This window comes from Serinus canaria, chromosome 2, assembly GCF_022539315.1.
Source record: "Serinus canaria isolate serCan28SL12 chromosome 2, serCan2020, whole genome shotgun sequence".
In the NCBI taxonomy this organism is placed as follows: Eukaryota; Metazoa; Chordata; class Aves; order Passeriformes; family Fringillidae; genus Serinus; species Serinus canaria.
Window position 1 is genome coordinate 125739559 of NC_066315.1, and position 288358 is coordinate 126027916.

The following is a 288358-nucleotide window of genomic DNA, read 5'->3' on the forward strand; positions in this document are numbered from 1 at the left end:
TTAGGTTCACAGGCCATGAATAGAAAACAAAATTGAACTTCTTACATCAACTTCTTACATCCTTCCCCCAACAGTAGTACTAAGAAAAAAGTAAATGCAGACAGCTGTCCACTCTGCCTCTAGTCAACAATTTCTTTTTCATCTAATGTAGTTTGCAGCACAACCCTGAGATGAGAGAGAAGTTGACAAATAGGAGAGTCCTTCTGCTGATAATCTTTCTATTTTGCATCTCTCAAGCCAGAGAGATTGCTATGCCATTTGTTGCTGTCTTTTAGTAATGTTTACAATACATTTAGCAATTTTAAATTTGTAGTTTGCAGATACAGTGAAGAAAGAAGGAAACATTCTTGAAGAATTAGGGATGCTAACATAATCAACTTGAAAACACAACATGATAGTTTTAGCTTAGTACAAAATAATCTCAGGAGACATAATTGCTGTACCTCAATTTTATGAATCATATTTTAATTCATTATTCTGTATCACTTAAAGTAGCTGAAATGCAGTTCTGATACAGAATTGTCCAAGTAAAAGGGAAAAGATCCTTTCTTGTCCACAAAAATGCCCAGAGGAAAATCTAAGCTGTGGTATCAATTTAGTCCTGTACACATACAGTGCAATATGTTTCCTGTTATGTATCAAAAATTCATGTCCAAGTGTTATTGATAAAGAACCCATTTCTTTTTATCTTTCCAGTGTATTGAATGGAAAGGAAATGGTGACAGAGGGGAAATAATGTTAGTACTATTTCTTTTGTCAGTTAGTTTTCCCCATTCTGTTTGGATTTTTGCTGGTTTTCTATTTTGTATCTATAGAAGTAATATGTAGGTTGCTGACAAAATCTCTTTTCCTTGGCCTCTTTCAAAACACTGGCAAATATATGAAACACCACAACAAACTTTTAGTTTTCAGAGAGGGAAAGACTTTCAGTTTCATTGAAAAATTTAATTCTTTTAGGACTAAAAACTCACATCCTGGCTTTGCCTTGTAAATTGTCTATTTGTTTTATCCAAAATTGTTAAAGAGCAGCTGTTAACTATGGAGGCAAGTGCTGCAGAAATCCTAGTGCAAAATTACAAGGCAAAATTTACCTGTGTTACCTTGTTTGCTCACAAGGGCCACTAAAATACCACATGGTGGTCAAAACTTATCAGCATTATAAAATCCATTAAGTGCTATTAAGTCTATTAAAATCAGTGAAATTCTACTTTTAAATTTATTATTATAGTGATAGTCTTTGAGAAAGCCATCTGTAAAAGTCCTACTTAATCACGTACTACTGTCACTGGTAGTCACATACTATATCACTTATGTTGATTTTCTTTGACCTTCAGAAAAGTATTTTTCCTTGTCTTGAGAAACTATGACAAATAACTAATTCATTGCAAACTGTACCTCAGGTACATTGTTTTTTTCTTAACTTTCCTGCTTGTATATGTGTGTGTGTGTGTGTGTGTGTGTGTGTGTGTGTGATTGTCAGAGCTCCATCCAAAGTGACCTTGAACACCTCCAGATATGGGGCATCCACAGCTTCTCTGGGCATCTACTTCCAATGCTTCACCACCTTTAAAGAATTTCTTCATAATATCTAATCTAAACCTACACTTTCTCTCTCTCTCTGTCACTACATGTAAGCAGGCTCTCTGTATTTTTCCTTAGGCTCTCTTCAGTACTGGAAGGCTGCAATCAGGTCACCCCAAAGCCTTCTCTTTACAGGCTGGACAATCTCAATTTTCTCAGCCTTTTCTCACAGTTACTCCATCCATCCCTCTCAGCATCTTGGTGGCCTTCCTATGGACTCTCTCCAACAGGTCAATGTCCTTTCTGTGCTGGGACCCCAGAGCTGATGCAGCCCTGCAGGTGGGGTCTCACCAGAGCAGAGCAGAGGGGCAGAATCCCCTCCTTCTGCCTGCTGCCCCTGCTGCTTTGGATGGAGCCAAGGACACACTTGGCTTTCTGGGATGCAAGAGCACATTGCTGGGTCATGTCCAGCCTCTCAGCCACCAGCACCCAAAAATTCTTTCTGAGATGGCTTGGTCTTGAGCCTGTGTTGATACCACAACTCCAACACCGGTGCAGCACCAAGTCCTCTTCAACCTCAAGTATTTCCCACTCTCCCATTTCTTGAGCTTGTTTAGGTCCCTCTGGATGGCATCCTATCTTTCAGGTCTGTCAACTGCATCACTGTGCTCATCTGCAAATTTACTGAGGGTGCTTGTCTATGCCATTAATGAAGATGCCAAATAACACTGGTCCCAGTACAAACCCCTGAGGGACACTGCTTTTCACTGACCCTCAACATGACTCTGAGCCATGCACATGCACTTTTCACAGCGGAGATGAGCACATAGAATTATACTGATTAACTTAATGTGTTAGGGAGACAAAAGATAAATTTCGATTATTCCAGAAATTAATATTTAGTTTTTAATAAAGATTACTCAGCTGCCCTCAGTGTGACAAGTCAGTTTTTTCATCAGTCACATTAAGTAGCAACATGCAGTAGCAATATAAATCTTGACAATGTAAAGATCTTTAAAAGGGAGACCGTCATACCATGACACACACAAATACTTGTCTCAGTTTAGGCCTTCTTCTGTTTAAAATTCAATTTCTAATGGTGAAAATTACTGTTATAATAACTTTCAAAAACGTATTTTCATGATCATTATCCCAAAACTCATCATCCCCCAAGTGGTTGATTATCATTATGTCTGGTTTCAGTGAAGACACAGCAAAGTATTACATTCACTTACCCCATTTAAATATTGACATTAAGTATATCTACTTATGTATGTGTTGATATGAAATACAGAATTCGGTAAATGCAGGTCTTTCACACTTCCATTTGAATTTTCATTTACCAAAAACAGTGGGAAGCTTGGTAGCTTACTCCTCACTGAGCAAACGCTGCTTGTTTACAAACTTGATATTTAAACACATAAATGACAATAAGGGATCTAGTCTAGTATCCTGAGCCACTTCCTCCCAGACACTGCTTTAAATTTGCATTATTCTATGCTTTTCAGCAGCCCTACATTTTGACATGTGCTGTCTGGAGTACTCCCTGTGCCTATGGTGGTGGGTTTCTTCTGCATTACTCCAAAGAGGTTTGGTGTCTTTGCATTTATCAATTCATTTGTTGAGTACATGTTAACTTTTAGTGTCTATTGTAATTTATAACAAGCAGGTGAGCACCTTACCTGTGTGCTGTGTAAAGAATCTACTTTGGCTAGCTTAAAGCCTACCACCTGCTTCATTTGAATCACTTACAGAGTAAGTAAGTCAGTGGAAAAGTGCTCACTGTAGACTTATTCATATAATTCAGTTTTTCAGACCATTTCTGTGTTTCCCCTCAGCTATCTTGTTTGAAAAGTCATCCTTCATACATAGTCATATGAAACAACTCTGATAACTTTGCTCATTCTTGTAGTCTTTATCCAAACACAGAATAATATAGAATATTATTACTTTGCTACTACACAAATTGTACCATTCAAGAGGAGGAATGGAGGCAGAATTTCAAACAGAATTTGAGATGAAGGCGTGTAATGGATTTATACAGCAGCAAAATGATTTTTTGCTATTTTGGGTCTTTTTGTCTACTATTCCATTTCTAACAGCTTCTAACATTCACTTTTCTTTACTGCCAGAGTGTACTGAAGTATCACTTTCACAGATTTCTCTCTCATATTCCTAAGAGCTTTTTTCAAATACTAATACTTGCCTCATACAACATAATTATATATAGGAGTTTTATATTTTTCATATGTGTTTCCCTTGTACATAATTTCATATATGTAGTATTTCATTTCCTTACTATTATTCAGATTTTATTTTTAATTAACACTCATTCCTTGTCTTTATTAGTTAGTATCAAACCTTCTCACACAATTTTTCCTCATTATTTATGAGTATTGTGAATAAAAATCTTGTCAGAGACTTTTATTTATTATGATGAGAGAGACTATTATTTTATTTATGATGTCTCTATTTTAGAAACTAGGTAAAAATGCTTTCTTTTACTTCTTCTAGCTTAATAACTTGCTCATCCATCTGAAAACCTTAACTCTTTTGCTGTCACAACTAAATTTCTTTAAGAGTGTTTGGAGAAGGATCTTACAAAATGCCTTTTGGAAATCCAGAGAAGTGTATCAACTTGATTTGCATTATTTACTTTTTTCGAGAACTCTTAACAGATTATTCTGTTACTAAAGTAATCCTAATTCAACTCTCATATATTATTTTTATCCCTGTGTTTACAAATCTTTCTCCTAAGGTAATTTTGCTCTAGGGCAGTGTACTTGGCTGCAATTTTCTTGATTTTTTACAAAGGTCTCTAAAAAATCACTTCTAGTCATGAGGCAGTTTTAGAAAGATATGAGTCAACACAATTCATAAATCAGTTAATTTGTTTTCAATTCCTTCAGAAAACTTAAACAAAATACAGCAGAAATTTGATACTTATAATCCCACCAACTACTCTGTAACATACTGATATTTCAGCTCATGACACTATGGCAACCAGATCCAGGAAGACAGTCTGACTTCTTTATGGTCTTCCATTTTTAAGCCAGATGCAGAATTTTGCATGTCCACAGGAGTGAAGCAGTGCCCAGTATACCATTAAATTAAGTGAAATGAACTTAAAGAATAGCTGCAGGAGTATCCTTGCCTAGCTGCTTACTCACAGCCTCTTGCCCCCAGTACAGAGGCAGCAGGTAGATTGGAAAGCCTCATTCATTGAGATAAGGACAGGAAGACCAGTAAGCAATAATTGTCATCAGCAAACAGAGTGTGCTGAGAAATGACTTTAATTTATTGACAGTTAAGATAAGTTTAGATAGTTGAAAAACAGAGACAGATTAAACCATGGCCTTCTCATCACCCTTTCCTTTTCCCAGGCTTGACTTCACTCCTACATTCCTGACTCTTCTACATTTCTCCTCCTTGTTCAGGGCAGGTGAATAGGAGACAGGCATCATGGTTAGTCTGAAACAACTTGTGTCTACAGACCCTTCCTCCTCACACTTGTTCCCTGCTCCATTGTGGGTTCTCTGCAAAAGTTCCAGTCCTTCAGAGTGAGCCTGCCCCAGATTAGATTCCTCCATGAGCACATTGTCCACATTTGGTCCACTGTGTTCTCTTGCACAGATTACTGGGGAATCTCTGCTCCACACCTAGAGCACCATCTGCCCTTCCTCCTTCTCTGACCCTGGTGACTGCAGGGATGCTTCTCATCTCTTTTTAGCTCACTCCTCACTGCATGCACGGTATTTTCACCCATTCTCCCAGAGGTGCCACCAGCTTTGTTGAGAGGCTCAGCTGTGCCCATCACAGGGTCTGTTGGAGCTGACAGGGAATGAGTGTGTGCAGCATGGAGCAGCTCTGGCCTCTCCTCACAGAGGCCACCCTGTAGCTGTTCTACCAGCACCTGGACACTTGCAGCACATACTGTGCCTGTTCTGTAAGACACCAGAGGTCCCTGAGAAGGGACCAGCCAACATGTCCTGCTGAGAAAGAATTTGCTGTGACAGATGCAATGTTAAGAATGTGAGGAAACACAGAATTTAGTAGTGGCCCAACTGAAGACATCCAGGGCAAAGAGGCTTTGTTTTCATACCAAACTAGTGTCTAAAGTCCTTCTGCATTGACTGGAGAGGCAGTTAAGAATCAGATTCACACCAGTTGCCATACTATTTCCTAAATGAAGGCTGAAATAAAAACTATACTGAGAAACACTGAAGAAATAGAGTAGCTCAAATCCTTCTTCTCTCTTTGAGTTAAGTACATGAAAGGCAAAACTCTCACAAAACTAAAAATCTAAATTTTCTCTTTTTAAACATAAAGGAGAGTGAGATAATGGAAGCCATCCAATTCCTAAGAATAGATGAACTCCCTTGAGCTGAGGAGCTTTGGAGTCTAGAAGTCTCCAGACCCCAGGGAGAATGCTTGAATGAGCCAGCCATCTACAAATGTGAAATTTACCAGTTCATCAATTGATGATGACTCAGAGCTCCAGCTGTGTAAGAAGAGTAGGGCCAGAGTTGCACTGTCCTCCTTCTCCAGTGCTTCTTAAGAGTAAGCTTAAGTGTCACCTTGCTCAACAGGTTCACAATTATGAATCATATTTTTGGTGCTGTGTATGGAGTGCTTAGTCACACTATTGGTGATTCTGCTCATCTCAATGCAGTGTTGAAACAGCTGGCTAGTGGTGATTACATGATTCACCAAAGGTCAAAAAAACAGTGTAACTGTCCTGGGAAAATGAATATTATTCCATTTAGGCTAGTGTTGCTATGACGTAGGTATCTTTCTTATTCTAGCCACCAGACTACCAAAGTAGCTGCAAAACTACTTTATGTTCTAAGCAGATGGAAAAAATCAAGAACTCCTGAGGTTGCCAGGCTGCAGTTAGGGTCTAACTGCTACAATCACCCAGGTAAAAATTATGGAGGAAAAGCATCTCAAGGGAATAAGATTACCAAGGCTAAAATAATTACTTTTGTGTATAAAGAAGAAAGCTCTGCATGAACTGTAGAGCTTCTGAGATAAACAGAGGCATATGATTGTGTCAGTGTAATTTGGAGAGAGCTGGGAGAAGTGAAGCGGAAGTTTTTGTCCCCCAAGGAAATGTTCCTGCAGTCCTCATCAACAGAGGCATATCCACTGCACAGTGCCATGTAGCCTGACCCATCAAAAGAATAATTTAATCTTCAGAACTTTCAAATTCTCATCTCTCTGAGCCACTTAGGCTCAATTATTTTAATTAAAATTTAAATGAGATTACAATTCCTTGTTTGGAGTTTCAGCGGTCACCAGGACTTTACAGCATTAGGTAATGTCCCTTCCACATTAAAAGATTTGAGAAAACATCTCACATGTAGTTTTATACTATCCCAGTACTGTTGATCTGGATTTATTTCTCTGCTTCTTCTTTAACTGCTGATTGTTCCTGGGCTTTATAAGTAATATAGCCAGAAAAATGCTCATGGTCCAGATTTCCCCAAAAGTTAAATAATTAGAAATTCCTTGTCAAAATTAATTTCCATAGAGTATAAAACACAGTTCAGAACTGTTATTGTTAAATACTCTGGTCTTTTTGCTTTTCTCATTTTTTCACAAATTGTTTATTTTTACCTCATTTCCATTATTTTATAAAATTATTAACCTTCTCTGTGTACTCATTTACCTGTTCCTTCATCCTCTGAAAGACCTGAGTGCTGTAACAAGTTTGACGAGCATGACATAAGCCAGCATTTAAGTAACAGGTACAGGTGATGGGTGATGTAATTATAGCTGAGTTTTAGCTGACTTAAACAAAATAAATCAAGAAGGGTTGTATTGTGTTTGCCTGGCCAGGTCTTGGTAGCAGGGGACTACAGGGGTGGCTCCTCTGAGGAGCCAACAGAAGGTTCTCCCATGTCCAACAGAGCCAATTGCTGCTGGCTCCAAGATGGACCTGCTGCTGGGCAAGGTTGAGCCCACCAGTGATGGTGTTAGTGCTTCTGGAACAATGCATTTAAGAAGGTGAGGAAAAAGCCCTGCAACTGCAGACAGGGGGGAGTGATAATATGGGAGAAAAAAAACTATGGATACACCAAGGTCTGTGAAGAGGGCAGGGGAGAAGGTGCTTCAGGCACTGGAGCAAAAATTCCCCTGCAGCCCCTGGTGCAGACCATGGTGAAGCAGCTGTGCTCCTGCAGCCCATGGAGGTTCATGATGAAGTAGAGGTCCACCTGCAGCTTGTGGAGGACTCCAAGCAGGCAGATGTACCTGAAGGAGGCTGTCACTCCTTGGAAGCCTGCACTGGAGCAGGCACCGGGCAGGACCTGTTGCCCCACGAAGAGAGGACTGCCAGGGGTTTGAAGCAGACAGGACTTGTGACCCCATGGGGGAGCAAACCTGGAGCAACCTGTTCCTGAAGGAGAGCACTATGTGGAAGAGATGCCCAAAGGAGCAGTATATGGAGAACTGCAGCCTGTGGGAAGGATTCACTGCGCAGTTTATGAAGGACTGTACCTAACAGGATACTCAGGTTTGATTGTTGACTGGGCACTGTCCAGTGATTGGAAAGTCAGGTGTGCAAATTCATGTCACCTATTTAACCACAGAGAAGCATGTACTGAAGTCCCTTTCCATTTTCCTTTTTATTTCCTTTGTACTGTGACTTCTGAAAGTGCTGACATACCCCATTTAATTTCATCGTGTGAGTCTCTGAGTGTTGCTGTACCCAGCATTTATTCTATTGTCTGCATCTCTGTTCTCCTGGATGAGGGGTGAAAGGAATACAATTGATTTAACTTATGTGTCCTTTAAAGAGAAAGTGCCTTAAATTAGCTGCTGAATGTATCTGTCTGTTCAATGGAGAGAAGAACCAACTTCCAAAGGCCCTCAGCTAGGACACAAATCTGTTATTCAGGTAGAGCCCTGTTGTGATTACTTAAGGCACAGGTTAGGAGCTATGAGTGGGCAATTATTCCCTTTCCTAGACTTGTAATGGGCATTTAAGTTTCTGATGCCAAACTGTTTTGCTGATAAACTAAGCTGACCATTGAGAAGGTCAAGTTTTACCTCTGAGTTTGCTACAGTTTTAAATCTAGAGAGTCCCTGACTCATTGTCAATTATAACTAAACAGGACTCACAAACTCATAATTGTTCTAACTGAACTGAACTTCTCATGAACTGTGAGGCTCTGTTCCTTTTTGAATTGAAGTATTTTGAGAACATGCCTTATGCCTGAAATTCTTCTACCTGCTGGGATCATATGGAAAGGATGATTCTATCTTACCCACTATACCATTGTGATTCCTGGAATAACTGCCTCCCAAGAGTAAACACAGGTTTTATGCCTAAAAGGCCTTGCTAGCACACTCCAAGGAAAATCTGCAATGCACACTCAGTGTGGACAGCCATGGAAGCCAGGCCTGGGAGAGATTTGAGAACAAAGTTTTTTGACACTGTGACAGTATTTTGATACTCCATATCTTCCTTGTAAAACTAGTCCTTCAGAGATAATATAGTATTTCATTACAAAAGTACAACATGAATAGAAAAACTCTTCTGGATAGTTTTAAACTGAATATATTACTTTAATCACAGTATGATCAAAGGCATGCAGTGGGAAGCTGGCCACTGTGACAGAATAAAAACTTCCTGGTGTGGAAACAAGAGGAGTGCAGCCACACTTGTGATTTGTCATACTGAGAATGTTTGACTGGTGCTGAAAATCAAAGCAGGAATTATCTATGAACGACAACACAAAAGCACTCCACAGTAAATCTCTCATCTAGCAATTAGACAGCAACTGAGCAAGTCATGGATAACAAGAATGTCTCTACATGTCACCTCAGAGTAACATTTTAAGTAGAAGAATCCTTGAGAAATAAAGAAAGATAATCAATATGGTTATTAATGAAACTAATTTCACACAAACATCTGGGAAATTAAGCATTCTCTTTAGGAGTTGTTTCTTGCAGTAACTTGTAAAGGAATGAATAAGTTGAAAGCCAAATTTCATATCAATATATTGAATGGTGTGGTAGCAATGATATTTATTTCAGCCTGGAAAATTTTCAGAAATTAAATACTAATAAAAAAATATATTGAAAATAACTTCCAAATACTTTTATTTTTGCTTGTTTTTTGCTTGCAGCTTTTCCTTTACAGCTAAATACATGGATTCTCTTGAAACTGAATATCTCAGATTTAAAATATAAAAATAAATTAAAAACCTATGGGGGAAAGAGGAAAGAGGCACTTAAGTGAAAAAGTCTATATGTTCAAATCAGTATGACACATACTGAAGTAAGAGAATAAGGTTTTGACAAGTCTTGGGGAAACTCTGCATTCTGGATGTTTGTGCAGATGCTCAAAGTACGCTTCCCTTCAGGTTGAAAGTGACTTGAGGGAACGCTGGTTAGGCATTGATTAGGGTCTAGCTTTTCATACTAGTGAAGCACAGATCAAATGTGCACCTAAAATTTGCATATCTTATAGCAAAATCTCCTTAGCAACACAGACTCATTTTTACCAACACCAGCACTACACTGCCAACATACTTAGAGAAAAGGCAGCTTGACTCGTATGTATTGTGGATTTTACGAGTGTTTAATATTCATTAAAGTGCAATCCTTATAGTAAGTGCCCAGAGTTTTCCCACTTGGCTCAGTAAGTGTTCCATAAAATATTGGTTTGTTTTATTTTTAGTTTATTTTGAGTGGAAAATGAGTATGCTCTATGCCATTGCATGCTGTTTTGACCTGAAGAAAGTAATATCAAATATATTCATGAGCTTAAATTCCATTGAGAGCTATTCAAGTCCAAATGTTTAGTTGATTGAGTTTACCATTTTTAATAATTCAGACAAGCAACAGGAAAGTGGTTGGCAAGCAGTTATTAAGAATATCTGTTATTCATAATCCTTTTTGTCTAACTAGTTAACACAGTAATTATTTCTTGATTGGAAAGCTTTTTGAAGCTAACCTTGATTTTGGGCCCAAACATTAAAACAAAAATCTAATTTTCTCCCACATAACTGCATGGCAATAGATCTGAAAAACTGCACCAAATTTCTCATATGTTAATTGTGATTGCTGATGTTTACTAATCAGTTTTCTGCCTGTAGCATCACCTTTATCTACGAAGTGAATGGTACTGAGAAAGCATGAATCAGCTTGGTAATTGTTTTAAATCAAATCCTTCAGGAACAATGCACTTCCATGAACTCAAGGATGATGAGGTAGAGACACTCCCCAAACCATTTCATTTAGAACTGGTGTTTTTCCTGTCAGTCACTTGTAGTTAAGGACCAGCCAGGGACCTTTTCCTCTTTCATGGCTGAGAACTGCAGTCAGTGATTTCGGTTTTACTCATGCACCTCTGATTTAGAATGGAAAAGAGAAAAGCTTCAGGTAGCTTAGCCTGAATTTGGCCTCAGGCCGTGGATCAGCTTATAAGCACTGCTGTCTTTCTTGCAAGGACACTGAAACAATAATATATTTGTTTTTCTTCCAGTAGACTGAGCTTGTTCTTGGTTTCCTATGCCCACACGTATGCATGGGTGTAGAAAACCGATAATGCGTTATAGCCTAAGAAGAATTACATAGCTGTTGACATGAGAGAACACAGATCTTTGCAAAACTCAGCTAGTTTTACAAAACTTTACTTTGCTCTTAGTCTTCTGGTCTTCTACTGTGGTTTGATTTCAAGAAATTTTTTTTGTTGTTGTGTTTACTCTTTGCCTATTTTTTCTAATTTGAATCATTAGACTCAAATTTTTTTACATTAAATTTGTCGTGGTTTTGTTACCTATAACAAAGGAGGGAATTCAGCCCCCTGCTCATCATTTTTTGTAGTGGCTGTGTCAGCAATCTCTCAGACATTTCAGAATTAGGTGCACTGTCACTTATTCCACCTCTTTTCCAATACAAATTAGTTTTTCCTACTCTATCTTGATCGGAAAAACAATGTTTCCTTCACCTCAGTCATAGACAGACACATCCATAATATATCTACAAATTGTCATTATCTGTTATTATACATAGGCATTCCTGTTTTGAGGCTAAATTTGGCTTTAATGCTATACAATATCTAAAGAACAGTAGCTATAAATCTTACAGCAATATATACCAATTAAACCACAATGCCTTTATGAAAATTTTTTTCTGTTCTCTTATTTATTGACAGATTTTTTTTTTAATTACAACACAATGAAAGGATGGTAAGTACATAAGATGCAATAGTATAAAAAGCCATTTTAACCCTTCCCTTGGTTAAGACACTTACAGCAGACAAGAACTGCCCCACCCCAATTCCCCCCATCTGAAATGAAAACAAAAAATAAATATAAATTAATAAATATAAAACAAATCACTGCACAGCCCTTAACTCTTTGATTGCCATGGCAAGAACCACAATGATGATTCTAGCGTGTGACGTTCGATGGTTAAAGGTTGCCGCAGCAGTCAAAGGGTTATAGCATTGTAAACATAAGTATTTGTTGAAAATGTTCAGTCATGTTAATGGTCTACAGCAATGAGATTATTATCACGACCCCTTGACCTTTAATGACACAACAGTATAAGGAGTTAAAGAGATTAGCTTGGTGAGCTGTTACATAGATTAATTAACCCATTTAGTTTAACAATGCACTATGAGGTCTTGATTTACTAACAAAAGACTACTTGTGTATAATAAAACACTGTTCAATGCATTGATCAATAAAATAAATGAAAAAAATCAGTCTAAGCACCACAAAATTTTGCCTGATTATATCTGACAGTCATAATACACTTTAGCACCATTTAGTCAGCCTTGCATTTGCACACAAACAAGCTTTGTGTTTGTCAGTAGAAGCTACCTGAAGGAATAACATATGTCAGTTATAAAAAGGTTACCGTATAGAATGCTGTGTGAGCCAATAAAATAAAATAAAATAACAATAATAAAATGAAATTCAGTTGCAGAAAGCAAATAAATGTTCCAGTTATTTTGATACTAATGCACATCCTAATAAGCAGAACATGGGCATGAAATGAATATGGAGCTATGCAGAGAAAAGGGAATAGAAATGAGAAATTTGTTTCACACAAGAGAAATCATTACATCCATATTCTGACTTATTTGTCAGGCTTTGAAAAATAAATGAACAACTGTTGGGTGGTTGAAAAGAAAGAGCTTGAAGATTTATGTTTAACAATATGTGAGTTTTAGGGTCATGTTATGCATAAAACAACTCTCAGAGCTATCCTATCGACTGCACAAACACCCTTGTCTCTGCATGAAAGGCTGATTTCCTCTTTCTCAGACATGGAGGATAAATAAGCAAATCACTTGGTGGGCAGAACCAGAATTTTAGTAGCTTCTAGCTAGCATATTGGAACCAGAACAATTTCTGTTGGAATTACAGGGATGAAGGAATGTCAACAACAGAAAATGGAATCAGCTGCTAAAATAACACTCAACAAGCAGTACTGAGGAAGAAATCAAGTTCTGATAGATTCAAGAATACAGCACCTGGAGAGAATGCAAGGTGCATGTTATTAATAAAGAGAAAAATATATGTGTAGGATGCTTGGAAAACAATTTACCCTTCTTGTATATATCCATATCAAACTCTAGTTGACTACAGACTGACAAAATTGCTGCACATGCTTTAACTGCTAACAATTCTACCACAGGACTGGCAAGGAGAAGACACTGCATCCCTCAAACAGTTTCTGATCATATAGGAACATTTATAACAAAAAGCAAACCTCAGAAGTCAAACACCTGCACCTTTCTCTGCAAGCTGTGTCTGAACTGGGCAATGAATTAACTTCAGTAGTAGATGACAGAGAGAGTTTTTTATATATGATACAAAAAAAAAATTAGGATCAGTTGGAAAACAGTACATAGTAGCAAAGCATTCTGCCATGCAACAGTGCTAGCCTATTATGCTACAACAGTATGGAGATTGATGTAATTGATGTATGTGTATGAACTGACTCATGGTCAAGGAAGGAGTGCAGCCATAAAATCCTTGTCTGAATTGTCTGAATAACCATGACACAGATTATAGGCATCAGAATGCAAAGGAAAAAGAGAACAATTTAAAGATGAGAACTGGAACCACTGAAAATAACACAGACTTTTGAAATGCAGTTTTCTAGTCTGCTCATGTTTCAGAGATGTCATAAGCCATACATACAAATAGTATGCAATGGCTGGTAAAAATGGTAAAAAATTGTAGGTCTTTGCTGTTACACTATTGTACATCTGCCAAGTCAAGTAGTTCCAAGATGCAAATAAAGAATGCATTATGATCAGCCCTGGCTGTACCATGCCTTTTTCATAAAAGATTTAAGGATGGCAATGTCAACAGAAGGCAAAGGCTTCAATAATCAGCTGTAAGTTAGAGCTCAGTGTTGTAGTACTGGACAATGAACAAGATTCAGTGAAAGATATACATCAAGCTCCTCAATATTCACGGGAGATTTGAGAAGGTACTACCTCTTCATTGTAGACACAAAAAAGCTGCAATTCCTAGTGACAAAGTGTAAAAAGTCGTACATGGTTAAATGAGATAGACAACAAAATTGATTTTGCTTATTTTTATAATGAACAGGTAATTTCCCACATGCCTACCGAGAGAATATAAAATTAAATATTGCCTTAATTAGTAAGGAAACATGTCAAGGTGCAGTGAGAAAAGGGTATGGAGGGAAATCAGAAGTCTGACTGTATTTATCATTTTACATATAGAAATAGAATTTGATGATCCATCCAATGGTCATAAAAGTAGTTCTGTCATATCAAATACTTTAGGACTATAGTGGAAATAAAGATATGGCTGTAATATAGACTAGTAGAAGTTAAAGACTTCCTTGTCCTCCAGAACTTTATCCGGTGGAGTTCTTCAAATCATCTTGGATCTAATTTTTGAGAACAAACAGGAGGACATTTCACTGTGACCAGTTTTTGCACAGAGATTCAGGTTAATATTAGTTTGACTAAATCTACCTCAAAAGATTTTGATTGCACAAGATAAATAATGTACTATATATTACCAAATAGATTTGCAGTCAGGTTTAGACCAACTATATTGAGAAGCTTTTTGACTGACTGCTATCTGGTGGGTTATGACTCCAAAGACAGAATTCAGTGGACTTTCTGAAGCCTAACAGATATCTTTGTTGTTGGAGGTCAAAAATACTTTCTAAGCTATCACTAAGTTCTTGGTAATATCTCTTTTACATGAAATTTTAGTGGTATTAGTGATCCTTGTCTCCATCTCTTTTGATAAATTGGTGTTGTACTTGCATTTATAAGTCAAAATGTTTCCATTCCTTTTCCTATTTTCTTTTGGTAATCAAAAATGGAAATGTTCTATGCTACTTTTCTTGTGTCTGTAAGTAGGCTTTGACCAAAAGACCTAGTTGGTTTTCCTGTGGGTCCTAGAAGTTGTGGAAAGAGAGAAAGTTAATGACTAGTTTAAGTTTCCCCTAATAAAGACTTCAACAGGGTGTTAATTTAAAACTGTATTTGTCATCACTGTGATCACAGCACTGCTATCAGTACACATTCCTCTGAAGGTGGTAGCATCTGTTGGATGATGAAAAGGGAGGATCATGAACCTTGATCTATCCTGTAGAATGATTTTCAACCAGACACAGTAAGACAATGCTGTGATTTGACAAGTGATGTCTGCATGTTTTAGAAACACAGTAAAGATAGATGCTATGTGTCTGTGTATACATATACATATACATATACATACATATATATATATATGTATATGTATACACACACATACATACATACATATATACACTTGACAATGCTTTACCTATTTGATGATGTAGAGGTAGAGTTGCGAATAGAGTATTTTCATCATCACATATTCCTCCAATTCAGGATTCCTATTCAGGGCTAAATTTTGTTGAGTATAACTATGTCAGCTATTTCTGTAAGCTGTGAGTATTGACAACAGCTATTCTGAGAGGTCTTTTTAATTGTTTTCATCTGCCTGGTGATGCATGGCAAGAATTCATAGCACATTATCATATGAGGTAAAACACAACCATGTAGCTATAAGCTGCAGCTATGCCTTGAAGGTATGAATTGTAGTTGTCATGGTCATTTAAAACAGTGCTGTAGGTTGTTAATGATGTCTTCTGAATGCATGTCATCACAGGTAGCATTTCCTAAACTACATAATTCTACTTATATCCAAGCAGACAAATTGCTGAGTTGACTTCAACACAGTGTTCCCAGAAGATATGAAGGTGACCAGTATGTGAGCACTGGCAATGGCCAAGCAAAGTGCATACAGTATGTTCTTCTCTCTTTAGAATCATTGTATGCCCTAATATGAGGCTGTGCATTTACCTGCAATATATCAGTTGTAAACCAGTACTTTTGAGACCTATTTAATATCATCTAATTTTAAGTGTTGATAAAAAGTATTAGAAACCATCACTTTGGAAAGTAATGGAAAAAGTGTTACTGTGGTAAAACTTCTTTTCTTTAAGGTTGCAAAATGATAGTAAGGGAAGCAAATTTTTATACCTTATTAACATGGATTACCTGCTGACACTAAGTACTCTTGGCTTCAACAAGGCAGAATAGTTTATGCACAGCTATGAAAGCTATGAATGTGTATGTAAACTGGGTGTTAAATACCAAGACATCAGGATGGAAATAGGAATTAGAAACCTTATTTTATAACTCAACACAGAACCCTGCAAGGGATGAACCCGTATGGACATTCACTGATTGGCAGAGTTATACTGTTCTGTTGCCAGCATGTAAGTAACACAATACTTCAATAAAAACTCCTCAAACTCCATTGTCATATTGTTAAGGACTAAGAAGGTACTTAGGAAGTTATTTTATGTCACCATTCTGTTACTAATCCCAGTTCCCAGAAAGCCAGTTCCTGGAATGAGGGATTAGTAAATGGGTTATCCAAGAGACATGCATGACACAGAATGAACAGGATTATTCCTGAGGATGGAGACAATATTCAGTATATATTTTACTGCAAGAATGAAAGGAAAAAAAAAAGTCAGGAAAGGCTATGAATTAAGATATGCCACTCCAAGAAGATTAAGGTTGTAGTTATGAAAAGGACATGATTCAATTTCATATGGTAAAAATTACTATTAACTAAACAGAAAACCTTGTTTTATGTAGTGGGTATAATAATAATAATCTGTGGACAATGATACTCTACAGAAGCAGAAGAAATTAAACTGTGTGACTGGAAAGCTTCATGCCACCACAAGCAGCTGGCATGTGTAATGATTATTGTTTATGAAGTATTACTGGGGCAGCAAGTAGCACTGTGCTGCATACACATCCAAGTACAAAAACTGTCTTTAGCATGTTAGTTTACATCAGCCTTTATTCATTTATGTCTTCTCTGCATCAAAATTTATTTCATCTATACTCTTGGTAGACCAGAATAATACTTAAGGCCGTCTCACAAAGCCAACATACTTTATGGACACCACTCACAGAATGTCCTCTTTTAAAGACAAAATGGGCAGCTGCAATTACAAATGTTAATTAATTGTCCATAATTTTTAGATTATATGGTAAAACTTATGTATGGTGGGAAAGAAGACCTGTCTTTAATGCTGTCTACATCCTTCCTTGAAATACATTTAGATTTTAGGAACAGATGCTTGCTGTGCTCACACACTGATGATCCTTCAAAATATGATCTTCTGATTATTACTGGGCATTTCTACTTACATACATTCATTTATAAAATAATTCCATATCTTAAGAAAATCTATGCTGCCTAACATTTGAGGCTACCTTAGATCATTTCTCAAATGGAGCCAGTTTGCAACAAGTGATGGTATGCTTTCGATGTTTACCAGATGTTTTCAGCATTGATGGCACTGATGACAATGTCCTTCCCCATCAGCCTCTGACATCTCAGATGGCAAGCCACAAGAATGGGTTAGAGAGATTTGACTCACACATTACATATTTTTCATGAGACTAGTGGCAGACAATTCATTTAATTACATGCATATATCAGAGATTAATTTTATGAGCACATGGTTCATTTACACCCAGTTTTGTAACTGACATATGTTTAAATGGTCTTATCTCATGAGAACCACTCTGTTTTTCTGCAGTCTGTGCAGTGGGAGCTAAGGAAGCATGCCTAACATTACAGTGCTGGAGTATCACAAGTATATCATTGTACTGAATAACAGGTTACTTGCTCCTCAGCTTCCAGACAGTATAATTTGATTTACAGCATAGCTGGCCAGTGACATTTGCTTCCTCAGCTGATAGTAATGATTTCCCTTATAACTCATAGACCTGCAGTCATCTATTTATACTTCTGGAAACAGAGGTGTCCAGAGACAGTCTTGACAACAACAAAAGGCAAACCCGGAGCTACTGTTCTGTTATGGCTGCTTCACATCTCCCACTGCCATGGTGCATGGCTTCCTTCGCCTCTGCAATTTGTGGTGAAACTTAGGCCGTGTTGTAAGAAGATATGGGAGCCAGGACAGAGCAAGCCCCTGCAGTCATATCCTTGCTCCTCCACCCAGTCAACTCATGCTCTTTCCAAAGTAGGCTGCTAATGGCATGGTAGCTTGCATTTCTGCTTCCTTAAAAATCCAGTGCCTGGAACATTCACTGTTCAGTTTACTATGTGTGTGTTTTAAGATTTGTCCTAACAATGGTTCAAACAAAAAAAAAAAAAAAAAAAAAAAGGAATGTAGTACTTCCATTGCTAGTAGGCAGACCAACTTCCTAGACTATGCACTGTTTTCTAACCAACAAGCTAGAATTAGATTCTATATAATTTGGTACCAAAAACTACATGTAACTGACATTTAGATTGTAAAGAAAGACCCCCCCAAAAAAAGTTGAAAATTCAAAAATTAGGCCTTACACTCCATTCTTAACCCACAGTGCTAATGGCAAGGGAGTCTTGATCCAGCAACTGGGGATGTGAAGTATGCTTCTAAGAAAAAGTGTAAGTCTGCCCCTTATGTTTGGATCTATTAGCTTATGTATTTTAATTCACAAAATTAGCCTTAAAAAATCTTTTTCTTTAATTATCCCCTCCCTTTTCCCACTTTGAAAGAAGAAAAAGAAAAAAAGTTCATAGGAATATATAAAATATGTATTACATTTATTCAGGAGACTTGAAAGGGCTCCTTTGGAGCCATTTGAGTCTCTCCATCCCAGCCTATCCAGTAAATATACAGTTACATATTTTTGAATTTTTTTTGATAAAAATTATTTTTTTCTACAGTCAATAACCTTTCCATAGGTTTAGATATTGAAAGGCCAAAGGAAACACTACCATAATCTACTCTGGCCTTCTGCATCATACAGACCATAATACTCTGAAGATACACAACCTTGTGTAGTCAGCTTGATAGTCTGTAGCTGATTAACACAGGACTATTCCGTTTTGTATTGTTCCAAAATACAGATCATGACAATAGCAATATGGAAATGTTTATTAAAAAAGTCACAGCACATGAGAAGGAACCCAGATTGCAGACCTGAAAATATTTTCAATTTGCTTTTCCTTAATTCTAATAGTTATAGGCCCTTGTAGAGAAACAACTATTCAAAAAAAAAAAAATTGTCTTAGAACTTTTACTAATTTGAATTCAAAATTAGATCAGGCAACATCACTAATTTACTCTGAAATTCTATGATTTGAAACTAGCCAATATGTATTTGGAAATTACAGTGAACACAAATGCTCCTACATCTTTTACTTAAAGCAAACCTTTATGACTGCATTGCAACCTACTGAAAACATGAGTTTGTAACAGAAATATTGACACAATCTTGCTTTGCATGACATAAACATGCCAATATAATTTTTTTATCCCTGTCTCTGTATATAGCATATATGCACTTTTAAGTAAAAGAAAATAGATTCAATGATCAACTTATTATGTATTCATGTAACTACCATGTACAATATACCAAGCACTAGAATTATCACACTTACCTTCCTGCATAATTACAGTTAAATTCTCCAAACACAAATATTTTTGTTACCTTATCAAAGAACAACAGTCAACATGCTCAGCACTTCATTACTGTCAGGGAAACGGTTGCAGAAAAAGTTAAAGCTGCCATGAAAGATATTTCAAAAATGAAATGAAATGTTCAAGTGAATAAAAAAATTGATGAGATGCTGTTCTGATTAAAAAAAAATAAAATTATCCTACAGTAGAGGAAAAGCAAATACAGAATAAATAATTCTTTCATTATTTTCCTCCAACTATCCAAGGGAAAAAAAATTGGAACAGCAACATCAATAATTTTGTTCTGTCTATAGCTAAACATAAGTTATAGTAGTTTGTTGAAAAAAAAATTCTCAATGGATTAAAATGTGCATGTCTATGTATGTGCACGTTTGTGTACTTTTAAAAGTATACAAACACACATCTTAATATGACAAAGAGCATAGAATTTCAAATTCACCAAATGAGCTGATCTGCAGCAAAAATCCTGTGCAACAAAATTGTCAATAAATCTATATTTTCAGCAACAACTGACTTGGATTTGCTAAATTATGCTATGGGCTGATACTGGTGCACTTCTTACCTACAGAATGCACTACTTCTACAAAACATCTCCAGAATGCCATCTGCATTGCATATTTGTTGTAAAACTATATCTTTTTCTAATCTTCATTTTTGTTAACCATACATATGTATATCTGTTTATGCTCTAAGAAATGAGTTTGCAATGCTTTTTATAGCATGCCACATGTGTTCATAAGTCCTCAAATCAATATAAAATCATGTAATTGAAAAAAGGCATACTATTTTTCATGCTATGCTCAATATAAATATAAATTCAAGGCAGTCAAGCTATCCATTACCAAAACAATAATAATCATAATATATATGCATATATACCTACACTCTCTAAAAAGTGATCCAGTTATGTGGATTAAGAAACCAGTAAGAAATTGGTTGAAGGCAGTATAAAAGTCTCATTTTATGTAAAAGCCCATACTGGCCATTTCAAGTATTTTAATACTTTCCTATACCTTTTCATTAATAACTAGATATTTGTAGAAATAATATTTTTATACTGAAAATTGTATTCAAGTTAAATAAAAATTAACTTCTGCCGTAATTCATTTTTAGAGTGTGCATGTATACATAGCAAAATACCTTTCTACAGACCTACCATAAATATTTCAGTCTATGTCATTTCTCTCCTATTAAAACACTTCAATGTTTTTTCTCAAATTTTGGATCATGTCTATCAGGCCTTTCAAGAAATAAAACTCATCTAAGTTCATTTGCAACACCAGATTCCCTTCAGTTTGTGCCAGTTTGCAAGTTAAAGGTCAAAGACATAGGACAGTACACTTTAAGGAAATTCAGACAGTGAAGCTGTTCACAGAAGACAATGTTTTACTTGGTAATGACAGTCAACAGGTCAATAATCAAGTTCAAGGCAAGCTGTTCATTGTTGCAAAAGCTACTCCCCTCAAAACCTGGCTTTCATAAAAAACCAGGTGTCTGACTTTTGGGGTGCATCATTCTGACCATCTTTAATAAGTTCACAGCCCAGTGACTGTAAAGCCTATCACTGCAAGAAGCAGCTCCTAAAATCAATAAAGAGGTCTGTCAGTTGCTGACTTTTCTCTAGGAAAAAATTATTGATACAAACCTGCTCTGCAGGTCACATGAAAATGACAATACTGCTGTTAGCACAAATTACACAGAATGACAAAATGTTTTGGTGGTCCCTTGGCTCTGTCAGTTGATACCACGTTTGACTGAAGGCCAGAAATTTTAACCCTTTGAGAACTATGATGAACATGCAAAGGGGTAACACACCAGAGGATACTCATGCACTATCAGAGTCATCTTCTTAGCCTTCTTTTGAAACTGTAACTCTACCTCTGCAGAGGCAAATCGAATTGTCATGCAACACAGTCTCAAGAGAGAAATCCAAGATGCTTAAGATAAGAGGTTAAGCTATAAAATTGTTTACAGATCAGAAAAATTCTTGGTAGTTGATAGAAATTATTAAAATACTTTTGGTTCCTTTAACAAGAAAGTAGCTGGTAAATATATTTTGTTTTTTATTCATGTTACAAATGCTTTTCTATCAATAATGCAAGTAATTAAAAATGCAGTCGCAAGAAATCTGTTTCAAAAAACTGATTTTCTTTTGAAACATGTATTACCCAACCACAATTCTGTAATTTAATGATGACCAAGGTTAACATCCAACAGGCTCTGAAAACTGGATGCAATAGTTCTCAAAGGGTTACACCACCAATATAATACCAGTGTCAAGTCTCTCAATAGTCTGTTGTTTTAGTTCATTGAAATCCACTTCAGAGACACTGCTTTTTTACCATTCTTTGGAATGAGTGCTCCTGACAGACCTATAAAAGGCCTGGAGTAGTTGGCTTGGTACAGCTTGGGAAAGATAATGTAGGAAAACCAACCAGAAATCAAACCAACCAATAAAAAGGTTCTGCTTGAATATAGTATTGAATATGAGTTTTAAACATTAAGGACATAGCCCAGAGCAGCTGTAAAAAACACAAAATGAATGTATTAAGGCTGTTACTATATTGCAGATATTTTGGCCCCTTGTTTGTTGGAAAATGGCTGTCCGAACAGTCTGAAGTCCTGCGTGTCATCCGAGCCTCCCACCTGACAAAACTGGAAGTAGGAGTTTAGGACTTTATCCGTAGCAGACAGAAAGCAATCCTCTTTGGAGACAAAGCTGTTTTGGGTCTTCTCACTTTCCTGAAAGTTCCATTGTTGGTTGTTGTGTTTCTCTAAAAAAATTTACTTTCAGCAAAAAATTCTTCGAAGGGGAACAGGCCTTAAGGGAAAAATGTAGAAACATTGGAGATATTTTTATTCCTCTTTGTTAGTTAATCCTGATAGTTTATAGGGCTTTGAGCGTGCAGAGGGAAGGCCTAGAATTGAATGACAAAGAAAGACAAAGGACTGAAGAAACAGCAGATACTGTGTATCATGGAAGCTTCCCAGCTGAGCGAATCGCCACTCATGCGCAGGACAGGCAACCCCCTGGGTTTTAAAGATCAGCTTTGTTTCAGACTGACAGATGCCCGCTCCTAGCTAGGAAACTGCATAACAGCTCTCGTGTTGAATCTCAAGTTACCACAAACTCCTGGGAGGGAAAGAGAAAAAACCAAAACCCTGCATCACACCCACTCTTGCATAGAGCGTTTGCAGTACAGTATGTGGCGGGGTGTTCCTTTCCTTTTGAACTGGAACACAGTGTAAACCAAGACAAGGAGGCACAAGGCCAGGATGCAGGGAATGACGATGGCTATGGCTTTCACAGTGCTGGCTGTGTTGTCCAGTTTGATGACAATGTCAACATCATCTTGAGGGCTGTGTCGGTCTTTATCTCGGTCTGTTGGTCCATCACAACCCATGAAATCCTTGAGGATGGATCTGGGATAGCCAGGTTCCACCCTGAGCATCTGGTTATTGAATTTCCAGTACTCTTTTCCTTTGTAGAAATATGTGAAGCCTGAGGAAGAAAGTAGCAATTATTCATGGTCATATGAAATCATGTCATCCATATACCATTATGGAAATAAATGTTATCAATTTTTTGTAATTAAAAAAAATCAAAAGACATAAGGACTAGACTTCAGTTAGAAGTCTTTCAAATATTTTTAAAAAATAATTATTTCTTTACTCTCTCTAGAAATCTAATGTTGAGTTTGGGGATTTTGTTTTGGTTTTATTGTTTGTTTGTTCTTTCGTTGTTCTTTCATTCAGCAAATTGGGATTTTATTTTCTTTCATTACTACAAAGATAATCAAATAATTCCAGAGAATACGGTCTATGAAAAGTCAAGGTTTGTCCAGTTTGTTCCTTTACTGGAAAACCAACTAGAGTTGGAATCCTCAGGGACAGGACTCTAAAGCATCACAACCTCTTCAAGATGGGAAGTCTCCTGAAACAAATTGCAATGCTCTGCTATGCTATGCTATGCAGAAGTGAGAACTGACCCTCTTCTATCTCACAGTGCCTATTGCTGTACTTCAGGAGACTGGATGAAATAACAGCATCTTTCACATGAGATAAAAGGTGTAGCCAGATTTAAGTTTTCTGTAAAGACCTTATATTTGTTCATTCAGGCACAATCCAATGTTGTTATTAAACATGCTTAAATTAAGAAAAAGCTTGACTCTTTTTAAAAATCTATATTATTTTATTATCCCAGCTGAAAAATGGCATTGATCTGGCAAGACATAAACCCTCAGGATAGGTGAACTTTCTCCTACTGCTTATGAACTGAATAGAAACAGCTGGATTTTTTCTTATCTTCACTTTATACTTCTCATATATTTCCTGCAGCATTCTAGGCTACTAAGACAGATTGGGAACTATTTGTAGTTAACAATGCTTCCTGAAAGGCTGGTAACTGCCTATCTGGAGATAACATTATAAACCACCTATTAAATCAACGGTTATTTTCTTTCAATTCTAAAATTTTAAAAAAACCAAATATTTGATAGTCTATTTTGCAGCAGAAACTGTAGGAACTCTTAATAACCTGCTTCCACTTTTCAGAAAAACGTATTTCATCATTCTTCTACATTAGGTATTTTTGTAATTTTAATAGCCTTCCTAGCCAATGAAAAAGTATTTTCCTTTCATTAATCCCTTGCATTATTATTACCTAAAAGTATGCTAATAGATTTATAGAAAGATCTAATAAAATTTGAAAAAAAATACGAAAAGTACTGATCTGTATGAAAAAGAGTAGCTAGACTTTTTCAGAAAATGCCTTCTATTCTGGTTAGAATAAAACCTAAAAAATTACTGTAATTCTTTAAATATGATGGTGTTTTAAAATTTTAGAACATATAAAATTCCTTAAAGTAATCTGGAGTTTAAATTAAAAGCATTATCAAATGGAAAAATTCAGTATTTTGAACCACAGTTGCCCTATCTTTGGATTCCATATAACAATATGGCTTTCACAAAGTACTGCAAATTCTGGCCATGGATAAATATTTCAAGTATGGAAATTTGATGTATTATCTCCATCAATACTGTAACACATATATAGAGACCATATACAGATTTGACACCTCTAAATTTATATTCATACATATATGCAGAATACATGTAGGTATGCTCAGGGGTAGAGGTAAGTCAAAATAAAAACTTTAGTTAGCAGTAATTGATATTATGCAGCAAAAGGTCAAATTAAAACTCTTAAAGCAGCAAAGGAATTGCCAGCTGCTAGAAATCCAATACAATTTTTTTTCAAATAGAGCACATTTTTCACTGGAAAAGTCTGTTTAAACTTTTTAAAAGTTTAAAGGTTTAAAATTTTCTGCCATTTTTACTGAGATAGGAGCTAGGATAATAGTCAGTTACAGCTGAAAGGTGGAAGCTACCAGCAGAGAAGGACTATTCTAAGAGACTGAGTAGTTTTATTGCTTCTCCTGACAGAGCAAATGACTTCACACAACTGTTGAAAGTGATTTCATCTAATCTGCTAGATGTGTTAAACCTGCTTTGAGAGTTGTTCCTTACAATGTTCTAGTCACTGAGTAGTGAGTGCAATACCTGACACAAACAGCACTGAAGGGCTTACCAGTCACTGCTACCTCAAACGTACTTCTGTAGTAAGTATAAAGCAAAAAAGGCCAGTGGACTAATAAAGCAGACTATCTTTTCTCTTTCTTCTACCTAAAAATTGCCCCATCACCTACTTCAGCAGAATTTCTAGTTGGAAAGTTAAATTTTCTGTGCTGCTGTCAAGGTAGAAAGGTTTCTCCAATTTAGAGAACTTTGTGCGTTCTGAGATTCTGTGTAGTGAAAAAAAGGAAATTTCCACCCACTCCTAAGAGTTTCTACCACAGTGTTAGAAAAATCACAAAATGCAGGGCAAGTTTCGAAAATGTTACCTGTTACCTGTACCTTAACATACTTTTAGGACACTGACTAGAGTAGGTAATTGCTTTTTCTTATCCTTTCCAAAACTCTTAATGCAAGATTACCAAAAATTTTTGCCATCACTGAAAGAAACCCCTGCATGATCAGAGGTATTGTAAGTGTTCATTTGCAGAGTTTGCACAACAAAAATGTAAAAGAAGAAAAAAAATTTACTTTAAAATGAAATTAATTCTCTTGCTTTTAGATGTTTCCTTATGAAGGTTTATAGTAAAAGTTCTTTATCAACTCTGCTTCTGTCCAGAGAAATAAAAGCAGTTTCAGGCAAAATGGAATCAACTTCTTTCCAACTGAGCTGTGGTATTTCTTATTTGCATGTGCTTTTGTTTTTTTCTCTCCTCATACAAACAACAGCAAAGTTGTGAACTGTTTCTTAAGGCCTTATTTTTTTTATTTCAGAGAAAATGTCTTAGTGGTCTTCTTGGAAAATTTATGGTGTCATTTTCAGTCCCCTTTTGTTCCTTGGGGCCCTTCTAGTATTTCTGAGATGTTCAAGAATTCCCTCTTTTCTTTCACCTCCTCCACAATCTCATGTCCTGTTTTACTAACCTTCTCATCCAAAGAGTCCAGCAGACTATCAAAACCACTGGGGTTAGAAAGAGAAGAGCCTTTTATGAAATCAAAAGTCTTTCATGCCTTAGGAATAGGTGCTCTGCCTCTGCAATGCTTTCAAACTCACTGGTCTGGGTGTTACAGTAAGATAATTTTTTTTTTTTTAATGGGAGGCACATGTACCTGAGCTCAGCATAGAATATATATATTTATATATATATAAAATATATATATATTCACAGATATGTGTATATATGTATATTGATGCACAGATATAGATAGATGATATATACACACACAGATAGAGATGTATATACATGTATATGTATTTCTAGAACATTTGTGACAATTTCCACATATATGCCTATTTAAAAGAAGTTAATTATTGAGTGTGATGTATGCAGAATATAATCTTGAATTACCTCCTTTCCAGGTAAAAGCAAGACAAAAAATCCAATCTAGCAAAAAGGCCAAAATACAGACAGGATTTCTTCTTCTGGGTACAATAGACACAAAGCAAGGAAGCAATTAAACATATTTTTGAAAAAAACCCCAAACATTTCCATGGTAAATTCATTAATCAAGTTAGAGGTTGAAATAGGAGACTAAAATGTTTTATAAAAGGAAAGAAATCTATTTTTTTTCTTCTAAAAGGAAACTAAAGTATTATGGCAATAGATATGTGTCCTGTCTTATGAGGCAAAAAGAATTTATTCAGAACCCACTAATAAATAAATCATATATGCCACATAACAATTGTCCAACAATGATAGGATACAACAAATGCATATTTTTATTCCCATCAAAAGGATCTAAAAACTCTGTGCAACTGAGGGCTCTGTTGGCAGCCAGCCACCATCCCCTGGGTAGCACTGAATTCTCCCAAGATGGAGGAGATTTTGGCTGCTCTCATTCCTTTTCTGGTGTGTCCAGCTGAGATTCCAGACTCTAGGTATGTGATGATGCATCTTGATAAAGCTAATAATACATCATACAAAAACCCCTATTATCTGATTTTCTACATTGCGGACTTGTGACATCTTTGATTTACATAAATTCATTGGGATATTTCTGCTTAGATAATGATTTAGCTTCCCTTTGCTAGCTTTTGAGAAGGAAGGCAATGCATTCTAGGCTGTTTAAAAAGCCACCACCTTGAAAATTCAATAGAGATATACTGTGTTTATGAAGCTTGTTTTAAGAGGTGCCTTAATCCAGCAGAGAACAAAACAAAAATGAATTAAGACTGAAGAAAAAAAGAATGGAAATTGAGGTTTATAATACTAAATTTGAAAGTGTTTTCAGCCCTAGGTTAAACAGTACATGCAAACAAAGAGTATTTTCTCTAAAGCCAGGTCTTTAGCGGGAAATAGTCTGTTCAGATATCAAGAATTCCTTCACTGCTTAACCTGAATAGTCAATCATCCCTCTACTGCTCTATCTTACATAAAGGGTGTAAATGAATCATTGAAACTAGAACACGTTTGCATACCATTTTCTTTGTGGACAAAGGCTCCCTGAGGAGATTCTGGGATGCCTTTCCAAATTGTGATTGGTTTAGGATAACCAGGGTCCATGGATCTCATTTCTTCACTGTACCTCCAGTACCTGAAATATTTTTTAAAGGAAAAAAAAGAAAGCACATCTGTAAGATAACAGATGAGTAACTTTGTGTTTTCCCCCTCTAACACCTGGTACATTCATTAAGTGAGAATACTGGATTTCTTCTCTTTGAACACACATTACAAATAAATCTTTTGCTGTTTCATGTAAATAGATAGAAGATAAAATATTTTTGCACTTCAACAACAAAACCAGCATGCATCTTACTTATAATCACCCCAATTCTGATGCCTAGGTCTTTTGCACAGTGACACAGAGAGATGCAAGACATGCAAAAAAACAGTGTACAATAATGCTTTTCGTAATATTGTAATAATGCAAGTAACAGTAGATTCAGATTAAAATACTGCCAGCAATCTTAAATTAACTCTTCATATGTATGCATTGCAGTAGCTTTTAATTTTATTTCATTATCACTAAATACATGCATTGTATTATAAAATTCAATCTCTTTTTGTGCCTTTTTGCCAGCCAGCCTTTCTCAAACTTAAAAAGCTTCAGCATGCAATTTTAATAATCCTGAACATCTGAGAAGTATTTACACTTGTGATTTATTTACACTTTGAGATGATATTGATAATTTCTTTTTCCTTTTACTGCTGATCAAATTGCTATGCATATCTTATGATATGTACTTAATTACAGCATCTCTAATATCCTCTGTGTATCCTAATATTTTGGTGGCTGTTTTCATATTTTGATTTACTCCATTGATTTAGAGCATAGTTTTGTCACTATCACTGATAATCTGGTAACTGCTAAAAACTTGACCCTATTTCTCATTTGAATTCATTTGACTTCAGTTTTTAGAAATCCTTGTTATGATCACCATATATTAAAAAGTTCTTATGTGGATGGTATTTTGTCACTGTGAAGGTACTTAGGCACTCTAATTGATTCAAATTTTAATCTTTTTAGAAAAGTGTGATGGTCTAAACTCCTCAATATTTCTCCCTGTAGGGCCTTTCTCTGGCTTTAAACTTTCAGTGAAATTAAAAGATGGCAGATTTCCAGTGGGTTAAGTGTTGACAAGTTAGATTAAAAAGACATTTGTATTTATTCTTTCTTTCTTATGCTTAAATTACTTTTATAGCCTCAATTCTTAATCTAGTCACATATATATCAACTACCAGCCAACAACAAAATGCTCTTTATTTGGATACGTTACATCTTTGAAAGTTTACATGCAGAAAAAACAGGTAGAAATAGTAAACAAAGCTCTAACTTTGATACTGTTGAAACCAGTTATTCCTCATCTTTAAACTCTAAGTTTATTGGCCTTTAGTTTGTATTTTTTTAAAGAAATGTATTTTCTTTTTCTCTCCCTCTGTTCCAGAACTCTATTTGCATTCTCCATAATTTCTCTCCTTTTCCTTTTTCTCTTCCAATCTTTTAATCTTTTTGAGCTCCTTCTTTTAATAACCTCTGGTTTCTCACTAGCCCTAAATGACTTTTAAAGATATACTTTGTCATTTAAAGTCTTTGAGGACATGCTCAGTGCACAATCTGAAATCACAAAACTTCTGGGTTTTCATCACTGATGAGAATGATCAGGGATCCTTTCCTACTAGGGAAGGACTGATCACGACACCACCTCAACAATCTGTGCTAGAATAGTGAACATGTCTACAGGGTAAAGAAAAGCCTAGTCTTGATTCTGTTTGGCATGCCAAATGTTCACAAGCAAACTCCCTAATGATGGTTTGAGCTCTACAGACCATATAAAGTTGTTGCTGTATCTCAGACACTGATAAATAACAGACAGGAAAAAAATCAAAGTCCACTTCATACTTTAGAAAAAGGGACTTTGGAAAATATATGCTAAACTATGGTCTATATCTAAGCCTATTTACTTAATGATATCCCAAGCCATTGAATGATTAAGCTTTATGAAGAAAAAACATTGATTTAACCTCTAAAGTGCATAAAAGAGTTGGACCAGACAGGGGCGTAAACTAGTACATGTTTACGAACAAGAAGTTCATCAAATCTATTTTCAAGTCCCAAAGGACTCTGTTCTGGTAGGATAGGAATAGCAGAGGGACTAATATTTTCTGTAGTCAACTTTTTTCCCCTTTATGTGTTTCATACAATTATTTAGAAGAATTATCATTAGTGTTGAAAGAGATAATGCCAAATTACAACAATAATGTTCCATAAATGAGCTGCTTTAGACATATGACTGTTTACTGGTTCAACATTTACATCTTCTTACTGGTTTATTAATGGGATTTTCTTGTTTGTTTACTTTTTTGCTTGGTCATTTTTATTATTTTTTTTTATTACAGCCAATATTTGACATCATAAGCAATGCACATTGAGAAACTTACTGTTGTAAGGGTTTATTCCCACTGATGGTCAATATCCTGTAATGGCTCAATTATCTCTGCAAGGCTCAGAGATTCCATCATTTTCTAACATACTCTATTGCATTTATATCCTGCTGAGTTTCATTGTGCTTGTTAGCTCAAAGTAGCAACTTTTCTGTCAGCACCTGTTTTCTCTGCTAGCTCTTTTGGTCTTCTACTATTACCCATTGAGTTTTAGGAAAATCCTGAATATAAGTAACTGCCTATGCATGGTACTATAAGAGGACATTGCTGAATAAAGCCTAAAGGAAGTAAAAGTCACAAAAGATTCCTACTGTACATCTTTTTACAATATGTATGTAGAGGCGGAAAATTATTACCTGAAAAAGAATTTGAATTTTTAAAAAGGTCTACCCAACCATAGGAAGCGAATTTTTTAGGCACCTTCTTCTCACTATGAAAATTGATTGCTTGAAATGATACCTGGTTTTAAAACATTACAAAAATTTGCCTTAGTTATCTACTTCCCTCACCATGAGTGATGGAGACCTATATTTTCTTAAATAATAAAAAAAACTTTAACCATAAAATTTGTTGCAGCATTCTGTAGTGCAATTTTTTACAGTACAGCTAAAAATTTACAAACTATACTGTCCTAAAAATATTCTATGATGTGCATTAAATTGATTTCTTTAGCGATCCATGAATACTATTAGTGTTTGTGCACACTAAGTACCACACAGTAACAACAGCAGTCATAGTTTTAATAAGACTAATGGAAATGTTACAGTTATTAATAAGGAACAATTTGTCTCTGAGCACACAAAATTTGCACAGCAATACATCAATCAACAAACACAGTACCATACTGAAATCCTGTAAAATCCATCATTCAGACAACTCACAGTGTTTCAAAATTTAATGAATTCTCCTGACATCTCTATAAAAGAGACAAACTTTTCTTTCCTTTTTTTTTTTATTTACAGGTAAATAAAGATACAGACACTAAATGACTACTACAAGTATTTCAGGAAAGGAAAAACCCTTGGATTTTATTGGTTTTTTTCTGTTATTTTCTTTTTGTTGGGGGGTTGTTTTTATTATTATTATTATTATTATTATTATTATTATTAATCATAGGTTTGTGTCCCTGTAAGATTTATTTAGAATTAATTCCAAGAAAATGCTCAAATTCTTCACTAGCTCCCAGGTTTAGCTCTGGGTTCCCATTCTTACCTCATTATGAAATAGTAGAAGTCATTTTCACTGACCTTAAAAGTTTTGGATCATGCTTTTGCCTGCTTTAGTTCTGGGGTTTAGAAATGTGGCTAAAAGGAAAGATGTAAGAGTGTACATAAGCACATTACTTCTAAGTTGAAATTTGCCACAACTGCGACTCACCTGTTGACTTCTAAAACATAACTTTTCTACTGGATATGCTTATACCCATTCCAAGATATTCACAAAATTATAATTTAGGTTATAGGACATGTGAAAATAGTACAGCCATCTATGCTGGAGGAGTAAATTTAATTATCTTGTGAAATGGAAAAGGTTAACATCTTAAGCTGGTATCCACTGAATTGTTCCCTTGCAGAAATCCTGTACCAACCTATCTCCTTTGAAGAAGTAGGTTTTTCCAACATCTTCCCACCAAATTGCGGAATCAATGCCGTGGGAAGGAATTCCACTTCCAAGTGTTATCAAATCATGAGGATACCCTGGCTGGAGAGTAGTGTCCTTGAAAACCCAGAACTTGTTACCTGTACAAAAGCAGACACATACACACATATATGTGTGTTAGTCATCAGTACTGTTAGTAGAAATATTAACACACCCTTAAGAAATAAGAAAGACTCCCAAAGGTCTAAAGTAGAGATTCTTCCAAATACAATGAAATTGAAAATGTTCAATTGCTGCAGACAATGCAAAATTAAATATGCCTTATGGATACTTGCATTTATAAAGCACCTTTCTTCAAATAAGTCCACAGAATATTTTATTACCAACTATGCAGTGATCAAAAGTAGAGTGAAAATTAAATCACCTCAAGAGACTCTGTGGTTGATAATGTAATACATTTACAGAAAAACTATGCAGCAGTTTTACGTTTCATGAGAAAAGAGAGAATTTTATAAGAAAATAAGGTAAGAAAGACAAAAAAAAAATAGAAATGACAATTTTCAGAGAGACCAAATACTTCTATTACTCTGTATTTCTCCCCAAGAAGTGAAATTACTTATGAAGGATGTAAGATTATTTCAGAAATAACCACAGAATTTGATATTTAAACATCTTTTCTTTTAGGGCGGCCTAAAGACAGCAAACTGAGAGTCTGAATCCCAGAGGTGAAAACCTTTTGTTACTGAATGTAATGATGGGTTGCCAGTGGCAGTAAGACTTAAGCTTTGTCTTCAGGTGGCAAATCATTCAAAACCCCCCAGCTGACTTATTTAGTGCTGAAAATTCAAGGTAGTTGTATGACTCCAGTGGATGCTACCACAGCGTCTACACAAACCTCAGATTACCCAGGTTACTCAGGTCACTGCCTTAAATATGAATCACATCCTAGGTCTTCCTGGACTACAGTGCTGAGTGAATGAAACCCCTACTGCTAGAGGGGTAACTGCAGCTACTAGAGAAATATTCTGTGTACACAGGGGTCCATGTCTACAAAAGCAGCAGCTGCACCAGTGTTTTATGGTTGAGATGCCCCCCTGTTTGTGGGAGAGGATGCTTCCTGTAGTCTCTCTTCCAGCTGGATGGCTTACCTCAACAGCCCACAACTCCAAGCTTGAGTCTTTCCTCTAGCTTCCTGGACAAGTTCTTCTTCACTGAATACTTCCATGATTATCTCACCTACTTCACCATCTCATATTAAGCTTATAGCCAAATAATATTTCCTTGATAATTTTGTTGTCCTCCTAGGGACTTCTCAACATACTGTGCCACCTGTCCTATTCTTGCAACTGTCTTCTTTTTACATTTCTGCTTTTTTTCTAATTCTTCTTCAAAACTCACTTCTCACCTGTGTCTTTTCAGCAGAGACTTCTCTTTCAAACACAGCTTTGTCTAAAAAAGGGAATAAAAATCCTCATATGCTCTTTAGAAATAGGAATGGGGAAGCATAATTTGCATTTATGTACTTATCTGATGAGCTTGCTTGGATGCCTGTCTTCTCTTTGCGTTCTGTCCCCTAGACCACAAGGACTCTCTTCTCAGGCTAGACTATGGGCTCCATTGTGAATGAACCATGTGTTTATTGTCTCTTCAAAGCACTACCATCATCGTTTTTTCCAGAAAGCATTGCTAGTTTTAGTAATAATCACACTGAAGGAGAAGATACTCTTTGACACTTTGAGCTAAACCACAAAAAAATCTCGACAAGATTCATGAACGTATATATTGGATTGGCTTATTGGATTCTTCACTTTGGTCTATCCATTGCTATGTGTGACAATGATATTTAAAATAAAAGGGGAAAAATTTGAAAACAAATTTTTCTCAAACACATTTGGAAAGAGGATGTAGGAGATAAAATCATGGCTGTTCACATTAGTTTTTGTACTTACCTTCAAGGCTAGACAGGTTGTTATACAGATTTAGGAGGTTAAGGTACTGTACTGTATAAATATTTTATAAGGAAATGTAATATTACCCCAAAGACCTAGGATCATGTGTATGCCAGAATCATCAAGAGAGAAAATCCAGAGAGCTGTTTTGCAGTTGGTTTAATATTTTAGCTATCCCTCTGTGGTATTAAACATTTGTTTAAAGGAAAGGTTTTTTTGATCTCCCTGTTTGTACTGTGGTGATTTAAAGCATGTTTTCATTTTATCAGAGTTTTAATTAGGAGAGAGGGTATAGTTTCCATCCCTCCTATGCTGGGTTTCCAGGGTTAATTTTTTATCAGCTTCTCTACAGCTGCTTGTCACCCACTTTCAAGCACAGACACTACAGTTTGCTCGACAGATCCATTTTTCTCTCCCCTGCCAGTTGGAGGACAGAAAGAACTCAAAGAATGAGTATGTACAGAGCCATTTGAAGTACTGGAAATGAAAGAGACACAGAGATCTGTGAAGAGCAGTCAAGGAAAGCTGAGTTCTCTGTTGTCCTGGGATTAAGGTCATTGCTAACCTGACATTTACCTTTACTGAGATGCCTTATAAAAACTCACTTATAGGGCTTGATAATTACAGAGGTGAGCATCTTCAATCACTCTCTGTCCCTCCTCCTATGTGGTTTATTTTTTGCCAATTCATATGCCTGGACACAGAAGGCTTCAGATGTTAATGGCAGTTTCAAATGCAATGATAAGAGAAGTCATGCATTTTGGACCTTACTAGCTGGTACTTATGGTGTGAACAACAGATGGCATCCAGTGAATGATCCTGGACCAGCTCATTTCTGTTTCAGAAGATCATTCAAAATGACAGCTGTTGCACAGCATTGAGAGGCATATGCTGTGATGTATGTAATGCCAATACTTTTCTCTGTGCCTCACAAGGAATAAAAGTCAAAGCAATTGTTATGAGTAGATCATTATCAGCCATACCCAAGGAGGCAAAGTTAACTATCAACAAGATCAGGTCATACCAAAATAAACAATGGTTATGCACAAGCCATTGTAAATGACAGCACCACTGAGGCATGTATTTTTTGCATATTCAGAGATACTGAAGTAAAAGGAAAGAGTAGACATGGAAACAGGCATAGGAAACTGAATTCTTCACATAATTTCTTACTAAGAAACACACCTTTCTTAGAAAACAGAGAAAAGGTAAATTTATCTGTACTCTGCAGAGACAGGGGAGCATTGAGATCTCTAACATATGTAAGCAAAGCTTATTGATGCTAACAAGCAGGAATTTTATTTAACATTTGCTTTAGAAGACGTGTTTAGTCTGCTATAACTGTGTTGCTTGTTAATGACAAGTACTGTATATAAGAAATCCAAATGTTCCATCTGGCTGACAGCTTTCACTTCAGTTTTTTTGTTTGGTTACTTTTTTGGGGGGGGGGGTTTAGGAGGTCTTCTTTTGGATTTTTTTTTCTGTCTCTCACCTGGAGGAAAGTGGGTGTCTATTTATCAGAGAATTGATCTGATCCACAGAATTTTATCAGAACCAAATGTTAGAAGAAGTTAAAGCTGAAAATCATTGCAAAAGATGCCCAACCATGATGAGAACCAGATAATTTTATTTCTAACGTATTTATAAAACTTTAAATGTAGTACAAACTAATGCTACAGTCAGTATGCTTTCATGTAACTCATATTCCACTTCCACTAATAGTCAATAAAACTTCATTAATTGTGATCATATTGGAAAGAAATATGACAAAATTAGTCATATTTTTATTCTTCTTATGGATAACTAATTCTTCTTTGGAGTCAAAACCTGTGCCCTCGGCAGAAACCACCACTGTGTTTATTTTGCAAAGTTTTTTTTTTTTTAAGGTCTCATTGGTAGGTTTGTTATTTTCACAGAGAATAAAGCATCACATGTTTCATGAAGTCTGAAATTTCAGAATGTTTAATCTCTCTGCTTATATTCCCTAATGTAAGGTCTAATATAATAAGAAGCAGATTGGCAAGGTCAGAAGCTGAGAGTGAAGCAAGTGATAAAAAAAGCTAAAATGTCTTACTTCTTGAAATAATGCTTTGTTAAATATCATCACTGTAGGGAAACAGCTGAGAAGGATGAAGCAAGGAATTATTTGAAGTCTCTCAAAATCCATCTTTGACATTCTAAAAAAAGTGCTGGAAGTAAAGGGCATCTGTATTTCTATGCTTCAAGTAAAATCACAATGTTCTAGATATTCTTTAGACTGTTTAACTTCCTACTGACTACTCCCAACAAATATGCAGTTTTTAGCAACTAGTTCTTCCTTCATAGAATTTGAATTCTGAATAATTCTCCTTCTGGGTTTTTTGTCCATATTATTTCCAATTATGGTATATGTGTAGTGAAAGAAGCGTGTGGCATATAATCACAGTGTTAGAGTGGTGAGATGAATTTCCAAATTTTTAAACAATGACATGTAATTAAAATCAGTTTAAAAATTAACATCTAATCCTGAATGCTGGTTCATTCCAGCCAACATTCCTCTTAATTTTGGTCTTTCAAGTCTGTATCTAGTCTTTTTCTAGAATCCTAAAATTACTATTCATGGTTCCTTTTTCCCCATTCTCTATTTCCCACATCAAGTTTCTATTATTTCTCCATTCCATGATCTGACACTATTGTAAATCTATTTTTCAATATAAAACTGTCAGGCCATGGGGTAAGTGCAGTAGAATGTTATGATGGAGGCACTGGTAGTATGAGTTTTACAGCAGCCTTTCTATTGCTACATTTGGTTTACCATAACATTCAACAGCACAGATGGCTTGACAATTTCATTTTAGCACTATATAAATTCCCAAAGGTACACAGAATAAATTTTACTATTCATGTTTTGTCATTAAAAGAAAAAAAAAAAGGTATCTTTCTGATGCCATCTTATTATCATTCAGCATGGACACTGGTAATGAATAATAACAAGAATTCAAACATCTGTTTTTTATAAGCAGCTATCCAGCAGATTGCTCTGTACTTTATGAGTATGATCTGGTCTACTGGGGGTTGATGGGTCCATCTGGCAGGGAACAGGAAGAGCATCTTGCTCATAGGCTTGCCAAGCTGGTAAAGAGGGATTTTAACCAAAGTTGCTGGTGGAGGGAGAACCTCAATCCATCCCACTCCTACCAGTTTGATGCCAGTGCCAGCAGAGAGATGAAGGGTCAGCAGGAGAGCACCTGAAACAGCACAAAGGAATTCCAGCCACTCCAGCCAGTAAGTTGGTTTCACTGGTGTTCCAAATTAAATGCCTCTATGGAAATGCACATATTATGCAGAATAACAACAGGAATTGGGGACGTGCTTGGAAATTTGTGCACACCTGCAGGGCTCTGATTCTGGCATCACAGAGACACGGTGGGATGGCTTCTATGACTGGAATGTTAGAATGGAAGGCTACTGGCTCTTTACAAAGGATGGGCAGGGAAGAGGGCATGGGGGTGTTGCTGTCTCTGTCAATGACCTGCTGGCATGCATGGAGCTCTGCAGGGATGGATGAGGAACTTGCCACAGAATCAGCTAGGTTGTAAAAGACTTTGGAGATCATCAAGTTCAACCTATGACCTAACACCCCCTTATCAACTAAAGCATGGGCACATCCAGTCTTTTATTAAACACCTCCAGGGACAGTGACTATACCACCTCTCTGGAGAGCCCATTCCAGTGCCCATCCACTCTATCTGAGAGCATTTTTTTTCCCCTAATGTCTAGCCTGTATATTTGTAGTATACTATGGGTCAGCACTAAAGAGAGGGCAGGAACACATGACACTGTGATGTGGGTCAGAGGAATGCATAGTGACATCAAACCAGCACAGGTTTTCTTCTGGCACTTAATCCATCTTTTTTATTTTATTCTCTGAGTAACAGATGTAGACATTGGCTTAGGTATGTGCTTTGTTAACACATCTGTATGCTAAACTTCAGATTTAAAGTTCCTTCTAGAACTTGCTTTGGACTAATTTTAGACTGGAAAAGCACACTACCTGGATAAGGCATTCTACTTGCTTGTCATCTTAGCAAAAACAGCTTGGCTATTTCTAGCAGCTTTGGGAGGAAGACATGTAATCTTTTCCCAGGAAATTTTGTGACGGAATAGAAGAAATGAGACAATGATCATTTACCTACAGTCTATTTATATAGGTTTCTGTAATCATGTTCCACAAGGCAGTTGAGATCCTTGGAACAGGAATTTTCAAGGACACCCACACAGAAGACAGCTGAAATTTTTGATTCTGTAGCAGTGGAAAAACATGAATTACACTGATAGAAAACACCAACAGTTAGATATTAAGAGTCATGAAGACAGGGAAGTGAAGCAAAAATATTTTTTTAAATTGCACAAGGAAATACAAAGACTTTTGACCTTGGCAAAGAAGGGGATAATACAAATGTCACTGCAAAAATAATGGGAGGAACTTTGAAAATAAGTCATATGGAAAAAAAAGAACTTACAGCAGAATATCCAAATATCAGATGATATCAGGTAGAAGGCACAAAATGAACTAGTCTGAAATCAGATAGCATAAGGTGGGGATGATGTGGAAGGAAAACACTATTTTGACTTCTAAAAGCACAATCCTGCTGTTCCTGCTTGCTTTAATTAATCTTGATTTAATTTCCCAGAGAAAAAATAGAGAAGTTCCCTCCTCCTTTTGTTGTTTGCTACCTGTAACCCAAAAACTACAGGATCAACCTGTTCCTCTTAGACCTAACAGGAGCCAGTCAGCAGTGGGTGAAGAGTTAAATAATGATGAAACATATTTCAAGGAATAGCTACAGAATAATCATTTTACCCTTCCATGTCTTACAGACCTAAAAATCAAGCACTGGGATGGAGATTTGGAGATAGTTTGATCATGATTCCCCACCATATAAACTTTCCAGAGTTAATGACTTGAAGTTGATTTTATAGCAACAGAAGTAAAAGCATTTGCTGTATTGAAATAGAAACTGCACTACATGTAATATAATTTTCCTTATGATTCACACAAAAAATTTGGCTTTTAGCAAAACATAAACTTCATTGTACTGTTATGAAGTGTTTCTGTATGTTATGAAATATTTTTCATTTAACATTCCCAAAATCCTGTTTCTGTAGTGAATGAAATATTCTAACTCCCCACTAATGACTCCGCTTGTAGAAATGATTATTTTTTTAATATAGCAACTTTAAAAAAATTTACCTTTTTTGCAATGAGTCAAAAAATATCATTCACAACACAAAGTAGCTGAATAATTTTTCACATATTTCTTATCTATTCAGTTTCTTCTTCTCTCAAATGATTATTTTATAAAACATATTTTACATAATTTGAAGATTTTGTCACTAAGTATGCATTTGTTAAACATATACGATAACTTATCATTAAATCTAAATAAGGTACATGTTTAAGAACTTAAATTTTGAAGAACAGCTGATGTCTGGAGTGAAATTTGAAAAGAATTGTTAACAACAATTTGATCTAAATCACCTGTTTTCTGGAGTTTATGCTCCTTTAAAAACACTAAATACACATGTATGAAAAAGATTATTTTTCCCCACACGAAGCTCCTAACATCAAAAGTCTTAGATGAAACAAATATAATGCAGTACAGTGAGGTGTATATATAGCAGGGGTGCCATTAAATATGTAAGAAATTCATTTGTAAATAGGAAGAGCAAAGAGAACTACACAAAAATTATTAATGGAAATGTGTTCATTGTGTCTTCCTAAAACACATTTTAAAAAGTTATTTCATAGTAGATCACTTCATTTCTATTTCTTATATTTATACTTTCAAGTTTGTATTGACTATGTAAGAGCAAATGCCCTGATACTGTGATATCATAAATTAATGTAGTTAGTTATGTAATTATGATTATGTAATAATATATTAAAAATGTAATTGCCAGACAAGAAAATGTTAACTTATATACTCTTTATTAGCTACCAATTTGCAATAAGATTTACAAATCATTAGTAAAACTAAGCAAGATGTATTTCAAGAAATCATCACATTCAAAAGTGTTACATAAAATCTTACTTTTTTTTTTTTTTCTTACCTTTAAAGAAGACAAAATTCCCCTCACTGTTTTCATAAACTGCATCAATGCTGGGAGGCAGTCCCCTCCAGAAGTAGGTAATCTGCATGGGGTATCCATCCATCACCCTGTTGTTCCTGACTCGCCAAAACCACTGATCCTGGAAACCAAGCAGACACTTCTTACTATATTTGTACGTGTTCAGCTGCTGTCTTGAAAATACTGAACAGCCTATCATGGCATTTTTAGAGCAGACCTTTTGCTGAGTGGAGAAGCACAATGTGTCTGCATTTGTGTCACATTACAAATGTTTCAGAACTGGTTTTTGCTGAGTGGGGGATAAGCTACACACATGAACCAGGTGCAGGGAGCAGACAGCCCTCAGCAGAACATACAGCGTGTTGTATGAGGTGATGTAACTCTCTCAACTTCATTCTTATAAGGGGCCCAATTTAAAATTTGTGGTCTGACTGTAGGTGCTTTTAGGCTGAACCTTATGCTTATGTGAATGCCTAAAATAATGGGACTACATACAGACTTTGAAGACCAATTAATTTTGCAGGTCATTTTTTGCAGTGGCTGCTAACAGTGAATGGCTGTTAGATATATGTGTGACATTACTACATCTGTCCAGCAGGAACTATGTTTTGATGACAATTTTACTGTTGTGAAGTTTAACAGTCTTTCCAAGTGACATTAAATAGAATGGTTAATATTAAATATATATATATATATATATATATATATATATATATATAATCAATGCTAAATCCAGCTAATCCAATACATGGCACATTAAATGGGTATCAATAAAGATATTATCACTGTACTGCTTCAGAACTGTTTCATTTAAAGAAGAAGGACAGGGTAAATATTTAACTTCTTACACGTATTAGAATATTTCCCAGCATTATTATTTTGTAAATCAACCCCCTTTAACAATAAAGGAAGTGATGTTCTGCCAGAATCTGTCTCAGTTTACTTGGCAGTTCTTCCTCTGTGTAATGAACTCAGATTTCACAGTGCATCAAAACCTGTAAAATCATTAAGTCAACAAATATCTTCTTGAGAATGAGTTATGTTTCAGACTTAGTGATTTTTGGAATATGCCTGCATTATTTTATTTTGATAGCAAGACCAGTAAAATTATATTTTGCAGATTTGGTATTGAGTTGTATGTCAAACTGTATTTCATACTTCATATTGCTAACTTGCAGTATAATATTTAGAATATTCTTATCTATTATTTGCTCAAATTTCTTAGCAAACCAATAATATTTTCTGCTGTATTATTAAAATCTTAACAATAATACAATTACGGCAAAACTGAAATGTTTGCTTCATTCAGCATATCCCCATGATTTTTTATTTAAATCTCTTTATATGTATACATATATGTATATGGGTCATTGCCTTTAATGTTGAAATATTCCATTCTGAAGCATAATTGTGAATGCAGTGCTCTCTCTTCTGCTGATGGAATCTCAAAGACTTCTTATTTTCCTCATCTATTTTCAGCATATGTACCTGTCCTCGCAATAACCATGGACAACGGGGTATAGCTCATCAGTAAGGATCCTACAGGTTTCCACAAAACTAACATTTTGAAAATTTATAATTTTAGCATTTTTATGGTCTTACTTAAACAGACAGAGGCTGGCATGTGATTTGTCAGTAGATATCATTTCAGGGAATCAGCAAATGGAAATGTCTGAGTCAGAACTGAAGGTGTGGACCTTTTATAAGATTGGGGAAGGTAGGTGTTGGCAGAGGTTGATAGAATAATTTGTTTATGTAAATTTATTTTCCCTGGGTGACTTTCCTATGAACATGCTGGACTTAATGGTTTTAGACTGATAGAATTCAAACTCTGGAACTCAAGAAATGCAGCATGTAGCTGTAAAGCATGCCAAGGACCTTTCTGAAGTATCAGATGAGATAGGCTCTGCTTAGGGAAATGCCTCATTTCAGCACACACATGTAAATGTAATTAGTTTATCTAAAACAAAGTTAGATTTACCAGGAATTTTATCATCTGCATTTTTGATAAACATGTACATTTGCTGAAAGTATTTTTTAACAAGAGTTTAGCTATTATTGAAATTCAAAAGAGGCATTGTCCAAGACAAAGCATATTCACTCTAATAAAGCTCTTTCACACTTCAAGAAAATAGCTTGAAACAGTTTCTCTGGCACAACACTTCTCAGTGTATTTGTTTATGTTAAATAAACACAGTTTTGTTTCTTTTGAGAAATTGTGCTTATTGAGAATCCCTTTGCCCTACTCACTATGTTGATTAAAAATACTTTTTATTATTTTGTTTCCCCAAAACACATTAACTACAATAAACAGGTTTAACATGACTTGTCAGACGCACTCCAATGCAAAGCCTGACAAATGATTGCATAGATTTTAGTGTCTTTCCTTGCAGGCTAGCAAATGCTTCTTTGTTGGCATGTGTAGATACCCAATTGCGTCAAAAATATGGATCACTCCTGTGCAGCTGAGATCTGGCTCAATAATGGATCATTAAATATTATGACTATAGACATACCAAATAAATTAAGCTTGGGCAATTATTCCCAGTTGAAAAAGCAAAGCTGGAGCAAACAAAAATCAACACTTAATTAAGATAGAGCAATATATCTAAAATCCAGAAAATGGTCATTGAGTGAGAAGAGGCTGTAAGATGTTTTGGAAACACTATGATGGATAAAGAGTAACAGTCAAATGAAGAAGCAGTAGCAGTCACTCAAATTGAATGTTTTGACATTTTATTTAGAAAATAGGATATTTCTGAGAAAAAAAGATAATAAAGCTTTTTAGAGAAAAGAACTAAACAAAGGTCATGCATAAATCATTCTGCACTGTCAGTAAATGTTTCATGTTTTTTTTTTTCTATGGATTTAAAGGGACTAAAATATAGTATTTCATGTATGATCACAGCATATAGTTCCCTCTTAAAAACACTTCTTTGTTAACTTAGAGAATTTTAAACGGAAGAGAGTATTAGAGCAAAAAGAAAATCTGGCATTTAATGCATAATTTTCATACTTTGTTGGTAGATACAGGCTCCTCCCAGTCTTAGAATATACGTTTTTAGTGATGATTGTGTTAAATTGTTCTTTATTTTTCATTCTAGGAATGTTTAAATATATACTCCTATGAATAATTAATTTCCATTTCAGTATTTATTACTAACTTAAATGTATTTCAGATTCCTTAAGGGACACAACTGATGTGTATGAGAATTAAAAAAAAACTCCAGGTATTTTGGTTTATCCATAATATACAAACTAGTAGAGCCTTTAGTGCAAAATTATTGCTCTACCATGTCTAGAGCACCTCATTTTCTCTTATGTTGCTTGACCAACAACCATTGTCAATGTAAAAACATTAATTTGCTACAAAATGTCTAGAGCTCTGACCTTTATTTTCTACCTAATGAACTCTATCTACAATCCCCTAATAACATGTGACACTCTCACTCAAGGTTGAATAATACCCAGTAGAAAAAGAAAGACTGCCCAATGTGACAGATATTCCAAAAGACCTACAACAAGCTATAAGGAAGGAAAAAAATCAGAGATCTTTGAACTGGTACCTTTTTTAACTACTTGGAACTGAAGGCAGGTAAAGATTTAAGGCAGATAGAGAGGTGCAAAGCAAGGCCAAAATGCAATGTAAATTTTATTATTTTGATTAAGATTATAAAAATGTGTGTGAACCCCCAGTAATATTTGAAATATCCTTGCACTGTACAGCAAAAATCTCTGTGAATTGCTGCCTGACTTGATGTCTAAGTGTATGTATATGATGCTGTTAAGAGTATTCCCCTAATAGGATAGAGTGACATGCAAAATTAAATAGCTACAACCGATAGGGAGTGAAGTTTTACTATTTCTAGATTCCACAGGATAAGTGTTTGGTCTATTTAATTGAAAAAAGAAAAAAACAAATAAGCATAATACTTCTGCCCTAAATAAATGTCAATCAAATCAAATACTAAATTTCAACCAATACTGTAGCCTAATGTTATTGGCAAAATACATCAAGGTATCACACTGGGTCTTGTCTTCTCCCACAAGTATACTCTCCTCATGTGCAAAAGCAAGACAGTGCCAAAGGAAGATTAAACACACCCAGGAGCTAAGCAAAACAGCAGCAACAGACTGACACACTCAGACTAATGACAATCCTACTTTTTTTCATCTAAGTATTGCAGGAAAAAAAAAAAGAAAATAAGCCAGTGGCAAATACTATACTATGATATGTTACAAGTTTAAATTCATCTCTTAGAGAAGAGTTCTGGTTACATACAGAGAAGTTGACCAAAGGACAAAGTCTGCAGAAACTACATTTCAAGACTGTGATCAGGGAGACAATAAAGTTCCCCTACTATACATCTTTATGGGATATTAAGAAACTGAATTTGGCAAATGCAAAGTATAGTTATTGTATCTAAGCCAAAATAAATTTGGAGCATCCTTTTAAAAGTCTTGATCTAATCTCAAAAGGCACTTTTCCACATTTACTTCATCAGGTCATGAATTTCATCAGGGAATCTCAACGATGGTAATAACAGCCCTGTGGCATGTGGAATTAAAGCCTTTGTGCCTACTCATTTGGGGAATTCCACTATTTCTTTAGTAACATCCATTTTCAACATTCTGAATTTGGAATCTATAGCATTTAAGCCAAAGGAAATTACTGCACAAATTAGGGGAGGAAAAAAATTGAGCAACTTTCTGGGAAATAATTTTAATGGAGCACAAAATACAAGAAACAGTTCAGGGGATTTGAGGGCAGAAAAATTATCATTACAACTCACCTATGAGAAGGATTCTGAATTTATTTTTCTTTTCTGTTTTGCTTTTTTTTCTCAATATAGAATTTGCAATGAAACTTATAGACTAGGCTTACTTCAGTTCCTATTTAATCCCATAGTAGAAAACAATTGTCTCTATTGAGACCAGAGTCAGACATTAAATAGATGCTACCAATCTATCTCATTTTAGGAAACAATTAACTAAATGGACTATTTATACACACACAGCTCAGCTCATTATGAAGCTGGTTAACATTAAGAGCAAACAAAATTTAAAATTGCAAAGGACTTTTATCTGTTCATTAACAGATGGATGTACAATGCATCATTTATTTGAACTTATAGAAACATTTCATCTTTGCTAATGTGTTTGGGATAACAGCATGGTTACCCAGTTGGAACGGGGTGTAAAGGTTGTCTGAGAGCCACAGTGAGAAGTCAGAACATTAAACACCACTCAGAAAAATCTCAGCACTTCCTATGTTGAGATCCTGAACCTCCTGCTGATATCCTCACTGGAAATGAGACCAAATCATTGGATTCAAAACAAAGATATGCAAAGACATCACCAAATACATGTTCTGTTTCTTCCTTACTTTCTCAAGTAAGGAATTTACTTCTTTGATGCCAGTTATTAGGAACAATTATAGAAATACTAGCTATTTACTGTTAGTACCTAATCAGACACTGGAGAACTCCTGTAGACAAATTAAACAGTTGTTTGTTATGAACTTTATTCTTTTCCTTACCAAAATGTTATGGCTAACTAACACCATGAACAAAACTATTAACTGCTGTGACTCAGCATAGGAGCAAGTGAAAAACTGGCAAATGTTTCCCATTGTTGAATATGGGAAGTGCTAAACTGAAATTGATTTAAAGTATCTTTAAAGTCTTCAGCTAATGTGAGGTTCACTGGTGTAAATACATTTTCAAGAGAAAATATTATGTAATGATTTTATATAGGAAATCTTTGCTAAGGAGTCTGCTAAGCATTTTTTCCTAGTATCTCTTCTTATCTCCTCCTCTGTATTACTGATACAATAAAGTGATGTCAAGTAATTTATTTGGGGTCCAAAATGGCCTTACGTTAAAACCTATCTTCTTGTTATCTTATTCTGGGTCTAAACTATTGGTCTGAATAGTCTCTTTCACTCACTTGAGATATGTCAAAACTGCTTTTCATTGTTCATGCTGAAATCTATAGCTATGCTTAAAAAAATAAAAAGAAAAAAAAGAAAGAAAAAAAATTTAAAAAGCTAAAGCAACCCAGAAATTAGACTTCAAAGATCAGGGAAAATATGAAAATAATCCATTAATTTTTCAGAAAGAATCAAAGGGTTACAGCATTTCATATGCATTTTGACTCTCTTCACAGGAGAAACCTCTAGTTCTCCTCCCTTATTTGCAAACAGCTGTACAGATCTCCTTCATGGACACATATACAAGGAAATTGCAATGTGCTGTCTTGCTTATCTGAAATCTGTTTTATGCACCGCCAGAACAACAGGATGTAGCAAGAGGAACTGTGACCAAAGCTGGAGCAAAAACACCTCCTTTACCCTCAACATCAAATTCTAAAGTATGGTCGATTAGCCAAAACACTGGCAGTCCCTCTGAAACCTATCCTGAGTTTTTGTAGAGATTTCAATAAGCTGCAGTCAAGTGTTTCCACTTCTAGTTCTGCACAGTGATGGATCCAGGAGGCAGAGTTACTCCTCCTTCATTTTGTCTTTTAATTTCTTCCTTTCTCTCTAATTTTCCTTGTTTTACTATTACTCTAATGTGTATTCTGGTCATTTTTTCAGGGTGACAGTGCCCAAGCTCTGGCAGAGGGAGCAGCAGGGCTGACCTGTGCTGGAATACTGCAGGGAATACCTGAGCTCCTCAGCCAATCTCCTGCTTCTGTGATAATACATTTAAGAAAGGGGAAAAGCATTGCTCCCCTTCCAGAGGTCTTTTTTGTTTTCAAAACCATTTCATTATCAGTAGCAGATCTGAGAAAATTTTCATTTTATTCCCAATATATAAATACTGAACATTTGACAACAAGCTACACAAGAATTCTGGGGCTCCTCATGCTTTGAAGACCACCCATTCATTTTTAAACTAGATTCTGCAAATCACTCCTTTGTGCTATATTTTTCTTACTTGAAAGACAATATTCATTGCTTGGCTACTTAAAGCAGAGTTATTTTGTCTAACGTCATAAACATAATAATAAGATAAAACTATTAATTTTCTTAGAACTGTAGAATCATAGGAATATTAAGGTTAGAAAAGATCTCTAAGATGATCTAAGTCCAGCCTTTGACTGAATACCACCCTGCCTACCAAAACATGCCATCAATGTATTTGTGAAGCTTATTTTAGTTGTTGTATGTTGTATTTTTCCTAATTATCATGTGTATTACAAGGCAAATAATTTAAAAATACACATTTTTGTGAACTTACATTACCTCTTCCTAAACAATATATAACAAAATATTCAGCCAAGTACCACATGCAATTTTGCCATTTGCTGTGCAGAAATTATTTTGGACATCTACTTGGTTGACTATTAGTGTATCCAAACACTTTGTATGATTCCTTGAATATTGAATGAATGAGACATACAAAGAAAAGCATTTCCTAAAAATAGACCGTAGGCTTAAAAAAATGCTCAAAGGCCACTACTTATCATTTTTTTTTTTTGATAAACAGTCTTGGTATAATCCAGAGTGAACTGAGAAAGGGTCTCAATGATGGTAGTGAATGTAGCCTACTTGCAGAGGCATCCACAGTCATGGCTGTAGTTCTTGTTTGGAAAATACCTTGATTGAAATCCTGGCCCTTTCCTGTCACTGTTCATGTCAGTGCAGAAAATAACTGCAGTACTAACTTACTTTTATCTATGTTACAAAGGTCATATGATTGCTGTTGCCCAGACCAATTTCTAGTGCAGATGAAAACTCTTTATTAAAAAAATATATCCTCTACATTTCCAATTAACAAATTTATATTACTGCATATAGAAAAAAATTTAATTTAAAAATAAGCATATCTTAAAACCACTCTTAGTATTTGGTGTTTGGAAGTAAATAATTTAAGAATACTTTGATGTAAGTTTTTTTAATATTTAATTTTTTAATTCTGTATCCTCATTTTTTACAGCTGTTTTAATTAGTAAATTGTTCTTTGATTATAGCCTGTATTTTAATTCTTTCAGTCTTACTCAAATATTTTTAATAATTTCTTCCCTATGAAATTGCATGTAAACTTTTTATCAATTTTATGATGTATATCCATCTGTTCTCTCTATTTTTCCTGCGCAGATAGCACCAATGGCATTTTAGCATTTCTTTCCTTTCTATACATTAACCTTTCCAAAATATCCTGAAGTAATCAAAAGCTGTTAGAATTTATAAAACACTTTCAGCTCAAGGAAAATTTGTTCTGCAGAATCCATACAAAACATGCTATGGAGTTTTTGGTTAACACCAGTGGCTGGGTAACACTAGATCTCACGTTGTACATGAAACTCAGCAAATTTAGAGACTTCTAACACCATGGGTTGATTTGGGCCTTCTATGGGTGGTGACCATGTACTATATCTCTATCAGATATTTTCAAAGAGAACTTGGCTCCTCCTGGAAAATCTTCCACATGAGAAATTGTCCACTGCATCTCTTCAGATTAAAAGTATGACAGTAATAAGCCTTGTACTGTGATGATATTGCTTTTTATGATCTGTCCCACAACATATATATAAATGGTGACAACTCTGGTAATTAATGTTTTATCTTTACCAACTGAACATGCTATTTTTTTTTAAATTAAAAAAAAAAACCAAAAAAAAAAAAAAAAACCACAACCCAAACAATATCCATTTTGGATGGGTTTCTCTATTCCTAACTGAACTGAGCATTTTAATTCATTCTGATTTTGCCCAAATAATGAGACTGACTGAGACACTATAAAATGTTCCCATTGCCACATGGTTATGATCCAATATGAAGAAACAAATAGACAGATGTAAAAGAAGCAAAATAAAGACCTGTAACGACACCAAATATAGGCTTGCAGACAAGAATCTCTAGAATGTTCAAATTCCCCCTAATGCTCTGTAGGTATCAGCAAAAGCCTATGAAGTACTGCACAAAACCTTTCATCCACACAATGAACATTAAACCTTTACAGAGCAGTTAAGTGTTTATTTCCTCAGTAGTGATTGCACTTTCAGACTACAGAACCATCTGTAAATTTTCTTGAACCCAGTTCTGTTGCCCTTCCCCACAGGGAGTTAACATAAAAACAATGAGTTCCATGAATTCATGGAGCAGTGGTGTGTTCTGCACCGTGGAAAGATAAGAAAATTGGGTATTTTTTATTACTAAAAAAAATACCAATTTTTTTGGTTAGAATCTGTAAATATTCTCACAAAGATGAGTCAAATGTAAAAAAAAAAACCCACAATTTCATCTGTCTATGTCATATGATACAAACAAGGGATCTTTGATATATCATCTTTAAAATCAGTCAAGTATATAGAAGGGAATAAACAATGAAAAGGCGTGAAAATGTAGTTGCATTATGATAGGAGGTGAAGATATAAAGGATAGCGTTTTAGTAGCTATCCTTTTCTCATTATAAATAAAACTGGAAAACACCAATTTGGAATGTAGATTTGCTTCTCAGAGGCCTCCATTTAAATAGGATATGTCAACACATGATCAGGGCTCTTTGAAATACCCTGGGACATGTGATGAACATCATTTGAATGAGTCAGATCTCCTTTTGCATTGACCAACACCTACTTATTGATAGTTCTCTTCCAATAACACTTTCTTCTTTTGATGCCCTCTTTGGGCATCAAAACCAATTACCCATTATTTTCTATGACACTTTTATAGCTTAAATCTGACAAACATATGAGCCTCTAATCTATCCGAAAGACCAGTAGCACTAATTGCACAACTCTCTCCATCACCCAAACAATCTTTGATATTATATGTCATACTCTTCACTTTTCTTCTGTCCTTTTGCAACCTCTTTTACCATTTCATTTAAAAAAGATCAATAACTGTGGACAACCTTTTTCTCTTTAATGAAACAGTCAAAAAGATTTCAAAACATGTGAAATTTTCTAGGTATAGAGAGAATATGAGCATAAAAGCATTTTCAAGATTCTTTTCCCAGCTGCAAAGTATTTCCTATCACAAAACTATATTGCCTTACCAACAATAGCACAGAAACAGAAATTTCCTTCTTGGAGAAGACCAAGTGTACCACCTAGGATCCTATAGAAAATTTAAGGGTTTTTTTCCAGAGTTGTTCATAGTTTATTTTTGCTATCCATCCTGGTCCATGAAAAGAGAATAAAGAATAGTGGGGTTTGTGTGCATATATTTCTTCTAACTTCACATATAAACCTGGGAAAATGGTTCAAGACAGACTTCTCTTGCTCTGACCAACCCCTGCAATGAAATCAGAGTAATCTGGGGTTTTTTGCCTACTTGTCCACCCTTATTACTCCATCACTTACAAAATGTTGCTTCACTGTCTGCCAGAGGTGAGCAGATTATTTTAAAAACTATAACAAATATGTCTGAGTCATCAGGTTCTCTGTAATGACTCAAGCACTGTCTGATAAACAAAAAGGTCACATTAGAGCAAATCCAACTATCTTTCCTAACTTTTATCCACACAATATATGGGGTATTAAATGAGCAGGGAATGGATGCCTTGACAAACAAAAGTTACAGATAACACAAGAGAGGGTATGACCTTTTTCACCAAAAATTTCCAGAGGCAGACAGCAAAAACACTGACAAAATTCAAATGGAGAAATTATGAATAAGCCAAAACCATAAATACTTATTTCACGTTTCATTAATCCGGATAGATATTCCTGGCAAAGCATGAAGATTAGAAAATTCCACAAAGAATTTTCACCTGGGATTCCACAGGTGAAAAGCATGAAAATTAGAAAATTCCTGGCAAAGCATGAAGATTAGAAAATTCCACAAAGGATTCACCTGTTAAAAAATAATGTGCACCTACATGAATAAGATTGTGAGTTGTGATCTATGGCATATCTATGAGATCACTTAGCATAGTTTTCAGTTAAAGGAAGCTTCTAAGACTCTTTTCACATGGAAATAAAATAGAAGTCATTATCATTCACTCTTGTTGGCCAAAAGCTTTTGAAGATGAGGCAGTGACAAACTATGTCAACCAGGATTATCCAAAATCAACCAAGAAGTCTGTCATTGATACTGTAGGACCACAGAAATTAGTACTCAAACCATTTTTTTTCTAGGTGTAATGAAAGTTTTAATTTCCTTTAGGCAGTAACCTTTTTACTAGAAAGAATTGTTATTATTATTTATCACTATATCACCTGTATTTTCATATTTCTGTCACATCCATAATTCATATTCATATGCAGACATGTTTATTTCCATATGCAAATGAATGTTCCAGCCCATGGCAGGGAAGCTGGAATAGATGATCTTTGAAGGCTCCTTCTAACCCAAACCATTCTGATACTATGATTCTATAACTAATAACAGGAAAACATTTACAAGGAAGTAAGGGGGAAAAAATAAAAATTTAATGAATAAATGAAATGTGCAGTAAAAATACAACACATGAAATCAGCTGTGTCGCTAACCCTTATATTGACATTTATTATGTCTCTGGAGATCTAAAATAATCATGTCTCTCCCTTGAATCTTCACAATAATGAAACCAAGTTTCATGGTTTTGCACATGTATGCAATTCAATGTGATCCTATGTGCAGATGCAGTATGTGCTCATGCTACCACTTAACCTGTATCTCGACCTTCTCCGCACTGCACACTGCATGAAATCTCTGAGGAAACCACAAGAATTTGGAGTGCACTGATGAGTCATGCCAGAACCACAGGTGGAAGCAAGGGGGAGTAATTAAAATATTTCCTCCTGATTGCAGTAGTTTAGGACAGTTAAGTTTACATAAACAAGATACTGGATGAGGTTCTCAAGATGATATCTCACTCTTTAATACACTGTTTGAAGGGGAAATGGAAGAGGACCTATGCTACTCATTTCAGGGTCATACTACTTCTGTCTACATTTGCATGCCTATAACAAGTTGACACTGAAGGTGCCCCAGTGCAGAGCAGAGTGGGACAATTCCCTCCCTTGCCCGGCTAGTGATGCTGTTCCTGGTGCACCCCAGGACAGGGTTGTCCCTCCTGGCTGTCAGGGCACTGTTGACTCAGATTCAGCTTTCCATCAACCAGGATCCCCAAGACTCTTTCCATGGCAGTCTTTCCAATATCTGGTTCCCAAATCTGTCTGTACATCCTGGTTTGCCCTGTCCCAGGGGCAGAATCCAGCCCTTTCCCTTGCTGAACTTCATAGGGCTGGTGATTGCCCAACCCTGTAATTTTTGACATGTCTGCAGGGCTTCTCAGTCCTCAATGGAGTAATCAGCTCCTCCCAATACACTGTCATTGGCAAACTTAGCATCCCTTCAAGTTCTGTATCTGAGTTGTTTGTGAAAGTGTAGAAGAGAACTGGCCTTAAGATGTAGTCATGCAAACCTCACCAGTGACTGGCCACCAGCCTGACATAACCCCATTTACTAGAGTTTCTTTTTATTGGCCCCCACATTTCTGGACAGCTTCAGGCCCAAGGATTCTCACTAGCACTCAGTTTGTCAAGTTTTGGCATGCCATCCCACTATTTATCACTGTCAATTGCTTATCACTGGTTTTGTCCCTTTTGCCCTTCCAATCTAGTTTAAAGCTCTGTCAATGAGCCCTGGTAGCTCCTGTGCTAAGGTCCTTTCTCCCCTTTGAGAAATGTGCCCCATGTCCTGTAGGTGAGTGCATGAGGGTTATTTGGATTCAAGCCACTGAAAGATAAGAGGCTAGTTCATGCTTTTTTTTTTTTTTTTGTTCTCATTTTAATGCTTGTGTTCTTTGATATTGTGCTGACAACAAAAAAGAAATCCGGGTACCAAATCCAACTCCAAAAGATATGGGGCAAGGCTAAGTAAATGTTCTCCTTGGTGGACATGGTAAGATTAGAAAAATGCCTGTAGAAGATCCCACACTAATCAGTGGGTGAACAGTGATCATTTCTAGAGGCTGACACCAATGGCCAATAAGAAAAACAGGCCATTGAGACTGAAACACCCAAAACACCACAGCCAACAATAACATCTGTCATGATAAAACAAATATGAAAATTATAGATATTCAATTGTCTTTGCTCACTGCCTCTGCCACTCAGATACAGGGATTAGATGCTGTAGAAGGTGAAGGAATTTTTAACAGTGAATATGTAATGCCATAAACCACATTTGATTACCCATAAGCTGGGAATGTAAAATTTCAAGCAGGAAATGACTGTGGCTATTGTAAAAGGCTGGCCAGACATCACTGCAACACAAAATCAAAGGCTACCTCATGATAAGACAGGAGAAATGCTGGTGCAGTCTTACAGAGAATGGGAAAGGATTAAACTCTGCCATTATTAAGTATAACCTTTGACCTAATACAGCCTATTCTCCTTGGTAAAAATATTTTCATTAGACGATATATCAAATTATGAATTAAAAGGGCCTCTGTGTAATTTTGATTTATTGACTAGAAATGTAGCATAATCAAATTTGATTTTGTATAGAAAAACAGTTTTTTATTTCATACACTTAGTATTACAAGCTTATCTGTTGTTTCTTTTGTGATTTTCCCTAATATGTATTACTCATAATAGACAGTCCCTCATTATACCAGAGGTAATTAAAACCAAGTGAAATCATCAGTGTGTTATAGTCACTGAAGTTTTTTACCATTACTTTCAAGTGAGCCAAGTTTTGATCAATAGGCAAGGAAAGCAAAACATGAAAATATTCAAGCTATAGCTTATAAAAAAGAATGAAATGCAGCATTTAAGTAAATATATGTTATAAATTTTTGATATTTTTCAATAGATTATCAAGAGTGTGAATAGTGTTTCACTAAGTTGTTGAAAAAATAAACATATGTGTGTTTTACATTACTTAAGAAGTGTAGTAGTGCAGTATTTTGCAAAGGAAATGGCTAATTCAGAGGAACAAATGAGATTAGTTTGTCTGCATTTAAAACCCTGCCAAAATTTTACATTGTGGACCTTCAACCCCTTGAAAAGAACAAAAAAAAAAAGAATCAAAGAAATTATAAATATACAAATACTGGTAGAATAGAAAGCTTTGGATGTAAACAAAGATTAAGAAAGTATAAGCAGATAATACCACTACTTGAAAAAGCTTAAATTACAAGCCATTCAAATTGTTTTCCAAAACATTTACCTAAATTAGTTGAAAGGCCACAATTTTATACAACAAGAAATTTTAATTAAGCCTTGTGCTTGAAGTGTTTCTGCAATTACTCCCTTTGGTTCCATTAGGATGTAGCCTCAGTTAAAATGTATTGTTAATATTACAAGATAACACTTGCTGGTGGCACAAAATTGAAGATATGACTCCATGTAATTTTAGATTATTCCTTGCTGCAAGTTTATGCAATTATTTTTTATCAATAATGTTTTTTTCTATTCTCTTGCCAATGAAATATTTTTAATCAGTACACCCAACCACTAAATCTCTGAAAAAAGGCAACTTCTACAAAAAGAAATACTTTCTATACTAGAATTCAGTTAAAACTATTCATGTTTACTTTATTAAAATAACAAGTAAAAACATGATGGGGTCACAGGATTCTCTGACTTTAGGACACAAATATTGTAACTGTGAGCAGGAAAATCACCAGGATTACATCTTTCCACTTTATTTGACATCATTAGTTCTTTCTCCAGTGTGAATGTCCACTAAGGGCATTTATTTTCCCCACTGAGATTCTCTGTCTATTGTTGAGTTATGCACAAGAAATAAAGACTTTTCACGTGCATTTGCTTATCTGTATGTTTAATGTCCTTCTCTTATTTAATAGTTTTATGCAGAACCATAATTGTTCAGTATTCCTTACATTTGGTAGTATGTAAAACTTGTGATTGAAAACACAATTTTTAATGATCAAGTAGATTTTAGAACAAACTCTTGTCATATGGGCAGGAAAAAAGGAGCTGTTACTTTCAACAACTAATAAAAATAGCATTTCTAAATGCACAAGTAATACCATATAAGCACACTAGTGTTTGTTGGAGGATAATCTTTTTGGAGTGAGAAAAGGCAGCAATTCTATTTTTTATTCAACTTACAAGTACTTTCCTAAGAATACATAAAAGTTTGACCCCCTCTATCCTTTTGCAGAAAGCAATACCAGAGAGCTTTAGATTCCCCCAGTTCCACTCCATTTTAAAAAATGCTTCTAAAGAATGACTAATTCTTTGAATTGTAGCCAATGGTTTGCAAATATTTAGTATTACATTTCCAGTATTTATTAGATTAAAACTAAATCAGAAATCAGAATTTGTCATTTAACTGCCCACAATTTTTAAACACTGTCCCAAAGCCTGCAACCCCTTTGTATAATAATTTACACAATTCATTCCAGTATTCCTGTTAAACTCAGACTGTCCAACTCTGTGAGAACCCTTGAAGAGTCTGAAGTGCTCCTTCTTATCTGTGAGGACTCTCTGGGTTAGGGAGTGCACCTTGTGGTTGTTAGTGGCTTATCATGAGATGGTGAGAATTTCAAAGAGACAGGACCAAGTCAGCCTCTGAATAAAGGATTTCAGCTCAGAGACTGACCCTAGGAAGGAGGAAGATTTCCTCTGAAAGCTGACCCAGGGGAAGGAGGCAGCAGAGCATCTGTCTCAATCAGACAGAAAGGGTGGACATTCCTTCCCCTGCACTTCTCTTGTTGGTGTTTGTGAGCAGGTGTCACACACCCCAATCCCCTCTGCCTGGTCTGTTTTTCTGAGCTGGAGTGAAGAAGTCACAAAACAGTCTCCTGACCAAATCTCACTAGCTATTGCCTCTGACAGTCATATTCCAAAGGAGATGGAGCAAATCCTACTGGAAAAAGAGTGAGTGAAACAGTCACATTTCAGCACACTCCCAGAATCACAGAATGGCTGAGGTTGGAAAGGACCTCTAGGGGTTTTAGGGGAGTATGTAGAAATACTTGAGACTTCCTTTGGAGTTAAGTGGGAAAAATAAGTGACAGAAACATTTTGGCAGGCTATGACTTTTTAGTACTCATATTTCTGTTAATACAAAAAGTCGCAGAAGGGACAATTAGTTTTCCTCATGTTTAAATTGAAATTAAACAAATCACCTGTCTTGTTTTTCTTTCAGGGAAAATAAAATTCTGAATATTAGCTTTCAAGTTCAAGGCAATGCTTCAGCATAGCTGTTACAGGTACTTCATCTTCCTCAACTGTATTGCAATGTAAAGTTGTAGTATGGAGGTAGTCAAGCAACAGGCACAATTGTGTCATGCAAAAAGTTGTATGAGAAGAAATAATAATATATTTTGCATGTGAGGGTTTATTTGGGTCAAGATGGTGTGGGCAATTCCATATTAACAAGATGGTTATGCCCACCATTAGATGAAGCACTGGTGTGGTGCACTCTCATGGGGCCCACAGTCAAAGACAGCAGTGTCTAAGAGATAGCCACTCTTCTGAAAAATCTGAACCACATGGATTGTGCAACTGTTTGGCCTCAGAGGACAAACTGTATCTAATTAAAAGCAAAGCACATATGATGGACATGAGAGGAACTCAGTACCATCTGCTCTACTACTGATTAAATCCTTTTACACCACACTGTTTGCCAATGAAAACATAGCCTTTTGGAAAAAAACAGTATTCCCTCTCCTGACAAATCTAAAGCCCTGTGGAAGATACTGAGTCATACATCCTGGTAAGGTTATACTTCTTAATGGGCTACTACATGACTAATGGGAATTTTACTAGGCAGATAGTACAGACTATTAATCAGTTCAAGTTGCTTGTAAGTTTTAATACGATGTATATCAATTATGTTGATACCTTTGTAAATAAAGCCCTTAAAAATAGAGTCAGGATTTTTTTTAGAACTTTCTATACATAAAATTTACATTTACATATACAGATATGCGTGTAGGTGCTAGATAATAAGAATTCCTATGACTAGGCTGCCATTTTTCAAATTGTGTAATAAAGTTCAAGACAACTTCTTAAAAAGAGAGACGGCAGAAGGATTTTAAACAGAACTATTCTGGTACAATTATCACCCAGGTGAATACATTCTTGTCTAAATTGCTCTGCAGCTGGATGGAATATACTACCCACTTTCCACACTGTAAGGAACAGATTGTACTTCCCATTTTAAGCCTGTGAAATGTGTTAGCTAGAAACCTTTCCTAGCTTTGAAGCATATTGAAAGGCTGAGGTAACATTTGGAGAATATTTTTACATCTGTCAGTGAAAGTATTAAATTATCAAAAACAGACAAGCTATGACTTTTTAGCATCCCAGCATATCCCTGCTTGTATCCTCATGACATCCTACAATTTGGTTTTGTTTCATAAAACAACCATGCTGTACATTTCCAGTTAGCTTGGTATTGAAATCCTCACTGAGTTTTTGCTGCTTTTCTCTTCATTTTCAACATATAAACTGAATTACCTGAATTAAAGCAGCTCTCCTTCCCTGATTAGTTCAAAATTGGCAAACTCCATCAAACTGTTCTTCCTAACATGATACAAAAAAATAGGGTAAAAGGAGTCTGCTCTCTGCAGACATAGCTTGTTCTGAACTACTGTTCCAAGTCTTTTACAGCTAAGATGTTAAGTGGTTTTCCCTCTCAGATCACAAAGTGCCTACTTCCTCAGGATCCTCTGCTGAACTTTCCCAGGCAGCAGTTGACAGCTCAGACACCCACAGCATGACACGACAAAAACCAGCTACACAAACAGACCACAAGAGCTCTGAAAAAAGTCTGCTTTCAAATACAGTGAAATCAGGTCTTATACTATAGCTATTTCTTTGCCTCTGCTTCTATTAGTAGTATTTTCCCTCTGTCTCACAGATTTTTATTTAGATTAAATAGCCAATGCTAAAATGCTTTAAAAGTTTCTTGTGTGTTTACCACATATCAGGAAACAGATTTTATTTTTCCTTTTGTGTTTAATGGCATACTCTATATAAATACACAGACTAAGAGGGATATTAAATGGAATCTATACTGTTACGTATGAAAGCAATCACAGTCGAAACTAATGCCAAGGAGTAATTACAGCCTAATTGCCTTGGCTTGTTTGCCATGTCATAAATGTTTTTACAATGGTTCTTAGCAGATCAAGAGTCAGAAAACGAATTTCTTCAAGTTGTGGAGAAATTACTACAACCCGTTAAGGCCTTCCTCAAACTGGTTCCATATTCTACCATCTGCAGTGTTAAGAAGACATTTCTCTGAGCTGTAAATGCTATTTGTCTGCTGGACAAAATTCTTAATCTAATACTTAAATTACATGTCAACATACACCACAGAATATGAAAGTAGTTAAAAAATGCTGTTCTCCAAGGAGTTAACTTTTCCAACATGAATACTAAAACCATTAGAGATTACATTGGATGCATTCATTTGTTTCCTAGGGATTTAGCATTAAACAAAGGACCAGTGCAATGTCTGTGAAATGTTCTTCTGTGAAACAAAAACCTGTGTCACATAAAAAAAGGACAGTAACTTGTCCCTCTAATTTGATGTTTATGAAGGACAAATTCTACATATCCTTACTTTTTAAGATGCAACTTGCTCAAGAAAGCAGGATTTTTTAAAATCTGTGAGACTGAAAAGAACGTAAAGGAAAAGGATATTGACAGCAGTCACACTGTTTGATGAGGAAGAGCTACAGGTAATTTTCTTGCCATGGAACAAAGTGTGAATTGCACAGGACACAGGAAAAAAGTTGAAGTATATGCTGCAAACTTCTTCACTAATGGATTTTTTCTGCAGACCTTAGACAATGGGGTTTCTTTTCATGATGCACTAGCCCTGGAGGTACTCTCAGGAGATGTTAATAAGACAATATTGTTGGATACCACATATTGCTACACACAATGGCAGAGAGGATTTTCATTAAAGGCAGACACTGTCATACCACTTTGCATAACTTGCCCAGAAAAGGGAGGCCTTTCTTTTTCACCATTTACAGCCATTTTTCTGTGTCCCGGGGACTTCTAACTAAACAGAAGAAGAAAAGATTGGAAATGAGTGTGACAGCAAAACAGTAATTGTACTGAGTATAAATACAGAAGCTAAGAAGCTATGCAAAGATAAAAACTTGGCACACATGAATTTGGGCATAGAAATTCTTCTGCCCTGATAGTTCCTTATATCAGTTTAAGCATGAATCAAATAACAGCAGTATTTATCAGCTTGTGGCAACTGAAACCAATAGTTACGTTGTATTGATTTTAACAAACATTTTCATTGCACAGCCTACTGTGTCCCCAAACCTTACAGCTGGCAGAGACATTTTAAGGGCATCTAATTTAAAGAATTCTGGAAGAAATTCTCTTGGGACAATACATTTATATGTCAGTGATATTGATATGGTTTATATGGTGTAAAACAATTACTTTTTCTTTAAAATTCAGGAATTCCTACCAAAAAATCTGATCTGTAAAAATATAATTTTTTTGGTGATCGTTGGAGAATCTTTAGTAAGTAGATTGCTTAACTTTTGGGTTTAATATTTATGTTAGGACAAGAAGAGTTCCTCTGTTTTTCATCTCTATACCCTATAATTTTTATCAAGTGTTTCTAGGATTGTCACTTTGCCAAAGTGATGGCAAAACAATAAAAAGGTATGGATAACTGTAAATTGCATTTTCTCCTTAAATTTAGTGATATTCAGTTTTATTCTGGTTTTAAGACTATCAGGCATTCTCAAATGGATGTATCCAAAGACAAAGCTCATTAATTTGACTGAATATAGAAATTGTTTCTAATATTCTGAGGCTCTTCAGTATACCTAATAGCTCAACAGCCAAGAGAAAAAAATCTTGAAATTAATAATGTTTGTCATCTACTATGAAAATCAACAGTGCATCTCAATGTGTCAGATTTCATGCTTCAGTTTTATGCTTAAATTAGAATTTAATTATTCAAAAGTGCTCAAATTCTTCAACTCTGTGGCTAAGTTCCCAAGCAATTCCAAGGATTATTTAAACAAATTGAGCTCCTGAGTTTGAGACTTGCCCATGAGAAAAAACACCTGACTATTTTCAATTTGAAATCGGTATGTGGCATACATTCCGTTCAGGGGGCAGTAAAATCTGCCACTACACAAATAATTACAGACCTCTGGACAAAGAAAGGAAAGGTTTTAATTTGATTAGCCTCCAACTGTATTCATTTAGCTCATCTGGGAACGATCCAGAAATAATTCTTCCAATGAAGGTCATAATTCTTCTTTAATTGTTTCCACCTGGTACAGTACTGTCATCAATCCCCTGTTCTCCACCTTTCTGTACTTGGCTCCCAGCCCATCATTCACACCCTCCCTGTCTTCCCTTGCACTGTCATTAAGGAGCAAAGGAAAAGAGGTTTGGGTTGTTTTTGTTGTGACACATCACAGAACCTCCAGCTTGGTTTCCTCCTTTGCTGGATGATTTCCCTGTGTTCAGTCCCTATTTCTGTTTACACCTCCTAAGAACTCCTGCCCTTTTTCTGCTCTATTCAGACATGCTGAGCTTTTCCTTATAGCCTGTCCCACACCCCAGGATGCTACAAAGTTGACTTTTCTAACTCTTCTTCTTTTCTGACCCTTTAATAGTCCTCTCTATAAATCACCCCCTGCTACCCCCTTAAAAACTCTCAAACAGTTAATAAAATCCTTTAGCAGACAAAAACCTTCACTAGCAAATTAATTTATGAACAAAACACTTAAGGATCACTAAGTTAGGCATTCAAAGACACTCATCCTACAAAGTAAAAATCCCTGTACTTAGGCAAATTCTATTGCTTAGCATGCTAACCCAAGGCACGCCTCGTTGTGTTCCCAGGCATCCTGAGGAGAAAAGGGAAACTGAAGGACCCTAAAGAAATTAACCTCAACAAAGGTGACCTCTTACTTCCCTTCCTAGCACATTGCTTTTATGATTGCAGTGACTTCATGGGGGGAGTCAGACTGTATACATGAAATCCGGAAGCGTTCTGTCACTGGTCATTTTTCTCTGAGAGACTTTTATCATATTTCCTCATTGGAATGATCATGAAAGGAATTTTAATTTTGGAACATAAATGCAGTCAGCATACTAGCAAACATATACACTTTATAGTAAATATGTTGTGTTAGGCAGTAAGCAGTAAACATTTTTGAAGAAAACTTAATTTGTTTTCAATCAGACCAGACCAGATAAGAGTGATTATAATGGTGGTGAATATATTTATCCAGGAACACAGGCTTGCCTAGACAGGAAATTTTGTATTAGTGGTACAGAATTTCTCAGTTTATTGATTTATGTCTAAAAAAAATGAGAATATGTTCTATTGCTCTTGAGGTGGATGACATGAGATTGAAGTAGGTATTTTAATATCCTGTTTAATGTCAAGTTAGAAAATTAGGTTCTTCCTCAACCTTTGAGTTTTAGTCATAAAAGACTGATGGTTCAGGACCTCCCAGTGTTTTACCATATACCATCTATTCAAATGGAATGGGCTGACAGCCCTAGGCTGCAAAAATCTTTAGCTGTTTATGGGAAAAATATTTCCTGTCCATTGGATTGTGAAGTTAGCTCAATAATTTTGAATTAATTAATGTAAAGCTATTTGTAGATGTTTTTTAGATATGCTAAAGAAAGTGAGAGCCTGGGTAGCATTGTTAAAAAGATTTATCTGGTAAAATAGATTATATACAAAGAAAACTCATAAGGGAGAAAAGAGTCCTATCAAAAAGGACAACAAAATTGAACAGGGAGCTTCATGTTTGGGAGAAATACATTGCCTTTCCCTTGCACCTAACACTATTGCTGAAGAGAAAATACTTATCTAGTCACATGAAAGGCCCTTCTTCTCTACCTATAATACTGAAGATAAAAAGGCTCGTATCACACATTTACAAAACAGAGATCTCACACTTCCTATTGCTTCAGCAAATGTGACATGCTATTACTTCAATAAAGCAGATTATCTTGTTACTTGTTTCTGAATCTTTTGCAAAACATTACCTGACAGGAAATTTGTTTAAGAGACTGAGCAATAATGATTCTGTAATTTTTCTTCAGCATTCAATGCTTTCTGGAAACCATACTGCAGATCATCCTCCTAAAGACACCTTTGATGTCCATGAGTCTCAGCAAAGTGCTTCTATTAAAAGACTGCTTTTCAGTTCTGTTTGTTTATTTCAATTTGTTGTATATATACCACATTATCAGCTCAGAGCAAGAAGATGAATGGACATAAAGACAAATTTGCAGTAAGAATTTTGTGGCAAAGACCTTTAGTATAGTATTGTGGTTTCAATGCAACCACAACACAATGACAAACATCCTTTGTAAATGACAGATCTAATTGTAAAGTTAAAATTATAGTTCCATGAAAGAAACTCAAGTACTGAAGACACAGTATCTACACAGTATGTTGGCACGTGGCTGTATGCCCAACAAAACCATTCCTATTATTCATGAATTGATTTACACCTTTTATCTTTCCATAACATGCAGTATTTATTTACCCTTACATTTTGAGGCATTACAGTTTCTGCTGACATGGGTATTTTCTTGAAATAGAACATTACAGCATCCCCTGCTAGATGTTTAAGTCATGTGTATGTTTATTTTTAAATTTTTTTCTTGAACTTTCTAACTGTGAGCAGGCTGGGAATGTAGAGTCATGACGAATGAGAGTTTGCTTTATAAAAAAAAAAAAAGAGAAATGTAGACATTTGATGTAACACTGAAAAATTCACAGCCTCCTACCTTAAAAACAAACATTTCCCGGCGAAGAATAGCCAGAGTGTTGAAGTTCCCATCACAGATGTTAGGCTTGGCTCCGGGATAGGAAGGTTTGTCACCAGTGGGTGGCCGGGGGGGTTTAGGTTGCCTGTCATTCTTCCGTGGGTCTGCTGGAGGGACTGAACGATGTGGGGGCACTGTTGGCAGAGGTCTTGTTGGTGGTGGTATCCTGTCAGGTGGACCTTTAAAAATACAGCAGCTGGATGTAATACACAAACCCACTAAAGGAAACATACACAATAAAACCAGCTGTAAGCTGTACAAACCTGACAGTGAAAGGGGAATGAAAAAGTGACCTAACATACCTTTCTGCTGTTATTAAATCATTGAATCACAGAATCACAGAATATGCTGAGTTGGAAGGGACCCATTAGAATCACTGAGTCCAGCTCTTGGCCCTGCCCAGGACACCCCAAGAGTCACACTGTGTGCCTGAGATCATTGTCAAAATGCCTCTTGAACTCTGCCAGGCTGGTGCTATGACCATTTTCCTGGGGAGCCTGTTCCAGTTACAAACCAGGCAGTGGTTATAAAGGGTATAAAGAATGACTACCAAAATCAAGGAAAATAATGAGTTATTATTATCTAAAATCTTCCCTTTTGAAACAACATTCCAATAAAACCTTCCAAGGATGATTAGGCCACCATCGCTTCAGATGATAAATAGTTCAAAGCAAATTATTTACCAACTGAGTAAGAGCTCTTGTAACAGAATCATTTCCTCTCGCACAAAAAAATGAAGAAGGATCTTGCTCCTTATAAGATCATCATCAGTCAATAGATTTTTCAATATATATTTTTAATCTATAGTCGTCAATTCAGACAGGCACATATGTAGCATACCTGTTACTTACGACTGACCACATTTTTAGATCAAGTAATATCATATTCATTAAAGAAAGGACTGCTTTTTCCAGTGTCCCTTGGTATGGACAGCAGCTCTTAAAACTGGACCTCAAATTCTAGGCATGTATACAACACACATACCCCATCAACCCCCTGCCATGATTTACATATTTTCTTCAAGTGAAAAACTAAAACTCTGTAGAGCAGTCTTAAAACATTTTTCCTCTTTTCAAGTGTATTATTTGTCAAAATACACTGAGTTTTATGAAATTTCTATCCCACTCATAGTTTTTCTACCTTCAAGTCATCAGGCCATCCCAGAGAGATACTGATCACAACTCTAATGGCATACTGAATGACATTAAATAAGTGTACTGAAAGTGCCTGCCCCTCTCTACACATATCAGCAACATTTATTTTTCATGGGCAAAAAGATAAGAAGTTTCACTTATAGCTTCATGTCTGGAAACAAGATGAATGTTTTAATTTTTGCCCACTCTATTTAGGCCTCTCTCCAAATAATTTAAATAGATAATACACTTTGACTTTAAAAAAAAGAAATACTGTTTGCATGACCACGTTCAGAAACACTTTTGAATAGTAAGACAACTCTAAAACTGCACAAATGACATTTGCATTTCTAAGAATTTTATGAAAAACCACATACTTTATAATAAAAAAAAGATGGATTATATACGGAAATCTTAAACTTGCCAAATGGTTGTCCTGCAATTTAATAAGGAATTTATTTCATTCACAATTTTAAGACTTGTGACATTTATAATTTATAGTTAATAACAGTATTTCAAGGAATATTGCAGACCGAAGTAATTATTTTAATAGGTGTGACATTTTTATTGAAGCATATGATTCTAGATCACATCTTGATTTTTAAGGGAGCAAAGGAATCAGTTTGCAGTAGCTTGTGTTGGAAAGTTTTTAACCCCAAATCAAAGTTTTTTTATGCCATTTGGTGGTGATGTCAGATATTACTTCCCAGGGGTAACACATTTCTCCTAATGTATCGCCCACAGCTGTTCGAGCTTAGCAGCTAGTTTTCTGCAAAATATTCTTGTCTAGCCTTTAAGTCTAGACTACCAACTTATGAGGTCATGAGAAACAACCTTCCTTCCAGCTAATCACACAGGAAAAAAACCCAACCAACCAAACAAAACTTCATCAGCCAATCATTCTGAAATTGCTATTTATGATTTACAAAAATATGTATCTGTGCTTTTGAATATGATATTTTAAAATTCTTGTTACTATTACACCACGGAGTCTGCAGATTTCTAGTTAGCAGTACAGTAATTCCACATAATCATAGCTGTCCTTTCTGGTAGGAAAGATAAAGAAGGAATGGCCCTCACAATATTCAACATAAAGACGACAAACTTTAAGCAAGAAAAACTGAAAGTACAGAATTTATTCCAGTGAAGATTCAATTAAGGAATATTAAGCAAGGCAATATCAAATTATATGCACTGGATAGAGAGCCTTAACATGGAGATACGACAGAATTTTCAATTCTAAAAATCAAATAAATCTTAAAGAAAAAGAAATTAAAACTATTTAACATATACTAACAGAATCAAAGTCATTAAAACCAAAACTAAAGCAATGTCTTTGGCAGTTTAAGGGATAGTAATATGGGAGTTAGTATTACATTTCACCCATAATCACAATTATGTTATTGTTTTGAATTTAAAAAAAAATCAATTGCCTTAATGCAGAATTTATTTGCATCACATGCATTTTATATCAGGCCATAAAAAACCAAAACAAACATATTTTAAAGAAGTAGTCCCTTCTTTACCCTCTCTAGGTACTACAGCACTATTTTGAGATCAATTTGTTATATATATATCTCATAAGAAAGGGTATTTACAGGACCTCAGATTTTAAGGGAAATTTTCTGTATTATTACTGTTAAACTGAGAAGCAATCAATTCATCCACTTACATGAGCTTGGACACCTGTGTAAATAATCTCATTATACTTAAAGACCTGCATTTCTTAATATTTTCATAGTTTGGAATAATTTTGCATTAATTTTCTTTATGTATTTTTAAGACATTTAAAATTACTATTCCAGATGAGTGCAGATTTGAATATAAGTTTTGAACAGTGAGAAACAGAGTTAGAGGGTTCTCAAAATCTTTGGATGTTTTACTCATACGGAGACTCTGGCAAAACAACTGGTGAAGTGCATACTAATGAACCCTTTGGAGAGGTGATATGGCCAGGAGGACCTCAAGTTATTCTAAACCAAAAAACTGGTGCTGTCTGACGAGAACACAACATACCGTATATCTTCTGGATGCCCTGTAAATCGTCATTAGGTAGTTTGAAGTTGTCAGTTTCCATATATTGGTAAAATGGAGCCATGATTGCAGTGGGATCATTAGAGTGCTCCAAGCCCAGAGCATGTCCGAGTTCATGCACTGCAACCAAAAAGAGATCGTTTCCTGTGAAGAGAAGGAAAGAAAAGGACCTTTGAATCCACAAAGCTAGTAAAAAAATAACACACATGGAGGACTCTTGCAAGATGTTTTCACTGCATTTGAGTCTCACAGGGTAATGAGTAGTAATTAATAGATCATCAAGGATATCAAGGATAATGTGGCAGGAAAGGCAGATTTTTTTTTTCTAACAAGGAAACCATTATGCTATAATATATGGTACTCTTACAGTCATCATAAACATAAACCTTTCTTTAATTGATACATATGGTAAATGTAGGGTTCAAGTATCATAAATTATGCCTAGGCTTTTGTGAAATTTGTGACTTGAACTTGATGTTGCCATGAACCCAACTAAAAATGCTTTCATCCAGACATAGTTCCAATAGGAAAATATCTTGTCTTTGTTTGGTAAACTTCACAAACTGAAGGCTACCTATTTAGGATAAACCCCACAGAGAACTTAGTCATTCAAACACTTGTAATCAGATCCCTGCTGATTATATGTAGATGTTGTCAATTTCTGAATCACTGTAACTGAAATCCTAATGAGGAAAATAGATGTCCTAATATACTCCCCTGTGCAATTCCTTGTAATAACTGTAGTTTTATATTTAAGTTTTAGAACTTTTTAAATTTTTGTAGGACTAAAGAAAAACCCCAAAGCCACACACTCACATTATAGACAAGTTTAATGTTTTTTGTTCTTCTCAAAGTATCTTTAAATTTTTTACTACTGAGTATTAGGTAAAACTGGAAGATTTGGCAGTAGAATATGTCACTCTTCTAAAGCAAACACAAATAAAAGCCAATGGGATCTTTTCTATAAAAAAGTTTCAGAGCTTGACCTCTATGGTATTAATTATCTCTATTTTTGCACATCTAATATTTTGTTCTGCATATCTTTCTATGAGTCTTTCATACAGATTCTGTCGTATTTAACTGTCACCGACATGTTTTATGAAAAATTCTTTCTTTAGGATTTTTCTCCTGAGAAGCTGAGAGGCTTCAAGAACAAAATGTAAACAATTCTTGTCTGCTGCTGTGGAATGCAACAGGTAGATCTGTGATTGGTCTTGTTTGGTTGTTTCTAGTTAAATGGCCAATCACGGTCCAGCTGTCCAGACTGTCTTGGTCAGAGAAAAACCTTTGCTATTCATTCTTTTTCTATTCTTAGCAAGCCTTCTGATGAAATCTTTTCTTCTAGTCTTTTAGTATAGTTTTTATTACAATATATATCGTAAAATAATAAATCAAGCCTTCTGAACATGGAGTCAACTTTTTCATCTCTTCCCTCATCCTAAGACCCCTGTGAACATCGTCACACTTAACCTGTCACAAAATGAGACTTTGGAAAAGTGGTTTAGATCAGGAGGAAGATTCCAGTTGTCTGAAGAGGGTTGCATCCAGAATATTGCTCATTTCACCACCTAGGGATAAGAAGAACCATTCTCCAGAAGTGTGATCCTTTCCCACTGACAAGAGAAGTACTTTAGATCAGCAGCCTCTGCTGACCATCTAATTTTTCTACGCTGAACTTGTGTGAAACTGGTGTCACCTATAGTAAGTAGTTTGTTGCTGAAAGTATAAATAATGAAAGGCTTATGCTCTGGCCTGATAGTCATATATTGGTTGGGAATATGAAAAAAAAAATGTTCAACCTTAATTTTTATCCTATAATCTGTAGATTCTTTAGGGATAGACAGTTATTTTCCACTGATGGAACTTGATCTGGAAGTACTTTTAAAATGTCAGTAGTAATAATATTGTTGCATCAGCAACAAAATTGCACATATATACATTATAGTACTTTGAGGACATAGTTGACAGTATTTCAATTTCTCAAGCATTTCCTCATGTTGACACAATAAAATAAACTTTATCCAAAGTATGTATGGAATAGGAAACACTAGATGCCTTCATGATGTATGAAGCCTTGTTGATGTCTGTGAAATAAATGTTTGAATGAAATAATGAAAACAGACGCAAGTAAAACTATATGCTTAGTTCACAGTCTTCTCATAACTTCTGATTCTTAATTTGAAAATATGACAACTAAATGTTCTTGATCTTCTATTAAACATAACTGTGCAAAAAAACCCACATATTTCAAAAATTAATGTGACATTATGTGCTTTTAGAAATGAGCAGTTTATCGTATCATTTATAATTATGTGGTTTCCAGATGAAATGTTTTATGACAATATTTTTCTTGGATGCAGCTCTTTTTACAGCAAAGAAGAATCTCAATGTGCTGTTTCAATAGTTTTGATAAGCCTGACTGTCCTGGTGACAAATGCTCTTGATATCTGAATCTGGCCTTCTATATGCAGACAAAACTGATCTTGACATCATCTCATATGAGTAATCCACAGCTTCTGTAGCTAACATCAGCATAGGAAGTAATGCACATAAGGAACTTCGTAAAAGTTTTCATTCTGCACTTGTAATGGAATAATTAATGTAATTTTAAATAATCATAGGTTTAAGATGGAAAGAGGAGCATGTTACTCTACTTGAGCTTTCATACTATGATGAAAAGTCTCACATTATTTTCAATTCTATTCTGAGTTTTGTGCAAGTTCTAAATTAGGCTTATTAGAAGGCAAAATTTCTTTCCCTGGTATTGAATATTTAAGAAGAAACATGATTTTTCTTTTCAGATCTTCCGAAAGCAAATTTCTTTCCTATACCCATTCTTCCTCCATCATAACAAAGAATATTAACTCTTATGCTAAAAATGCACTAACAAGTTGGCCACATTTTATTTACTATATTTTCAAATTGCTTTGAAATAAAAGTATTTATTCTACCACTGCCATTAGGCTTGTTACTGTCAGTATTTTGAGGCAGGAAGTCTGGGAAGTTAACTAGTTATAATTTCTAAAATTTCAAGAAACCTCAGGTAATCATAGTCTTGGAAGAGTCTATTACATCTACTTGTGCCATTGATGCAATACATGGAGAATCAATACATCCTTTGATTCTCAGTCCTTATTGAGTCCCCATACAAGTTTCCAGAAATTTCTACATTTTGTTCCATGTTGATCTAAAATAAGGAGAAATACATAGTAACAGGGAAATAAATAAAACTGACTTTCAGCTACTGGCATATCCTCTTTCCAGAATCACAGATAATGAGCATATGGTAGAGCACTTCTATAGCAGTACTAAATGACAGTGGGACCATGTCAGACAACAGATATTGTACCTGTTTCTCCTTTAATCTTTTGGATAGGGGAGATTATGTAAAAAGAAAAAAAAAAACCAAAAAAACAAAACAAAACAGAACAAAAAAAAAAAAAACCCAACCAACCAAAAACCCCCAAACATTCCATTCAGTGTCTGACTGTCCCTCTGGATTTAGTCATTTCCACCTCATGCAACGCAACTTGTAGCCATCAGGGGAGCCATTAAGTGTGGCAAAGCCAGAACAGACCTTGAGCAAATGAATAAGGGGGAAGGGAGAAGGTCAGAGGAAAGAGCTGGGAGAATAATATTCTTGCCCGGGGTGACAATGATTTAACAGGGAACATATTTTCTACTCGTAGCCAAATAGCCCCATTATTCATAACAATTTCCATCAAGAGTCATGATTGTCTCCAGGGCATCCTGAATTTGAACTGACCCAAATAACTTAGTGCAATTGAAACTCAGGTTTAAACCAGTCCAAGATGAGCTGTCTGTGTTCAGTACAGGTAGGGCCTTATTACTATCTGAGTTTCCATCCTTTTTGCTTTGCATACGATTAGATTTCTCTAATTAGGCAACAATTATTCAGTGCCTCTCTGCTTTAGGGAGCAGACTGCCCTGAGTACCTCAAAGTTACTGTAAAAAGCTCCTGAGAGTGCAGAAGGACAACCTTCTGTAAGCCTTGCTCTTTTTCTCAAGGCTGCACAGAAGTGTATTTGTAACTGCAAGGTCGATGGTAGGTAGCCCACCTTCAATTCCTTGGGCAGTGCTCAGAACAAGCTGAAGAAGTGTTAAAACAAGTGAGCATTCATATTCAGGCTAGCTTTGTTATCCTATCGATATTGGGGAGTTTTTACATTTTCAGTTGCCACCGTTGAAGAAGAGATTCCCAAATCATTTTTGTATTTCAGTATATATTATCCAAGTAGGACATATTTCAGTCCACACAGCAAAATGAAGCACCATCACAAAGTAGAACAAGTCATAACAGAGATAAAACCCATATGACTACAAAGATTTTTAAAGCAAATGTTGCCACTGAGGATATACAATGGTGAGTATTCATTGTCATAGTCTCAGTTGCATCTTGTTGTATACCCACAGAGTAGTAGAAAAATATTGGAAAATATATTTCACAAGTCGAAAACTTGTGTGTCTCTATTCTTGTGTTCCCCATTAGTATGGAGATTTGGAGTAAAATGGCTGTAAGCTCAAAAAGTTTGTGATTGTTTTTTTATTTTATCCCAAGTTTGATTTCACAAGGGAAGAAAAAAAAGATACCGTGTGTAAAGAACTAAGATAAAATTATTATTTTTATACTGACACTTTTCTCCAAGGCTATAAACTATTTTAGGCACTAAATCTGCCTGACTATAAAAACACTGCCCAAACTCCAGAATATAAATATGTATTGATATATCAAATATTCAACAGTCAGCAGTGTGGAGCATGTTGTACGGGGAAGCCTTTCCCTGTAGCTAATATATACACTATTTTTCACATCTACAAAAAACAAAGCTAATATGTTTGTCCATAGTAAGCTATTAAGAAAACCTAGTTCTGAAGACAATAATTTCCATTTTAAATGGTGAGTTCAATTTATAAAAGCAATAACTTAATGGCTTAACATGCGACCTCAATTTTGAAGACTTCTGCATCCCAAGTAAAAGAAAAAGAAACCCTAGAAACTGAATTTCAAGTTACAAACAATTGTAAAAATACAAAGATATTTTATACATAGACATACACTTTTTCTTCCATAGACTATTTTATTTCATTTTCCATCATGCAGATAGATGTTTTCTAATTAAATTCACATCAAACTGAAATTTAAATCTGCACTTCTATTATAGTCCCATTAAACAAGACAATATCTCAAAGGCAAGCTTATGAATAAACAGAAATATTACACACACACAAAATACCCATTGCTTTCGGTTCGATGTATGAAGAATTTTCATTATTCTGTTCCTTTGTACCACCTGATGCGTCCAAACAGCTGAAATGCTACAAACTGTAGAGTAAGAGTCGTACTTTACAGAGCATACAAAAAAAAAAAAAAAAAATCCTTGTTATCTCTGTTATTATTATCCATTCCAAACAGGACAGAATTTTGAAGATGCTATTTCAACAGTCAGTCATGAAAGCAGATTCTTTCTCTCTCTGACCTTATTACAATAGAGCAGAACTGAGCAAATATATTATGTATGCATTTACATAAGCATGATATATGCATATATATGCTATACTGAGAGTAGACATGGGCCTAAATATAAATCATAGGAATACTCTTACCCAAATTAAGGTGCTACATTTTCCAGTCTAAGAAATCCTATATAGTTGCTTGACATTATCTCAGACTTCTGCCATTGGCACTAAAATTTGGTAGCCTGGTGTTTATTTTAGAAGGAGAGTTTTGCTAATAGATGGACGGAGCACCTTTGAAAAATGAAGAATAAAACTAATTTTTTTGTCATTTTAAATAAAAGTGTATCATATAGTGCATATCCACTTTCTGCATGAACTTAGCTTATCTATTTTTTCCACACTTTATTTTAAACAATCATTTTCCAATATTATATCTAAATGTTTAGGCTTTTTCATTTTCACAAACTACAGTGACATAAAAATGTCTTCTTTCACACTATTAATACAAAAAATGCATAATAAACTCCTTTCCGTAGGCTTAGTGATATATATATGTGTGCATATATAAATGCAGACAGGACAGGAGGTACATACAGTTTGTTATATACAAAGTCTGTTCGAATTACAATGTCTATAATTTAGAATACCTACAACCATATGTGTATATTTTTGATAAACTATTCTATTTTTAAAAGATTAACAGATTAGTGTGAAATTCAAAATTGCTTGCTTGAATTTTGACAAGGACACATTACTAGAGAGCAAGGCTGTCTTCAGGTGACTCAGCTTATTGATGAGATTTGATGAGAACATTTGAGTTTAGTGGCCTGTGAGTCTATACTGGTAGTGCTTTACCGTTTCTGCCTATTTTGGGCAGAATTTAGAAGAAGTCAGAAGCCCACTTTCTTTTATAACACATATCAGCCTGTACTTTAGAAGGCAAAGACATGCAAAAGAAAAGAATTTCTGACTTACTACTAAGATCTGTTACCAACCACATTCTACAACTTTTAGTAAATCGCTTGAAATGGGTGGAAATAATTACTTTAGATATTCTTAAATTTCTCTTTATAAAAAGCATGGATATAAGAATATTTCCACTTTTTTCTCACAGTTTCAATCACTAGTACTGAAAAAAATTGCAAACCACTCTGACTAGTCAATCAATACCAACTTCCCCAAAGAGAGACAAATGAAGCAGCTGGAGATGATCTTAGGGGAGGCAGAGAAGATGTGAGAGTTTGCTTCAATGGGATGGTATGTGTTCCTTCTGAAAATATGATGCTTATGTCTTTATTTCATGCTTTGAGGAAACCCTGATGTGACAGAAAATCTAGAAATCTAAACAAACTCCTACGTTTTTGTTGAATCTCTAGCTCCTGGGATCAACTTCATCACTCAGGTCCACTACTGAATTTGTGTATTATTCTCAAATGGCATTTTCATTCTCTAGTAATAAAGCCATACAGATGAACAGAATGAAATTTATTTTGGGTGTTTTCATGGTTGTGCTTAGACAATGACTATCTTAAATAAATTTGACTTTCAATGGAATTTTGCATTTTGCTAGAAAAGCTCTTATATTACAAATGCTGCAAATACTGCAATGCCCTTACTTATTGATACTCTTTCCTGTATTTTCATTGTTTCTGTTTTTATTTTTTAGTGGCAAAAATAAGCTAGACAAGTACTTAAAACTGCTTTCTGAAAGCTAGGAAAATAAACACATGCTGGGATTGAGGATTTGGATATGTGCATGAGAAGAGCATGTATCACACAGTCCTCATCTATCCTGCACGTCTGGTCCCTGTGGGTCACTCATGTGAAGGGAATGTACATCTTTCTACCACTCCTAAATGTCACTGTGAGTGAGAATAAATGCAAGAGAACCTTAATTGTGCATGATGCTGTACTAAAATTGAACCCTTGTCTTGACAAAAAAATTGTAGGGTTTGTCTCTAAAGTGCAGGTTTGTTAACATGGTGGCTTCTTTTGTATTATTTTTATTTATTTACCCCTGTGTTCTTTGTGTCTTCCTGTGAAGAAATATCTGTAAATGCCAGGAGGAAGGGCAAAGTCATACTGCAAATATATCCAATAGATGTAATCTGTCATGGGCCAGAAATCACAGAAGCATAGGATGGCTTGGGTTGGAAGGAACCTTGATGACCATCCAGTTCCAACCCTCCTGCCATGAGCAGGGACACCTTCCACTAGACCAGGTTGCTCATCCAGCCTGGCCTTAAACACTTCCAGGGATGGGACATCCACAGTTCCTCTGGGCAACCTGTTGTAACATCTCACCACCTTTTAGAAATCTGGGAGAGTCCTAGAGATCACAAAATCCCCTCAACAGAATGCACACAGAATTTAATTTATGTGTAAATCTTGTGTTGGCTAAGTTTTTGTTTGATAAATTTTTCACCCTGTACCAGTAAACCACTGAGAGTAATTAAAATATCCTCTAAATTAGCTCACATTAAACCTACCAAAACCAGGCTATTATCTTTATTAGCATATCAATGCATCCTAACACAGACACAAGACTGTGAGAATTTTTAAACAGTTACATAGTGGTTTGTACATATATATATATATATATATATATATATGTGTGTGTGTGTGTGTGTGTGTGTGTAAAGTTTTTATATGGACAATTCTTCCTTCACTGTTACTTGGCTTTTTAAAATTCACATTCAGGAAAAAAAAAAAGTCAAGAGGGTTTTGTCCATGGTTTGGGTCTTTTTCATTAAATTGATGATAAAAAGAAGTGGGAATTTTGAATCCTAATTGGCAAAGTGATTAGAAGAAAAAAAATCATTAAAAGTTCTCTGATCTGAAAAGAAGACAAGTTTTCTAAGAAGTCTGAAGACTTCAAAGAGAAACCTGATCCAAGTGTGCACCATATTTTAAATTGAGACGACTTCAAACTGGGAATCGTGTATACAGAGAAAGTGACAGAAAGACAAATCTGCTACTTAGGTCTTACTTTGTTAAAATTTACTCTTATGAAATGCTCTGATCTATTGGAGAATCTGCTGCTGAGATCCCAGGATTCTATATCCACACAGCTGTGTGCCCCTCTAGCTGGAGGGAGCGCTGTAAGCCTCTCCAGAACACGGGGAACACGGTCAGTTCGCACTAGTGACTCCCTGCACTTGTTGGCATGGACATGACTGGGACCCTGCCATGGAGGGGCAGCCTCCAGGTGACAGATTGCAGAGGGCAGAGCAAAGGGTGCTGGAGAGGACAAGATGGTCAGGCTGCTCAGCCATACTCCTGGGCCTGGAAGACTATGCAAGAATTTGCTTAGAGAGGAAGATGAAGGCAGGAGTTCATTGCCCCTGGCAAAGTTCAGGACAGACTGAACATGAGAATGTAGGCTGGGGAAGAATGTCAAGCCTAGAACTTCCTCTTCTCTGAATTAGAAGCTCAGCAGGACTGCAGCCTGGGGCAATCAGTTTGCCCCAGCAGGAAGGAGGGACAGTGCCAGAAGCTCCATGTTTGATGGCTCTCAGAGCAGAGCTTCCACACTCAGGAAGGCGGGAACCACACCTCTGCACTTCTGCAAGCCACTATGGCCAGCCCTTCCAATGTCACAAGTAATTATTAAAGGCAAAAAACAGCTAAGGGGTGGCTGTTTATTATATATGTATTTTATTTGCTAACTCTTCCTGAAACGTAGGCCCTTCTACTTTTGCTGCTTCTGCTAGCACTGCTAGCTGGAGCAGAGCTAAAAACATCAATTCCACATCTCTACTGGATCTTCAGCTTCCTGAATATTCAGTGGTAATCCCATTTCCTCATACCAACGTAGTATCAATTTCTAAGCTGCATCACAAGAAATGTGCTCTGTATGACTTAGAAATGGGAAACTAAGAGTGTGTTTACACATTACCATACTACCAACTATGCATTCAAATTTTTAGAGGTGCAACCCACTTGTGAATTATGAATTCAGACCAAGACAAGTGTTTGTCTTTCCATACTGAGGGGCAGGGCACAGCCTATGCCTGCAACTACCCTTTCTGACTGCTATACTGAGCTGCTCTCAAAACAGCCACCTCTGGGGCTGAGATAGATTTCTTTTGACCCCAGTTGGTGCTGCTATTTTGAAGCTCTTATCACTACAGTTCTCCTCTAATCTGAAATGGCACTATTCAACATCACTAGTGCAAGTTATCTAGCTACTCAACACTGTAACACAAACATCTCTACCTGCATCTCTCACAGCAAGAGATGAGAAACAGGTATTTCAGAACAACATTCATCTCGTTTGTTTTAGACACCCTACTTCAAGATACAACAAACCTTTCCCAGGAAGGCAATATATCTCTCCTATAACTCTAAAGGGACTCCATGAGATTAACTCAGACATAAACATCAACATATGGTCAGATTAATTCCACCCCCTCAAGTCTTCTGGCTTTTGACTTAGGTCTTTTCTTTTAAGTAGCTGGCAAAACAATAATTATAGAAGTACAGGACATGGACTTAAGTGATGTATGTACAAACCCAGGAAGTACTTATCATAGGCTGACTTGGAGGACGCACTCAAACCTTAAAAAAACCAAAACAACCAGATAAAAAAGAAAAGGCAAAAAAATGTTGCTCTTTTAACTTATCTGGGGTTGTTTGGTTTTTTTTGAGTTTTTTTTCTGCTTTCATCTTTTTTCACAACCTAATATTTTAGCTGTATAAGTTTGCAGCTATTGGTGTTACCTGTTCAGCACTTTTTGGAACCCAAACTGTTAGGAAGAATTCTAAATATACATAAAAACCATTTTGGCCACAAGAACAAATATTTTGGGCAATTTGAAGTGAAGAATTGTCAGGAAAAGCACAAATTATACTCTAGACTTGAGAACGCGATTGTAGAAAATCTTTCATTAGTTAATTATATACTATTCTTGAAATTCAGACATAGTATTATATTTTAGGGTTATCTACATATTTCTACTTTTTCAATATGCATTACATTTCTGCTTAATAAATAAATATGTACTTAAATATGTAATTACTGTATAATTCTTGTCTTGTTCTCTCAGGAAACCATGACAACATTCATATTAATTGGCAACATGATTTTTCAGACTCTGTTTGCTCCTAAAAAGGCAGGGGAAATGAGATGGCAATGCTCTAATATATTCTATAGAGCATTTTTGGTATTTCCTAAATCTGCTATCTTGAAGGAAAAGTCTCGATTAAGTGTCCCTAGCAACAAACAGAGACTTGAGGAACCCTGGATCCCATGAGAGCTGGAATGCTAAGCCCGATGCCTGCTTTAAATGACTGAAATGTCACTTTTTGTCTAAAGGGAGAATTTTAGGTTCATAGATAATGCCTCTTTCCTAAGTTACTGCTTCTAGGAGACCAGATTGAAAAAAAAAAAAAAAAATTTCAAGCCATTCGTTCATTAGCTGATTTTTCAGTTGTAAACTGTTTTTGAATTATTTGCAATAATAAAGGGAATTTTCTCTCTTTTTTTTTTTCTTAACATGTTTGAGATATGGCTTTTCACAAGATCTTCAAAGCAAATAATCTTTCAAGAATGTGAAATTCAGTCTCTGGTGTGAAATCTCATAACTCATAAGCAAGTTCCTCTCTTAGCACTACTATTAGTTGGTATCATATATCTTAAAGAAATATGGCCTTATGGGAAATATTGCCTGATGGTAAACACTTATAAAATGCATAGAGAATAAGAACAAAAAGCAGTGGAATATGTTATTTTTTCCTTTTTTCCCCCATTCTGTAAAACTGTCTGAAACATGTAAGAGTAATATGAAGCTCTCTTAGATTCAGTATTCAAAATCTGTTAAGCTTCTTTCTAAAAGGAGGAAATATTAAGGTAGGAGTATTTATTTGTTTGGTTGGGGTTTTTTTTGTATATGTAGTGTTAGGGGGGTTTTTTGTGTGTGAGAGGTTGTGGGGTCATAAAAACAATCATGAAAATGTTGGCCCACATTTTACATTTGGATTCATTTAAAATAAATCTATTTGTCTGAACAAAAATGGCTTCCCAATAATTTTTTTCTCTTATACTGCAGGGGGAAAATAAGACAATAAGAGAAAATGAAGCCAAAAACTCCAACACTGTTAGTTTCAACTTAATAATCACTTCAACAAACATTTTTCAACTAAATTTCCCCATGTAAACTCAGTTCTCCTAATATACTCATATGAGGGTCTGATTAAATTAATCCATTTTGGTAGATAAATTCGACTTCACTGTTGCACAAACAGTTCTTTGAGACAATGACATCTTTAAAATTAAAAAAAAAAAAAAAAAGAAAAAAAAGGCAGGGTTTTTTTCAGTGCTTTTAGGTGCAAATGCTGCCAAAATTGTCTGCAAGGACCCATGCTGCCTTTCAGCTAGATGTTTCCTTGGCAGCAGAGTCGATGTAACAGACAATGTGAACTTTCCTCATTTATTCCCATGCAAAGTCAGCCAGATCTGCTTTAACACTTTTCATTAGCAGTTTAGGATGGGCTGGCTGATCACAAACCGAGGCAGATGGCAAACACAAGCAAGCAAGCAAGCAATTCTGCTGGCCCTGCTATGTGGGAAATAACCTGCAGTTGCAGTTTGAATGGATAGCTGAGTTTGCAGCTTCCCTAACTACTCCACAAAGGATTGCAAAGAGCTGTGTTTACCTACGCCACGATCGAAGCAATATGCAACTCGGTGGCTCGGGCTCTGCTGCCTTTTTGGTTCAAAGCCTGCATCAGGACTGTCTCTAGCAATTACACTACACTTCAAATATCACCTTGCTTCTATAGACATAAAAAGCATGATGTAAGGTGTGCTTCTTGGTCTACAATCCCACTGCTTTAATTAGGGATATCACAAAGTCAATTCTCTTAACATATTCCTCAGCCTCTCTTTCAGTTTGCATAATAGGGCATCTAGAAATGCTAGGCCAAGAAGGAAGCTGAGAATAAGATATTACACACTGAGAGCCCTTGGGATGCATTAAACACATCTAGTCAAACACACATCTAGAACATGGGGCTGGAGTCATCCACAAAACTGCTTTCACTGACTGCCAGTTTTAAACAGATTTCCCTTTTAAAAACATGCAAATGAAGTGCTCTCCTCAAAGCCATAAGGGTGTTCCACAAAAGCAAAATCCTCCCCAAAAATTATAAAAATGAGGTGAGCACTTTGCCAACAGTCACCATTTTCCATCATCTGGCTTCCAGCTGGTAGATGGGGTCCAGCAGACAGATCCTCTTCTATCTGCATAGTCCTATGTCCAGTGACTGAGTCCTCACAAGCAGACAGGGCCATTTATGGTTTTTTGATCATTTCCCATCTCTTCAACAGCTGAAAGGGATTTTTCAGTTCTCCAGTGCAGCTTTGTATACCATGGTAATATTTTCAAGGATACTTTTTATGCATCAGATGCTGGATATCTGAGAGTTAAGATTTTAGGTACGATCTTGGAGTGACTGGATATGGGACAGGTGCACATCAGGAAGTATAATCCAGGAAGGTTTGGAAAGTTTGAGGACAGAGGATGTTCTAGCAGCACAAAATGCACTTACTGATAAGGGAAGAACCGGTTTCTTTTTAAATACTGAAAATATTATGGTTTAGTGACAGAAAGTATTATTTGTGTTAATAGATTTCTGAAATAAATTGGATTTCAGGGAAAATGATGAAATTAAAAGAAGCAATTATTATTCAATATGCCTGCAACTTGCAAAGCTCCTTGAAATATTATCCTGGCATGTTCATTGCTATGTAATATTACAAATGCTATAGCTGGGGTTTGTCATCTTTTATAATATTTCTAATTCTCTCATTTTGCACTCAAATAGTTTCAATTTAAAATGGAAGTTGCACTTCCTTAACCTTATAATTGTATATAAACAAGGCTGCAATTCCACAGTCTTGGTCTCTTTATCCTGTAAACAAGATATGACAGAGGCCCATAAAATATGAATGGAATAGATAAAATTATTAGAAAATTACTTCCTTACAATATGGGCATCCATCTGTCTAAAAAAAATCAGAAAGAAGAAGTCTCTCATGTCTGCTTAAACTACAGGACATATTGCCACAGGATGTTGTGGATACCAAATTCTTACGTGAGTTCAAAAAGAGATTACAGCGATTAATGAAAGGAAATCCCTCCCAGGCTACTGAACACAAAAATATGGCCTGTGCCTCAGAAATTCAATGAGCCACAGATTACTGGAAGCTAAGAGGGAATATGCTGGGGTTTTACTGCCATATGTTTACCCTGCTCTTATTCCCTGCTTTAAGTATCTGTTAATAGCTATTAACTGGGAATAGGATATTTTGTAGGATAACCTTTGATCTGAACCCACTTTTGCAATTCTCTATTTACAAGCACATACACAAGTACTATAAAATAAAAATTCAAATAAGATATTAATCTTCTACATATCTATTCTAGTGCAGAACTAGAAAATAAGCATTTGAAAACTGGAAGGTCACACTGCTTGGTTTCAGATCAAATTTGATGTTGATAATTGCTTATTAAAAAACATACATAATCAATTAAGATCACTATGCTTTATGATATTAAAGCCATGTTAACATTGTAATACAGAGCTTCCTTTGATCTGAAATTCTTGGCTTCCTTTATACCAAGCCACAGCATGAGCACTGTTCAAGACACAGAGCTCCCTTAGGAGATGGTTTTCACAACTCCACTGGTTCATATTTCCAATAGCATCTATCTCCTGCACTGTGTCAACCACACTGCCAGCCAAATGAAATTTACTACAAGTTGATCTATGCAGTTCAGAGATCAGGATTTTCATAAATTTTTCTTGGCTGCCAGCACGGTGCCCACAGCAGAATCTATGCACTAACTGGAGTCCAAGTACATTACACAAGACACTGTATTTGCATCAGCTCCAAGAAGCTTTTACTTGGCAACCTACAAAGAGCATGGTACAAAGTGACAGGTTTCTTTGCTTGTTTTCTAGTTATTGCCTGAAAACTTGAATAATTTTTTGAATGCTGGAGGATTAACAAATAAATAAACCAAACTGAATTATTGAATTTTTGTTTTCCCAAAGACAGAGCTTTATGCATACACAAGTTAAAAATATCTCACATATATGTAAGTACTTAGCAGTAATATTCTCCTTACATGTCTAAAACCATCCTTTACATACTAAAACCATCTATTACTTCTGTAAGGCAGTTCCACTTATTATTTATCATATATTCTTTGATGGAAGAAATATTTTCTGCAGAATTTCAGTATGGTAGACTATCTACCTTGGTAAATTTGCTACAGGGGTAAAAAATAATGTATTTTAGTTTGACTTCTATTTCTCTTGCTGATTTGAAGATAACAGAATCAAATTACCAATACTAATCAACTGTGTTTATCTACACTTAGTTTTTTGCCAAATATTTTCTGCTGCTGGAAGACACAGTTCTGTGGTCACATTTTATCAAGTAATTGGTACATTATATATCATGTCTAATGTGTTTGAAAACTAAGCTCCCAAGAAATCCTTGTTTTCCCCAAGCACTTCTTCTAAATCTTACCCTTTTTTTAAAAAGCTGCACTTCTGCAAGTAGGTCAATCTTAAATTAAACTAGTTAAAAGTAGTGCACTCTCAATTTAAACTGGTTTAACACTCCCTTAAATAGGTTTTGATGTATTCAGTAATTTACCAGAAAAAAAATAACTGCTTTAAAAAAGGTTTGAACTAACTTAAGTACATGTAGACAGACAAATGTGAAATCAATTTTGATAAACCAGTGCAATAAGGCTAATAAGATGCCCTTTTCAGTTCTGGTACAAAAAACCAGGATGTAAGACAGGATTCTTCTTCAAGCTACCAGAAAATTTACAGAAACAGTACCTATCTGAGATGCTTCCTGGCAGTGACTTTAAATTTCATCACAGTCATTTGAAATATTGTCATTGAAGAAAATACTTTGAAACATATTTTTTGTTGAGGGTTTTGACAGTACAATATCTCCAAAGTACTGCTAATCCTAGGAAGAAGCCATTATCACTTTTTGGTTTAGATGCATCATTCATTGTCCATAATATTTTAATTTAAAAACAGTGAGGGGATATATATCACCTAACTGGATTAGAGTCATGGGAACAAGGAAATCCCTCCCTAGTCTCAAGGCTGGTATATTAAGATTTCTTCCACTTTCTTTTTTCTTCACTTTCTGGTTGTTTGTTTTGTTTACAGTTTTCAAGTTCAAAAGAAAATAAGGATTTATTTTTTCATAATAAGTGAGGATTTTTCAGATATCTACTTATGCAACATGATTTCCATTTCCTGTTTATACCTTTACCTTTTTACTTCTTTAAGTGCGGATATTGTGAAATATTTTCCTGTAAAATCCTATCCAGTTTGATTGGCTGTTCCTGAAAAGTGTTTCTTCTGCTGTATTTGCCAAGCACTACCAGAATAACCTGAGTTTTAATTGAGATTGACTAGAAGCACAAGATACTTTGTAAGGTGCATGAAGAAACCAACCTGTTCCAAATAATTTAAGAAGCTAAGGCTCTTATCTCACCTGAAATCTAGATAGGCAGCTCATAAAGGAAATGGACACTACTGTAAGTGAAACAGCCTACTCCTATGGGAACTTGAAAAGTAGTTGTGCTAAACAGGAAACTAGAAGATGAGGGCTGACTAAAGGAAGACTACAGTCCAATACACAAACTTTGTACAAAGTGTTGAAAGAATAGCGTTCCCTTTCCTTATTAAAAAATAAAAGAAAGAAAATAAATGTAAACCATATTCTATCCTCCAGCATCTCCCTTATTCCCTGGCAAAAAAAATTCTGTTCTTGTTTCCACTCCTTCCCTGTGATGCTAAGTCTATTGTCCTTCTTTCTGGCAGTATTTCTAGGATCACCTGCAGCACCATGGAGGGAAATTCAGAGAAAAGACCTCCGCAGCTCAGCTGGAGTTGAGGTACCAGCTGTACTCTGCTTACAGAGTATTATGAAAGCAAAGAAATATATCCTTGTAGAAAGCCTGCAAGTGTAAAATTGTATGATAGGAGTTTTTTTTCCTGAGTGATGGGCCCATTAGTCTTTACTCCTACAAAATCCTCATTCATTCTTCAGGGTGAGGGAGGAGTCAAAGCACAAATCTCTTCACAGAACACGATTGATAAGAACATACCACTGAAGTGAGAACAAAGGAAAGCATCAATGAGCTGTGGAAATGATGTATTTCTATTGCAACTGTCCTTGGAGTCTAGAGAATGATTAAACAAAAGAAAAATACAAGAAAATTGACCAAATGTGATAGGACAAAAAACCACCAAATCAACCAAAAACCTGAAGTATGAAGACACTGCAATTAAGTAGTCAGAACAAATTGCTGTAGTAATTAACTATACTCAGAATACTGATTTTTTATATGATTCCTTATTTGGAATGAAAATTACTTTAAAAAAGACAACAGTTTATGAAAGCATTTCATTAAGTTGCCTGTCTTTTCTGAGGTAAATGGCATATAAACTGTTTTCATTAGAACAGTACAACGTGAAGAATGAGGCTAGGACTTTTCAAAAGGATCTTATTTTTGCATTCTTGCTGCTAAGTAAACAAGTTGCTCTGTGTTTTTGAATCTCTCTAGGATACTGGAATAGAAATCAGAGAAAATCAGCCCCTTGGGGTGAGAGTAAGTTTAAAAATAAAAATAAATCATCAAATCTTTTCCCCATTCTACCGGATTTCATAATAATACTACATGAAGGTAGCTATTGGACTATTGGAACAATGAATCTTAAAATTGACACTCGCCTGGGAAAAATGACTCATAGCTAAGATCACATATATATTTTTCAACCTTCTGCTTTTCAGTGTTCTGAGACTCAACTCAAAATGATAGGAAGCCTAAGAGAGCTGTATGTCTTTCTTTCCTGTCAATCCCAAATAGTGTGCTCGTCTTTTTTTCCCACTGGAAATTTTTCCCAGTCACAAAAAAACTCCAACAACCTAACCAAAAAACCCTCACACCAAACAAAACAACAACAAAACAAAACAAAAAAAAAATCCCCAAACCAAACACAAAAACAAAACAAAAAAAGAACCCAACAACAAGAACCACCACAACAAAACACCCAAACAAAACCAAAAAAACTCCCAAAACCTGCATGATATTCCAGGATTCCTAAACACAAGCTAGTCAGTAAGACAATGAGGAAACCTGGCCTACCTAATAGCTAAAAGTCACCAATCAGACAAACAGGTGCCCTGCAGTTTCAGAAGAAATGCACATCTATTGATGTTTCTAGGGCTACAATGACAGGGGAGTTTTCTCTGGACAACAAATATGACCTATGATTCACAGTTCCCACCATATCAACAAGGAAACTAACAGTTGCCAAAATTCTTCAGAGAACTTGCATTGGTAAAATATTTTTATTAATTATCATGTATTTTCAAAAAATATCCCATTTTTTACATTGAATATTCTATTTTATCGGGAATGTCCCTCAAAAAAGTATATATAAGCACAGCAAAGTACATAAGTTGTTAAATTCACAGAAAAATTTCTAATCATAACTGTTAAACCTTTGTGATATAGATAGCAAACCTTTTTATTATAAAAGTTCAAAGTTCTAAAATCACAGTTTTAGCAATAGCATCAATTTACTTTCTCTTGATTTTTTTCATCAAAATATATTAAAATACATTAATACAAGCAATAGCTTTTGAAAACTGCTCTACAAAACACAAACCTCAAAAGCCCTATAAAGAAATGAGCGCCATTTGGCAATATGAAAATTGTTTAAGTTAAAGAAGAATGAGACAGCCAGAAGTTCATTCACTCTCATACAAGGTATTGAACTGCTCCAAAAGAGTTAGCCCAATTAAACTGACATCCTGACTTCAATGTAGATTTTCCTGAGTGCTTCAAGCAATAGCCCAAAAACCACTGAACATTATGTGCAGTGTTGGTCTCCAACCAACACAAAAACCAGACACAAAAAATCACCTTCAATTACCCTCACAAGGCTGTGACTGACTATGGACCTGAACTGCACAAACAGAGGAATCCCACCAGTGCTCCTTTGAGTTAATGTGTGAAGAAGGCAAACATGAGCTGCGCGATACCACAGTTTTTGCTCCAGAAAGAATCTAGGGCTTGTTTCCCAATAATGAAGTGTCTTGAACCCACTGCACCACTGAGGGCTTTTACAGTGCCTGACACAGCTCTTGCTTCAACTGACTCCAGCACAGCAGAAGTATTGCACCAATTAAATACTCACAACACCATATTTATACTCCTAAAATGCTAAATTAAGGTTTTGTTGCAGACCCCAGGCTACAAATACTGCAACATAAAAAGCTCTGAATTTTACTTGGAGGGTCTCAGGTGAAAAGGGGAAAGAAAAGGAATTAGATAAAGCCTCTCATCATTCACAAATTCAGTGTAACATTGAAATACAACAGTTCTCCACTTCTTGCCATCTCTACAGCCTTTTGTATGCCAGAAACATCCAGTTTGTGTGTCTCTGAAGAGATGTCTCAAACTTCATGTAACTGGCTTAGAGGGATCTACCAGGACAACCAAAGATGCTTGGAAACAAGACCTGTCACAGCACCAAACACAGAATATGTCTACTGAAAATCTCTTCTTTGATACTGTTTTGGAGAGATGCAAAGTTAGACTTAGCTTTTAATTAGCATTCCCAGATAATGGCAGTAATTTAGTCACATCACCTTAGAGCTTGGCAATGACCAGATTTTAGTTGTGAAGAATAAAGGGTATATTTAGTCTTTATTTGGTAAATGATAGGTGTGCAGTCATTTATTTGACTATGGGGAATGTACTACTTACTTAAATTTGACATGTTAAGATCAACAATTCCAAAAGACATTCAAAAGTTTTTGGGAAACACCAATTCTGCTCTTGGAATAGCATCTTTAAGATTTGCCTCTAAATGCTGCCACTGCATCATCACAGATGCAAACTGAAGACTGGGTTTTATGTCCATTAGAATCCACAGAATTGGGGGATAGCTGAAGTAGTTCTTGTACCACTGCTAAATAATCCACATTTCCCCTAAACCTAAATAAGTTTGACACATTAAAAGATGCAAAACTAAAGTAGTTTAGGTAAATATTCACCAGTACAATGTCTGAATGATCATGAAGTTTCCTAATAAGAATTCAATGTTTTTCAAGCAAAATATGTTTTCATACTGTATTACAATCAGACAGATACTTTTCAGCCTTGGATTCAAAGAGAGCAATCAACCAAATATATTTCTAAAGTAATGTTAACCAAGGAAAGAAAACCATGTGACTTTAGGAACAAGGGAACAGGGAAGCAGTTCTATTCACTGAAAATTCATGCCACATATCTATTTTATTTAAAATTAAATCTTCTCTTACCATCATGATTGGGATTTCCCAAAGTCCATGGCTCATCTGAGTCAAAATGAGTGTCTCCCCCAATTCCTGGGCCAGGAAAATATGCATGAGCTAAAAATCCTCCCTCCCCATCAAAGGGAGAACTATCTCCATGAAAACCTGATGCAAAAATGATTGTAATATCCACGTCTCTCTTGCCATTTTCCAATTCAATGTAAGGAACTTCTTCAAATGTTAGAGGAGTTACATTCTGCCACACATCGAAGGCACGGCGAATGGCTTTACGGGTTTCAGCATCACCTACTTTTGGAGTGACGTTCTTTATGCTGAAACAAACAGAAAAAAACATGACATAGATTTAATTTAACAGAGTGGTAAGTGACACTGCTAATAACCATTTCCCCTTAATTATTGTAAGCTCTGTGCTTTTAATAAAACATGCTAGTCTGGCATTATATACTTTAGGAAGAGTATTCTTAAACAAGCTGGTGCAAAATTATGGTGTCAATCTGTATAGCCCTTTTAGCAAGAACTTATTCTGTTAGCTGGCTTAGTCCTGGCAGTACAAAAAAATCTTTTATTTAAAATATTTAAAATATATTGAAATGAAAAATTCTTAACAGTGGGAAAACCAAAATAATCAACCACTGACTGTTTACCTCCTGGACCACAATTAGAATCCTTCACAGTTAAAGAATGTCATGTCCTTTCCGATCAAAAGAAAAATGTTTTTAGTGAAATGAAGTTTTTACTTATTAGTGAGTTCATTAACAAAAGCAGAACTCCATACTGTGACCACCAACCAGTATTCACAAAGCCTTCTTGCATTTGCAACTGGATAAATTCCTTATCAGAAACAAAGCCTTTTGACTTCAGGCTAAGATGTCCTTTTATGATCTGATTACATCTGTAAATCTTGCATAACTCTGTAGAATCCATCAGAGAAATCATTTTATAGAAGCCAATTATGTGCTAACTCAAGAACATGTATTATAGAGAAATTTCAGTCTCCACTACTTCAAGTTACATACTTGAAGTCAAAAATAATATCAAAATTGAAGTTTACTCTCATAGTTAGTAAATTACAGTGAAATTATCTTTAAAAAAATCCTAATTTTCATTATTGAATTCAAGAAATGAATGTCAACAATCAATTTCAGACCTATCCAATTTTCTGCATCATTTCCACTCTATTTGTGCGGGCAGCAAAAACTCTTTTAGGTTTGTGTCTGCTCTGAAACTGCTGCAATCAGATTCCCTTTGTTCATTTGACATGTGCTTGACTGAATGTCCAGCACAAATTTCAGAAATTGCATAGTTCTAGAGTACATGTAATATTTTTGCCAGTTTACACAGCATGGCACATTAAAGCAGAACAAATATACTTTCATGAATAAACCTTGAATGATTGATTTGTTTGGTACATTAAAAGGGCTTGATTATATGGTATTTATGTTTATATAAATGGAAAAAAGTGTAATTTTATAGATTTTACTTCATATATACGTTTTGTTCATAGCTTTATATGGAAAACATAAAGTTACATATTTAGACTCGCACTCAAAATTATTTTAATGTATTGAGTCCAATAGTGCTGTCTAACCAAAGCATAATTTTTTAGCTGGTATGTTCCAAAGAGATATCAACAGAAATCATAAGCTAATACATTGTAGAGAATCCACTGTTTTGTTTGATCTTTTGTTCCAAAGGTGATTTAACAACAAATTCCTACTTGCGCCTATTTTAATAATTGCCTGGCTTGTATTATTGGTTCTCATTCTGCTTTTCTCTCTCACATACATGAGCTTCAAAATTTTTCCCCCTACACACAAAGACATTTAAAAGACATTTCTGCACTACAAAGTCATTATCTTTTTGTTGTCTCTAAGAAATTAAAATTTTGAACTCTCTAATTCTCAGGTTATAAGACATTTTCTCCAGTCCATTGAATATTTTCTGTGATTTTTATTCAACCCAATCCAATTTTTAATGCTCTTTTAAAACTGCCTCTGTCAGAACTATAAAGTACTGCAGTACTGATCTTGCTGTCAGAGAGAAAATATCCTCTGATCTTTACATCTACATGATGTAAATGTCATGTAATTTAAAGTGTTTCTATTATGCCCCTTCGTAATTGTTTGGTCATCAGTAATTTTATGATCAGCCTTGCATTGCATTTTCTGGGATTAAAAAAATATTGGACACGCTGTGCCACCAATCAGCCCTTGCAGAACCCCTCTCTGAAAGCTCCTGCCTTTGAGAATTAGGTTTTTCTGAAATGTTTTAATTAGCAAGTTCATAAACTGCTGTCTGTGCCCCCTGAGAAAGTAAAGCACTTTGGAACCTGTCCTGTGACACAAACTCAAAACCACATCACAGTGGAACACTTATACTGCCACTACCAGAAACTTCACTGTTGCTATGCTAAGAATATCCAAAGCTATATTACAAAGCTGGCAGATGTGCTCTCAGTAAATCCTGCTGTGAGCTCCCTAAGGCACATGTATTGCCTGAAGCAGAGCTCTGTGAAGGATTGGAGCCTCTGTTATTTGCCCTGTATAAGAAATATGGCAAATGAATCAACAGGCTCCTATGGAAAATAGAGCATGTCTAGAAAAACTGAAATATTGGTACAGGAAAAAGTTCATCTGAAATATACAGCTTGGGCTTTGGGGATTTTTTATCTGTTTGTTTGTTTGATTTTTTTCTTTTTTTTCTTTTTTTTTTTTTTTTTTTGGTATTTAGGAATCTTAGTACTTAGTCAAAGTCCCATTTTGGTAATAGGTAAACAGAAGAAGGGCCTTCTGCTATTATATATGAAATGAGGAATTGGATAAAAATGGGTTGGAATTTTGTATTAGTGGTAAATTGAGTGATTAGTTAGTCTGAAAGGGTTTGACTCAGATGTTAAAACTTATCATTTCACATTTTCTTGCTTTTCCACCACATTGAATTAAGTTTTAATCAGATTGCAAATGAAGAATTGAGCCATTGGGCTAGCTTCCCATTCCCAAGCTAGAGTAGACTACCCGTGATAGCAGATATTTTCCATGGGATTCAGCTACTGACTTACTTTTGAAATAGCATTCTACATCTCCTGATTCATTGTAATGTAATATTTTTTTCAAAGCATACTTTCTGTATTAAATCCAGAGAGATTTCTGGCTTCCAAATCAACATTCTGGAGTGGGCAAGATTATACTGAAATGTGTAGCTTGTAAGAGAAATTACATGAACCAGCAGTTATTCATATACAAGAGAGTTTACAGAAAACAACTGTCCACTTTTAATGTGTTAAACACAATCCAGGTTCAATCCTAAAAGAATGACACAAACATTGAAATTGTCTTGCTGGGAACTTTGCTTACAATAATTCACCAGTGCAGATATCTGAAACCCAAGTTATGTTACATTTCTTTCATGTTGTTTATCATACACCCTCCAAGGGGGAAGCATAGTAAAATCAATCTATAAAAACAATCTATCAATTACCAGAGATCCTAGGATTCATCTTTTAAAAGTCTTCAGTTTAGACCTATGATTGCAATAGCAAATAATGTCTCACATGAACACTTTTCTATTTAGATCCACAACTTAAATCCAGAAATCACCTGAAATAGTGGTAATTCCCACAGGAGTAAATATAAAAAAAAAAAAAAAAAGACAGGAATTGGGTATCTTACACTCATCATGTCCAGATAATGGAACTCAAATCGAAGTAAGTGTAGGACGTGACAACCCAGAACCACTCTTATTGCAAAGTGAAAGAATAGCAAGACAAAGCCCTTCGTTAAAAAAGTCCATCTTTTTTCTAAGTATTGCTTTCCTAGCCTCAAGGTCTAGTGATCATTTCAAAGCAAAGTTCAAATGAGAGAAAGATCCAAAGCTGACTTTGACCAGAGTGGCAGTGCAACTTTATAAAGAGGTTGAAGATCCTGTAATTACTAAAAAAAGGGCAAATTATAGGATGAAATATTTATTTTAATGCCATTTTTTATGAACTAATAAACTGAGTGATACCTTTTATAAATTTGAGAGCTATTATTTTTAGAAAACCACAGCCATGTATCAATTGATTATGCTTTTTTGTGGTTATCATTGCTGGTTTTGCATGATTTTCAACCTGATAGTTGCTTCAAGCATTAAAATTTTAAAATACATGTCTTCCACAAGAACAATTAGATTTTATCATTGATATGCACTTTGCATGTTCCTGTACTATTTCTACAGCTGCCTGAAGAGTCTTGTTTTGAGAGTGTTATTCTAGAATCCTGAGTCTTATTGATTTCAGAAAAGCTTTGGGTTTTCCTTCCCTTCCCACTCCTTTCCCAGAATATCCTAAAGAAAAATTATACATGTTTTACTGACATATTTTTGGCTGCATCAGCTTCAGGAGCCTTGCAAGATTGTCAGGATACACCTCACTTGACTGTGTAAAATCAGTAATCTGAAATTTAAACAGATGAAAGAGCAGGAATTTCAACTGAATAGGTAAAAAGATGCAGTCAATAATCTGTTTGAAGCAAGATCTGTGCCCAATATGAAACTGTTCAAGTAAAATGAATTGAAACATACATTTAATTTGAAAAAGTTGTTGACAACCTTTTCATTATCATTGATGCAAATCAAACCTAAACTGAACCAAAACTTTGGGGGTTTGTTTGTTGTTTTCATGGTTTTTTGGGTTGGTGATTTTGGGTTTTTTTTGTTTGTTTGTTTGCTTGGCTGTCTTTTAATCACACTATAACTTTTATTGAAAGTAATAAATTACCTCTGGCCAAAAACATATTTCACTTTGCACCATAATTTCTCTACAAATTGGTTCTTATGAAGTTGCTTCACTAATCTCTCACTGACATGAGGCTTTTTAGCTTCAACTTTTTTCCAGTTTCAGTTTGCTGACTCTTTGTAGCTACAGACTAAGAGTTCTATCTTGGCTCATTTAGCTCTTGCTCACATTGACTAAACCTAAACCAGAACTATTACTTTTGATTTTCTGTGGGTTTGATTTTCAACCTACTGCTGCCATGATTGAAAGAATTTATAATTATCTTGCCTCTTCATTTTCATGGATGACATTCTCCTCAACATTCATTAAAAGAAGATGAAATGTGAAAGAGATGAGATTTCCGAGACAAAAACCCAATATTAGCAAAATACTTGACAGACAAATGTTTTTATAGGGAAGCTATTTTAACAAATCCAATGTCATAATATGTTACACATCTAGAATATGGAAAAGTTCCAGGGCAAGGAGGTGTGGGAGCTTGCTTTTGGGAGTTTTTGTTGTGGGGTTTTGGTTTTGGTTTCCAAAGAAATTGTAAGCTGTAGCATGCACTGAAATGAAGGAGAAATTGCTCATTCTATGAAGGAATTGGTAAACTGGCTTAGCAAGCACACTTCAGACTGCAAGGTTCAACTGGCCAGGAAGGCACAGTTGAACCTTGCAACTGGAAGGTTTTCAATGCAGCTGGAAACCTGCAGGTTATAAAGAGATTGAGGAGTGGCACAGAGGAAAATGAAGCAGATTATTGATACTAGAGATATATTTAAAATTTTAGGAAAAAAAAGCAGGTTAAAATGTCATTCATTTAATGTGTCATAAGCCTGTAAGGAGGGAATTGTTGAAAAGTGTGAAAAGAATCTTAGTTCTCTTTTTTTGGCCTTTATTTGCTTTGGGTTATTTTCTAATTCAAAAAGATAATATAAAATCTTTTTTTAGTCTAATAAAATTTAGGGTTCCTATTTTAAATGTATTTTTTACTGTAATTTAGTGCCAAAAATATTACAGACTTATTCACTTCAAAGCTGTGTTTGACTGGAGGTCTTGTCAAAGTGAGAGAGAGGGCATTTTCAAAGAGGGGAGGCAGGAGATAAAGAAATGCTATAAATTCTTCAAAGTGAGAAAGATTACTAGATAGCTGTCACTTAGTTTAAAACTGGACACCTTCATTTGTTTTTTGGATTAATGCCTTGGGTGACAGTCCAGAAGATATATATACAAGGGGTAGGATTTAGACTGTTGTAAAAAATCCTGTAATGAAATAGGGAATCAGACTCTGTACAAATCAGAGTGGTAGAAAACCACACATATGAGTAGATGACTACTCATGCCTCCTTAGTGTGCCCACACTGCATTTAAATTCTAAAATGCAAATAGATATAAAGTGCTGCAGGTGGGCATTTTTATTCTAACCAACTATGAATTACATTTACATTAACAATAAAGGATTTCAGCCAATGCAAAATACCAGCCTCACGTTGTCTATTGCTTGATGTTATATCAGAATGCAATGTCTTAAACTAGAATTCTCTGATTCTGTATAAACCCCAGTAGTGACATAGGGTTACTAATGAAACTATATCTTCACCAGGGTATGAGGAACAGTCTATATGACAATAATGGCTTATGAACTTTAAATTTAATACTTGTATGGGTTCATGGATAGTGGCACCAGATAATTAATTTGAAAACTATTTTATCCCTCAGAACTTGCCTCTGTTAGATATTACAGGAATCCATGGTGAGGCCATATAAATTTTCCAACAGTTTGTATTTGAATCCTTGGTTTGCTGACAGATTATATTATATACATAATGACACTTTCTCTGGTTGACAGAGCTCTTGTGAGTACATCTTGAAAGTTTCTATCTAACTTTCCCTTCAAGGCCTCAGTTTGACAGCAGGCACACTGTGCTAAGTATGTGCCAGACTCAGGAGTTATACAAATGTACTGCCCTGCACACACTCCTATGCCCACCATCACCTAGACCAGAAATTGTTGGGTCAGTGACTCATCAAATTATAATCAAATTAATTTGTACTTAGAACAGACCCATAGGCGCCTACATTTTGCAGAGACTGACTCCTTTCAATACCCTATTTTACATATTTAAATTAGAAATAGAAGTTTCATTATGGCACTCCTAGATTCAAAGCAATATTCCCTGAGCAGTTGCCAAGAAATTTGAAAGGTAACCCTAAGGAAGTACTGGGTGTTGAAATGCTGTGTTGAATTGATGCTGTAGACTTTGAAGAATTTACTGGCTACTAAAGACATGCAGTTTTAATCCAAGAAAACAACTTGTTTCTTATGCAGCACATACATACTTATAGGAGGCATCCATTGTAGCACTTTAATATCATCCAGTAATAATAAACGTCTCACAGCATTGAAAAACACTCAGGAATTTATATTTACTTTAAATGAAAAGTCATTACTGTTAGGGACATTTGCATTCCTATAGGAATATGTTTGGTACCTGTAAGTGATATGTTTGTGCTGCCATTTCTGTCCTGTTAGTGCGTAGCGTTTCCGACGAATGTTAAATTTGGAGCTACCTCTTGTTTGGTCAGGCACACCACATCTAGGTTTCTTCATCCAGCTGCAAGAAACAGCACCACACAGTTAAGCAACATGGAAGAAAAAATCATAGCCACTGCATCCCTAATAAAAACATGTAAATATCTATATACATATAATTTAAAAAAAAATATAAACAAATACAACAGACTGTTGGTGTTCTTTTACTTCAAGATACTGAAATTGCTACCCTTTTGATACTACCAAGTTCCTCTATCTCACTTTTTTCCACACAATGAGAAGTATCTCATTGCAACGATGAGCTCCTAATGGAGATATTTAACTCAAGAATTATTGGTTAAGAATATTTAATGTTCTGCACAAAATCAAGTTGAAAAATCTAAATCACATACAATAAAAAAGATCATTGCAGCAGCACCAGATTTCCCAGAGAAGGGCTGTGTTTCTACAGTGCTCTTCAATATTTCATTCTTTTCCAGTATTTAAAAAAATTTAAACTTGCCAGCATTTCAAACATATTAAGATGATGTCTAATTCAAAAGTATAATTGCCACAGCAATATCCTTGAACTGTTTCTCACTTGTAGTGTAAGGCATTGTTCAGTTCAAAGAAACCACAGCTATAAAGTAATTATATTATATGAGTTGAATGGCTGCAGGACAATTTACCATCAGGAAGAGAGTAAGGCTAAAGTCTTTTACTGCATAAGTAAAAGACAAATCTCTTTTTTTACTTTTTCCAGTTCATTGTACTTCTATCATGCCAGACAATTACTTATGTAAAAGCTATAGTTTTCCAATGGCATTTAACAGAAGACTAGTCATACCCTATATTCAGGCTTTCATGGACAAATTTCTGACCATTAAACTGACATTGTTTTGCAAATAAATGAAGCAGCTGTATATATGTGTGTTTGGATGACAGGAAAGTAATTTCAAATGTCATCTCAGAAAGTGAATTCCCTTTAAAACATGCACAGGTAATAAAAAAAAAGCCACTCCAAAAAGAAAACCGTCAATAATCAGCCTCACTTATTTTGATAAATGTGTAAGAAGTGGTTTAAAAGTACAGTTATACTTGTAACACTTCATACATACAGTAGCTATGGGTATATAGCAAACTGTTTTTCAAAGGCACAAGTAGGTGTTAAGCTCACCAGCCTGTGAGAAAGTACAAAATTTTCTTGATAGTACCAAGATGGCACTGCACCCCACTTGCACTGATAAGAGCCTGCAAAAACTCTGATGTGAGACAAATCTATTGAGTAGAACAGGTCAGGAACTAAAAACCTCATGAATTTAACTGCCTTAACTGGAGACATCAAGTTCACAATCATCTGCTTCAAATAAGAAACGTAGAATGATTTTTTTTTCTAATTTCTAGTCAGAATACTTATGCATGTCACATAAAACAGCTGAGATGCAAGGAAAACAGTGTTCTTTCCCCAGCGCCTGCAAAGGCACCATTCTGCAAAAATTTAACAAACCTTACCCCACCAGCATTTGCTGAAACACCCTGTAATTTTACTTCAAGTTTCTTTGGTTTTTGAAATAAAATAACAATGCAAGAAAGTAGACATGAGGGATTTTTGGGATGAAATATTACTGAAAAGCTTAATTTGCTCTAATAATGAAAGAAAATGAAGGAAAGAAGCAGACCTCTGTTACAGACCGAAGGGCAATAATATTCTTCTTATTAAAATGATATGTTTACACTTAATGAGATTGAAATTGACTCAGACATTTGAAAACTTTTAGACACATTGTAAGTAATACTTTTTAATAAGGGTATATATAAATATTGTATATATATATCACTCATAGTTATATCATTTCAAGGGCAATGACATAAAAGTCATTGAATAGGCCTTTCCCTTCTCCAAAAAGTTTACATTATTTAGCTTAAGTGATGGAGGCCTATTTTAATAACAGGGTTTGCTTACTAGGAAGCTAGGGGCAGATAAGAGTAAATATTTTAAGTTCTGAATTTAAAAATTCAGTTCCAAAGCTATTGACCTAATTTCTCAAGTCAAAAGATTCAATAATCTTACAGAAAGTCTTGTTAATGTAAAATTTTTTTCACACTTTAGAACTAATACTAAAAGTCAAGAACAGTAGGTAATGTAGATTCAAAAGTCATCATTCTATTATCTTACTAGAACTACTGACAATGCCTTTTTAACAAAACAAAACATGGCCCAAAATAACATGTTATGAAATTCAGGCAGTCACAATTTGTTCCTGCATTGATTTTGAAGTAGTATGTACCTATCAAGGACATCATGCTTGCACCCTTATTGCCTTGGACAGAGAGGGGATGTTCCAAGTTGTCGTGCTGTCTGGACCACTAATGTTCTTACTATTGTTACAAGAGGTCTGGGACTGTAGTTCACACAACATAAATCCAAATATAAATCAAGTGGAAGTCATTGCAGGGTGGTTCAGTAGCTTTGGGGAAATTATCTTCATGTAAAATTTAAGGAAAGATGCAAGTCGCAGGCGAAGATTTGGAACATCATCAAATCTATCACCTAGATCTTAGCTGAGCTAAGTTTAGATGCCAAATTTTAAAGAAACTAGTGCATGACTAGTATGGGAGCTCAGTATTTTAAAGCACAGAAATGGGGCAAAATGCTAACAACTTCAGACACATAAATTTTCCTTTGATTTCTATAATATTTTAATTTTTTTTCAATTTTTTCAACAGTAATTGTTCTGGCACACACTGGGAGGAAGACTTCTCTTAGTAATAATCATTAATGCTCATGACATTCCAGATGCTTAGCACATAATATGGTCTTCCCTTGGGAGAACTGACAAATAAAACATTGATTTCTATGTTCTTCCAAATATAGATTCTTCCAACGTAATATGATCAAGGTTTTCCATGTTCCTGATTGTTAGCTAGAGTTTAATTTTTTTGACATGTTTTTGAAATATGCTTCATTTTTAAAAGGTGTATACAAGTAATGACTTTGCCTCCCTTTCATCACTTTGTTTTTGAACTTTGAGAAATCTTTTCTGCAGCAGCCTTTCAAAATTAATATTTTATAAGTACTCAATAAAGAGGCTTAATTGTGACTAATGTTCTCTATCTGCACACTGTGTCACATCACATTCCTCTTCTAACTCCATTAGTTTGAATCTTGAGAAGCTGTGTATGTCAGGGAAATTTAAATATTTTAGACTCACAGCAAATCTAGAAAGATTAAAAGAGAAATATGCAGCAAAACTGTGATGCTCTTCCAGTAGAGAGATGAAACTGAAATTCTATCTCAAGCCAGCTGCCTAACCATATTTTGTTCTTTGTTTTCTAGGAGGAAAAATCTTTTTCTGTCTCTTATTTTTCTTAAGCCTTCAAGAAAAAACTTTACCCTCACAGAATCAGAACATTAAAAACAATAAATTTGGCATTAAATTGCTGCTAAGGTTGCACAATTGTTCTGTTGTTATTGGTCTTTGGGGGTTATTTGGGACAGAGTTATAGCAAAAAAGGAAACTAAAAGAGAAGGTTCAGCTTGAGTTACTGCAACTTAACTTAGTGGTTGGACAAACTATAGATGTCTGTTTAGGAAAACAACTGAATTATACCCTTAAACTTCTAGTGAGGAGAAGACATCCCTATGGATGTCTTTCTAAGCATCTTTGCTTATGTAGCCTGCTATTACAGGACTTTCTTGACACTTGCTAAGTAATAGGAGACAGTCAAAGAGTGATGTAAGATATTGCATTTCAGCCTTGATGATTCCTTTTTTAAGACTTCTCATTGGATATTTGCTGGAGGTACAGACCTTATGTATATTTTCTTACAAAAAACAATACTACTTTACTAAGAAAATAAACCACTGGATCAATTTCAACAGCTCAGAATTTTCTTTGTGACTGATAGGTAATATATAAATAGCAGAGAGCATGGTTAGAAGCTCATCTAAGCATTGAAATAAGCACATTTGCCATTTATTTCTAAAGGATAACATTAGAATAAAATGAAAGTTTTGTTATTATTGCACAGATTTAGTCAGCATCCATTCCATCTGTATATCAAGAAGTTTGCAGTGCACTCCTCAAAAGAGCAAAACAAGTCTTGGGAATATGTATAGCAGTTTTAAGAAAAGATAACAACTAGTCTTTTTCTACAATGTTTCTTTTAGGGATACAGAAAAGCAGGAATGCCAACAGTGGGTCCAGTTTTAGAAATGTCTTTTTTTCATGAAACATTGACTGTGTTTGGAATATAGAAATGAAATACAGAAAATACTGTGGCACTCCATGCAAACATTGTAGAGTATTTTCACTGGGTTAGCCATTCTCATGGTAGTTGTATTCAGAAACTCCCTCACATTTTTACACCATTATAAGGCAGTCTCCTCCTACCACTCACTCTTCCTTACCCCAGCAATAACTATGTATCATTCTTTCCAAGACACTTGCGAAAAAAAATAGCGAAACCAAGTGAATGCTGAGTAGTAGGGAGAGGATGAATACTGCTCATATTTATGCATACCAAAACACTCATTGAAGGATTATCTTTTTTTTTCAAAGCAGCAAAATTCCCCCAGGAGACATTTGATGGTGCTGCTGCTGTAGGACATTATTTCCTTGTTAATACTCCAAAGTTGGTTCCTATGAAGTTGCTAATATAACTTTTTTAATTGTTTGTCCTTCTGAAGACAAAGAGTACATCATAACCTCTTCTCAAGATGTGTCAAAGAAGCAGGTAAATCCTCAAGCACAAGATGAGAACATATTTTTTACGAGGTTCCTGCTTTATTTATTATTTGCAACACCAGCATTGTTAGCTATCACAGCATATTAATCCTAGAGAAACAAATTATAAACTGTCACATATTTCTGACCTAAAGAGTATATATTACTTTTTGTGTAGATGAAAGGGAAAAAAAATTCAAAAATTTGCAAAATAATGTCACAAACGAACAACTGAAAAGAATCTACCCTTTATAATGCAGTTCTATATCCCATGAATATTCAGTGATGTGAAGTGATGGTACCTTGAGGCCAGACTTCAGTTAAAAATCAGGTTTTTATTGCTTTGCTTTTTCAGCACCAATGTTAGTGTGACAGGCTTTTAAGAATCAGTTCTGTTCCTAACTTGACTCAAGTTAATGTGATCCCAAATATCTAAGTAAATGCAGCATTCATCCAGCATGAGTTACATGTACCTAAGTTGCAATATATTAATGTATCTTTCTGTGTAGAAGAAAGTCATGCATCAAAAGATCTCAAAGACTCAATATTCACCACTTTATAAGATTAATATTTTGGATTACTGCATAGTTGGATTTATTCATCTCTTAAATTGCAGAAGTGAAGAAAATCTTGCTGGCCAAAATGCCAAATTAGCAACATTAACCGTCTCCATTTAGTGTTTAGAATTTTGGGTTGTTTTGTTTTTTTCAATTCTCCAGCTGATACTTTAAATTGAGATGGCCTCTGCTTTCCCTCAGGTCTCCCATTCTGTCTCTGCTTTCTCTCAGGTCTTCCCTTTCTGTCTCTTCTGCACTGTTGTGATGATATATTCACTATTCACTATTTTAGTGAAATATATTGTCTCTGACAAAGTTGCTACTAATGTGTCATGAAAAGGGTCCTGGTTCCTGGCAGCACTCTCTCCTCAAAGACCAATCACTGAAGCTTTTATGAAGAGCACAGACTCTTCACCCTTCAGAGGACCATAAACAAACTTTTGAGCATGGCCATCTCACAGGCATTTACTGCTATTGCACTGCATGGTCTAAGGTCCTTTAAATTCCTAAACCAGGGATGTGTGATCAACTCACCTCCCCTGAGGGCAGTCACAAAATCTGCTTTGTTTTATTGCTTTTCAATGCAATAGAGTATGTGTCAGTGGAATAAAATGATTTTTCCAATCCTGCCAGCATTTTGTGCAGTCTCTTCCCTAAACTCTAAATGATAGAAAAATCATTAATGTCAGCTACTTTACCATAGAAGAATGACAAAAGATAACACATCAGGTTGGGGGGTCGTAAATGAGAAATGAAGGATGATTTTTTTCCCCTCCAAAAAAAACATTTTAGAACTTCTCCCCCACCCCCCAATAAGGATTTTAGAGCAGTAGAAGCATATTTTACTGAAGCAAATGTTGGATATGCAGGGATTGCACTATTGAATTATTGCTTGCTTTTCAAGTGAAGTAACTTTTTGTGAAATCACAATATAATCTTTATCACAATTTAGCTGAAATGAGTCCAACCAGCACTTCAAATCAGAGAATAGTTTAAGTTTGAAAAGACCTCTACAATTTTTGATTCCAACCATTATCATGGCACTGCCAAATCCACCATAAAACCATGTCCCTAAGTGCCACATCTACACTTCCCTGGGAAACCTGTTCCAATGCTTGACAAACCTTTAGGTGAAGAACTGTTTGTTAATATCCATCTAAACCTCCCCTGGTGCTACTTGAACTTATTACCTGGGAGAAGGGGCTGAACCTTGCCTGGCTAAAACCTCCTTTCAGGTAGCACTAGAGAGTGATAAGGTAACCCTGAGCCTCCTTTTTTTAGCTTAAACAGCCACAATTCCCACAGCTGCTCATCACTGGACTTGTGCTCCAGACCCTTCCCCCACTATGTTGCCCTTCTCCGGACATACTCCAGCACCTCAATGTCTTTCTTGCAATGAAGAACCCAAAATGAAACGCGGAATTCAACGAGTGAATCGTTCTCTTATTGTGTATTAATAGTGCCTGTTATTTTACTCTTTTGGGCACATTTTTAAAATTTGGCATAGCATAGAGTTGCTTGAAAGCGTCCTTTGATCGCCCCGTTTTACAGTTTCTCTGTGTCCATTCTGTCACTAAATCAGACACAGAGCCAGAAACTACTTCAGAATTGCAAAGCGCATGCAAAACTGATTCAATTTTACTGCATGTTAAAATCACCACACCTGGTTTTTTGTTACGAGAAACCACTAAACAAATGGGCCAGTGGAGCCTGCCAAATTTATTAAATAGGAATAAAGAAATTTACACTAAAACTTTTCTAGTAAAACAAGACTCCTTCAACTGTGATACCCTTCATTGATTCTTGCCAGTTTCAATACGCTTTCTCCCTTCCACAATGATAACCTTTTGGCCCTTACTTTAGGTAACCCTGTTATATCTTGTTTACAATCACTTGCCCAAAGGAAAATGTCAGGCAGGTCATGACCTGCTACCATGAAATTAAAAAGCTGAAGAAAACAAAAAGGCAAAGAAGAGAGAAACAATTTACCTCCCCCTCTGAAGCTCCAACACTATTTGGATACTCCAGTTATGCTGCTTCCCAGTTCTATATTACCCTGCTTGAAACAGAAAAGTCAAGAGCAGTTCAGTACTGGTTACTTACTCAATTGTGTTCCTGTCCACTTTTCCTGTCATATTAATGCCATAGAACTGCTGCATGGCAGCTATAGCTGATTGCATGGTTTCTGCAGAGCGCAACACCGACATTCGGGGGTCAGTTGGTGGAAGGTAGCCATACTTTTGTAACCATACCTGCAATGACAAGTGCAGCAGCTATTAAATAGAAATTACAGGTAAATAAAATGCTCCCTAGTAATTAGTTGCATACCATACATAAAGAAGATTCTAATTCACCAAGTATAAATCCTGCTAGTTTGGGTGCTTGGGTTTTTTTATTTTATCTGCCGATAAGAAATTCTGTGGGAATTTTACTTCACCTTCTTTATTAAAGAAGGTGAAGTAAAATTCCCAAAGAATGTTGCTATAAGACTTACAGAGTTTTCTACCCAGAAGCCATCTCTCTTTATTATCTGAAACTGCCTGCTTCAATTATTTATTTAATGTATTTATTTATTTATTTGAAGCTATAACTTAAGCAGCTAACCCTGTCTCTAGGCATTTCAAGTAGTGTTTTAAGCAGACAAGATATAAATCTACAATATATGCCACATACAATTGACTGCCCACAGGGCACATAATAATATTCACCATTTACAATAATAAATCCACAATAGCTCACACATTTACACTAAATTGTTATTGTGGAAGAGAGGGTAGGGAGACATTCAACTTTCTGAGAATAATATCAAAATCACATACTTATAGGCAAAATAGGTGTCCAGGAGATAGTGAAGTAGCAGAGTCTGCCTTCACTTAGAGAAAACTCTCTGATAAGAGGGAACTAGCTTTTAAAATCAAGATGAATTTAATGCCAACTCCTTATGCTCTTAATTGTGTAGAAGTGTGAGGTCCAAATTACTGAAAGCTTTATGGATTAAAGTCACTATCTTAAGAACCCTTGGACAAGCCCTCTGCAACTTGCTGTCCTCTTGAGGCAATGTTTCATAAACAAGTAGCTTTATGTATTCTCAAAATCAAGACTATACAGAAAACAGTGAAAGGCTTTTGAGGAAGTGAGGATGCAGCTTTAAAAATGTCTTTTCCTTTGAGGGCTGGAAGTGCTCACAAGAATTGCCAATCTTCAGTTAAAATGCACTGCTGCAGTTTCACTCCCCCCAGTAACAAAATATTTACAATCACATAAATCTGATCATCCGTTCTTTAGTTAAAAAAAAAAAAATCTAAATTTATTCAGCCACTTCTTTCAAACACATCACAATTCACAGATTCTGAATCATTACATTAATGAACGTTATCCACCCACCACACCTTACAGTGTTTTGTGGTCTCTCTCTGCCTCATACAACACTTCTGGGTTTTTACCTGCTTGTATATACACTGTTTCTATGCAGCCTAACACCAGCCTATGTACCTATTTTCAGTTTTAAATTCATCTTCCCAAGTCCACCATTTTAGTTTGGCAGCAGGTTGACCACTGTCATGGTGCACTCCCCTTTTATGAACACAGTGAAGATGATCACCTCGAATTAACTTATTATTAGGGTTCCCTTTACTAACACCCAGTGTGCTTTATAGGTGAACATTGGCTCAGTGTAAGTAAAAGATCAAACTGGAATTAAAGACTGTTGAAATCTTCAGGTTATAAGTTCAGATATTTCTAATTTAAACATGTTTACCTGAAACACACATTTACCTGTGCAGTTCACACACAAACTCAACAACCACAGAATCACAGAATCACTGAATAGTTTGAACTGGAAGGGACCCACAGGGATCATCAAACCCAACTCTTAAGTGACTTGCCTGCAGGAATCAAAACCACAACCTGTTTGTGAGCTCCACAAATCAGGGAAATACAACAGGGCAGGGAGGTATAGACAGGATTAAGACCCAGACTTAAGTCTTTCATCTTCACATTATCTCTATACACAGGAATCGTTCAGAATAAGGAAATTTTGTTTAATAGATGGGAAAATGCTCTTATTTAAAATAGAAATGAATTGCTACAATCAGTACTTACATAAAACTTCACATATTCACACTTTCTTACACTTTTCAGTTTTAAGGAAGAGTTTGTGTACAGTAAGTGCGTGCAAGATTTGGGTAAGTACAGAAATTACTTTGTTTATGTGCCACTTTGCAGATGAAGCCTGTTCTTCCCTACATTATTGGAAGATAGCTCTGAGAGGCCAGACAGAGCCTGAATGTTGGCAGGAGCAATGTACTAGGTAGAAACGAGACCATGGAACTAAGAAATAAATGTCTGACACAGAGTGGATTGATTTCAGTGTAAACCCATTTAATAATGGGTTTATTTTTATATTCATCTTCTCAAGTCAATGATATCAAAACAAACAGTAAGGGAAGCAAAATAATTCTGAGTAGAATGTCGCAATTATGTAAAATGGTGCCACCTTCTTGCCACCTTCTCAACAAGAACTTGGTATGCAGACACAGCTCAGGGCTTTTAATGAAGCTTTGAGGTGCAAAGGGCAGACAAAATTGCTTGGTAAGCTTGGGAGGTCACCTATCACCACACAAAACCATCCTCACTGCAGCATAACTGAATAAGTCAGAAGTGTGGGGTTGCAAGTAAGAAAACTTGCCAGAAGTTAAACCTTCAGATATCTCAATTAGAAAAGCTATTAATATAGAGACAGAAAAAATATCTTGGGGACTACTGCTCATGGGAGAAGTGGAGCAGGGAGAACAAACAGGAATCTAGCAGAGTGCCACTGCAGACACACTTGGCAGAAAGGGAGTTGGCTCAGAAACAGCAGGAGAGGACAGTACAACCTCTCTCTATCTAAAAAGTCTTACATGCAAGGTAAGTACAGGATGCCTGAAAGCCACCCCCAATCATTGAACAAAGGAAGTAGACCACCTGGGTCTTCCCTCAGCCTTCAAAAGACACAGCCAACATTCTGGAAAGTCATCTGACACTCTGAAAGTAAGTTTATTTTTGAAAATTCAGACAAACTGACCTCAGGCTGGTGAATGTTTGAGAGCTAGTAGCATTTAGTGTTACAAAATTCTATACTCTGTCCTTGTGAGAAAGGATTATGAAACAAGAAAAAAGACAGAAAATCTGGTTCTGCAGTTTTCTGCAAGAATGAAAACTTTTGAAGGACTTTGGCTCAGACTACCAGATATCTGAAATATGTGCCTCAGATTTTATTGTTCATAGTCCAAATGCTATGAACTATAGAGGAGAAGCTTAGCTTAAAGCCCAGAATATATAGGTGGGCAAAACAGCAAAAGGGAAAAGAAACAGTATGAGAAGGAGAATGAAAGAAAAAAAATTCTCTTGGTCTTGTACTTTTGAGGAAAGCTATAAAATAAATTATACACAGAAGAATTTTCCCCTCCCTTCTACTGATATTAGACTTGATCTGCCTTTAAGGTACTTCAGCAATGACAGTGTCTTGGCAAGCCTCATCCTGAGGAAATCTTTGGTCTTGGAACAAAGAAATAGTGAAGTAGATCCCTCTAACATGCAATGTCTTGGAGAGCAATTGGACCCTTTGCACAGACTCCAAATAAGTGATAGGTTTCATTCCTTTATACAATTTAAGAAGATAAAATACTTCTACTTCAAGTCAAGTTTTTGGGCAGGACTTTCTTGTCCTGCTGCAAAATGAGACCCGTGGTATCTCTCAGGTAACCACAGAAAAACACAGCTGGAAGGCAATAGGTTCAACCATTTCCCTCTCTAGTACAGTGCTTTACTATCCCACTGCTGTGAAGATTCCTTTAGAGTTTAATCCTTCTTACTAGAAGGATTAAACCTGTAACTTTTTATTTTACCTGCTACAGGTAAAGAGGACCAATTATTCACTTCCCCTCTGAAGCAGCCTTTCATGTATTTGAACTTTCTGATGTGGGTCACTCTTTCTACTATTTTAAAAATGAACTAAAAAACCCTCTTTTGCTTAATCATTTTTCATTATCTGCATTAACCTCCAGAGAACCTGAAGCTAAAATCTAGCTTTACTAAGATCTGCTTGCACTAGATCTCTATGCTAGTTCCCATCGTTGGCCTATTAAGAATCACTGGAGTTTAGCTGTAGTGTTAGGAGTAATTCAGAAAATATGGACACCCAAATATTTCATTTTGGAAAGAAAAACAAAACAAAAAAGCCAGAAAAAAACACAAATAAAATTACCCTAAAAATATTTGTATTCCATAACAGAACTTCAAGGCTTATGTCCCATTCGTTTATAGATTTTAAAATTTCAAACCCATGTTTTACACATTTTTTCCACCAGAAAAGTTTCTTCAGCCTAATTCCACCTTCTGTTCTCATAATCATAAAGAAAATGAGAAACAGAATCCACTGGTGAGGAAATCTGTAGACATGACAGGAGTTTGTAGAGGACCTGACAGGTCTGCAGGCATCCATGAAACCTGTAATTGCTCAGCACATGAGCTGTATCACCTTCCAGATTTTGGATGTCATTGACTAGATACCTACAGCTTGGGGTTTTTTAATGACATGGTGAAAAAATATTTTCATTTTAGTTTGTAACTGCTACTTATGCTGTGCTGTGTGGATCACCTGGCTGTGGAACAGATAGAACTTGCTCACGTGGCTGTATTTTTTTTCTCCTCTAAAGACTAAAGAATGGGCTTAAAGTGCATTAAACACACCAAGGGATCTTAATCATTCAGATCTTTGGTAGTTTAGGAAGAAAGACTGATCTAAAAAGCAGTGTGTCGACACCAAACTCTTATTAAGAGCAAATAAAATGGAAGCATAATCATTAAAGATTAAACAAGAATATTATTAAGATAATCAGAGTTTTAAAGAGATTACTGATTTCTAAGAGAGAAGAAAGCTTAGCAAAAAATTATTAACATTCCTGAATGACAGTACAAAGTATAAGCTACAATACAATTATGTTCTATGAACCTGAAGGCTTAGTAAATCAGTCTAGTAAAGCACAAATAAAAACAATTCCATAAATATCTTCAGTAGTGCAGCTGCATATAATTATTATTCGTGCATTCCTATTCTTGTTTTAGATTTTATCTGCAAACAGAATTCCTATCTTTACTGAGTAAAACTGATATTTCATAATTTCAAAATATTTTGACTTCTGTTTTTTAATAGACTTCCACCAAAGACACTGTAAGTGAAATGATTTTAAGTGCCTGAGCAATTCAGGAGATTTGTTTTTTCAACAAGCATCCATTTATAATTCCAACTTGCAGAGATCACCCCAAGATTTAGCAGGTAAAGTGTTGATGTAATTTTGAACAGGATTGAAAGCTTTAACATAGGAAGGACAAATAAGCTAGCTCTAGACTTAGTATCAATTTGACCAAATTATTTCTTCATTTAGGTCAAATAATCATGGCTAATGTGGCTAAGAGTGTGGTTTAATTACAGACCCACCTATCACAGCTAATACTGACTTTTCAGTGACAACTTGATTGGCAGACAGTCAGAAATAAACCAAAGTGTTTGCAAAGAGCTTTATAGGAAATCTCCTGATGTCTTTCCTTCCTCTTGCCTCCAGTGCTACCAGTTCCTCATCAGTGGTGTTTTTCATTCTTAACAGAATACACTGATGTGAATGGGTATATGGTGCATGACATACAGCTAGTAAGAAAAATACTTCCAAGAAAAAGCTCACACAGTCCAGAAGAGTCTACCTAGTCCATCAGTAATGTCCATAGAATAAAAATAAGAATTATGATAGATAAAACAGGAGTTTAATGGTCATGATTGGTTCAGTACCCATGGCTTTGAGATTATTAATCCTTAACAATTAAAAAATCAGCTTGCATGTTAAGAGTAAACTGAAGCTCAAAAACAAATTCATTTCTTGTAAATTGTATAGTAGTGTGGAAAAGATCTTAAAATGAAGGAAGGATTTTCAGACCGAGAAATTATCTTTTTTACATGCCAGAAAGAAAAGGTCAAAACACCAAATTGCAAAATTTTGTTCTACACTGTCCTAAACTAGAAACCTATTTTCTTGTGAGTTATTGTGACAAACCCCCAAGAAACAATTTACATGTTACACTGGAACATTCTAAGACACATTAATGATAGTAATCTTTACTGGGGATTTCAAAAATTGTAGCAGGGACATAACAATTCTGTGGGATATAACAAGTCTGTGGGATGTCTAGGCTGCAGCCTGCACTACAGTAAATACTTAGATCCAGTTCCAGAAGTAGCAGAATTGACCTCAAAGTGGGTCACAAAAGAGAATAAATTTGGCTTCACTGGTTTCAGTGTTGCTGCAGCAGTCAGTTCAAAATTAATTGAGGCACCTCCACTGTTCTATTATGTGTCTGACTATTGATTTTTCTGCATTCTAACTACAAAATAGATGTGAAACTGAACAATCTTACTGTATTAGTCTCCAACAGTACAAAACTCGATTTACTAACACATGATACTGCATGTCAGCAGAGAGGTGAACTTCTAGAATTTCCCCACTCATATGTATGGTGACAGAAATAATTTTAAAAGGGTACTCCTCTTCCCAGTGAGAGGCAGCTCAAGAATGAAGACTGCAGTCAAAAGCCAGAAGCTCTGAATTGTGACTTTGATTCAAACTCGGAGTCCAAGGAGTGACAAAAGTAAAAAGGCAAAATGTATTCAAAACTGTGTGCCTAATTACTCCCATTTGTAATTTAAGTTTAGTTTAAATATTCTAAATAATTTCCTTTACTGCCACATTTACACATGGGAAAATCATTGTAGCTGGAGGAGAGCAGAAGTGGGAGGTGTAAAAGAGCTGTTGGGAGCACCAGGCCAGAGCCATTTACAAATCCCAGGCAGATGGGAACCTACCAGTAAGCAGCAGATGTGGGGTCTACATATGGCACAGTCCTTCAGCAACAGAAATGTGCCTGGAACAGAGATTAGACACTACCCAGCTCCAAAGGCAGAAGCTACGTTGTTTATTCACTACTTCTACTGTCTGTGTGGAGAGTGGGTTAGTGGTGTAGCCACTCTGACACAAATCCCTGGCCTGGAAAGAAACTCTTGATCATTTCCTTAAACACATTCATAACTAACTTCAGAATGTGGACCCTATTCATTAGTTGCTCAGGGAAATTTTCTTCAGTCACTAATAGAAATCTCTGGCATAGTCTGGCAGAGACCCAGACCTGTGGAAATACTTCTGCAAATAAAACTTCTAGTAGATGTAAATACTCAATGGTACAGCTCATGTTAAAGGACTCTGTCTCTGCATCTTACTAGAATTTCCATAGCTTCTAGAAAAGTATTAAGTGCTCTCCAGGGAGAAGAATGCTGTATTGAATATTCTGGGTGAATTTGTCCTAAGTGGTCCCAAAAAAAAACAAAAAACAAAAAACAAAACAAAACAAAACAAATCAGTCAGGCCTTTTCCACAGTGCCCAGTAACATGACCAGAGGTTATGGGTACAAACTGAAACACACAAAATTCCCTCTCCAGTCTAAGGAAACACTTTTTAACTGTGCACTGGCAACAGGGTGCCCACAGATGCTGTGGTGCCTCCGTTCTTGGAAATACTCAAAAGCCATTTGGATATGGTCCTGGGAAGGGGGTTGGACACAGCTCTCTTTCCACAATATCTATTCAATACCACCTTTGGTTAATGAATTTCATACTAACAAAGAACATAGGTGCAACATTGCACCTTTCTGCCTGATAGCTAAGCAATTGTACACACTTAGAAAGAATTGTTGTCGGTTCTTTTGGTAACCATATTATTGGGGGGAAAGGAGATTGCCCACAGGACCCTATAACCTTCAGTTCCATTAGGACTCAAAACTTTTACTTTTTTGCCTCTGTCTGTCCCTCTTTGTGTATCTTCTTAGAAGTTATACACATATTCCTACTTGGAAAATTCTTGATCTTTTCTGGGTTTAGATTTTTCTTTTTCTTTTACGGCTCCCTGTGTCTCATTATATGTAGCAGTGGAGTTCATTAATATGCCTGGATCCCAGGAAACCACTGACTAGATCAAGGTGATAAGACAATGATGAGCCTGGAGTCAGGGCAGTTCTGGTTGGACCAAAGGCCTATGAGGTGCTCCCTGGGAAATCATCAAGAGGAATGTTGGGAGGTATCACTCATTTTTGCTAACAGAAAGTGAGTGGTGCCTCCCAACGTTTGTCCTCACAACACTGCAAGTATTCAGACAAGGCTTTGAACATATCAATCAATATATAAATGCAACTCTTGTTTGGTGGTATATCAAAAAAAGGCAAGGGGTCTCAGTAAGTCTTTCACCACTTTCCAGAAGATCACGCCATCTTGTCATTGCCTTGGTATTAATCTTTGACCCCTACAGCTTTGCTCACTTGCAAACTGATTATTTTCATCTAATCCAAATATATATTGATGGCATAATTTTGACTATGGTTAGCATCACAATATTTTAGGGCAGAGTTCTCTATTCTTATCAAAAAGGCAAGTAGGGAACTGAACATCAACTAGGGAAACAGAATTTGCTGCTTAGATCCTACAGTTTAGTAATTGCTTGAACTTATGTTTCTTCTGGTTTAGATTTCTCAAGAGAAAGCCTATCTCTCCTTGGACACATATTCCAAACAATCAAAGCAATGCATTTCATCATGAATTCATGAGGACTGCCTCATGAATTTATAGCTGGAAATGACCACATATTTTTTTAGGCTCTGAGAATATCATTGCAGGCAACTGTGTACTTCAAAAGGGAGGTGTGCACATCACTAAAACTTAAAAAAAATATGGTTTGTCTTCATAAGCTATAAAATCATTAGCAGCAGCAGCAGCAGCAACACCAGAAACAGCAACTTTACACTTCTGTCAGAATGAAGTAAGAAATCTTGGTTATTTGATATGCCTGTCTTATATGGTACTAATTTAAATTAAATACTGTGATGCAAACCAAAACAAAAACAAAAACAGCAGTGTATTGACCAAAAATAAAGAAATGATCACTTTCCATTTTATATATCCCAATAGGTTGCTTCAAATAATTTTACAGAAGTACCAAAACTTTATTCTAAATCATTTATGTAGGAAACCAACAGATGGTGGTGTGTTACTTTAAAAAGGCTTGTGGGAAGGTAGACCATTGTAAAAAACGAAAAGGTCAATCTACAAAGTTCCTTTGGGGAAATGATTAGTTGAACCATTTTTGGCTCTTGGTATTTGAATCCATTAGATAAATAGCTTTACTATTATAATTTATGCAGTTTCAATTTACAACAGTGAAATAGATGAAATGCAATGTAAACATTGCATAAAAAGACATGTGACTTTGAAAAACTTTTTTTATCCATCTTGCCTTTATTTAATTTTCTTCATTAAAGGAGGTTTTTCTGATTTTATAAACACAAGAAACATATTCAGAACCACTAAAACATCACTAAATATCTACATAAATGTTTACTGAATAGATATCAATAATATGAATGGTCTTATGGGTTAAACTAAAATTGCATTAAAGCAAAAGAACAGAAGTGTAACAGCACAAATGCATTTTTTTGTTGATTTATACTTCACAGGGTTTTTTACTACACCTTTATAAATAAGATTGCATGTAAATTCATACTTTACTACACATAAGCAGTGTTTAAAAGTTTGTCTTTGTAGAAAACCAACCAGTAATGCCAAAGTCAAGAATAAAGCTGCCTTCAGTGGAAACGGAAGGTATTTAACTGAGTCAGTTAGTTCCTGTATTTGGATGAATATCACTTTTATTTCTTTCTATGTATTTTAAAGTAATTAATGATGTCACGACTATTAGCAACATAAACTTTACCACAGTATGTTTGTTTACCACAGTCAAAGGATTTTTTAAATGTAAATATATAAATATATGCTATATCCACTAACTTGAACATATTATTTTTTTTCTGCTGCTTTTCAAAGTCAGATATATAAGATCTAAAATTTCAGATCCTGCACTTCCTTGCTGGATGTCATCGCATATTTTAGAAATACTTCCATTTTTTGACTGGTCTAAGATTTGTGATATTTACAGTACTGTTATAGCTTTTGAAAAATATTATTTATATTTTCCTGCAGAAATCTGTAGATAGAAGATGAATGTGGATTTTGTAAATACATAAAATTGATGTATGATAGCAGTTTGTCATTTCCCAGGGAGAGATAAGAAGACAATGTAATGAACAAAAATGGTAATTCTGTCTTTCCCAAATTACTTTATTTGGTCCACATGGCAGAATGAAAACAAAACAAAAGGAAATACAACAGAACATTTAAAAGAAAAGCCTCATAACATCTGCAAGGAGGCCAGGGAGCTAATAAAAAAAGGAAGTAAATTTCCTGAATTGTATGATTTCTTCATGAGGAAGATAGACAACATTCCAGTTCAGCCACTGTTTTGCAATGAACACAGTCAGTTCAGCTACATCATGAGTGTATCTAATCAGAGGCCCTAATGCTGAAAAGGAAAAGGCAGTACAGGAGACAGCTTGTCCTCTATCCCATACTCTTTTGGTTTCTGACTGATACCCCAGTTTTGAAAACGCTGGTCCCGTAGAAGAGTTTCCATGGGATATTGATCTATAATGAATGTTTCCCACTTTCATTTCCAACACTTCTTCAGAAAATGCCTGTGGGAGATGCCTCTGCCACAGGGAGGGCAGGGATCAATCAGAACCTAGTGCTGCCCTTTATACGTGCTTGCTTCTAATGATTCTCTGTGATAGTTTATGCAAATTACATCTGTCTATGTTTTCCTCTGCTATGTGTGGTTCAAATGAAGCCACACAGTGCCCTGTAGCTAAAAAGGTAATAACAACTCTAGGTAAACATTTTTACCTTTTTTTACTCATCTTCAGCAATGAGCACATATCTTTCATTGATCCTGTTTTAGCATGGATCATAATAGATGAATACAGTTGCTTTTCTGTACAGAGTTCAAATCTTATGCAGCAAGAAAAGGTGAATTCAGTACTGGAATTTATAGCTTTTGACTACAGCCAATGATACTGAGGCGGAGGAAAAAAGACAGAAGGTATAGAGAAAACTATCTTGCTTGCTATAATGAAGACACATAAATTCCAAGGTAAAATACTTATTTTCCTTGAAACAAAGTCTGTGTAAATTAGTGGCAAAAACGCAGGCTTGCTCTATTAGCCTCCTACTTTCATAAAGACAAAAACATCCTTATACATCATTTTATGTCTATTTTGCTTGCAATACACTAACTCACCAGCTGTTTGTATGCCTCCTGCAAGTAGCAGAAAAACTGAATATATTTCAGTACATCTGCAACTCTTCTTTTTATGTCATCCTCTAAATTCTATTTTTGTTAAAGGGCAGAATTACAAAAATAGAAGGGGGGAAGGGGAAGTGGTAGATTGATTCATGTGAGGGATGTGACAAGGTGATTCCTGCAGGCAGAAAGGGATGTAGAGTAATTGCTTCAAAGCAAGCCACAGGATTACCTTTTATTAGCTCCCCTATGGGCCATGGTCATGTGTTTTGCAATTTTAAAACTAGTAAAACAATTTCAGCTTTGCCTTATTAGGACCTGATGCTGTGAATCCTTGAGTGCACTCAGTAGCCATAGGTCCAGATGGATGCTTAGAGCACTCAGTAGCCAGCTCAACTCAATCAAGTATCACTACCAACCAACAAGATTAGGATTTATCCATACTTACATATTTTTATATAAAAAAAATAACTTGCTTAAAGAAAATAATTTCCTTACACTCATCACTGGTAATATTTGCAAAGTTCAGATATTTTAGAATTTGGGATTTTTTTTATAAATACATTGGTTTTCTAGCTCAAACATGCAGATAGAATCATAATGGCAAAAAAAAGCTAGGGAAAACTATATGGTATGCTTTTCTGTTTTCTTCTTCCAAAGGCATGGTCTTGTATGAAATTAAGCAACCTAGTACATTTTTAAAACTACATTTGCAATTAATAATTATCACAGGTTCTGTATTCTCATAGCAATGTCATTAGTATCTTAATCCTGAAAATACAATATTAAACATCTCAAGGAGTGATTTATTTGATATTAATTTATTTTCAGTTTAACCTATGTTTTTTAGACTTGTTCTACCACAAACTAAGGCAAAATTAAACTTTGTTTAACCCATTCAGCAGTTAAATCCAAATTTCCAAAAGTACGCATACTTTTTTTAGAGGTTCAAAGTGAAAGTGAGAACAGATTTTAAGTTTTAAAGACAAGGGTGTTGTCCTAGGTTACACTAAATAAAATATATTCTATTCCCATCCTCAAGAGCTGCTGAAACCAGGAGGGGCATTGTTTCTTTCTTATCTCCTGTTAATGGGCCCATCAATGCCTTTCCCTATGACTCAGAGAGAACTCCCTCCAGGAGCCATTTCTGTTTAATGGACCCATGCATGACTCCCAGAATTACACCAGCCCACTGGGAGATGATCCACCCAGGGGGGAGGAGCTAAGCATCCCCACCTGGGTATAATCTGGGATTTGGGAAAGAGCAGTCAGTTTTTTCACTGGATTCCCAGGGGAATGTCTATCTTTTCCATTAGATCTTCAGAGGAAGACTATACCCTTTCTACAGGATCACTGTTCCAACAGAACCACATCTGCCACTCCAGAAGGACTGCAGCCACTACTCCAACTGGACTGCTAAAAGCACCCTGACCAACAGGCTGTCAGGTTCTATTCTGACTTTGTCAGTAGTTTTTATTTTGTATTATTGCATGTATTTTGGTTTTCTTTTCCTGATAAATTATATTTCTGACTTGAGTCTTTCACTGGTTTTGCTTACAAACTAGAACAGGTGTTTAAAACAGTTTGTCTGTGTATGTATATATACAATTTAGAGAAAAATTAAGCTTTTTTTTTTCAGTTTTGGTCTTAGAAACTTAAAAATTATTTTAATGTAGTAATTCAGTGAACAATTTTTAATGAACAATCTGAGTATTGTATTTCTCAACTCCTTCTGGAAGGAAAAAACCCAAAGAAAAGGAGCAGTGTAAGTTCTGTTGTACTGAAAACCAAAAAAAAAAAAAACCCAACAAAACAAAAACCAACACAAAAAATAAGGAAAAGCAAAGTTTAAAAAGAGAGAAAACAGAGTCAGGAATCAAATCAATCCTGAATTTTGCAAACATCAAGCTCTTCTTGATTATGGTACCTCAGAACTGCAATTAAGGAACCCAAAAAACCTTCAACCTGCGACCCATGTATAGTGAACAAAAAAATTCAGATTCTGATTGATGCGGCATCAGCTGTTTCGGATCCATTGTTCTAGTCCATTCTGTCCCAAATCAGAACAGATACACAAGATATTTCCAACTGAGATCTTCTAGTAGATAGTGGACATCATGGAAGAAGTATTCTCATGATGTTGTGCTGTTTTTCTGTGTGACAGCTAAAGTAGAACGAGTTTTAGAAACCTGGCTATGTTTTTTAAATTTCCACAGGTAAGAGATAACTGTATGTTTTCACACTGTTTAATGGTGATGATTGTATGATAAACATCTGCAGTACAGATCCCATTTTTATCAAGAGCTACTTCCCTACTTACCTTAAAATTCTGCATCTGACCATCATCATACCTACTTTAAGGTTATTTTTTTTAATATATGCTTGCCCCTACAGTTTTTTCTGTAAGCAATTTTTCATGAACAGTAATCTTCTTTCTCCCAATCTAAGGAATATTCAATCTGAGAAAATTCACATTCATTTGATCAGTTAAATGTTGATTTTTAAAAAGCAATATTCACATGTAAGTTTACTGTTTGCTTCAACTGATCCACATTAATTTTTGAAAATATAAATAGTATTCAGTTTAGTTCTTCTTATTCTTAAGGCTGATCCTATTCTTGAATGCAACAACACTAATAATAATGACATTAATGTCACTACAAAATGACATTCCCATACTCAAATTTCCTTTCACCCTTTTCTAGAATTCTGCTTTTCTTGATGAATCACTTTCCGAAATTAAGTTCTCAGAACCTAACAAAGAGTATGTAAGAAGATAGCAGCAGAATATTTTAATGATATTAAAATATTTCAGGATTTTTAGAATTGTTTTAAAATACCCTTGCATTTTCCTTTTGTAGCACACTGAATGGCTGTTTTTGCTAAGCTGTCCAAAACATTGCCCAGCTCTCTTCCCTCAGTGACTATAATTAATTTAGAAATCTGCAATGTGTGTGAAGAGTTCAAATGATCCTCTCCAGCAGGCATTACCCCATCAGCACTGAATTTCACCTGCCACCCTCAATAAATCGACAACCATTCACTCCAACCCACACATGCTGAGAACTGAACTACAGGACTCAGCAAATAACTTCTCCTTGTCTCTTTCTCTCTCTATATCCCTCTCTCTTGATTCAAAATCTCAAGATAAGCTTCTCAACAAAGTCTTGCAAGGTTAAGTGGCTAATTGAGTAAGTTTCAAAGTTTTAAGAAATCTTCTTTTCACTGGGAAGGTGAAAATCAGAATAGAGCGAATTTTCCCTAAATGGTGTGCATTACTGCAAAGTAGAATTAGTTCAGGGAAGTCTTATCATCTTTACTATGGAAGAAGGATGAAAAACAGTCATCTGTGAGAAAAAGGTTTCACATAATTTTCCTCCTAGAATTAATGATATCCTCAGAGATAATATTTTTTCATGAAGAGGAGGATTTGACAGGGTACTGGTACAATCACCATGGCAGTAGCTATTAGATTTTAATTTTTAGATATCATGATCTAGAAATCACCAGTTTGTCTTCTGTGCCTGTTCACTTCATCTCATTCCAACAAAACACATGAGGCTGTGACAGCAAAGAAGTAAAGGTTTCCATAAGAAAAAGCTGTGTTTATTTAAAAGCAATAGAACCACGAGACTTTGGGAGGTCTGGCATTTGAAACCTCCAAAGGACAGTGGAGAAGCCTTAATGAAAAAAAACCAGGACACAAGTCTGCAGAGGGACAAGTAGACCAGTCTGGGGCTGGAAGGATCTGCAAAAAAATTCATGAATCTTTTTGCAGATCCTCCAGCCACTGAACTGCTTTGTGGGGAAAGGGGTCTGAGAAAAACAGACCAAAGTCTGACACTGAGGCCTCTGAAGGTGTACTGGATCAGCAGCTGTTTACATAAATGACTTTATTGTGCACACAAGGTCTAGACGGGTAGAATATATATATACAGCCTTTCAAACTTAATCAAGGCCAGCTTTCTGACATATGATGAAAAGAATATTAGTTAAAATTTACTTGCAAATTCAAAATGAGCTATTTGTTTTGTTTCTGTAGGGCACACAGGACAGTCAACATACCAAGTTTTGTAGGTGCCACTTTTCATAATGGAATACTTGAAATAAATATTGTAAAAACTTTACCATTAATCAATGTGAGAATATATATAAAGTCTCTTCCCTATCTTGTGACGGTCATGAAACATTTCAAATAGTGTCAAGTAGTGCACAATTCAACATTTTAACATAAATACATGGCAAGACTTCTTTTTTATTCTATTCATGCTACTTTTTATGTTCTTTTTCCTTATTAACTTTAAAATATAGAAAACTTGTAACAGTAGGAAAGTATCTGCAAGGTCTCCGAAACACACTGTAAAGGACCTCCCCATGTAATATGGATCTGGTACCCTCAGGGAATATTCTGTCATTCTAAAAGGCTTCTAGAGTAGCTCTTCTTTCTAAAAAGGTACATAATTTAATTTTGAAATACTCAGACTTTAATTTGCACACACGACTGGAATAGGTCTATCACAGAAAGGCTAATGCCATGGACATGTACACTTAAAACCTCTATCATAGAGCTTACATTGTCTTAAAAAATTAGTTTGTCTGAATATTTTGCAGTTTTAAAAGATTTCTTAGAGCAGATCAGATGGGGAAAACAACGGTAATCTCCTTGCATAGATGAGGAACTGCTCCCTTAAACCTCTGACAGGAGACTGAGAGGACAGAAAACTCTTGGACAGCAAGAGAACTTCCTCCTGGTCCATCAGAACAAACACGGTGATACTTTCCAATGCCTTAAGTTGATTAAACTACTTTCACCTTGATGTTTGACTAAATGGTTTGTAAAACACACAAAATTACCCACAAAGCTAAAGGCTTCAGGACAATTTAAGTCTTTTGCAAAAGGAGCCACATGTACAAAAGTTCACTTTCTATACTTACTGTACATATACTTACTATCCATATACTGTTATAAAGTATCCCTATTCATATACTAGAGCCAATTTGGCAAGTTGTACTGAACTGTTAGCTAATTAATACTCTATTTCCTATTTAAAGATCTATTTTAAAAATTACCCCCATAATGGTTAAATACTAAAGCTTTAAAACTCTGCACCTGTGACTCTTGTATTACTCACTACCTTTACTTATGTGACCCCAAAGTCTACTTTGGATCACACATTAATGTCTTAAAACAATTGCAAATTTGTCATACTCTTAAGAAAGTAAATATATTTATATTGTGCTAATATTACAAACTATGCAGTATCAACTAGCATGCTGTAGTTATTTTTATGAATAATTATAACCTATGGAAATAAAAATTTATGTATGAGAAAATAAAACAATTAAAATAAGCTGTTATTTGAATTTATGTACCCCAGAATTCCTTTAAACCCCTAACTGCAGAACTCTTTAGATTTGGCAACTGTTCCTAGCGCATTACCTACAGCTAGACTGTTTTATTTTTGGAGACAAACACATTTTCCTTGGATAGCATAAGCACATCCCAGATTCCTCAGGCTGCTTTGAATTCAGGTTTGTGCTATTCAGAAAGATCTTTATATCACACAGATATGAATGAAAATTTCCTTCACAGGAAGAGAAACCAACAGCCTTTGGTCTTATTCTCCTCTCTTCTATTCTAACCCCTGGAATACAAACCCATACTGTTACTTGTGCCCATGTGGAGTCATTCCCACTGCTCCAGGTAGCATACTTCCTATACAGTAGTACTTCTCCAGATGAGAGAAAATTCAAACTTGCCTGCAGTCTATTACAAGGGACTGGCTAAAGAAGAGCCTAGAATATGAACAAATGCTTTATTTAAAAAAGATGCAGTGGAAAATTTGATGACTCCTTAGTACCAGCTAAGAATTTTTCAAAGACCATGTTTCTCAAAGAGCATTTCTAACTTGACAAAGCCTAAGGAGAGTAACTGACAGAAACAAACTTCTCTTGTCCACAGTTGTGAGTGGAAGCTGAAGGTGTTTTATAATCCATGATGATAAATACTCTATTTGCCCTTACCTGTTAAAAGAATGCAGATTTGGGACATGATTTTTTAAATTCTGTTTGCAGTCTAAGCCCTGCAAACACTCAACTTTATCACATCACATCACACCTGTTTGTTTTCCTGAGTCTGACATTTTCACATGTGATTGCACACGTGATATACTACAGTGAATATCAGTATGAACTGCTTAAAATGTTCAAAGAATTTAGCAAAACGAACATAACAAGGGAAAAATAAAAAACAGGTCCTATATAGGAGAGCAGGCAACCTAGGGAGGCTTTCACCCTTGTGGTCAAAACCAGCTCATATTTCAACTGTCTTCCACACTCTTACATGTGAAATTTGGAATGCATCTAGGGATTTGCAGGGCTCATAGATGGCACAAAAGGAAGAATAAAATAAATAATTACAACAAATTGTAAAAGTCCTCAAATAGTAGCTTAGCTGTTTAAGAATGGAGCAGCTACTCAGAGGCAGAGTGAGAAATCTAATAGTGAATTTGAACACATATTTACTGTCAGTTGAAAACAAAAAATATAATCTTGAAATGTGTCTATTAAAATCAAAAGCCTGAAAAATTAAATTGAGGCCTTTCATGGATGGCAGCTGAGTAGGTCAGGTGGAACTGTACACAAGCTACTTACTCTATTTCTTCATTATGCATTTCTGGCCAGGATGGTTATAGCATATTGTATTTTTTCCAAATAAAGCCTTTTTTTTTCATACAATATATTGTTCATTACTAATCTGAAGATTTGGAAAATATATAAAAAAATCATATAAAATGCATATTCTCACAGATAGTTGCACATGCCTGACTTTTATATTGGTAATTACTACAAAATGGTTAAGAAAATCTCCAATTGTAAATGAAAATAAGGGATGGAAACAATAATAGAGTCCATATACATTAATAATACAATGCACCTAAAGCATAAAAATATATAGTGAGCTATTGAAACCTCAACTAGTTTCTCTTTTTTTATGTTAATTATGTGACAAAATGAAGAAAGCATGGATTTCTCCCAATGAAATTGCAGACAGACTTAGTCTGAGTAAACTAAAATACCTTATGCATTTGCAGCCAGATACAAATGAGTTAGGAATTTCACAGTGTGTTTGAGTTCTATTTTCATTACTATTACTTTAACTCTCTCATAATTTCAAAATACTTTAATGATTATCACTTGACTCTGCTTACTGTCCTTCACAGACAGTTTTGCCCCTGCTCTATTATTTAAAATGCCTTTCATTTGATTAATCATCCTGCATTTCAGTTTACTGTGAAATTAAGTTTTATTACAGTACACATTTGGTAGTTTTTTTACAACATAAAATAATGACACAAATTGGCAGCGAGGCAGAAGCTTTAAATTTAAGCAGAGAGGCTCCACACGCACTGCTCATTCCAGGAATTTTTCATGTCCTGTTATCAGCAAGAAGCCCCACAGACACCAAAGACACCTTAAATACTATAATTTTACTGTAACTGAGGCCAGTAACAATGGCCTAACTTTCAATATCTTCCATCTTTGCAACAAAATCTGTACACACATAGAAGTGCATGTTTCACCATACTCTACTGTATCAAAGAAATCCTTTTAATGTTGCTTGTAACACTCAAGCTCTTGTTGATAATTGTGATCCAATTAATAAAATGAACTGCAAACACAAAGTCTTAAGTTTATGTTATTTTTCAACACTTGGTTCTGGAAACATGGAATTAAATCCAGATCCAGATGTCCTTCCCTGTGTGTTACAGATTCATGCAAGCTCACACATGAGGAAAGGCTTAGCTTCAAGCACATGAAAGTCAGAAGTTCATTATCTAAATGGGATATTATTAAAATTGGAATTAAAGTGGCCTCACCAGATGTTTAATCTTGTGAAATGCTTAAAAGCAGCACCAAGTCAGACTTGGTGTCAAGTGCTTGCTCTCTTTTTGATCGAGAATTGCTAAACAATACTTTTTTAGTATTTGCAGAATTTAAATAAATTATGACTAGTGTTTTGGAAGGCCAGTGTTTATTTCAGCTGATTTTTTGCGGGCAGAAATTTTATCAACTTTCTGATACATATTAGTAGCATCATAGATGATTTCAAGAGCTGCATTTTCAGATAATGCCCAAATAACTCTGAAGGTTTTTATCAGGCTATATTTTACTGACCCAAAATTCAAACACAATCTCAGTGACAAGAGATCTGAGAAAGAGCCTCTAAGCAATGCCATTTGTGATGAGAATCTGACATGTTCAGCTTTAGAAAGGTCAATGCAGAAGAACAACCTTGCTTGCCGTGTCCATCACAACAAAATTCAGCAGTTTGGATGAAGAAAATACTCTCCTTTAGTCTGATCAATCATACAACATCAGGGTATACTAAAAGTATGAATATGTTTGCAAACATTGATTTTTCTTTGCTGTCACCTTCAAATCTGCATAATACTCCAGTTTGGGAGACTTCTTCAAACTGTTTGACATTGTTGAAAGAAGGAATTAGAAAAACCATCAGAAAAAAGTACTTCAGGAAATAGTGTTTTCTTTAAATCATAGCATCTAAGATGCCTCAAAGTATTTGTAAAATTATGTTTACTTTAGTTGAAAAATTTGCATAAGCTTAAATTCTGGTTAACTAGTTACAAAGTTCTTCAGTCAAACAACCCCCAGGCCATGAACCTACTTTAATTGTTTTATTCCTTCATGAGTTACTCAATCCTGTCTATGCAGACAATGCCCTTCAGCAATTTTGCAGAGCTTCTGATCTGCAGGAACACTTTGACCTTCTGTATGCCTCTTCAAAATGTGACAGCAAGGTAGAATTACTCACACTTTGCATTGCTCAGAGTTCACCTTTTTCCATGGACATGTCAGAAAAATAACTACAGTAATCTGGCAACATTTGGTTCTTGAAGGAGGCTCAGCATTAACTTTTTATTTTCATAGGTAACTATGAAAAATTGAAGCACAAACACTACCTGGAAATAAGGATGGATGTAATGAACCCTGTGCATAATTAAGGAAAATTATGTAGGAAAAAAACAGTAGAAGCAACATGAAAGAAATGTAAAAAGGGCTTTATTGAAACCAATATCAAGCACTGCTTGATCTCTATAGTGCACTAGTTGTAACTGATCAGTCAGTAGTAAAAGAGTAAATAGTCAGTAGCAAAAGAGTATAAATGTGGCCCAAACTCTTTCATTATCTTCCACTGTTGAAATACTATGCACAATAATGATTCATAAATTATGATGATTTTTTCTTTGGCAGGACGGAGCAGTTAAGTAAATATGAATTAATAATTCATTTAGTTCTTTAAATAGTTCATGATATCTTTTAACCACCAAGGTAACTTACAATAAGTAGATAATCACTTCCAGAAGTACTACATGCTTTAATGCTTTCATCCATGCATAACTGTTTCTCCTTTTCATTTTACTAGCACTGAAATAAAAATTCAGCAATAGTAATATTTAGCATGCTGACTAGATATCTCCTGCAACCAATCTAGTGTAGCAGCCTACAGGTAGAAGCACAAACACGAAATAAAACTGGACTATGAAGAAGACACTCAAACCTATGATAGTCACCAACCTTAAAAATATATTTGCAGTGGTTAGATGAATCAAATTTGATAAGAATGATTTAAAGATTATCACATCATTTAGCTGCTGTAGTGCCACCTAATGAGCATAAACCGCTAAAGTCACCACAAATACACCACTATTTTAAAGAATGCTTTAAAAAGAGTGCTCCAAACAAAATAAAGAGTGTTGCACAGTGTGGACAGTGTGATGCCACTCTTCACACATGCTAGTTTAGTACTTCTAAGTCCCATTGGAATGGTAGGGAGCAAGGAATCACTTAAGGCTGACATTGACTTAGACTGTAACCATGTTTTACATCATCATCATCTGTGCCATAAGCTTCTTTAACAAAATGTAGCACATGAAATCTAGACAATTAAACTGGTAAAATATGTGGAAATGCCCCGTAGCTCTCTGGCTAGTCCCCCTTGCTTGTGATGCTTTCTAATATATCATTTTTTCCACAGGAGTTCCCTGTATAATGAGCAGCTTCTCCTGCACAGTCAGGGCAGAGTCACAAACACACACACTTAGGAGAGCTCCAGTCCCACCTCTTCCGTATGGTGACGGTAGTGTTTGGCACATCTCTGTGCCAAACACACACTCAGCTGGGGCCATTTACTGGCTACCAGCTGTCATTCATCCCCTCTGTGAATGAAGGAGCAAGATGCCATATTACTGTTTTGCATGCTTCTTTGGAAGAGGTGGTGTCTGAATAGTGAATAAAGGTATGCTGCAGTGGGGCAATCACTGTTCTGGACTACAACAACAGCAGCAGACGTTTTTTTGTTTTTTACACCCAAGATCAACTCAGACTTGGCTGCAGCCCATTGCTGGTAATGTGCAGTTCCACAGGTGTCATGAAGAAGTCCCACTAGAACATTTGCATTAGAGTGATGCCCCCCCATCTATTGTGCAATCATAAATACTGCAAGCACTGCACACTCCTATTTTAGCTCTGCTTTCCAGACAGCCAAATGAACAGTGACCCCCATACAATTTTAGAGCATGAAATGCATTCAACCTTCTGATCCTGACAGCTTGCACCAAGCTCTCACCAGCCCCAGCTAAGGGGAGTGAAGCCCAGCAGGAAACACAGGTAAAGCAAAGCAAAGCCACTGCTGTCCTAAAAGTCCTTTGGGGTCACAGACAACCAGTGCAAGTCAAAGCACACCACTTGTAGTCTTCACCTGTGCTCTGAGACCAGCTTCCTGAGAAACCAGACTGTCTTGAAGGGATGTTTGCACTGTCCACCACTTCAGATGTGCTAAGCACTACTTGGTTACAGTTAAGACTCTAAAGAAAAATCTCTACTACTTGAAAAAAAAAAAAAAAATTACATCCTTCACTTTAAAAAGGTAACAGCTTCCAGATGGTACAACTGTCAAGGCAGATCACTTTATGAATGAGTTCCAGCTACCTTGACAATATTATTTTTAGTACAGATGCAGAAAAAAAAGTCCAGAAATACAACAGGACAGAGGAAATATGAATTTCAATTGCAAGGTTCTCGCTTTTAATCTTGTGATAAAATTCATTTTCAAATAATGCGATGTTCAGCTATTGCTTTTGAAGTATAATAATATGCAGCCATATGCTACAAATAGAATTAAAAGCCCAACTCTGAAAACAGCCCAATGATTCCCGAGTAGTATTGTACAATACAACCCAGCAACACTTCAGTATTGTTTAAGCAAAAGCAGAGCAGAAATGACACAGCTGAAGTGTCTAGGAAAACTGACAACTCTAAGATATAAGAATGTGTAATTCAGAGAAACTACACATCCCACACAGCCACATATTTCTGGCACTTGTGAAGGAATACTTAAAAATAATAAGAAAAAAAAGAGTTAACAGGAGTGAAGAATTACATGCAATTCTAACCAGTTAAAGTTTTGTCTCCTGTTCCATTTCCACACATGTTACACCATTACTTCATCTTTTCAGCAATCCTTCTCAAAACATTTGATCACCTGAAAACCACAGTTCACCCAGCTACTGCTCATGAAAGGTCTCAGATCTCTGGGAAAAAGTGGGCTGGGGCAAGTGATTTCCATGGTTAAAACATACTGTACAAAAGATTTATGCAAAATGAACCATTGCATGTCATGTGGGAGATTGTTAATTGCCAGAACTCCTCTGAGGTACCACTGGGAAGGAGGAAGAGAGAAAAGTGGAATATGATGTAAAACACAAAAGATGAAAATAGTATAACAGTATACATTGAAATTTGTGTAAGATCTTCATAAACAAAGGTATTTCTAAGACATTTCAATTGACTCTAAATTAAATTTCCAATAGTTGCCTATAGGAAACATTTTGAAGTTTGCCTATGACATGTGCAAATAATTTTGATTCTTTTTTTCTCACCTACGGTGTGCAGGATGCACAAGCCGTATATGGTTTAAGCTCTACTGCTAATTTATTTTTTATCAATTACTCCTATTCATAAATAATTCCAAGATCATTTGTGAAATATTTTTCTCCTTTTGAGGGAAAACATAAAGCAAAACACAATTCCCAAAGGAAAAGAAAACCCTTAAGGTTTTTTTGGATACAAAGAAAAGTGGAATAATTCCAGAAACACAAGCAGCTGGTGGATTGGCATGTGAAGGCTGATGACAGGTCTGTGGAATTTATGGAACATGTATGCACTTGTATATTTCCATTCAGAATAAAAAGAAAACTGAGCTACCTTTTGCTTACCCTAAGGTTTTGCTTACCCTAAGGCATCATCAAAGTCAGAACTGTATTTTTATAGTCAGATCTATCTCATAAGAAAAGGATACCCATGCTTTTGCTGTGGGTTAACATGTAACCTGATACATTTGCACAATGTGTCTAAAGATCACCCACAGCACATCAAACCTCAAGTGTCCCTCACCTTCCAAATATATAACAGGCATTTGACTTCAACTATGAAAGATCAAGAGCCTCACAAATGATAATGCTCTGGTATAACATCTTTTTTTATGGAATGTTATGACAACTTATTTGGAAACATAGGGTTTGTATCTTGCAGAAGAGAAACATTTCTGTCAAGGGGAAAACTTGTGGGTATATTGTGATGAGAGATTCTTCTGCTTGGTTTCTTATGCCTGCACCTGGTGGAGCCATTTATAGCAGTTTGCTATCATAAGTATACTGACCTAAAATGGAAATAAGAAACATTACAGAATGACATGCATAAGCTTTCTCAAATAAAAACATGCAGGCAGCCTTCAGCAGAACTAAATCCATATGAGCAACTTGAAGTATGCTCTAAAGCAGCTGTGTGTTGATTATACTGTTAAGAGAGAAACTGCAGCTGGAAAAATCTTCAACAGCTTCATGTTTTTGCCACTGATTATAAAGGAGTAGGAACAGAGAGAGAGAGTAAATATCAAGTGCACCGTGCTTCACCACAGCCTCTTCATGAATTAAATAAATTGCAGTACATTTTTGAGTTTAGAAGAATCAGACATTCCTTCATGAACCAGCTATTTAGACTGTCTTCCCTCTTAAAAGCATATTAAGTATATTGTTTTATGTGACAGTATATATTGCTTCCATTTATTTGCCCACTTGTCTGTCTCTGAAAACTTGACTGACATTCTTCCTAAAGCTCTCCTTCCTCTTATCCACCTGTCATCTCTACCTTCTTAGACTTCCATTCAAAGCACTGTCTCTGTCTTGCTCAACTTTTACACAGTTCTGTATTATTTCAACTTACACCCCATTTGCCCTCTTGACAATTCCAAGAAAACGTTACCTCCCTCCTCTTTTTGTTACCTGCCTTGGGATTTAAAATCATGAATTCTGAGTGCTGTACTTGCTCACTCACTTCACTCAGGCTGTGCTGCAGTCTTCTTGCCTGCTTTTTCCAAGCCAGCAGCTTCCATGGCAGACTATAGCCTTTCTGGCACTGGCCCATGTGAGTATACACAGTGCATTACAGGAGATAATGAGTTTGCTCTGCCCACACTATGACCCAGCCAAGACGAACCTGCTTTACATGGAAATGCGCCTGAATTTAAAAAGCCCTCCTGAGATAATGAAATACATCAGATCAAACTCAGCATTCTGTCAACAGACACATTTCAGACTCAGATCAACTCACACTGTGCCTTCTCAGAGCCCACATGGGAGACTCTAAATGCACCTATGGAATTTCTCAAGAGACATTTCCTCATTCTTCTAATTCTTCTTGTCACAAACTCCACAACGCATTCATATAAATGTGTGGAAACCATTCCTGAATGAAACAAAAAAAGAGTATTTAAGAGTACTCCTTGTTTATCCTTGGTATTTCCTCAGTAGTTTTGGAGGGTTTAGGATAAAAAAATAAATTAAAATCTTCTTAGCACAAAACTTCTGCTGCAAAAGCCCCTGAGTCAGCACTGCTTAAGACAACGTGGATATAGAGGATCATTAAGGCTAGGCTGTTCCTCACTTAGGTGCAGCTGCCTTGCTTCTGATGCTGCCTCTTTTTTTTTTTTTTTTTGAGATTCCTATTTCCACCCATTGAATACATTAACCATCATGCCATGAGTTACAGTGCCCTGTTCAGGACTCTCCAGTACAAAGGAGATGGACACATGGAATGGAAGGAAGTTCAGCAAAGGGTCCTGAAGGTTATTGCAGGGCACCTGTCATACCAGAAGTTGAGACAGCAGAGACTGTTCAGCCTGGAGAAAAAGGGATTCAGGAAGAATCTCATCAGTGTAAATAACTAATGAGAAAAGTAAGAAGAAAAAACTAGATTCTTGTCAGGGGTTCCCAGAGACAGGACAAGGACAGGACAACGGACTATGAGAACAAATTGAAAGAAATTGACAGAAACAAAGTTCTCTTTTTATATAAGAAAAATCTTTCTCTCTGTGAGGTTTGTAAGGCAATGGAACAGACTATCCAGAGAAGTCTTGGAATCTCCTTGGAAACATTAAAAATCGTGCTGAACATGGCCCTGGGTAATCTGCTTTAGCTAATCATTCTTTGAGAAAGGGAGTTAGACTAGATTATCTCCAGAGATGCGTCTCAGACTTCAACAGTTCTGTGGTATCTACAAACTTCTGGTCCATTTCTTACTTTTCAAACTGCTCACGACACCCTGTTTTTCTTCCTTCTCCCATTCCTGCCAATTTGTTTCCCTCTTTCTTGGAAGGCTCATTAATGAAACCCAATGGCAAAGTCAGCTCAAATCAGATAGCAGCTCACCATCCCCACACAGTTTTGCATTTCTGAGCAATGCCACATGCAAGAAATTCAGAGTTGAGCTAATCTGCTGACTGCATCCCCCCAGATCATTAATAAAAGAAAGCTGATTTAATTTATTTTCTCTCAATTCTCTCTCTCTATAATGTCTCTGGGTGTTTTTTACCAGGTAAGATGTCATGCTCATTCTGACTAAACCCAACCCTATCTCTTATTTACTATAATAAGCAAAATCTGCCTTTTAACCTGGAATAGCCAAGTAAAGAAGGCCTTAAAATTATGGGATTTTAATGGAAGATTTATAAAATTTTAACTTCTTTTTTTTTTTCCCAATTATACTCATTGCAAAACCACCCTTTTCTGAATACAAGTCTCCTCTCTCCCACTCCTAAAGACCTTGGGTAAACAAGAGATCTGCTCATTCTCTCATTAATCCTGATAGCTTTGATGGAATTATTCCTTGCTTTTGTAGATGCAATCAGGGGAAAAAGTTGGTGTTCCATGCTGCAAGACTCACATCAAAGTACTGGAGCAATAATCACCATGCTCTTTTTTAAATATTGTATTTAATTACTGTTACAATAATGGTTGAACACAAGCTTCAAACCTGGTTATATAGAGCCATACATGCAAGCTGACATAAAGGGAAAACTTCAAAGAGCCCAGTTTGTCCAATTGAGATGGGCTAGATTCAATTAAAGATAAGAAAACGGCAAAGTAGTAAATTATTTAATCAACTTCATATCTGCTTTACTAGAGATTGCAGTATAATTCAGCTTTCTCTAATAAGATTTTACTTTATCACAAATCCAAACAAATAAATTGAAACATCATGCTGCTTCATGAAAAATATATACTACCAATGATACAAACAATATTTTTTCTGCATTCTGTTATATAAGCTGTTATTGCCAAAAGTTACAGAGTGTTTAAAATATGTAATTATACTGAATAACAGGGACAAAGCCCTGAGGAGTTTTAAAGTCACAGATAAAAGCTAGCACAGGAGCTGTAGCTCTGCAGCAGGGACACTGCCATTAGTGCTGCTTGACTTTACTACTAGAAGTAGACTGACAAGTCAAAATCTAACTATGATAGAAGAAGACACAACTCAAAATGATTGAAAAGCTCTCTGGAACAGAAATCAGGGAGGTCCTGCTGGATAAGGTGCTCCTATTTAAACTTAATGCTTTCTGGCCCTATTAGTGCCATGACAGAGACCTTTCACACTCCCCCATCAGCAGACACATCTCAGTGGTGATGTCAGGACAAGGAAGCAAGCTCACATGGGTTTTCCACTAGACAGGTACTTCTTCTAGGTACCCCTGGCCTAGAAGTCATTTTTCTAGGCTTTTCTGCCCATGTTCTTCTAAGAAGAGGAAAAGAAATGAAGGCAGAATAACTTATTCTTGCTGAAGACTGAAGAAAAATCTAAATACTAGATATCACTTCCCATGTAAAAGGACAGAGTCTGAAAACAAGACACATGAAAAAAAAAAATATATATATAAAGGCAAGAAAATACCTGTGCAGGTTTTGCTATAAAATAAAACACATATAAGACCAGTTTGGAAATTCCAATCACTTAGCTACTGGATGTGAGCCATGTAAAAAAAAAAAAAAAAATCCAATGACAAAGAGAAGTGAAATGCAAATGCACAACTAATCAATGAAGATAAATGAATAATGAAAACTACACTTGTCATTTGTTGGGCCTGAAATGAGAGCATTACAATGGATGAAGAAATATGGTTGCTATGGTGTAAATGGACAGAAGTTCTGTATGAGGTTGTTTTCATTATCCACAAGACAGCAAATATTTTAATGCTTTCAAGGAACATTATAGCTTTAGTGAACTTACACAGTAAAATAATATTACATGGTAGTCTGCGATTTATTTTTAAGAACAAATAAACTGCTTAAACTAGAATGTAATATATTCAGGGAAAATGTGAATGTTTTGCCAGAAATAATAAAAAAATCTCCAATGAACAATTTTGCTTACATGATCACTTCAACAGTGAAAACCAGAATAATACAAGAATCCTGCTTAACAATCAGAATACCTTTAAGTGGAACCCATCAGCTGGACAGGAGCAAAGTAAAAAAATATTACATTATTACATTACTTCTTTATTCCAGCCAAGGATGCCTTTTTTTTTCTTATATTGAAGCAACAAAGATGAGTAAATTTCTTAAGGAAAAGCTGCAAATATTCTTGAAAAAAACACCCAACCTACCAATTCTGAAATAAGGTCCTGTTTTGTTACTGAATCACACAGTTTGACATATCTGCTTAAGTTCTCTTGCTTACACAAGAACACAAATAAGGAATAACTATGAAAACTTATATCTGGTACAAAAGTCATGCAAGCAAATGGAATATCCAGCACAATTTGTTCTAAGACAGTGGTGAAACACCTGTTAGACAGTCTGAACTGCATCTTCCATGAGGCAATGCAATCTAAATGAAACCAATGTAATAGAGAAGCTCTAATCTAGTAAGGAAGAAAACAAATGTCAAAAGACTAGAATTGCCTTGGGACAAAATTTGTGATTCCAGCTAGCTCTAATGTCATGAGTTCAGATATGGTGGCTGCCATTTCCATCACAATGCCCCAAATAAACAAGATTGTAGCCTGGAGAGGTGACATTCTCAGTCCACTGCAGAGAGAGGCTGCTGTGCTCCAGATGCACATCTGGAACATCCAGGAGACAGAAGAGCATTTGTGCAAAACTGTAGAGAGAGTATCTGTGCAATAATTAACAGCAGCAGTCTGGCAAGTGACTCACCCTGAGCTGATTAAGGAACTCTGTTCCTGCTTCTGTATGTGTAAACCTATTTGGAACAACTGATTAGTTAGGAAGGCATCACATTTGAGATACCCTGTCAGGTTCCCCAGATACAAAGACTGATTTAAATGTCACATTAAACTAAACAGAAGTTTAAAAAGAATAGAGATTAGGGCAAAGCCAGAATTTTGAGACAAATTTTGCAAAGAACCATAAAAAAAAAAAGTTGACTGAGTGTACAAGAGTAATGAAATTACTTGCTTATCCCAAAAGCAGAATAAAGTGCAGCTAGACTATATAGGTCAGACTATTTTTTTCCTTAAAAACCCCAGTGAAAGAGTATCCTCACTGTTTCCTGTTACTCAGCATTCCTGCATTTCATTCTCGAAGGTGAAGGTTTTCCTACATACCAAAACTAAAGCACAGGCCTTTGATTGGTTGTTACCTTAAGGGTTTTTCTTCAAAACTAAACTATTATTAATTGTTTATAAACATGGATGTCTTTTGTTATAACAGTCTTTTGTATTCTGAAAATCTTTTATCATGAGTTCCGCCATTTAGATGAAATAAATTAAATATGTCTTCTCAGTTTAAAAGAGAATTTTCCATACCTCTTGTAATTTTGCAACTCTCCTCAGAGCATGCTGTGAATTTTAGCTTTTTTCTGAAGTAGGGAGGCAAAGAGTGGATGCATTACTTCATAATTACCTCATAGTCAAGTCTTCATCAGGTCTGGCATGAAATTACTAACTGACATACCCTGCATATGTCAATCTGGTTAAGACAACCAGAATAACATCTGATGTTTATTTTTCAAAATCATCACTATTTTAGCTCATAAATTCTGTGGTCCACTCTAGAATTCAGACACTGATCTTCAGAATAAATATCTTGTTCTTCATCTCAATTTTCTATGTGTGCATTTCCCTCTTCTCACTAATCATTTTACAGTTATTTATTACCAAATTTCAGCACATGATACATAACAGCTAAAATTTCCCAGTATAATGATCTTTCTTTCCTATTGTTGAAAAGCTACCAGACTGTCATATTTCATCCATAAAATATATAAAGTGTACTTGTTAGTCTGCTGCAAAGTCATTTATAAAAATGTTGAAAAAAAACAGGACCACCCTTGACCCTTCTTGGTAGTCAGATACTGGAAACTCAGCTTTAGGTACTGTTTACAACTAGTTATGAACCTCATCTTAATTTCATCTAGATCATATTAACCTAATTTATTTATGGACTTCTTTGTGGGACAGTGTCAGAAACCTTGCCTGAAGTCAAAATTAATCCTATCTGTTCCCAGATCCGATTAATCCGGAAATCCCATCAAAGAAAGTAATTAGAGTACATTGATGTGATTGTTTCTAACAAAGACATTCTAGCTGTTTTTATTATTTTATCTTCTCTGTACAAACACACTGAATGCTAATAACTTGTTCCAATAACCCAGATGTTGAAATTACACTGATTCATCTGTAATTCTACAATGGCCTATTTTTCTTTTTTTAAAGTTGGGTACTATGTTTGCTAATGGTTCAGGGATTAAACTGGCTAGGTTTTCTAAGTACTTAAGGGCAAATTTAATTGGATCCTGTCAACACAAATACATCATGTTGCATTAATATTCTTTAAATTATTCCTTCCTAATTCTGTTTGTACCTACTTGATAATGGTAATGTTGTTTGGTTAGATACTTGCCTACAGAAAGAGGAATTATTTTTTCTTCTTTTTGTTATTCTATCTTGCTGGGTAATGGATGAAGGCTATCCTTTTATCACTCTAATGCATCATTCTAACACCTTCAGAATTTTCCCTCAAAGTTTTCATGTTTATTTATGTACCCTAATGCATCCATATTTTTGAGTGTATTTCCTATGTTTCCTGACAATTGTTCGGTTTTCAGCTCTGTTTTTAACATGTTCTCTTTTAGTAATGGCTAGCCCTCCTTCACTCATTTATCCTTTAGATTTCCTTCCCAGGAGATCACTTCCACTTGGTCCCCAGATTCATTAAAGTATGCTCTTTTTGAAGTTAGATGTTCCTGTTCTACTGCTATGTTTGCTTCTTCCTGAACCTATAAATATTGCCATTCTACAGTCACTTGCACCCAAATTGGCTTCCAAGTGGAGATACTCACCTAGTTTCAGAAATCTCCCAGAATCAGCCAAATCTGATTGTGATAAAAACAACTTTCTTTATCTAAAATAAACTTGCTCATATGTCAGACCTTCTCTAGGCTTACACACTATTTTTGGAACTGGATATCCAATGCTCTTCAATTCAACCACACCAATTAATTCAGATATTTCTAGTGTCTCCGTTCTTCTGAGTAAGCTGCCTGCAATAGATTCCAATAATGATAATGTCCCTTTTCCCCCTCATAGCCTGTGAAAGTGTTCCTTCAAGAATTCTACTTCTCACTTATTTCAACATCAGAAAAGTAAAAATACATTTTTCAAACAAATGTAACTCTATTAGTTTTCATGGGCTTGTCTTTTCTAAGGTCTTACCCTTCCAACATGCCAGCCCAAAATCATGGCATCTCTGTGATTCATACCAAGTAACATTTCTAGATGCCCTTCAGACACTTCTGTAGAGAACTCTCAATGCTTAGAGGTTTTAATCTTCACTCTTCCCTACTATCTTTCTATCATTTTCAGATTCCTGCATCAATTTTCAGATCTGTGAATAGCTCACCTATCAGCGATATCTTAACTTACAAGTAGGTCTTTGTCATTAACACATTTCAAATTTGAGTGAAAGGGGCTGGAACACCTCTCCTGTGAGGAAAGGCTGAAAGAGCAAGGGTTGTTCAGCCTGGACAAGAGAATGCTCAGGGGAGACCTTATTGCAGCTTTTTATTAGTTAAAGGGAGCATATAGAAAGCTGGAGAGACTTTTTGCCAAAGCCTGCGGTGGCAAGACAAGAGGCACTATTTTACACAGGAAGAGAGTAATTTAGATTAGATATCAGAAAGAAGGCACTGGAACAGGTTGCCCACATAAGTTGTGGATGCTCCATCCCTGGAAGTGTTCAAGGTCAGGTGGAGATGGGATTTTTAGCAACCTGGCCTAAAGGATGATGTTCCTGCCTACAGATGGGTTGTACCAGATGATCTTGAAAATATCCCTTCTAATCCAAACCTTTCCATGGTTCTTTGCAATCATGACTGTCCTCTCCTCACGGCTGACTGAGCTGAAAATTGAGTGTGTTATCTTCCTGAAATTCATCAGAAGAGTTCTATTAATTTGTGTGGCTATATATATACTTATGCTAATAGAAGCAAACTCAAAAAGAAGGGAAAACAAAGGTGTTTACAAAATCTGTAAGCTCCACAATAAAAGCCATCAACTTAATCAAATTAAGTTGATTAATTAATCAAATCTTTCAAATTAATACCTAAAAACTGTTCTATTAAAGATATGTTCTTTAGGACTTGGACACTTTTGTCATTGTTTTAGGCAGAAGCAATGCAATCCTAGGTGCCTTTTAAAGTAGCACGTATGATGTGAATACCTGTCAGTCATGTCCCTTGATCTCATTAAATTATCTTCAAAACTGTGGGGAAAATCTGAATTCTAAATATTACAATGGAAAAAGTGTGACTTTAAGCTAAATTACTTTGTTTACACTGAAATAAGCACTGAAAGTGTATACTGAGAAGACTGGACAACATTGCTGCATGGAGATCATTGTGTGAAAGGGCTCTAACGACAATAGGAAATTGCACCTCTGACAATACAACACTCAGATGCAATTTTGGGGCAATCTGCATAGCATTTTCATTACTGAACATATAACAATTCTTTATATTAAAAACACAGTAATCACACCTATAATTTTATGAGCATACCTAGCGATGGAAAAATACATCCACACAAGCAAATAATTTCACAGTTATTTAATAATTTGAAATAAAGGCAGAATCTGTATTATTGGAATGGATGTAAGAGATCTTAGAAAGTGTCTACACTTTTTGCATTATAAACGTATTAGAAAAAATACTATGAAAATTTAAAAGGATCCATTCTATTCTAAAATCATGGCTTATAAAAGACTGATTTAATATCTCAGATTAATACTAACTAAAAGACTGGGCATTTGAGTCAAAAATGTAGAACTCTTTTGTCCTAAAACCAAATTAAATGATAAAAGAATTCCAAGAAATAATAAATTCTAGTAAGACTGAATATTTTTGTAATAGACAATGTCATATTTCACATTTCACATAAACTAACACAAACAAACTGAAACATTTATTTTGTAACCATCAACTGGTAGAGAGCCATTATTTGCATTTTAAGTGTTTAATTTACATTTAATTAAGCTATTGTTGCATTCACATGAGAATTTATCAGTATTCATTTTCTCAGTATTGTTTCATGCACAATTGTGATACAGTAAAACGTGTTCAGCCTTCTGCAGTATAGCTTAATATATAAGAGAGGGTTTCTTTTACATTTCACTAGCAAATGCCTGGCAATTTAACAATCTTTCTACAGTGCAAACATTTATGAAAATGTCAATCATTGTGGCTTACACATACTTAAAAATATTCAAAGTTTCAGTAGAAGGTGGTAAGCTCAGCTTCTTGTCCTTTTTTTGATAAGATAATAGGCTGCTATCATGGGAAGTTCTTCCATGTTTTTCCACTCCTTTTAGTTGGACCTAAATATGGAGAGGAGGCAGCTTTCTTTAATGGTTATTCTTTAATATCTATTTCTTTAATGTCTATTTAATGGTTATTTCTTTAATGTCTATTTAAAGGTTCCACTAAAATGACCTTATCTCCTGCTCATTTGGGTTTATTCTTGTATTCTCTCCAAGAAGACACAGGAGATGCCTTCTGGGTCTTTAAGGTTGTGTAAACCTAATCATTAAAACCACAGTTTATGTTAAGTCTTTCCCACCACAAGATAGCATTATAAAAAAAAACCAAAACTATCAGAGAGAGCAAAAACCAGTTTAATTTATTCCATGATTTCCAAAGGTGCCTTAATCTGGTGTTGTTTCAGAGATGGTGTAAAGTGCCTTCCTCACACTGTGGTGAAGAGACTAAAACAGAGAAACACTTTTTTCATAGTTTATTTTATTACAGTAAATCAGATAATGGCAGTTTATAAAGAGTACGGTGCTGTGGTGCAGAGAAGAAACAGAAATGAAAGAAGAGGAAGAGAAGCTGCAAAGATCTAAATACTGAGAGGTAACATCTCTTCACTAGAAGACAACTTAAATAAGCTACAGCACAATAACCTTTGGAATTGCACAAGCATTCCTGACAAAGCTAAAAAGCCCAATGCAAACTTTATAGCTCTCTAAAAGAAAGAGGAACATTAAAATCAACTGAAGACCCACTGGCTTCAACAATACCCAGATTTCCTTTGTATGCAGTAACACCATCCCTCCACTGTCCCAATTTATTAAAAATGTCAAAGCTGAAATAAAACTGTAGTGGTGAAAATATTGAAAAGAAATCTTGAAAAGTGTAATGTAGTCTGTGAGAAAATGCCAGGAAAAGTTTCGAGGGAAATCAAAAAATTCAAGGATTTCAAGATTAAAAAATGGAGGGGTCAGATGTTATGAATCCATCTTAGACTTTTTTACAAAGAAACTTATTCATCCTTGATGTTAAAATAATAATTTAGCTCTGGTCTGTTTCTGCAGTAGCCTAAAGTGCCTAAGCCAACAAAGTAAGATGTTTTTACAGTTTCCACTAGAGAGGAACAAAGCTTTTTCTCTTATTAGCAGAAAAATTTCATAAATTCCATAACATTCCCAAAGTTCACCTTACACATTGAAGAAAATATTTCTTATTGAATGACACTAAGAAACTTAAAACGAGATTATTTAAACAATGGTTGAATGTTTTCCAGTTTATATGAACTTTGTCAAAAACTGTGAAACATTTTAGTTAAGGAACACACCTGTGAGTCAGAAAATCACCAAATCAAAAAGATGTCAACAGGCTGGAAAGATCTGTAAAGAAAATCTTACTGCGATAAATTGTAGGCACTTAGAAAAGGTAGATGGATTAAATTTAATATAATTTACTGGAATCTGATCCTTCCTACCAGTTCTTCCAAACAACAATGTTATTGTGCTATTCATAGATTTTTACTAGTATCACATCCTCTGCTATCCAGCAGTGAAGAATCACAGCTATAATATCAGATAAAGGTTTGAACTGTACTGACAACTTATGACCAAAACAGAATTCTGAAATAAGTCCAGTGAAATTTAGAGTCCTATAAAAGAAAGGAGAATTAATTATTCATTACAGGAATTTAAGACAAAAGGAATGTCTTGCAAATAATGCAAATAAATATGGGTCATGTCAAAAATCTTTTATCTAGAGTAGGGAAGCCAACATTTCTAGACCAACCACTCTCAACAATATCAAATTCTCACAAACACGTTTTCATTAGTTAATAGTTTTAAGAAAAAAACAAACAAACAAACAAACAAAAAAACCCAACTAATCAACAAACCAAAAAAATCCTAAAAAAAAAATAAATCTGCTTTTCATCATTACAATAAAGTCCTGGACTCTTCTGGAGTCAGTTTCAGGATAAATTCAAGTATCTGTGGGCTGCAGAATGAAGAGTGCAGAGGAAGGAAAGCACATAATACTTCTAGCAATGAGTAATTCATTCCCTGCAACTTTTTTTCATACTAGGAGACTTGATACGAACACAGGATCTAGGTGATCATAAATTCTGAAAGACTTTTTCCCCACTAACTCCTTTCTGATAAGTGCAGTTGAAATTGGCAGTGTAGAATTTTATTTTATCATGTGCTAACATGATAAAACAACAACGAGACTGTATTTATAACTTCAAGGAATTAACTATCAAGATTTCCATGTTTTCTGAATAGTTACATGTGCTTAACTTTTTATTTAATTAAGAATCTGCAACAGTTCTCAAAACCAATATTGAAGAGATTTACATGCACATAGTTGGTGCACGATTAAAGGCTGCTCATTGAACTTTTCCTTAAATTGACTGGGCTTGAGGCATGAGTTTAATGAAGGAGACATATGCAGCTAGCAATCTCAGCTTTCAGTTATTTCTCTGCTTCTCCCAGAACCCTTCAGCTTTGTATTTGCTTAATTCTTAGACTAATTTGCACCTTTCTATTTCTGACAAGGCAAAGATGTTACATTTAGTAGTTCTAAATATCTTTGATCATGCTGTCAAATAAATGAGAAGAAAGATGCCTTCAGAGCATTAGGGAGAAAACATCTGCCCCTGCTTGAGAATTTGTAACATTTCAATAGAAAATGTTACAGAAGAATGAACAGGGTTGGGGTTTTCATTGTTGTTTGGTTTCTTGCCAATTTTTTAATCTGGTTTTACCCAGTTTTAAAAAAGCTTAAAATATGAAGTAATTATGTGTAAGGCTAATCACTAAACCTTAGATGCAAATGAACAGCAGTCATCATCAGGCAACTTCTCAATATCTCCTAGCAAACATATAGAAGTTAGTTTTACTACTTTCACACATCCTAATGGCTTTGGAGCCTAAGAGAGCCTACAGCCACTTTATGAAAGAAAGGGTGAATTCAAACAGTAACAAACAATTCCTGTCTGCAGATCTTGCTGTTGTGAAGTTATATTTAAATTCTTACTCAATAAGTAGATAGACAACACTTTTGCTTTATTTGGAGATACAATTGTATAAATCTTTATTTGTCCTGAGTTTAGATCAAAGAGACGAGCATTGGATCAGCTGAAGAGAATCAATTCTCATTCTCTGAATGAAAAATGCCCATTGTGGGCTGCTCCAAAAAAAGACAGTTTAATTATAGATCCAGGCACATTTCAAAACTGCATTAGGAAAAGACCAATAACTATACCTGAAAGGGACTTTTATCCTAACATTTTAAGATATCACTTGTGTCATTTGTTGTTACAACTGTGCTTGTTCACTTTCAGATTAAAATATATGCTGTCATCCAAACCATGCTATTCTGCAGGTTCCATGCTATTTTCATAGAAGTCGAAGGGTTCTCTGCCTCTGACCTCAGTATTTCTGGGATATTGTAGCCTCTGAAGGCAATCTTTACCCTTGCAATCTCCATTTCATTCACAATCTACAGACCTACAAATCTTCTTCTTTTTATCTGTGGTGAGTTCTACTGGGTACAATCACTCAATTCTGAATGAAAATTAAATTCCATTGAGGATATGCAACAGTCATCAAGCAGACATTAGATTCTCCCTATTTTCTTATACCCACAGTGCAGACAAGGCAGTTCACTGTTGATGTGAACTACACTGTGATAATTGCCCAGCCAGCTCTCAGCCTCCCAGGTCACTGCAAGCTCCTGCTGGGGCATCTCCACAGCAACTCAGAGGCCACACAGGGAGACCTGACCAATGACCAACAGCAGTGAATGCAGGACAGCTGCTCATGAGAATGTTCATACACCTTTGCCTCTGGATATTTAATGAAATATAATCTTATAATTCTTCTGGAACCGCTGAAGTCTAATTTCCCATTAAACCTGTATATAGCTGGAGAGGTCTTATGAAAGAAGATGATTTCTAAATCACCAGATGATTTTCAGTTCCCTTTAATCTATCTTTTTAAAGAAGACTGACCTGTAAATCTACATAAATCTACTGTAATACCTTTTTTTTTTTTTCCAATTTAGTAGTCTAGGATAAATAACATTCTTTTTAGAAAACTATCACTTTGGTAAACTATGCATACATTCATCATTTTTCAGTTTGTATTCTGAAAAGTTAAAAGTTAATTATTATGCTAGTCTTAAAAGAGATTGCATAACATGTCTTCAACTCTTTTATAATAAAAATAAAACTATAAAAAAGCCCATAAATTTTATTTATGGTCATTTTAACTAAGCAGTATGTCTTCCTTTTTTCAGTGATGGACTAGGGCCAAAGTCAAGTACAGAATCCAGCTCTTCTGGCTCCATAGCTCTGCTGTGCCACCTTGGCACTAAATTTCCTCTCTACTTCAAAACAAATAGTGAAATACAGTGCCTGTGTAACTAACTGCATTAAAAGTGTAGTTTAGGCAAGGGAAGACTTTATCTTAATTGAAAAAGCAAGTGTCCATCTTTCTGCTATCATTAGTTAAGTCTACTGCAGCAACATCATGTTTTGAATTCTTACTTTGCTTAATTACAGATGTGGGTAAATCTTCTTTGCTTGTGGTTAGCATAAAACATTGATATGTATGACCTACAGAAATTCAAAGCTTTAAAATAAACCTTATAAAATCTATTCTTACCTTATTTAAAAGTACTCCAATATACCCAGCTCATTGCCTTAAGTACTTGCAAGGTCAGAAATTGTAACTTCCTGTTACAGAAGAAAAAAAATAATCTACCCATATTAACCTGCACAACAGTCATCTGTGTTTAGGAGATTGAGTAAGAAATAATCTCACATTCCAAATACACTGTTTAAAGTAGCTGCCTGTACACTGCAGGCCCACAATTCCCACACCAATTTGTCTTCCTACAATCACTGTTTCTTAGTGCTAACACTGTTTTTCTCTCCTCTTTTATAGTGTAAAGCACCTACACTAAGAGTGAGAATTGATTTATTAGCACTCCTTTCAAGTAGATCTAATGCACAAAGATGCATCTGGAGCATCCCTCTACCCCTGTGAAAGAGCAAAGTAACTCTGCAGCCTATTCATCTTTTGCCAAACTTAAACTCATTTGCGTGAGCAGTGATGTTAGAGAGACTGCTCCTATCTGGGACAGATGCTAGACCCAAGACACGGCTACTGCATACCGACATCTCTTTTGCAAAGGAGACAGACCACTCCAATTTGCTTCAAATATAACTGATGCAAGGCAGAAAGAGAAGCACTAGTTCACTCCTGTAGCACAATTAATTTCTCTATTGCAACCGGGTAGGAACACTTAACAGTACGAAGCATCTAATTGCAGACAGTGAAAAAAAAACCTTCTTATGTGGCAGGGGAAAGGCAAAAGTAGGGCACAAAAAGCAAATGAGAAAATGCCATGTCTGGCTGCAGTCCACACCCTTACTTTTCCCACTAGTGCAATGCTTCGTTTCATTACAGATTTACTACTGCAAATCAATGAGGGCCATAATTCTACCAGACACAAAACATTACAAACATTTTTTTTTCTAGTTTCCTTCTTTTAAGAGGTCCAAACTTCACTTCCAAGCTCTATTTGATTAATTCTTAAGTGAACCATGTTCCATATGCAAAACAATGCTACAGTAGCCAGCATTATATTTTCTACTGAGAAGAAAGATCCCTTTATCCATACATCCAGTTTTTTGTTATGAAAATTCAGAATTCTTCTTTACTATCTACTCATATACTAAAGAGATGTGATAGTCTATTGCAACACAATGCATTTCTGTAAATATCAGTACCCAACTATTTTTATTTTTCTTATTTAAGTGCAACCAAAATTTTTGAATTTCCTATGAGTTCAGTGAATTGGTTAAAATCATAGAAATACAGAATTCTAAAATGCTTAGGTTTGGAAGGGACCTTAAAGACCAGCTCATTCCAACACCCCTGCCATGGGCAGGGACAACTACCAGTAGACCAAGTTGCTCAAACCCCATCCAGCCTGGCCTTGAACACTGCCAGGGATTGGACATCCACAGCTTCCCAGAGCAACCTGTTCCAGTGCTTCTGAATAAAGAATTTCTTCCTAACATCTAATCTAATCCTGCTGTCTTCTATTTTAAAACCACTGCTCCTTGTTCTGGCACTACCTGCTCATATCAGAAGTCCCTCTCCCTTTTTATTTTTTTAAACCCCTTAAGGTACTGGAAGCCCAAAACGAGATCTGTCCAAAGCTTTGTTTTCTCTACACTGAAAAGCCCCAACTCTCTCAGCTTGTCTTCATAGGAGAGTTGCTCCATCCCCTCTGACAATCACTGTGGTCCTAAACCTTATTGCCTTCTGTTTCTTCAACTATGCAAACAGTAAAATGACAAGCTGTGATTTATTCCCTGTTCAACTTACTAAAATCCATGACACAGTTTTTGGGGGTTTTTTTTCCCTTTCAGTGTTTATCCAACAAGTAGATATTTTCAATGGGTTCATCCTTGATAATGTTAAAACCAAGCCCTCCATCCCAGTTTGGTTCAGCTCTGCTGCTCTCACTGAAAGCTAGTCTGTTTGATAGAATGCACAGACCTTGACAAGCTATAAAGTTCCCTCTGTTTAAGCAGTGGGTGAAAAACATGGTTAGGTTTGGCTCTCACAATGCAATTTCTAATCTGACACTATTCCAGGTGAGCAGGATCTTCAGATTCAGCTGCCTCCACATTGAAACAGCCTTTCAAGCCTCCTAAGTACCACAGTTAATTGAATATATTTCTCCTAGAAAACACAGCTATATCAGAGATGCTGGTTTATCATTAATTTTTGAAACAAGTTGGTAAAAGACAGAAAGAATTCAGCTTCAGCAGTGGAATTTCTAGAACACACACAAATGCTATTCTGAAAAAAAGGAAAAATGTGAAAAAGTGGAAAAAAAAAAGTGAGTCTGGGGGGAGAAGTAAGTTCCTTAAGGTATCAACAGAGTCCTGAGTATAATTTTACTTCTGAAACTTCTAATGAACTTTATGCTTATCCAGAAGCTACTTCGCTTTCCCCTTTCCTATGACATTTCTGGGCAAAAGCAGTCTTCTTTGTTCAGACAGCATGCTCCTTTTAAAATGTCCTTTCTTCTGCTGTTTCAGTTCTTTTTACACTAATGCTCCTGTCATTTGCTACTGGATTTCTGGCCAGAGAGCTGCTCAGAGCAAATGGCCCTGACTAAAGAACATTCACGCTTCTCCCAAAGGGAATCTATGTCAATAGTACTGCTTTTCTGTCTCACATCTTCCCACACTGGGAATAGTTCACTTGTAGAAAAGTTAACTCTCACAGTCTTAGCAACAATCATATTCAAAATAAGGATGAAAGACAGACACACACGTGGAAGAAACACCCCCAAAGAACTGCAAGTCCAAGTGGCGCCTTAGCCATCACCTGGTCACAGAATGTAGCACAACAAAATACACTTCTCAAACCAGTGAGCACAGTAAAACAATTTTAAGGGATCATTCAACCCCAAGGAATGGTTCTGCAAGAACAGCACCCCATGGTTCAGTGTTTATTGTATTTTAGTGGCATTTATCAGTTTACTACTAACAAGAGTATAACACAGCTTGCCACTCCCACCTCCAGCTCCTCTCAAGCTGTCAGTATGGGATCCAGAAAGCTTGTTTCTCTCACATTTTCCCCAGTAATCTTGATCCATCTTGCACACAGCCAAGGGACAGCTATGGCAAGAATCATTTTGCTGAAGTACTGCCCTCATCAGTGAATGCAGAAAATTAACAATTATCTTAACTGAAAACAATTTTTGATTGGTAATATTATGCAATCTTATACACATATTAGACTATATCTGCAACCCATTCCAAATTCTCCAAATTCTTGGCAGATACCAGATGCACCTTTGAAAATAAATGTCTTTACACACTGTTTGAAGGCAAGTAACACCAGACAGGCAGCACAAGTAGCAGCCCCAGAGATTAATGTGAATATTTGAGAATGCTCCTCTGTAATCACGATGAAGCACCGAGTTCTGGAGGGACTGGCCACTTTCAATTTCTAGAAACTTACCTTGAATAAAGGGCAGTTGTATTTTATTTTAAAATGATGTGACTTAAGCAACATTGAAAAAGAGATGCATATTTTTGGTCGTAAAATTCAGTACCAATTTGTCACCTGCTCTTCTACAGACAGAGCACCAGCAGCAAGGGCTGGGATCTCACCACCACACGGCTGATGGGAGAGCATGCAGGACAGGGGTATCAGGATGGATGCTGCCACAGTCTGGCAGAGGTTGGCAGATAGGAGACAGGCAGAAAATATGGAGAGGCAATAGAGTCAAGCAGCTGCATCACTCAGACTGTGTAGCAAACTAAGGAAGAAGGCTACAGACACCTTCACCTGCTGAGTAAATCCGAGCTATAGGACACAAATTACTACATCCCAACTCTTTTTTTTCAATGTTTGTTAGTATTAATGTTTATGTTAGAATCAATGTTTATTAGTATTGATGTAATTACTTTTTCATATTTTCAAAAACTACACAAGCACAATAAAACCCCCTTACCCTTCACCATAAATTGACATCTCAGTTGTAATATTTACAGGTAAGTTATCATCTCTGTTAGCAAAGAATTAAGTTTTGGCAGCTAATCATTCTGACTGCACAAAAAAAGAACCTCTACCTTTCATAGTATTTTAGGCAGTCAGAAGTTAAATTCTAGATTGCCTAATCTAACACCTGCATTTTGCAGCACTTGGCTGTGTAATTAAACGTGGAGCACCAAGGCATAGTGCTCAAGGTCAACAACTAAAACATCAGTCAAGTAAGTAATAAGCCCTGGCTGACATTCCTAAAACCATTTTTCAGCACTAAAGTGTTTTTAAATAGATCAAGAAGATGGCTAGAAGATGAAATAGTCACAATTCCCACTGTCAGACCTTTTCAGAAGTTTTAATTAGAATATAAGCTTCAGACACCACAGCATACTATGCCCATTAAAACTCATATAGGTATAATCAGGAATGGTGCTCAATTATGAATATGTTATAAAGTGATGTTGCTTGGGTATTGCTCCCAGGCTAAACAGTTTGCCTCATACTCTAAATATTATCTTCATTAACTGTATCTTAATAATGCCCAGAATTGTGTACTGTAGCTATACCTTATCATGTTCCATTGGGCTTCCATTCAAGCATATATTTAACTACTAAGAATGCAATTGATGTTATCTAAGCTATTGGTATTGAAAAAGCTGAGAATTTCCTGTGGAAAAGCTGAAGGTTAGTACCAGCACACAGACTGCAGAAGCAGTCAAGCTCTAAGGCTAATACAGGTTACTGGGAAGATTAAAGATTTGCTTGCAGAAGGACCTTGTAGCACCTGGAGAGAAAGAAATGCTTTCACTCCTGCATCTCACTGAGGAGTGAATACAATTAGTCTTTCCTAGGCAAGACTTTGTCTCACTGATGTAGTGGCATTTTACCTGAGTGAGCTAGAATGGATCACTGAGCTAGATGAACTTTAAAACCCTTTCAAACCACAATATTCCATAATTCTATGACTCTGTAACTTGGTCCAAAACTGCCTGAGTTTTGCAATTCAGTAGAATACAGAAAAGCAACTCAAAATTTCCTGAATATCTGACTATGCTCCTTCTCCATTCAAACATCAAAAATTACCTCAGAGCAGTTACACTTTTCATTTTAGATATTTAAAGATAGAGAATAATATCAGATATATGCATTGAGAATAGAATTATTAAAAATGTAAATTATGTTTTTTCATAACTCTCAAGCACACAGGTGCATAAAAAGTTGAAAGGAAAGTTCAGTGCAAAAATGTTCTCAATATTTTTTCACAGCAATGCCACAAAGAAATAATTAAACCCATTTATGTTTACAGAACATTTTGAGACATATGAATTCAGTTTTAGTAACTTTTAAGGAACATAAAATTCTTTTCCAGACTACAAAGTTCTAGGAAGCAAATACCTCTGTCCTTTTGACTCCATTTCTAAAGAGTGCTTTGTATTTCACTACAAAAAATGTAAAAAAGAAAAAAAAAAGAAAAAAGGGTACAATAAAAGCAAGAACTACTCAAAAGCATCTGTAATGGTTCAGTTTCACAGAGTGCCGGGTGAAAAGTGAATGGTAGAAAGAAGGGTGGGTAAAGTGTATCAAAGATGAATAAATGAATGCTTTGTAGTATGTATGTGCAATGTAAACCTGTTCTACAGATATGGTTGCTCTGAAAAGAAAAAAGGGATTTCTTTTCCTTAAGATTTAAGAAAAAAATCTTATAAAATTAGTATAACTATCAGCCCCTCCAAGAGAGGAAAAAACAAACAAACCATTTGCAACACAGTGGCTTTTATCACAAGATACCAAATGCATAATATCTTTAAATGGAAATTTGCTGAATGTGCACTCTTCCTACTAAAGCTTCCTGATGGAACTGTGGGAATTCTTCTGTAAAAAGTGCCATGTTTTGTTAAGTATATTTATGCAACCTACAAAACTAAAGGGTTAAGCTTATAAAGGAATCAAAACTTCTGATTATGTGAACACACTCTCTGTCATATCAACATTTGAACATCATTCCATAAAGGCCATATATTTCCGTTTACAAATCTATTTAATGACCCCATAAAAAAGTACAAAGCCTTTTAGTTTCAAAGGATTTGGGAGAAGGTGGTGTTTGCATTAGAGCAAAGGCTAAGAACTGCTTAATTCCCCATACAGCAGTCCATATATCAGTTATGTTCCAAGTGATACTTACCATCCTGAATTTGCAAATCCTTTGAGATCTGAGAGCCCTGTACCACTCTTTTAATCTGCAAAATTTTTTTAGGGTCTCATTTCTCTTCTGCAAATGGTATTCCAAACAACTGCTCAGAGTATAACTAAATTCTCTGGAAATTATACCTTATGCATTATACTAGTATGGTTCTAGTATCTGAGCACACATCACATAAAACCCTTTCAAAGACTAGACTAGAGGTCATTAACACCAAACCCATTATCCATCAAACATGGTTTGCTTCACTTTATTGCCTTATTTCAGTCAAGTGCTGCTTCTTAACCATGCAAATTATTCTCATTTATATTTTTATAATAATAGCTGTCTACTATTACAAAAAATGGATATTTCAAAGTATGAAGTGCATAAACCCTGTGTTTTGAGCTCCACATTTTCAGAAATCTATACATTCAGATGGAGTAAACAATTTCAAATATAAACCAAGATTTAAAGTAAAAAATATTTTGTCTTTAGCAGTGCTCTTCTGTCCTCTTCAAGTAAGAAAATTATCAATTCATGTACACATTTTTCAGTGCACTGACTGCAATAACCCACTAGAAACTAAGTGAGAAATTAAGTAAAAGAAGACAGAGATACAAGTTTACATTGGAATATATTTGGAAACCATTAATTTTTCTCCTTGTGCCTTGAGCAGAAGTGAAATTTGCATGTCTGCATTTTTTTTAACAAAAGTAACATCAGCTTGCACAGTGTCTTCACATTTCCATATATCTCTGTCTGCATGCTACCCCAATAGATTGATAGTTGCATAACTAAGAATAGTGATTGCTTCTCAAATGTATCAACATTATAAGCAAAGAACCAAAATCAATGTGTACTCCACAGAAACAGTGATTTTAGGAATCCTAATATCACACTACAGTAGCAGTGATCCATCCTAGGTATGGAGGATCTGAAAACTACAACCCAGCAAAAGACTGCACTTGGTGGCTGAGCCTGATTTGATGTCTGACATGCTATTACTTAATAATATATCATGACAGACTAATATCTGTTTGTCTTTTGGCTACACTGCAATCAAAGTAGTCTGATTACATTATCTTTGAGGACCTGAATAAAAAGCTGGGGCTGGTTCTTGTACTGCTAATATAGTAACAAACACTGCTGTGCTCATGCCCTGAAGACTCTGACTTCTATTAAGAGAGAGAAGAAAAAAAAAAAGTAAGGAATAATTAGTATAAAATAATTACTTCTGTCTCAAAGAAAGAATTAACCAGTCAAATAATACTGCATGCATAATATGTTGTAAATGAATGATATATGGAGCCAATTACAAGTTTCCCCACAAATACATAGCTCTAGTTACTTGCAGATATAGATCTTCAAAGGCATTTGGAAAAGGAAGACAGAGTGACCTTGAGGACAGTTGCTGAGTTCTGTTATTATTACACTTAAAAAAAAAAAAATCTGTTTTTACAGAGGTGTTCACAACAAAAATTCTTGTGTGCATGCCTCTGTGTAACAATATTATTTGTCTAAAGAGCCCAACATACTAAAAATTATAATAAAATCTTCCATGTATTTTGTTTCAATAGAAAACTGGAGCTAGTCCAGGGCGTTTCACTTTGTAGCAGGCAAGAAGTGAATAGTATTTATGGAACTGCAGTCCATCACAGAATTACATGTATTTGACTCAGCAGTCACTTACAGACAGAAAAGTAAAGTTTTTCCAATAGTAAGTCATAGAGTAATAGCTTCAGCTAGCTGGTTCTGTGGGATTTAACTTTTCAGTAGCTCATCAGCCACAGTTTAGCCCAGACAAGATAAGTTTAGGTCAGAGGTTTGGGTATGGCTGCCTTTAGCTGATGAGCTCTGGGATAAGCAGTGCAGGCTGTCTATTGCTGTCACAGAACAAGAAAATGGGCAGAACTGCATGTTTCTCTCCAGTGTAGTATATGGATGAGCTTACCACAAAAACTTTCTCTTCACCCCTTTCCCATGAACTCTTTTGCATAAGTTTGTCTGTTCTAAATTTTTAAGCATATATTGGTATGCCAATGTATTATTTAAATAGCTTTTGCCAGACCTACCTGTGGAGTGCTTACTTTTCTTAAACATTTCTCTGCTATGCTTTGATATCTGCTTCACCTGCTGTGCCTGCAGTCACACAGGGTATGCTCTGCAGTTGCTTCATCCCATAGTCTCATTTGAGATGTTATCAAAACTTCATCAGCTGGGACAGAGTATTGCAAATGGAGAACAGAATAAGGTAGCTAATGGGACAGTGTCCAGGGAGGGACGTGGACAATGACAAATGGAAATACAATGGAAGGACTAATAAAGATTGGGAGGTCAAGTTGAGGAAGAAAGGGGAAAGAAAAAGCAGAAGGTTTGGGGACACAGGGCAGTTATAAAAGCATTCTGGAAGTAGAATGTTAGGTCAAGTTCTGTGGAAAAGGGAGTAAGGTGAATAGGTAATGGTAGAAAGTGGAGAACAGAAAAAGGGAAGTAGGAAAAGAAAAAAAACAAAACAAACAGGAAGCCATAGTGAGCTTTTTTAATATTTTGGAACATGTTCACCTTAGTCAGTAATTTCTAGATATAACGATATAGTGAAAAAATAGCTTTGTCTATTTAAATAAGAAAGGTTTTTAAAATCTCAGGATTTCAGAAACCAAAATCACCTTTTCTTTGAACTTTTAGCTCTGCCTTCACCTTCTTACAGGAAAATACATTAGTTAACTTCAACTGATGCAGTATGTTTCACCAAAGGTAGGTAAGGCCATGGGGATTCTTCCCAAAAAAAGTACCTTCTCTTCTTAGATGCAAAAACATTCAAGGCACTTCTCAAACGTCATCAGTCACATAGATAGAACTATGTGATACTAACTGGAAATATCAAGAATAGATAAAAACAAAACAACCTGATGAAAACTGCAATGGAATTTAAGAATTGCTTGCAAAACCTTTTTCCTTCTTTGAAATGTCAGCATGTTTCTATTTGAAATAATAGAATCCAACAAAATATCAAAAACTGGTTCCTAACAGCATGTTTCTTTAAATAGGCATTTATTCCCTTTCCAACCAGTAACAGGCAGCTCCTTGCAATATCTTCCTGGTAAGGTGTTCAAGTCAGTAAAAAAAAAAGAAAAAAAAAAAAGCAATCCCAAGAATATGGTAAAGCAGACTATTTTTGGCTCCCTCCTTATAAAAACCTGACTAGTAATCATATTCTGAACAATTTAAAATAACCATACATAGATAATTCTGGGAGATTCAAACAATCAAAGTGCTATCCTTCAGGATTAAATAAAATTTTGCAGCTGTCATCACTTATATTGAGCTAGTACAAGCATTTCAAGATTCAGGCATAGAAATAAAATATGCAGCAACACTTTGAACAGAAAAGCTCAATAAACAAACAAGAGTGTGGAATAAAAACATGCCATTTGTAAAAAGACAATCTTATATTATCCTAATAGGTTTCATATGCATTTTAAATTTCAGTGGACATACAAGAAAAAAAACCTGAATATCTTAGAGAGCTTGCCAAAATCAACACAATCAGCCATCCAGAAGATACATTTCAAATAAATGCTTACTCAATTTTTACAAATCAGCATTTACATTCAGAAAAAACACAAAGTACAGTGGGCATCAGCATCAGCCTAGAGTTTAGCTTACCACAGACCATATGGGAGGATGTCCCCATAGACTGTGGATCTTGTACTAGCATGGCATCTGCAGTACATAGCAACACTTCAACTGATGTAATAACACCTTCTGCTCTTAGCCTTTCTAAGTTATAAAACAAATGATTAAGTGATTTCACCATAAACAGCCTGATGGAACATAGACAGAAAGGGATGAAAATAGGCTGTTATCACTTCACATGTCAGGCACCTTGTAAGTCAATATATTAAAAGTTATAGCCTAAGTTTATACCTTTTTTTCAAGAAGACCATATTGCTTTTAGAAATAAATATAACTAGAAAATTGAGTGGAGGCTCATGGAGCTCTTCAGTTCCTTCCACTGCTTATGCCAGTAGATCAGTGAATTCAATAAAAATTAAATAAAATCAATGCAAACCTCAGTTATTGAGAAAGTGATGTCATGCTTTGGAATGATTCTGTTAGGTAGAATGTTGTAATGCAAACAGCACCATTCCCAGATTCACACAACAAATCCTGAATCACCAGTCTGGATTTACCCAAAGAAAGAGAGATGAGAAAAAATAAACCCATCCAATATTTCATGAGTCTTCATCACAGGAGAAAATGAGTATGGAATAAAAGACACACTACAAATTTTTCTGGCTTATCAAGTGTTTTTCTGACACATGCTCTTCCCTAATAAAAATAGTCCATCTGGCTCTTACCTTGCCCTGTCCTATGCTGAAAGCACTGAGTAGGAAACGCTCCACTGAAGTTATAAACCTAACAATACAGTAAAAAAATCTTCAGAGTGTTCCATCTTGTGAGAGCTCCCTTATACAGTCTACACCCAAAATGAAAGCTCTACTGACCAAGCCAGCCCAGGACAGAATCACATTAGAGATTAGTTTCAAAATTTCTGCAGTGATGTCATGTTCTCACAAAACAAGATTTAATCAATTACAATAGTCTTGTTTTACAACAATACATCAAATTTGGTATGCTATTGCTTTAACATTCTTCACTGATATGTGACAACCACTTGACAAATCTGTGTTCATCAAATACTTGAAATTATTTTTCAGAATTGTAAAACATGGATTATCCAGAAAACCACAAAGTCAAATTTCATTCTGCTTTTCATTAGATATTTTTAACCTTAAAGGCCTTTACTTTCTTATCATATCCCTTAACACATAAAACACACCTCCAGATAATCTAATCCTGTTTAAACAGGGGAAATCCTTTCAGAGTCCTCTCAATGTCTGTAAAAGATGTTTTGTCTTTTGGCCTCAGACAGAGATAACCTCAGAATATAATAGATTTTTCACTTTCAGAATTGCTTTTTGATTAATATTCTGAACATCAGAATTCTTTTCTTTGTAATAAATATCTACCTAAGAGATTACTTTGAATTGTTTGTTTGGAGTAAAAGAAACACAACTGCACTGGTAATAAAAGAGGTTCTCTAATTTTATGGAGGTCCTCAAACCATCCTATTATATTGACTGCTGAGGAGTTTACCAAGTTTAAGGATTTATCATTTGAGAAGTTCCAATAACCTCAACTGGGTTATGGGTCCTGAGCACCCAAACAAAAATTATATGATCTCCAAACACCTGTAGGTAAGTGATCAGCTCTGAGCAGGGCTTTTGAAGAATTCTCTATCAATTCTAGTCCTAACACTCCACCTGAATTTACATTCACACACCAGAATGCTTTTTGGATATTTCATAAAAGGAAATAAAGAGATGAAAGATGCTTTCATGTATGTATATTTTACATATATTTACATATATTACATACTTGCTGCAGACTGCCCAATATCACTAAAACATGTGGTGGGTCAGTAGTTACTTCCTTCTTGAAAATTGAAAACTTGAAAACTGTCACTCATGTACAGATCCACTTCATGCAGTAAGGTCATTCCAGAACTAATCATCAGTAATGAAAAAGGAACACATCTTCTTTCAGTACAACAACTGCTAATGCAGTCAATATCTAAAAGGATCAAATAAAATCTTTAAATAACATCTCTTAGTTTAATTATCTGTCAAGTCATGCCAAATCAAACACACCCAGGCAACAAATGTGATTATAATGAAACAGGAGGGCCATGTTTTTCCCATTCCAGCCACTGATATAGATCTCCCAGCTTCATTTTCAATATGAGCAGAGGTCTTTTTTTCTCTTTTTGGTAAACTTCTAAGTAATTACATTAAAAGAGGTAAATTTATGGCTTAGGTTTTTGGCATTGCCTTTAATTTTGGACAGAATTCTCTAAGCCTTTTTTTTTCCTACTTGGAGGTTTTTATAAGCACTCATCCCTATAATTCCAATTTCCATCTGTGACTGTTTCCTTCCAGTTTTGCTTTCAGAGGAGGATAAAAAGATAAAAAAGATTCAGAGATGGGGCTGGTAGCTAGAATACTAAGCTGTGCAGGGATGAGCCAATGTTTTTCCGCTACATTGTCATTGTATGTGACTGAGATCGTGCAGAAAGAACCATCACTGGTCTCTACCTGGAGGTAGAACTCTTGGTTAAAGAGTAGGAAGAACAGAAAAAAAACAGGAAGGAGTAACAAAGATAGAGGATAAAGAATAGAAAGAATTGAGTAAACCCATGCCAGAAGAAATTATTTATTCAGATTTTTTCATCAACCAGGCTTGGACATCAAGCTTCTACCAATCTCTGTCAACAACTGACATTTGTTTGTGAGGTTCAGTGAAGGAAAATGCAATCAGGAGTCTTTTCTCCTATTTACTGGTAGCCCAAAGAAAGGTTTATTTCATACTTTCTGTTTGATATCAAGGTAATTAACACTGATTCTAGAAATATTGTTTGTCCCAACAAGGGCTTGTTTATAACAGCTGTGTTCATACCTCCTGACTTGGGAAGGGAGGAGGAACTTTCTATGTACAGCTGCAGCCATTGTCTACACAAACTCCAAAAACTTCCCATGATAATTCTAAACTAAGAGAAAATCATAGAATCATAGGATGTTACGGTTTGGAAGGAAATTTAAAGATCATCTAATCCCAATTTCCGTCTCATGGGCAGGGACAGCTTTCACTAGATGGGGCCTTATCCAACCTGGCTTTGAACACTGTCAGGGTTGGGGCACGCACAAACCTCCCAGGAAAACCTGTTCCAAATCTCACCACACTCATAGTAAAGAATATCTTCCTAATATGCAGCCTAAATTTATCCTCTTTCAGTTTGTACCCATTACTCCATGTCCTATTACTACAGACAAATCAACACGAAACAATCAGTGGAAGAGTTGCCACACTTGCTTTGGTACTGTTGGAAGCTGGGATTTACCCATCCATTCCACTTCACCCAGTAATAATCAAGGGCCCAGCTGTTCCACTATGAAACAATGGGGAGGTACAACATGGTGAGGACAGGAATGTCAAAAGCAAGCAGTGAGACACACTGACATAGGAAATGGGTTTAATGAAAACGGACTCCTACTCTTCTGCTTGTATTTTTACCTCCCCACCTGAGTTTCCATGCAGACTGGCTCTGAGCTTCAATTCTCTTGCTCTGCATAGGCAGTAAGCTGAATTCCAGCCTATGTCAGCAGGATATAATGCTGCCTGTGGAGCTGCACAAGCCAGCTCAAATACTGGAGGCAGTTTAACTGCACTGTAGAAGTGTTCTGCCACAGCTAATGAGACTAACCACTGCATCATGTCGTGGGAACATTCCCTAGGAGAGTGCCTGAGATCTGACACTACAGTTCTCTTAGATTTTAATTTCCAAGGTGGTGTATCTTTTGTTGAACCTAGACTGCTTCATGGCCTTTGAAACACTTTGGATGCTTTCCCATCTGAACTGACTGAGAATACCCAAACCCATCAATTTGCTTTTGGCTGGGCCCTGACTACCATCACAAACTCTTGGTTTCTTACTGAGTAAGTTTCAGGTTAATTTGTGAAGCACTTCATAGTTATCAGCAAGCACGATTGTCAGCTTCTGTTCCAGGCACATGCCCAAATTACATGTTCCAATAATAAACCCTGAATGATATGGTACTATGGGAGCTGAGTCTTTAAAATGCCTTGTCTTTGTACTGCAAGCTTATTTCACTTGCAGTGATTTCCCACATCTTCCTACTCTATGTTATACCAAGAAATCTCTTTACTGTTTTAAACTCCCAGCAGTCCAATAGTTTTATAAACAGTTACAGAAACAGTACCTGCTATTCCTGAGCGAGAACAGCCAGTTATTACTCATATCCTTCACCTGGAGGCTCCTTCTACATTCTCCAAATATTTTACTTTCAAAACTTATGCTTTCACACTTTGATTCACAAGTGATACTCTGATACTCTGAGGAGCACATTACACTGCAGAGTGGATGAATTTACCAGTTCATATTCCACTAATGTCTACCCTGACATAAGGAACTTCTTTAATAAGTTTTCAATGGATCTGAAAACAAATGTGAATTTTAATTTTACGTCTCCTGAATTTATATAAGGAGATAAGCCTCTCTTAGCATGCATACTTTCTTTCCATACATTCAACTTTTTTTCTTCATCTAGATACTGTCCTAAAATATCACTTATTTGGTTAGGACATCAGCATTACTGTGTTTATACTCATGCCTGGTTTAAATTCATAATATGTCATACCAGTTCAGGATTTTTTCTAGCCACTTAGCAAGCTGCCCCTCAGGAATTCCAAACCATAAAAATCTATGGCAGGAATACACAATCTCAATTAAAGAAAAATATTGAAAAATAAAATTACAATGTTCTAGAACGCAAACACAACTACAAAGTTATGCAATTATTTCTCGAAGGAAAATCTGGACTTTTCCTGTATTGACATACCACCTCCTTAAGACACTGGTACACTAATATATTTTTCAGAGACTGTAAAGACTGACTTCTGTGTTCAACTTCAAAGAATTTTGGCATGCAAGCAGGTTGAAACTAGAGAAATGGCAGTAAATGCTTGAAAAGGGAAAATTGCATTGTATTAACTATTGTAAACTTGCCTTTCTCATTTAATCTATGCTTTTTTCCTGTGCAATACTGGCTTAGCAATATTATTCAGCAAAACAAGAGGCTCCTGGAGAACTTTCTATATCCTAAAATGAATGGAAAAATATCCATTTCCATAAAGCAATAGTTACTAGAGAAGAAATGCTGACCCCACTGACTTATGTCTGCTTTTTAAATAGCCCTCTTCTCTTTGGATTCAAAGCTTCTCTTTGGATTCAGTTTCTGAATGACAGGCTCCATTTAATCACAAACTGCTTGCAGACACTTCTTCCAAGACTCAACATGCATTAGGCTACGCATTAGCAGGATGACAAACAGAGCTGGAAACCCTCTGTTGATCAAATTGTGCCAAAACTTTCACATCCATCTTTGTTTTTCTTCGTCCTCTTTACTTTTTCATACCTAGCCACCAACCCAAATAACACCCAATATGATGTTCTGTCAAAGCTTTTCCATACAGTCTTTCAGCTTCTGAACTGCTTTGCACTGTTGTTGCTTCAGACAGACAGAAATGCGTATTTGTCGCATGTATCCAGCAGAAATGAAAGCTACATATTGAACTATTTCCTTACTTTGATTTGTGAACATGAACAGTAAATTGAACAAATTAATGTTCAGCTTTAATCTACTATACAGCTGCTGATGTAATAATTCTTTTCAAAAATTAAAGAAACAATGCATATCCAAGTATTTCCAGAAACTGAAAAATAATAAATAGCAACAAAGTGGCAAGTAGCTTGCAAATTCAGCAGGCAGATTTACATTGCTGCTATATCTCTTTTGATAGTATTAAACAGAGCCATGATTCAAAGCTTTTAAACACATTCTGTTCTTATTTCTATGGAAACTAAAAGTTTGCTTTCATTTAGAGCTGCACACCAAGCAAACCTTACAAAATCCATACAATCTATGTCAGAAGTAAAAGTGCCCAATTCTCACAGTCACTTATCGCATCACACCAGAAGGGCTTTCATATGTCCAACCTACACACCTCACCAGCTAAACTCCACAATGAACAAAAGGAAAAGAAAGAGCTCATGGCATTTCCTTGGACACTTGGCCTGTCACTAAGGGGATGAATAAGGACTCTGGACTCACAAGACTGACCCCTGAAAAAGCTCTCATCCATGTACACAATCACCATCCCCATGAACCCACATAGGCACACTTACAGGCAGCGCAGCACAATCAGGAATGCACCAGTGACTGAAGGGCTTTTTCTCAAGTATCAGGATCACTGCTCTTAAGCCTCTCTTTTGGGAAGAAAATTTACTGATCATCATATTAAAAAAAGGTATGAAATGTTCCCACTATTCATTATTCAGAGAAATACTTCTGTTTGAGTTATTTTGAAGGAACATTTAGAAGTGACTCCCCAATGAAAAGTCTTTCACTCTTCCTTGAAATGAAGTAGGATCATTTTCAGATAAAATCACAAAACTGTCTGCATGTGTAAGGGAATAGAAACAATTTTACAATCATGCAAAGACAATAATATTTAAAAAAATACTTCACACAGAGGCCATGAGTATTTTTCTGAAAGTATCTCCTGCAATTCTTTTTTGCAATTGCCTGGTTTTGCATTTACGCTAATTTATATTGCCTTTTCAAAGCTCTTTGAATTTTCTTAGGATACTAAGTAATCTAGTTCTATTTTAATAAAACCTAAAGGTAATTTATGTCTTGAATTATGGATTTAAAAATGCTTTTGGTTTCTTTTGAAGAACTCCTTATAAAGGAAATTTTACAGACCTCTGCCTTACAAGAGTGGCTGACGGTGGGTGCCATGAACTAAAAAGCAAGTTCTCAAAAATTTCAGAAATTTCTGGCAAAAAAACCCAAATAAAACTGACACCAAGGAAAATAACTAATAACAGAATCAAGCTGTACCTAGTTTGTTAGTTTTCCAACTTCATGGATTTGGCTGTCTATTCAAGAACTTGACCCTGCCTAGCTTTTACCTCTGACTGCTGTCAGACAATCATCTACCAGAAGGCATAAAAAGTGCCTCATGAACAAAAAAGTCAGATTCAACCCAGCTATTTGAAACAAGGAAAGCCAAGCCCACAGTACCAATCACCTCTCTGGAGCCCCATTAGTCTCAACACTGTCCATGTGGTTTCAAACCGTGACATTACCCAGAGAAGCTGGGGATGCCCCATCCCTGGAAGTGCACAAGGCCAGTTTGGATGGCGCTCTGAGCAACTTGGGCTACTGGAAGGTGTTCCTGACCATGGCAGCAGGGTTGGAACTCAATGATCTTGAAGGTCACTTCCAATCCAAACCATTCTGTAACTCTACAAATACCCCTCAAGTATTTTTTACTAATACTTTACTTAAATCTAACTTTCATAACTGTTTTTGGAAGCTTATGCTTTTCAAGTTAGTCTGAAGTTGATCTGAAGTTGATCCTTTCTAATTTTAGCAACAGCACACTGAATAACACAGAATAATTTCAGGGCAATGTTCATGCCTGTTGTCATGACAGAAGTAGACCCAGACCAGGAGCAATTTCTGAAGCAACACACACAGGAAGATGGGCAGCTGTAGAGGACTGGGGTGTGGAGGAACTGTCCAGCAGTGCACGGAGTACACTAAATTTGCTTCTCTACTTGCAACTTCTTTTATAGCTGTACCAATCACCAAGCCTGTGCCAGGTAGCATCTTTTCCCTGAGAGCCATTCCCCTCTGCACTCTTTAGAAAAGCTTAGATGTGTCATGAGAATCTTTGCATGCTTCTTTTTCTGTTATATTCATGCCAGCGTTCAACAGATAGAAAATACCAAAAGCTGATTAAGGTAAGCAGGCACTAAAAGATACTCAACCCATTACACCAACCAAAAAGAATTAAAGTGTCATTTTTTGAGTCAGAATTTACATAATAGGAACTTCTCCTTGCATATCTAAATTGTGCTGTACTTTTGAAAGGCTGGCCACCTAATATGAAAAGTATCTCTTTGATAATGTTGGATTTAATTGCATAAAGTAAAGAAAAGTGCTTTTCACACTCTTAAATTATGGATTAGAGTCATCTTCTTCAGTGAAGCTATGAGATCATACACTGCATTAAATGTTAATTAGGATATTTTCTTTCAGTTTCTCCATAAATTTAAGGACATGGGAATGAATTGTGTGGAACAACTTGGGGCAAAACTCTCTTCCCTTTTACCTAGGATGAAAATGACAGGTAGAGTAGAAGTGCATTTGAACAGCATTTCTTTCTGATAAAAGCTATATCAAATTGAAACTGACAAAAAATTCTCTGATTCAGAAAACATGTCAGGTAAATATTTGAAATAATACATCAAACTGGACAGCAGAGTTTTAATTGGTTTGGAGAACTTGGCTTGCCATGATTATTGTGTTTTTAAAAATATTTTCTTTATCTTTTTTGTAAAGCACAAAATGCATTTTCAGTGGCTTAGCTGAAGTCACATCATTCTTAATGGAACTCTTCAGTAAACGCAAACTAAAGATGTGCAAGTGTCACGGTATTTTTTAAAATACCATTTATCCTTGCTCCAGACTCTTCTTTTTTAAGTAAAAAAAGACAACATAAGAAAACACATGGCAAATATTCTAAATTAGTACCACATTATACAGCTAGACCACTGGCAAATCAGTTTAAGTAATGCTTTGATAAATTTTTAAGCATACTGATTAGAAGTTCTACACCTCACTTTTAAACATAGTATTCAGGAATAAACCTAAGACAGTGATTGAAGAATTTTGACCATGACTTTCAAACCTTTATAAAACCAGCAGAGATACAGAGATTAAAATTCTTTCTTCACTAGATGTGGTGGGAAATTGAGGTATTTCAACAGGGCAAAATGGCAAAGGGGGATTAAAATAGTCAGTTGTACTAAAAGCAATGCTGAAACATTGTAGCCAAACCTACACACTACACTGCTGGTAGAAATAATTTTTACATGTCCACCAGATAAACACCAGGTTTTCTCAAAAGTCAAAGTTGAAAAAATAAGACCTATAGGACCTATCTCATAAATCATTGTAACTGTCAATTAGTAATCAAAGCTGGTGAAGGCCTCAGCAGCAGCAATGGATGACTAATGCAAATGACCAGGACTGATAAACTGATACTCTCAAATAAAGTCTAAAAACATGCATATCTGAAAATAAAATATATTACTTACATGCTTTTAAAAGCAAAAATAACCGATTCCCATCTCTCAATATCTTATTTAAAATTATATATTATCCAACTAATGTTTGTGAGAGCAGTCTAATGAGATTTTATAATGGATTTTTATCTCCACCATTGCAATAGTATTTCAAGGAATTTATTTATTGCAAAGAGAATTGTTTTTGATTATTTCTACGAAGATTCTGTAAATTTTGACGTAATTTTTTTTGTAAGATTTTTTTAAGTGAAACTAAGTATAAGCTTACATATTTGATTATTTGGGAGTAAATATAATCCGTGTAATAACAATATTCAGACATTCCACCTGCCAAAAAAAAATAATAATAAAAAAAAGAAGCTATAATTAAGTGCCTAATAGCCTTAGGTAGAGAACAACACAAAGATTCAGAACCAGTTTCCCCAAGAATAATGAATATTCCTATAAATGAAGAAAAATAAAGGTGATAAAGTAAGTATTAATGAAAAAAGAGAAGAGTACTTGTTGATTATTCACAGAAAATTTGTACTTAATAATTTGGTGTAGTCAGAAATCTGTATTTTTTCTGCTGAAGCCACCAATGCTTCTTCACTGTAGTGCCTCAATACTGTGGCATTTTTCTGACAAAAAAGACTATTTCTTTTCCTTTTTTTTATCATTAGCTATCTGCCTTTGAATTATGTTGTATATCTTTACAGTGGCTTTGTAAGGTCTTCACATTCTTGTATTTGCTTGACTGTAAGTGAGTTCTGTGTTTACTGATTCATCTTTATTTGCAGCTGGCAGATGCAAAGATGTTAGCTACACTCAGGAGACACTTACATGGGAATTCTTGAAATGGAGAGGAGTTACAATTTTCCCTTTAGCAAATTATTGCATGTTTCATTTTCATGAAACGCAAGTCCCAAGGCAAAATGAGATTATTAGACTAACTTACTTGCTTTCAAAACAAGAACTTAATAGTCAAAATGCAGCTTTTTATTTCTAATAATCTGAGCTAGCTAAGTTTTGTTCATGCAACTTCTGGTTAAAACAAAAGCAGAGTGCAAGGGAACAGAGAAAGCTTGGCCACCTCATTCTGTCTAGCCTTGGATTTACAAGCTGACAGCTGTTAAGGTGATTCTTCTGGTTGAGGATAAAGCTGCAAAGAGAACTGGAGTAAATGTTAAGCTCCTTTGCGAGCCACTGATGGTGGGGAGTAGCACTGGTAGCATTTTGCTAATTTAATTCATGAACAAATGAAGCAATATGCCAAGCAGGCAACATTCTTTTTGCTGGTTCAGATTTCATGCAGAAGGTCAATTACACGTTGCCCTGTCAAAACTGAAAGGAGTTGGTCAGTCAAGCAAAAAATATACCTGAACTTCAGTGCCTTGACAAAGACATGCTCCCTACTGAACCCATTGAACAGCTCATTTGTAATCCTTAGTGCTGTTGTACAGAATGGGACATAAAATGAGCTATTCTATTGCCCAAAACCATTCAAAAATATACCAGGCTAAAAACTACTTAAAATATCTAATACTATTGACATGAACAAGATCTTTAGTCAGTGATGTCATCTCCCTTCCTTAGAAAGAGTTCTTCTGAAAAAGAGGGCTTTTGAGTCATGTACATTCATGTAATAGTACTCTGCCCTGAAGTACATGCACAGGAAAAATCCCTTATAGACTAACCTTGTAAAATTCAGGCTAACTGGTAAAATCTTTCTGCAAAGTCTATGGTTTCAAATCAAGCAGTGGACACTTGATAAAATAGCTTTTTCCCCAAGAATCCAAGTTTTCTTCATACCTACAGCAGATAATACTGCTGTGAAAAAAAGATCTCCTGTCTATTCTACTTGCACTCCCTACCTGCACATTGGCCTCAAAAGCCAAAACTGCAAATATGTGTTTAGGGTTAAATACATGTAACCAAGTGCACTAACACTATATATATAATGCATATACAGAATAAACGTCAGTTTTTCAACAGAAAAAACTGTCAAATAATCTTTAGCAATCATCTAAATACACATAAACACAGAAATCTTGGGCATAATTATTAATAATTCAGTGTATGACATTCTCAAACTCTTGTCATAATATCTAAGAATGTGAATTGCTAAAAAAGGAAGAAGAAGTTGTTCGAATTAAAAGAACATCAAAGGAAAAATAGACTAGCACATTACTGAATTATTATTCTCTTATTTTCTGTTCATAAAGACAGACAAAATATGGGAATCCAACATGGACAATGATAAATAGCATAAAGAGTCTAAAAAAAGGAAAGAGCAAGCTAATGCCTCCACTTGCTGTTGAGAACCCTCGAGCACGTTGGTATAAGCAACTGATGTCACCTTACTGCTCTCCTCAGTTACTCACTAGGAGCCCATGGCTGTATTTTTTTTTTTTTTTTTTGATTCAGCAGAGCTAAATAATTCACCATGGCACAGCGTTCTATGAGCAGGCCAGACTGCAGGCAGCAGGCCAAGACCAAGGTCGCCATGGAGACCTGCATGCAGCTTCACCTCCCTCTCCGGCAGGGAGAGCCTATGAAAAACTGCATCAGCTGAGCAGCCCTGCTTATTTCAGCAGTGAACAATAGGTATAATAAAAGAAGAAAAGAAAAAAAGAAAGAAGCAGTAAAATAAGGATATAAAAGCATCTTCTGTAGCTGGGCTGAAGGACTGAAATGACAAATGAGTCATTAAGCAGTTCCTATTTGGACTGCCACAATTATTATTTTATATGAAAGAAGTACTAACCCCCCCATTATTAGTAAGAGCTATTGCTGCTCTTCAAACAAATAGGTTATCCTATACAATGCAGATGGAAAATTATTAAAGATAGATTTTCTTTAGAACTCGTTTTTGTTACTAAAATAGAGTTGGAGGGGTAAAATGAAATCCTAACACAAATAAGATTTATTGCTTAGATCTTTTGCATAGTTTCTGTCGAATACTGATTTTTAGAGTTCTCTCATCACTCTTTAAAAAGACAGACATATTTATTATCAAACACAAAAAATAGCAGTCAGAAATAGAAAAACTGTATCACATCAAAGAGGAAAAATGCTTTTGAACTGTGTTTCTTGAAGAGTTGTTTTATTTCTCACTAAATGTTTTCCATTAACATGAAACCAGCATTTTTGTATGCTTTATGAATGAAAAAAATGAAAATATATTCCGAGGTATTTATAGTAGATCAACCTAACTTCATAACTATTATTCTTTCTTTTTTTCCCTGCTGTGCAGTGCTGTTCCTTGATTATCTTGTTCTCCGGGCACCTGCTATTAAACATCACCATATTTTTTTGCCCACAACCACCTCAAAAGCAAGAGCCTGGTCATTTTTTTATTAGCTATATAAACTTTAAAAAACCTGTATTCTGCAGCCTTCTATCTTATTGATTCTTTTTTTTCCCCTCACTTGTACCCCTGTTTACTTCAGAAACAGTACAAAACCCCTTCCACTAGAACATTCCCATGTCCTCAACTTACACATTTATTGGAAAAAGTGATTCTTCGGAATGCTGACATCACATTCAGACAGTATAGTACTATATATATATATATATATATATATATATATATATACACACATATATATATAGCCTTTGCAAGCCATACTGAGCTCTCTATAGGTGATACTGGGAGAATTTACAGTATGAGACCACAAGTACATAAGTGAGAGGACCACATGACTTCTGTGTGGTAAACCTGAAAACAGAAGAGTATCTCTGACTGCTTACCCTGGAAGGTCTTACAGAGCCTCCCACTGCCTGCCATACACACTCCTGTTAGGACTGCAGAACCTGTGTTTGGTATGGACCAATTCCTTTATTTTTTTCTCTATAACTGTTAATCCCACCTTCTGCTTAGGCTCAATGTTTTCCAGCAATATTATTGCCTATCACTTCTCCTTAGAGATTTTTGTTTTACTAAACAAGAGGTAGTCAAAGTACAAGAGGGCTGAGTGGAAATAATTGACCTCTTCTGATTTTCAACATTCCTACAGAGAATCTCCATGTTCAAAATAAAGTTCATGAACAGAAGTTCCTCTACATTTTGCAACAGTGTTGCCTCTGGCAATTGCATGTATGTAAGCCACACAGAATTTGAGACCAGATTCTACTGAGGTAGGGCTGACAGATAAAAATTGGAAATTAGTGCAGTTCCTGAAAAAAAAAAAAAAATGGGGAGATAAAAGTCAGGAAATCCCTGATTTCAGAACCATCAGGCCTGGTTTAAATCTCAGTCCTCCCACTAAAACCCACCCTTCCAAAAAATTTATTTTGTCTTTGCTATCTAACTATTAAGGAGGCAAAGGACTTTTAAAAAATTATTTTTCACATTACAGAGAAAATTTTTTTTCAGAACAATACACTGGCATAAAACAATTCAGAAAACTGACTCTTGTCATCACATATTTTTCTGGGCAGAAGGCATGTGGGATATCTTTTCACTATTTCATCACACCAAAACCAAGACTTCCCTGGTCTAGAAAGGGAATGTTAAATCACAAAAAATCTCTGCTGATGTTCTGACACCCTTCAGACAGAAAAATAAAATGAGTATAGTCCCTTTGCTCAATTATGAAATGCTTAAAAACCCCTAAGTTTAAAGCTTTGCAGCTCAGATAGGGATAGAATGATCTGTTGCTGGAACACCAAAGGCCACTTCAGGAGGAGAGAAGACCTCTGAGGGGAGTTTTCCTTCTTGGTGATCTAACTGCAGCTTTCTAAGCCAGCTGGCCATTACATTTATTTTCCATCGGCTTTGACATGTCTGGTTTGCTTCCAAGGCTGCACACAGAACAGCCTGGTTATCATGGATCTGAAGACCTCATTATGAATGTGTAAAAAACCCAGATATGGTAACACAAACACCAGCAAGTGTTGGACAGCTGAGGAAATGTGCTGATGATTTTGATGCCCACGCTGATCTAAATGGACTAGAAGAGATTTAATTTCGAGTCACAGAATATTCTGAGTTGGAACAGACCCACCAAGATCATTAAGTCCAACTCTTAAGTATGGGGATGAAACCCCCAACCTTGGTGTTATCAGCACCCTGCTCTAACCAACTGAGGGAATCTATTACAGAGCCAGGCCTTTTATCCTCTCCTGAACATGCACAGCTTGCAAAAGGAAAAAAAAAGTTGTTATTCAACTGCCTTAAATTTATCTATCCTCCCAGGAATATTGCACTTACACCCTTGTAAACTCTTGCAGTTACTTATGTTAGTAACTCTCTTTAAAAAAAACTGTTGCTTGTAAAAAGAAAAAAATATTTAATAGCTTAATTTATCTCAAAAATGTGCAAAGATATAGCATAAATTGTTGACGCATTTTTCCTTTAGCGTAAGTGGACATGGGGAAAAAACGCAGAAAGAACAATTAGCATGAAAAGTTCCTAGAAAAAGTTGTAACAGATGGATTCAGTGACTGCTGAGGGTATATGTCAAAGAAACAAAGGGAACACAGAAAAATCACATTTCATGACATACAGCTTCCTCTTATGTTATCATGATCACGTGGGACACAGAAGACATAGGAAATGGGTTCTTCAGACTCAGTTTTCAGCTACTGGTCTGCTCTCCCAATCTTCTCTGGACAGGAGGCCTATAGCAGACCTAAATGTCATTTACAGAACTCAGGATTCTTTTAACACAGAAGAGGGCAAAGAAATAGTTATTTACATGAGGTGTAATAATGTTCACCTTGTCCCAGAGCAATTACTTCTTTCTTCTTTATCCTTCCAGGAGAAAGGAAAGATGGGGTAGAAGTTACAAGCTTCCTCTGTCAGAGGAAGCCACATCTTTAAACAGAGGGAGGCAATTTTCTCCTTTCTTTATGGTTGCTTGGGTCTCTTTCCATCTCCAGGTTCCTTTAGCATCTCTTAAGCACTCTGATGTTAGTTATTTGATCCCTGTTTCTTTTTATCATGTGTAACCCTCACAGACAGTGTGGCTTATGTGCTAGTGTACACAGGATTTTAAAGCTCATTAAGAGGAGAATGTGTGACACTGTGGTCTGACACTGCTCTTCCAAAGATATAAATCCTGATGTCTGGGTCTGTCTCTTGTAGCAAGGTTCAGGCAGATTAAATGACATCAGTTTCCTTATGTATATACCTATGACAGACTAATAAAAGCATATAAGAAAAATGCCATTTGGGACAGTGAGGGCATACTTTTGTCAAAGGTCTGCTGAAGTTTCCCAAGGCTAGAATAGTAAAAATGCATTGGCATCAAGCATTGTGTATTGTGGCTTGCTTTTGATACAAAGATCACTTTACCAAACACCTCACTTAAACCTGAACTGCTACATATGAGGAAGCCTCCTGAAGCAAGAACTTTTGGATCCATAACATGATTTACCACCATGATAACAACTTTACCACCACACCATAGTAATTTTTATGGCATGTGAAAGATCCATAGAAATCACTGGGGATGGTGGGCATTTGCCAAATGGGGTACTTAAAAAGAATGATCACATCTAGAATGTAGAAGTGGTACAGACTGGAGTCTCAGAAGGAACTATGAGACTGTGACAGAGTGATTGAAAGAGTGTCTGGAACAATGACTACCATTTTCCAACATTATATATACACATACACAAAAGGTTTCAATAAATGTCCTGTAAAATGCTACAGAAAGTGCAGAGATAATACTTTTACTCAGCATTATTATTGTTACAAGAACTTCTCTGATGACGCTTGTCAAGCATTTTGAACAGTGGCACATTTATATGCAATAATACAAAAATACAGGATGCAGACAGGACATCTGACCCCAACTGACCCAAAGAGATATTCCATGCCATTTAGTGTTATATTCGGCATATAAAGCCGGGAGAAGAAGAAGGTATGGGGGGACAGTCAGGGTTGTGGCAAGTTCCCAAGTCACTGTTATACAAGATGGAGCCTAGCATTCCTGGGCATGTCTAAACCAAGGGAAGTGGAGAATATCCTCTTAGCTCTCCTCATTTGCACAGCTTTTGCTTTACCTCTACAACTGCCTTTAGCCAAACCCACAAGTTTTCTCATTTTCACCCTTCCAACTCCCTGCCCCATCCTACCGAGGGAAAAGTGAGATGTGTCGGGCTCAGCTGCTTCCTCAGGGTAAGCCTAGTCAATTGCTTAACAAAATGCTAGGCTGACTAGCAAAATGAAATACAGCAAAACAGATTCTATAGTTAGGAAGGGACATCCCCCTAGATCTCTGTCCAAAAAGAGTAAAGTGAGGTAGGTTTGGATCTACTCATGCACATATTACTTTTCTGTCTTTGGATATGAGGATTTTGGGGTTAGGCATAGAAGTGTATGACTGCTATTGGGAACCCAATCAAGTATCAGGCACAGCAGGTAGAATCAATAACTATCAGGATACCTGTGGTTTACTCTGTACTGTAGCACAGATACCCCTTGCATAACACAAACAGCATCACAGAGTATACATCACTATAGTGACATGAGTATCTCATATATTTTAAAAGAAGCACTTAATTTGGTCCTTGGCTTAAGAAAGAAGCAATAACACTTCTAATGCCAATGAAGTGGCAGTGGTGCAATCTATCTCATACTCTCCTCATCCACATGGAAAGAAACTGCAAATAATTTGTCTTAGGAGCAGTTCAAGCAAAAAGGTTAGGTCAAAGTAACAACATTTATGCCTTGTTCCACTGGTGATTATTCAGATCACAATAAACAAATTTAGGAGAGAATAATTTCAAGTTGATGCAGAAACCATGTTCTCATTCTATATCGTGATGAAATACAGGGACACAGTCTCAAGCTGCATCAAGGGAAATACAAGTTGGATATTACGAAAAAGTTTTTTATGGAAAGAGTGATAAAGAACTGGAATGGTCTGGCCAGGGAGGTGGTGGAGTCACCATCCCTGAATGTTTAAAAAAAGACTGGATGTGGTACTTGGTGCCATGGTTTAGTTGAGGTGCTGGGGCATGGGTTGGACTTGATGATCTTGAAGGTCTCTTCCAACCTAGTGATTCTGTGAATTCTGCGAAAAATATTTCTAGTGATCTGGTATATATCTACCTGGTGGATATAGATAAGTTAAACATATTGATAACAATTTGCCAAATTTGTAAGTGGCTTAAATTTAGACACTACCTTGCAAATTTCTAGATACTTTATTGAAAGAATTCCTAATCAGGTTTCCCCATCTCAAATAGTTGTGTTACCTCAATTGCTATTTTTTTTCATTTTAATATTTTCAAAATAAATAAAATAAAATAAAATAAAATAAAATAAAATAAAATAAAATAAAATAAAATAAAATAAAATAAAATAAATAAAATAAAATAAAATAAAATAAAATAAAATAAAATAAAATAAAAGTCTTAATAACCTGAAGATAACTTTGCCAAGCACAATTGAAACATTTCTGGAAAATTATCAGCCACATTATCATCCTGCAAGAAATACTCCCCTGAATTACAGCTACCCTATAGTCTGCAGCACTCAAGCTACAGCACTGATAAGGATTAGCAAGAACTGATCCTGAGAGCAAAGAGCAAAGTAACATGAAGCACTTTAGCTGGTCACAGGAGATTCACAGCTTCAGACATTACCCCTCACACTTGAACTGAAGGCTTTGTAAGAGAAGTCCTCCAGGTGAAACCACAGGCACACAGAGGTCAGAGTAAAATTCCTGTTGTTTTCAATCAGGACACAATTTCACTGTAGGGATTTCATTGTTGCTAGTCTCACTGTATTTTCAATATCCTTTCTTCTGCTTAGAATAAATAAATTATGTTAAAAAGCAGAGAGAAAGAACCATATATTATAAATTATATGGTAATAACTGTATTTACATAAAGAACAAGTGAGGATCTGAAAAACTGCAATCCAGTAACTCTGCGTTCACTTTCAGAAGAGAAATCGTGAATACTTCATACAGCCTAGTGTATAAACTTTAAAATTCTGTGCAGCACAGAACAGCCAGATTAACTTCAATTCATTGAGAAAACACAAAAACAAAACCACCAACACTGTATGTATTGCTGATATGACAGAGATAAATTTTACACTATTAACATTTTATTTATATCAGTTTCAAGTCAGCTAATGCTGCATCACACAGTAGTTTCACCTACAAGGTCAGACATGAGAAAAGTTGTTCACAGAGATTAAGAAGTGGCTTTCAAAACAAGAATGGAGGGTGTCAGATCAAGAGAAAACATTTGACTCGTGTAGGAGTAATAAGCCCAGTAGGTATCAATAGCTTGATTTTGTTTACACAGTTTATACTGAAGGCAGTATTTCACAGGCTATCAGAGCAAGCAAACAGTATCAATGACATTCTGGGCTTTCTCCTTTTAAGATCCTGACTGGTTCTAGCTTTCCTAAACACAGCTCTCAATAGCATGCTTTACCAGATCAAGGCTAAAGTCCTCTGCTGTGTCCCAGGCTGAGGTTTATAAAGAGACATAGAAAGGAATAAAGCAGAGGGAGACTCTAAGCACCACTCTGAATGTGGTCTTAAAGGCTAATATTGCTACACCATTGCTACTACAGGAGTTCAGAGGGCTGCTAGCACATAAAACAAGCTGAAAATCCCAGCTCAGTTCCCAAAAATACAGTACAGATCAATTCTCAGTAGCATTCTTCCTTGACAGTCTTGGGAAGTACCAAACAGTGATGAACCTTGGAAAACTCTCTTGACTTACCTCATGTTCAGCAGAGGAGCCTCCAGGAATTAGTTTCTTCTTTTTCCTGAATCATATCCCAGGAATAAATTGTGTCACCAGCATACAACTATCCACGTGCCTCAAAGGGCATTTGGTTTTCCCAATAAAGGGTAACACATTTTCCAGCAAAATTTCGTCTACTGTGAGACTTTACCTGAAGATACAGTCCAGACAGTGAGGTGACAATGTAACATTTGCACCATCCACAATCTACAATCTAATGGAATTTATGGGGTAGTGCAAACATTCAAACGGCAGGGAAACGCTTCACTAGAGCCAGCTGTGTCATGATCTGAGGTAACAATGTTTCTGCTTCGGCTGATTCTATTCTTTCACCTCCACACTTGGGTGCTCCTATACTTAGAGAGATCCTTTGTGGGACTACAGCTAAAGAGCTGAATCTAACCCAATTAATACATTCAAAGTTCAATGCCTCTTTGCATTACCTCTTCTGCTTTTTCAAAAGTGAAAGACACACTATCCACTGCTTTTCTGACATATTACAGTCTGTTTCTCTTTGTCTTTTTGAAATTCATTCATTGCTGTCTCCTTTCTACCCAAGAATGTTTTCTTAATTGCAGGACAGAAATGGGGTGGCTGATTTAAAATACCCTATACTAAAAATATATATGGTTAAAATAAATTCCCCATCTGCACTCTTGAACAAGTAGAATCTCTATCAGCAGGTTTTCCAGAGGCCATCCTCTCACTTTCAACTCCTGATTCATGACATGAATTCAATCAGTATGGTAATTTTGAAGTTTCAGTTTATATTGTTGGCAGTCAACTGTCTTTAGTGTTGTGTCATCCTCCCTTCAACCAATATTCATTGAGTATGTATCAATCAATGTATTTTTCTCGTGAAAATATTACCTCAGCAGTCAGCTACTAAAGCAGTCCTGTCTTGTAAATTTCCTATATCTCAATCAGAGTGAAATAAAATAAAACAACAAAATAAAAAGGACCAAGCCACACAAGAGAACGGAGAATTATATTATCTAAATATTAATCTAAAAATTAGTTTGTATTATTTAAATACTAGTATCTATATTAAACTCCTTAGTTCAAAAATTAATGTTAGTTTATGACTAAAAGTACATGTCACTACTGATATTGGTACTTTCATATGATGCTTTTGAAGGTCTAATCCTAAACCTCTGTGACACTGGTCCTACCTCACTTACGACCCTATTTTTGGCTCTCATAAATGCTACAAAATACCAAATCAAGAGTACAAAGTCACACAGTTTAAAAGCAGTCAAATCTGTGTTTTCCTGTTTCTACTGGAGAAGTTGAGACACCTATAAAAATAAAAGCTAAATTTATAGGAGAGCTACCCAGTCCCTGCAGCTACAAAAAATAAGCATCTAAGTCCTACAATCAAACAGGCATTTCCTGCCATAGTGATGCACAAGGTCAGCCAGTTAGCTACTGTTAAATAGTTTAAAGGTGCTATGCAAATTGTGTAATGTTAACAGTCATCATATAATGAAAAACAGTGTTTGTCAGCAGTTAGAAGTACTTTGACCTTATGAAGTGACAGATTTTAACAGGAGCAAAAATAGCAGCGAATACAATTTTGAAGACAATCAAAACTGAAAAGAGGTATGAAGAAAGCAGTGTGGCTAGTGTTAGACAGCTTTCATGTTAAACTGTTGGAAAGCTTCTTAAAGACTTGGCTAACTGTATAAAATGAAAATATTCTGTTTCTTCTTTAACTGTGAATTTCCCATTCTCATTTCAAAAAGAAAAAAAAAAAGAAGTGAACCCAAGAGCTCAAAAAGAAGACAACCAAAATTATTCTAAAAGCCTTTTTTTATGATTTTCAAACAGATATGGTTGACTCTGTGGGCATTATTTACAATTTTCAGCATTGAATTAAATGTTGTTGGAAAAAAAACCACTTTCACACACAGTGACTGAAAAGTGTAAATGACAAAAGCAATGAAGCAGAAACTGTATTGATGCAATATAGCCCACATTTTTGGTCTAATATAATAGCTATAGGGTTCTTAAGGTAGATACACCAATGCAGAAGAATAAACTTTACAGCCAATGGCTGTCAGTAGAGCCATCAGCCTCTCTGGAGGAGGAAATTACTGTTAGACAAAGTACAGAACAAGGAAGGAATCCAGTCCATTATTGCTGATGAGTAAGGTTATACATTGTAAGGCCCCACATGAAATAGTTAAGATTCCATCTCAAGTTAACTTTTTCTTCTTTGAATGACACCACTACTGTTCTTTTCTAAAAGTGCTTCAAGAATAACACCCCTCTAATGATTTGAAACTTTCTTCTACTACAAGATTCGGCTTATGCATAGATAGTGCATCTCCATTTCTTTTTGTACTAATTTCACCCCTTACATATAGGTTAAGCCTATGGATTTTCACCCCAATACTTATCTTAAATATTTAATAAACATTCATATAAAATATATAATTTTTTTATATAAATTCCCAACCTGGAGAAGAGAAGGCTTTAGGGACCTTCTAGCAGCATTCTGATACATAAAGGGGCCTACAAGAAATCTGGAGAGGGGCTTTTGAGAAAAGTATGTAGCGACAGGACAAAGACTTTAAAATGAAAGAGGGCAGGTTTAAATTAGATGTCAGGGAGAACTTTTTCACTGTGGCAAAAAATGGCAGTGAGAGACTGGCACAGTTTGCTGAGAGAAGCTGTGGATGCCCCATTCCTGAAACCTTCCAAGGCCAGCTTGGATGACTTTGAGTAGCCTGGTCTAGTGGAAGGTGTCCCTGCTCATGGCAGGAGGGGATGGAACTAGATAATTGTAAAAGTCCAACCCAAATATTTCTGTGATTCTATGATATACATAATCTTAAATTACTAAGTTAAAATGTTTAGTAATTCAGTGCTTTGCAAATAGCTTGGAGTAAAACCTTGGATGCAATGAAATTAATGGCACAATCTCAACAATTCCATGAAGTTAGAGTCTCATCTAAGTTTCCCAATGAAGACCAAATATTTTACCAGGCTACTAAGTACACAAGTAAACAAATAACAGTTACAAAAAAGAAAATAAATTTAATATGGGTGGATTCTCTTCCTGTCTCTAGTTTCTTCTTATCACTGAAACATACATAGTATATGAACTCCAAAAAAAAAAAGAAAGCAGGAAGGAAAATTATATTCTCCATTTCTATATAACCCTGAAGAGGCTCTTGACTTCTTTCAACAACTCTATGAATTCTTTGTTTCAAATTTTAAAAAGTAACCACTTTTTTTTTCATTAGTTACTTCACCAAACACCATTACACAACTTTCAACACACGTTTAGCTATTTTATTTCTAAAAACAAGTTAAAACCTATAAAACCCTCAGACCGCAGGACATTTAACTTTAAAAGTCCCTTTTTCCTTTTCTATCTATCAGGATAAAGCTAACAGGCATGATGAAGTTCTCTATTGTATTACTGGAAACGGGACATGAGAAAAGCAGTAATTGCTTTAGGCTCCCCAGTCTGTTATCACTCGTAATTTTTAAAAAACATCACAGAATGTATTGTTCCAACGTTTTAAAAGCTTAGTTTCACCTTAAAAATCATTTCCTCTGGTGCTGAAAATTTAGATATGGAAGGGAATATTCATAAAGACATTTTAATGAAACAGAATTTTTATTTTGAGCAAAGTTAGAGAAAGAATATACTTCTATAGAATCCAAAACTTTTGATCCAAATTAAATTAATATCACCTCCTCAGGAAGATCTTGTATATAGAAAAATTCTCTAATATCTTGGTGGAAACGGCATCTAAGCAACTAATCTAAGAAGAACAATGATTATATCTTTATCTGACTGCTAGGAAAAAGACTAAATTCTCTCAACAGTCAGGAGAAATGATGGAATTTTTCACAAAGGATCTAAAATACTGTCTTATCTCTAAATGAGCCTGTGAGTGCCAAACAAGAGTAGAGCTATATATTACAAAGGAAGCTCTTCTGGATTAAAAGATTGCAGATATGTCACTCTTTCTTCACAAAGGCAGACTTAAAAATCCACAGCAGATCTAGTCTCTCTCTAGTTACATGATACCAGAAAGCTCATTTACATAGTATATCAGGTAGCATACTCAAGTATTTCAAATTTTGGATTTAAAAATGAGAAAAATAAGCAAATTTATAAATACAAGCTGGTCAGTTACACCCTTAATCTGACAGAGTTAAAATTACTGTTTTGAAGACCTAAAGAAAGTGGTATAAATAAATCAATGAAATTACATACCTGCCTATGATGAGATCTAAATTCTGGTATTTACATAGAAATGAAAATTTTTGTTGACTTAATCCCCATTTTGCTTTACGTAACAAAAGTACTTGAAAACAAGATAATTATTCTTGAAGGCCAAGAGCTCTTAGCCAAAGAAATTATTAAAATGTCATTTTCATTTTTATCTTCTTGGGGATTGTCTGTCAGGCAATAGACACTTAGTGAGCTTATTCTTATAAAATATATTTTCTTATTAGATATTTTTTATAAAAATGCTTAACATTCCATTTTCTCCCCTCAAGCTGTTTAGATGTTTATAAGTTTAGGACAGAAAGCCTTTAAAACCACTTTAGGTAAGGCACGAAATAACAGTCAGAAGCAGTAAATTTATAAAACCTGCCGCAAGTGTTTGCTCTGAGTTAGGTAACATGTTTTACATGGATTTGAACAGGCTCAGGCCCGATCTTGTTACAGCTGAAGGCAAAACTGCCTTGTTACAGTAAAGAAATGTGTTCTTTAAATCCCTAACTAAATACTTAGAATAGGTGAGATCCTTAGATGTGAGGTAGTGTTAACCTTTTACACCAAGGGATGAATCTATTTAATCGTGTGCAGAGCATCAAAGTGACAGGGTAAAAACAGTAGTGACATAAGGATGGAATTCTATTCTTGGTTTTGTCAGGAGTATAGGCGTCTGGTGTGATCTAGAGATGAACTACATTAACCAGGGGATGGGAAATATATCACTGGATTTTTTAGGAGGCCCATGATTTTCTGGAACAGTATCTAGGGACCAAGCAAGTCAGACCACAGGGCCTAAACAGCACCAGGTCCCTACACGAGTGTAATGAATCCTACCACTGCAGAGGGAAGGGGTTCAACCCCAAATCATGACATTGGAATGCCACTGTCTACCCTGGTGAGCCCTACAGGTCTCATCACTCTCCAGCATCATTTAAAACTAGAAACAGGTTTTTATTACCTAGATAGAAGTGTCTAGAATCATATGAGCTGACTTAGAACATAGAGACTGGCTTCCTGTTGCTAGCCTAAAGAGGAAACTTTTGTTGGTCCCATGTGATTTCTGCCAGCCTTGTGCACATCTTGGCCAAGGACACCTTAAGGGGTGCTTGATACCCACATGTGAGCAACTTAATCACACTTCTGGTCAATACCAACAAGAGAATTCAGAAAAATACTTCAAGTCACTCTGAAAAAGTCATAAGATGAACAGACGGTACAGGAACCTTGAGGAAAAATATTCAGTTTCTACTTCTATCATACTTAACATATCATCACAGCAAATCTTATTTATCTTATGCCCTTCCCATTAATTTCTTAACACCCAGGGGTATGTGAGCAGTATGGCCGCCTGTTAGTGGTGCCTAATACAAAACATTAAATGCATGGAGCATTGCATCTTTTATTGTATGTCATAAAAATGCACAAATACTCAAATACAAAAGAAGGAGCTTCGGTACTGTGATGAAAAGGAAACATGAATGTTTGTGGAACAATTTACTTGTTTAAGACGACATTCACTCAAAACCAGAACAATTTTAAACTGTGCATACTGTGGCATTTACATTCCCATCCAAAATTGATTTAACTGTTAAGACTTTTAAATTTATTTAAAATCATTTTGAGTATGTTTGGGTAACAAAAATTATCTTATTCAAACTTTCATTCTGAAAGAGACTGTGATCCTCTTTATCTCCAGTTATCTAATGACATCCTTCACCTAATCCTAACAGTGTTGTCTACCAAGTTTTGGTACTCATATTTTAAAAGACCAAACCAAAACCAAACCAACCAACCAACCAAACAAACAAACAACAAACAACAAACCAAAACCCAAAAAAAACCTAAAAAAACAATCACAAAAAATCAAAACCAATGTTCAAACTGTTATAGACATGTCTTTAATCTCTTCTACTCTGGCACTTTCTTTTGAACACATTCACTTCTAGAACCATTTTACAGATTATTAAATTGAAATGCTGTATTTATATTTTATGATACCTCTCTACTACATTTTATGAGAAAAAGTAACAGTCCCAAGATAAAGGAATGATGAAGATATATTCACGGCTCTTTTACACTGCTTTTCTTCTATTGCTCTTGATATGTAGCCTGGAAACACTCTTCACTTTGTTCAATGCACACTTGTGCAAGCTAGGTTACAAAGATGGGTAAACTGCAGGATCCATCATAATGGAACTGGACACACAACCTGGATCCTCAGCTCCCCCAGCAAAATGCCTTAGTCACTTACATCACACCCTCTTCCCTACACATTTGAAAATAGATGGAATAGAGAAAATTATAATAAAGACCTTTCCAAAGCTGGCATTTCATGTACAAGTAATGAAGGATAGAAGTATCAGAGCTCGGCACTTCATAAGCAACAAGAAAAACCAAACACTAGTATACTATCCTGGGTTGGTTTGAAGTTTCTTTAATTATTTCATTTTTCTAAATACATAAAAGCTATGAGAGCAAAAAAAAAAAAAAAAAAAAAAAACCTCACATTCCAAGACCAAAATCATGCAGTACAGTTAACAATATATTTCTATTACTTCTCATAACAATAACAATAATACATTTTGTTGCACAAAAGATCATTTCTTTCACTTGCAATTAAACACAAAACACAACACAGACAGATACAATCTGTCAATTTCCCTGCAAAGACAGTGGGTCAAAGCAATTTCCTACAAGAGCATCACACAACCAATGTCTGAGGTAAAAACGTGACAGGATCATCACCTTCAGATCGACATGCCATACAAAAAGAAAGCAATTTCCTCTGTTGTACATTTTGTAAATATCCACCAATACATTTAAATAAAGTAACTTCCTCCCATTGAAAGGGAAGCTTGTTTTTCTGTTTTACTATCTATGTTTCAAAGAAATTGATAATTTTCTTTCTGCCTTTCAGCTGGTAATTTTCTAAGAAATTAAGTCTTCCCCTTGCCAACATCTATTTCATATCTGTAAGTGAATTTGTGATCACATCCCAGCAAAAAATGAACAGTAGCAATGAAACAAAACAACTTCTTCCCTATAATATCAAGAGAAAAAAAATACTAAAGACTAGATTTTCTGAGGTTAGTATTTCTTTTCTAAATATCTACACAGCTTTGAAACCAGTTCAATTGTTTCCTAAAAGAGAAAAAACACACAACACAATCTTCATATATTACAAGTATGTCACATGAGTAAGAAAATCTGATGAAAATTGATATAGATTGGTCTTACAGCAGTTACTTTTTTCCCCCTAACTGTGTCATAATATGATGAGTACTTGTGAGTTAATACAATCAGAAGCTCAAAGAAGAGGGCATCAGTCACAGAGGGACATTTTTTCCTCATAATCATAGAATGGGTCAGGTTAGAAGGTACCACAGCGGGTAGTCTCGTCCAACCTCCCTGCTCAAGCAGGGGCATCCCAGTGCACATGGCACCAGATTGTATCCAGATGGTTCTTGAATATCTCCAGTGAGGAAGACTCCATATGCTGTTCGAGTAAGAGTAAAGTTCTTCCTCATATTCACATGGAACTTCCTGTGTTCCAGTTTCTGCCCATTGCCTCTTGTACTGTTGCTCAGCACCACTGAGCAGAGCCTGGCTCCATCCTCCTGAGACCCTCCCTCCAGATACTGATAGATATTGATGGGATCCCCTCTCAGTCATCTCTTCTCAAGGCTGAGAAGGCCCAGATCCCTCAGCCTGTCCTTGTAGGAGAGATATTCTTGTACTGAGGAGGCCAAACTGGACACAGCTCTCCAGATGAGGCCTCACTAGGGCTGAGTAGAGCAACAATATCACCTCCCTCAACCTGCTGGCAATTCTCCTCCTGGCACCCCAGGCTACCTTTGTCTCGGCCACAAGGACACACTCCTGGCTCATGGATGGCTTGTTGTCCACCAGGACTCCCAGGTCCTTCTCCGCAGAGCTGTTTTTCCAGCAGGTCATCCCCAGTCTGTACTGGTCCACAGGATTGTTCCTCTCCAGGTGCAGGACCCTGCCTTTGCCTCTGTTGAATTTCAGATGGTTCTTCTCTACCCATCTCTCCAGCCTGCCGAGGTCATTCTGAAGGGCTCTCAGCACTCTGGGCTATCGGCCGCTCCTCCCAGCTTTGTGTTGTTGGGGCACTTGCTGAGGGGGCCTCCGCCCCTTCACCCAAGTTATTGGTGAATAGGTTAAATGATACTGGGCTCAGTACTGAACCTTGGGAGACACCACCAGTGACAGGCCTCTAACTAGACCTTGTGCCACTGATTACAGCCCTCTGGGATCTGCTGTTCAGCCAGTTCCCACACCACCTCTCTGTCCACTCACACAGTTCACGCTTCCTGAGTTCGTCTGTGAGGATGTTGACAACAAGCTTTGAAAGCCTTGTTGAAGTCAAGGTAGACAATATCCACTGCTCTCCCCCTCATCTGTCCAGGCAGTTGTATCATCATAGAAGGCAATAAGGTTGGTCAAGCATGATTTACCCTTAGTAAACCCATGCTGTCTACTGCTGATAACATTCTTATCATCTATGTGAACAGAGATGGCCTCTTTTCCAAAGCACTGAGCCAACCAGAATAGAGGCAATCCTACCAAGTGGTAGGAGCAGAAACATAAATCTACTTCCACCCTGGCCACAGAGTGTAGATGCTCTTTTAAAATGCAGACATAAGAAATTTTCTTCAATTTTCATTACAAAAACATCCTCTACAAATACTCCATAACCCGACAGTCTCATTCCACACTGCTATTCCACACAAGGGTTAATCCTGATATGATTCATAATGAATTAATAAAGAAAGAAAAATATTTTCATCAACAATCACAAAGCACTTGTTGAATAATATGCTTTATGCTTTTTTCAACACATAATAAAAACTGCTGTTGTTCTACAGAGAGAAAGCATCAAGTGACTTTAATGTTCTTCTTATTGCTTCACCTGCACATCTCCTAGCACAGCAGTTTTAACTCTAGAATGTGAAATCCCTTTCCCAATGACTGGGTTCAAGCTTTAATCTTCAATACTTGAGATTGGATTGCCTAATATTAAGCCCTGAAATCAACGGGACATAAGTCTCCTAGCACCCTGAAGCCTTGATCTTGAAATAAACAGGAGTTTCTAAACATGGCAAAAATACCTGAACAAGCCCCTAAGTCAATTATGTGCTGTAATACCTCAAAAGTTATGCTAGAATTATCATTATTATTACAGCTGAACTCCTCAGCTGGTATAAACCAGATGTTAATAAGCAAGGAAACATTGTACCAACAGTTTTGGTTAATAAGTAAAACTACAGAAATATTTTTTCCTTCATCTGTAATTTATGTCAAATTTAATTCATCACAGAAATAAAGTGTTGCCACTTAATTGCTCTTAGTGCACAGCAAAGATGCTTACAATGAATGATGATAAGCAGGAACATGAATGAACAGTTGCCAGGCAACCAATAAATAAAGGTTCCAAATAGCATGACCTCCCTTTAAAGGATAAAGCTCTAATCATAATTATTTTTCAAATCCATTTCAGTGCCAGCTAAAATCATGTTTGCAGCACTAATCCTGGCATTCCTCATACAGAATGAAACCAAATCTGTCATTTGACATATCACAGATAACAAATTAAACAGACTCAACCTGCTCCTTCAGATTATGGTCAACAGTGCATTTTGAGGATGGCAAAAAGGTTAGACAATAAACTGGAATCTGAAATAGAGAGCTGAGATTTAAGCAATGTAAATAGGGTAATTAAAATAATTTTTTAAAGTTACGTTGTTTCCTAAGGATCTTCGAACAGTATCAACACAATATCCTCCAATGTTTAATATCATAAAATGATCATTCCATAAAGTACAAGAATGAGACAGAGTTTAAAATACTAAAAACAGATGCAGTTTGAAATGCTTTAAAATCTATATAAGACCACATTCTATCTTTATAAACTCTTACAACACAGTCTTGCTGAGTGCATAAGCAGAGCTGAGGTGCCTAGAGCAAGCACTGACCTTTTAGATGGATTCAAATAAAACTGACAAAGAACAGCATAAATCTTAAACTAGTTAAAGAACACAGTATATCCACTTTGAAGAAACAATGAATGGTTATGCAGAAGTTTTACATTATGCCTTCCAAATAATGCAATTGGGTTTGTTCAAGGTTTACTGGTTGGCCAATAAATATTTCATTTATTTTAGTGAGCTCTCATGTAAGAAAACATTAGGAATACTTGTTTTTGCAGTTTTATCTTGCACTACATAAGGTGATTACATAAATCTCTTTAACCATTTTATTTCTTTTCTTTAGTAGTATTGAGATTCACTAACAGCTGTGATGCATAAACACTAAACTGACAAAAATTTACAACAGGAAAACAAGTTGAACTACAATAAAAAACAAATATGTTTTGTACCTAAAGTATAAAATAGTATGTCAGCAGTAAAGCCATAAGAACAGGCACCATTCTTCCAACAAATCTTTGAAAAATACAGGCAACAGAATCCATGAACTTCCCTGCAATGTCAGTAGCACAAAATAATCTCACACTTTACAGTAGTAAATGCACTATAACAACTAAGTAGTATTTTTTCACATGTTTCTTCATATCAAATGAAAACCAGTTCATTATATAGTAGATAATCTCTTTCTTTGAGAGAAAAGCATTCTGTTGCCTTCCATCAGACACGTAATTTTCCAATTATTTTCCTTATCTAGATATATCTGCTCACCAGAGACATTTATAGGAGCTATTCTGTGTATCTATAAGCAAACAGGAAATATACCACATTATATCTGAGTTTTCCTTGACTAATATTTCACCCACTAATCATCTTCATCACCTGATTCAGTAACTCCTCTCCATCTTTGTAATAATTTCAGTTTGAACTCCTTGTTCTAATGAAAGTCCAGTTCATTTCATTGATATCCTATGCAAGAATGAGATTCAGAATTTAAGTAATTGAGAATCATGCATACTGACTGTAATTTAAAACAGTGCAGAAGATCCTCTAAATTCCTGTTAGGACACATGGCACTATTGATAGCAAAACCACATTAATTGCTTTTCCATGGTTTTCAGCTTGCATTTTAATGAACTATAAAAGAACTGTGTTGTGCCTATAAACCTCACTACCAAGACTACTAGTTCAAAAGTGTGTAAAGGTGTTTTGGAGGATTTATTCCCCTCCCAAGTGTTTATTCCTTTTCAGATGCCAGCTGAAGAATGAAACTGGTCTGGTTTTAAGCCTAAAAGACTAAGAGCTTATGGAATAAAAGGTCATGCCTTATCATTCAGCAGGAGCTGGAGGCTAATTGTGAAGTTTATTAACAATGAAAACAATGGGGTTCTCAGAAACTTATTACCATGGAGGAAACTGATGTTATTTTTCTGAAGTTTGGATTTCACTGTGTTTTGTTCCACAACATGCAATTTAACTACCCTACTTTTGAAAATGGGAGATGACTGTATTGTTTTAAAGATCTGCTCACACTAAAATAAGAATAATTCTAAGACCTCCCCTAGGGATTCAAGTCTATACATTTAGCAATAGAAGGAAGAAAACAGCATGACTGCCAGCTTGAGGAGAGAGAGGATGAGGCATGTTTTCTCTGAAGTGTTTCCCACATTACAGACACAGTCAATGAAACTAGGTGCAATTCTAAAAACACTTTCCTCGACAGGGCTCAGGCAGATACCAATCCAAGTAAGAGTTAGCAGCTTTATGTTCCAGAGATCAACCCTATTCTAGATGCATGCTAAACCTGCCTTCTGTTTAAGATATTTTTGTTTCAATAACCATTTGTCCCATAACAAAATGGTAATATTTGTTTTCATTATTTTTAATATTATATATTAAATAGGTAATTAAATATAAACTTATTATTCAAATACATACAAAAGCTAATGGATGACATTAGAAGATAAATTTGTAGAACAATACCAGCTCAAACAGTGCAATATTGTTTGGTTTAGGAAAGGAAATATATATATATAGGTATACACACTAGATGCATTTACAGATACTTGTGAAAGACCATCTATAGACACTCCCAGTAACACACAAAGGAATTATATTTGAGCTACACAAAATTTTAATACTATAGTGAGGAGCCCAGTAGGGGAAAGAAGGTAGTCTGCTGCTCTATCACTTTTTAGTAACAATTAGCCTCTATGTGTTTGATTCAGTCTTATATCTTGAATGTTCCTTTTGTAACTGTTATTCCATTCAATACCATTCACTGATGGACATCTTCCCCTGCTAGTGTACAGTAATAGTTGAAAATAGCAGCAAAACTCAACATTGATGACATAGTCTTTCAGTAATATACTTGATGAAGTCACTGCTTTGGACCAATAGTTCAGCTCTAAAAGAGGGAGCTAAAAGTGTAGTCCTTAGTTTTTGTCATAATGTCAGAAACAAAGTCTCACAAAAATGCTACTGATAACCAATGAACTTTGAAAATTAATGCTAAGAACCTTCCTTCCTAAATGACTAAGTGATTCATAAATTTCATCATGATTTCTTAAACTACCAGTTATAAACATCTATCATGAAGCTTTAGCACAAAACTGTCATCAATACAAAGTGCAAGTTTGCCCCTCTCATGTACATTACTCCATGATCTGCAACCTATTCTGTTGTGGCTAGTACAGGAAATACTGTATTCATTCACACATTTCAGGATAGACAGCTGAATTCAGCTATCATTGGAAGCTTGAGGAATTCCTCCATTCAGTTCTTTGGCTTAAAGAAATTTTACGGAGACAACCAAACAACAAGGAACAGAAATTTTCATACAAGCTTGTAAATTTCAGCTTTGTGTTTTACTTTTAAAAGGAAATATTATTATTTAATGTCTTTGAGCTACAGTAGTATCTCTCTTAAGAACCGCCCTGGCTCAATTACTGCAACAAACAAACCAAAAAATTCAACAAGACTGCACAGATTTTACTTATCAATCAGGAAAGTGGATTAAACAAGACAGAACAAGAGGAAATAAATAATCTCCTCATTTTATAATGTTCAACAGGTATTATCTGTATTTTATTTAAAGACAAGAAAGAATGAAAAGTAAATCTGCTTTACAACCATCCTAAGCAAATTTTTTCAGCGACATTTCATTGAACTAGATGTCCACTACTTCTTTCCTGAAGCCTCCTTTGCATATTTATTCTTACTGTCATAAGAAATCTTTGTTAGATTTTCACAATTTACTCTGAAGTACAGCTGCTTTATGCACTTGTGCTGACATGCAGAGTTTTACAGCACAATACATACTTGCTGTTGCCAAGTCCTTTGCCTCAAATTTCCCATGCTTTTAGCTTTTGCTGTTCCCAGCAAAAAGAAAATTGAATTTTCAGCACTATCCAAACAATATGAACACAGCAACGGCTGTTCTGAGGCAAATGTGAAGTTCATTTAGGCCAGGACCATGTCACTAGCAGTGGTCAAAGGCAGTGACCCAGGAAAAAGGACCATATTAGGACAACTCTCAAATAATACAGCAATCCCCTGGAACACTCTTCTGGCTCCCAGCAATGCGTGGCTCAAAGACTTAAATGTGAAAAGACTGGAAGCATTGGTATATGATAATACTCTGCTTTCAGCAGGGCTGGAAAGAAGAGCAGAAGACTGCATACTTCAAAAAGGAGAAATATGTGCCCTCGTCACACATACATGCCACTTCATTCTATCCAACAGTGTTTCTTGCTCCTGCTATTGCCTTTACCCTCAAGATGTGCTGTTTTCCATACGGAAGAGGCGGCAAAAATGGAAGTGTTTCCCTTCTTTCCTCAGAAAACCTCCTCCTGACTGGAGCTGGCCTCCTGTTCATATTCCACTTGACTAAACCAATCTTTTTATCTTCCCACACTAGCTCCATCTGCCGCCCGTCTCTCCAGCAGAGCCAGATGCCAGCAAAGCAGACTGCTGTGGGAGGAGAAAGTTCTGTCGCTGGAATTTCATCCCTATACTCTGCAGGGGGCCAGCCTGTGAAGCATGGGGAGGATGCAGAGAGCAACTTCCTCTCTTCCACGCTCCTTCCCCTGCTCATCAGTAAAGAAGGCAGCTGAGGACATGAGCAGACAGATAAAAGACCAATGTGTGCTCTTAAATATGCAGTTTTAATATTCATATAGCAGAAGTCTCACAGTTGTACTCCAGACTTGAGCATGGTACACACCAGATAAACATGTGAGCAGACATGAGTCCTGCTCCAAAGACCTCACAATCCAACAGAAGCAGAGATGCACATTTGTGATAAGGATCAAATGAGTGAACTACAGCACAGATGACAGAGAAAAAAGGCTCGGCTTTATATTCAAGAGAGACTTTTAATGATGGAGTAAAAAGACAATACTTTCTGGAGAGATGGAAGTCAAAGAAGGAATCAATGGATGAGTGCTGTTAAGCCGAGAGAATTGCAAAGGAAACTGCCTGTAGAGAAGGAAAGAGTAGGATGAAAAAAGACTTAGAGAAAGAAAATGTGGGTTCTTTATACACTTGATGTGATCTTGCATGAATCAGAGGGAGAAGACATACAGGTAAGAACTTCAGATAAACAGTCTAGTAACAGAGGAGGATCTGCATGAGCAATCTTGTCAGAGAAAGAAGCACGAATGTATGTCACTGAGTGAGAACAAGAGCTGATATAAAATAAGCAAGTGTGCATATGTGTGAGACAGGGACACAGACTTCATTTATCTGGGAGGAAGTATCATGGGAACCCAGGAGACTAAAGAGAGTATAAAACAAAAAAGGCTGGTGAATGGGTGCAGCAGAAAGTTTTGAGTGGGGTTGGCAGGACAGAAGAAAGTGAAGGTACAGAGAGACCTAGGAGAATACCAGAATTATGTATAAGAGCTTGAAAGAGCACATATAAATTACAGAGACATAGCAAGAAAAATCAATAAGTTGAATTGACAAGGAAAAGAAGGAAATAGACAGATGTGTCTATTTCCTTCCTTTCCATTGCTGCAGAGTAAGGGACCACAGCAGAACAAATGGAGTGACATGATAGAGAAAAAGAAGCAAAGAACATATGCAAAGATGATAAAAGTCAGTAAAGAAACATTAGTTAAGTGAAAGCATTATGTAAAAACTCCTAAAAAAAACGGTGTGTGTAGACAAAGGTGACTGGAAATGGATGGTCACTCTAAGTGTAAGCTCTTAGGGTTTGCCCCATCTTGGTATCCCCACATTTAAATCTTCATTTTCTCTCGGAAAAAAATGCTGTTTCCTTGTCTTCCACAGTCTTCCACACCCCCTAACTTCCGAGCTGTAGTTGCACCTCTATGCCATTTGTTTCACTATTTCTAGTGGCAACTCTTTTTCTTACGTCTACATGGGAAAAAGCTCTTAATTTTTTTTTTCAGATACTCTACCACAAAGAAACGTGCCAAAAATCTCAAGTTTCCTTCCTCCTGTCCCCATAACGCTCTTTCATTCATTCTTCTTCGGAAAAAAAAAAAAAAAAAAAAAAAAAAAAACCAAACCAAACCAAAAAAGGCTGGGAAAACTCAGCAATACGGTGGTATCTTAAGTCCAAGACATTCAGCGAACCTTTCCTGAGCTGCATGTACATACTGCGCCCCAGCTTTCCTCCGTGCCCGGGTGAGGGTTTCCCGTCTCCCGCGGGCTGCGCTCCAGCGCCCGGCATCGCGCTGCCAGGATAACGGGATCTCCGGCTGAAACGCATCCATCAGGCGGGGCAGCGCGGGGAGGGGAGCTAGCTACCGGCTGCTGGAAGGAAAGCCTACACAGACGTATGCCCTGGCTGCTGGAAGACATGGCTGGCTGGCTGGCTATTTGATTTGATTTGAGGGACATAAAAAAAGGGAAGGGAGGAAAGGGAGAGGGGGAAGCACACACGCTCGCACACGCATCCGGCTGATCTTACCTCCACATTGAAATACTGCTCCGCTTTGCACACTGTGGCACATAAAATCCAAATGAAGGTTTGCAAGAAAAACACCCTGGATTGAGAAACGAAATCCAACCGGCTTCCAGTGCTGGATGCGAGTACGATCATAGTGAACTGTGCTTCAGCGGGTGGAAGACCTCTCTTTCTCTCTCTTTGCCTTAAACAAATGCACAAAACAAACCAGCCTCCCCCGTGTCGGTGAAGAGCCCGTAGCGCAGGTTCACCCACAGCCGGGGAGGAGGAGGAGGAGGAAGAGGAGGAGGAGGAGGAGCAGACACTTCACAGCACAGGCGGCGGCGCGGCAGGGTCAGCTCTCGCTCATCCTCACCACCAGCCCCGTAGAGAGGGAATGTGGCGTACGAGTACAGGCGCTGCTCCTGCACGACTCCTCTCTGCCCAGCAGCAGCAGCCGCCTCCCCGTGTCCTCCCTCCGCTCCCGCCTCCTCCGCCTCTCCTGCCTCCTCCCCTTCAGCCTCCGCCTCCTCCCGGGGTAGGCGGGCCGGCTCCGCTCGGCTCCGCTCGGCTCTGCTCTCTGCCGTGGCTCGGCCCGGCCCGGTCCAGCTCGGCACGGCTCGGCTCGGCTCGGCTCCCTGCCCTGCCCTGCCCTGCCCTGCCCTGCCCTGCCCTGCCCTGCCCTGCCCTGCCCTGCCCCCCGCCGTTCCCCTCCACTCCAGAATGTTCAGCCGAAACCTTCATGGCCCCGCCCCATAGGCGGCCTGAAGGCGACGGCCCCACCAGGCGGCCCCGGCGCGCCAGCGCTGCACGGCCGCGCTCAGTGGGCCGCGGCCCGGAGCCTCCGTGGGCGGCTGCTGGGACCCGCGGCCCGGGAGCAGGCGGTGGCCTTTCCCCACGGCCCCGTCCCCAGGAGCCGAACGAGTGCCGGAGCCTCCCCGCCCTCTCCACGGGAGGCGCCTGGCGCGGAGGGAGCGATCTCGAGCCCCCCGCGGTGCCAGGGCCCGGGAGCGCCGCGCTGCCCTGCCCGCGGTGCTGCTTGGGTGATGAAATTCTGCTTGATGCGTCCGAAAACACGGACATACACTTAAGGGAAATCAGCGTGTGAAATAATATAGCACAGACTAACTTCATGCTGGATATTGTCATATTCAAAATGCCCCACGATTACGGCAGATGAACTACCCGTGCAGTGATTTAACAGTAAACGGGACTTTTTATGCGGCCCTTTGATATATCATCCAGTATAAGGAAGGCGAGTTGATCCATAACATCAGTTGACAAGATGCTGCAATAATGCATCTTGGGGGAAAAAAGGGAGGGGAAAAAAACCGACAAACGAAACTCCCAAGTTTACCCAAAAAAAGAAAAAAAAAAAAAAAAGGAAATAAAAAGGAATTTAAAATTGTAATTTATTTTTTTCTGTTTGGTTATCGAAAAATATGCAAAGATACAATGGGACAAACAGGAAGTAGAAGACATACCTGATGTGAAATTTCCATAATCTGATAGGAGAGCCCAATGGCTGAAATTAAAACACATGCAGACTACGTGTACACAATTTTGACTGCACCTGGTAGCAGAATGTAGGAGTGTATTAGGTTGTCCACCATTTCGTATATTAAGTGTAAGGAAGTTACGTGGAGTCATGATCTGCCTGATCAAAAGTAATCTTTATGTGATATACTTTTTTCATGTTAAGTGCTTGATCTAAAGGCATATTCTGTTCTGGTACTTAGTGATGTGAATTATGAAATTATGACATTCAGAGCTGTCAGCAAGTTAAATGGACCTGTTGGCGCTTTGGTAACAAATATGGGAAGTCAAATTAAAGAAATGAATAATTAAGCACAAGTTAAAGAAATGTCTTGGAAGAAGCAGGAGAAAACGTGATACTGACGCATGCAAATTATATTTGGGAAGAAAAATTAAAAAGTAAAATCAAAAGGATACTGGTAAAATAACAGCTCTTCAGAAAATAATCTGGAGGCTGTAATGTAAATATGAGTCAGCAATGTGTTACCATTAAAGAAAAAAGCATTACTGTGGAGTGTATTAATAGGGGTGTGCAGTACATCTGACAGGACAAATTACCTTTCTACAAGGGGTTGATGAATCCAGCAGTGTTTGGTCCCAAAGTGAAGACAGTCCAGAGGAAAATTACAAAATATTAGAACATGTAAAAAGTTACAGATGGGTATAGAAGTTGGAAGAACACTTGTTTAAGAAGATAGAAGTAGATGATTTCTTTATGTGGTGTCACTGTGAAAAGGACAAAAATATTTCATTCTTTCTGGGAAGAAAAACCCCAATCATCTAAATTATTTATAATGTTCCTATTCAATGTCGGACAAAACTTTCTAAAGCGTTATGGTTTATATATTGAAATGTATATGTTTTTATATATACTGGAACAACAATGTCCCAAATTTAGCATTTGGAACAAGATAACTACCTAGTGGAAGTGTGGAATCTCACCTAGTGGAAGTGTGGAATCTCTTCCATGTGTAGGTTTGATAAGGAAGATTATTATGGTTAACCTCTCTAATGTTAGGGAAGTGGATTGTATTATGAGATCTAGTAAACTTTTTTACTTCTAGCAAAATTCAGTAATTTCTTTCCTTTTATTACTGTGAATTCATCACTGTAACTGTATGAAGGAAACATTATACTGTCTCTGTTGTTTTTCCTCTTTCCCAAAGGGGCTCTGTGTGTGTGCCCTCAGCAAACACTAGCTCTACTTTGGCTGGTCTATTTTGTGGAGTCTGCCATTAGTGCAATGTCCAGAAATGGAAACGGAATTGAAAATAGTTAAGTTACTGTAATGGGAATTTCATTTGTCTGCCCAGCCAGGACTGCTGTGGCTATTTATTGTGAAAAGTGCAGGGCCATAAATACAGATAACTCTTTCCTTTACTCTGCATCCATTGGAAGAAATAGGAAGAAAAGCAATGATGTGAAGAGAATGGTGGACAACGAAGGCACTTGAATATTTCTTGAGCATGTTTGAGGAAGAGAGGGAAAGATCACACAGGTAGAGAGAGATTGGTAAGGAAAGAGAGTAGCAATGTATGAATAGGCACACCAAGGGAGAGACAAGGCATATGAAGGACAGAGAAAATATTTGAAGTGAAAGATATCATTCAGGAATACTTGTGAGTGAAGAAATGCCAGCAATCGTGGGAAAAGGCTTTGAATATTTATGAGTAAGCTGCGGGCAGAAACATGCAAGAGGACGGTCAGAGCCTCATGAGACATGTAAGAAGGAAAAAGAAAATAGAAAATAATTTAAATCTCCATAAAGAGTACTATTTGTACTTATGTGTGTATGGGATTATGATCGAGATTAAAGAAAAGACAAAAAAAAACAATAAAGATAAAAGGGTAAGTAAACAAGTAAAGAAGGAAGAAAGCAGAATAATGAAATAGGAAAGAAATGGGAAGTGTTTGTTGAAGTGCTTGTGTGATTCAAGTCATGTACTTTATAAGCATCTTACAGATTTTTATCTTTATCAAATATTCTTATGATTTTTATGTTCTTGCCTATGGCAGTTACCAGCAGTAATTAATAAGCAGTGAGCTGGTTTGTAGGGAAGCAAAATTTTAAAAGGGAAAGTTTTAGTTCTAAAACTTTTAGCCTTTTAAAAAGGCAGGAAGAGACCTGTCTCTCTACTGTGTTACCAGTCAGCCCATATACCATCAGAGTTTCTTAGACTCTAGAATATATATTTTATGAATGACTGCAGTCACAGGTTTGCAATGAATAAATACCAGAATCTGACATAGACATGATGTATTCTCATGTCCAGCTTTGAGCACAAGGCAAAAATCTTTCCCTGTTCTGTTTACCAATTATGAATAGAAATTCATATAATAAATAATTTTTTAAAAAAGTAAATGCTGCATGTTGTCCTTTCTGTGCTTTGTGTTGCTTAGCTGCAGATAGTACCAGCTGGAACTTTTTAAAAAGGGAGCGTCATTACAAGATATAACAAACTGCAAAGAGTGAAGGTAGATATCACATATTTCACACTGTTATATTTAGTTGTGGTTTGCAAAAGATTTTTTAAACACCTTGCCTTTTATTTGTGGAATGAGATTTTCATAGATGTGTCCATATGAATTCTGTTTGACTGTTTGAAAGGTCTTACAGGATGTGAAGGTAATGAGCAAGTTTAACAGCGTAGGAGGGATTATTACATTGAATATATATTCCTGTCAGGATCACTTTCATAATGTGTTCAGGTATCCGTTTACCCAAGGTTCACTGTAGGCATAAGGTTCTCCTGTCAGGAAGGAGAACTGACTTACACTGTCAGGGCACTTTTCTATGTTTTCTTGCAGCTCCATCGATGGCTTTATAGAGAACCTAAGTAAAGATAACAAGAAATGACAGTGTAAAACCTCGCACATAGTTGTAGAATCATAAGGAAAATGCTTAGAGTCATAAAAATCAGTAATATTTCTGAATATTTTGATTCACATGTGGTTGGGGTTTTTGACAAAGAGCCAGTGAAGTCAGAGAGGAAGAAAATCTGAAAGTGTAAGGTTTTCTTTTAAAGGTAGTTTTGCATTGAATTTCTTATTCATAGAACCATAATATCATAGAATAATTTAGATTCAGTGAGACCTTTATAAGTCATGTCCAACTCTGTACAAAGCAGAGGGAACTCAGGTTACTCTGATGCTTGCTCAGGGAGTTATGAATCAAGTTAGTTCAACTCAAGCATCATTTCCTTGTCTGCAATGTGATTTCTCTGTCTCAGGGAGCTATTTGGAGGGTAAAATCTATTCTGTGAGGCATTTGTTAGGCTTTCAGTTATTTTGGTCTCTATAGAGACAACACCCATTTCAACAAGTAAAGCAGGTATCTCCTAATCTCTTGAAGGCAGGAGATGTGATGAAGAGAAATAGAAACAGAAAATAGAATTGTGTAGCTGAATACTGAGAAAAATACATTTGAAAGAGAGAGAACATAGAGTGAGAAAGAGAAATGGCTCCTATGGAGCCATGGAAGAAAATCATCTATAAGTATACAATAATTAAAAATACCCCTTTTTTGATAATGACATTTTTAGCAATGTGAGTGAGTTATTTCTGGGTTAGTGAAGAAGAGGTAAAAAAATGCACTAAAGCAGTCAAGTCCTTACTTGTTTACTCTCTGAAACTCTTCACATGAAACTTTATTTTCTTTGCTTTATGACAATTTTCATGCTGCTTTTTTCTCCCACACTCTTGATGCCTTGTCTCCATGCTTTCTGATTTTTTGCTTTCTTGCAGAGCCAGAAAGGCCCATTCAAGCATCAAGTCTGTCAAAAACTTCCAAAATATTTGTCTCAAATTAGAGGATTCTTTACAGCCAAAAGCTTACAAGCAGTCCATCTTTCCTTTCAACTGTGCTGGTGATTATTCACTGAGTATATGGTAGGGTGTGAATGGCAGTCCAGTGATTGCTGTAAGATTTTAACAATCTCATTCATTTTTACAAGGTTTCCTGTGTTTAAGATTGATATTGGTGTTAGGTAAGAGAAGAACACAGTACATGAAACAGAAAAAATGGTACAGAGCAGTGGCAGGTGAGTCTGGCAGATTTGAGGAGGGAGACATGAGGGATTCTGAGAGAATACACAAGCATAGCTAAATGGCTTGAAAAGTAACCAGGTTCTCTGAGAAATACTGAAGGGTTTGGAAAGACACAAACAAGTGTCTGTCATAAATACAATGTTAAAGAGGTGTTGAAAGGTCTAGTTGTTCTAGATGGCTGCTGCAGTGTAAATACAAAGGCTACCATACCTCGTTATCAATTTGAATTTTAAATGGAAGATAAATATTCCAGGTTTTGTGTTGCTCAAACCCAGCTGGAAATTCCACATCAAGATGGCTTAAAATAGGCAATTTTAAAATTACTCCACTAATTAACATCCTCATATAAACTGTACTTAGAACCTGTGTGATTTTTTTCATTGTCCACAAAAATGAAATTTACTTTTTCTCTTTTCAGCTTTCAACATACTTAATACATATTTTTCCCATGTGTTTACAGTGTAAATGAATGTTGGAAGTGTTGTGTGGGGAAAAATAAGTCTTGGCAATTGGAGTTTTGAGAGAAATAGCATTGTGTTTGGCAAAAGTAAACCTAAGATTGCATTTCACAGCGGGATTAGATGTATCTGGCAAAAAGAGTACCAGAAAAATAGATAGAAATGGTAATATTTAAATATCATTGGTGAGTGTTGGAGTTCTGGTGAGTGTTTCAGAGTTAATTACCAGTGTCAGTAATGAAATCCCTGCACCTCTTAAAATTATTTTTCTTCAGTCTTGGGAAAGAAAATAATTATTATGCTTGACATACACATTCAGGAATATCTTTACTGTGACAGCATAATTTCTTTAATTACTTACTTCTGCATGAATTATAGTTTAGGTTCTAAAAAGCAGTTCTACAGCTTTAGTAGCCCAAGAATTGGAGGAACTTCCCTCAAAACCATCAGACATTTATGACTTCTTAAGATCATTTGACTTTATACCATGTACATACAAACTTTTGTTTAAGAGCTTAGAGGAGAGCTTAGAGTAAAAAGCCTGCATATTTTTTGTGAAGGGAGAGTAAGGCTAACAAAAGAAAATGTGTTCTAAAAGGACATACTTGAAAATACATCTGGAGAGGCCAGCCTTCAAGAAAGAGGAGGTTTCTGAAGGTTAAGCTTATTTTTACTTAACTCTGCAATACAGATACACCCAAAGTGACAGATGCATATCCGAGAGAAACAGTTATTCCAGTGAAAGAGGAAAAATCACACACAGAGAGTTCAGTTATCTCTATTCCTCCAACTACAATCTGTTTTCCCCTTTTATTGACAACCTTCCATGTTAGGATTATTTTAGCATGCTTCTGCTATAATTGACTAACTGTTTGTCATTGGTGAAGTAGCTGAATGGTCAAAGAGGACTATAAAATAATGCACACTCTCATAAGACTGGCATAAAGGTTCCATTTGCAATTTCAACTTTTTATCTTGAATGCTAGTGGCCTAGTTAGAAATATTAAATTTAGAAACGCAGCTTTTAAGTGCAAGAATATTAGAATGTGGTTGAATATTTATAGTCAGAATAATCCCAAGGTGAAAAATTTGGGAAGGTGAAGGGAAGAAAAGATTCAGAAAATGAATTCTTTGGAATAGTAGGGCAGACATATTTACTGGGATGTTGCTGTCTAAAAATGCATTGCACACTCACAGAATCTAGTTGCACTGAATAGATGATTTTACATATCTTTGGGGAATGTAAATTTGGACCTGACTCAGTTTTCCTGTTCCCAGGCTCCTCTGACTAAAGAATGTTCAGTTCCTCTGTTTTTAACACAGTGTACTTCTTAATTAGAGCGCTGTGAACATTCTCTTCTTCCTCTTACAGGTGATTTTTCATTTATATTCCAGAAGGAGAGGATAGGAAATTATTTTAACGTAATTAAGCTGAAACCAAATTTTGTCTTGTTAACTTTTTTCTGTCAGTTAAACTTCATGGCCACCTTGGCTGTTCTTTGCTATTCCAGTGGCAGTCGTGACCTTAGCAACAAAAATTTAAATAGTTACCATAAAATATGTAGAAAAGGATGAAGGTGCTGGTGTAGATTGTTAAGAAAAAAGGGATAGATCTGATGATGCATTACAATATTAGTAGAGCATTTTGGTAGGGATTGACCTCGTAAAGAGTCACATTTCAAACCTATCTGTACATATGCTTGTATTGTTGATGTGTTTAGAGCTATTAAAATTGGATTAAATTTGTTATGTTTCTAGTGCACACTGGTAAAGGAAAAGAGATGGGAAGATCAGAGAGCTGGAACTAGATGGTCTTTAAGGTCTCTTCCAGTCTAGGCCAGTCTGTGATCCTATGATTCTATAAAAAGGTGAGACACAACTGATGGTTATTAGCTTTGAAAAGTCTGTGTATACATGACTCCTGGTGACAGGGACACTGGCAAGAATGTATCCAGTGTCCAAATAAGCAGTCCAGTTTTACATCTGTATTCTGCAAAGAGCTTATGTAAAGTAGTTAGGTTATGCTGTAGACTTTTATCAGCTCTTACTTGTTCAGTTGAATGTGACCTGTATAATGGAGACCCAGCAAAGTCACATAAAATTTACAGAAGATTTTTGTAACACACCACCTACCTGCACCCTCTTCCAGCCCAGTTCTGCTCTGTACAAAGTGTAAATACAAATATGATCCTGATCCTTGTGATGCCTTGTACTATCTTTCTACAATAAAGGTATTATTTCTATGTTTTTAATGTATATATCTTCTAATCTTCCTTAATCTAAGACATGCAGAGCTTTTTATCTTTCCTCTGCCTGGATTTTTCTGGTCTTCTCAATTTTATTTTCTTCTAGCTTCTGCATTGCAAGACACTTCATAAAAGCAGAATAACCAGCTATACAGTATTTCTGTATCATTAAGGAGTCTTCCAGTAGAAATCCTGTGCATATATTCTTACTCATGTGTAACTGAAGAAGAGGCAGAATTATGCTTAGAACTTTTTCTTGAGAGAAGCTTCCAAATAGCACTCATACTTTCATGTTGAGATTTCAAAGGAACCTATGGGATTAGAACACTTACTTCTCATTAATTTTTTTATTGGCAGTGGTCAAACTGATCGCACAGGCATTTTTGAAAACACTAGGCTTACGCATTATCTATTTCATTGTCCTGTGTTGGAAAGCATGAAATAAAAGCAAAAGAAATTACAAACAGGATAATTAGAAAGAGACTTACTAATCTATATAATTTTTAAAAGTGCGTTTGCTGTTTACTTAGTTGCTAAGTCATCATCTAAGATTTACACAGGATTTACATTAATTGATTGATATTGCAATTTTCCAGCTTAATAACTGTTTTGAAAACCTTTCTTAATCTTCATATTATTTCTACTGTTATTGTGTTCACTCATTCATGTAGTCAGTGGGCTTTATGAGGCAAGAGGCCTTCAGCAAACTTTTAAACCTTTATCTCTCAGTGACCCAAAGGCAGATGAAAGCATTTGTTCCTTCTAGAAAGTTTCTCACATTTTGTTAGACCAGGCATATGTTTGCCAGGATGAATAAAATTTCTGGAGGACAGAGGATGACAAAACAGCATCCTTAGAGATACATGGGTTTTTCATTTTAACACATGTTAAGGTTGGTATTCTGTGAGAGTCTGTCAATGTCATTGTGCACACACATGTGTGTGTGGGGGGGGGGTGGGTGTGGGTGAGAGAGAGGGACAGAGGGAGGGAGAGGACAGAAGGCAGAGTTACAGATTATCTTAAGAAACATAATATGATGTGTCTTTCTTCATTGCCAGAGGTACCCAGTGAGCTTCCAGAATGTAGAGTGATAGGTGGAGTTCTGGCACTTCTTGCTTTTCCCAAACCCATAGATGCACTTAACTTCAAACATAGGATGTTCTTCCATGTTTAGTATTGAACAGAATGAGTCTGAAATGTATGCATTGTATCCTAGTGTGAACAAATATACCTAAATATGGATTGAAAAAAATGGAGCTTAGATTAAAATAGAAGTAAAAGTTTTTTCCTTCATTCTTTGAGAAAGTTCTGTTTCACTAGCTCTATCTTGTCTGGAGCTCAAGTCTGTAAGTTTAGCATATTTTGTTAATCAAATAAGAGAGAGAGACTATTCTTTAATTATCATTACAACTTGAAGATTAGAGATCATAAAAGAATTTATTAAGGATTTTTCTAAATTTTTTTGTGCTTCATTTATTTAACCAAAATGATGTTAACATACATAGAGTTGTAGTCTGTAGGTGTCTAAGTACAAGACTGATGGAGAGAGATTTTATAAGGGCATGTAGTGATTGGACAAGGGGGAATGGTTTTGAATTGAAAGAGAGTAGGTTTTGATTAAGTATTAGGAAGAAATTATTTATTGTGATGCTGTTGAGACCCAAGAGCAGGTTGTTCAGGGAAATTATGAATGCACTGTGCCTAGAAGTGTTCAAGGCCATGTTAGATGGGGCTCTGAACAGCCTGGTCTAGTGGAAGTTTTCCCTGTCCGTGGCAGGGAGGGTTGGAACTTGATGAACTTTAAGGTCCCTTCCAATGCAAACCCTCCTATGTTTACATGAACTCTAAGCTTTGTAGTTTTTTTTTTTCTTCCCTATTTAATGTAATTCTGAGCAAAGCTTATCATTGAAAAACTAAAATTTGAGGTTAAAAAATCTGAATATCCGCGAAGCACATAAATGATGAATACTCTAAAGAAAATGGCTGATTTTATATTTAGATGAAGAATTCAAATACATCTGTAAGTATATGATGATACAGAAAATTCTCAGGGACCATAAATAATAATCAGATGACTTAGGATGCTACACAGACTCACACAAGACTTGGAAATTTCCAGTAAGTACTACAAGTAACCTATGAATTAAAAATAATTTGATTAAAAATTTTGCTCCAAAAAGTGTAAAGCAAAGAGTCACTTCCACCATCCAGCTTCATATGCTGTAGAGTGATTTAATTGTTTTCAATGGAACTAACTTTTACTACCAAAGGACTTGTTTCAGGAATTTGTATATGACTTAAATATTCTTGTAGCACAGTACAATTAAATACTTTGTTAATGCATCAGAGACCAATTACTATCTATGTGATAAGCAATAATAAAGCCGAAAAATAAGGTTTTTTCTTTTTTATTATATGAATATCAGGTAAGTGCAAAGTCTGCAGAACTTAGGTCTTCAGTCTAACAAGATTACTTCAGTATTCAAAAGTGGTTCTGGTGTGTATTAAGGGAACTGTTTCATTATGGTACTTTACAAATGCTTAAAATATATAAGCCTTTTTTCTAATCTTGCTCTATAGTTCCTTGGATTTTTACTCACTTTTAAAAATGGCAATGATATAGATAACATGCACACAACTTTTTAAATTTAATGTAATATTACTGGATACTTAGTTTTCCAGCTCTTTGGAAAATTTCAAATAACTTGACAGTTTTCCAGCCCTTAGGAAAATTTCAAATAACTTGACAGTACTCATACAATGGCATTGGCATCATGGTATTGAACTGGAACTGTGGAGTTTGTAACTATTCTGGAGATCAGCATATGTCAGAGAAAATATTCCAAATCTGATTATATTTAATGGTGATAAACACAGATACCATGCTTGGCAAAGATGTTACATGGGCAGTGACAAAAGGAGGAGGAGCAGCACAATGAAGACTACAGAAAAATATAAATGTGGCATAGTCTGAATTAAGGTTTGTAAGAGCTTGCCAGAACAGGTAAATGTTGTTCTGGGAATGGCTCATGGAAAACTGACAGCTCTGAATGATATTTTTTCTTCCTTCCTCAGTCTTGGCTAGGCTTCATGTAGAAATTAGGTTTGGGCACCATTCTCTAAGAGAAAGCAAACAGAAAAGAGCAACAAAGTGATCAGAGATTTAAAAACAGATGGGAAAAGCTTTTATCTTGAACTGAAAATTGGATTTGTATAGCCTAGAAAGAAGGATGGTGCAGAGGACATGGTAATCACCTCCATGAAAATGTACAACTATCATGAAAAGAACACATTTATCCCTCATCACTGTGGGATAAATTTGACTTAATTTAAATTGACAATAGTTAGGTTAGACGTATTTTTTGTATTGCTGTAATAATATGTAAATGTTGGAAGAGGCTACTTTAAAAAGGTCATGAAAATTCAAGCCTAAGAATGTTTCAAGTTACTCCTGCCTGAAAGCAAAGTAGATTGACCAAATGACTGGCCCACTAATTACCTTTTTGATGAATTACAGGTAAATAATGCAATCCATTTTAGAAAAAAAGCAAATTGATATTTAATCAGGGTTTAATTTTATATACAAGTTTTTTAATAGTTCCAGCCCTTGAGAAGGAATACAGGACAAAGGAATATTAGCATTTCTGCAGTACATAGATCAAATTTGGTTATTAAATATACTTTTTTTTTTTTTTTTTAGTTCATCAGGAAAGATCATCCCATGATGTGAAGTTTTATGAGTTTTTGTGGAACACATTAGTGTGCTGACTAATGAGACTCCTCTTTGAAACACTAGTACATTCTCATTTCATCTTTGCAGACAGATGAAATATTTTGCTCTAGCTCCTGGAATTAAGACCTTTTCATTTAATGATTAAAAATGTACTTACTTGGAATGACATGAGCTTGCTGTTCTGAGAATATGATGACAATAATACAATTGTGATGTAATTACAGCATGTACAGCTTTGGGAAGTGATCTCATTTTCTGAAACCCATGAGTCCTCATAACATTTACCAGTACAGTCTCTAAACTTACTGTTACAGATGGGAAAACGGCATCAGCGTCTTTCACCTTTCTGTTATTGCCTCTGCCTCTTCTCCCATTTTCTGGGAGGCATTTTGTTTTTTGTGGTGAATAGAAGAAGCAATCCCGTCCCTGTTCCAAGGGGTAGGTTTGGTTTGTGACATCCATCTGAAGGCCACTTTCATATTGCTCCATAATAAGGAAAGAGAAGAGCAAGAAAAATAACAATAACTAAAAAAAAAAAACAAAAAAAAAAAAAACCCAAAAAACCACAAAACCAACCAACCAACCAACAACAACAACCCCAAACCAGAAAAAAAAAAAAAAAAAAACAACCAAAACCACTACCAACAAGGAAAAAGATAATGACTGATAAAAAATGATGAGTCAATTTCAATGGAAGAATATCCTTATTAGATGTAGGCCAAAGATTGATTTGATATGATAAAGATGAAGTATCAATACCACTAAGGGAAAGCAGGAAAAATTATACTGTCTGGGAACATCATGATTGGAACAATGGAATGAAGAAATTGTGAAGTAATAGGATGAGATCAAGAAGTAGAACTATGAGACTTATTTCTGCTTGACTGAATTGGGAAAAAATATCCTTTGTCTGGAAATTGCTTGGGATATGTTAAAGCAGCATGGGCAAATTGCTGTGCAGCACAGAAAACAGTGTTTGATTCATTGCAAGAGAGATCAGGAAATCCTGCATCCACTGAAATTCAGAGGGGCACGTGTCATATAATTACAATCCAGAGATGTGAGTTCCCAGTTTATTGAATATTTGTCTATAGATTTGTTTATGATAAAACTAGCCCTAGATTGTGATTCACAAATATTGCTGTAAATCTGTATCCTGTCAATTTTATTCACAGAGTCAATCCTATAATTTTATAGAATGTTAATAAATTCTTGACAAGACAAGCACAATTCAAATTCACAATAACCAGAGAGATTCCCTAATATGAGGAATCCACCTTAGTGGCATTTTTTTATCTAGCCTAAGGATGGATCAGAGTTATGACCAGAGGCTTGCTTTCATCAGCTGCATATAGAGTTTCTTTGTAGTTGATCTGACCCCAGGAATAGTACAGGGAGGGAATTGTTGCATGGCTGATACACATCTCATCATGTTCAGCCTTAGAAGCTGTGTATATGATGACTTATATCAGTGTGGTGATACCTGTACTGTCAAGCACTTAAACTGATCAATTTTTTATAATGGAAGAGGCAGAGCACCTGCCTGCCAGATTTTCTTGCATTCTTCCCTGAGGCTGTATAAGATACAGTATTTCTGCCCACATTTTCACCAGCAGGTTAATGTTGTGCACTTCCCCTACCCTCAGAGGTAAAACTCCTAGGTAGGCACCAAATAGTCAAAAGATGATTTGTCTTTGTTTAATTTTAGTTTTCAACTGTGGATGTCTCTTCTTTCACAGTGATTTTACTGTGGTTTTTTTGCTTAAATTGACAGTTGCTGAGAGAATATACTTGGTAAATTATGCAATCTGAAGCCAAATTTTAAGTTGCAGATACAATCTATCAGTTAAAGATCTGAAAAGGGATTATAAGTGAAGGCTGGGTTTTGTGAATATATTAGAGTTCTTTATGACAGGAGCTGAATAATACCAGATTAAAAAATATCCAGAATTGTGCAAGAAATACATTGTAGAAAAATTTATCCCTAATTCTTTATGACTGATGTGTAGAAGTCCTCTCTGCACTTAAAACTCAGAAGCATTAAACACGTTTCACGAAATTCAAGCAAATATAAATTTGTGCCTAATTTGCTGATACTGGATGTAAACTTGTTAGGGAAAAATTCTTGGTTCATGTATCTGTTTCCCAGGGAGCAGCAAAAGCCCTTGGTTGAAGGAGTCTGGTTTAGTCCAGAGGAGGATGGTTCACTGCTCTGTTGAAGAGCTGAGTACAGCAGGACAGTGCTCTGTCTGACACTATCTAAAAGAACAGCACTACTGCAGGAAGGCAGGGCCATGAGAGGAACAGCATCCATCAGCAGTCCCATATAAGAGAGATCATGGGTCAAGTCTGGGGAGATCACAGGGATTCCTTCAGGAGTGACAGGAGACAGGGCTGGATTCAGCATATGTTCCAGGTCTATGCAGTACCCCCTTTTCCAGGATAGCAGGAGGCAGATGTGGGCTCAGTGACACCTTCACAGCAGAACAGGGCTCTGTGTCCTGGCATGAGCTTCATGAAACCTCCAAGCCCATAAGAAGAGTGTCTCAGTGAAGATCCAGGTGAGGCTGCTTAGGGTAGCTAAAGCCTGTTAATGTACTCCGGGCCCTTGTGTAAATCCAGAGTAATCCAATTCACTTCAAAGCCTAAGCAATGGAATTTGCAGTAATCAGTCTCTCTCAGTCAAATTTTCAAGCCTGGTATGTGCTAAGAAATGGTTTTGAAAAATTATGCATCATTTAATAAATATTTATGTAGCTCCTTATTGTGTGAAATAAGTATTATTGATGGACTCCAAATATTAAAACAACTCCCAACGGATATTTAAAAATTATTGAATTACCAAATTATATTAACATTAGAAATGCTGCAACATGGAAGTTTGTGATATTTGTGAAGCCATATTTTACTCCCATTAATACTCAGTGTTTCATAAAAAATTCAGACATATTTTATCCCAAAGAGAGTTTCTCTGATTCTTGTTCTAAATTAAAACATCTAAATTGCAACTCATTTCATATATACAGCCACATTTAGACACATGTGTAGGGATCTAGCTATGCTATCTGGATTGATGCTCAGTGCAATTTTCAATGGCAAATTAGGTTCCTTAAACAATGCTCTTAGATCTACCTATGTTGTTTCTTTCTAAAATCCATCTACATCTTTATTCACCTTAGCTGTCTCTATTAGACCAGTACCTTCAATTTTAATATTTATAAAGTAATTTAAAAACTCTTATATTTCATGCATGGCCTGATAATTTTCTGATATTCTTCTGACAATATTTTCTTTTGTTGCCTTTCAGTGCTGCTTACCTTTTACTTTTTTCTCTGATTGAACATTTTTCAAGGCTTGCTCCCTGTTCCCAACAGAGTTTTACATGCTGACTAATTTCAGAAATTTAACCAAGTACAATGGAAGCTACAATGGAATGTGAATAATGCCTGAGAGTTATTTGGATTGATTAATGCATACTGAGGAGCTGAAACCATAGAATCATAGAATGTTTTAGGTTAGAAGATACCTTAAAGATCATCCAGGTCCAACCCCCTGCTACCCCATCATGGACAGGGGCACTTTCATTATTCCAGCTTGCTCAGAGTCCCATCCAGCCTGGCTTTGAACACCTATAGGGATGAGACATCTACAGCTGCTCTGGGCAACCTGTTCCAATGCCTCACCAACCTCACAGTAAAGAATTTTTTTCCTAATACCTAAGCTAAACCTACCATTTTTCAATTTGAAGCCATTTCCCCTTGTCTTCTCACTGCATGCCTGATGTATTTTTTGGGCCTTAGGAAGTCCTGCCATTCTTGACTTGTTGGATCCACTTCTGGGTAGATATTAGAAGCTTTATTGCAACAGACTTTTTTCTTTGTTTGATGTAATACAAGAAGTTTTCTGTCTTCCAGTATAATTTGCATTTCATAATCCCCAGCACATAGCTTGTGAAAAGTAATTAATGGGATATTTTTCAATCAAAGTGATTTTCTGGTTCAGACTCACTGTTCTATGTTACAGAGCATATGTTTCTGAAAACTTTTTCAGGTTAATTTATGCAATTGCAAATAAATAAGTCCACTAGAGGGCAATAACATTGTTAATGTAGCTGAAATAACAACATTTTGTTTTGATTAAAAAAAAATTTGAGTGAATAAGGAAAAGCACAGGGAACCATTCAAGTGACTGGGTGTTTGACTGACTCCAGACTGGCAACACTACTCATTCAGCTTCTTCAGTTTTTATATCCCAGGCATACAAATGGTAAACAGATGTAGTGATCCTCAGATATTCCTTTTTTCCATTAGGAGAAGGGGAAATGTCAGAAGGACAATTTTGTAAGCAAAGAATTTCAGGGACTCCATTTATCTAGTGTAATTCAACCTGAGATATTAAGACCCTTCAGTCTTTATTGTCAACAATAATTTCATGTCCTACTAGTTAAAATGTCCCTTACATACATAAAGAAGTTGGAAAAGTAAAATCATCAAATCCCTTTTTGACCTGTGAAGTACTGGAAAGACTTACCAGTGTCTTTAAAAGCCATGCTTCAGGAGTTTACACTAAACCTTAAGAAGGAAAACATAAATAAAAGATCAGAGAAAAGATAGAAGAGTAGTTAGGAGTCTCTTTCAAAAATGTTTGGACTGTAGGGAATAGCAGAAGGAATATTTCTAAAGAAATATTCTGGTCATAGCCCACCTTGTTCCTCAGAGCTTTGCTGCAGTTTTCTAACATGTATGGTTCATATCTGATGAAATCAGCAGTAATTTCTACAATAAGTGAAAGGCTAATTTTAATCCATGGATTATACAGAAAATGTACAAAAATGATAAATACAATACAATTTCAGACTTGATGGGAAGTTGAATGTGAGTCAGCAGTGCTCTGGCAGCCAGGAGGGCCAACCCTGTCCTTGGGTGCATCAGGCACAGCATTCCCAGCTGGGAGAGGGAGGGCATCGTCCTGCTCTGCTCTGCACTGGGGCAGCCTCACCTCGAGTGCTGGGGGCAGTTTGGGGCACAACAATATAAGACATGAAGCAATTAGTGACTGTCCAGAGGAGGGCAATGAGGATGGTGAACAGTCTTGAGGGGAAGTAGAATTAGGAGAGGTTGATGTCACTTGGTCTGTTCAGCCTGGAGGAAATTGAAAGGGAACCTCATTGCAGTCTGCAACTTCCTTGTGAGGGGAAATTGCAGACATTGATCTCTTCTCTCTGGTGATCCGTGACAGGACCAGAGAGAATAGAATGAAGAAGCTGTCTCATGGGAGGTTTAGGTTGCATATCAGAAAAAGGTCCTTCACCCAGAGGGTGATTGGGCACTGGAGCAGGCTCCCCAGGGAAGTGGTTACTGCACCAAGCCTGACAGAGTTCAAGTATTTGAACAAAGCTCTTGGGCACATGGTGTGACTCTCAGGGATGGTGCTGTGCCGGGCCAAGAGTTGGACTTGATACTCATGGGCCCCTTCCAACTCAGCTTATTCTGTGCATCTGTAATTCTGTAATACTCATTGGAATGCAAAGGCTAAAAAAAACATTTTAAAGAGTCAATTGGTGTCCTTCACCTAGATTTTTCTGCTCTGATGTTTATTACTACAAAAGACACTACATGCATGTACATGTAGCATACGGCCCTCTATTGTCATGCCAAAAATATCAGACATTTCTTTAAGCTTTGTCTGCATAAGAATTGATACATCAGCTGGTCTGTTCACAACAGAGTAGAGAAAAGAAGAGAGGGAGGGGAGGGGAGGGGAGGGGGAGGGGAAGGGGAGGGGAGGGGGAGGGGAGGGGAGGGGAGGGGAGGGGAGGACGAGGGGAGGGGAGGTGAGGGGAGGGGAGGGGAGGGGCGGAGGGGAGGGGAGGGGGAGGGGAGGGGAGGGGAGGAGAGGAGAGGAAGAGGAGAGGAGAGGAGAGAGGGGAGGATGAGGAGAGGAGCGAGGAGAGGAGAGGAGAGGAGAGGAGAGGAGAGAGAGGAGAGGAGAGAGAAGGACGAGGAAGAGGAGAGGAGCGAGAGGAGAGGAGAGGAGGAGGAGAGGAGAGGAGAGGAGAGGAGAGAGAGGAAGGAGAGGAGAGGAGAGGAGGGAAGAGGAGAGGGAGAGGAGAGGAAGAGGAGAGGAGAGGAGAGAGAGGAGAGGAGAGAGAGGAGAGGAGAGGGGAGAGGAGAGGAGAGGAGGGAGAGGAGAGGAGAGGAGAGGAGAGGAGAGGAGAGGAGAGGAGAGGAGAGGAGAGGAGAGGAGAGGAAGGAGAGGAGAGGAGAGGAGAGGAGAGGAGAGGAGAGGAGAGGAGAAGCAACTGATGCTCTTCGCAACAATGCCAATACACTCTCCAAAAGTTAGTGAGCATCAGAGGCCTTTTTTTTTGTTTGTTTCCCTGCATGACTGTTGTCTACAAAAAGTCATACCTTAAAAAGAAGTCATGAAAAAAAATCATCTATATGTCTTTATGGGTACTTTGAAGACCCATTCAGACTCAGGAACTCTGACAAGTCACTCTGTTGCTGAGTTAATTCCAAACAAAGGCTTCCATAACGAAATATTGCTAGTTTTTTGAAAAAGCTTGAATGATGTTTGACAGAAAAAAAAAGAACTAAATTTAGATACTTTATAAAGGCTATATGTAGTTTTGTCTAAGTGCAATTCTGTTTGGTATTTTAAGAAAATTGTCCTCTCTACAGAGTCCTTTGCTCCAGGGAAAAATTGTCATTGCCTGTGAATCCTGGGAACAGCAGCTAAGGAAATTTGAAGAAACATTACTCTAGCTGTGGCTCTAGTCAGGTCTCTCAGAGGTCTAGGTCTTTGAGGTAGAGGACATGTGGGTAGGAAATCTGTATTAAGTGAGAAAACATTAACAAAAGGATTATGTTAGAATATTCTGAGTAAAATAGTAACAGGGATTTATTAGGAAACAAAATATCCAGGACTAGCACTAGCCCTATGTTCCATTATAAAACTAATCTTGCAAATTAATTTGAGCAGTGAAAGTAGAAATAAAGTCTCTCTTTAAATTTCATCCTCCTTCATTAACCAAGCTTTAATGATATCTCCAGCTGCTATACACACATACACTTACGTGCAAGGTCTGAAATGGATTAAGGAAATAAACATGCATATGAAATTATAGGTAAATCAGTTTAAATGGAAATATGTTCCAGATGCCAAAGGAGATGCTGCTAAAATGACTGGGATGTGACGTCAAAGATGATGAGTAAATGTTGTTTAGTAGTAACATTGAATTAACCCTGAAGATAAAGTAACATTGATGTACAGCTCTGGGAGGAATTCACAGAGGAAACTGTAAACTAGAAAGTCTCAATTGTTGCACTAGATGGATGGGGGAATATATTTTGCTTGAGCCTTCTCTCCAGCACATCGTAGATGCCCTGTTATGCCAGGGCTGCTGAATTCCCCGTGCCTTCTGGTAGACATGTGGAAGCAAGGGAAATAGAATATGAAACCATCTTTTCCTTCTACTCAGGTAAATGTTAAGATAAGTCCATATCCTCTCCCATTTTTGCTCCAAACGTACTGGATCTGTAAAACCATTGCATCTGCATCAATTCTGAGTTATTCTAATCACCTCTAGGTAGTATGTACATAAGAAAAAAAACAACACATCTCAATATTAAAACTCAAATTGGAAAAACCTAGATGGGTTTTATGTCCAGAATGCCCAAGTGAAGTTTTATGGAATAATCTTTCAAGAAAGACATATGCTCTACCTCATGCAGTGAATACTAGTTTCAGGGCCCCAGCCCCTGGCCACAACAAAGCAGTTGGTCCTTTCTGATCCTTGGAAATCAGCTTCTGAGCAAGTTTTCACTAATAATAACTGTAAAGCTTTCAGAAATAATAGGGGTCTGAATTTAAAACCTTGAGGAGATAAATTCTACATCCAGCTGTGAACACGTTGCTGTCTCAACCTTAGATATTTCTTAAACCATCACGTCCAGTACTGTAGGTCCAGGTACAACATAGCTGAAATAAGTCCCACACTTTATTGCAATGAAATTTTTGTCTGTTACTGTGTTCCCACAAACTCAAAATTAGGTTCATTATAAGAGTACTATTAAATGATATGTGAAGTCTTATCTCTCAAGAACTATATGCTCCTTACTTTAAAACTACATGTTCACTCCCCATGATAGGAGGGCAGGATTGGTGGGAAGGTGACATGCCAGCAGCAAAAGGCAATTCTTGCTCTTATGCAAGTGAAATCCTCTTCTGTGGACACCTCACTAAGTCGGTGAACTTTCAGTAAACTCAGAGCCTCTATTATTTGCATATGGAAACTTTTCAAATTAAGCCTTCAGCAACTTAGAAGAAATATTACTTTCACCATGTTTTTAAAGGGATCTTAAGCACTCTAACCAAGATCAGAATCCACTCTAACCAAGTAGAAGCAATAATATATAATCTTATTAATTTTCTGTTAGAAGATTGAGGTTATTTTGGATTTCTACCAAATATCCCTTATAAGACAATTTTAAGTGGATTAGTGGGCTCCTTTTTGGAGTTACTAACAGTTGCCAGAAGGTGGAGTAGAAAAAATTATAATCTTCACAGCTTTCTTCTTTGTCAGTGAGAAATGTTCCTCCTTTAACTTAACATGCTGAACTACCTCTGGAGGAAACTTTCTACACAGATTATATAAGAAGCCAAAGCATAGGCATAATTATGGGTATAACTATAATAAAATATATTTACAATAATGGTTATATTTTTTTTTTTCGGAGGATAAGCCCAGACATGTAGGCCTTCTCTAAATTGTATTTGATTTTCTGGAAGTCTGAAATTGTGCTATTATGTATGGTGGTTAGATTATTAAATAATGTATTTCTAGAAAATCAGGACTAATCTTGAGTGAATCACAGACAGGATATTTCCCGTCCAATTTTGTTCTTGAATCAGATTATCTGCTAATTTTCTTTGTCTGAAAATTATACCTAAGTTTTCTCAAGTACCTATCCTAGCCAATAAATAAACCTTTGGTGAAAAAGTATAAGAAAACATGTTGGTTTATAAGCTAAAGTATTCCTTTAAGATATTTTCTTTTTGTTTCAATGTCTTCCTTTTCTCCATGTGTTTCAGCAATTAGTTTCCCTCAGAAAAGGCAATAAATGACATTGGCATACTTAGAAAATCCTTTCCTTAAAATTATTCTTCAGAAAGTTGTATCTATGATGAGATGACCCTGAAAGATTAAAATATTCTTTCAAGAATTATTGATACCTTGTTGTTAATGCTCCTCAAAAGTGCCTGTACTTTCTTGCTGCCAAAATTATGGAAGGTTTCTCATGTCTTTGTCACGACCAGCTTTTTGTGTCTAAAGCACAAGGAACCAGACAAATAAGAAATGAGGGGTGAAACCTTAACACAGAGAAATACAGAGGATCAAAAATATGATTATCTGTGTTCAGACCTTGCAAAGCACTGCCTTTACTAATGCAACCCTCTAAGGTTTTGTAAAGTCAGTCACAAAGACAGACTGAGATTTTCCAGCCCTGCTCTGAAAATGTACAATAACTATCAGTGCAGTTTAACTGGGGTCTGAATTGCTTGGCATGGTAAAAAGTCTGATCTCAACAGTCAAAATACTTTTAATTTTTAAGTTTTTCTAATTCACATTTTCATGTCATTAGAAGGAATATTTTCATGTCATGAAAGGAATATTCTCTGACTTCTTTTTCAGTTTCTAGTATGAATTGTTTGGCAATTCTTTAAAGGTAATGTGACTAAAAGAATGAAAACAAACACTATTTTCTTTCTTGATGGACTTCTACTATTATTTCCCAAAAGAAAGGCACAAATAGTAGCAATTTTTTATAAATTTAAAGTTTTTTCAATCAGGTATTAAATTTTGCAATGAATATCCTTGGGCCAATATATTCAAGTGGCCTCAAGACCACTATAAAATAACATCATTATCCCAAACTCCTTGTAGGACAGTGTTTGAATGATACAAAAAATAATATTTCTGAGCAAGTTGCTCTGATTTCGATCCACTGACTGTGTCACTTTGGATGACAAGTGACTTTGGTGATTCTCCTTGAAAAGGATTTTGTGTGTTCATGTTTAAAGAAATGCTCATTTCCCTTTATATACAGTTTTCTTTTCAGGGTAGAAAGTAGCTGTGTCATGCTAATGAAATGGAACTAATTTTAGTCTTTCTGTTATATTTTCACTAAAGTATGTACATTATTATGAACAAAGTAGCAGGTAAAGCAGATTAAAGGTTTGTTTTTCTTCCTTTTCCCCATAGTACTTAGTTAAAATAGTAATAGAAAGAAAAAAAATTACCAGAACAATGATATCTGCATTCACCTGATAATGAGTCAATTGTGTCTCCACAGACTGAAACTTGACATCTCAGCTTAACAAATGGAAGATAAGGAAGTTCAAAATGTTTTTATATATCATCCTATATTCTTATCTTGTCTTTTTTTTCCCCCTATTCTATTTGCTAAAGACAAAATGTAATAACATCTGGTTTTATTAATTGTCTTTCCCATTCCCAATACCCTGAAGTATATTACAAAATATTGAGACACAAGCTGGTCTTTTCCATGGGTATGTAAGAAAGAGTACAGTGTGTCTGGTAAAAGAAGGGGGGTGCTCTGCATATTTTCTTTGGTGTGATACATCTCCTTCCTCATCTCCAGTCACTTTTTTCCCCCATACAAAATCAGGGCAAATAAATATCCAGGTGGATGCAAAGTACCACACTTTGATTTTAAGTATCAATGTCTATATCACAAGAGAACAAAATAATTGGGAAAGGATCCCCCAGCATTTTAAAGTGTCACAGATATACCAGTATTCCTGGTATAAATTAGGTAGTTACTGTTGCCCATACTTCCTGAAATTTCTGCAAAGTATTTTGAAATATCAGACACAAAAAACCTTTAAACAGTAACCTAACAACTTTGGCAGCACCACCAAAATGTTCAGACGTAGTGAACATGACTCACACTCACCAACCTCAATCCTAGGAGTGGTTTCTAAATTAGGCTTCCAAATTACTTCTTCGTTGTAATGATATTGTCATCCTTCCTGTTACTGCTGTATTGTGGCCATAAGATGTTACTCAATTTCTCTCTGCAAGGATCCTATAAGTGAAAACACTTATCTCTGAGTATTGGTATTTAAAGAAGAGCACATTAAATACAGTAAGAATAGACAACAACACAAACATATACAGGGACAGAAGGTAACTGGTCTGCTGTCTGCACCAAGGTTAAACATACCCTGTTACCTTGTGGCCAGAAAAGTATTAGACTTTGCTGTGGCAGAATACTTTTCTGAAGGAAGAAAGAAAGCAACTTATTGACAGCTAGACTTGTTGCTACGCATAGTGTAAATAAGTTAATAAGAATTTTCTTAATAAAAAAATCAATTTATCTTTAGAAACCTTATGTATTTTCTTCTGTGTAATAAGTTAATGTAGCTAAAGTAACTAGTGTTAGCTTGTTATAGTGGCAGAGCGTTGTTTGAGAGTCCAGGTCCAGAGTTAAGATGAGTATTTGATTAGTGAAAAAATAAGTACTTTGGAGCAAAGCAAAGTGGAAATGTGGAAAGATTCAGCTTCTAGAGAACCTTACCTATTCAGAAACTAGAACAAAAAAATCTACCACTGGTGTGGTAGATTTTGCCCTTTCTCAACAATATTTTCACAGAGGTGAATCACCAAGAATGCCTCCTGGATCATTGGTAGATATTGGTGTATGCACACCCTCAGTTACAGGGAGATGACTAAACTTTGATGTAATGATGTCAAAAAAAAGAGTAATTTTGAGATGGAAGAGAAGCAGCATTGAGCTTTTGACCAGGTCAAGCAGGTAGTAGCCTATGTGTGACATTAGTATGATCAGAAACAGAGACGTAAACATTCTGCCATACACCAGCATGGGAGGCAATGGCAGCTTGTGACAACATCAGCAAGAGCTTATGGCAAATGAGCTCCTCAAGAAATGCAAGGCAAGCTGTTGGGATTCAAGAGCTGAGGCCAGAAAATATTCAAAAATAACTACATTTCTGGGGACTAAGAGGTTTGTGCTGCTGTTGAGGACATTCTGCATGCCACTGCAGTGCTAGGCACAGAGAAATTACTGTGATTATACTCTAAGCTATCTGTCCTGAACTTTTTCTTCAAGGATTCAAAGCCCAGTGATGGAAGGACAATTACTGCCATGTAGCAAAAATATGTGCTGACCTTTACCCAGTAAATATGTACTGGCTCAAGATCCTGATAGGGACTAGGTGAGTTTATTAGTCCATAACCAGCAAATCAACAATGTGAGAAAACCAAATTCCTCAGGCTGTTGAAGCTTGAGCATATCATGAATTTAGTGCTGCAAACAAACAGTGGAGTTTGTTTACATAGATCTTGTAAAATTACTGCAGGGATCAGGAGGTGGTGAGCTGCTAATTGGAATCCCTCCATGGGAGGAGCTGCCACCTGTGAAGGGACTGGAGGCTCTAGTCAGTTTGCAGAAGTAATGGACTTGAAAATAGCCTTGGAACATGTTCAGATGCACCATTGGCCCCAGTATACATACACAAAGTCTTCTAGTTAGTGGCTAATGCAGTGTAAAAATGTCTCAAAAACTGGAATCATGTTAACTGGCAGCAACAAGCAGGTGAGCCTGGGAAGAAGGGAGGAAAATGTTAGTGTTTAATTGTGTGTTTTCCATTTTTGTTTGGCTTTTTTTTTTTTTAATAATACATGAATCTGTAATCAAAAAATTCTGTTAACTGACAATAAAACATAAGTAAAATTCCTCTAATTGAAAGTATTTTGCCTCTGACAACTGTTGGCAAGATGGCACAAAGATGATTCCTAGAGGATAGCTCTGAAAAGCAAGATGCTAGCTCCATCAGGTTGCTAGCATACCCTTACTTGTGGAAAATGCTAAGAAGGGTAGATAGATGGACAGATCTTAAGGAACAAATATGCCAAATTACTGATGGAGTTGTAGAGGTAGCCCTTGCAGATTTAGGAACAGACCTAACAAATATGGATGTTTCATGCTGGACAAATACAGACAGTGTCTGTGTACACAAGATTATGATGCATATGTTTAAACAGTGAGAAGAGTACAAGCACTACAGAAGACATATAGCATCAAAAAATTCTCAACTAGACCTGGAAAAGATAAGATCAATATTTAGGAAATGTTTGGATGCCAGAAGATTGATTTACAATTTCTGAGATAAACTTTATCTGGAGGGCAAAATGTGTCATGAAAAAACTAAAGATAGATTTCTGACCTATCTGACATTGAGTCAGGAAATGAGCAACACATTACAGAAGAATTCTAGTGGTTCAGTGGCATCTGGGAATCTGAAAACATAATGGATAGCAGTAGGCATGCATAATCCCTTGGAAAGACATCCAAGAAACTGATGACAAGGGCAAACAAACAGAAAAGGATCCTTACCTAGCAGTGTTGGATCCAGCAGAACATCTTCCCAGGTAACAAAACAAAGAGTGATGAGCTAGAAAAACATTTTTATCCCCTGAAGTCATCTGGACCCCATCAGAGAAATGACAGACTCTGTCACAGTTAGGAGAATGCAAGCAATGTGGGCCGCCCTCTGTAGCCAGGAAGATCGACGGCTGCGCATGATCACGTCCGACTGTCAGATTGCCAAACAATGGCAATAGCCCCTGTTCCCATGGAAAATACTGCCTGTAAGGTAAACACAGAATGAGAGAACAGTGGAGAGAAAACTGTGGACAGCAGCATGGAATTGGCAGATTGACAGTATATAAAGGACAGAAGGATAACTACAGAGTGACCTAGAGTGACATGCTGTGAGAAATAAATATGCCTAATACATCTACAACAAGGGTTACATGAGCTGATAAATCCTCATAGGTACTAAAAATACTTTCAAAATCTGACTTTCAAAGACCAAAATCTTTTTAACATTGATATGAGTTCTGAAAAGATCTTTTTCCATTCTGATTCAGAAGTAATCATCCACCTTTATCCTCCAAGAAGAAAGCTGGATTTAGCCAACTGTATATCAAACCCATTTCAAACTGATGGCAAGATCTTTCCTTTTTTTCACCAGATTCCATCTAAGAATGGAATAATATCTAAGATATTACAGTACAAAGACTTTCTGAAAATGCATAAAAAATAGCTTAAACAGTATCAGATGTTCCCAAGTATGAGTTATTTAACAATTCATTAATTTGGTGCAGATTCTTTAAGCAGTTAGTGCAAACACAAAGGGATGAAAATCTGTTTTATTAAATATAGCACAAATAAGCAGAATTTCAAGTTTTCCCCTGATTTTATTTTTAAGTGAGAAATGTTGCATTTATCCTATTTATATAATACTAAGCAAATATATAGATACTAAGGAAATATACAGAATAATATTTCATATGTTCATAGAACACTGTCACAAATGGATTATCTGTGTTGTGGATTCTAAATTTAATCTAGGTAGGACTGGTTATCAGTGTCACATAATTACATCAGAGTAAAATTATACGATGTCTTTCTTCACAGTATCAGGGAAAAGCTCAGTAATTAACACTAGTTGGAGATTTTAGGTTTTACTTAATTTGTATAAGAGTGTTCAAAGCAGTTTCTTAATTTTGTCTCTACCACATTAGCAGCAGTAGAACTTCAGTGTTTTAAATGGAAATTAACAGGCAGGTTAAAATTTGATGGGAAAGTGAGATTGCATTTAGAAGGATAACACCTTCCCTAGCCTCCTCTCAGTGAGACTGTGAGAGCTGACAATGTGGTAGTGCCCATTTCACAGTTTACTCACATTTTTCAGGTAGCCTTACTGGATGGAATCTCTCACTTAAATGAAAACTACAACTGATCCATTGCAGAAAGGCGGGCTGGATGAAAGAAATGGTGCCAAGTACTGTAAAAATAGACCAAATAAGTATTTTGCCAGGAAGTATGCTAGTATGCTAGATGTGAAATATTAAATATTTGAGCTTTTAAAATACAGCTTTAGAGAGTCATGATACTTAGGCATCAAGCCAAATATAGCCTTCCTATCTGTGAAGTATCTACAGTGAAAGACATATTTTTTGACAGATGTAGACATGAAATATGATGGAAGGGTGTTCTTTTGTTTGTTTTTTAGAGTAGGCAGTTATACCTCTTTTGTTTAATTTATTTTGAAAGCTCTCCCTATGATTCTGGATATTCTTACAAAGTATAAATCCATTCAGGGAGTTATTCCAATTAATGCTATTTATGGAAAAATATCAGAGATTTAACTTTAATCTTAGATGCCACTGTAAATAGTATTTTTTAATATTTCACAAACAGATTATCAGGGTTTTAATATAATTTCTGGATTGCATCTAGAATATCCAACCTTAAAGTAGGAAGATAATCTAAACAGATAGTTTACCAACCAAGAAATTGGTACCATATTATATTGTATTTCAAAATTAGTTACTTCAGTTGATGGAAGCAATTAACTACTGAGTTCAGGAGGAACTGTGTTGGATTTTCATGACACTGAATTGAAAACTGAATGCATTCCTAAAAGTCATGGTCTGATTAATAAATTATTTAAAGGGCACATGGCGAATTTCTACTCCTTTCACATACACAAGACATAATTATAACAGTACTTCTCACCTGAAGTACTCAAAAAATATCTCTTACCTAGCAAAGTACCTGCAAATTCTCATCACAATAGGGATGAAAATACTTCCATGCTAAAGGAAAAGAATAAACATCTGTTGATGCTCATAGCATGCTCTCAGCATAATATGAGAGCATTTATGTAACACCATTTGCTTCCATTCTCATTGCTTCTAGTTCAATGTTTTGGCTAGCAATAAATATTTGGAGCACATGAAAACTGAGAAATTTCCCCTGACATGGCATTTGAAAACTGACTCTCTGGAAAACAGATTTACATTTTATGTTAGCTGGAAATTTTATTTTGAATACATCTAGATTAAACTTTGATTTTATAGGTTTTAAAATTTCTCATTCATAATTGTGCTTGTATGTTCATGGAGATAATGTGAAGTGAGGACGGAAGAGTTAAAAACCTTACTCTGTTTCTACTCCCATATTTTTATTGGAATGAGCTCTCTGTTTCACTATATCATTACAGTGCTGATTTAGAGCCTTAAAATGTGATACATAATTTCCCTGAATAAAAAAAAAGAAGTGAGGATTGGAATATAGCTTATCTGCAAGGGAAATAAAGAGTTTGAAATAAAGTAGGAAAATGTGGGTAGGCAGTTTTTTTAGTAGGTTAGTATTTTTGAATGCAGATTTTAAAATGGTAAAAATAATTTTAATTGCCCTGGCATTGCATGAACATTATTGGATTAGTCATTAATGCATGCTGGCAGCAGATTTTTTAATACCTTTCCTACTTTGCTCTGTGAGAAAACAGATCATTTTAATGGATATTTAAAGCCCCAAGATGTACTTAATGCTGGAAAATCTTCAATGCAAAACTGACGAAACCATAGTGGCTTCTTAATTTTATTCAAAACTGTCTCAATGCAGCTAATACATCATGGAGACAGGTCTAACCAAAAAGAGATCTTGTTTACAGAATGACAGCAATGATAAAGTTGGTTCAATTTGTGCTATGTCTTCTTTGCTTTCCCTACTTTTGCTATTTTAAAGATATAGAGTAGAAATTTGCTGTTTCCTTCCAGTCTAGAAGGCTTTCATTGAGGATGGTTAAAGAGATTGAAGACTGGTTTAGAAACTAAATAACTGACAAATAATTCTGTATTAATTGATTCCCACTGGGTTATGTTTTCATATTCAAGCCTGGACCAACCACAAACTGAGCCACAAAAATGAGTAATGAACTTCTCTGGGGACAGACAGAGGACTAGATTTTTAGAGAGATTTAGGTAAACCAAAGTGTTTGAGAGCAGCTAAATACACTTTTCTGTGTAGATTCACCAGATAGCTCAAAAAGAGATAATACACCCGTAATAACATCCTTAGTTACTTGCCCAGATTCTGAAAAGTTTCAGTTTTGTTATCCAAAGCTGCACATACCTGGAAAAAAGGATGTTATGCAGTGCAGTGCAGTGCAATGCACAAAAGCACAAGTGCTCACTGGCATATCAGAACTTACAAAACCCTGATAACTGTAAGCATCTTGAAATCTTTTGCACTGTGTGGTATTTACATATTCTTGGCTCATAAAATCATGAACAATGAATCATTTATCTAAGCAAACAAATAATTAAACCCCAGAGTTTTATTACTCTTACAGTCTTTACTGGTGTCCTTGTAAAAGGTGACTCCAGCCTGACAAGTCACCAACAAAACCGTTGTTGTTAGTTCAACACTAACAACCAACAGTAAAACTTTTAAACCCACAGGTAAAAAACAATCAAAACACTTGAAACTTAAATGGTCAATGAAGGTCAGTAAACAAAATATTGCTGACTGCAATTCTACATTCCTCAGTTTTAATTTTTTGTTTTTTTTTTTTACCCTTTTAACTGTGTGGAATCTTAGGCAGAAAAAGATTCATTTGACAGCGTTTGAAAAACATTAGAGATTATAGGATTCAATATGCTGTTTTTGCAGAAGAGAGGCAAGCTGAGCTATATTATACTGAGCAGTTATTGCTACTGCAGAAATCCAGTCAGTTTTCTTTTAATATTTGCAAGGGCAGGAAAAAGATTAAAGGTTGGTGAGACTCAATTGCAACTTAAGAATAAGGAAATGCAGTGTGCCATCTTATCTGTCCATGCCAGACTCGATAAATGTCTGCCCATGCCTGTGAACAGAAGAATAAGAGTCTGATGTAGGAAAGCTTGTTTCCTGACTTATACAAGTTTGTATAGGCAATCTGTGTGTGTAAAATCAGCTATCCCAGGAGGGTCAGAACTTATGCCTGAGCCATCAGGCATAACTTATTCCAGCCCTTTTTCAGAACTTATGCCTGAGCAATCTTAGCTGGAGAAAGTGCTTTACTCTTAAACCCTCATAGTGCTAAGTGCTACCTCCTCTTCCTTCAATCTCTTTGAAATGGAAATCCAGTGAAGATTCTTGCTTAAACTGTATAAAGGATAGTGATTTTGACCTGCTTCCCCTCCTAACTTCTGTGTTTGCTCAACAATCTCATTTCTGGATTGCCTAATACATTATGTACAATGTAAGAGATCAAGGCTCTTAATTCGGATTTTAGATTCCAGGCTGGTAGGTCTCACATGTCAAACCAATATTCTCCAAGGGATTAAATACAGCTGATTTAACTAAGATAACTAAGTAACACCCCCATTTTAAATATTTAATGTACTAAGATTTATCTCTCCTGCAAATGTGTATTTTTTTTAAGTTGAAGCACTTAAATTAGGCAGATATGATGTCACTCATGGGGACTTCAGAGGCACCTGCTCTCCCCATTGACCAAATGGATGGGAGCTCTACCTCTAGAAGTTTGCATGCTCTTATACAACTGAAATGGAAGGTAAACAGAGCAGGCTATGCCTTAAGAATACTTTGGGATCTAGGCTGCAATGCCGGGCCCTGCACTTTAAATTTTTATATTGTCCCATTTATGTTTTATTCCAGTCCTCAGAATCATTCAGTCATCCTCACATGATATTCTGTATTTAAAGTGCTTTTCAATTCTCCATCATCAATAAATTTCATTATCACATTGACACTTTTGTGCCAAGTCCTTTATGAAATATTTAAATAATATCAGACCCAAGGCTAACATTTTAAGAACTTCACCAGTAAGTTTCTTCTATGAAAAAAGACTAATTTCAGATCTTTTTCAGATTTCATTGGACAGTTTTTTACCTGTAATACAGTTCTTCTATAATTCCTGGTTTAATGAACATCCCATGTGACACTGCATTAATTTCTTTTAGTGAAGAACTGATTAAATCTGCTGCATTTCTCTAAATGGCTTAGAAACAAAGTAACATCACCGATTATATTAAATCAGCTCAGAAATTATATCTCAGAAAAGTATAGTGTGAAAAGATAATTATTTTAAGATATTAATCAGAAATGAGAAGTAATATTCTCAGAATTCACTCAGAGCCCTAACTGAAAGACTCCTTATTAAAAGAGATGAAGATAAACCAAAAGACTGCTCTCCAGAAAAGAAAAAAATCAAATTAAATAATTAAGCTTTTTAAAATAACAGTTATTAACTAAGCTATATTTAGTGATCTGATATTTAAGTATCAATCAGCTGGGTTTCCAACTCCCTTGGAACTGCAAATACTGGTTTTACAATGTAATATGATGTTTTATTTCCCTCCTCCTTGGTTCTTTCTTTCTGACAGTGTGATGAATTATATTGGTGTTTCACGTTATTGAGTCACTAAAGTTAGAGCACAAACTCATTTTTATGACAGCACTAAGATATTACTCTGCCTATTCCTTGAAAATGAAGAGTCTTTTTGAAGCTGCAATTGTTTCTATCTGCACCAAAAAACCAATTTCTGTGGTCTCTTAAGAGAGAAATTACTTTCTAATGCACATCGCATCTGTGTGTCACGTATGACATCAATAAACCCTGATATGTTTCTTGCTAGGTCTTCAGGTCAATGCCTGAAATGCTGTACTGCTCCAGAGGAGAGGAATAACCTGGGAAATGCAGATAAGCAGAGGATGCTTGTCATTCAAAAATACAGAAATATCTAACTGGGTGCAGTGCTGAACATGTTCTGTATAGTATTTGCCATCCAAGGCAGACTGTATTTTTTCTCCTGTGAGCAGAAGAGATTAGTACACTGATGTGTAATAATGCATATCAGACAACAAACCCAGGAGCCAACAAGATCAAGGGCAATTTATTATTCACAAAACAGAAGATTGACATTTAGGAGCGATGACTGAGAATGAGGATTTTTTTGGAAAAACTGGATGGAATATTGGTTCCACTCAAGTCAACGAAATGTTGCCATCAATTTTAACAGAGATATAATTCTATTTTCTTTCTTTTGTCTTTCTTTTCATGTGTTCCTGTTTTTGATTCCCTGGAAAATTCATATTAATAGTTTAATTTTTCAGTTTGGGCCTAAGGAAAAAAACTGCATATATGTATGTCCAGAGCATTTGCATTATCTCACTACATTTTAATTGTTTATTTTTAAATTCAGATTTAATCCTGATCATTACTGTGGAAAGGGTTGAAGCATCTGTGAGAAGGGTGATCAGGTGAAAGGCAATTGCAGAGATTTGACACAAATTCAATGGGAAACAAGTAGGACTTACTGTCTTTAACAATGTCTCTGTCTCAAAAGAAAACTGATGCTCTTAAGCAGAATTAAAATTTATCTACCACGATGGTCAGAGTAAAAAGCTTATAGGAAGAGGTTAAGGGAAGTTTTTTGGACTGTCAGAGAGAAGACTAAGAGACAATGAAATAACTAATTGAAGAGCAGTTACAAACATGAAGGAGAAAAATTCTTCTCAGCAAGTGTTTCAACAAGTGGCAATAAGATAATTCAAGCTCGACAGAAGAACTCAAGAAATCTCTGGGCTGACTTCCAACTCAAAGCATAGTCAGCTGTGAGACTGGACCTGTTTTCTTATGGTTTCACACAGTCTGGTCTAAAAACCTCTGGGGATGGAAACTGCATAACCTCACTTGACAATCTCTTCCATTTTTTGATGTGCTCATTGTTTAAAAGTGCATCATCATACCCAGTCTGAGCCTCTCGCTTCAATTTATGCATGCTGTACATCAACCACCCAATATACAGCACTGTGAAGAGCCTGAGATCCTGTTCCCTAGCTCCCTGTTGGTATTGGTAGGTTGTCATTAAGCTTTTTTGAACCCTTCCATTCTCTGGTATGAACCAGTCCATCTTTCTAACTTTTACCTGATAAAACAAATGTTCCAGCACCAACCACCATTGCGGTGGTTCTTTCTTGAATTGGATTCACTTGCTCAGAATATTTTTTGTACTGGGAGATCCAAAACTGGATGCAGTGTTCCAGATGTGGTCTCACGAGTGCTGGGTAGGATGGAACTGCCTCATGTGTGTTTGCTGTGCCCTGTTCATTTCACACAGAAGGCAGTTGGCTGCCTTTGCTGTCAGGACGCTGCTGGCTCATGCTCAGCCTTCTATCAGTGAAGACCCCCATGTGCTTTTCAGCACAGTAGCTCCTGAGCCAGGCCCTTCCTAGACCATTTTGTTTCCAGGGCTTCCTCTTTCTAAGAAGAAGGATTTTGCATTTGCCCTTGGGGAATTTTATAGGGTTCCTGTTGGACGATACCTTCAGCTTGTCTAGGGCACCTTGGATGGCAGTCTGCTCTCAGCCATGTCAGGTGTTCACTCCAGTTTTGTGGGTTCTGAAAAGCTGAGCAGACTGCACAGTCATTTCTTCAGGATAATGGTGTTAAACTGAGCAGGCACCAGAGCAGCCCCCTGCAGTTCTCCCCTTTTTTTCACCTCCAGACAGAGCACAAATCCATTAACCACTACTCACTGAGCCCACTACCCTCCAATCTTTTTTTTACTCATCTAGACTGGAATCTACTAATTTGGGTTCAAGAATATTGCGTAAGTCAGCATCAAAAGACTTGCTAAAGGTAAATTATTATTTTCCTAGGGACTAAGCAGGCTGCCTGCCCTGCCAGAAACTGAGGCTTATAATACTAAGGTTGGTGATTAGGTAAAAAATTTGATAAGAAGCAATGCAATGCTAGAACAGATGATGAAATTTCCATCTCTGGAGTTTGTCAAGACTCTGTAAGGCAAAGATGTTACTAATTAAATACTGGTGATCTCCTATATTGAAGAATTTTATTGGATTACATGATCTGCAAAAGTCTGCCTAACTAGCACTTCTCTGATTTTATAGCCCTTTGATATAATTAATTCTAAAATTCATAAGGTTTTGAATATTCTCTATATGACAGGATGTTGAGATGCATTTATTGCTCTTAATATGATCTTATTATCTTGTGAAAATTTCCTTAGTGTTGTACCACAATCACATTTTTGTATCATATTAAGCCATTTTTTTGCTTACATACAGCATACATAGGACGGTGTTTTGCCCATTGTACACTATTTTTTAATTACTCTGGGTAAAAAATAAGTACTTAAGGATACTCTAAGGCAACATCTTAAATACAACCAAGAGAGCTTTAGCAAACATTATACAGAAGGTGCACAGTCATTTAAAGTTTTCTCTCAAATGAAGTTCACAACTATTCTAATAGTAGTAACAAAGAAATTAGATGGCATTGTCCCTCCTCAACCACCCTAAACCCTATATAGACAAAGAAATGTTTAGGTTTTACTGTGAAATATGAATAACTACATTTCAAAAGGCTTTGCATCCAAGGATGACCAAAGTACCTAAAAACTGTTGAATCCCATTAATCATATATCATACAGATTTTGAGAGTGGCATTTCAGTAGTGTTATAAGCACTCAATATCTTGTAGGGTTATGCCAACTAAGTTCCATTCAAGAAAACTGTGTTGAACTGACTTTTTGAGAATCATGATAGAGAAGATGCTGTTCCAACAAAGCTGTATTTTCCATCCTTTTTTCCCATCATATTCAATAGGACCCATGTGCAACTGATTTTGTGTTGCTTAAGACTTTTAATATAGAATCACTTGTTTTCAGTTCATAAAATTTGTTATTATACCTTCATTGGAATCTACAAAATCAGAAACTTAGTAGTTATTGAAACTAATGGGGGTTTGACCTAGCAAAGCACATAAAAAATTCTCATATTCTGTAGTCATTTAAAGAATTGAGTATACCTTATCATGCAATCAGTTAATGTATATTGAGAGGTTTTTTAAGCAATTAAGCATGGCACTCTGTATATGTATTTTTTTCTACATGATTTTGCATCCTTGGGTATTTGAATGTTTTTTTTAAAGCTGTGTGAAATTTGATTTTCACTTTCAGTGTATCATATCATGTACATATAATTTTCTGTCCATCCAAGAATATGGCTACAGAAAAGGATATTATCTTTGCAGTAAATTGTACTGCCACTGGATAGCTTTCAGAAGAATGTGATATATTCATTTAAGGTTTGAATTAGATAGTCAGTTTTCATCTCTATTCACTACCCCATTTTCTCCATGATTTACTTTAATTTCCAAACATCAACCAACTGTTTAAAAAAAATAAAATCAATGCACTGAAAAAGTGTTTTCCGTCTTCCACATTGCAGACCCTAGTGCTACATCCTCATTTTCATCTTGGAAATAATGATCTCACAGATCCTATTTTTAAGGCCTGGGTTCAAATCTAGCTCAGTATTAAAATGGAGTGAGTAGAAGTTTTCCATCTCTTGCCTTGAAAAAACTTTGTCACATTGTAACCCATGGTTGTTGCCTTGGTCAAAAGACAGAAAATAGAGCACTCCAAACTGAACAGTAAGCAAGAACCCAGTGCTGTGAAACAGTGCTGAAATTTCAGTTGTGTCCTTTTGCTCCCAGCCATGCTCCATGAGGAGGTCAGAAGGAGCCTCTGGGGAGCTGCTCTTCTGGCTCATGCCCGCACAGATCTCCCTGGCAGTCAGGCCTGTTGCTCACCTGCTGCTGGGTGCCAGACGATGGCAGATGCTGCCCCAGCACGTCCCTCACTAGATGCCAAATGCAGCCAACTTCTCTCTCTCCACACTAGTCTTATCCAGTTTGTTATTAGGCCAACCCATGCTGCTTTAATATTTATCTCTAAGCAAAGATTTTCATAAAATGAGCCTAAACTAGGTTTTTAAAGATCAAAGCTATCTCTATCATCTGATTACCTGCTAGGAAATGACAAGCCTAAACACCTTGGAACCACTCAGGTTTGACAGATTAGTGGCTCTTGAAATCCTAAAGTGTCAGTGACCAGCAAACAAATATTTTCTCATCTGAAACCTATATTGTGAAAACAGTCTATAGCATGTTGGGCAAAATTAAACAGATTAGTGCCCCATGCACCTGATGTTTTGTACAGCCTGCACATTGACATAACAAGCTTATGAAGTTGGGGCCAGGCCAATTCTGATTCCAGGAACACAGCAAGAGATTGATTAAAGTGAGCTTTATACCATCTGTGGTCAGGTTATGCTTGGTATAGTTCATCTATCTGCAAGAGTAGCAATAAATATGCCATTAGAGAAAACAGGTTTTCATGAATTGAGAAAAGAAATAGGAGGTGACTAGGAAGATGGCTTCTGCTTATTGTAAGGATCTGAGAAAGAGGGGCTCTGTGTCACCTGTGAGAGAAGATCATGCACAAAGGAAAGCTAGTACTGGGAGATGCTCCCGCAGAAATGAATTTATGATTCAAACTTAGATTCATTCCAATATTTATTCAATTAAATTTGGTATAGGCATTTTGGCAGAAGTTCAAAGTCTACATTAGCAAGACAGCAGCAAAATATATATCTGGTTAGGAATGACTGGATCTCCACTGCATTACTCTACTAATGAAATTGAAAGTAAAGACCAAATTATAGAATATTCCATCAAATTATAGCCAGGGCATAAGCAGGCACAGTTTAATTGTCTTCAGTGGTATGGTACATATTTATGCCAGGTAAAAGTTTTGCCACGGAAGGTCAGTCTGTAACTAGTACTTTTTTCTCCACACCTTTGGCTAACACTGAGCAGCTCTGCCTCCCACCACAAAAATTACTTGATTCAATGTACACACCATTTCTCAACCATCCACAGCATAGGCCTTGTGCCAGCTCCTGCTGTGGGTGGTTTGGCAGGGAGCTCCATTGAGATCTGAATTACCAGCACACATAATCACCAATGTCAGTTGTTAAATATGAGGCAGTTTTTTATCCAAGGAAAAAGTGGATATTATAGTTTGTGATTAATTTCCTGTTTAATGTTTTGTTATCTTGATCATTCAATTGAACCCAGAAAATACTGTTAGAGCCTATGAACATTTAAGCACTGAACTCATGAGAGCTGGAACACTACAGGAAACACTTTCCATGTTTAAGAAAAGGCAAGAATTAGATAGCTGAGAACAGTAAGGCGTATAATTTTAGCAAGTAAAGCAATACTGTGTTCTCAGATCCACTTACACTGGAGTAACTCAGATACACTTTTGTTGACATTTTCACTGGGATTTTGATACAAAATTTTCCAAAATGGGTTATGTGTGTATATATAGTAATAAAAACATAAGGCATATTTCTAATAGTAGTCTATTTGTGAGTTTCTCAATCATGTGCAATGACTGAGAAACTCAAGCAGTATCTTCTCCTTAAAGAGTACCTAATCCATTCTATGCTGTTAATTAATGTTATAATTATTACATGTATTGTCTCTGATGGGGTTTTCCAGGGTAGACCCTGCTTCTTACCAATGTCCTCATCAAATCCCTTTAATATGGGATTAGACAGTAATGTTAACAGACCAAGCAGCTGTCATGGACTCTCATATCATTTTCTGGCATTGTGTTTTAAAAGTTATTTGACTATGAAGGAAGTCTAATAATGTCACCTTTTTATAGGAATGTCTTTTCTTACCTAGTCTTCTGATAGAAAAATATTTTTCAAACTTTATTATACCAGAGGCAGTTTTTGGATGTATCTCTGGATAATCTTAAGACTAGTATTGACTAAGAACATTAACCTACTTGTTACTTTATAGTCTTATTCTTTACTCCTTTTTTTTTTCAATTTCATGTAATTTTTGATGACCAGAATAGTTCTTAAAATGTTAAGTGTACAGTTGCTTTTTAGGCATTACAATTACCATGAAAAACTCCCATTAACTTTGTTAATGTATGAATTTTCAGATAAATGTTTCATTTGACCAGGCTAATTCTAGTCTCTTTTTTCTAGATTTTGTGGCTGAGCTTCTTTTGCCTCTAAACAAAGCCATATGCCAGACTCAGGTTGGTGTGTCTTTTTGACCATTTAATACCACAGAATCTTCCTGGGAGCCCAAGCCATAAAAGAAATACATTTTGCAAGTGATGTACCTTTCATGTTCTTGGTCTCCTAGAGATAGATATTTGACTATTCTCATCATTTTGAAGCAGCATTTTTAAGCATTAAATTCTCCTTTGCACATTTTAAAAGACACCTTCTTTTAAAACTAAAATTACCAGGTCCAAAATCATCCATATTTTGGACTCTCCATGAAGCAGTGACTCTCCATTACAAGCTAGGAATCCATATGGCTGCTTTATTTGATCTTCAGTAACAGAATATTTTCAGATTTTTTTAATCTATTTAGACAAAATTAAACAGATTAAGATAAGGAGCCAAGTTCACAAGAAAGAGCTAGCCATGGCTTAGAGAGGATAAAAAAAGTGATTCTGTGGTTGTCATGGTGAATGACAAGACTCCCAAATGCAGGTCCAAGATTTGTCACTACTTTTGCCACATCTCCTAAGTTTAGCATCACTGAGGGATATTCTGAGTGTTTGGATCATGAGCCTAAGGTGGAAATCTTTCAATTCTTAGGTTAGTTTTAGGTTCAGTTTTATCTTCAGCTTAGGTGAGTAGAAAATGCGTGTCCTGGGGAAGGCCAGCAGAACAATCCCATTATACAGAAGCTTAGGTAACAGTACTCACCCAGCCACAGACAGAAGCATCCATGAGACATGCATAGCCTTTAAGCCAATCTCAAAATATCTGTCTGATAACATGTGACTCTTGAATTTTAGAAGGGCTTATGTCCTTGCAGGCTTTTTTCACAGAGGAGGCAAAGGGATGGGCTTCACATCTTCAGTGAAACATTGTTTTGTGTTCAAATGTTTGCTGTGCCTCTGGTATCATGAGAAATAGCCACCGGGTGATTTCTAAACATAGAGAACACAGATTTTTCCCATACCTCAGTTTTGGGTAAAGCTAAATTCACTTTGTGTTAATTTTATTAAATTTAGACCAAAGCACATATCTGGTAAGAAAATTGTAGCTCCATTGCTGAAATTTCAGAAAGGTGATTGCAGATGGAAATACAAATTACTGCAGGAATGGCATCTTTATTAAAAGGTTTTTCTGAAACTTGCATTTTATTTTCAAGAGATCTTGAAAAAGCAGTCATATAAACACAATTTCCCAGTGGTATCTAATTACATTACCAGGATACACTTGTCACTGAAATTCTGTGCTGCAGTAAGTGCAATAATAAATAATATCAGAGAAGGATTTGCTGAAGAAATTCCAAAGGCTGAATCGCCATTTTTGTTAAAATGATTACATCGGGAAGAGTTTCAAAAATACAAGAGGAGCCATTCACTTAAACCATGTAGAAAGGATTAAACAGTGGTGGTGGTACATTGAGATTGTCTTTGGCCCATCCTCAACATAGCTGAGAGTATTGAGTACTCAAAAATTCATAGCTCAGCAGGAATTTTCTACATTAAGTTTTGATGTGTCCTTTTTAATTCCCCCCAGCTAACATCTTTGGGAGACATATTTCAAATAAGACAGGTTTTCTTTCTTTATTTTTGCATCATCAGCTGCTGTTAAAACTGAGATATGAAAGGCTGAATCTTAACCAAATGGGGAAAGAGAGTGGAGAATATAGGCAGCCTATATGAAAAAATATGTAGGGGGCCAAAAATCTGTATGGCAACAGGCCTGAAATAAAACTTGTCTGTCCCTGGAGTAACTCACAACATTTAAAACCATGGGATTGTGGATAGTATTTGTCCATCATACTGCAAACAATCCAGACCCAGAGGTTTTTATTCATATTTCTCTTACCTAGAAGACTTTACCTTTTTATTGATGTAAATCAAAAGTGAACATTTGTGTGCCTTAACGAGTAAAGATCTAGGACCAAGAAACTTTGCTTTTCTAATTTCCTCATTTCTGGAGCCTTCATGTGAGGAGTTATGAAGCATATCTAGTGCAAGAGGCTAATAATGGGTGTCCATTATCTGTAGACTATTATAGCCTACCATGAAAAGAATGCTTGTCCTTTAAGGCAAGCATTCAAGATTTCAGATTGGAGGTGGAAGTCCTGTGGAGCCCTATTAATTTGTGTCATAGAAGTAGACAGACAGACTTGTGCACTGCACTGTTGCCTATGGAAGAAGCTCTAACAAATGAATTGGGAAGCTGTAATTCCCTGCAGGTACCCACATATGAATTAGGAGGGAAACTGGATTAAGATGCAAAGAAAACTGTACTTATACTTCCTCCTAACTGCTCCTCTGGGGAATAACTAAGATGCTGAATTTAATAAGGCTTCAATCTGGGACAGAATTCACACAGCTAAAAGGATTTTTTTGGGATAAAAGCTCTGGCCATACTTATGAGATTCCTGTGGTAAAAGTAAAGAAATCAAAGAGAGAATGTGCATTTTTTCTGGATCGTGTCCCATCCACAGTTAACTGCTCATCTTAATTCTGAATTCCTGCTTCTTTACTATCTTCTCTTTATAAAACACATTTTATTTCTAATTTCTGAAAATCCAAACAGTCTCAGAACATTCTAATAGCCTTGGTTCAGAGAAGAATGAAATGGAACTAGGCAAATGGAAAGGATGCTTGGTGGAAATATCTCATTCTTAGATTAATTTCTTTGAACTAAACTATGACATTTTTATTGTATAGTTAATACCATAAGAACTTTTGTTCTTATGGGTTTTTTTGGTTTTTATGTTGGGTTTTTTTTTTCAGTGCTGTCTAATACCAGCTTTAGTTTTTGGGGTTTTTTTTTGTTTTTTTTTTTAAAGCTAATTGGCAAATAAGGACTTTTCTAAAAGTATTTGGAATATATTTAAAATGCAGTAATACTATTCCATTATATAAACATGTCATGGGCACCTTTGAAGCCTAATGAAAAAAACTCCTAAGGTAAATATCACAGTAAGTGCTACAATATCTCTACAGGATTTAAACACTGTAAATTTGTTGCCCTCCTGACCTTTGAATATCTACCAGATCTTCAATTAAAAGCTTCCATATGATTAAAAGGAATGGAAAAAGTCTCAATTATCTGCTAAGAAATATTGTTCTTTGGAAAGCATAAACTGTGTGTTGATAGTACTGCAGAATACAAGACTAAACAAAATTTAAAAATTAGTCTGTCTTCATGCTTCCTTTGACTCAAGCAACCTATAAAATATGCATCACAGAAGAAAAATGTAAATCCCATCCTTATATTGTCCAACATTTTTCTGTAGGAGACATTTTATGTGGTTCACCAATTACAAGGGAAAGCATAGTTAGAACATCTGTAGATACACTACCCACATACTGCTTTCACCTTTTCAAAACCCAAAAGCATTTCTGAGTTATATTCAGAGGTGATAACTCTTGTCTGTCACTGACTGTGACACAGTGGCATATAGACCAAGGTAACCAGGAATCAGAAATCCAGACAGTTTGGGTAAACAGAGACAGTACCGTGCATGCCCCATGCAATAATAAACAATTATTTATTACAAAAGGCATCAGGAAGATGATTACAAAGTCATACAAATGTACCAGGCCAATGGCTACTGTCACCAATTTTCAAGCTTCTGCTTTTTCTCTGAATCTTCAATATTACATTAAAATGTTCTTCATCAACACATGACCCATTTGAAAGTAAAGGAAGCTTCATGTCCTAGAGGAGGGCAGATGGTCTGGCTAGTTCTAGGGGAAACATCTAGGAACCTCTGAATTGAATGACCAAACTTTGAGTTTAGTGGAAGAGGAAAGAACAATGAGAAATTTCTTCAGGCAAGTGATGCTTCTTTCAGGGTCACTTAAGAATTGTATGCAATGGAAGTGAGTAGTGTTTGATAAGCATTTGGAGACCCTTAGATGTAAAATGTTATTTAAATGATAATATAACTATGTATTTATTCATGAGAGAGGCTGAAGTGGGATTGGCTTTCTGTCAAAAACTGTCAGACAGAAATAGGATTCCTTCTGGAGAGCTGTCTTGAGGATTCCTCCTGCTTCCTGAGAGATTTACTTGGAAAGGGTTGTCAGTGTATTAGGGACCAGTAGGTAGGACACAAGACTAGATATGGAAATTATTTTTTTCTACTAATGCCTCTGACCTAAACTATTTTGTGATTTTGACATGTGATGATTCTGCCTTCCTTTTCTTTCTTAGATTTTGTCAAACATCTCTTCTTTTGCAAATTTGTAAGTGCAAAGGAAGGAGAGGGGGCTTATGAGCTCTAATGACCCAGCTGCACAAACAGAGACACTGCAATAAAGACTTTATAGCTTTCTAGCCACCTTCAACCTCTGTCTAGCTTCTTGTCAGAGGCAGTGACTGTCTTCTAGTATATACTTTTGTGATTAATTAAAAAAGGAAATCTAATTATTATATTGATGTTTGTGTAATACACAACAGCAGTAGTACTGCTGTTAACACTACTAATTCTGTTAACACTACTAATTATAATTCATAATTATAATGAGGTTTTTAGACACATACTTGTATAAAAGTTGTTTAGCTGTACATTAGGGTCTCAGACTACAAGTTCACATGACAGAGATTGCCTGAGCATCTGAATAGGTCAAAAGCAAACATCAGTTTGGTTACAGAAAGAGCTGTAATGCATTCCTACAGGTCTTGATCTGAACTACAGAGTGACTTGGAACACCACCAGATTTTTAGGTAGTAAAATAATTCTTTGCAGAATGTGAAGAAGCCAAAGGACACAGATATTTTTTGGTTTTAGAGGTACACTGAGAAAGGTATGCGTGAGGAAGATTGTACATATTTCCTCTCAGTTAGTTGCATGGGCCTGTGAAACAGTCATATTCAGAACAATCAGATTAATCTATAATCTGTCCATGAAAAATTCATGCTTTGACTTTTCCTTTAAATATTATGCTTTATTGATTTTCAAATGTCATGGAAAGGACATGTAATTATTTAGCACAGAAGAAAAACAGGTTTAGATCTTTCAATAAACAGAGGAGACAGAAGACTCATAAGAAGAAATGACAGTTTGCAGACCTTATTTCATGAATTATGGAAAAACTAACAGAAAGAAAGTAATAGCAATTTGATGGATATGAATCAGCTAAAGAAAGATAGTGCAAAATATTTTCTGTGATTATCTGATTAACTCTTTTGTGCACTAATCACATTTTACCACATTTTATACTTTGTGTGAGTTTTTGGTATTTTTTTCCTTTTTTTTTTCTTTTTATTAAAGCCAGTACAAATTACTTTTTGTGGCTAAAGTGTTTGCAAACAGAGAACACAAGGTCACTTCTATGAAAATAACATGAAATCTAAGTTTATGTTTGCATGTGTGAGGATTTGCAGTAGAGCTGCTTGGTTGTCTATCCAATCAAGAAATAAGAACAGTGCCATTATGACTTTGTGGATCAAGGCATCCAACACACAAATACTCTATAAAAAACAGTTCATATTCAGTCCCTAAAACTAACAACTTTTAAAGAAGTATTTTAATTCTGAGCATTTTATAAATTTGAAGGAGCTGCAGTCTGGGAAAAGGATATTAATTAATTATTCATAACAAGCCATTCACTCATCTATGTTCTAAACAATATCTGTCAATATCCAGTGTTCCTGAAGGTGTTTATATGACAAAAAATTTGTATAAATACAGATGTGATAGTGAACTGCTCTATATTATGCTTGAAAAAAGTAAAGAAAAACTTGTTACTTAGACCTTATATCCACAATTTAAAAACAATTTTAGTAAAGTAACTTTTACAATAAAATTTACTGATTTTTTTGCATTATGTTGTTTCACAGGTAAGTTGTGTAAGGAGCAGTTTGGCAGCTGAGTCCCTGAATTGACAGTAATTATGTGTCATGACCCTTGCTATAGTTAAACCACCCAAAAATTCAAAATTAAATAATATTTCCCTCAAAGTACTGAAGCTACTCTCATCTAGAGATGATGCTTTATGTTGGACAGGAGAAAAATAAATTAGTTATTTGAACATACTTCTCTATAAGAACAGATAAATAACATTTTTTCTTTAAATGATCATAAATTCATTCTGTAATAGAAGATACTATATTGCAATATTATTATATAACGTCAATTCTCTAAAACTGTAGAATCTCAATTGCAATCAGATGGGACATGTATTCACATGTAGACTGTGACCTAAACTGTATATTTGGATGTGCAAGGTCAGGTCTTAAATGCATAATAGGGCCTCAAAGGAATATGGACACTCTAAATGGAAATAAATCAGGAATCAAAAATTATAACAATTTTGTTGTGCTTAAAGAAATAAATCCAAAATCTGGGCCCTGATATGCCACATGGATAACTCTGAGGGACTTTAGTTCTCCTCTTGTCCCACCCACACCAATCTGTACCCATGAGTGTATAGAAGCAGCGACACAGGACAAATTCTGGGACATCTGATCCCTGTTGTACAACGAGCTCTGCATTTTAGCTCTCATTTTCCTGAGAACCCCAAAGTGATGTGGTCTATCATGCCCTCTGGAAAAGCCATACTTTAGGTGTGAGATAAATAAATAAATAAAGCCCACAGTGAACATTTAAGGAATCTGATTTTGGGGCTGTGATGTCTGTGAAGTGACTACTGCATTAGCAAACTCATAAAATTTTCCCAAGAAATTTTTTTGTCAAAATCTGTTTCTTTATGTCATTATTGTCCCAGTACCAGGGAAAGGACTATGCTAATGATTATACAGCATAGGTGTGATGCACAGACCCTGATACACTTCAGAGACTTCCACATTTTCAGGCTGTAGGTAGTTACCACATATCAGTACAAAGTTTTTATTCTCAAGCATACAACATATCTGCATGTTTTTTTCATTATTAAACACAGTGTAGTTCAAAACAGAGAGAGGTTTCATTTCCAGTAGAGAATTAATAATTATTAAGTGTTTACTGTGGGAGGAAAATCATCATTGTGTGGGTAGCAGAAAACAGTAATAAAGATATATTAATTGCATCATAAATGAGATTCATGCAGTACTGAGAGGCTTGATTTTAGAGCAGCTACCCTGTGTGGAGAATCTGTAAAGGAATGTGTTTCTCTAACTTCATACTCTTAGTTAAAGACTTTAAAAGACCTGTGGTAGCACAGTTTATGTTAATGTTGAGTAATAAATATAAAGAAACTTTTCTCTGACTGCCTTCTTGAAAATATGCATTCCTAGTATAAAGAACATGTAGCAATCATAATTGATGCTCCTGAGCACAATATTTTTTCTACTTTACAAAAAAGAAAATTTAAACTGAGAGACTTAGCTCCTTAGCACCCTTGTGATTTGTGGGAATGGTATTAGTCCTAGTACTAGTTTCATCATCTGTCTAACACCAGGGCATATGACATGAATCTCATCGAGGCGCTGAAAATTAAAGAGAAAGCATCTCCAAATTCTGCTCACTAGTCCCTTAGGGAGCATCTGGTTCTTTTCCATACATTTCTGGGCTTAAAAAATAATTTAAAAAAAGCAAATTATTTTATTAAGTTTACTCAGAGATATGTGTGTGTGTGTCTGTGTGTGTGTGAGACAGGGAGGCTTGGGGGCTCTGTGTGTTACAGCAGGTTTTTTGCCTTGTAATTACTTGAAAAAGTCGGAATTCGTGAGGCTTGTCAGACAAGTGATATTTGTCTGATTTAGGTAAAAGATGTTAGGTAATGTCTGAAAGAGCAGAAGGTAATATAATATTCCATCAACTAACATACATGGTACTGGGAGTTGCATATGATAACAGCTTTGAATTGCAGCTGCCACTGAGGCTGGCATTAAAGATGCTCAGACATGACTGGATGGGGGAAGTTTGCTTACTAAAAAAAAAAAAAAAGTGTATCCCAGAAAATTAATCTAATTGCTAGTTTCTGGAGAAATGAAGATTTTCTTTTTTAGGGTTATATTATCTAAAATATGTATTATATTGTTTAAAATAATCAGCGAGAGGATTATTGCATTCTAGAAGATATGGAGAGGGCACCTTGAGCCAGCACTACTTGTTCTTAAATTCATTGGGAAGGAGACTGAAAGTGTGTAGAAACTTCTAGGCAAATACCAGCTTCTTCTGCATTAGATTGTTTTGCCAGGGAGGATTCACCTCACTAGCTAAGTGTGCTCTAAAAAATATATGATAACTGGCTTTCTCAGGGTCTTCCATTCTTAAGTACATTCAGATTTTATCACCATTCTGCCTTAGATAATGCTCTTTTTTAAATATTTGCATTTTTTCTTTGCAAAGAAAGAAAAATACCACATAAACAGTCGTCAGTTTGAAAGTCAGAATGTGATCAAAAATTCTTTTTGTTTGCTAATATTTCCAGTGCAATTAATATCTCTTCTATAATTTATATTTTAAAAAGCTTTCTTTCTCCATTTTCATGATGTAGTTCTCCCCTTTTGAGAAATGAGATTAATCTATGTTTGCTGTCTCCTATGCATTTATTGTCTTCTGTGATCTCTAAGGGGATTCCACAAAGATTCCACTAAAGGAGTTCCACAAGCAGGTGAAGTTGACTTTCCAAAGGGATTTTACACACAAGATCATAGATTAATCTCTTTCTGAAAAGCAGAGAAAGCAAGTCAGTGGAAAATTTCACCTAGAAGCAGTTTTCCAGTTTCTTTAATTTTCTTTTAGATTTTATTAACTTGCCCCACAAAATAGTTTTTATTAATGTCTTTGAACTGGGATTTCAATTCTGCCAAGGTCATTCATACTTTAAATTGCCAACTGTTATATCTTTCAAAGCTTTTATTTACAGTTTGTCAGAAAAATTGATCTTGTGTACATCTGTGACAACTTCTTTTTACTTTTTAAGGGTTTGGGGTGTTGTGGTTTTTTTGAGTTTTTTTTTTTTGGGGGGGGTGTTGGGGTTTTTTTTGTTGTTGTTTTTTTGTTTTTTTTTTTTTTTTTTTTGGGGGGGGGGGTCTTTTTTTTGTTGTTACTGGTGGTAGTTTTGTTGGTTTTCTTGTCTTTTCCAGAATTCAGTCCAAACACCTATGCCCAGTGCTCAAATTCTGAAGGATTGGACCTCTGAACCTAAAAGCCTGTTTGATGGATTTATTCAATTAATCTACCTGCAGCTGGATGAGAAAGAATGAGATCCTGTTGTCATCTCATTGGTATATCATCTTGTATATGAGTCTTCACAATGAAAAGATACTATTTCAATATGAATACATGCAGAAAAAATTATCCCTTAGTAATAAATTTTAAAATAAAAATTAAATGTAGGACAGGACTAATCTTATGACAGTTTTTTGCTGTGAGGATGTGTGACTAAGGGACTGGGGCATGTGAACTTTAAGTGTGTTAATTTCATGTTTCTAAACTTTTCTATCAGGCATTTCATCAGTAAAAATATTAAAAGGAGTTGCCTGTCTAAACAAGTAAAGTAATTGTTTTTAAATAACAGACAAAGAAAAGATGATGCTGACTTCATTGTAGCAGAAATCTACAATGCCCAGGTGAAGTCCACTATGTACTAAAACAGTTCTCTAGTTTATGTTCTATTTCATGAATGCACAATAATGTTTTGTCCAGTTAGAATTAAAATTTATGTGTCAAAAATCTTGCATTTCATGGTTTTTATTGCTGAGAAAAGAAGAGAAAATCTGGTTTTTATGTATGTCACATAGAAAACCAATTTTTTTAAACTGTCACTGTGTGAATTGAAAATCAGAGTATCATGAATTTATGTAGGACAGTTTGTCCTTAGAAATCCAAAGCTGTTCACATTGATAACTGTAAATGATTACACTTTCCCATAGCATAAAATAAGAATTTTTAATAATTATGTGATGCCCCTTGTCACAGAATAAGGGATAAGAATTCTTGTTAGTTGTCACCTACTTTCTGTGTTAGTTTTCAAATTCTGTTCCTGTACAAGTGCTAATTTTTTATTTGTAGTTTCAATTACATCCCACATAATGTGAACATAATCATAGAATCACAGAATTATATCAGGCTGAAAAGGACCCCAAAGAATCACTGAGCCCAATCCCCTGCTCCACACAGGACTATGTACAACTAAACCATGTTACTGGAGGCACTGTCCAGACACTCCTTAAACTGTCAGGCTTGGTGCCGTGACCACTTCCTTGGGGAGACCATTCCAGGATCATCCTCTCAGTGAAGATACATTTCCTAATGTCCAATCTGAACTCCTCCAGCCACAAATTCTCTCCATTTCCTTGTGGTCACCAGCAGCTGAGAGATCAGCAGCTCTGCCTCTGTGCTGAGGTACAAACTGATTTCAGCCACTCTTTGTAGGTCTGGCCTTCTCACCCCGCAGTGTTTGAGCACAAGGGTTTGTTCTCCTGTCTGTCACAAACTGACCCTTGCCACAAGCAATACAGGGAGTATAGTAGGGTATTGGCCAAATTGATTCTATATCCATATTATTGGTGCTTGAAAGAGCAATCAGATAGGCTGACATTTTTTTTTCTTTCAAAGTGATTCCAGTAAGAGTCTTCTTTACTTCTTCCTTCAGCAATTTTCTTTTTTCTTTTAATTCTTTTCTTTCTTTTGTTTTTTCTGACCACCTGTGTCTTTTTCCACAAGAACCTGCTTAAAATAGATTTTTTCCTTCCTGAAGTGGATGTGCCAAATATTTCTCTGTTCTAAGACAGGGAGAAGTAGAAAACAAAAATACAGTTAAGGCACAGCTTTGGAAAAATTGCAGTAGAAAAAGATAGTGAATTTGGTTCGTATGTTCAAATGAGAGCAAAAATGTCTCTTCTTCTGAATCTTTCCTTCTTACCATTGAGAGTCAAAGTTGTGCTTGAAAGTTTGACTCTCAGTAGTAAGCAGCTAGATAGCTTCTTACTATTAAGAGTCAAAGTTGTGTGCACTCAGTGGAAGTACTCTAGTATAGGATGCTGTAAAAACCCCAACATCCAGCCCCGAATATCCTAAAACTCAAGACTGAAGAATTTAGAATTAAATCCCTACTGCAAATCAAGTGAGAAAAAAATTCTGTCTGAAAATCGAGTCACACACATGCATTTTGACTTAGTTTTCAGGAAATCTTTGCACAGTTTGCTGGATTGATAGTTAGATTGTAACTAAAATTGTGTGATCCTTTGTAAACGGCTGAGTGAAATCACTGTAAGAGTGGCCTGTTCTGGGAAAAGAAAGACCTGGGTTGACAGCAGCTGCAAGCCTGGATTTTCAGGGACTGCAAAATCTAAGCAGATGGCATGGATGGAAATTAATTTCCATGGGCTTCAGGGACTCCAGATACTGAGGGCTGCAGAGCCTAGATCATCTTGCAATGCAATTTTCTGAGGGCTATAGGGTTTGATGTGTCAGAGAAAGTTGCAGCTATGAACAAAACATGCTGATCTGTGATGTGTTGCTGACACCCAACACTGATCCTGGTTTGTAGAAGGCAACTGTCAGGAGCTTGCACAGCTGGACAGCTGGGACATCCCTCAGAGTCTGGCTCTCCTCATTCAGTGAATGAGCCCTCATTCATAGCCATGGTTTCACATGGGCTCTACACCCACCCTTCTGACATTCATTCTCCATGATAGCACAAGGACCAAACAATATACTCATGGCAATGGCGATCTATGAAAGGGAGATAAAGCCAGATCCCAGCCAAAGACTAAAACTGCTTCATTTTCCATACTTTCACTTATACACCTGCTCAAATGCCATACAAGAAAAAGATCTGGAAGCCATCAATATTGTTTGTGAACAGTTCTATAATTCCAGATATTATAAAATTTGTAGGGTATATTATATAAATTTGAATTAATATTAAATAGATAAACCAGTAACCTGAGCTTGCACAGCTCCTTTCTTTGACTTGGTGCTAACAGGAAAAAGGGTGTTCTAGTTGAGTCCTATTAAACTCTCTTGAAATTCAGAGACATCTACCAGAAATACTCTGCAGCTTGTGCTGCTGCCCAGACTGGCTGGTCATTGTTTGACACAGCATTGTATGGGCCAAAACTCAGTCGGACACAGCTAAGACAAGTTAGCATAAAGACAGTCAGGTTTAAGACCCCAGAAGTGTTCCTTGTAAGTGTACACTGTATTGCCTGACATCAGCCAGGGAAGTACTATGGAAAATGTGGGCATATCAACTAGATGTTACTGCATCCATAAGTAACTGCAGAAAATATTGGCAATGACCTACAGTTTTTGTAACATCTGAGCAATACTCCTTTCTGTTGATAAATTATTTAACCCAACATGAAACTGAAGGGGGAGAAGGAAAACAGGGTAATAAATGTGCATATGTGACACAGTATTAATATGAACATAGCTGACCGTGGAGGAAATTTCCACTGTGACTTCTTATGTCTCCATTTCTTGAAAATGTCATGGAACCAGATTCCTCAAAATGGAGAATATCACCTCTGGGACTGCCTTGTGGTATATCTGGAGATAAGAGTTGGTATTGCCAACTTCTAAATGTTTCTTCCACCCATGGTTACTCAGCAGCCGTTATCTTCTGTAGTAAATGAGGAGTGACCTCAGCACAATTCACCATAAATGGGAACTCTCCTTCACTTGGCTCTTCTCCCCCATTCCTAGTAAGATTGTCTGCGCCTAGTTATTTGTTCTTTTTAGAGGCTGAGTGCAGTAGGAAGTCATTTAATCTTCAGCATGCTGAAGATTAGTTCAGCCTCCTGTTATTTAATTTCTTCATTTGCTTCTGCTCTCTGTATCTGGTCTGTGGTAAACAAGACAGCTTGCTCCCATCCATCAGTTTGACCATAGCTGAGCAGATGAGGAGTGTTGTAGCAGCTACTTGGTGTTCATCTTGTCAGAATGAGCCGCAGATTAAAATAAAATTTGAGTTGATAATTCCACGGTGCAGATGGCCACCTGAACCAGCAATACTATGTTATTGCTCTTTTAAAGGAGTTTGCTTCTCAGGTATTGGCCAGCTTTGAAACCTAAGGAAAACCACAGGGCATGCCTGGCATTCCAGACTGCAAACAGATCACTGAGGGAGAGATTACCATGCTGAAGTTTAAATGCACTGACTGTTTAAGACTAATACAGATTAAGAGTAGCAAGGTCAAAAATCTCAGTTGCATGCTCTTGCTAATTTATCCATATATTTTAGCATGCAATAATGAGACTGAACTTGCTCAACCCTACCACTGGGCTGTGCAAGCATTAACTTGTTCGTGCTAGTTATTTTCTTTCTCTGCCAATAACTTTGGCCTTGTGAATGGTAACTGCTGTTCTGTTGTTATGCTTTGATATTTTGATTAATTCTGTTATTTAATATATTGTGATAATTAAACTAAGAGCAATATGACCATTAGGTTTTTGATGCTGCTTTTTAGGTTCAATATTATTTGTATGGCCCAAAGTAGCTGTTTTCCAGCTTTCCTACAAGGCCTAGTAAAAGACATTCCCTCTCCTCACAAGCCTTTTTTCTGTCACAGAAGAATCCTTAAAATCTGAAGAGACATCTTAAGATCATCTGATCCAATAGCTCTGCTGGAGCAGCTCACCCAGGACCTTCTCCATTCAGTGAGCATCTCCACAGAGGGAGACTTCACAACCTCTCCTTACCCATGTTTTACTACAATCACTGTGAAAGAACCCCTGCTTTCTTGTGTTCAGATAGAATGTATGTTTTTGTGTGTTTTCCTTTTCATTTGTCTCCATCATCTCTTCTTCTGTCAATTGGCACTATTCAGAGAGCCAGGCTCGCTCTTCATCACTCCCTTCTACCAAGTATTTATTATATACATGGACAGGTTCCCCCCAGGCCTTTTCTTTCTCAGGCTGAATTATATCTATAAAGACAAAGAAGTAATGAAGAAGGTCTAAAAGTGAAATAAAATACACTTTTCTCAACTGAAATTAAACCTTTCTCTGGAGGGATTTGTACAATAATAAGTAGGAGTTTTTCAGTTTTGTAGCACTTGCTGTATCTTTTGTTCCTATTTTTCCTTTTGCTTATTTTCTTTTCTTTCTGAGACTTTCTTACTTTTTTTTTTATTTAATTTTTGCTATTTATTGTATCTGTTATGTCAATGTTACATAGTGTCTCTAAACTAATGAACTATTTTCCTGAGTTTTTTTGTTTGGCTTATTGGGTTTTTTTTTTTCAAATCTTCACCAAGATTTCTTTTCCCCCTCCAGAAAATGCCCACATCCTGTGAGTTTTATGAACATCACCTTTTAGAAGGAAGACCTGATGTTTTTCCTGTAGATGTTCAATAATGTGGCTTCTGTTAGGAATAGCCCTGGTAAAGTACAAATAAAAGGTTATTTGTGGTAGTTTTATTTCTAAATGCTAATAGCATGGCATCAGCTCATAAATCATTAGTGATGAGCCCCTAATTATGTGCCAGCATCACAGTGGGATCCAACTTAATACCAGAAATTTACATATTCATGAATACACCCATATTTCTGCATGGAAAAATGCAGGATACAGCAGAAATCAAATAGTCTTAGTTTCTCCAAGGTGTTATTTGGGTGAATTGCCTCCTCTCCTAACATGCTGTTTCCATCTATTTACCTATGATGTATATAATCAAATTCCAAAAAGTTTTCTTTGGAGTTCAGTTTTAGACTGAACATAGTTTCAACTTGTCTAAAAGAATGTGTGTAGTCTGCAATATTACATGTAATGAATACCTCCTATAATTAGTGTCCACTCCATTTCTACTTGCTGACATGAATTTTGAGTTTAAAATATGGCAGGGGTATGTTTAGTCTAGAACTAATGGGCTATTATCTAAATTTTCTGTGATGTAAGTTGGAATTAATGTTTTTTTTAAAAAATCTACCCTTTCTTCAGTGGATATTTACAGTTGTCTGGAAATGGGAAAGTTTATTTTGGATAGTGTAGGTACTTGTACAGATCAGCTACAAGGGATGACTTGTACCTGCAAGCGGTGAGATCGGGGGGGAAGGAGATGGGCTTTCTTTGTTGTGTTTTTACAGAACCTCATCTTACAGGCCCTAGAAAACATCCTTTATTGATGTGAAAGCAATCAGCCTTTCCCAGCCCTGAAAGAAAGTAATGTAAGAGTTTGCCTTTAGGCACAATTTTATTCTCCAGAATAAAACTTGAGGGAAACATTAAACCAAACACTTTTTTAATGTTTACTGCAGGTTCTCAGCCCTGGAGACTTAGAGTGTCTTTTCTTTTGTGCCCCTTTGAGAGCAATACTCTCTAATTTACCCTGCTCAGTCCTTGGATCTAATGTGGCAGCTCACCTGTAGATCTCTTTCAAATGAGTCACCTCTCACGTCTGTAGTAATTTTCACCTTTTTCATTGAAAACTTTAATTGATAAAGATGTGCTGACACCCTTTCTCCTAAAGGGCTTTCTCTGTACAGACTGCAGCCTCTACTTGGGGCTTGTTGGCTTTGCTGCAATTTAGACACAGTTATAGCAATTGTTAATTGAATATATCTAAGACCAGTTACATGCATTTCCACAGAAGCTATCATTCAAGGAGCCCTAAGCAGTTTTTGCAATTATGAATTACTAGGATTCATATCAAACCTGCACAGCATATAATGATAATAAGAAAATCAGTAAGTCTAGCACTGAGAAATCTCTATTTTAGAAAGTAATGTCTTGAAAAAATGACTTGCCAAGAAATTCAGAATTCCCACCTGCTCCCCGCCCAGCCCCACAAGCTGTATACTGTATCCCTCTCATACATATCATAGTGGCATAGAGTCCTTGCTGTCCCACTGGCCAGATGCTGTTGGTCAAATACTGGGGAAGCTTCTCCTGATGGCACAGTTTTCCATGTCAGCTGAATCCCTTCCTTGTTATTCAACAGACTCACTAGCACAAGACTCAGTACTGGGCCATGTGACAGGTCTGCCGAGGCATGAAATGAAAGTTCAATATCTGGGGGAAATTGCACAAGGAATTTGTTGAGTCACACTTACCCAAAGTATGGCAGGGTGAAAACTGCCAAGTTGTTCTGCAACAGTGGTTTGCATAGTCCAATAATCTGTCTTTGACAGCTCTCTGTCAAAGTGTTGGGTGCTTTCATATCATGTGCTATAAATTCAGTAGTTATATGGTAAGGAATAAAAAAATCTTATTAAATGAAAAAGTCTTTCTAACTCTTAATTTTAAAATGTGCTTCTTTACTCTCACTTTTCTTAGACTACCACAGCAGTGTGATAAGAATTTTTTTTCCCTTCGTCTGTTCTTGTTTATGCTTGAAATTGCAGGCAGAGTCCTGCTCATCCTCTCAGCTAAGCATTTTTCCTGCATGCAGAGTCCACAGTGGTGTGCCACTGAGTTTGTGTCTATCCTTTGGTCCTGGACAGCTCTTTTTCTATCTGGATGAGGCTGAAACATGGTCTGAAACCAGCAATGTTCCAACACTCAGTAGTGGTTCATGATCTTCATCAGAACAAAACAAGAAAAATTATCTGGTAAGGAAATATGAGGTGTTTTTTATTATCTCACATTTTATTACATGGTCCCAAATTGTTCTCATTTTACTCAAATCTGCCTTTCATTATTTTTGTGACAAAAATCCTAGCAAGCATATTGAAAACTATGTGAAAATAAATAAAAATTATTTGATTAATTATCACTACACATTCCTGCTGTATAGAAATGGTACTGTTGCATAAATTAAAATATTGAAACTATATAGTCCCATAAATTAATACATTTTAAAATATTCTTTAGGTCACTTTTAGCTTTATTAAATTAAAACATTTGACAGTGGGCAACTAATGTGGCAATATACTCTCCAGATTACATAACCAAGTAGCCTTCTAGTGCAAGTGCAAGCAAACTATTTTCCTGTTTACATGATGCTGCCAGTGGAATGCAGCAGATGTTGAGCTAAAACCATGTGAGGCAGCACTGTAATATGCCAGGCTTACCTAAGGTTTTGCCCTGATGATGCTTTTCGCTTATATAATTAAGAGGACTTTTTATAAACTATTTTTATGAAGCCCATTTTTATTGGAGCAGTTTCTTCTGTGTTGAAATAATGTGCATATTTTATATGTAGAGAACCTATTTTGCAAATAACTCCAATAAAGAATTTTTTAAGAGTTCTGCTAAAAACAAAACCAAAGAGCAACATTCCTATTCTTCCAACTTATCCAAATATAGCTTTGTCATGCCTACTTCTATCCCAGTGATATCCCTCTAGCTTTGAATCCTCCATTCTGCTGTGTATATCACTGGTCTTCTTACACACCAGGGAAGCCTTTTAATGTACAGAAAAATCTCCAGAAATGGGATGTGGCAGCTCAATACTGCAAGGTCATTTAAAGTGTTTTCTCAGCTGACTTCCTATTTTCCTAGTTCATAACAGGGGAAATTACTTTGCAGGATAACCTTCCTTCCTGGTGCAGAAAGACTAAGAATCTTGTCATGTATCAAACTGGGGTTTTTTTACATGATCAGAAATGCTTTAAGCTCAATAGTTGTCTCAAAGAACAAGACAAACCAAACTAGGTTAAAAAAGGGGATAACACTTGCAAGGCATATTTTTAAGCAATGAAGTTTCTAGATTTCTGTAAGAGATCTTGGAAGTTACTGTTTTCAGATGCCTGACTTTAGTGCAGTACTCATTCCCCCACTGTTTTCATCTTGTTCTGTTCTGGGCCCTCAATTATTTTAAACACAAAGGGCAAAATACACCTCTCCCAGTGGAGTTTAACCAACTGACCAAAAAAAATTATTATATGAAAATTTCCTTCATTTTTAAATTTTTTTTTAATTTTTTAGATGTACATTTTCTAGAAATATGAGCCAGTAATATTCTCTCAATTTCTTAGGTCATGTCTACAATTTTCTCTTGTAAGAAGGAATATATTTTGCCTGCAGAACATGGTTCTGCTCTGGTCAAAAATCATCAAAGTTTTCACCATCTGTGGAGATACTTACTGTCATATGAAATCTCAGAATTAATAACATTTCTAGAATAAATGGGAGATTTATTTGAATGACTCCACCAAGCTGTTCTGATTTGATTTTGGAGGTCCTTGTCATGTTGTTGGGATTAATTTTTAAAAGTTACGAAAAGCAGATAAGCTTTTTAAACAGTGGAAGATAATTGAACAATTGTGCTTTATTAAATCTGGACATTGCCTGTGGTATTCACATGCCCTCTGAACAGCGAGAAGCTGTGAGACAAGCAGAGAAGAAGGAAAACACAATTCTTATCTCGCTTGCTGTGCCTGTGTTGTGCTAGAAAAGAATGTAATATGGAGATTGTTTACCCAAAGTGAGGATGTTTTGTCCCCTTGGCCTTTCAGGGCCAAGAAGTGTGTGTGTGTGGGACTGTCACGGGACAGTCACGAGAGAATCAGAGATTAGTGCAGTTCTGTGCAGTTGTGAGCAAGAGTGAGAGCCTGGCAGATTCAGTTTAGATGAAATGTACATAGTGTAGTATAATAAAGTAATTCATTTGCCTTCAGATGATGGAGTCAGGTGCATCATTCTCTCTCCCCTTCATCAGAGTCACCATTGATTTAAAATAAGTGCCTACATTGGAATTAGAATAGTAATAATAAAACAAAATTTCACTCCAGGACAATAAACCTAAAATGAAAATGTTTGAAAGGAGTTCTGGAGGTCCTGCTCAAAGCAATTCTAAGTTCAAAGTTTGGCTGAGTTCCTCTAGGACTTTTCCAGTGTGCTTTATACTTCAAAGACAGTGATTCCATGTTGTCTCTGGGTTGTTACATTCCCATATGGAAGAATTATATACCTACAAGACTCTCATAGACAGTGCTTGTATAGATTCATAGTGGTCTGCATCATGTATTTTGCCTGTGGTTTTACAAGCATGTACAATATTTTATTTAATGACCCTCTTTTGACGTTCATCTCAATTTTTCTATCACTTTTCTATTCTTTTAAGCTATAAGATGTTCCTAAAATCTCCTCTGTATACATTGTTTTCCACTAGTAAAATAGACAATATGTCACAAAAAATGGTGACTCACCCAGAAGTTAATGGCAAAGATCCCATATATTACAGTGAGATCAAGGTTCCCTTGAAGAGATTTGTAAAATATGGCCTTTCTTTGATAACTGTAAATATGAAAATATCTTTGACAATATAAAAAAATGGATATTTTCCTTACCACATTATTTACCTTTTACAGCAATATTTGTGCTATTTCTGACACTTCGTGTAGGAAATTCCTCAAACACTCCATAAATTTAAGGAATTATTCTGGTAAATGTCCAGTTGTTGTTGGCTCCCAATGTAAGATGAAACATAGGACATATAGTACTATACAATGCTGTCCCAAAAAATAAATCTTTCTATTTATGCTTTGGACATCTCTTGATTCTGAAAACTTCTTGAAGTCAAGGTATCACAGCTAGAGCATAATTTCAGACAATTTTTTCTAGGTCAGTGACAAAAACAGTCTTTCTTGATCTTTAGGAAAGCTTTTAGTAAAATTTCAAGCACTTGGTTGAAATTTAAATGAAACATAAAGGAGGTAAGGAACATGCAAAAGAGCTGGAGGGGATGAATACTGCCATAGGTATAAGAAGAAAACAAGAAACATTTTGTGTGGGAATAGGGGAGAGTTGAGAAACTTGGGAGAAATCTGATCTAGAAAAGGTTGTTACACTTATATGGAAAAAATGTGATGCAATTTATATGCATTTTTTCCACTGCCTACACTGTAAAGCAGCCACTATGGCCCCTGACCTGTTTCTTGCTCAGGTCAGACAGAATCCTTACAAACAATTTCAAACCACCTTTTAGTAGCTAGAGTTGAGCAAGACTTCCAGAAAATTCAAGTGTTACTGGGCTTTTTGAGGGGATAATATTGTGCATAGCGCTGGATGTGATTGGTATGGAGGTTGGAGCAATTGCTTCAGTGCAGACACAGACTAAAAGCCATGGAGTCACAGAATCATGTCATAGTTAAGGTTGAAAAATACCTCTAAGATCAGGTCCAACTGTTAACCTGACACTACTGTGTTCACCACAAAGCCATATTCCCAACTACCACAACCATATATCTTCTAAACAATTCCAGAGGTGGATTGCTCCACTTCCCTGGACAGTCTGTTCAAGTGCTTGACAACCATTTCAATAAAAAAAAATTCCCTATATCAAATCAAATCAAATCAAATCAAATCAAATTCTCCCCCTGTGAGACTTGAGAACATTTCTTCTTGTCCTGTCTCTTGTTACCTGGGAGAAGAGGCTACCTCCCACTTGGCTACAATCTCCTTTCAGGCACCTGTAGAGGGAGATAAAGACCCCCCCCCCCCCAAAACTCCTTTTCTCCAGGAAAAATGCCCCCAGGTTCCTCAGCCACCATTCATAAAGCTTGTGCTCCAGATCTTTCAACAGCTTCGTTGCCCTTCCCTGGACACACTTAAGCATCTCAATATTTTTGCTAGCCCCAATTAAGTTATTAGAAAAAATGTATCCTTAGAGTGCTTTTTCTAGCATATCATATCTCTGCTCTCAGCTTAGAGTCAACATAAAGTTTCTGATTACTCTTCAGCTTATTTGCTATTTGAAGTAAGTATATCTCTACATCCACATGACTTTCAGAGTGGATGTCTGCCTCTGAAAACATAAAGTCTCTGCCTCAGTGTGATCCCTAGTCCTTTGTTTTTAGCACTGGCAGAGAAGTAGCAAAGTCGAATGGAGCACTGTGTTCCTGAGGTACCCAAGGGACTCTTCTCAAATGACTTTGCTGTGAATGGACTTGAACAGGCTGTGTGCTGAGTATTCCTCTGATAGAGGACCAGATATAAAGAAGAGCCAGAGGGACATGGAAGAATGGAATTACTTTTTTTTTTTTTTTTTTGGTGAGGTCCTGAACACCTACCACTACCAGAAAATTACTGCTAATGTGGGACATTCACACTACATAGCAGGAGAACAGATTCTGTTGCCTAGTTTGATAGATGGAGCTGTGAAGATTGCATTTCTATTTATCAGTTTCCCTGTTTTTAAACAAAATATTTTGTTTTATAAGAATAGTTTTCCTGGCTAGAAATGAAAGGTCATGTGTCTCACCTTTCTTGTATTTAATAGCAGTGTGGGGATACAGAGTTTACTGTGGATTAGCTCATGACAGATGGCATTGCTAATAGCCCATCCATCGTCCTACAGTGGTTTACTGAAGTTCTAATTGTTTGTAGCTGTGATGCTCATTCATTGTATCTCTGCAACTGATGAAGATTACATTCTCTGCATTTATCTCCTCTGATTACAATTCTGTCTTCTTCCATGCATTCCACAGCACTCAAAATTTGGGCATGATTTTCAGGGGAGTAAGCAGTGCTTGGTGGTTTCTATTGTGGTACAGGGCTCAGTGGAGGTGAATTCTTCTAGACAGAGGGTATCTTTTCAGCAACTTCTCACTTTTGTCTGCTCCAAGAAAACCTCACAAAATAGCATGACTGCAGAGATTTAATTAATTTGCCAACTATAAATACAATGTCTGGAGCACAGCTTCATGTATTTTGTGAGGGTCATGCAGATAAATGCTCTAATTGACCCTGACTAGACTTAGAGTCTTTGCAAGTGATTTTCACTGTCTTCAACAAGGAAATTGATGAGTGCAACAATTTCCTTTTCAGAAGAAAGAGAAATAAATATTCTTCCATAAGCTTTCTTGGTCATCAGGATCTCAAGGCCCTCTTTCTATTTTCCAGTATTTAGAAAAATTTCTTTACTAATAATAAAGATGTATGAAATTATAGGAAGACAAAAAAATTTTGAAAACAGAAAATATTGTGACCAGAGCTGTAGTGCATAAGCAGCAGAAAAACAGATTGGTTTACTTTAAGTAGTATAAGTCCTAGACACTAGAGGAGTCACTTTTAATTTGCACTGGTACAGATGAACAAGTTATCTTATCCTGATACTCATGAACTTAGATTCTGCCTTTTAAAGGAAAAAGAAATGTTGGAAATGTCACTGTGGTTTTGGTGGTGGCTTTTTAGTCTCCAGTAAAGTGGAATCACAATGTATGGACTCAGTATTTGATTACCATTTCCTCACTCTGCCTTGGATGGCAATCACTTAAAATAAAATGTAGATTAACTAAAATTCAAAAACACATAGCAACAACTTAGTCCCTTATGATACAGTTATTTTCAAATTACTTTCAAAAATGTGCACCCTTGTAGCCTAGCTTTTAATTTGTATATTTTCTTAAGCACAAAATAGTATAGACATCCCACTGTAAGACTGGCACCATTCATAAGTTGAGGGAATGAAAATTCAGTTTGTTTTTATTAATTCATGCAGGAGCAGCCCATGTCTGGTATGCAAAACCTACCAGTTTGTATTTAAACACTGAAAAAGAAATACACTCTGTCTTTATTGCTACAGTTGCTTTAAATTAAAATTGCAAAGAAATACAATGCTAGGTAACACAAAGCTTCTTTCACTTCTCTTTAACAAAAAGTTTTATGAACATGCTGATGTACTTTGTAAACATAATAAATTTTATCTAGTGAATCTGTGGGAAAACATAGCCCCAAGGCTCAACTCTTTTGGTGTCTCTCTGAAATGATACTGCTAATGTTATTTGCTAAAACTGTCATAAAAGTAAGGAGGAAAAACCTTTTAGTAAGTGCTTGCAACATTTTAATACTAATGGCATGGCATTTGCTCAAATGAGAACATTTTGGTAAATGCTTGCAGAGCAAAAGGCACTGCATTTTCTTTACACAAATTAAAGATAGAGCAGTAAAGGTCATATATAAAACTTTGCCAAATAACTGTCTGCTTTGGTTTTACAGTTTGCTAAGAGGTGAGGCTCTAGGCTGCTTGTGACATGGAGAAAGAGTGCTGGTTTGACTGTCTTTGTGAAAGTGCAGTATCAATGGAGCAAACCATGGAGTGGGAAGAGACAAGTTGTACAAAGACAATGACCAAGGCAAAGGTCTAAGATGACAAAGAACAGCCCCAAAAGCTCATGAGTGGATATGGCAGGTTCCAATGTTCATTATTTTTCTATCCTGAGCTTTGCCATGTCACTGTCAGTCTAATGCTGAGGCTCTGGAAAAACACGGGATGTTCCTAAAGCTATGTTTGAAAAGCTTAAGAAAGGGGAAAAGACAATGAAAAAATATTGTAATTTCTCTTGCTAATGGCCAGTAGTTCTCTCAGTCATTTGTGAAATGAAAAAAATTTCCTACTTCTACCATGTGTTCCTATCGTTCATAAAGGCAAAAGTTGGACCTGAGCTTCACAGGAACTTGGCAACAATCATGCAGTTATCTTCAAGCAAAAGATAAGGTCAGACCTCCATAGATGTTTCCAAGCTGGTTCCTGTCAAAATGTCTTCTGTATTATTTGGGTCGAGGTCAGAAATGTCTTTACCACAAATGTTTTTTAAAATCTCATTATAAAGACTAGTCTAGATGTACAGTTATGTTAATTTTTTCTCCATTTTTCATCTATAGGAAAGAAACACCTTTGTCATATGATACATATTGAGAAAGAAAATATTTTAGGCATGGTATATAGAAATGTAAAAGAAAAAGATTTTTTTTTTCCTGACTATGTTTTGCTAAATCTTTTTTTGTGTGTGTGTGTGTGTGCATGTGATAAAACTACTAAAAATATTTCATAGTTTAAAGTGTTGGGATGATTTTTTTTTCTTATTTCTCTGGAAACTGACTTTGCTGCTAACGGTTGCTTTTCCCTCAACAGAGAAGTCTTGAACAGAGGTTTTGAATGGTGCCAGTTGAAGGCATTCTGAAATGCACATTAAATATGTCAAGGCTGAAAAAGCAAAACTAGTGTTTATGATGCTAGTTATGTGATATTTGCCTTTTATTAAAAACCTCTAGCTTATACAAATTATATTATACTATATTACGAGTGGATCAATCATGCCAAATGAAATTCAAACACAAGAATTTTTCAGTTTTATTTTAATTTTAAAGAAATCCCTAGTCTTTTGCTTTGATTTAAAGTAACTGCTAAGAGCACTATAAGATATATTTTGTTTTGTGTCAAAATCATCAGAAAATAACATGTTTTACTCCTATAAATAGTCTGGTTGATAGATTAAATTGTATGTAGTCTCTTGGCATGACTATGTTTTCTCCAGATTGAACAATGATCTTGTATACTGTAGTGTCCCTAAAGTAATTTAAACAACTTCTATTATATCTCCAACTCATTTTAATGAATTTTTGATAGCTGAATGAAAAAATTTAATTAATCCTCAATTTTGGTGTAACTCTGATACCTGAATTGACAAAATATGGGATTGGAAGTGCTTTGTCAGATTAGCAGGATAATAAATAAAACCACAATGTACTGATATACATTTATTTAAAATTACAAATGGGGTGGGAGAAGGAATGTCTTTCTATGATAATTTTAAAGAAAAAATTAACCAAGGCCCACAAAAACTATGTAGTCATTTGGAAATTAGTTTAAATAAATATTTAGGTGAATGTTGAAGGGAAAATGTGCTATCAAGCCGCTTTAGTATGTTACACAAGAGCTTTTTAAAGAGAAACAGTTGAAGTCTTGTCATTTGAGATATATAAAGTTTCAAGTGACAGAAAAATAAAAATTATACTGTAGGAAACAGTTTCAGCCTGATAGAGAGACACAAAAAATGGTCTAAGGGATGTTTTCCTTTCTCTGTTTCCATGCTCCTATGAAAATATTTCTCTAACATTAGAATATCTCTCTGTGTGAAACATAGTGGTGAAACAAGCTGTCCCCTTTCTTCCATATAGGAGATGGAAAGAGAATTGAGTACTGGATAATATAAAGAGAGAAATGGCTAGACTAGTTATAAATATAAAAATAGCAGTAATATTTGAATCTGCATATATTATATTGACAGGCACCACACACAAAAGAGACATTTTGGAATGTTACATCAGGAAGCAATCCTCTCTTAACCACTGAAGAACAATAATCTCAAAGCTGATCTGATATTTCTTAGCCAAGCTCCCTCCTGCTATGAACACAAGCAGAGAGAAAATGAAATAAAATTATGAACAAAATCCATGATACATGACCAGGAGAAAAAAGGCTTAGTAGGATAAGAAGAATGTCTCATACAATTTTTCAATTCCAATTTCTTCCCAAAACACAGTGAAGAAAATGACTGGTTGTATGGGTTTTCAGAGGGGAGAAATCTGTGATAAATTAAGAGTTCACACAGAGGAGGTTTTGTCCTAGTCTATCTAAAGCTATCCTCACCTCAACAGGTATGTGTAGAAGCCATTAGAATGCCATTATCCTGTCTGTCAAATCTTTTTGAGTATCTCATTGTAAACTCCAAAGGGAACAGACTGAGTGTCTCAACAGCATTGTCTTCCTCCTTTTCTGCAGAATACAGAGGTCACCAAATAGATGAGCACAGCTGACCAACTGGCTCATCAACAACAGGCTTGGCACTACTTGAGATGATATTTTGGATAGCTGGAATCTGAAGGCCCAAGTCTCAGTTGAAAGTAGTAGGCAAGAAAAAAACAGTCTAAAATTTACCTGTTGGTGATTCCCTTCACACAGTGCTCTGATGGCAAGCTAGAACATTTTCATATTTTTAATAGATATCTATCTGTCTGTCTGTCTATCCACTGTCCCATGTGGAGCTCTGAGCAATCTGATCTAGTGAAAGGTGTCCTTGTCCATAGCAGGAGGATTGGAACTAGATGATCTTTAAAGTCCCTTCCAAGCAATTGTATGATTCTGTAACAAGATTGGAATGACCTGCATGCTGCTTATATCTCGATTCCTATTTGAATGGAGAGACAATAAAAAATAAGTAAGTAAAGAGTGTGCTGGAAAAGCATCTTTCACTTAACATTTCAAAATGCCTCAACATAAGTGAGTAGGTAATCTGATTTTTGTGTTACAAGTAAAAAGACCAAGGAATAGAGAGGTAGTTTAAAAAATAAGGAATGCTTACAGCTAAAAGTAATAGTGTATGTAGGGTTTTTCTAGCAATTTAGATGTCTCATTCCACTGAGTATGCAATTAAAATTCTGTATCAAAGAATGGAGTAAATTAATACATTCTGCCATATATTTTCAGTCAGGGGCAAAAATGAGAAAAGGATGCATTAAACTTGTCTAACCTTGCAATGAGACCATGTCCTATCCAAAATCCAGTATGAAATACCCATTGTCTTGTGTTTTATCCACAAACATAGGGGAGTTTTATCATTTTACTCAGTTGAGCTTAGTCAGATGATTCAGGTTTTAAATAACAAGCATCTTTCAAAGAAAGTAGATGCTGGTGCTTACTAGTCAACTTGCATAAAGGAGAAGCAGAGTTCTTTGATTCTAAATAAAGTGAGAGAAAATTTAGAAAAGCTTGAGGAATATCTGGTATCATCTGATCAATTTTTTAAAGAGATTTTTGGAATATGATTTAAAACCAGGAAAGAAGCCAATGGGGCAGAGCAGGAGAGAAAGGTCAAGAATAGAGGTTCTGAATGCTGGGTAACTGTCAGAAAAGTGGAAGGATGGAGGCTCAAATTGGAACCACTACCTTTAAAATGGCATTTAATAATAAGTTTATGGATTGGCTGTTTAAACTTACATTTGGCTTCAACTCGTAACACAAGCTTCTAGCCTGATTGCCATGTTTTTAATGTTAAAAATATCTGGTCCTAGGTTAATTTTAAAACCCAGATTAACCATTTCGGTATTTAAAAAAGCATCCTCTGGAAAGAAAAAGGAAATATATCACAATAAATGAAAAGCAGATTGTACGTATTTTTGTGAACACGTGTTCTTTATTTGCTGCTGTTTATTGACCACATTGGGGTTCCAGAGAAGTAATTTGCCTTTTGAAAAACATCTACTGCATCTGGGTGCTGTTTGTCATATCAAAATCTCTCTGCCTGATTACTGCTGACATTATCCACTCTAGCCGCTGACTCAATGTTTAATTGTCTTTTCTGTGAGATTTTCGCATCATTATATTGCTGCCAAGAAGAGTAATAGTAGTTCTTCTGATGTCAAGTCCAGAGACATTTAAAATTCACTTTTTAAAATGCAAATTTTTTTTGTTCATTCTTTATGTACTGACTACTTAAATGAAATGAAATAATATAAAGAACACTGATATTAAAGTTAGAGGGAAGAAAGCTGTATCTGATTATCATGTCCTTGAATGAAGCAGAGTGGAATAAGTAAAAATTCCCAAATACATTCATCTTATAGTGCAAGAATGGTGAAGATGGAATAGGTTGTATTGTTCCTTTAGGAAACAATACAAACTATTGTTTTTATGGTTCAAGTCAGGGTGAGTGGAACAGGCTCTTAAGGTGAATGTCCAGGGTTTATCCAGAACCTTTACACAGTGTAAGACAGTCATATCATACTGTACCTTATGTGTAGACATTAAATTGTAGTCATACTGTTCTACACCTGGTACTTATGACTCCAATTGGGCTGTGGTGATGTAGTAGACACAAGGGCTCTATCTTAAAATTGTGGTTGCTCCAAAAAGTCTGTTTTCTCAGGCTTGCCCATCTCTTGACGGGACATTGCTGAGCTAATTTACCTCCCTATTTTACTTTAGAGTAAAGCTAACTTTTGGAAGAACGTATTTGGGCCCACATTCAGAGTCCAAGAAAATTGCAACATTGCAACATTGCAATTGTTGACATGTAAAATACCATCCCATGAGAAATCCTGATGAAAAACATAATAAAAACCTAATTTGCATATTGAGTTATGGCTAAGACTGAAGGGTCTGGTGTTTAATTTTAGTAACCATAAGCAGATAGTTAGGAACTTGAAGAAAGGAGCAAGTTTTCTAACTGTCAGTTATTTCATGTCTGGGAATTCCTTATTCAATATTATTTTCTTAATTAAGGAATCTCCAAATTACTTCTTTCCATGAATAAAAGAAATTTTCCAATTAGCCTTGTTATACAAGCTTTAGCACAATATAGGCTAATTGGCACATTAGTTCATCCTATGCAGTCTAAAGAGAAAGAAAAGAATAAGGGAAGTGTAGCACGTTTCAACCCCACATTTCCACCACAGGTGTTTCTGTACTCTTTCAGTCTCTGGGTGATACAATAAGTAGACTGCCAAAAAGCTCTGAAAGTTTTTTGGTCCAACTTCCATAGTAGTTGAGCCCTAATGCATGGTGAAAGAAATACAATCCATAAGTTAGCTCCCAAATGAGGACAAGCAGCAGTGACTAAATACTTCTTAAGGGCTCTTTTTTCTCACTCTTTGTATTGTGATAGTCAGCTAGAAACTTAATTTTGTGTTAAATAGCAAAGGGAAATAAAGGTGATCTAAAATGAATGTTCCAGGTGGATTCTGCTTTAGGTAGGCTATATCAATATGATCAAGACAGTATGTATTCAGTCTTGAATTTGCTTGTATGTTTTTAGTACCTATTTTTTATTAGTAAAGTTTACACCCTAAAAGAGCTCGAGGTAGTTGTGAACTGAAACTGCTGTTTGCTACATGATTAATTAATTAGTCCTTATAGATTTCTGTGGTTCTATTTGGACATGTAACTTGGGTACCTGCTTTGGAAAACTTGCTCAACAGTGTGTTTGCAGTTTCTCAGGCAATATTTTCTTGAATAAGAAATATTTCGTTTAATGTGAATGCTCTAGATCACAGTTTTATTCTGGTATGTCAATACACTGCCATATACCATATGGGATTATATACACTATATATATCAACAACAGAACTGAAAAGAAGTTGTAACCCATATTAACAAAAATCCAGGTGAGACAATGCATTTTTTCATATGGTGCCTGGGAAATATTCTTAAAGATATTTTCAGGAGAGAAATAATTGTATCTATAGTGATTTAAAGACAGAAAAAATCTCCTCCCCCTCAGAAAATCACAAGTAACAGAACTGGAGAAAAAACCTACTTTCTAGATTTATACAGTTATAGGCACAAAACATGAATCTTCTCATGACAAAGAAACATATGCAGAATTACACACAGACTAAGGTTAACAGACCTCATTATTCAGATAGTTGAACATATTTATTTAAGGCAAACACAAACTTTAATAAGTAGTGGGGGAACCAGTGATATGCAACTTCCTACCCAAAATTATTTTGCAGACAGAATTATTTTCACTTTCCTGATAGCACTAATGTAATTACTATGAAATGATAATAAGTCTTCTGATGATTTCTATACGACAGTGTTTTAGTCAAGGTCTTAACTTAAAAAATATGTTTAAATGTGTATGTTAATAGACTCAGTCCTTCATTTAAACTCCAAACAAAAAGCTAGTAATTTCACAGGAAATTATAATAATGATAAAGTCATTTTACTCAGGGGAAAATAAAACCTAAACCCCTTCTGTGGAGAGTAAGAACACAGAGGAATTCTATGAATAATTTAAAGATCAATTAGCACAGTGCTGTTAGGATCTTTTACTAATCCTTTACAGACAGAATGGGTTTTTTTCCTGTGCAGATAGCAATAATTTCTATATTATTTATAAAAAGACAACAAATGACTCTAGCTTTTAAGACATGGAGTCATATCATTAATCTGTTTCAGCTGTAAAACAAAGTTAAAGACTTGGGTGTTCAGCCAATTTTATACAGAATAATTTACTTAGAACAATAATGATACCCAGATTAAGGAAAGGAAATCTGTGAATGGATGTATCTATGCATATATGTGAAATCCAAGAATTATGTCTTATTAATTGATACATTTCTGCCGAACAAATAAAAAGAGTGCAAGGCAATAGTCTTCACCCAGGTGAATTTATCTCTGAAAACAGATGTATATATAATAGGACAGACTGGAATTTCTCTATCATTAATATGCTAAATTGCTCTTTTGAGAGATGGATGAACACAATTTCTGTTTATCTGTACAGGTTGTACAAGCCTCATGTAAGGGAAGGAGAAATGTTTTTGCAAAAACTGGTATGAACTAAATTCATTTACTTCCAGAGTTTGGAACAATTATATGTACTCAAAATAATCCAATGGCTCTGCCAAGAAGTTAATTCACGTTTTCTTGGAGCAGCATATTCTGGTGATTAAGGAGTCATGTACATGTGTGTGTAATTTAATATCAGGATGTTCAATTAGCTACAGAGGGGTCACCCTTGGAAGTCCTACCACAAACACAGTAAAATTGCATAAAAATTCAAAGCCATTTGCAAACCAGACTATGTGTGTTCAATTGGAAGGCATTATTAGATGACATGTCTCTGTGAGCAGCCTCTGGATTTAGTCCCAAGAGAGGTTTAGTTGGGATCAGGCAGCCTGCCTGCAGGCTGCCTGGTGAAAGATCCCATTTCTCTGTAGCCAGAGCACATTTTCTGGCTAGCTGGGCACATGGATCTGAGGACAGCCTCAGGTTTTTCCTCCAGCAGACCCTACACACTTGCACAGGGAGCCTGGACAATTATTTTTTGAACATTCGTCTAAATTCTGAGGCCTGCAACCCATACAGCCAACCTATTTTATGGGGAGGATACATATCTTTTGCAAATATCAAGACTGGTATAAGATGCACAATTAGGAGTTGCATAGACTAAACAGTTTGAAAAGTGAAGGAGATCTTCTTCAGCCACAAGTTTAAGAATAAAATGTTTTATGGCCCTGAAATACTTACACTGTAGCAGAACTAGGAACAGAGTTTCAGGGACTGATATAATTTTGTGTTTATGTTTTTAATAGTTTCACAGTAGAATTGCCTAGCAGAAATGCAGAAAAGACAGCATGGAGACTGTGTAGTACTATAGAAGGGTAGTGGCAAGTAGATAATCTTTTAATGTGCCAAAAACTATGGTGAAATATTTTTTAGGTCATGTTTTTCTTTTGGATTAGGGGAATACCAGCCTGCTGAGAGGGCTCCTTTTGCTCCCAGTCTGTAACACCCAGGTGCATTTGTGACTTGACTCTTTTTTCTCTATTCTGCTCAGACAGATAGGCACCTAAATGCAAAACCCTGCAGTGTCCAGCTTTAAATTCCCTCAGGTCTTTTCCTGAAGCTGTCTTCTAACTCGCTTTTCAGTCACAGCTATGTCAAGGTAGCACAGTTTTAGCAGCAAAACACATAGTTTAAGTTACTTATTGAGTATAAAACAACAGAGTATTTTTTCATACAAAGACAAAACAATTTTTCACCTTAATTTTTGTCACTTTTACTTTTAGGTTTTCAATGTAATGTATCCATACCCAAAGTTTTTGGTAGCATTTTGGAAAAGAGGTTTAATCTCATGACCAAATGAAAAGTATCTGAAATTCATGCTATTCATAATCTCTAATCCTCATAAACATTTATCAAATTCCCTTACTGCAGGAGGCCAGTAGTTTGCCATTTCTCTTCCTGGAAAGATATTTGCAAAAAAAAGATGAGACATTTTTGTTTCTCAAGAACAGCAAAAAAAAGAGAAATTAATTAATTTCCTACATTAATAAAATATATAGAAATACTTTGCAGAAGTATGAAAACCACCTGCTAATATAACTATTAGATAGGAAGTCTGGGAGCACTAGTCAATATAGAATATACAGTAATTAATTATATCCATGGAATTAAAGTCTAATCAAAATATTGAAAAGTGAAGTTGTTATAAGCCATTTTAGCAACGTGTTCAAGATGAAATTTCAGATGTCGGCAAAGGTATTTGGAATTTGTGTTCGTCTCATGTTCCTGTGGATTTTTATTCCTTTGAAATATATAGGAAGAAATATGAATTACAAGTGAATCTTCAGTAATAAAAATAATTTCTCACCACAGTTCACCCCAAAGTGAACTTTACATTGTATTATAAGAAAAGGTCAGCATTTTGTTGCTTGAGAACATGAATAATTTATTTGTAGCATAAAGGAAGATTAACTAAATGTAGGTCTTACTTTTGCCTATTTCCTAGTCAGAAGTTCTTCTATTTTACCAAGAATAATAATTGAACTTTTTTTTTTACTGTTCTCATCCAATGTATAGTTGTTCTTTTTCTCAGCTGTATGTTTATTACTCTTACCTAATTCTATAATAATGCATCTTCTTTTATGAGTGTATGTATCTGAGTCATATGGCCACATGTAAATGTGTGTTTGTGTTTCAGAAGATAAAAAAACCTGTATCTTATATTTCTGTAACTGAGACTTAGTTCCTTGTTTGACTCATAAGGATATTTAGTTCTGTACCTCTACACAGACCACAGAATCAAGAACTTTAACATTTTCTTGAAGAATGTAAGCACATGTTAAAAACACTGAAAATCAAAGTTGATACAAGATATGTATCTACAATAAGAGGCTCAATAATGCAATTATGGCAGGTATTCTATGTACTAGCAAGGCAAATAAGCCAATAGAAGGTAACACCTCTCTGTGAACAGCTGAGGCTGTCATTTTTTTTCTCACATCTACAGGAAAAATATAAAGTTTCAAATTTCAAAAGTTAAGTGAAAAAAGGAAAAAAATTAGCAGGGCTTAACATGATAGGCTAGATTAAAAAATTTACTGAAATATCTATTTTATAATGGCTATGGGCAAAGGTGCTTTCCCTAAAGACAAATTGTAATTCTGAGGGAAAGAGGTGTGAATTGTCTACAGTCCACAAGCTCAAGACCTATAAAAATATTTACCAATCAGGAAATAACCATGACAGAAGATACTTTTTCTGTAATTTATCTCACAATCTCATACTTACAATTATCTTTAACTTCTCCTTTTTACACAGGAGTCACACTGATACATGTAGTGAGGAAATGTTCTCTTAACACCTAGAACAAGACTGTGACTAAAAATAAATTCTGACCTCCAGTTATGTATTAAAATCCACTTTGAATACAAACAGACCTATGTAATAAAGTCAAAATGATGATTAAACTTCATTTGCAGTGATTTGGTCATGAAATGCATAAAAGGGAAATCACACTCTAAGCTCTTATTAAAATACAGTATTTGAGAAGAGGACCTTTGTTTTCTGGTTTTTAATGTTAAAAAAGAAATTTAAAAAAAAAAGCTGATTTATGCTACCGTTATTCTAATAACTTTAGTTTGAACCTTAAAAATGTAATACTTTTTTAGACAAGGCAAACGTCTCAGTAGGAAAAAGTTGTTGCTTGTTATGACATAAAATATTTTAAAAATACTGTCTATTTCTCTAAGTGTGAATAATATTATGGCTTCAATCTTACTGCACATTCAATCCTAGTGTTTTAACTTCATCGGAACTTGTCAAAGCCTGAATTTATTTAATTTTTTTTTTAATTTTATTGCTAATTTTTTTTATCAGTAAAAAAATCTCAAAACATTTTCTTGTGAAACATTACTGGAGTAGTTCAGAAGCTACCAATACTAATGTAAAAGTATTTTTGTGTAGTATTGAATTCTACTGCTCTGGGCAAAAGTCTGACTTTTATTATGAGGATAGACAACAGAAGCAAGAGAAATGTCTGTTTAAGCTGAATGTTAACACTAAAGATTCAACTAAATGACATGAACAATTGCACATCTTATTGATAATTCAGGTAGTGTCTTTTATTTTTTGGGAAAGCAGGTTTTTACATGTCAAAGTGTATATGAGCAGTCCTAAGTCTTTTACAGGTCATATTTGGATGAATTCGTCAGTTTTATTCTTCACAATAACATTATATTTCACATATAAACTTTCTGAAGCAGTTCATTACCTCCTTGGTCAGCATTTCTGACCATTACAAATGCTCTATAAATAAATAGAGCAATGACATCTAATGGATGCTGTAGCCCCACAGTAGATAACCTTTTGGTTAGACACCATATTTGCTGTCTCAGAAGAACTAATTCTATTTCAATCTTTGTTACTATATTTATTTAGATCAGTAATATTAGGTCATGAAAGTACCAAAAAAAAGAAACATGTTTTGCTAATAATTTGATTGTTTTTATTAAGCACTTTTTGATTTTACCCTAGTGTTTGGCAGTGGTGGGAGAAGATTTGGAATTTTTTGTCAAAATAACTCCTAAAAATATTTTTGGCAGCACTGCAAGATGTACTAAATTAGTTAGAACTGGGAAGATTTAAAGCTGTAACTTGTACAGTTGTGGCTACTACTGTGACAAAACAGCAAAGTGACAAACATTAAAAAAAGTAACCAAACACCTAAATCCCCCAAATAAACAACTAATCAAGAGGATATAAGAATATTTAACATTTCCAGTTACCTCTTAATATACTGTTTCAAATTTTAACTAATAAAAGTAAAAAATGTAGAGAGATGTGATCTTAATGGAAAAATTTTCCCTGCTGTACCATTCACCTGGCTGCAACTTCTTGTGACTTTACAGCCTTAAATGGCTCCATGGTCTTCACTGCTGATCCTGAACAAGCTGAAGGCAGCATCAATTTTCACATAGATTGAGACAGAAACACCATTAAGTCCTTACACTGTGATGGGCAGGCGTGCCTTGAATGAAATTTGTTATGGAAAACTTAACAGCCACCTCATGGCTGATTAAGGAACAACAGCATCATCCATTTATTTGCTGAAAGATACTAGTGCTGACAAAAAATCCTTGAGGTGGGTTTAAATCAGGCATATCAGGCTTCCATTAAGGATATATAGTATTTCCTGGATTAAAAAAAAAAATAGAATCACTGAACTATTAAATATGAAATATTGAGGAACATCCTCTGACAGGAAAGCTCAAGGACAGTCAGTCAGAAAGCTCAGCAGTCTGTTCTGTCTGAAATACCCTCTCTCTGGACAAAATAATGGAATTATCAAAACTTTCTCCCTGGCTAAGGATCACATTATGTTGTGAAGAGAAACCTTAGGAACAGAATCATGTGCAATAAATTACAAAAACATGGTTCTGATCAGGACAAAATGACAAAGTAGCCTCCAAGTCAGACAGTGTCAAAGACAGGATCCAAACTAGGTGGACTTTCAGTCTGGCCCAGAATAGTGTCTTCTGAAGTCTCATGAAAGCAAAAAATTTTTGTCATTTTGACTTTTGTGGAAGAAAATACCAGTCTTTAAAGCTATGTTTATGGTATAATTTCTGAAATGGAATGATGTGTTTTTGTTAAACTTTGCTAATTTTAACAGAGATTTTTCTTCACAGAAAGTGTATTTCCTGACCCAGAATGTCAGATTTTTTTTGAATACAGAGCTTAGGTTAATGGAAAATCTAACAAACAACAGCATGTTTCTTTAAAGTCAATAGATTGTCCATTAAATATTCTGGTTTTGATGGAAAAGTAAGTGTTTGATGTTTCCTTGTCTTCCTAGGAAGATATAAACTGCTGCTGCATTTTTCCCTTCACCGAGGAGGAAAATGTCTTCAGATAACGTGACAGGGTTGCAGCCCTTTATTGTTAATTCTCTTTATGTTCAGGAAACATCTTTGACTCACCTTGTTTCAAAATTATCCTTAATATATATGAGGCCTAAACATCTCTTCCTGAAAGAGATAAAAATATAAAATCTGATATCGTCCTCTGTCGGAAATGGAGCACTAAAATAAACAGCTCTTAGATTTAAGTCTGGTGTTGCCAAGTCTAGTGTAAATTTCCTGATTTAACAACCTGAAAAGCATCTTTATTTATTTTATTTTAAACTAAGAGCTAAATATTAATTTAATAAATTTATTCTTATATTTATCTTCAGTGTTTTGTCCCTTTTGATCTCCAGGTTTGCATTTTTAACATTTAACTGTGAATCTGTAGGGGCTTTTTCCCCTTAAGACAATACTATTCATCTCTCCTTAAATGCTGACAAATTTTCCATCTGCATGACTCTGTATGGAAATGTATACACCTTACATGCTGGGTAAGAGAGAATGACAAAGCAGCAGTGAAAAGGCTCTACCAAAGACAGTTGTCATCAAACTATATTCCTGCAGAACATCACTGTGAATTTCAAAGCTGTCATATTGTTTATGACTGTATGAAAGCGTGGCTTGCCTGTCATCGTGGAAAAGCTGAATCAGAGTAAGGAGAGCAAGGACAAGAGGATATGAATAGATGAGGAAAACATTTCTTATACAGTTTCCCATGGTTTTCTCTTGTCATAATCACATTGCTTGCAATTGCTTAAAAATAAATATATATATATCTTCCCAATAAGTATTTTCCTAGACTAAATGTCCCTTATCTTCCTGGAAGCATGTAATCAGCAATCATGTCAATACTTTCATTTTCCTCTGGATAGCTCTTGTCCATGCCCTATCCATATCATATGCAAGGACATTTCTGGTTTTTGGTTTTTCATTAATTAATAACCTTTGTTTTTACAAAATTTATAAAGTTTAGAATCATAATGGCTAGTTTCAGTCCTCTTTTTTCCCTGGAAGACATGCAAAACAGGAGGTATATTTTGAATATCAGCACTTTAGGTGGTGTTCCTGCTAATGCACACTTCTTCCTCCTCGTGCTACCAAGTGACTGCCTCTTCAGTCACAAATAGTTGTCTCTGTAGGAAGGTCTGCAGTGGCCAAAGCTACAATTTTTATGAAGGGATGTCCCACAAACAGTATGTGCATATGAACAATATTCATGGTGGTGGGAACATAGCATTGGGTTTATTTCCTTTTAACAGGGATTATGTCATGGTTTAGAGAACAAAATTTAGACTTTTAATGACTAAAAGCTCTCTTTTATATTATATAATCCTTCTAAATCTTCCTGCTCAAAGAATGTTTGTTTGTACTTTTTTTTTTTTTTTATTTTTACAAAGATCAAGCCAATAAACAGATTAAATTAGAACTCCTTCCAATGAGCTCTTGGTTGATTTGCGATTAGCGTGTGTCGCACTTCAGTAATGTCAGTTCAAACCTTTTACTCTAATTAGCAGAAGATAATAAGATATGACTTTTTTTAATATGGTGTGTTATATATTTCATGCAATGAGGCATGTTTGATACCAAGCATGACAATGAAAAAGCATCTGGTGTTAAAGTAATATAAAAGTAAAATAAACAATATATAAAAATCCGTGATACATAATCAAAATAATGCTGCAAATTAAATAATATAATATTTTAGCTAATGTATCATACTCTAACATAATATGACATGCCAGTAGTGTTAATGCTTAATATGAAATGACGTGATGTCTAATACAGAAGAAAAACATGTTTTAAAATGTTGGAATTTCCTGTGCAACAGAAAATTTGACTGCTGTCTGGCTCTAAAGACAGAAGAATGGTGAGGGTGTTAAGAAAAACTGAAAAAATAGAAAGAAGGGAAAATTTGAACTAAAGAACAAGGTGGTGTGACTCATATCTTGAGATTAGTGAGATTGATCTCCACCAGAAATTTATAACCTTAGGTGGCATCTTCCTGTGTTGACTTTTCCCCTGCACTGAGCAGATGCTGGAGCTAACAGTGCCAGCCTGAGGCTGGAAGAGGAGGAAGGACCATGAACTGCCTCAGGGATACATCCTGCCTGCACAGGGAAAATGCCCCAGAGCCTAAAAAGGCTTAGAACCTACTTTGATAGAAATACTTCTCATTATCCTAACCTTCTGAGAGCTCAGATTAGGGGTCATGTAAATGAGGTCAAACCAAATAAAAATGGAAATTATTCTAATTTCTGTCGGGCAACTATCTTTATTGGTATGGTGGAAGAGCAGATTAAAAAATGCTTGTTGAAAGACTCAGGAGTAGCAAGATAAATTTGGATAAGCAGTTTGGAAATTAATCTCTGGAGATGTGCATATTAATGATGCACAACATAAGGGAAATTCTTGTCTAAAGTAAAGGGGAAATGCTACATAACGCATATTCTGATCAATGAAAAGAGATCTATGGACAGGTTTTTCACGTTTGTTCATTTGAACATTTTCCCTATTCACAGTGATGTTTGTCTTGAAATAAAATGTTCAAGGTCTCTGCTGTTGATAAACTTAATTTAAAAATGAGGAATTCACATTTACTGCCTAAATTATCAGTTAGGCTTGGTAAATAATTTTTTTTCAATTTATATGTACTAATTTGAGATTCCCTGCCATTTCAACAATCTGTAACTCCAGGACTTTTATGTCACCCATAGGAAATCAAAATTAAAATTTATTCTTATTTTTATTTCTTTCTTTTTTTTTTTTTAATACAATTAGTATTTCTTCCAGCATCTTCAATTTTAGTCTACTCCATTGCCATATAATTTAAGAGCAGGCAGTGCAACACTTTGTTGTGGTAGATCAGGAACATTTTGAATAGCATTGCATTTTCCAACAGGCTGGCTAGCTGCCATTTTGGAATTCTGAAGTCTAGGGAATATTTGGGAATTATAAAGCTATTTAATATTAGGCTGAATTTTAGAGATATTGTAGATCCATCAGGATGAAGCTGCCATTCTGTGTCTGAAACTAAAAAGAAAACTTTCCCTTTAAACTGATATATGCATATTCACAAGTCTCTTTAGTTCATGTATAAATGAATTTTCAAAAATTCAACTTTAAAAAAATCCTATTTATTTAACAAGGCATTTAACCATGTGATCAACAGATCACATGGCCATAATTTCTGGATATTAAGGATTTTTTTTCTCTTAGCAACAATATCTATTTTTTTCTCTTACCAACAATATCTATTTGCAAGAAGAAGATCTGGTGCAAGCAGCTGACATTCATTTGAAGGAAATGGGCCTATATACAGGCTGAATTTCACCCAATAGCATCTTTTTTGACTGGATTTTTGAACAAAATAAAAACACAACTGATTAGAACCTTAATTATGTTTCTCATATTTCAAACAAAGAGCATTCTTACATAAATTGTCTTTTAAACTGCAGTTGTTAGAATCTAAAAAAGTACCAGGATTAAAATAACTACTTTTATTCACAAAATTATAGATTGTGAATAGCATCCTGGTGGAAATATTTTAACTATATATTTATATTCCTATTATAAACTATTAAGTGCATAACTGGTAAAGCAGTGCTCGTTCATTTATTATTATGCTGTACAGACTTTTGTTATGGCATCAGGATCAAAGTCATTGATGATAATAATAACAACAAGAATGATCTAACAACAGTACTGTGAGAAATAATATAAAAACTGTAATTTTAGGAGGTATACATTTGTCATGATCAGAAGCTTGCTTGCATAGTGACCATTAAATATTTCTAAATTACTGGGGTTCATTGTAAATGGTTTGTCTCAAAGAGGCAGGAATCTCTGCCTCAGGAAATGGAAACTTATATAAATGGTTGACAGCATTTCATAACTTTTTCCTGCAGAGGCCTTCACTTAATCAGAAGATATGGACAATAATACAAATTATGATTCCCACAGAGTATAATTCAGAGGAAGATAATTCCCTACTTTTGCATTTTGTCCAATTGGTCTTCTCTGTTTTTCCAAGGAGGTGACGATTTACAACACATTTAGGCTTCCAAGTAATTATTACCTGTCTCTGCATAACATTTGACTAAGAAAGTCCTTGCATACTTATTATTAAAATGAAGTCTTCCTTAATGAATTCTAATTTTTCCTCATTTTTTTTCCAGTTACAGATTCAAGTTGCATGCTAATTTTTTGGCTTTCTTAAGAATCCATTATAATAAAAAATATGTTTCAAAAAATTATAATTTGAATTTTTTGACTGTCATTCTTCAATCAAAAATACTTTAGAAGACAGAATTTGATAACTTTTTCTTTTGTTTACTTTTACTTATGCCTAGAATTGCCTTAAGAGGTTCTTAAAAAAAAAAAAAAAGCTTAAAACATTACACTCAATTAAAATTCTTTAGAGCAGATGAAGTACAGGTTATGTGCTTAATAATACAATAAATATTCCAAGTAATGTATAGCATGGCTTATTTTGTCTCATATTTCTTTAGATTATTTCAGTTGTTAATCTCATGCATGCAGAAAATAAATCTTCTTCTTGGGATTCTGTTACTCCTACTCTGTGTATTTTTTTTTTTAAATAACACCTAATTCTGCATTCAACGTGGTAACTTTTTATTGCCTACATGCACAGATTTGCAAAATCTGTATTGGCTGAATTTTAGTGAAAGAACATTTCTCTTTCAGTACGGAAATTACAAATTTTGTTCTATCATTTTGGTATAATTTCAGAAATTTGGGGGGTGATTCCTTTTGATTCCACAGAATTTTGTGAAAATAGTTCCTTTCAAATTTCTACAGGTTTTACTCCCAGGAGCAGTACATGAAGTTGTGTTGAAGTGCAGTGCCATAGCAATTAATGGCAGCTGTTTCATGGGCAGCTTCTATAGCTGAGTCACTCTCATGGTGGATGCTTTTTTGCTGTTTCAAGATTCTCCACTGCTCTGTTAGGAGTATTTTCTTCTAATATAGCCCTGCAATGTCAGTATTACCAAGAAATTCTGTAGAAGTAAAACACATTCAACATTCTATTTTTTTCTTACGAATCTGTCTTCACATTTTTATACATAGTACTATACTAGATATAAATCCAGCTATAAAAGTCTTCAGTGTGATATCGTGAGTTATAAATTACAGAAATAATTTCTGAGTCAAAATGTTACATTAAGAGCGTTCTTTATTAAGATTTAAGAGGTTTTACAAAAATTAGATAGATGAGCTGTTAAACTGATATATTTTCAGTTAGCATATTATAAAGGGAAAATCATATTTCAAAAAGAAGTTTTTAAAATTAATGCAGTAACCCAACATGTCAATTGTTCATCTTCATAAACATTTTTATGTAAGAATCTTCTTAAACCTGACGTGATGTTTCTCCCTCAAAAAAAAAAGGGACTATAAAACCCTGGGGAGAATTGTACACTGAAGTGGTCCATAGAAACTTCAAGTGAAGGAGAGGCAGAAGCAATCAGTAGCTCATGGATATTCAGAATGACTAAAATCTCCATGAGATTTGGGTCTGCCCTGTGAAGAAAATCAGGTTATTCTAGATATCAAAAAGCACTTCAACAGTCCTGAGAAGAACACTCAAAAAGAGTTGCCCCAACTAGAAAGTTATAGATAGAAGTATTCTGGTGAAATTTAAGTTGCCAGAAAATATCAAGAAAGAAAAATAGTGATTGCACTACTGAAAAAACAAGCTAAAATAAATTTACTTTTCAATACTACTCAGTTAAGAAGACATCTAATTCTAAGTCTTATCTCCCCTTATCAACATTAATGGGCATGAACAAGTTTCAGTTATTCAAATTACTGCACCTGAGGAAGTATTGATTTCACTGAACAAAAAATTACCAGATTACAATAAAACTCTGTGGTTTCAAATTTAAATATCAATGATATTGCCATGTTTAAACTGGTCTGAAGGAACACAGTCCCTTTGATTTGGACATGTGATTTTCTCAGGAATCTACGCTGTCTGCTCACTCTGTGTTTGAGAGCACCATGTCTGCACGCTGCTTTCTGCTTGCTGTGATTTTTTAAGATATTGAGGAATATATGGACTGATTGATGTAAGAGACAAAGCTGTCCTCCATTATCTAAGAAAATTTCTGCTTTCTAAGCTCTGAGCAAATGTTTGTAATTGATTTGTAATAAGTTGTTCCTAAAGGAGAGAAGCTTGTTTCAGCTCTGGCTGTTTGAAGCTACTGTTCTTGTTTCACATCCCTCTGTATCTAAATACCTCTGCTGAGCTTTTATTTCTCCCCTCAAAGTCTCATAATATTTCATTTGGCCCAAATAATGACTTTGGGATCCTTGGGATGGGTTTAAATACTTTAAAAACTGGTTTTATATCACTTTGTATCGATTTGGAAGTCAAGGCAGGTATATTTGATTTCTTTACTTCCTGTTAAGTTGTGGTGTAATAAAAGTAAAAAAGATTAAAAAAAGACAGAAAAAAGTTGTCTCCAAACACAATTTTTTTCTATTGCATCTCCCTAACATTTTAAAGAATTAAAATGGAAGAGGCATAATATCTTTCAAGGTTGCTTGAGGTGATGACAAATCTGCATTCTGATACCTAGCAATTGGTAATCACCAGTAATTATTTTCATTACAGCAAAATTTGTGTAGATGGCATGTGCAGTTGAAATTCAGGAGGAAAGCTGACAGGTAAAGTGAGTAAAAATGCAATGACTTTTAGGCTATGCCATGAAAATTAGTTTGGGTGGACAACTATGATGGAAAGTGGCAATACTTCTGAAGGAAAAGAAAACACAGAATTGCATAGAATCAAAATAATGCAAGAACATCCCTGGGAAAGGGGATGAGGAGTGAGAAAACCCAATAATTGGAGGAGAAATATTGAAACTATGGTGGGAAATTAGATATAAGAAAGGAAAAGATTAAATAAAGAAGAAGGAAATATGATTTATCTTAGTTCCTCCATAGAAATGATTCTCAGTAAGGGCTCCCTAAACTCAGCACCCAATGCCAATGCTGCAATGTTTATTGCAGAATTCTTTGTCTTTTACACTCATCACTGTCCAGACACAAGTCATCTGCCAGTCTTCTCCTCTGCTTTTGTTGCAGCCTGCTTCCTTGTCTACCCTGCAGTATTCTCATGGACACAAAGACCACAATCTCTTTGATCATCCCCACTTTCTTCATGATCAGTGGGAGATCTGATTTGTCTCAAAGCAGTTATTGTCTCTATTCCATAGGATTCTTCTTGTACTTTAAATTGCCTTTAAATTGCCTAAGCCATGACAATGATTAGTCATTTTCAGCAAGTAGGGGGAGGTGATTGGACTGAAAAATGTGTCTGTGTGATGTGATTCACATTCACCTTCAGAAATCTTTTTTTTTCGTTTGGACTGTTTTCCTGATTCCTTTTCTTCCTTTTGCTATCTTCATGGCAAATGTAACAGGCAACAGGAAGATTGTTCTCCTATTACATTGTAATATATTTTCCTGTTTGGAAACATCACCAATTGTGTTGAGAACAGGATGTTTGTCTTTCTGTATCAGCTCCTCACAGTACTAGACTTATGTATCTTTCTATCTGGACTTGGGTGCCCATCTCACACACAGAGAGGTGTTCTTATGGCCCAGTTACCCAGTGTCACAGAAATTTGTTCCTCACACTGTAGATTGTAATGCTGGAGCAGGATGACTTTCCAGAACATTTCCATTACTGATAAATAAACACTGATAAATATAGTAAACTTATTTAATTTATTAAAGGCCAAAATTAAATACATACCAGGGATATAAAGAATAATAAATAATGAGTTAATATACATTAATTTAAAATTCAGAAATACAGTGAGAGTCTTCACGTATCACAAACAAGCTGAGCTAAGCCACTCTAACAAATACAATTTATGTGTTTCAGTAATTCACAAAAGTCACCTACACTGCCTCAGACAACGTACATCTTTTATGTCTTTAATGGAAGTAAGTGTGATAAGCAAAGGATCTTCTGTCATTGTCATGATGAATATAGAGCAGTGAGAAAGTGAAGACATGCTCTTAATCAACTGCTTGATGCTTTTGACACATTTCAATTTGTGCTCAGTGAGTTTGACACTTGAGATCTAGCCAAGTGTTTCCCAAAGTAATGTGTATTTCTGATTTTTCATGCAACAGCTTTTTGTATTTGCTGCTTGTATTGCTGTGGGAGAGATTCCAGCATAGAGTTCCAGCACAGAGTTTCAGGATCCTTTGGTTCTATGTGTAAGAAGTAAGAACACAAATGTTGAATGACTTACCAACAGAAATAGGAGAAAGGGTCCATTTCATTGGATTGGATTCACAAGCAAAAACCAGTGCATTTTCTTCTGTCACCTTTGCTTTTCTAACATCCAAGCCTTTTGCAGGTGAAATAAATACACTAGTGATCTAGTAAAGTCCATTAATAGCCTATATTGTCTCTTTTTCAGATTAAACACCTAAATAAACATAATTTGAAGACTTCACTGGCTTTTTGAAGGCCAGCCCATGATCATAAATTGCCTTGTAATATAATCAGAGGCATGGTTTGACTGTGAGCTGGTGGCCATCCTTGGCCAGATGGAAGTCCTTTCAAAGGCAGTGAGCTTTTGGATGCATTCAAATACTCCAACACTCAATTTGGCTGCCAAGGACTCTTGACTGAGAAACTTTTGCATCCAACATCTTGTTCCCATGATTCTATTATTACAAAATAGATAAAATATATTTTGATGGATTGCAAGATCACTAAAAAGAGCAAAACCAGAGCAGAGTGAGTAATTATCTGGCCCTATTCACAGATTTATACCTAAGGGTCAGCTGTATCTTTTCCTGACACATATTGTTTACTGCCCCAAAACATAAAATTAAGCTGCTGCTGCCTTGCTGAGAACACCAACAGTGGAAATTAATCTGATTCATAATGTAATGATAAGAAATATAATTCCACTGAGGAGGGTAAAAAAGGAGGCTAAAATGGGATGCTCTTAGAAGTGAAAGAAAAACATTTATATTACATATAGATATATATATATACATATATATAATATATATATATATATATATATATAAAGAAACACATTATTTGATTTTCCTGAGAACTGATAAGAAAAAACCATTATTTGATATAAATATATATATAACACATTATTATTTTTTATTATTTAATTATATATAAGAAACATATTATCTGATTATTTGTTTACAAAAAGGGAGAAATAAATGTGTGTTCAAGTAAAATCAGTGAAATAACACTATCATGAAAGCAGAAGAGAGAAATCATGTTTAGGTTCCTAGTCTTTTTGATGACTAGAAGAACTAACAAAAGAGCTCATTAAGAAGTAATAAGCAAGTCAATAGGGATGATAATAACTAAAATGCTGAGAAAATAATCACAGGACTCTATTAACAAGAATGTTTTTCTTTGTTGATTTCAGCATAATTTCAGTGTAAAACCAGATTCATAGAATGCAGCATCATCTAAATTACCTAAAACCAAAAGCAGTTAACTGCTTCCCATCAAAGATTAAGACGTGTGCATAAGTGAAGAGATTCTGGAATTATTCTGTAGGGTTGAAATAGGCCTTCAAATATTTGAAAATCTTGATGTTTACTTTGCTTTATCTACTTAGCATGATCTACTTTGCATTGCCTTGTTTTTCTAACATTAGTTTATTTGACATTATGTTTCTTTCTATTCACTTCCTTTGTCTTATTATAAATGAATGAAAGACCTGAATGAATGCAACCTGAAATGCCAAGTTTTGTGACATGGAAACTAATTAGAGTAATTATTACTAGTAACAAACAATCCTTCCTCAAGTGTGCATCCCAGCATCACCAGGGACAGAATATCCTCTCTATTTTACTCTAGGTAGATAAGTCAATTGCTCAGTCCTCTGTAAAGATCCTATTGAGTCTTCAGGAGGCCTACAAAAATTCTGTATCCAAATAATGTGGATCCTAGTTTGATTCTGTCCTGTAATTTCTTATGCTTTACTTCAACCAGTACAGATCCCATCACAGGATTAACTCAATCTGTGTTTACATGTGTGATAGCAAAAAAGTTAATGGCAGAGGGCTCTCTTGTTGCTTATCACACTTTCCAGAGTGCAGGCAGAAAAAAACCCTCTTATAACCCTAAATTAATACCTTGAATATACAAAACATAAATATTAACCATAATGTTGCACATTTATCTGATTAAGATAACTCAGAAAAAAATATTAAAGTAAGGGATTTGTATGACATGTAGACATACCTTTACATTTTATTACAGAGTAAAAGTAACTTTGAGAATCTTAGTGTTGGTGTTTTCATTTTCATTTCATTTTCTAAGTCTATTCATTTAAGGTCAATCCCCCTCTGAAGGCCTATTAGAAAAAAAAAAAAAAAAAAAAAAAAAAAAAAAAAAAAAAAAAAAGCAGTGAGGCCTAACTGAAAAAGTAATGGCTCAGAGGCTTTTTTCTGAATCCATATTCCCAGATGAAATTAAATGACACAGCAGGACTCATATCGAAGTGAAGGTTTTGAGTCAAGCAGATCAGACCCAAGGTTGTCTGATTTATTTTTAGCTCAGTATTTGTAGGGCTTAATTGTTTGACATTTCTGAAGAAGGTGGAGGGCCTGGTTCTGTACTAATGTCATTATGGCTGGTAACTGTAGCACTGCACATGGCAAGATGTACCTTGCATTTTCCATTCTTAAGAGGAAGAAAAAAACCCAAAAAGATATGCCCAACAGGATTTCACAGGATTTATTGCAGAATATCTGCCACATACTAAATTTTCTCCTAGAAATCAATGAAATTCCATTTTAGAACAGTAATGGGGAAAAAAAATTGTTTTCCATGGTCAGTCATTATTTTAAATAACTAATTCAGTTACTATACTTCAGAGTGAAAATTTAAATCTGGCTTATGAATGGTTGTATGCAAAAACTCTTTAAATGTGGCTAAGTTGAAAGACTCTGAATCTCATATTGCTCAAAATTGATCACACTGAGTGCAGAATTCATTCTTCTGGATCTTCACCCAACTGCCCCATGATCTCCTGCAAAGAGTGACTATCTGCTCTCTTTAGCAGCTGTAGGGGGTTGACCCTGGGGGGATGGCTGGTGCCAGCTGAAGGCACTCTATTCCTCTCCTCCTCTGATGGACAGAGAAGAGAAAATATGATAAAAGGCTCGTGGGCCACTAGAAGGACAGGGAGAGGTCACTCACCAATTGCCATCACGGACAAAAGAGACTGACTTGGGGAAAATGAATTAATTTAACCAATCAAATCAGAGTAGGATAATGAGAAATAAAACCAAACCTTAAAAATATTCCCCACAAAAACACCACCTCCCTTCTTCCTGGGCTAAACTTTATGTTCCATTTTCTCTTCTCATCCCCATCAGTGTCACAAGAGAACAGGGAATGGGGGCTGCAGACAATTTTTCACATGGTGGCTCTGCCACTCCTTCCTCCTCAGTGGGAAGACTCCTCACACTCAGTCCCAAGTGGGGTTCCTACCATGGGAGACAGTGCTCCATGAACATCTCCAAGGTGAGTCCCTCCCACAGGCTGCAGTTCTTCACAAACTGTTCCAGCATGGGTCCCTTCCACGGGGTGCAGTCCCCCAGGAACAGACTGCTTCATTGTGACAGAGTCACGAATCCTGCCAGCAAACCTGCTCCATGTGTGCTCCTTTCCATGGGTCCACAGGTCCTACCAGGAGCCTGTTCAGCGTGGGCTCCTGCAGGGTCACAGCCTCCTTTGGGCATCTCCCTGCTCTGGTGTGGGTCTCCTCCAGGGGCTGCAGGTGAATCCCTGCTCCAGCATGGACCTCCGTGGGCTGCAGGAGCGCAGCTGCCTCACCATGCTCTGCACCAGGGGCCGCAGTGAAATCTTAGTTCTGGCACTTTGGAACACTTCCTACCTCTTCTTCTTCCCTGTCTTTGGTGTCTGCAGAGTTGTTTCTATCACATATTCCAAGTCCTGTTTCCAGGTGTGAATGCACAGGATTTTTTTCCCTCTCCTTAATCCGTCTTCTCCAAAGTGCTACCACTGTTGCTGATGGACTTGGCCTTGGCCAGTGGCTGCTCTGTCTTGGAGCCAGCTGGCATTGGCCCTCTTGGACATGGGAGAAGCTTCTAGAAGCCTTTTGTAGAGTCACTTCTGCAGCCACCTGCTCCCAAAACCTTGCTACGAGAAACCAATACACAGGCCTTGAGCAAGAGAGAAAGACAAAACAAAATCATGGTTAAAGCAAGGATGACTGGATTTTCAGAAAGCTTATCAGAGATTTTCATGAGATTTTTTTCTTTCAAGAACCAAAACTGGCTTTTTCTTTCAACAGTTTTTCCTGTTGTCCACCTAATTTCTTCTCATCAACTTTTTCTAGTTCCAACAGACCCACTCCCATTCAACAGTTCTTCCTAAATTCCTGTTTCTTTCTCTGAAGTTTAATTAGTGCTTGGCTATCCTCACCCACAGCATTTATTTCCATTAACTAACAGAGTTTGCTGGTATCACTGTTCCTACTCTGTGCTGAAAAAACAGCTAAACAAATATTTACCATTTTATTGTCTAATAAAACTGAAATCTTTAGGCAAAATAAACTGTTCTATTAAAAAGTTTATAAACAATTAAAATGTGAAAGGAAAACCAAGGTTGTAGAGAAATAATGGCAATTCTCAGGATGCCAATACAAGCACTTCTTATGTTGTCTTATGAGTCTTTTTGGGTACTTAGGAATTTTTGGTGATTACATACATCCCTATAGACATGCATTATCTTTTTTTTTTCAGTTTCAGGACTTAACTACTCAAACAAGAATGCATAAATAAAAGTTGGTTTAGTAAAATTTTCTTTAAAAAATATGTTAAAAATTAGGCAGCCCTGTCTCTTCCACACATTTCTCATTAAATACTCAAACATTTAGAACCTTTGCAGTATTTTTACACTTTTAGCTCTACAAACCATGCCTTTATTAATCTGTATAGAATTGTAGAAACTGATGACCTGTACCAGGTCTTTAAGCTCTATATTAGCAGACATTTTCAAAACACATGGCAAAAATACAACAGAATAGGCACAAACTTACACATATACTACAACTGACCTAATTTTTGATAGCTGTCAATGCTATTAATAGGGCTATTCATTTTAATGTAGCTACTAATACTTAAGTTACTATTTAATTTTTTATAAATGATTTATGGTAACTATGTAATTGACATATGATAAATCAATACAGAACTATTATTTATTTGAATGCTACTTTTAATTATATATTTTAAATTAAAATTATATTGGAATAATAGAAGTAGCAAAAAGCACAAGCCCACACTTAGTGTATCTTATGTGAAATCCTGTCATCTGAATGAATTTCTCTATGAAATAATAAATTTGTTTTCAACTGTTTCAACAGATTTTATTTATTTCAGTTTACTACTGTTTCTTGTAGAATATTTCTTTTGTTGAAGAGACTAAACTAAAAGTGTACTGCTTGCCAAAAGTTGTCATTTTTTTGGGGTCAGACACTCATAAAACATACGGAAAAATACATTCTAATCTTTTCCTTAATCCTAATCTTGTCCATAAATTTCAAATAAATTAAATTGTTTTCAAAGTCAATTTTTTAAACTGCATTTTGCTCTGAGAAAAAAAAAAATTAAAATATTTACCTAAGCAAGAAGTTCTCTGAATATTTCCTTTTAAGAGAGAAAGTAATTTTCCTTTGAATTTTTTTTAACAATAAAGACTTCAACAAGAGCTGGTGCTAAAGATTATTACAGAAGAGAATCTTCTGATACTGCTCTCTTTGTTCATTTTTCTTTCTCTGAGGTTCATTTGTTACAGAAAGTCAGCACAGAGAGTCTTGTTTTCCACAATGTGAACCTTAAACATTTCATCCATTGTAATAAAATAAAAAGAAATTAGGACCATAGGCACTAACTCTCTACATTCTTGATGAGCTGCTGCTATTACACGCTTGCTTCATAAATTATCTCTTGGCTCTAAGCCACATTCAGCCTCCACTTGATGCTCTGATCTCTAAATTGCCAGAGAATTTGAAATACAGGAGGATTCAGCCAGCTATATTCTGCTATCATCCCAGCAGCTGAAGTCTGGCACAGCAGCATGACATTTGATTGGTAGATTGCCACCTAATAAATTAATGTAATAGATAATAGGATTTAATTGCTTGAGTCTCTCCTTTCTGTAGCATCAGCTAACCTGATGAGTAGCTTACATTTTTGCTGATGCAGTCAGCAGTTCTGTTGGCCTTTAGAGTAGTAATATCACTTTTTGGCCAAGTCTGGAGAAAGTCTTTAAGGATTCACCTAACTTTTGTATTCCTGGCTCAGCTACCTATATAGACCTTGTGCAGGCTCCATTTTCTAGACATCCATTCCTTATGTGGGAAAATTGCTCCTAATTAATAGCAATAGGAGAAGAAGAGAGAGCAACTATTTTTAGATGACCATAATTTGGGAGCCCAGTAGCACTCTGGCTCTTCCAAATCCCTGGAAAAAAAATGTGCTGGGATCAAAAGGCATCTCTATTTAAAAAATTTATAACAGATTCTGCTGAAACTCCCTATTTTGATACTACTCTGTAGACACCTCTTATTTCACACTGTAAAAGGAATTACTTCTATTTTTGAGATTGGGCTTTGTAACTTAGGAAGCATGCTATTTTCTCCTTCTTCCCCACCCTACCCTCTTGTGTCACACCAATATTGACACATCTATATTTTGATTACTCCACCAGTAACATTAGAGAGAAGTTGCACATACTGTGGGAGGCAGTAGCTATGCAGTTGAGGCATAGCAGGCATTGCAACTGCATCAGACACTGATCATGAAAATGTACCAGAAGAAATTGGGAGTGAAATAAAAAGGGATATAGGTGAGTAGAGGAAGATATCTGAAAAACAGAAAGGGAGTTAGGTCTGTGGTGGTGTATCTTCCCCAGATCTGTCCATTAAGGGCAAAAATAATTTAGTCCAGCTAAATGGGACAAGGAGTTTTGGTAGCAATCCTATGGTTATCAGATTGGTTATATCTACTATATAGTGAAGAATTTATATTTCTTAGAAGTCAGAGGTTTTTTTTTTTAGAAAACAACATTTTTGTCCCTCCTTGACATATTTTAGACCCAGGTCAGCACTGTTGCTCCAGCTACACTCCTTTTCTGCTCTGTTCTTCATTCATGGAACACAAAAATCTTAATTTTTGGTGGTTTTGCTAGCCATTTAGCTGGTAGAGGTACCACACACTCTCTTTCCACGGGGAACTGGGATTCATCTCAGATTAGTGAGGCTTTCTCAGAATGAAATCTGAAATGAAACCAATTTCTAGTTAGATCTTAGGCTAATTCCTTCAAGATGTGGGTGAGAATTATGTTCTGTTAATTGGGAAAATCTTTCAGTTTAGCACCATGTTACAGGCAGCAAATCTTTGTTTCAGCAGCATCACGTGATATAAATGCAATCTCCTGATTTGCTCCAGAGAAGAGATTTAAATTTTTCTGCTTTCTTGTTCAGAGTTCTTGTACTTACAGGTTTTAGGGGTTGATTTGTTTTTTGCCTTTGTAAAACTTCTTTTTATGAATTTTTACTTCTTTACTGCTACTGCTCAAAAAACTGCAAGGATTTGTAGAAACATCTATTAAAATGATTTTGCATCATTTACATGAAAAGCTAAACTTTGACAAGTCCTGGATCAGTAGTGTATTAGCCAAGGTAGTGCTGACCTTAATACTGAGATCAAATATTGGGAACTGGGCCCTGAGCCCTAGATAACTATTTTTTATATATCTATATTTATCGTAATTATTTCTGTTGATTGGTTATCGTTCCCATAACTGGCTAAAGAATTAAACCAATAGCTTTAAGTAGTTACTATCGACAAGCAGCCTTCAAGACAGGATTTGTTAAAATTGCTTAAGATAATGAGAAAATAATTTTCACCTCCCTGTGCTTCAGTTATCTCCTCTGAAAAAATTGGATATAAATAATACATCTTTTGAAATTCACTGCAGTGCTATGTAAGATTTAGTCAGCAGATTTTGTAATTTTGGAAGAAGGAAAAGTATATAATGGAAAGGTATAAACAAAGCAGTTCAGATATTAGCATTCATTTATATATATATATTATTTTTTTACTTGTATTACACCTATATTAGCTAGATATTTTTGTGTTCTCCCATGAGCTGTACAAATACTGAGACTAAAAGTCTACAGGAACAGATAAGTACTGAAAAACTTCAAAATAGTCCAGAAGGATGCAGGAGATTTGTATAAAACTCATGTATGTTTATATATATATATGTGTGTGTGTGTGTGTGTGTATACATGTGTATATATATATAAATATATATATATGAACGTGTCTTTGAATTAGTAAGGAAGTTCAATATACCACAGCTGGAACTATTTTGTGATGAAGCAATCTAAATATAAAACAACTTTTTGAGGAGGTCTAGAAATGGTAGGAGAGAAACACTCCAGCAGTGCATGGAAACACGAGTGCACTAACAGGCTCCAGAGCCTCTTCCCTCCTTTGTTGGGCTTGAATGGATTGGATGAGGTGAAACTGAGCAACCTGGGTTGGGCAACCATAAAAACACATCTTGGAGGAATCTGTGAGAAGTGTCCTCAGGGGTTTCCCCCATTACCCATTTCAAGAATCACATCTTAACCTCTCCTTCTCTTGCAGAAAACATTGCACTCCTAGTGCTCTTGGCACTTCAGGAAAAAACAAATCAATAAATTTAAACTTCAGTTTCTACTCCAGGATGTGTAGCAATGGTTTAATGAATAGATTTCAAAGAGATGCTTATGGTCTCTATCTCTGGCTATGTTCTAGTAAGACATTTTTAATATTGATTAATAGATTTATAAATAAATATTCATATACATTCAAGCAATCTATTTCCATTACAATGTAACAAAAATTTGTCCATGGCTATAATCTCTACATAAACAGGCTTCCAAGGACTTCTGCTAATCTGAGGTGTTGAAATATCATCAAGTGACAAATTTAGGGTTCTGGGTTGCATGAAAAATCACGTTTAGAATTTCTTTCCTTAATCAAAGATTGGATACTGGAACTTCAATTGAAGATAGAATTTATTTTTTTTAAGAACCTAATTTATTTTTTTAAATCTTTTTTTTAAGAGGAATGTGGTGTTCTCACTGTACATAAAAGCAAAAGCAGTACTACAGCTGGGATTCTAAAATGTTTTGGCATGGAAAGTAAAGTGGCTAGTTGTTTTCTGCTACATTTAAAATTGCCCAAATTATTTGGGTCAAAAATATTTCCAAATATCAAGGAGTTCTTTTGCTTCTCAGCTGTCTGCCTGAGCCTTCTTTCACTAGGCTATTTTTAAGCTAGCAAACATGAGAGCTTCAAAGAGAAGGAAAAAAAAACCCAAACACAAAAATGTAGACTATTTTGATGATATGGGAAAATATATTTGATGTCATGATGAACAAAATGTGATGTTCTTCCTTAACTGTAATTTTTCCAAATTACAAAAGAATAACAGTGAGAACAGAGACATATAAAAGAAGGCATGGACTTAAATGTCCAGCTGGGCTGTTGCAAAGTTTCAGACATTAATATATGTGGCTTATGTTATGTAATTGAGGAAAACACCAGCTATGTGTTGGGAAAAAAAATCCTATTCAGAACTGAACCTCTCACATCTCATAAATTTTAATTTTAATTCTTTTCAGTGTAATGGATGCTGAAGTTTATATCTGTTGAAGATATAAGTATTGTGTTTAAGTTAAAGCACCAGAAATTTGCAAATGGAAAACAATTATAGCTGCAGAATATGAATTTGCTTGAAAGTTCAGTACTTTGGTTTCATGGGTAATAGTTTTAAATAGGAACATATTCACAGACTAGAAAAATCATAAAGAGAAGACAAATCCTTTATTAACTTCTTTTCTAATAAAGTAGGACAGTTTGAAGGTCTTTTCTTACTGAAACATCACTGTAAAACTTAAATATACTTTGAGTCTAGTCCAGACTCCTGATCAGAGCTAGGGCAGCTCTCAGGTCAGACTCCTTTGTGCAGGGCTTTACTTGGCTGGGAGTTGAAAACCTCCAAGGAGCCAACTTCTCTGGGTAACTTCTTCCACTGCCTGGCTCTCCCTGTGGGGTAAAGGGATGCCTTATGTCTGGACTGAATCCCCTGTGCTTTGGTTTCTTCTCTCTAAGCGTAAACTCCTGTGAAGAGCCTCAATGACCTTGCTATAAATGTTGGAGGACAGTGGTGAGGCTCCCTGAAGCCATCCCTTCCCCCAGGCAGAACAAGCCCTAATTTCTCAGCCTCTCCTAAAAGGGTGAGAGTTCCAGCCCCAGTCATGGGTGTTTTGACCTTGGTTGGATGCCAGATGCCCACCCTGTTTCTCTCTTGCTCCCTTTCCTCAACAGGAAATATGATTAAAGAAATGCAGATTGAGATATAGACATGAAGATCATTTACCAATTACTATCACAGACAAAAAAAAAATGCTTTGAAAATTAATTTATCACTAATTAGTTAGAATTGGACAATGAGAAACAAAGACAAAATTGAAAACCCACCTTCTCCTCAGCCTCCTTTTCACCCAGACAACTTTACTGCTCTCCCCACCCCTCTACCTTGTCAGCCCTTAACAACACAGGGATGGTGGGGATTGGGGGATTATGGTCAACCCATAACTGTACCTCCTTACGTTTGCTCCCTCCTCCAGCAAGGGTTCTCTCCATGGGCTGCAGTTCTTCAGGATGATCCTGTTCCAATTTGGACTCCCATTTGAGCTGCAGGGAAATTACTCCTCCACCTTGTTCTCCATGGTCTGTAGGGGCTGTCCCAGTACCTGAGTATGTCTTTCACCTTCTTTCAACCTTTTGCTCATGGGATTATTTCTCACTTTTTTTCCCTACAGTCCTCACTGCATGTCCAGTTTTCACTTTTCCTTAAATAGATTTTCCCAGAGCTGCCACCAGTTTGGCTGATGGATGCAGTGGGTTCTAATTGGTGTCAGCTGGAACAAGCTGTGTCCAGCATGAGGTGGCCACTGGCATTTCTTCACCAGGGTTACCCGGCAGTGCCCTCATTTCCAGCATCTAGACCTGGGTGGACACAGGCACCATGTACATCAGCCCTCCACTGTACATGTAGATATCTCATTCCTCCCTATTTTCCAGTAATATCTTATTTTGCTTTTCTCTGATTTTGTTTTTTTAGTATTTTTATTTCTGTGTGGTAATGACCAAGCTGAATGAGTATGCTGAAAACTAGGCACAGGAATGTTTTGGGTAGTAAGTGGGACATTGGCATCTTCTTGCATGAGGCTCACATGCCTGCACCACAGGACACGGTGGCCAGCAGGCTGTGGAGCCCTCAGGTGGGTTGAAAGCCAAGGAATACTTGAAACACAAGGAATGATTTTGTCCCCACTGATGAATACAAAATAACTAGAATCTCAGCTATCATGTCTGATGTAGTGGATATGTGACAGCCTGTTCAATTAGTCTTGTGTCAGATCTAGAAGTCATACTTCATCTCCATAGTTTGAGCCCAAATTTGATCAAATATTGATAATAATAAACCAACCTACAGTATGCCAGCAAATCATTCACTTGAATGTGAAACATGCAGGAAGAAATTATCTTAGGCCGTGATTAAACACTGTTCATGTTTAGAGGTGTAAACCAGGATTATATGCAAACAATTCTTCTAACATCAAGAGCAATCCTACAGCACTTTAACTTTGTTTATTTATTCAGTAAAACAACATTACTTTGATTTTAATGGAAGTCTTTCTGGGGTGAAGATTAAGGAATTTGAAACTTCATACTATCATGGAAATATATATGCAGTACCATTACTGAGTCTAATGACACAGCAGGGAAGGTCTCAATAATCCTGAATGTATTAACGAACTGCTTTTTAAAAGGCCATTTTCCCACAGGGACCAAAAAGATCATTCTGAGCTATTTTACTGAGATCCAGCTATTTCAAAACCACAAGACAAAAATCTGTCACCTTCTTTTATTTTATAAAACTGGCAAAAATGCAACATTTCAGCTATGAGCTTATTTTTTCCACCACGTCATTCAGCTTCATGGTGCTGACAATCCAGACGCTTATAGTGCTATTATTACCAAACCTGCATATGTGGAGTGACTTGGGAGTGATTTTGATCCAGATTCTGCAGAAATAAGTGTGCCGAAAACTGAAAATGAAACTGGAAATAAAATGTAAGCTTTAATTCCCTTAGAACACTGTATTAAAGCATGCAATGCATCCTACAACAGTAGGAACACTTGGTTTAAGAAAAATTTCTTTTAAAAAATTAGTTTAAAGATCAGTCATGATATTCAGCTTGATAATGTTCATTTACAAACAAGGACATAATAATTATTTTCACCTCAGAAATTACCAGGTGAAAATATATGGCTTATGTTACAGTGGCTAGTAGATATAAAAACATTTATTTCTCACTTCAAGGGGTCAAAACTTCCCACTCCTTTCTGAATAAAGTGTCACCGATATCTACAATTAAAACAGCTGCAGGTGACTAAGTGTAGGTAACTACCAACCTTTTGGCAATATTAATGAGGACAGAAGAAAGGATAAGTGTCTTTATCATATAATTAATTATTGTTACTTATTGTTATTGCTACCTATAATTTGAACCTCTGCGCTGAGCTTTACCCTGCCTAGACATGGGGAAACAAATAAAGACAAATACTTTTCCCTTGGGAGTTAATGATCCAAAAATAATCCACTCACATAAAATGTTTCTGCCAGGTGCAGAATTATTCTCTGCCAGTTCTAAAATGGATCAATAGATAGTAAAGCCATTTCACTCTACCAGACTGATGAGCAAATTTTATGAGCATTAAAATCACATGTGAATATTGCTAATATTAAAAGCAGAAAGTCAACTTGGTTTTAAGTCTATTACAGTCTTTTCTGAAATGCTATTTTCAAACAACTTTACAATGAAAAAAAATCAGAAATTTAAAGAACTCTCTTATGACTTTTATATTGGGAACATAAAAAGTTAATTTTTTGTCTTCTGCTTTGGACTTTACATGTTACACTATGAAAGCATGCAAGATTTTTCCTATGAGATTTTACTGTCCTTTAGCATCCTCTTTGTTTTTCTGTTTATTTATTCACTCAGATTTCACAGATTCACACAGAACTTTTCCATGAAGTTCTTTCACAGGAGTTTGTTCTGCATATGCAGAGGTATAGCCATAGGAGAAATCAAGCAATACAGAGAGAAGGGAAATGTCTTCATAAGAAAACTTGGAAATTCACAAAATAGTAATTTTATTATTTACCTTGGCTGCAAGTTTTTTATTTCTATCTTCTTGATTTTTCTTATTCTACGTAAAACCAAACCTCAGCTAAAAGTAAAATATGAAAGAACATATAGCACTTGTTATAGGTCAGAGAGGACTCTAGAAGTGTGCACATTTCAATATTGATTTTACATGGTGTAAGATGTCTTGAATTATTTTCAATTATTATTCAACAACTGCTTGCCAGTCACACAAAAGTTTTGGTGTCATCTCTCTCTTCATAGTACTGAAGAAGGAAAACCCTCCAATCATAATATAACCCTCCTTTTTTTTAACAAATAAGCATATCCTATGAGAATTATTCTCTTTGCTTTTATTCCTTATCAAATACAATTATATAATTACACTGTGCAGCAAATACATAAAAACTCCTCCAGTTTCTTGTGGTAGTATATTATATCCATCTCTTTCCAATGAAAGACAAAAAGAGATATGGTTTTTATTTTTGTTAGTAATACACAAGTAACCAAATAGAGGGATTATGATGGTGCCGAGGTGTTGTATTGTTCACAGGGGTTCCAGGATGAGGGAAGAGATGAGAAAGTTGACTCCATGTTTCAGAAGGCTTGATTTATTATTATATGATAGATAATACATTAAAACTATACTAAAAGAATAAAAGAAAGGATCTCACTACAAGGCTAAGCTAAGAATAGAATAGGAATTGAAAACAAAGGTCTTCTCCCAGACTGAGACCGGCCGGACAGGTGATCTGTGGTTGGCTCTTAATTGGAAACAGCCTGAGGAGGCCAATCACAGATTCCCCCTGTTGCATTCCACAGCAGCAGATAAGAATTGTTTACAGTTTGTTCCTGAAGCCTCTCAGTTTCTCAGGAGAGGAAAAATCCTAAGGAAAGGATTTTTCATAAAACATGTCAGTGACACCGAGGGAATTACTAGACTTTAGAACCCATTTTTCCTTCTTTGTCATTCAGACTGCTATCAGAATAAATCAACAAGATTTTAATATTCAAAAAGAAGTCAAAAATGAACATATTTTTTCAGTTCAATTATTCATCCATTTACAATAAAGAATGAAACAGTCTTTGAAGAATTGAGTAATTTGAGTCTTTAAGAATTTGAGTAATTTTTGGAATGAAAGTGAGTTTCTTAATGATGCATTATAGCACACCAATGCCTTAGAAGCAGGGCAGTATTAGTTTGTAACCTACAGAGTATGGCATATTTAACTGTGCAGCAAAAGACTGCATTCCTAGTGGTCCTTTTTCTTATGCTTGTCCTCTTGGTACAAATGTTTCAAGGTCACTGAGATTAAGTTTGGACAGATCGCATAGTGAATTAGGCCGTCATGTAAACAGGGTTTGTGTTGATTTTGTGAGAAACTGTGAAATCCACTGCAACATCCACTAGCATGAGAGTACTACTATGCATTTGAGTGATGCAAGACCCAAAATTACGTGATGGGGAAATTTTCAGAAGAACGTGACATTTTATAAATGTGCATGAGCAGATGTGAAGGGAGTCAAAGAAGCACTAGAATGACCCACAAACATAAGCAAGGAGAACACGTCATTGTTACCTGCCTTTCTGCCTTTACTGATGAAATTAGTTCAGACAGTGTTTCACTTTGCTTATAAAAGCCTTTATCCTGAGCTTACAGCACTCTCTACAAAAAGTGAGAAATACAGTCAAATCAGACTGAAATGCAATAATGTCTTTATGCAACCAAGCCAAAAATAGAAATCAGCTGTAAAGAAACTAAATCCAAGAACTATCTCTTTCCTCCACAGATACAAGCATATTTTTATCATTCACAATGTGTGAGTATTTCAGCATGTCCTGCAGACCGGGAAATATTAGGAAGCAATTTGCTCATATTGGAAGTGAATGCAAATCCTTCTGCTTGAGTAAAATGACTTTGTAGAGGTGGAGTGGGAGAGGATTTGCCTTCATCTAGGAAAAGAAGCAAGATGTGGTGCCTTAATTGTGGGCTGCCTTGCCTCAGACTGCTCGAGTTTGCTGCTCAGAAGGGGTGGCACTGCCTCCCACACTGCCTCTCCTGCAATCTGCTCATGCAAGGACCGTCCATCTGCTGGGTTTAAACAGACCCCCAGTTGCTTCTGTGTTTGTTCACAGATGTAGGTAGGAGGTTTGACTGCGGTTTCTAAAACTCGAGTCCAAGATTATGAGACACATTTGCAAACATGCTTGCATATAGCAGAGTCATATCTCACTGCTGGGAAATGCTCTATTGTTTCACTTGCAAATCAGTTCCATTTAAATTGAAACGTGGTAGTGATACTTGTGCATATAAAATTAGATTTGCACAATATCACTTCTATTTAGGCAAGAACTATAAAATATATAATGACAGGAAACAGTGAATACAGGATCCATGAAATTATTGTACATGAAATAGAAATTATTTGACATAAGAAAGATTTGCAAGGGGAATGTGTTTCCAAGAGAATTGTTCTCAGACTATGGAAAAAGTAGCACTTGAAAATAACATTATAATTTCAATTGATTCCCAAGGGTCTTCTACAAGTAAATCAGTTGCTATATTTTTAACAATGGACTCAATTGGCCTCTTTATAAGAAAATTACAGATTACTGCAAAAGTTTGATTGCATCAGAAAGAGCTTTTTAATTTCCGCTTTTCCTTCGGAATGTCTCTTTCTCCTGAAAGCAAGTTCTTGGTATTGGAAATTAAGTGTGGAATTCAGCAGAAAGAGTACAGAAGAAAATGCACCAACACATGACTATCTTGTTTTGACAAGAAGAATCTTTGTAGGAAGACGTTACAATGTTTTTTAATAAAATACTAAGTGAGACTTTCTTCCTACTCTACCAGCTGCAACAGAGCATTAGATTATAACCCACAAATAAGGTTTGGGTTCACTTGCAAGAGGAATTTTATGGGACAAGGTTAATGCTCTTACTGACTCTGGGTCTTATGGTTTGTTATTTGATACCTTCTGTGCACACAATTTGGTTTGAAAAAGAAAATTGATCAGTGAATCACAGGTGACGTATGGATACACGGATGATTTCACTTTCGTCCTAAACATATGTTTCTAGAAGTCCCAAAAGGGAAAAAAATCCTCATTATAGAATGAAAGAGCAGATTCTCAGTTCTCCATGCTTTTTCCCAACATATCCAGAGTGATTCAGCTGCTGAGCTGTAGAACAAGTCCAAGCTGCCCAACATCCCTAGAACAGAGTTATGTTCCCAGATGCTGTTCTGCAGGATGATTGAAACACAACTGAGAAAGAATTCTGTCAACTACCTAGGGAAGCTAGACCACATTTGTCAGTTTATTTCATTCATCACAGGATAAATGTTAGCTTTTGTTATTAGTTTTATAGTATTCCAGGTAGCTTTGATTCTACTTTCCATCTTCAGTTTTTTACTGATGTCATTTTCTTGATGTAAGTGAAGTTAAACCAGGATTTAGATACCAATCTTGCTAGGTACTGAGTGTACTTGAGAAGTGAGTAATTTCAGACCTTACCAATATAGTAGGATTTGGCCCATAGGCAGATGGAAGGAATAGTAGAGTGAAAGCAAGATTTCTTTGTAGCTAAATGCTGCTGGCCATCGATAAATATCTCTGGGAAAATCCTGGAATTTGGAAACTAATATTTTATAGAATTAGAGTGTGGTTTGGGTTCAAAAGGACTTTTAGAGTTCATATGGTCCAAACCCCTTGCGAAGAGCATGGGCATCAACAAGACATGGTTGCTCAGAGTCCCATCCAGCATGATGACCTTGAATATTTCCAAGGATGGAGTGTCTACCACATCTCTGGAAAACTTTTTCCAATAACTCTTCATTAAAAAATCAGCCTTATATCAAGTCTGAACCACACTTTTTTAGTTCAAAACCATTGCCCCTTGTCCTACCACAATAGGCCCTACTAAAATGTCCCCATCTTTCTTGTAGGCCTTCTTCAGGTACTGGAAGGCTGCAATAAGGTCTCCCTGGAACCTTCTCTTCTCCAACCTGAACAAGCCTAACTCTCCCAGCCTTTCCTCGTAGGAAAGGAATCCCAAACTTCAGGTCATGTTTGGGACCTTCCTCTCGACTCCCTCCATCAGATTCATGTCCTTCCTGTGCTGGGGACCCCAGAGCTGGGTGCAGCACTCTGGGTGGGGTCTCACAACAGCAGAGCAGAAGGGGAGGATCACCTCCCTCAACCTGGCCAAGAAGCTGGCCAAGCTTCTTTGCATGCAGCCCAGGACATGGTTTGCTTTCTGGGCTGTGAGTGCACATTGCTGGCTCATGGTCATCTCTTCAATCCAACAGAACCCACAAGCCTTTTCCAGCAGGACTGCTTTCCATCCCTTCATCCCCCCCACAGTATTTATATCAAGGGCTGCCCTTACTCAGGTGCAGCCCCTTGCGTTTGGTCCTGTGGAACCTCATGATATTCACAAGTCCAAAACACAAGTGAATTGTCCTTAACAAATTAATAGAAGCTGATTTCAAATACATTTGTGACTTAGATTGCTCTGTGTTACCAATTTAATGTTACTAGCACTTGCTTTGAGAGAACTAAATTTGGTTTTATGAGAAAAACTGACACAATCAGTACAGAGCAGCTACAGAAATAAAAGTTGCATTCTTCATACATTAAAATCCTTCAATAAAACCAACATACCTGAGTTATAGTCAGCAAGATTATGTGCTTATACTCACTATTCATACTCCCTTCATAGACCTTTTTGCAAGTGTAGAACTGATCTGTAACGGTAAAGGCAAAAAAAGAGTGTGTTTAAAGCATTTTTGACCCTGAACATCCCTAGAGGAACTGACTGTGCATGAGCACTGGGCAGTTTCCATCCCCTGAAAAACCATCCTCTACAAAAATGCTGATGAATATTCTCCTAACTTCTATCTAGCTATCACAAAACATAGAATATTTTGTAATTTTTTAAGTAAAATAAAAAAGAATTAGTGGAAGGGGGAATAATTTTAATATTTTTATGATTTTAATGATTTAATGGTTTGTTGTTGACCAGCTTGAAGAATAGCTAGCATTTTTCAGGAAGCACTGAATGCGATTTAGATGGCTCGGCATTACAGGGGAAGAAAACACCACACAAAAAAAAATCCTATTTAAGATGCAGCTAAGATGCTCACTCTAGAGGAGAACAGCTGTGGAGAACTGTTATTATGCAGTAAATTCCCAGCCTGGCACTCTAACTTTCCTGTGTAGATAACCCCTGAAACCATTCAGGCAGGTCAGGGAAGTGCCTGCTTTTTTGGCCATTAACGTGAGTTACAGCTGTTTACAGTCACTGCAGTCTAAATGGAGAAAGCAAACATTTACAACGTAAAGTGATGATACCACTATGAAATGTGTCTGCAAAATTTATATTTGAAGTTCAATGTCTGTCATGTATTCTAAGTTCCTAGTTCAAATGCGTTTAGCTTAAAATTAAAAAGCTTATTCCATCTGCTAGCCCTGCATATTCAATTTTAAATTTGTAAAGTGAGGCTGCTGCTTCTTGGTTCCAATACCATTTATGGTGAAGATTGAACAGAAAAAATTCTCCTTGTATTTCTGTTCACGACATGTGAATCAGAATTCTGCCTCTGTGCGTATGCATGAGTGAAAAAGTAAAAGAATATATCATTGTTTCAGCAAAGAGACATGGCTTTTATCTCTCACAAAAGGTAATTACACGTCAATAACAGTAATTTTTAAAGACAGAGTTTCTGAGATTCTTAGCTGGTGGCAAGTAATTCTGACAAATAATATTTTACCTCATCTCTGTCAATATCAATCTCTGGATCTGGCTCATATACAATTGTTGAAACAAACAATCAACTTCTGTTTCATTTGAGTTTTATGAGAGAAGTTTCCCAAAAATTAAACAATCCAACTTTTCAGTTTCAAATTCAGACAATTAACATTGGTGCTTAGTGTTGCAACTTGTGTTACACAAGATGCAGGACAATTTATAGCTGGTTTTGAAAATAAGAGAAATAGGGTCATGATTTTCTTTTCTTCTTTAAGGAAAAATCCTTTTTCCTCACAGTAGGAAAGGGGATTAAAGTTTTGAATTAAATATCCTTATTTTTTATCATAAGCTGTCTTAAATGCATTAAAAACAATAGTCATCTTGACACAAGGAAGATCTGGAGAGCATGACTGTGGAGTCTTAGAAAAAGAAATGTCAACTTGCTGATATCATCCTGTTGTATTCTTATTTTTGTTTTGATTTCAGAGTAATGGAAAAGACCATTACTTCTTAGGGCTTCATATTTCTCCCATCTAGTTGACAACAACAGAAGAGTCTGAAGAAGTTACTAGGAAAAAAAATGCTGGAAAGAAACAAGAAAAGTCAAAATTGTCAGAAAGAGAATACCTTTCAGGTACATCACAGACTTCAAGATGACATATTTTCAAGTTTATGGCTAAAGAGTGAAAGTCAGGCTATAGTGGAGTAATAAGTAAGTAAAAGCAGCATTTACAGTGGTGAAACTAGCTTTAAGTTTTAGCTGAGCAATATGTGCTGACATAGCCATTGCCTTTCTCCTGTGCATACCCAGGAATGAGTGCTGCTAACTTGGGAGACAGACTGTGTGAGCAGATTGAGAAAGAAAGGCAGTGGTAAAATGTGCTGCTGACTCATATTAGGTATAAAAGACAAAGCTCTGTGCTGAGTGACAGCCAGGGAAAGTATCACTATCAGGCCAGATAAATTGCCAGATTATCTGTGGATTTTCTGTATAAACTTGCACGTCTGCTTGCCAAGACTATTTTACACTTGACGGGGGAGTAGAAGGAACAGAAAACTCTTTGTCTGCATATAAAAGGTGTAAAAGGAGAGAACTCTTTTTTTTCTTTTCTTTTTCTCTTTTTATTTTTTTTTTCCTGAAACAAGACAGCCAATTGCACTTTTGTTGTCATGACTAGAAAGGTGTGACAGGACAATCAATGTGGATATTATTTGAAACCAAGGAACAATTCAAAACTCATCTTATTGTCTCTTGCTGTACAGAGGGATTTTTGCAATTATTTTAAGTGATGAATTTGTTAGCTAGGAAGCTTGAAATATTATTTGAATTCTTTTTTCCAGAATTGCCTGGAAGAGAATTTGAAACTTTTGAGACTATGTAATGAAACCAGAACTCTGAGGATGTTAGATTCCTGTGTCCTAAAAATCAGAAAATATATGGGCTGTATGGTCCCAACTTGGTTTAATATGACAAACTCTGTTTGAATTTGAGAACCAAATTCTTTCAAGTGCTACAGTCTACAGCCCGGAGACTCTGCTGACATAACTTTCGGTTTAACTTAAAATAAATGATATTTGATAAAGACATAAATTGCTCACAGTCATTTTAGGAAAGACAGTGCATAGCATTGTCATAATTAAGGATGATGTGATTCAATATGAATTATTAAGTCACAAATCCTAGTCATTGATAATATAAAGGCTGCATTGTTTGCAACTAAGAATAGTTTGAAACTAGAACTTTGGTGGCTGGGGACGTTTCTTGTCTCTTGACCTATAGCTTGTTAGTTGTTTTCTGAAACAGACTTTTATCATCTAATAGACACGCGGAATTTGGTAACGGAAGAGGACGTGATATGAACTTCGACATTTCCAACTGCTTTACTGGAAGTTTGTTAGGAAATGCTGCTGGTAATATTGCTGAGTTAAATTTTCCCACCATCCCCAAAAATGTATTTTTATGAGACTGCATCTAGGAAGGGATAGTATGAAAGATATTCACATTTCTGTGAGAACTTTTGAATATTTTCTTCCTTTTTATGTTTGTAGGAATTGAGTTATTTCACAGGATAAGGGACAGATTACAGATTCCTCATTTTCATGTTTCTGTTGTTACTATTAAGCAGATCTGCAATGGCTTCAGGCAAGAGTTCTGTTGCTGAAATTATTGCTACTTTCAGTTAAAAAAGAATATTGACTTATTTTTTTATTTGTGGTTACTTATCTGGCAATATGTATAAATAATACATAATTTATACATAGCAATAAATATGATTTGTTTTATATTTCTCTCGTGTGATAAAGAATATCAAGCAAAAAATAGAAATGCTTAGATATTAAATAAGTTCATGGAATTGGTAAAGAAATGCCGAAACTCATATTCTTCAGTAATTGGGTGTGCTTAGCATTTGAAATGTGGCAGTAGAATATACTGGCATTGTCTGGTGAACAGTTGTTGTTCTCAAGGAAAAGTAAAATACTTTTCTATAAAATGCATATTTTGAAATTACTTTAAATTCAAAATTATAAAGAAGAAATTTTAAAAATAACAGAAAGTAGAGGGGTTTTTTTGTGAGTGAGTTAAAACTACTTAATTGCTATGTGAAAGTAACAGTTGATCTAGTGGTTCTTTAATTTTAAATTTTTTAGTAAAGCTTGTTGTCCAGTGTCTTTGCTTAATAAAATTTCTCCTTTAAACAGTGAAGGTAAGAAATTAATAGACAAGATATTCATAGATAAAGATAAGAAATCTGAATTTTCCTTTTTAACTAAGATGAATTCTTAAATTATAGAGGTTAAATATAAACTAGGATCTCCTAATAAGGACAAGGAGGAGGAGTTACATTTAGCCTGCTGACACCTCATTCTCTTAAACTTCACTCTCTTCGCTTCATTCTTACAACAAAGAGCCAGCAACAAATGGTGGAACACAAGGCCCATTGCAGATCAGCTGTTGTTAAAGACTATTATAATAACCCCATGAACAAAAACTTCTGTTTTTAATTTCTTGTCTCTAATATTATCACATATATTTTGTGAAAGTGGAGAGCAGAAATATTAATTTTAAAAATGTAAGATATTAGGGCTCTCCTGCTCTGCTTTGATACTTAAAACTTGTGTTACTTTGAAAAACAGAGTCTTTTACTTTGCTGACATACACTGACACAGAAATGCCCGGAGCATCACCAGAGCAGGAGTAAACTTCATGATACCCAGGTTACACAGGATGCTGATGATACAAAAAAAGACATCTGCACCTTTCATTTCTGTCTTCCAATGTTCACAGGGTTTGGGTTTTTTGAGATTCAGAGATGAAAAAAATGCAGCATCATGGTTTATTTTACAGGCCTTGCTGATGGAAAAAGCTCACTTTTCTATCAACAAGGCCTGTAATATTCAGAGGATGGCTCACCACTGCTGACTGAAAAAAATTGAAAAAAAATGTCACCACTTTTTCCTTTGTTATTCTTCCTGCCACTGTTACTCTGTTATTGCCAAAAAATGCTTTTTGAAGGTAGTAGAAATCAAGACTCAAAGCAGAGACAAACATAAGCATGGAAATTTTCAGAAGTCAGTTGCAACAGCAGATTTGTAAGTCCTCTTCACAAAGAATCTTAGGATTACAATCCACTTCATTGAAAAACCAGACTAAAGATAGCTGGTTTTCTATCTTGCAAGTATATGAAGATACAAAAATAACATTACAGAAGTACTTGCTTCAAATCCTGTTTCCCAAAAGACACCTTCTCATTGCATCTTGCTCATCCCAGCAGCTGAGGTGATGGAGATGGCAGAGCCCACCCAGAGTCCCAGCAAGGACATCTTCTCAGTGCTCACTAATTCAGCATGTGATGGGATCAGGAGGTTCACAGCAGCAGATCACGTTGTGTATGCCAAAAGGTAGGAAAATCAGGCCTGGGAATTCTTCAGGGGTGCAGACAAGCACTGACCATCAGAGTTGATTTTGAGGAACTGCAGTCGCAGAGTAGTGACCAGGCACACAGTAGTTTCATTCTTTTCATTGTTGTCAGCCAGAATCTTGGACTAGAAACTTGGCTATCTTTCTATCCTCTATATTATGACAAGTGCAAAAGAAATGTCTGTGCTGTGTTCTTTCTAACCATTGACTGGGGCAGCTCTGACTCACTCTGTTCTCACACCTAATGTGCAAACGCCCACCATGTATTGGCCAGCACAGCCATAACCTTGCACTCATGCCAGTCCTGCCTTTAACCACTTTTACTACAGTCACTGCCTTGATATGGATAATAAGGACTATTAAAAACTTCATTATAAATTAGACACACTCTACAATCACATAGACCAGACTGTGGCTATTTCTCAGAGTGTGTAGAGTGACACTTTTTGTCTCTCAGAACTTTTCTCACTACTCACTGCAATTTCAGGGATGGGTTATGTTTACATTTTCAATTAGTATGTCCTGGGGTGGAATATAACTTTATACATGTGTAAATGTGTCTGGTCATGTTCAACATGGCTGATAGATTTTATTTTCATAGCATCTTTTAGTGATCTAAACTTAGAATCAAATAATAATCTTAAATAGAGAATAACTGGCTTCTTAAATTTATTTTGTAGATATATATGTAAACTTTATATTTAAGCTGTTTAGTGAAGAAGTGTGATTTTAGAATGCTCCATTAGTATGAACAGAGAAATATATATATAGTTATAAGAAGTTTTTGATCTTCATATCTATGCTCTGTGCATGGATATCATATATATGTATATGTGTCACATGTAGATGCAAATATATGTGTGCGTGTATATTTATATCAAATTTCATACAGATATAAAATGGTTATTTTTTCCCATTCTGAAAAGAAGATTTTTAAAACTCAAATTCCTTAACAGACTGGAATTCCAACCACATATTCATCAACAGAATTAAGATTTGTTAGATTTCAAAAGATAATATTTTTCAGCCTTGAGAATTAAAATGGTCTGTTTATAATTTGATTTTAAGCAGTGAAAGTCTGTTAAAACATCTGGTAAGTGTATAATTGAACTTCGCTCTCTAGGATCATTCCATCCATGAAGTACTTGAAAGGACTATATTATGTGACCTCAGGTCATACAAAAATTATGGTTGCAGTGTTTTAGCTTTGAATGTAAGGTTTCACTTAGAAATGTTGTTTAGGTCCTATTGCTGGGGAGTAAAAATAATTTGAAATTTAGCAGGGATTGAATTTGCTTCAGATGGCATTTTGTGCTTGTATCTTATAAATTAAATTGTATTTTATTTGCAAATAAATATTTATGTTCCAAGCATTGTCTTGTTACAAGCCATATTTATTTGATTTAGAGCAAATAAATCAAATAAAAAAAAAAGTGGGTCAGCTGACCTGAGCTAGATATTCACAAAGTTGGACACTATTTTATTGGC

At 36.0% G+C, this 288358-nt stretch overlaps 1 protein-coding gene across 1 annotated transcript; it reads right to left on the reverse strand.

Moving 5' to 3' along the window:
• Nucleotides 1-18973: 18973 nt before the first annotated feature.
• On the reverse strand, nucleotides 18974-183371 carry MMP16 (matrix metallopeptidase 16). Its single transcript, XM_050971846.1, has 10 exons — nucleotides 182803-183371; nucleotides 100061-100209; nucleotides 92633-92755; nucleotides 85391-85695; nucleotides 65515-65676; nucleotides 62327-62544; nucleotides 39632-39770; nucleotides 31579-31729; nucleotides 27527-27642; nucleotides 18974-23035 (listed from the first exon to the last, which is right to left on the reverse strand). Exons 1-10 carry the CDS (start codon nucleotides 182932-182934, stop codon nucleotides 22701-22703), a joined length of 1830 nt encoding a protein of 609 aa, XP_050827803.1. The 5' UTR covers nucleotides 182935-183371; the 3' UTR covers nucleotides 18974-22700.
• Nucleotides 183372-288358: the final 104987 nt, after the last annotated feature.

What these genes read in the sequence shown, in the direction of transcription:
- MMP16 (XM_050971846.1), bottom strand. Translation starts at nt 182,934, where the DNA reads ATGATCGTACTCGCATCCAGCACTGGAAGCCGGTTGGATTTCGTTTCT. An exon ending in GGGCATCCAGAAGATATACG is followed by an intron (nt 62,545 to 65,514) that starts GTATGTTGTGTT and finishes GTATTTTTAAAG; the next exon opens with GTCCACCTGACAGGATACCA. An exon ending in CTTTGTCCACAAAGAAAATG is followed by an intron (nt 23,036 to 27,526) that starts GTATGCAAACGT and finishes TTTCTTCCTCAG; the next exon opens with GCTTCACATATTTCTACAAA.